The sequence below is a fragment of the Corvus hawaiiensis genome, chromosome 26 (genome assembly GCF_020740725.1).
Source record: "Corvus hawaiiensis isolate bCorHaw1 chromosome 26, bCorHaw1.pri.cur, whole genome shotgun sequence".
NCBI classification, from domain to species: domain Eukaryota; kingdom Metazoa; phylum Chordata; class Aves; order Passeriformes; family Corvidae; genus Corvus; species Corvus hawaiiensis.
In genome coordinates this window covers 12,498,394-12,743,276 of record NC_063238.1, presented here as the reverse complement: position 1 = coordinate 12,743,276, position 244,883 = coordinate 12,498,394, and the positions used below count along the sequence as shown (strand labels likewise).

The 244,883-nt window shown below is 39.0% G+C and overlaps 2 protein-coding genes across 10 annotated transcripts; both read left to right on the top strand.

The window, feature by feature from the left end:
* Positions 1-2,468: 2,468 nt before the first annotated feature.
* Positions 2,469-39,384, top strand: UBE2W (ubiquitin conjugating enzyme E2 W). 3 transcript variants are annotated; one of them, XM_048286154.1, is made up of 6 exons: positions 2,469-2,515; positions 20,784-20,875; positions 23,894-23,996; positions 26,464-26,619; positions 27,757-27,832; positions 32,085-39,384. In XM_048286154.1, the coding sequence occupies exons 1-6, from the start codon at positions 2,501-2,503 to the stop codon at positions 32,096-32,098; spliced, it is 456 nt and encodes a 151-aa protein (XP_048142111.1). In that variant the 5' UTR covers positions 2,469-2,500; the 3' UTR covers positions 32,099-39,384. The 3 variants fall into 3 exon arrangements, with proteins under 3 accessions (XP_048142111.1, XP_048142112.1, XP_048142110.1); XM_048286155.1 differs by lacking the exon at positions 2,469-2,515 and adding an exon at positions 2,674-2,757; XM_048286153.1 differs by lacking the exon at positions 2,469-2,515 and adding an exon at positions 17,895-17,939.
* Positions 39,385-48,160: 8,776 nt separating this feature from the next.
* STAU2 (staufen double-stranded RNA binding protein 2) lies at positions 48,161-219,944 on the top strand. Of its 7 annotated transcripts, XM_048286752.1 has the most exons (16): positions 48,162-48,262; positions 53,059-53,242; positions 68,277-68,484; positions 69,550-69,680; positions 74,034-74,193; positions 76,485-76,620; positions 101,318-101,477; positions 105,056-105,163; positions 111,102-111,314; positions 113,734-113,871; positions 117,091-117,222; positions 121,229-121,289; positions 134,340-134,647; positions 159,079-159,192; positions 217,897-217,985; positions 218,832-219,944. In XM_048286752.1, the coding sequence occupies exons 3-16, from the start codon at positions 68,286-68,288 to the stop codon at positions 218,923-218,925; spliced, it is 2,043 nt and encodes a 680-aa protein (XP_048142709.1). In that variant the 5' UTR covers positions 48,162-48,262; positions 53,059-53,242; positions 68,277-68,285; the 3' UTR covers positions 218,926-219,944. The 7 variants fall into 7 exon arrangements, with proteins under 7 accessions (XP_048142707.1, XP_048142711.1, XP_048142713.1 ...); XM_048286750.1 differs by lacking the exon at positions 53,059-53,242 and having other exon boundaries at positions 48,161-48,262; XM_048286753.1 differs by lacking the exons at positions 48,162-48,262; positions 53,059-53,242 and adding an exon at positions 53,421-53,522.
* The last annotated feature ends 24,939 nt before the right edge of the window (positions 219,945-244,883 follow it).

The window sequence follows — 244,883 nt, the reverse complement described above, 5'->3', positions numbered from 1 at the left end:
AGAGATAATTTTTCTTTATTACAGAGTAGAAGTCATATTTGTACTGAATACAATTTGCTTAAGACCACAAAGCTGATCATTCCATGCAAAACCAGTTTGCAGTCTATGAAGTGTTCTGGCATTCATAAGCTTATGCTGCTTTATATCTTCTGACCTGCAACAGGGTTTTCTGGAAGAGGCTTAAGGAACTGAATATAATGGTTTGAAATCAGTTTTATCTCGCTGTGATTACATCAACACAGATAGTCAATATGTCCATGTTTATAAACGAACACATGTCCATTGCTTAACCTTGATGTTCTTGCTATCTTTGTGGCATATGGCATTAAGAGATGTATTTTAGGATAACCATATGTTTGGATTATGCAAAACAACAACAACTAGTAAAACAGAAATGTTCCACTTAATGCTGTAACAGCCTAAGTTAGTTCTGAAGAACTGCAGAAAGAGAAACCTCTACCAGGTCTATGTGTCTACTTAATGCAACAAATCCTCTGCAACCTAAATGGTCTTGCAAAAATAATACAGTAATAAATATTGACTTCCAGGGAAAACACAGTTGAGCAATGTCAGCTGGCATGGCACCAGGAGCCCATGGTTTGTGAATGAGAATTGAATTTAGAACACAAAGTACAAGACGCAGCTTACATGACAATACTTTTCCTATCCTTACTTTTGGTAGGCTAATCTCCTTTCCTACTCAAAAATCAACATATATTCATTCCGTCTTCAGCAAATTCCCACAAAGCCAAGGGGCTTGTTCGCTTCTGCAGCTACCTCACAGAGTAAGGATACTCCTGCTGCCTTCTTCTGCTTAAAGGGTTCTGCCTTTTAAACAAACCCCAAAGTTTGTACGCTTGCTTTAACATCGACGACACTGTTGATGCTGGATAGAAGTTGGACGCTGATGCCATGTTGTGCTGGTTTGTTGTTTTTCTCCAAGTAGCTGTTTTCAAAGTATTAAAAGCATAAGAGAAGGTAAAGCTTGTACATAGAGGTAGTACTTGCATCACACTAAATAATACGGTAGAACAAGACAGGCAGGCTTTTGGATGCAGAACTCTTCTAGAGGTCTAGCACTAAAGAAGATTTCTAAGGTAATACAAACTGCAAACAATTATTCAATAATTTAATTGTTTGCTTATCAGGCCATCTCTGAAGAAAAACTCCAGGCTACCACTGGAGCAGAGGTGACCCAGGGATTTTTTAACATCATCAGAAAGGAGAGGGGTGAAGGGACAGACAAAGGGGCTTCAGTGTTTTTGGAACGTGCAGCATGACCAGTGGGGAGATGGAGATTATAATGACCTATGAAATCAGTTTCTCTGTTAAATCCTTAGCTTTACATAACCACTGGGATTATAAATTTTATAGGTTGTCTTCGGATAAACATTTTGTAGGTTTATCTTGAGGATCCGTTAAGTCTGATATATTACAGCAGGAATAACAGCTTTATGAAGTGTGTTTCCGCAAGTTGTTTAATTTATTGATTGCACACAGTCACTCTACTGAGTGCTGCCTGTTTATATTCACCTACATAGATATGGCAAAATCATCTGGTGCGAAGGACAGGGGTTATTCCAGTCCAGGAAAGGAAAACGTAGAATCCAAAAATGCTCTGACTTAAAATACGTCCACCTTCATTTGGACTCGTACACCTCCAGACCAGCAGTGCAGGGGAATCAGATGATCCGTGGCAGAGTAGCACACAGGGAAGTCCACAGAAAGAGAGCCCCTCGCCAGGAGGGCCCCGCGGCTCGCAGCGGCGCTTCTCCAGTCGCGGGTGCCCAGCGCCCCGCGGCCCCGAGCCCGCGCAGCAGCGCCTGCCGCCGACCCCAGGCCGACCTGTGGTGGGATCTAGTGCCAAGGCACGGAGTAATGGGACAAACCGAAAGGGGAGAGATTTGGGTTAGATACCAGGAAGAAATTCTTTACTGTGAGGCTGGTGAGGCACTGAAGAGGCTGCCCAGCGAGGTTTCCGGATGCCCCATCCCTGGCAGTGATCAAAGCCAGGTTGGAATGGGGTCTGAGCAGCCTGGTCTGGTGGGAGGTGCCCCTGCGTCTGGCGGGGGTGTTGGATCTAGATGATCTTCAAGGTCCCTGCCCACTCCTTAACATTATATGGTTCTGTCATTCCATGACCCTCCCGCCGGGGCACACCAGGCGTGAGGGGAGCCCGGAGGAACGCGCAGTGCAACTCTAAAAACCTTCACACACAGAAGCCGGCCGGGGTCAACCCCTTCCCGCCCCCGCGGCTGGCGGTGACGGACATCGCGCCGCTCCCTCCCCGGCCGCAGGGCGAGCGGGGCGAGCGGGGCGAGCGCCGGAGCCTCCCTGGCGGCCGGCAAGGGCGGCGCGGGCACGTGACCTCCTGCGGCCCGCCCGCCCCGCGCACGCGCGGCCGCTCAACGGGCGGGCGCGGGCACGTGACAGGGGAGCGCGCGGGGCGGGGCCGTCCCGGCGGCGGCGCAGAGGGGAGGGGGGAGGAGGCGGATCCATCATGGCGTCGATGCAGGTGAGGCGTCTGCGGCGGAGTCCCCGCGGCAGCGCTGGGGCCGGGCGGCGGCAGGGGGAGCCGGGAGGAGCCGTTCCGCCGGGCGCGTGCGTGCGTGCATGTGCGCGCGGCGCGGTGCCGTGCGAAGAGCGGCGCAGAGGGAGGAACCGCCCGGGCAGAGGTTGAGGGCGTCGAGCTCCGGGTAGCGGGGCCGGGGAGGGCAGGTGGCGGCAGGGAAGGGCTGGTCCGGCGCCGCGATGGAGGTGAGACCCGCAGGGGTGTGAGAGGCGAGGCCGGGACTCTGACGGCGGCGGGCGGAGGCACCGGGCCCGGGGCGCGGGGAAGAGGCGCCTCAGGGAGGCGTCTGGCAGCGATGCCGCTGCTCCCTGGGCAGGCGAGGGAAGGGCGAAGAGATCCCTGCCCCCCCGGGACTTGAGGGGGCCGCAGGGAATGTATGGCACACCGTGCGGGGTGGGCGATCAGGGAGACCCTCCCGGTGGCATCGTGGGGACCGTGACCAGCAGCTCCGAGTTCCTGGGGTTACGGTTCTGTAATTCCCCCGCACGGGGGGCTGGGGCAGGCTGCGTGTTGCCCGTGAGGTTCTCTTTCTCTCCGTAAAATGAGGCTGCGGTGTGGTATCAGCCCTGTGGACAGGTAACGTCTGGCTTTCTCGGCCGGATGGGGTTGCTGTAGGTACAGTAGCGCGGAACATCATGCTGCCTGACAGGTATTTCCAGCTGAATTATTCATTCATACCGACTCCGAAGCGGTTCTTAAATAGGGGCTGCAGAAATTGCTCTGGTAGAATGGATCACTTTCACTGTGTGCTGCTGAGTGGGTGGTGCTTTATTATGACTGGGGCAGGAGAAAAGATCTCTAGCTTTTGTGGCAGTGGCTCCTGTCTTTTCTTATTTAACCAGCAAGTTCTCCGCTTTTCCTTGGATATTTGTAGTTTTCCACTTTGTTTTTATATTAGGATCATCTAGATCTCCTCTCTTCTCTCATTTTGGTCCAGTATAGCTTACGTTTTTTGTCACTAGTAGTAGAACAGCACAGAAAGAGTGTACAAAATGAATGAAATTTGTCTAATTGCCCTAATAACCCGGATTTAGTATAGCCAAAAAGAGTTAAAATGTCAAAGCATTGAACTTTATGGGATAAAAATTATTCTCCTGAAGTTTAGAAGTATACCCCCCCACCCATGGTATGTCTTTCAGAGTTACTGGAATGAAACGAGATCAAGAAGTTGAACATACTGTACAGAATGTTCTTCTTTAGCAGTATCTTAGGCAGGTAGTCTGATCTGCCTTGGTTTTATTCGCTCTATCTGGCAGATGTGGTTTTTCAGTGCTTTTCTTCTAATGTGCAGACTTCTACAAGCTCAACTGCAAAATAGAGGCTATAATTTATTAAGAAGTATCTTTCATAAAACTGTATGAAAAGCAGGGAAATGACAGCTGTGAACCGGGAAGGAGGCAATCTGTAAAGGGACTTGGTAAAGCTGTGCTGTGTTGCTCTCTCTGGCCTAGTAGATGACCTTCTACAGCATGCCTCACCCTAATTCCTGTTGCTCCCTCTGTAAAGGGGAAAAAATGGTTACATATTAAGTGAGGTTGTTAAGGATACATGAATGACAAATGTTGCCTAAATGTGAGATGTGTGGAGGGTAGTACTCACTTCCTGAAATTACAGCCATGGTAACTCTAATGGTGTAATTGCTTTCATTTTAGAAACACCAGCTGTAAGATGATGCTTTTTGTTTTCTTCCATGATGTTCTGTTGTCTTTTGATAAAGAGATTCAAGGACATTTATGAAGGTTTTTTTGTCTTTATGTTCCTAATTGCAAAATGCTCTAATTACTCTTTTCTATGTTTAGTAAACTACTAATTTAGTAATGTAGTTTAGCATATTGGAAAGGAGTTGTAAACAGGAAGCTTAAATGAAAATGTAGTAAGTGAACAGTAAAATTAAGTTCATCGTAGACATGCTCCCAGATGAGCAAGATTTCAAGGCTCTGAATTCTTCTATCAATTAACATTTATGTGTTCAGTGTGAAAAAAAGTTTTACAAAGGAAACTGGTATATATAATTTTAAGTGGGTTTTTTGGTTCAGAATGATTTAATTTATTATAATTAGTGCTATCTTCTAGTATCTAAGTTGCCTGACACAAAAAAGAAATGTCCTTTTTCTGATTAAGTTTAGTGTTTTTAAATACCCAGTGTTTACCTGAAATGTTTATGCAACTCATTGTCATTTCTGACTATACCAGTGGTCTGACACTCTACTATTATGACAATATTATTTATATTATTGATAAAAAAGATACATTGGTGCACAAAGTAAGTTCTAGTTACTTCTTGAACTGCTGTAATTTTATACAACAGTATATGATGCCCTAGGTTAATTACTTTTTATTTTTACAGGTCTACTGAAAAGTCTCTGATTAAGTTATGAGAGTTCTCTGATTAACCTGTTCTTAGTCAGTCTACTATGGAAGTTTAGGAACGTGTAGCAAATTGCCTCTTTTTGCTAATGGCTCTGAGCATTGACCTGAGTAGTTACTGCAGTTGAGTGGATGCACAGTAACTTGTAAAACTTGTGACTTTGAGTCTTCGTGTATATCGTTAAACTTACTGTGATTTTTGTATGTGTGGAGAGTCTTTAATGGTAGTTTTCTGTAACCCTCTTTTTCTACAATGATAGAAGCCAGTGTTGATGTGATCTTGTGTTTTGTTTTCTAACAACAATGTTGTTACTAATTTGCCACTGCTGGACTGGTTTAAACCCAGTTTGCATAACTTTAGGCAAATAATTTTTTTTTTAAAAAAAAGCTAACAGACCCCCAGACAAGCCTTTAAAGAAAGAGCACTTATTTTCAAGAATTTTCCCAGAAAAAGCCCAAGCTTGTGCAACTTTCTCCTGGAAAAATAACACAGAAATATTCTGAAAAGGTGTATGTCAAACAAGGGAGTAGAATGGATTTGCTCTAGAAGATTTTGATATAGCATCTTTAGTAATCTGAAGCTTTTAAAGGCAAATGCTAAAGAAACAGTAAACAGTTGTTCTCAGAACAGGTGGAAACACAGGATTTACATTATGAATAGAAGAGCAGGTAGAAAATAGAGCCAAGGAAGTTCAGTTGAAAATATACAGAAAATATGTCATTGCTGTTCAAAGTGTTAAATAATTAAAGCTTTTCCCTCAATGTGCAGATATGAACTATTTGCATCATAAACTTGAAAGATTGACTTTATTGATAATATTGACATCTTAATTACTATGATTTACCTTTCACCTCCTTTTAGTTTTAATGTCAGGCTGCTACAAACTCTGGATTTATTTGTGAGATTATGAAAACATTTAGAGAAATAGTTTTAGGTTTTTTTATCATCAGGCTAACTTCTCACATATTCTGTGAAGTTAGGCACATAAGACTTGTACGTGTAGGTATTTAAATCTGACTGAATGCAGAGCTAATGTAATTAATGACAAACAACTTTAGTAAAGAGTGTAGAATGTTAGCTTTCACTGTTCTTCTGTGTTACCCATTGAAACCTGCTGTGGTGGGCCACCATCAAATTACATGCACACACCAACATAAAGTGCTACTTGAAAAATCTTGTTCCATCAATAGGATTTTTTTTTTTCAAAATGTGTATCTAAGCAGCTGTTTAATAAAATAACTGTTTGAGATGACAATGCAGAATTCATGTCCAGTTTGAGATCCCAAGGAAACTTGTATCACAGTATGCAAGCTAGTAGCAATAAGAAAACTTCCCACAAGTTTCACCCCAGTATTTTCAGCCAGTGGGGTAGGGGATGAAGAAAATATTTACAGGCTGCTGAAATCTCCAGAAAAAATACATGCGCTCTTGGTTACACTTCCTTTTATTCTTTACCTGTGCTTCTAGTGTTAGTGAAAGTTCTGTTTGCAGCTGTTCTCAGAACAATTACTCATTGCTCAATCTTTGCTCAGTACTGGCAGTGTTTTTATTTAATGATTTGGCAATAATTTTTTCTTATTTAAAAGCTTTGCCCAGGAAAAAGTATTAAACTATTTTTATTGTGCATTCCAAAAAAAGCCAAAACTCCAACCTTAAGTGAGGAAAGCTTTCAGTCAATTGGAACTTGGATGGTAATGCACATTGGTTCTGTAGTGTTAAATGTCACAGTACGGGATGCTATTTGTGTTGTTTCAAAGAGGAAAAAAAAGAAAATGAGTGGGTACTGTAGCCATATAACCAATTCTGGGATATAAACATAATGAAATTATTGGTAGTTAATAACAACATGAAGTATTTAGTAGTTCCATTGGTGAAATACTATTGAAGATGAAAATTTTAATAATTATTTAAACTGAGAAATGCAAGTGCCATAATTGAAACCAGGATGAGTAGAGAGTAAAAATCGTTTCTTCTGTCTGCTAAGAGATTGTTAGTCCTTTACTTAACCATTGGTGATCAGTCTGTACTGATGTTTGCTATATTAGCTTTGGCATATAGCCATGCTACAGTAAAATAAGATAAACACAAAATTTTTAGTAATTTTATCAAGATGAGTTAATTTAATCTTGGGAGTTTTTAAATAAAGTTTTTACTTGAATATCAACTGAAGTTTAAAATTTATAGTCTTTATTCAGTAAAGATAAATAAAATAGTAGTTATTGCTTTAGGCCCTAAGGAGTCTCATTTGCTTGTTTGTGTATCTGCCTGTGTAAATAAAATTTTGGGAAATACTTGGCTGTGCAGCAGCTACAGAATTTTATAGCTAGGATGGAAGAATTCGCTTCTGAGAAAGAAAGCAGCAGTAGAAAAGCTTATTGAAACCAGTGTCCCTGAGCATTATCAGCAGCTTGTCCTTACAAACAGACCAACTATGCAGCTTAAATGTAAAAAACTATGGACGCTTTCAACCTGTCACATTGAACATTGGTATCTCACCAATATGTGTATGATTTCAATCAGGAAAATAAAATAGGCAGGTATTTGTTGTAAAGAAGAGTTATTCTAGTTCATTGCCCTTATTTTTTGCTCAGTTTTATAGTATCTTGTGTTTAGGCCTAGCTATTCAAGTTCTGAGAGGAGAAAAATAGAACACAATGCATTTGTAAGAGCCAGGGAATGTTGTCTTGTTAAGCTGCTCCCTTGGAAGGCTCTCTGAGTTTGTAATTAATAAGCTAAAGCAGCTTAGCTCAAACAATGTGTGAAACTCGGTGATCAGGTACTTTCTTTAATTGTTTGCTCCAATTCTACTGAGCTAAGACTTTTAGACTAAAACTTTTAGACTTCAAACAATGTGTGAAACTCGGTGATCAGGTACTTTCTTTAATTGTTTGCTCCAATTCTACTGAGCTAAGACTTTTAGACTAAAGGATCCTCACTATGTATTATACAGGTGTAGGCCACACTGGCGGCTGCACCCAGAGGTTGAGATTAAATTATCCCTATTAATGTGAAAGAGAGAAGGCACTATTCCCATTGAACTTACACGTAGTTATGGCTGTGTGCAACAAATATAAATGCCTTCAGATCATTAGATCATGTCTCTCACACAGCCTTGGTTTACAGCTGAGAGATGAGCTTTCAAGCAGATTACAGGCTAAAATTTCCACTAGGGCAGAGGGGAAGAGGATGACGAAGGTCTTTTGCTCAGTACTTGGAGACAAAAATTTTGTGCATCTTGCATGGCTTTGAAGTAATGAAAGACTGTGACAGGACTGTCAGCTGGATGTATAGTTTGTCTTTTGAAGGGAGGAAGAGATGGTATTATCTGTTTGCTGGAGCCTATTACTACTTCATTTATTAAAAGCAAATGAAAATAAGTCAGTTAAATGTTTTAAATAAAAAGAGCCAGTAAGCAACCTTTTGTGATTGATGAAGGTCAGGTAACATGTCTTCTGCCTGCTTTTGATAGTAGAGGGCTTTCAAAAGGTATTCTGGAATCTGTTCGAGCCTTTGCAGTTGTTTGGGGTTTTTTTTAGTTTGCTTTGTTCAAAAATGTATTCTGGAATCTGTGCAAGCCTTTGCAGTTTGGTTTTTTTTTTTTTGTTTGCTTGTTTTTCCTCAGGTGACCTCAATTACTGCCATGAAAAATAGATATCAATCAGGGATGGCAGGGAAAGAAGGGAGGGAACAGGGAACCTTATAATTTGCCTTCCTAAGAACAATATTAATGTATTAGTAAAGAAAGGATAGAAGTTAGTGGTGGTAAGTCAGGAATTGTGAGACACCTCATTTTTGCTAATTAATGATCTCATTGAGGATGCTAGCTATTCATCCTTTCATACACAGTACTAAAAAATAATTGTTTCTCCTTGGATGATTACAAATGGAAAGCTGTTTGTCATCTTTTTTAATTCAGCTTAATTAAAAATACGGCTTAATCAGCCTCAAGAAGAAAATCTGTATATATGTCAATAAATTGTGATAATAGTTTACTAGAGCATAGCAAATACTGTCCCTGAAAGCCTGCTGGAATAAAATGCTTCATAGAATTTGATGCTGCTTGTTCACGCTGATGTATTTATTTCTTCTTCACTAGGAACTGATGGCCAGTAATAAGAAACCTAAATCCATTCAGTTTCCTTGCCCCTTCTTAAGTTAGAAACTCTCCCCTTTTCATATTTAGGAATATGGATTGGATGAGTATTTAAATCTTGTTACTGTTTGCTACTTCAAACATTTTACCTTCTTTCTCTCCACAATGCTTTTTGTCAGAATACAACACTTTATCTTGGTTACCAACCTTTGGAATGTTTTTATAAGGATGAGAAATTCCTGGTAAACATATGGTTGCCCTCATTGTGCCAGCCTTCACTACTGTCTTAAATTCATTTCTTTAACTGATGCGGTTCAAGTAGTGCCAGACTCTTTTCCTTAAAAGATAAAATTATCTGTGGTTGACTTTTATTACTGTGTGAGGCTTGTGCTGGGCGTTGGTACGTTTCAAGACTCCATTTACAAAGCAGATGACTCACTGTCAGTTTCATCTTATTCTGTATTAGTGGATTCCACTTAATTTGCTTTCAAATGACAGGTTCATTGTAAAAAATTTGATTATCTGGCAAAAAGCTTTTCAGACTGTGAAGTACAGAATGTTTCCTTTGTGTGTGTATAGTTATTGTGATTTATCTTTAATTATACTGTAGTTATGATTTCAGGTTGATCTTGTCTCTTAGTGAGTTTAAGTCAAGCATATTATTTCCTTTTAAAGAGGACTGTTGCTTTGATCTTTCAGTCAAATATTTTAGAATATCTTGGAGTATATGAAGATAATATTCTGTTATCAAACTGAGAAATCAACAATCCTTCCTCCCGCCACCCTCAATCCATAACTGGATTTCTGAAAATTTTAAATGCTCTGAATAACAAAAAATGAGTGGTGGAAACTTATTTTAAGTAGCTCAATAAAAGATTCATGCACTGCCATTTGGTTCCTTTAAAACGAGAGAAGTGTGCTAAATGCCTGACATTCAGATCTTGAAGTCTGGATTGGTCTGAGGAAATAACATTAGAACTGGGTCGCCAGATGTTAACATGTTTTATTAAAAATGAGGAGGAGACTAATCTGCTTCTGCATTCTCAGAACAGATTGAAAACATGCTATTCAGCCAAAAATAGATAAAACTGAAAAACAATTCTTCGAGCTAAAATCCCAGTATTACTTTCTAATGGACAGAGTATTTTGTGGAGCTGTTTTGTTATGCGTCTTGCTGAAGCTTTAATTGACCACATCCAGACAATTATCTATCTTTCCTCCTCTGGGCCTTGATTAAAGCTTACTAGAAGAACTTTGAGAGGAAAAATTCATGCAGGATTGTGATAATCAAGTATCTGGGTTGTGTGTTTGAGAGTCTGGAGCAAATTATTTCACCTGAATTATGGGATATAATCTTCAGGGACTTCCTTGAATGACCTGGTTGACTGGGATATAAAGGGGTTTTTATTTGTAGGAACTGTCATTCTCTAGATTTCTAAAGTAGAGAGATGGAGTGTAGCGGGTTATTTTTTCTTAAATGTCACCATTGTTAATCTTGATGTTGTTTCTCTTCTGTTTGAGAGCTTTTTGATATTTTCAGTTAGGTTTCTAATTAGAGAGTAATGTGCAGTGAGTTCCAGGAATACTTAAACTGCTTAAAATATGTTGGGTGGGGGTTTTTTTCTGTAGAGTAGTTTAGTTTGAAAAGCATAACTATCTATCCAGTGTTTAGAACTTCATATTCTGTATTTGAGGCACTTTTCAGTAAGAAACCTGTGAATGGAAGAAACTAAAATACTGAAAACAGAGTTGTTAGTGGTCTTATGCTCTCAGGCTAGTAGCTTGTACTAGCAGTCAAGCAACAGCTTTGCTTATGAATCAACATGGTGGTGTTATACAACACTGTCATTACAGCCTGTTATCAGCTCCTGTTCTGGGACAAGATTGCTATTTGTCTGTGTACAGTGACTGTCTCCTGCATGTAGAAACTTCTCCAAAACAGAAAGGATGTTTTTTGTGAAACGTTTTATAACTTGAATGGGGGAGGAGGTGGCAGGCTGTGGTTCATAAGCAAAATGTAAATTCTTTGCCAGGACTTTATCGTATTACTGGCAGTGTTTTGGTGTTTTTGGATGTAGAAGAGAGTTTTGGTAGTTATGGAAGAAATGTTAGTTCTCCTTAGGGTGCAGCAGCTTTACCAATATAAAATAGAAGAGTGGAGCCCCTGTGGGATTAATGTTTAACTTCTAACTATTTATGAGTTAATTTTCTTCCTCTTTGATCTCTGAGTCAGATTAAGATTTGAGTTTACAGTGTCCAGGAAGGCTTAGCCTTGGAAGACTATTCCTTTCTTACATTTGTAGTTTCTTGCAACAAAGAGAAGGGAATGTGAATGCATAGGAATAGAAGGTTTGTAGCACAATTCAAGTGCAGATGTTTTGGTCCTGCATGCTTCCTAGTCTATGAAGTTGTGTTCTGTCTTTGTTTCTTCATATCATAATGATACTGCCTTACTGGACATGGCTAGTTGAGTTTCTACCAATCCAGGTGAAAAGGCCACCACATTTCAGTTATATTGCCCATCACATCTTGTTTTAATGGTGAAATAAGGTGTGGCAATGGAACATAGCCTCCAACAGAAGTGAAAGGAAGCTGTTGGCCCATTTTCCACTTTTTGCTCTGCTTGTAGGTTTTTGCCTCTCTGATATTTTTGCTTTTTCCCTAGCTGTTTGCTACCAAATTCTTATCACTTCCCTTAATATATCATGTCTTTTGCAGAATCTGCTTTGGGTTTAATCAACTCAGCTTTTCTCCTTCTTACTTTATTTCTCTGTAAAAAGGAAAATCACTGTTGTTTGTAGGTAAAGTATTTGACTATGACAGCTCATCATTTAGTTTACTCTTTTAAGATATTGCTGATTGAAGACATTGCGCATTTCATGCTGCATTTCTTGAAACACCAAAAAGTGAAGTATTCAAGAATTGCAATTTAATTTTCTTTTTATCATTTACCTTTTCAGAGTTTGTAATTTCAACTCATAGGAGATAATAAGCCAGGAGAATGGGCACACATTCAAACTTGATTGGGTTAAGGTGTTAATATTTTACTGCTAATCAACAGAGCCAGTACACCACTGTATCTATGCTTTGCCTGCTCCAGTTATGAAGATTAAGACATTACCTGAAGCAACACTCACTGGTTGGCCTAGGTGCTCTCAGCTCTATGTACATAAGTAGTGCTAGGTAGTGACCCCCCTAACTTGACTGTACATGGATTTTTGTTTGCCCATAGCTCTGTAAAACTTTAACTCTCTGTGCTCCACTTTACCAAGGGAGGGGCAAAGCTGTTGGAAGACTTCTGACAATGGGCTTAGAACTGAAAATAGACTCCTGATACTGTGATACTCCTTTTGAAAGGTATTGAGAAAGGTAATTTTCACATGCCTACAAGAGCTAGGTAAGTTTCCATGGTGGATAAGGGAAATACTTTTGCATTACTTCATTGTGAGGGATTGTGGTTAAAGTCTGTTGTCCTCTCTGTCCATGGGTGTCCCTTGTTTGTGGTAGAATCAGAAAAAAGATCCCTGGCAATGTGATGGTGATGATGCCATATATGCTTTAGGAATATAGGTTATTGGCATTTGAGGTAACTAACAGGGCCATGACCAGTGAAATAATTTTGTATCTGTTAATAAGCATTTATGTGCTATAACATCCAGCTCAGTGGTACACAGTGACCAAACTACCTGTTTCTTGGGTTGATTCTGAAATACTCTAACTGAAAACCTCTAAACTCCTGTACCATATTGCTGCCTTCTCTCCCTTTTCACATGTTGCACCTTTTACATGCTTTTGCCCTGCCTGCTTCTTTATGTGATTCACCAGGAATCAACACAAGTGAGAATTCAGCTGTAGCATTTGAGATGTTACCTCCCCAGTTCCAGAGGTGACCAAGTAAGATGTGTGCGAGTTTGGAGAAAGAAGAGTGTGTATTTTTGCTAGAAGCCATTGACTTCAGACATATATTTAACTGGAACCATGACAGACAGTGAGTGCTGTCTGTCAGGATAGAAATGATTGAGGTGGTTGTGAGCTGTCTGGGGAGCTGTCAGGAATTTTACTCCACTGGCACCAGTTAATTTTCTGTTCTTTTTTCCATATGCTTTAAGAAGTCTTAAAAGTTTGATACCCTAGAAAATCTGTGGAGGATAATTGAAGGAGTTGCACAAATCCTGTTTGACAGAAATAACAACAGAATACAAACCATTGCTATGTCAGTCATGTCTCAAGTACTTGAATAAACTTCTTTTGAAAGTGATGCTTGGATCAGTGTTAAGCTGTGTTCCTTGATTTCATCCCTGATTCACCCTTTCCTGTTGAGATAGGTGAATAAGTAATCTTGGTTTCAGGAAAGACTTCCACCTTTTTGAAAATACTTCTATAAGCTACTGGTTACATCACTTCTCTTTGCCTTTTGCAGGTGATTATTCCTTTAGTTGAAAGATTGTGCTGTTAACCAGTCTTGGGTTTCTGATAGTCTTACTCTGCTGTTCTATTTCCCTCTAGATAGTGAATGTTTTTATCAATTTGATACATTTTAGTTCTGGTTTGCTTTAAAGTTGTATTAAAAAATGTTTAAGCATAAGATTCTCTCTCAAAAATAAGGAAAAGATCAAAGTTAGATTGCCTGTGCATCCCTCATGTATTCCCCTATAAGTTTGCAGCATGTTTTCTTTCAGTCCCTTTCAATAGAAAGTGGACAAGCAGGAAAGGTGCTTCTATATGAAATCTTTTGATGGATTAGCAGAAGCATTGAAAAGAGTGTCTTATGAGAAGGACAGTAAAGCAAGCACAGCTCCCAAGAGCGTATCATGTATGGAAAACATCCATTTGGGGGTTATTCTAGGCATGAATAGCTGCACTAGCTTGTATGTTGAGTTGAAGGAGCTGGTTGAGGGGCTGAAAGCAACTTGACTGTGTGATTAAAAAATGGTATTCCTGATCCATGGTAAGGAAAAAGCCAAAATCAGTTGTAGTATTGACTTAAGTTATGCATGTCTTAATATAGCTGGAGTGTTGAAGGGCTACTGGTTTTTAGAAAAAAAAAAATACTAATATATGGTATCAAGTTGTCTCAATATGGAAAACAACAAGAGTAATAGTAAAAGTCAATATGGCAACATGAGGACCTGTTCAGTGACATAAAGACTGAGGAGGCTTTGTACAGGACAGAAAAATGAAACTAAGTAATTACTGTTAAAGGGACAAGCATATACGAGTGAAATCTACTCACGATTCATTGTTTTAAATTGGTATATTTGAAAAGCATTAAAAGATGTTTTTATAAATCATTAGAAAGATGAGAGAAGGGATGAGCCTGTAAACAGGAAAGGAAAGCAAAGCAAAGAATAGGTGACACAAATACTTGAATTGATGACAAATCATGCCAAACAAAAAGGGCAGGTTCAATATCTTGTGGACACTGGATATTACGTCAGTCACTAAAATTTAGCTGTGTAGGTTGGATTGCTTTTTTAAAGTGTTTAAGCAACTGAATCTGAGATTTTTGACAATTCTTTTGAGTGAGTTTCCAGATGATAAATATTATTTTTGTTTTTCTACTATCATGTGAAAGGTTGACTTTTGGAAATCACTGGACCAAATAGTGTCTGATACCTATAGCACACATTAGACAATTAGCAGAGACAATTAGCCAGATGATTTAGGAAAAGAAATCACATTCAATTAACATGATTTCCTGCTCTTACTGGGCTGTAGCCGTTGTGAAAGAGGAGCAGTAGCTGTATTTTGACTGTGCAAAATTTTTCCACATATTTTAGTAGGACATTTGAATAAGCACACAAGAAAAATGTGGTATCAATCATGTGGACTCTATTTCTTCTGAAACTATAAAGACCACAAGTTATCAAAGTTGTAGTTGGCTGTTTAGACTGGGTGTCCGACTGAGAAGGGGTGTTTGGTTCTGTCAGAGTGAACCTGCCGAAGGGTATTTTGAGGGCAGTCTGCATTGCCTTGAAAGTGTTTGGTTGAGATTGGGAAAGGTGAGATGCAAGTTGAAATAAATTAAAGAACTCTTTTGTGTTCATGAAGCCTAAGAGAAGTAAGTTGACAATAATTTATTCAATCCACCTAGATCTCTTACTGTAAAGAAAACTCTTCCAGTTATAGAAGCAAGAGATAAAGTGATGTGAAAAAATGGTAAAGGCTTTTAACATAACTTCCTTATGTTTGGAAGATGGAGAGGTATCTTTAAGTCCTAAATTTGTAACATTCTACAAATGAGAGTTAAAATTGTCTGAAAAGTGTTATTCTGTTATATTTTGTCCTGCTGTGTGTATTGTTGCTAATTTTCTAGAATGTTTATGAAAACAAAAACAATAATTCTGTCAAATATAAGAAAGGCTTTTCCACTGCTGAAACCGTTCCTTTTCAAATGTTCAATTTGAGGAACGTGCAGTTGCAGTGTGCCTTTTGTAGCTATTGTGTATGGACTTGATATACCAGAGTCACATTTTTTTTAAAGTACATTCAAATCTTGAAGCTAAGAATGTGTGTTTAGACTGTGTTGCTGTAAGAAAATTAATGTCCTTTGTATCCTTTTTGGTCAGCAAATCCTATTCAACACTGAAGAGAAATTAATTTCAAGTTTTTAAATTTAAACTTTAGATATTTTCTGTATTACTGTGGTAACGAGGAACTCGGCTTCCTAATTAAACTATATGAATCTAGTCTTTAAGGGCTTTGTTTAAGAACTTTTTTTTTAAACTAGATCAGTCTCCTGATAATCCAGTTTCTGTATTAATGAGACACAACTGGAGACAAATTATTGTATGAAAGAGAGGAAGAAAAAAATAGTCCTTCATAATATCTGTGGAAAGTATCTTCAAGTTTTCTGAATCTTTCTAGCTACATATTGCATTGTCTGTGCAAGTGTGGAGCCAGCAGCTGGAGGAAAGTGGTTCTTCCCCTCCCTCTGGTACTTGACCACATCTGGAGTGCTGTGTTGAGGGAGCCGCAGTACAGGACAGACATTGGGGTACTGGGGTGCATCCAGCAGATGACAGGCAGGATGGCTGGGGCTCAACTGCATGACCTCCAAAGAGACTGGGTTTCTGCAGCTATGAGAAGAGAAGGCAAATGAGAGGTCTTGCTGATGCCTACAACAACATAATAGAACGATATCAAGGGAAAACAGAGCCACCATGGGAAGACAAAGGGCAATAGGTACAAATTGGAACATAAGGTATGTCAATAAGATACAAAAGAAACATTTTATACCGTGGGTAATGAAACACTGGAATGCATTGACCAGAGAAGTTGATTTAAAGATTATTTTCTAAATATTACTTAGTCTCTCTCTTAAAATGTTTTTTTTGCTGTTTGAATGGATTCTGGTTAGTAGGCTATTTGTGCCATCTACAGTTTTGTTCCAGTTGCTGTTGAGTACTCTCATGTTCTGGAAAAGGTCTGTAGGCAGCTCTTTGTTATTCTGTACAGAAATAATTGAGTTGATGTTTGATACAAAAACCCCAAATTCTGAAAATGTCTGGTGAAAGCCTGTTAAAGATACCCAGCTATGTTCGTCAGATTAGGATCGATTAACTTGTATGGTGTGGTTAATGGAATAGTAGAATGTTTTGAAATACAGAGTATGTTTTATTATTCCAGCTGGGAGAAAAAAATCCCAACAAATAATGGACTTAAACCATATCTTAAATGTGTGTTAGTTAATCCAATAGAAGTAACTATCTTCATGTATAGACTGCCTTACTTCTATCTGTAGTGGCAAGACTAATACTTAAAAAATCTTTAGAAGCATTTTTTCCACTTGAACTGTTTAACACTTTCAGAATTCCTGTCATTGAGGTGTGGCGAAATCCAGGAATTTATTACAAGATTCTTCTTTTGTTCTTAAATATCAAGGCAAATTATCCAGATAGTCAGTATAGCTGGAGCTAAGAAAAATGAAGACGTTCTCTGCCATTTCTAATAGCAGTTGTTCTGTCCTGATTGTCTGCAGTTCTGGGGTGAGAGCCTCTTTATTTGGGAGGGAGCTGAGATACATAAAATCTGTCAAGGTGTAGTATAACGGAGATGATGTAATACAGGTTCTTTAGGCAGACATAGGATTAGAGTGGTTACAGTAAGGCAGAAGGAAATAATGCCTTTTGCTGAAACTTGGTTTTGTTTGGGACAGTGCTCTGAATCAAGAACAAATCCAGAAGAAATGTGTGTTTATTCACCTCTGCATCCCTTCCAGTGTGGAGCTGTGTCTAGGAACTTACCATTAATCAGAATTGCGCCGGAGTTCCCTATGCTTACTAGATAATCACAGTCAGGGTTTTTTGTGGATTCCCTTATTTCAATGTGATACATTTATTTGCTGTAAATTGTTTTCATTATAACACTGACAGTGTTACAGTCTTACTTTTCTGGGTTATTGAGTTTCTGTAACTTAATAGATAACACATTCATTTTCTACTGAACATGCTCTTTTCAGCTTTATAAGGGAATGGCATAGATTTTTTTTTTATTATTATTGATATTTCCACTGAGAGCTGCAAATAGAGGTCAGATGGAACTGATTATAGAATGGTTTGGATTTGAAAAGATCATCTCATTCCAACCCCCCCTGGATGTGACTGTCCAACCAATTCTTTATCCACTGAACAGTCCACCCATTGAATCCGTCTCTCTCCAACTTAGAGTGAAGGATGTTGTGGGGGACCAAGCCAAAGACTTACCAGAAGTCCAGATAAATGACATCTGTAGCCCTTCCCTTGTCCACTGATGTAGTCACTCCATTGTAGAAGGTCACTAGGTTGGTCAGGCAGGACTTGTCCTTGGTGAAGCTGTGATGGCTGTCCTGAATCACTTCTCTGTCCTGCATGTGCCTTGGTACAGCTTCTTGGAGGATGTGTCCCATGAACTTCCCAGGCACAGAGGTAAGGCTGACAGGTCTCAGCGTCCTCCTTTTTACCCTTTTTCCAGTCAGCTGGAACGTCACCTGACTGCCATGACTTTTCAAACATGAAGAGTGGCTTGGCAACTAAATCCACCAATTCCCCTCAGGACTCTGGAATGCAGCTCACTGGGTCCCAGAGACTTCTTTATATTCAAGTTCCTCAAGTGGTCGTGAACCTGACCTTTACTTACAGTGGGAGGGACTTCGTTCCCTCCTGCTGTCCATCCACTTAAGTGGTGTGGGAAGAGAGGTTGCTGTTGAAGACTGAGGCAAAAAAAAAAAGCTGTTGAGTACTGTAGCCTTCTCCTCATCAGTTTTTTTCAGTTGTCCAGGATTTTTTATTGGTGGGAGGGGTTATACCTTTTTTGGCTTTCGTTTCCTGGCTTATGTTGGTACTTGTTTGAATTGGCTAACAGGGAAGTAATAACTTCTTTTTTGTCTTTAAAAATATGATTTGTTTGATGTGACACTTTTGACCCAAAGTGTAAATATTACCTCCTGCTATTTCTCTGGGATACATTTTTTGAATTTTGTTTTGAATTGCAAATGATGAGAAGTAGTATGTTGCCTGTATGTGTTATTTATGCTGAATGGACAGGCCCTCATGCCAGTGTCAGCAAATGTTTCAGGATCAGAGGAACAGAGCACAGTTGTGGTGGTACTCTGTTGAGTGGTACTCTGTTGTTCAAGTATACATTTTACTTTTTTTTCCTTTTGGTACTGGCTTTTTTTTTTTAGAAAGGACCATAAACATAGTATGTGAGAACCAAAAACTTGTGAAACAGAGGATATTTTTGCACTAGTGAGATGGATAAAAGAATGACTGAGTCTGTGTTAGACTGAAAAGATGGTTCCTGGAGAAAGGGCCAAAGGTGCAAACTTGAAATTAGATAATATTTTAAGTGTTGGTAATTTGAAATTTTTTTTTAGGACACAGAACAGACAAAATTTTCTCTCTTCAAATTACAGACACTGATAGCTTAATGTTGCTGATTGTAATTAACTTCTAAAATGGGTTTTAGGCTCCTTTTTATAAAGACAAAATTGTATAGTTGGTCTACATGTATAAGTAAATGGATCTACTGAGTTATTTGCTGTTCTTTTATACATACGTTCTTTGCTATTTTTTAACCAATGTTTCCAAATCTCTTCTTCAGGGGAATTTGAATTTCCACTGTCATATAAAGTTCTCATCTCTGAACTTTTAAAATATTACTCTACATGACAAAGCATACGCAGGTTGATTGCCATTGATGTTTATTTGGTGGTGGTCTGGGAGAGTGCCAGAAAGAGAATTGACTTCAAAACATCTCTGTCATTCAAATTAAGGATTTATAAAATGGTTTTGTAACTTTTCTCCTTTGCATTCTAATTCATAATAGTGGTGTTGGAAATACTGTTGGTGTTTTCTTAATCTGGGCAGAAAGAAAAAGGTGAACACTAGGATTCTAACCTGTTTTTCAATGCATGAGCAATGTATATAGCTTATGAAAATGCTAAAATTGGGTTTTCAGTTTGTTTATATTATATCTCGGTGCAAGGTAGGAACTTTGAATATAGAAGCCCAAGGAAGTTTTCAGGGCTACTTGATAGAGACAGAAAGTTATTTCACCATTTTCAGAATGTAAACTGTGAATGTATAAGGGCCTTTTCTTTGAGTGGTTGAATTTATTGTTGTTTGATTTCAAAGATATTTGATGAGATACTGAATCATTCCTGTGTTGACAAATCAACACTTTATTTTTCCTTGGGGATTTTTTTAAAGTTCTACTAAGCATTGGAAAACAGTTACGAGTGTGTGGTAAACCAGTATTTTAAAAAATTGGATATTGAATGGAAATGAAATACTAAGTCCCCAAACCATATATTTTTATTCCTTTGGAGTATAAGATCATTTTGACTAGTAGTGTGGTTGAAGTGAACTTGTAGCTGGTAAACCTTAAAATTGTTGGCAGGAAGAAGGACAGTAGAAATGAGAAAGCCTTGAACTTTTTGTCATCTAGATGGCTTGGAAATGACAAAACGTATTGTGTAACTGTTTATATGGAGGAAATAGACTCTGAGAGCAGTGCCAATGACAGCACTTCACAGAGGTTGCATTTCCCTTGCCCGATAGATTGTAAGAAACAGTTCTGGTAGGTCTTATATAAACAGCTGGTTGCAGTTACCAGTTGATCTCTGTCAAAATAGGCAAGAATTACCTGAGCTGCTGGGATAACACTTTAATAAGTGCTATGACTCTGTAGGTTCTAAGATGCAGTTAGTGTAAAGTTTTTAGTTTGTGTTGTGCAATCCACGTAATCTTGTTTTAGTTTTCTGTTCTCTCCTCTGGGATGACTTAGAACAAGGCAAAGACTTGCACAGATGCCAAATGGAAATGTCTTAGATTACTAAGAGGAGGAAGTTGTTCTGTTAAAGTCTTGTAGATATAATTGTAAATCTGATGCTGTTGTGTAAATATGAAATGTTTGCTGCTAGGGCTAGAGCTCTCATAGGTATCTTTGTAATGTGACAAAATCATTTATGCCTCCATGTAGCTTGTAATGCAACAGCTCTTCCCTTTGCAGCGTTGCAAATGTAAGTGCCATTACATTTTACCCAAAAAGTAAGTTTAAAGCCTGTAATTTATTTTGCCTGTGTCTTTTCAGTTAAATTTTTAGGAGGGGAGTCATCATTTTCTTTCACCTTTCAATTTCACTTTGTTTTTAAATTGTCAGATAAAACTCCTTTTAGCTTTCAAAAATTGATGAAATATACTTAAGTGTGCATGTTTATTGTTGAACTTTATTTAGTATTTCAAATATTCCATACAATTTCTTTATAGAAACGATTACAAAAAGAACTATTGGCATTTCAAAATGATCCACCTCCAGGAATGACTCTAGATGAAAAGAGTGTACAAAATTCAATTACACAGTAAGTACATATATTATTTATTTCTGCTATCATGCTGAAAAGACTAAGTAACAAGAAGGCATCACCTTCACACTTCCACCACTTACTTCAAGTAACATTGCGAATTTTGGCTTTTAGTCCAGGCAATGAAACATTGTTCTGCTTAATGAACATATTGCAGTAATGTGTTGGACACTTTCAGCAGCAGGATAGTGAATTTATTAAATTTTTATTAGGCATTTTACTATCTAACAAACTGTCAATTGGTAAAAGCTTCTGCATGTTTTAGAATAAAATAATTTAACAGACTTTCATACCTACTAACCTCTGACACCCTTCTAGATTTATTGAAATAATGGAGTAGCTGTTTTAGGGTTCTGTGATATTAGAATAGAATATATGTCATAGCTGTTAATTTCCATTATCTTTCTCTAAAGCAAGTGGAGAAACCTTCTTAAAAAGCAAAGTTGTCCAGGTACACATGTTGGCACTTCTTTCCCTGCCTTGGCTTTTTCTGTGATTCATAAAACAGGAAGTGAAACATGATAAAATATTCTATGTGTTGAAATGGACAGGGGCTGTTCTTGGTATTAATCTATTTTTTAATTGACTGAAATTCAAAAGATTCAGACTGTGTTGACATTTTTGTCTCATAATTTTCTTAATTTAATTTTAGAGAAATGTTAAAAATTTAGCACATGTAAACATCGATGAGAGTATGACCTCAGGCTGTCTGTTCTGGGCTATGTTATTGGTTGATGGATGTAGTGGTTTGGTTCAAAATACTCATTACTCAGCTTAAACATGGAGCTGAATTCTGGTATTTTCACATCTGCATTTTGAGTGGTGGCACTCAGACCATGTTACATGAGGATTTTCTGAGCCTCATATATACAGAGTTAAACACTCACTGCTTTTTAAATGATGCTGGCCTTTGTGATACTTCATGCAGATGAATATGACTAAAATTGAAATAGCAGTTTCCAGTTTTCTGCAAAAATGGGTTAATTTAATATTGCAAGTAGTATTCGCTTATTTCAACAAAAACTGTTAAATCAAAGTTTAGAGCAGATGGAAAAGGATACATACCTCTGTTTCCAGATTACTAGCCCATTATACTTTCTGCCCTGTACAATTTTTATACCACTCAATACCTTGCATAGAAAAACTTCCTATTTACTGTCATGCTAGACTTTGAAATTGTCATTGTTTTAGAAGCTTCCTGTCACAAGTAAAAAGATATTTTTTCCTCTTTGAGGGTTTTTGGTGTCACATAGCATGTTTTGAGATCATTAATCAAATTCACAGTTTGAACTGGTTGCATTAAAAATTTGTGTAGCAATACTTGCTTGGGTTTTAAAGATGTTGAATAAAATAGTTGGATCCCATGATGTAACTGGGTCATTTAAAATGTTGAGCAATCTTTTATTTTAAATATACAAGGATTGGAAATTTGAGAAGGCTAAACTGTAAAGCACACAGGAAATATGGGTTCTAGTGATTCCGTGACCATAAAAGGAGCAATGTCCAGGCAAAGTTACTTTCTACTTAGTAAAGTAAACTATTTTAAAAACTTGGAAGTTCTGGATCACAAGAACCAATAAATCTAAAGAATATTGGTGCACTGCGTGTATAAATGTAAAGGCAGAAGGCATAAGAAGAGATAAGTGGTCTGGAGTGCAGATAGATTAAGTTGAAGGCATCTTCACAAAGTTAAAATATGAAACATACTTTATCAGCCTTCACTGTACAGCCATCACTGTGCTGGTGTTGAAGATGCATTCCTCTTGAAGGGTGTGAGAGCTAGCAGGTCATTAAACATGCAGTTTTTCTCAAAAAAGCCAAAAACCAAAACAAACAAAACCAACAGAACCAGCTAAAAAAACCCCAAAGAGTGATGGAGGGGAGAATAAAAAATGTGTGTGGCTTAAATAGAGAGGGAGAGTATATATGACAGGAGGATGGAGTGGTGGGGAATAGGATCATCAGAGTTGCCAGCTGGAGATAGCGACTTTTCTGAGTACCCTGCTGTTCTGCAGAATCTCAGTGGCCTTTCTTGAGTTGATGTAAACCTTATCTGAATATTTCTGTAGTCTCTTTACCTTATCGTGTTGTTTAGATTTGTAAAACTCAATCAAAGGTGAAAAACCAAAAATGGGAGTGATGCTGCAAAGGATGGTATTAAGTGGTCAGCAGTCGAACTCCAAAATTATAGAAGTTAGATAGCAGAGTGTTGCTATACATGTTGAACAATATGCAAAGCATCTGATTTTAGGTGTATTAAAAAAACCACAACACAAACCAAACAACAGTAACATGCCCACATACAATACCACCACCCTTTTCCTCAACAACTCCACCTGTCAGTTATTTTAATGTTATTATGATGGAAAACAAAGAAGCAGAGGAAAAAGAATACTGATATGTTGAGGTGTTATCTTCATTACAAATTCAAATTATCCTTTTTTTTGTTTTGTTTGTATTTGCTGGGACACTTAAAGTTTTACACTATTAACTTTTCTAGTTTTGATTCCATTATCTGCCAGATACCATTTGATTTCTGAGTTTTTTCCAGATGTAAGTACAAGATGAGCTTTGCCCTTTCCCCTTGGATACAGATTTCATTTTAATAAACTTTTCCTTGACAGAAAAGTAGAACAACACAAAAGAGAATGTGTGCTAGTTTGTTTCCTTCCAAACTTGTTAAGTTTTCAAGCGGGTTTTTTATTTCAGCTTCGTTGTCTCACATTAACAGCCATTTCTTGGGAACTGACAGGTCTGTGTGTGGTTCAAGTCATAATTACATTTATAGTTTGCATCGTTGTGTCAGTGCCTGTATGCAAAACACCAAGCTTTTTTTTTTTTTTTTTCAAATACAGGCTTGATGTATTGCCCACGTTGGTGATTGTTACAGTGTTAGAAGAGAAGTTAGATGGTCTGGCTGTGATTGATACTTGATTTGATAAATCCTGTGCTCCAGGAGTAGAAGTATTAATTTGTCAGTCCACAATGCTAACAGCTTTTTCCCCTGTTCCTTAGGTGGATTGTAGACATGGAAGGTGCTCCAGGAACACTCTATGAAGGGGAGAAATTTCAGCTTTTATTTAAGTTTAGTAGTCGGTATCCTTTTGATTCACCTCAGGTAACTGCTACCTTCTTTCTCTCTTATTGGTGCCCTCAGGTGACAGCTGTATGACATGCTGAGTATTTTGTCATCCACATAGTAATCCACCTGTGAGCTTCACTTACTTTAATTTGTACTAAACACATTGTGCAGATGCCTTTTCTTTAAAAATGATTCTCCAATGAAGTATGGGGCTCTGATGTCTGCTTGTACTGATGACAGTAGTGTAAACTGGAGGCTTCTTTGATTTAATATTCATGTCCTATGAAACACAGGGTAAAGTAGGAAGATCCTCTTTACTGTGATGTAGGAGCCAAGTAAACAACAAACTGCTGCTTCATCCCTTCTTACTTTCAACATTTTTTTTTTTCCTGTTTGATTTTTAAGACTCTTGCATCTTCTCTGCTGCCATTGTTAATACAGCTGAAGCAATACTGTGCTTCTGGTAGGGATTCTCATAGATACATGACATGTTTGAGAGGCCTGCAAATAGTGTTGTAACTGAGCTATGAGGTACTGTGTTGGTTTCATGACAACCTAGAGAGCTGAAGGGACAGCAGCACTTAGGGACTGCAGAATGTGCTGTATACATCCACTCCTCCATTACCTGAGGGAAATGTTTCAAAATATAAGAGTAGTGGTCAGCTGTCACCCGTGCTTTTCTGAAAAAGGAAGGAGAAAAGCAAGAGTGCCTTAATTCTTGTCCTGTCTGTTTCGGCATAGACTTCTAGAAGTGATCTCTGCAACTTCCGTCATTGGTGTTAAAACTGAAGCACAGAGCTGTGAGAGACACTTAAGCCATAAAAATTAACATATTTTTAGGTACCATGATAAACACTAGGATGCTGACTTTCAGTCTTTTAAAGAACAAACTGGCCACCTGTACTTTGCACCTCATCATGTTTACAAGGTACTACTTCTAGGTCCACAAGAGAGTAGCCAGTTTAATTGAGTTCCAAGTTGTTTGTCTTCATTACCCAACCTATGTGTGGCTCTGTGCAATTTATTGTTAAGAAACAAATTGGATCCACTCATCTACACTGATTTTTATCACAGAAAACAATTGAAAATTTATGTACTGGATACTTGATTGTTTTAGATGGCTAGAATTTCAGTTTTTCAAACATTGCTGTGCAGTAGGGTCATCCTGTACTACAAACTTCTTGGTCATAATTACGTCTCCTGCCAATCTATTTACTGCAAATTGACAGTTTTCACTTCTGCTGCTTTAATCACGTGGTTGTTTCCTGCCTTGAGATGTATGTTGTCTGTCATAGTGTGCATGCTTTTACTTACCTAGTCTGCCTAGTTCAGGTTTTCATGTAAAAATAGGATATTAGTTACAAGTGAAATACATTACAGGATTATGAAGGTAAACCCTTCAATGCTTCAGCAATACCAGTTTAAAGACCTATGAAAGATCATTCTGCATCCAGTTTCTCTTATGCCTTAGAAACCTGTCTGCCATTTTGCAGATGAATTAAGCTCTCTAATTTCAGCTTCCTATATGATGAAGGTGTTGCTTCTTGTCATCAGTGATGAGGTGGGTGTGTTGCATACATGTTTACATATTTATATGCATACCTAGGTAGCTTAAGAAACACTTAAGAAACTGCTGGCTATTATAGTTATGAGTGGTAGAGATTTATGTTTTTATTGCATAAAAGGAGTTGGAAAAGGACTTCAGGAGTATAATACTGATATGAAGATTTCACTTTTACTCTCTTTCCGTTGGTCCTGAACCAATGATATGTTTGACAAAAACTTGATGTAAGAGCAGTAGTTGTCAAAATTGCTTTTCTAGCCTTTTTTTGACAGTAATAGTATCTTTCAATAGAGAGGAGTTAAGGTTCTAAATGCTTTTCTTCCATATTCACCTATGTCAAAAGTTTTTCCATTTGAGTAATGTTTTAAAAATATTTCCTATTTGGTACCTTACTTTGGTTTCACAAGTCCTTTATTTATAGTTAATAAGATTGATGCATTTTAATTTTTTTCTTCATGCTGGAACCTGTATGAGTTGTCCAGAATATAATTTCTGTTATGTCCAGGATTATAGAAATACTCATTTGTGAATCTTGTGCTTCTTGGTGTATTGTGGCTTATAAAATGATTAAAATCCAGTGTTTTGGCTAGACAACTGTATTCCTTAGGACATGGAACACTGAGGCTGCAAGATACTGAACTGTCTTTACATTGTTACCTTTGCATTTTTCTATGCTGTATAAATATTAATAGAAAATCCCCTATATTTAACCATTTATTTAACTCCAAACCTCACTAGTTATTTAGGCTTCCATTGTTTATTTTACATTTCACTTAATAGTTTCCAAAAGTGAATTAACCCACCGTGGTAAAGTGTTACTTAGTGTAAGCAAAAATGGCAGACCTGCTTCTTAAATAAGATTGTATTTTTTTCCCCAAACCAATACAGTTTTATTTAAAACGTGGACTATAAATTAGTTATTTTTGTTCTTTTTTTTAGGTCATGTTTACTGGAGACAATATCCCTGTTCATCCTCATGTTTATAGCAATGGTCATATCTGTTTATCCATTCTAACAGAAGACTGGTCTCCAGCCCTCTCAGTGCAATCTGTTTGTCTTAGCATTATTAGCATGCTTTCCAGCTGCAAAGAAAAGGTATGGGCTTTTTAAGCACTGTTGAAGTAGAATAAGTAAAAGTTAGTAATTTTCTACTTTACAAAGTGAAATTTTCATTTCTCAAATTCTAAAATAGGCAAAACTACTCTACCTACATTTCTATTACTGAGAAAATACTAAGCCAGAACTGCAAAATAAACAGTGCAGTAAGTACTTTGCCACTGTTTTCATGGTAACCTGCTTATATATCATTATTGGAAAAAAGTAGGGGATGGAACCCTTCCAGCTGCACTAACTGTGAAGTTCAATCATGCTTTAGGACTATTCTTTGTAAAATTATCCTTCCTCTAAAGGCAGTGCAGAATGACTTGTGAAATGTCTTTAGTGCAGATGTTTCTAAGACTTTGCATCTGTACAGTTTCAGTGAATTTGATAATTTTAATTTCGGGGAAGTAAATGGTGCTGAGCTGCTTTTGTGGCACTCATACCTTAGACCTTTTTGTAAAGAGATTGCCCTTTCACTTTTGACCATTTCTTTTGCAGAAGAAATGTCTGTGGAAGTTAGATGTGTTCAGAGCTTGTCCATATGTGCTATCCAAACATGCCTATTTATTTTGCATCCTGATCAGTCCTAGTCATATATGTAGTCAAAAAACCACCCCAAAAATGGCTTTGTATTGTATTCTATCCTATGAGTTTTGTATAATGATGACAATTATGAAGAATACTCTAAAATGTGAAGCATTGATCAGATATAGATATTTAAATTCGTTTGTTCACCCACTCTTAGCTGAGCCTTAGAATGGGAATTGGATGTAATACGTCAGAATTAGATTCCAAACTGCAAAAGAATTTAATTTTGGGGGGTTTTTTGAACAACAGCTGTTCCTTGTGGGTTGGTTTCTTTTGTTCGTTTGTTGGGTTTTTTTCCCTTTTTTTCATTTTTTTTCCTCCCCTTATTTATCACCAAACTGATATTTTTTACTAATTTTTTTCTTGGAGTATCTCTAGTAAGAATTTGTTACCTGGATCTTTAAGAGACTTTTCTTGACAAAAATGCCTGTTACCTCATTTTCACTGCATTCACATGGTAATCTTTCATAAGCTTATTAAATAGCTCATGTTTTACAATATGAGGATTGTTTGATTATTTGTAGGTCTTTTCTTCTGTTGCAGAGACGACCTCCAGATAACTCATTTTATGTAAGAACATGTAACAAGAATCCAAAGAAAACAAAGTGGTGGTATCATGGTAAGTATCTAACTAGGACCAGAAATTTTTAACTTCTTTTCAGGATGAAGACAATTAAAATATAGGGAAGTAGGATAAATGTGTTCAAAGCATAAAGCTATTTTTTTTTTTTAATTCAAAAAGTTTTTTAAATCCTGTTTCTGAGATACTCTGCTGGGACATTTTTTTCTACATCACATTTGAGTAATTCTTGGTGGAAATGTAAACATGTTTTAAATTGTAGGATTGACTTTGAATGAAGTTCTTGTAAACTGTATCAATCCATGACAAGTTTAAATTTTGGGATCGGGGAAAGTCCGTTATGAAACTAGGTTTTGCTTTAAACCATTTTTTTTTGTTATGGTTATTAACACTTAAAACTTTCATGGTATTTGTAAACAGCTATGTGTTTTGATAATTTCCTTACTCTTAATCAGAATTTCCAGTATGGGACAGTTGACTGACTTTAAAGGCTACTAAGAATTAATACTCAATAATACAGTAATAAGATTCTCCATGGACACAATAACAAAGAAAAAAAACATATTGAAATTGCTAGTGTCTGCAGTGCTAGTGTTGTGTTGGGGTACTTGTTTCTTTGTTTGCTTTTTGTTTGAGGCTTGCTTTGCTTTTTTTTTTTGTGCTTTTTTCTTTTCTTTGTGTTCTCTGTCTTGCTTTACGCTGTGTGGTTTCTTCCTTCTGCCTCAGCATTTGTCATCCTCTACCCAGAGCTGCAGTTGGCTATATGTGCTTGTCTTATCCACTCCATTGGTGAGGAAAGAGAGAAGTAGGGGGTAGAGATGGGCCGTGCTTTGTTTCTCTCTTCTCGTTAGCACTGCTTTCCTTGCTTTCCCTAGGAAAATTCTGTACAAACGGTAGTTATTGGAAGCGCAAGTACTTTGGGAAGGGATATGTTAGAGCAGGTAATACTGTATGCTAGTGTAGTGCAGGAGAGTTGATTCCATCACTGCCTCTCAGTGAAGGTTCCACCATAAGACATCCTCTATTTTTCATGGCTTCCCCACTCAGGATATGTTCTGTCCTTGAAGTGAAACGAGAGCAAGTATTTTGAGGCAGTGAGAGTTCATGACTGGAGAGGCAAATGCCAAAGTCTTCACCCATAAAATTCTTAAGGTTCTTAAAAGCCCATGGATGGCTTAACAAGAAAAACTTGATAGTTTCATAGTACTTGCTGAGGCCCATGGGATTCTGACATATGGTAATGTAACAGAATGAAACTCTGTTTCTCATAATACAGTAATAGTATCTCCAAAACAAGGTGCCTTCAGGTACAGTAAGAAAAGTGCTGTATGTCACAAGATTAAGATGCATTTAAGAGACTTGGGACCATCACATGGTTGCTTTTAAAATTGACTCTAAGAATAATAATCACATTGCATACAAGGATGGATTTTTCATCCTCACCAGATTATTCAGCAGTCACCTTCTCTTCTCTCTCTGTTTTCATGCTCTTGTAATGTGTTTGGTGGTTCTCCATTTCTAGTTTTGGTTTCTCTTAAATGGCAGTTTTGGAAGAGTTTTTGTTAACTTTCTATTTTCACTTGCTAATTGTTTTTAAAGATAAACGGTAAAGTTCCATTTATTGGCTTTATCTTGTGATTAAAATATGTTCTGTCTAGTTTTAATTTGCACTAGTCTCATTTTGATTTAGAACAGAAATCTAAATGGAGAACAGTCTGCAGATACTACTTTTATTTCTTAATCATGAAATACAATTTGTGTTAAACAGGCAAAACAGCAACTTAGTATGAAAAGAAATCTGAGTGACTGATTTTGAAGGTTGCTGTATTATTATGACTCAAAACCATCAAGGTGCTTACGGTTCGCTGAATGAGTATTTTAGTTACTATGAAGTAACTGTGCAAGGGGTTTTTTTCTGGAAGTCAGAAAACCTTACCCCTCCTCAAATTCAGAGCAACCAAAAAAACCAACCTGAGGCAAGAGAAAGAAAGTTCATTTAAATAACTCATACTGTCTTGCTTCTTGATTTAAAGTTCATTGGGCTCCCCACTGCTTTAAATTCTTACATTAAAAAATAAAACATACCTTATGTGCACTGGACAAAAATTGCATAAACGATAGAGTGTTTTCCCTTTCCAGTTTTGTGTGCGTGTCATTTCCTTCTCTTCTCAGTTAATTTTGTTTCTCCTCTGTGGACGCAGAACAAGATTGCCAAGGCAAGATTTTTAAATTGTCAGTGTTTTCTAAACAGGTTTAAAGAAATGGTACATTACAGTAAAAGGAAGTGTGGAAAAAATGCTTCTGTTATGTTTATTTTCTGCTCATGCTTCAACTGAAGTGTCAAATATCTAATCTTGTGGTTGAACCACTTTTGGCTGGGTAAATGAGGGAAGAAAAAACAATCCCACCCAGGAAAGAAAAAACAATCCCACCCAGGAAAGAAAACCAGCTGTCCAAGGGTAACTACTGTGTGAAATTAAATGCCAGTGCTAATATGACAACCTGTGGAGGGAGATGCAGAGTGGTTCTGCCACTTCTGCTGCCAGCTGCCCATTGGACTGATTTAGCTTTAATGTGACATTGGAGCTCTGTGTTTTGAAGACATAGGAAGAAGTCTGTCATATGTAATAATACATGCATTTGAAGGAAAATATTTTTTTCCGGTATGTGCCTGGAATTTATTTGCCTGGGAGCAAAATAGTCCATGGCTGGGAGCTGATGTAAAGCAAACCCATATGAGCACGGATTTATAAAGTGGCACTTTGAGACATATTCTGACATGTGTCTGCATTTAACTTAATACAGAGTTTTTAATCTCTCATATAATCCCTGCATCCCTGCCCCAACACAGCAGTTTATTCCACAAGCAGAGTTATGGAGGTTTCTTTACTACAAAATGGTGTCCTCACAAGCCCTGTTTTAAAGCTCCTGATCTTTGATAACTGAAAATATTTCTAGATTGTCTGCCTTATCCAATGTCTGTTTCAACTGTGCATTTACTTTCCTGCTGAATTTCAAGATGAGAGTTGCTCATGTTGTGTTAAAGACAGAGGAGGATCCTCCAGATACAGTTTACTTGGGCATCCAGACTGAAATTGGTTTCCTAAAGCTGTTGTCTTCCTTTGTTGTTCTCAGGAGGTAGATTTCTTTTTTTGGGGGGAGAGGGGGTGACACATGGGGAGAAGGGGAAAGGCAATGGTATTTGTTTTCAACCAGCACTTCCTTGTTGCTTTTGGATTTGGAGGTTGGTTTGCTTTTGTTTTTTATTTCTAAAGTAAGAAAGTGTTTTCTCTGATATTTGGCCTGAATTTTAGTACACCATTTAAATATCCCTTCTCTCTCCTTCTCTTGCGTCCTTGTCCATTATTTTTATCTGTACAGTAGCCTACTATAAAATTGAAGAGTTTTTTTACAAGTAATAGCATTGATACAGTGTTTTCCCATGAGGATGTAGAATGTTTATGAGACAACATTTTTTAGGTGTGGAGGTTACAAGTCCTGTAAAAATAAGCAGACAGTAAGTTTGCTTTCTGTTAACAACTCAATGTTTACTGCCAGCAGGTGCAAATATACTGCAGGTTGATGTGTGAAGGAGAACGTTTAAAAGAAAAAGCATTAATATGGAGCATAGTGCACAAAAGATAGACATAGAACATGCATCTTTGTAGTATGCTCTGTCCAATCACAGTATCTAAAATTTAGTATATGTAATTTGCTTTCAGGTTTAAGATTTTAGAATTATAGTAGTAACCTATTATTTTTGCATAATTCTGTCACCTATAGTTTTGTGTTGAATCTTGAGAAATAGATGAATATAAATATATGTATATACATATATATATATATACACATATAAATGTATAAAGGGCTGAGAATGCATCAGAAGCAGCCCACTCTGCCAGGTCTTACCCCTATATATTCCTTATAAAAGGATGTCTTAATTCGATAACTGTTGTGGACCTGCTGTACTTCAAGGGTGCAAAATGCTAAGCATATTTGATTTTTCATTTTCGGCTTTCTAAATATCAAGCATGGAAATTACTATTGTTTTAATGGAGCACTTGCTAATACTAGTATCTTTGGGGGTGTATGTGTATTTTGGAAGTTTAATTTTTGATACTCTCTTTTCTCCCTGAGTCATTATTGAACAAAACCCCAGAATTATTCAGTCAGGATATTTCCTCTGCATGTTACTGTCTATGCTAGGAATTATTTCTGCCTATAGCACCTTGCTAATTTGGAATTAGAATGTTAATATGTTTTCCATAAATGCTCTTCTTTTATTTTAAAGATGACACATGTTGATGCCACCATTTGGTGATCCTCGTAGCAGAAGATAGTCCTACTGAGAAAATGAGCACTTTGATCATTCAGTCTTTGAACTTTAACCTTTGACTGGAAGTGACCTATAGGCAATGAAGACTACTTCCTTTGACTGCATTTTTACTAGTGTGCATTCTGGGCGCATGTTGATCGCTGGTTCAGTCCATGCAACTGACATGCTTTTATTAGTCATACAGTATTAATGCAGGTGTCCAGAAATGTCAGAATAATTCCATTATTTTTATTTTAAGCTTTGGAAGAATTCCAGGTCTTCATATATTGTGCAATAACACTGAGCTCCTTGGCGGTTTTGGTGCATCCATTGCCGGCAATGGACGTTGTACCAGGGAAAGGTTTTGCTCCTGCCACAAAAAAAGATTGACGCATGACAGAGTTTATGAAAGTTTTGGCTATATTTGGATTATAAGCAAGGGATTGACAATTACCTTAAATCCAGCCCATTCTTTTATATTTGGATTCTATGCACTGTGACCACAAAACTAGCAGCATGAGTTAACATGCCTAGCTGAAGGACTGTAATAAGATCATTACGTATTTATTAAATTGTTTATCTGCTGTCAAATTATTTTGACATGGGCAGTTTTTCAAGTGACATTGGCAGAGAGGTACAATGTTATCCCTATGGTGAAATAAAACTACTTTTTGTATATAGTTATTCATATCTCTGAAGCAAAGGTATGAGTAATTTAGGGTATGAGTGATTTAAACAAGAATTTATTTTGGAGATAGAGGATGGCAGTGATACAACTGAACTTGCTGCAGTCCGTAATTGGGCTTGTAATTTGTACTTTAGAGCTTTTTCCAAATAGATTGCACACTGTTATTTCCTGCTAGCCATCAGCATGAGCCCTACTGCCTACACCAATATTTCATTTATTTATATGTTCGAAAGCAATCCATATAACATTTTTTTGTTTGCATTCACTGTTTCTTTTGTGTTGTATGTCATGTTTGAATGTTACAAAACAATATTTTGATTGAAAAGCTTTGTCAGAAGATATTTTCATGTAAATTATTTCTTTATCTTGTAAGCATCATCTTGTCTTTTAATCCTGTATTATAAAAAGAAAAAAAAATACATTTTTGACAGAGGCTTAAAGTTTTCACAAAAAAGTGTGGACCTTCTTATTTAAGTTTAGACTAAAGTATATTTTCTTAACTTGCTTGTCCCACGTAGCCATGCCAATTTTTCCAGACTTTTCTTCACCAAAAAAACAGGGGAAAAGCCTAAAATCAGACATTTTTCTGTGGAGCAACATTTATTGAAATGATAGTTGTTCTCAGCACTCTGTAATATTTTATACTGCAATTAGGTTGTCTTTTTAGGAAGCACTTTTATAAACTTAATACCTTTACACATATGCAAAATTTCTATAATTTTTTTTTACTGTTGCCTTATTGTTGCACTCAAAAAAAAATTCAAGCAATTAATGCATGAATGTCTAAATCAAGTAACAGCTTGATGTAAAAACAAACAAAAGCAAAAAAAAAAATCCCTAAACCCAATCGAGAATGAGTAACTACAATAACAAACAGAAAATTGGCTGAAAAGACTGATTTCTTTTTTTTTAATCTGCTGTATGATAACTGATATTTTATAGCCTTGTACATACTTCTCTGTTACCTATTGTTTAAAACGTTAAAAAAAAAGTATAGATGCCTAACTCAGGGTGGATAGAGTTTAGATGGATTTGCTTCAGAGAAGTATTTTGTACAGCATCAGAACTGTAGATACTGGTAGTGAAGTGAGGCTGCAATATACTTCAGGAACTGCTTGTTTTTTTCTACTGTACTGAAAATATCTCTTGGCCTTTAAAACTCAGTGGTTAAATCTAGCTTTGGATATGAATTTGATGAGTGTATATATTTTCACAATGAGCCTTTGAAAGATAGAATTCATTTTCTTTTAAGAGACAAAAAAAAAGTCATTTTAAACAAAAGAGATACTTATGCTCTAAACTTTTCGTTTAGCAAAATCTTACTGTTGTGAGTTCATCAAACCGGTTATTTTTGGAAATGGTTCATATGAAAGAGCAGTGATCTGATACTTAATCTGTATAGTCTTGTTAATTGCTCTATATTAGTTGAAACAATTGAGAAGTTAATGTATGAATGGTTCACATAATGGATCATATCAAAATAGTCCACAGGAAAGAGACCTTAATGTGACCAGGTAATGTCTGAAGAAATGGCTTAAGTACATCTCAGATTCAGTTATCTTTTCATATAGTGGCTTCTGAAACTACAATACATGGTTTCAGAGAAGCTTTAGGACATACCATATGTATTTTGTTGAAGTTGGGTGTTGTAGTGCAAAGCATTATACATTTATTGACCTGTGCTATCACATGGACTATAGTGAAGTTAAATAACCAAATTTATGCTGCTGTTTAATAAACTCCCATGACCTATAATATACTTAGATCAAGAAAATGCAAGGTAGATTAGAAGAGAATGTACCTCAGGTCTTTTAGTTTACAGTAGAAATGCCTCATTGGTTCTCTTGTAGATCTGTGGGTAAGTTCACCTATATAGAGAGGGCCAAGACAAAGCTTATATACCACTCAAGCCCTCAAAATAATGCAACTATTCTGACAGTGCTATGATGTCCTGAAAAAGGGCTTGAATTAGATGAAGGTGGTGCCATCCTTTCCCTAGGGTGACCCTGTGTATGTAACTTTCTTTCACTTGGAATTTATCACATGGAATGGTCACAGAATTGGCTTGAAACTATCTTGCTTTTATTTTGTGTCAATATTCCTGTTGTTAAACATTTTGTTTTGTGTTTAGTGTCTTTATACTATAACACAATAAATTCTTGTTTTAAAATAGATTACTACCCTTGAATGGAAATGTGTGTGGACCTTTTCATGGTGGAGTGCAGAAGCACAGTTCCTTAAATTCAGCCACTCTTGAGACAAAGCTGCCAGTAATTCTAAAGTGTTGTGATGCATATCGGAGAGGAATTTGCGTAACAGCAAGGTGTTTCCTCTTTCTCCAGAGGGTATCTGTTGTAACAGCTGAAGGAAATAGCTGATTTAAAAAATAAAAATCACTAAGATGTAATGCTTTCATTTCTCACAGATGATCAAATACTTCTTAATCATGGTTTTTTTTGCCATTTGACAAGCACTTAAAATACTTAATGAGAAGTTTCAGATGCAGGATTCTTGTTTGCCTGCAGTGGTGGGAAAAGAGTTTTCTATTATTTTGCCAGCATGTATCAGGACTGTTTAATTAAATCTGTGCCTCATACCAATAATTGCTTTCAGTTTTGTACATTTTTTTTGGTTCAAGAGATGATGTCTGCTGCTTTGTGAAAGGCAAGGCACTGCATACCTGAAACATGTATTTTTATGAAAAATTAAGTTTTTAAAATTCATATATTTTGTGTTGTGAGAATTATTCTGAATGTTTATTTTTTATTTGCTACTTTTTTTTGAAAGTCTGACAAAAGCCTAAGATGTGAAGTATATTTAAAGGTATGATTTAAGGAGACCATAAAGTTTCCAGGTCAGTAATTAATGATGTTTTAAAAAGAAAGGGGGGAAAGTCCTAATTAAGCCCTAATTAAATTAAAAGATTTGGAAAAGTGCAGCTATAGAATTCCAAGGTTTGGAGGAAGCCAGTATGGTTTTTGCCTCCTCTGGTAGAGCAATTGAGCATTATGTTGTGTTTGCATGCTCACAAATCCTGATCATTCTAAAGAACAGGTTTGAATGAAGTTTCTTTTGAAACCAGTTGCTTTTAATCAATATCACCCAATCCAATCTAATAAACCAATCCACTCTAATACACAGCGGTACCTGAATAGTTGGGTGTTGAACTGAATAAGAGGAATTAAGCTGTCTCAGTGATATTCTATCTTCAGCTGCAGTCACACAGCAGCATGGGAAGAGAGACTTTGGATTTGGTTTTTGTGCCATGTACTTGTTGGCCTGTTGTTTCTAGGACTAATAATAAATTTCCAAACCTCCAGGCCTTAAAATACCTTTATAAAATTGAAAGAGTAGAAATATCATGAGCCACCTTTTACTATAAAATATAGTTCAGAAATACAAATTTGAAGATACTTAGACTCTGTTTTTGTTTCATTTTACTGATAATAGCAGTGCGGGAAAATCTGTTCCTTGCCATTTCTTTTTCCTGCAGATTTTATGTACTTTTTAAATAGTGTCATGGGAGTTTTGATCAGCTGATGCAATGTAGCAAATTCTCTCTGGAGCTACTTAAAGTGAATTTTTAAAAATTACACAGTAAGAGCATTTCAGTACCATTGTAGTTCCAAAGTAATTTCTATCCTGAAATATGTAGGAAAAGCTTGTAGGTTTCATTCAGATAATTATTTTGTATTTAAAAACCAAAAATGAAATGCAGAATCAATTGACTGTGCAGTGTATATCAATGCAGAGATTGGATTTATAAGCCTGTGTCCATAGTCTCTAATATAATACTTCGTAGGAGCTTTAATGTGTGAGTCAGTAGGAGTAGGTTAGATTGTATTTAACTCCCTCTACTTTACATACATGCTTTGTGCAGTGTAACTTAGTCTTTTAAGTGACATTTTTCTCTTGACCTCTGCTGTTGAAGGGGCTGCTTGCAAGAGACTCTTCTGAATAGGAATCCAGTGAAGAATTGAAAACCATAATGATGGCCTCAAAGAAAGATGTTACAATCTGAAATCCTGTAACACTGACCTCAGTTCTTCCCTCATGCTGGCCTGTTTTTTGTTATTTAAAATCTCCATGATAAGACCTTTAAACTTCTGTCTTGCCTTCAGCAATTGGGAACCTGTTTTCTTCAAGCCCTTTGAAGTGGTTTGTGCCAAGTAGGTCCAGGTTAAATCTGTTCTGATGAACATTCTGGGCCCTTTCTCTTCCCAGGACTGCAATATTATCTGGATGCTGCTAATGCAGTTCTCCAGGGCATTTAACCCTTAAAGATAAAATCAAGCATGGTTCCTGCTATTACCAGAGAAGGAGGAATTTGTACTCCTTCCTTTCCAGTCTAATGATTTACATTCCTACCTTGCATCTAACTTTATTCTTGAGTCTACACTGAGATGATTTATCGTGGTAAACCAGTAGGAAACTGACTTAACAAAAAGTGAAAATCTGTCTTCTCAATTAGCAAATTAGATCAACTTGATGCATAATCAATAGTTTCAGAGCTAGTGCAGGAAATGGAAAGCATTGTGTAGCTGGAGTTCGGAAGGTGGGGGCTAAAATATGATTTGTATCTTTAGAATTTTCTGCATAATTTAATGTATTAGCAGCCTTGTGTTATGCAGAAGCTGAGTTATGTGCTATGAAAAGCCTGAGAGCTGGAGGTCTGGACTGCTTATAACAGTCTATGGCAGGGGACTCTCCTACCTTTTTTGACTCTTTTCTAGTAAAAGAAATCTGAAGTTGTTCAAAACCTTCAAGTGATCTGTTACCTGTCCATTTAGATGCCTTGAATTTTAGTGCTCAGGAACAGGTTGGCTTTTTGTGTTCTGTTCTGGGGTTTTTTTGTTTTTTTGGTTTTTTTTAAGTATCAAGTCTGTAGTCAATGTTCTGTGAGGATATTTTCAGTTAACTTTTTATCAGATCAGTGTTGTCAAACCTTAAATATAGTTACAGATGCAGTGAAACTGTTCAGAAAATGCCAGGTATTTTCCAGAAGGAAGGCAATAATGTTAAAAATCAATTGTTCTTGAGATCAGATAAAAAGCCAGATGTGTTTACAGTCATCTAACACAGAAAACACTTGTGTCCCAAGTCTGAGAGATCTCATTTGTCTATTGTATACTTCAAGAACAGGACTCTTGCACTCTGGTAGGAGGTTTTCAAGACAAAACCACACTGGTCATCATCTCATCCCTTCCTCTGAAGGCCTTGTTCAAGGAATGGATGAAACTTGGTGCCTTTGATCTGTATTTATTTGTGCTCGGTCAATGAAGAATGTGTGACAGCTGTTACTCTGACTGGTGATAAAGTATGAATAGCTCTTGAGTCTCATTCTGTAAACTGTCCATATGTCTGCAGAAAACATTGTTAGCTATGTTTCACACGCACAGAATAAAGTACATCTTTATCTACTTGGTGTAGACAATTTATTGAAGATCAGAACTCTGGAAAATGCAGTATAGGATATATATGTAACTAAACAAATGACAAAGAGAAGTCGTTGAATCTCCAGATGACTTAGAGTATATCAAGCCTAAAGTCTTGATTTGCATAAGGTTTTAAATTTGTGGGGTTTGAGGTGAGGGGAGAAATTGGGGGCATCATCTTGCACCGGTATCTTCTGTCTCACACTTGGTCTTGGAATATAACTCTTTTAATCTCTTAAGTATCTGTGTGTTGTCATCTGCCCCAAGCAGAAACTACTGTCTTAAGCATTGTGCTGGAGTAACAGGTGGCTTCATGTTCCTTAAATAATAATAATCCAGACAGTCCTGTACTGGGACTGATTTTTTCAAAATGTCCTTCAAATTGTGTTGACCAATACAATGAGAATACCACATGGAGATAGGCTATGCTCACAAAGTAGGGTGGGAGGGAAAACAACCAGTTCTTGAAGTTTTATGTTTGATAGCATCCAGAAGAGTCTCTAAAAATCAGTGGCTGGTAGCATGATGTTTTGGGATTCTGTGTTTTTGGGATTTTGGGTGGGGGTTTGTATTTTTTGTGGTGTTTTTTTGTGTTTTGTTTTTTTGTTGTTTTGGTTTTAAGAGGACATCAGTAATTGCACCAATCTATAATTCTTATGTTACGAAACTGGGAAAGGGCAAGTGCAATGCAACTGTGGTCATGATGCAACTGAAGGATCAAGGTCCTTCCTGTATGAAAACCAGTAGCAGTTTGTTGAGATGTGCTCTATTAAGGAAAAGAGAAAGGGTAGCCCTCTCCATGAACTGGGGTAATAGGTTTCTTTTTGTCTTTGCAATAGTTTTTCCAGAAACAGTAATAAACTGAGCAAAGTAGATTTCATACTGTGCCTGATGAGATTTTGAAGCCTTGCAGGTGGAAAATAGACTGAATGCAGTAGTTTGCTATGTGTTTTGTAATTCTGAAAATTTCTTCTGTTAGCTTCTTTTCTTTAATCAGTAGGAATAGACTAAATCATACGTAAGCACTACTTATGTCTTCCTGGTATCTTAGGTACTATTGGGAAATGCTGTATAGGAAAGCCTGTAATTCTTTTCCCTAAAAGCTTCTCTGGATTATTGTTACACTCAATTAAATAAATCACCTATTTCTATATGTTGCCCATTGGCTACTTTGTAATGTTGAGGGTTTTTTAACTCATTTCTGTGCAACTCTCTTTGAAAGTGAACATTATAAAGGCTTACCATTTGGATATTGGTATAAATTGTTATTTCATTCAGAAGGCAAGTTTCCTTACATTAGTAACTGTAGCATGCAATATAGTATGGCTTAGGTCTTCCTGAATGATTTCTGAAATGTAAATCCTTCTGAACTTTTTATTCAGTATTGGATGTACCTGGGTAAGTATAACAAGAATTGTCTTGTGCCAGCTAGCTCGGTCTGGAGCATCCCTGTACACCAAATTTAATGTCTCAGGGTTTTCTTTGGAGTAAACCAAAGATCTAACTGGAAAATTTGTGGTGATCTCTGTATAAGTTGATTACCATACTGCTTTGTGGTGAGATGGTTTTCTGTGTATTTCAAGGCAGTTATTAATGCACCAGTGTTTGATTTTGAGAATGGATCCTGTCACTGTTGAGAGTTTGTCACATGGTAAAAGCATTTACTTAATTCTTTCTGTTTGCTAAGTATTATGGCAGGATTTGGTCTCTGGAAAGGAATCCTGCTGCATGGTCTGCACCAGAATGCTGCTTCTCTCTGTCATAGAGCTTTATTTCTTGGGTTTGGACTCAACAATAGTTGTATGTGTGGGTACATACTAAAGGTGGGTACTAACCTTGCTTAGGCCATGCATTAATTGAGTTGATTTTAGTGTATATCAATCTTTGTATGTTTTACCTTACTTTATGTAGTATCAAACACCTTATTAATTGCAGCTTTTAAATGAAAATAGCAAGATTCCATCAACATTTACATTTTCATTCATTATTTTTTTTTTAAAGCAAAGATACTGTGTTAAAAATAATGCAGATAAAAGGAAGGGAGAACTTGCTAGCTTTTGTCTGGAGGTTAAAACTTACAAATTCTTACAATACTCCTTTCAAATTTTAATTTTTTAATCTAAGGTATTTTTTCTGTTGTCTTTGTTTTTCTTTTATCAAATGTGTGTATGAATCCGTAATACACTGGGTTCCATAGTGAACTTAAAATGTAGCAAGGAAACAGATAAAACCGCCCCAGGATTTTCAAATCAGTCTGTAAAGATGCAGTGCCTTGTAATTTGTTTATACTTTTTCTTAATATGGCTTTGAAGAATCAAAACATTGTCAGACATGGGGATGTTACCCTAACTTCTATGAAGGCATGTGGGCACTGGTCTTGTTTAAACTTTCAGAGAAGTTCAGAAATGTACAGACTGCCACGGACCTTACCTTTTTAAACATTTTTATTTATTGTTCCAGGTAATAGATTGGTCCTTTTCTCTCATTAAATGAACACTGACCTTCTCAAATTATGTGGGGGTTTACTCTTGCTTAAATTGTCAAATCCAGCAACATTCAACCATCACAGAATGAATGCTTTTGGTAAATTATTCGCTGGGTGGGAAAGGTCTGGCTCAATGATGTATTATACAGCAACATTTTAGTAAAAATATCCAGTTAGTGCATTTGTGTCAATTCTCAAAATATCTGAGGGCTCCTATAACTCCCAAACTCCTATTGTCCTGGCATAGCTAGAACATAATGGCAAACTGGTTATTGGTGATGGTGCAGGATAAGGTGGGAGAGTTTTATTTTATCATTAGTGGAAGAACGTTGCACTGACTGCTCATTAAAAAAAAATTATGAATTTAGAACTGCTGCAAACCTTACTGTCTACTGTATTACAGCTTCATATAGCAGTAGAATTTAGTCCAGCTATTTTTGTCAGTTTATGTGCATGACTGTATTTGTGCTTCATTACAGACAGTAATTCATAATTTTGTCATCAGACCCAAAAAAACTATACTGAGAGGTGGTGTCCTAATTTTGGCAGGATTGTGAAATGATGTGAAGCCAAACAACTTTAACCGATTTCATCTAGTATTGACATGATTGATCTCACTCAAATACATGATTGTACTATTTGTTGGTTGCTGTCCTCTGAGAAAGTTACAGTGCTTGTTGCTATAACATGCATAATATACAGCAAACTTATTGCAGAGTAAACTCTCTTGGAAATGGATATTTTGTAGGTGAAACCAAGGACTTCAGTTGCATTTAGTGTAGGTGTAACATGCATTGATTCTGTATTTTCAGCTAATGTAATACCTGCTGCTTACTCAATTACACTCCACCTCTTTTGAAGCTGTGTGTTGTTACGGTCCCTAGAAGTACCAGGAATCTTGTTCTACGAGCTGTCACTTAAAAATTCGGCAAACTGAGAATGAAGCTTGTGTGTGCTGGCATGAGATAGTACTAACAGCAGATTGGAAGCATTGGTAATCCTCTAAAAATAAACATCATTTGAGTGACAATGCTGCCAGTTGCCCTTGCTTTTAGTGTTTCCATTAATGAGATTCTATACTTAGAAGCATATGTAGGCAATGCTTTATTACCATTCCTATTGAACACAATAAGCCCTTTATGTCATGTACTGAGTCATGTTTGCAGTACTGGTAACTTCTGAACCTTTTTTTTTGGGGGGGGGGGGGGGGGGGGGCCTGGGAGAGGGGGAGCCCATTTTCCTGTATGAATGCCAGGTACAGAATATTTCTCTTTTCTGCTCTTGCAGTTTGGCTTCATGTAAGTCTAAGGTAGTTCTTGTTCAAAGAGAATAATAATTTAAGAAATTACTGATTTAACACAGGTTTAATTTACTGTATAAATTTATAATCTTGCCCAATTTCCTTAAGTAATTTTTTAAACTTCTACAAAATGGTGGAAATACAGGTCCTTTTCAACTTGTTGCAGAATTGTTCTACTGTCCTGCAATAAAAGGTGTTTAGCAGTGTAACTTAATAGAGATGGATAGGAAGCAAATGAACTGCGCAGAATGGAAAGCCTCTTTCTACTGATGAATTCTTTGGACTAGTTGTGTCCTTTGATCTCTCTATCTGTATCAGGTAAATTTAATGTCACTACAAGAATGTGTTTAGTTATGAGTGAAATACTTAATTTTCATGTCCAACACTGGCCTTAACTTCAAGATGTAAAAGGCCTAATCCCTGCTTTCTCTAGGATCTAGTCTGTTACAGTATGCTACTTGTAAGGGTGGCAATAGCTATGATTAGGTACAGTCTCTCACAAGCATGACTCTGCAAATAAATGTGACTAGTATGGACACTGATTTACAATCTGAGTACATTACTGGTGTCACTTTGGTTATGTTTGAAATGGTGCTGTAATCTGTGCCTGCACTGAGAGGCGCTAATGAGAATCCAGAGTATTTCAAGATGGGTGTGATCCTCTCATACAACACTGTCAATGGAAATAGCATCATGTTTGGGCTTGTTTGAAGGCCCTTTTATGTAGTCAGAATGCTATCAGTAAAGCCAAACCCCCAAAAACCCCAGGCTTGTAAACAGGAGTTTAATCTTATAGAATCTATTGCTTCCATGGCCTGTAATTACACTTTGGCTTTCCCATACTTCTCCTGAGCAAAGCCAGTGTAGTCTCATCAGGTAGCAATGCCTTCTAATGCAGAAATGGACCATTTCTAAATGTCTGTGTGCTTTGTAATGGAAAACCAGTACACCATGATCTTCAGGTTGCTAGTTCTGTTATTCTTGCTGATTTATGAAACTGTAGTTACATCTGTCTTCATTGCTGTAGTCATGAGATGTGAATCCCTGGCTGACCTGAATTATCTTGGTTTTCTTCTGCCATTCTATGTTCTGTGCTTTATAGAAGTAATCCAAATCTTTTTGGTTTTGTGTTTTGGGGTTTTTTTTTTTAAATCCGGAAAACACATAGGATATTTGAGAAGTTTCCAATGTTCATAATGGGTGATGAACTTGTATTAAGTACCTGTGCATATACATACACAAAATTTATGCAATTACTATACATATTAACTAGATAGGCATAAGTAGGCAATGTCACATTTTCTGTAGTTGTAAGAAGGTGGGAGGGTTGTACAGAAAATTTTTTTCAGTACTTTGTGTCAAAAATAAATGGAAAATTATGGAAATAGCTGTCACAAATGTGCAGATTAAAACTAGAGACTTGGGGTTATCTTTGTGCCATTTTGGATACATGAACTATGATAATGAGTGATGTCAAGTTTTCTGAATGTGCAGTACAACTCCTAATATTTACTATAAAGTAATTTACCAGTATAATTTTAAAGTTTCACTAGCGTTATTAGAAGGGTAAAGCGTTTATTCACACATGGCTTTATTATTCCCAGCACTGATGTATGAAAGCAATGGCAGCAAGTAATTGCTAGGGAGTACAATGATACCTGCAAAGCAATCTGAATTTGGGCCTGTGGGTCAACTAATAAAGAGACGGCGTTAATACTTTAATGATAAGAGACCTAGATGTAAGCTGGTAATTGCAAAATCAGCACATCATTTTGGTTGTGTTCTAAAAAAATGATACTTTTTAAAGGAGATGAGGACCTAGAGGTTTCGCAATGTCCTTATACCAGCAGTGATGGAATTCAATATATGCTGACAAGTGCAAGTTCTTGTTCGCTTAATTTAGATTCTTGAAGTGATTGTGTGATTCATCTGGTTTAGGAAACTCACATTTTAGACATGAATCATCAAAGATAGTGTGTTAGTGTGAGTTGTTAAAATTCATTGCTTGTGAGTCCTTGCTGGAGCATGAAGAGTAAATGGCTTCCATTACCTGAGAAAACTCTTCACAGGATTTGCTTGTAGTTTATTTTGTCTTGGTTTGTTCATGCCTCTCATTCCATGTACTATCTAATGATAAATTGGTTTATTCATTTGTATACCATGCATTGTAGTAAAAAATCTACTTTTATAGTCACAGTCACCTGTAACTGGGGAGAGCAGTTGTCTGACCAGACTTAGGTTCATTAATAATATTGGGTTTTAATCAAATATAATCCCACACTCTTGGGTTTTGCTTTTAATGATTGGAAGAACATTATTTTAAAAATTAAGTGACCCATTCTTCTAGTACTAAGCTATTAGAGGCTTTTATTCAGTTGAATGACTGACTACTGTAAATAATGCATTATTCACTTCTTATTGGTATATTATGAACACTCTATTAACTTCGTTATGCTTTCAACTTCAGTATCAAATATCATCCAAGTTCTTTAACAAGTAAATAGTACAGCTATGAAGAAACTTTATAAAACTATGAAACAGAATTCTGGAAGAGGCTGTAAAATATCCACTCTTGGAAATTTTCAAAAGGAAAGTGAGCAACCTGCCAATTCCAAAGTCACATGAGCTTTAAAGTTGGCCCTGCTTTGAGGAGGCAGGGACGGTGGTGGAGCAGACCTTCAGGACTCCTTTCCAACCAGTTCTGACAATCTTCTACTTCTTAAATACATCATTGGGCATTTTGTGTGGGGGTTCATTTTTGGTTTGCTTTGGTTTGTTACACCAAAGTGTATTGAGGGTTGGAAACTAATTTCTTGATGATTTCTTTTAAAGTTACAATTCTAATAATAAAATATATTTGTAAAAATGAAAGTATTTTGATTTTTTGCAAGTTAGTGTGAAAGTGTGAATTTTTTTTTTTTCTGAATCTGAGGTTAAAAATGACAAGGCCAAGTATCTTCAAGTATCCTGCACTTGTGTGTATGGACCAAATAGAATGACTCTATACTTTCCCCCGCTCTTAGGTATTTGTGCAGGCATTTAGGCATTAATGTGTCTTTTTGTTATTTTCAAACTGCATATTGAATTAACCACTCCTATAAACAACTTGCATAGTGAAACTAGGTTGTTGGGCAAGTCATGACACTCCTGTTGTTTAATAATGGAGTAGAGTGAAAGAGTATATACAAACTATGCATCTTGTTTTCAAAACTTGACAAGTCTTTAGGTTTTATTAAGCTGCTTTTACTGGAGGTACTGACAAGCCTTTATCCTGTATCTCAGCAGTAGCAGGGAAAAAACCCTCAAACGTAAGGGTGCAGTAAATCTAAAGAAGTGACTAGTAATGCAATTTATTTGTTCATATATGTAAATCTCCAATCATACGGGAAACATTAAAAAAGCAAAATACACCCATGGACTTAAAATTATTATAAAATATATAAACCTTTGTTTTATAAAATATGTATATATATATATATGGTAAGGTTTGGATACTGTTTTGTATTTTGTTTTCTTCCAGCTACATTCCATTTGCACCACAAAATGTGTATCAAGATACAAGACTTGAGTTGATACATGTATCTCAATATATGTTTTTAAACTAAGCTTTTGGCTGTTTAGTAATAGCAATGTTGTAAGAATGTTAGGTATTGAAATAATAGCACAGATTGGAGATTTTAGAGGCTTGTTAGAATTACATCTGTGTGTTGCAGAAAGTTTACAAAACCTCCCTCGTAATCTGATGCTGACGTTCATTGGATGTATTTTTCTCTGGGTACACTGATGCTAAGTATGTGCTATACTGTAGGGTTATTCTTCAAACTGCTAATAGTGAGTAAAGCAAAAATGACACGACATAAAATTATGAAGAAAAAAACCCAAGAACAAACAAAGAAAAAAACCACCCCAAACTTGTATGGACAGCATCATCATGGTTCGGCATCTGAATGAACTTTACTCACACAAAAATTTGTAGTAGCCTAATGAAAAGTATTTGCAACATTATCCATTGCTACATTATATCAGAAGACTACCTAAGAAATTGTATTATACTGTGTATTTCTGTCCTCAGTTCTTAAATTAAACTAAGGGGTAAGGAATCTCAGAATCAGAAAGCAAAACAATGGAGGAATGAGAAGGGGAGGATTAACAAGCTACCGCTACACCATACAGGGTATGTATAAAACTCTCATAGCAAATGCCGAGTTCCCAACGTCTCTTTAAATAAGCTGTAAATGTTCTATTAGTGTTCTGTTAGTATGAATAAAATCTTGCTTTAGATACTCACAATACAGCTCTGCCACTAGGTGTCATGACATGTATTTGGTGTGTAAATTACCTGCAATATGCAAGCTTACTACCAAAATTCACCTGGGCTCTGTGCTTTCTAAGTGTTCCTACACCATGCTTGGGAATAGTGTCAGGCTACGTCTTTTTTCTTTTTTGCTCAGTACTGATGCACCTCTTGGTATCAAGTAATCGGTTTTTTTTAAATTCCTATGGAATAGCAGATACTGCAGGAAATGTGAACTCTAGATTCATTCTGATTCTGACTTGTAAGTTATAGCAAACGTAATTTAAAAAAACAACAGATGTTATAACTCTCATACCTATCACTAAAACTGAATTGTGTAGCAAAAAGGTGTAGATCTTTGCCCCCTCAAAAAATCTAGTTTTGTTTCTAAGCCTGAGGAATTTTGTTACCTACCGCTGTCTTGCAAATCAGGTAGGAAGATGATTGCTTCAATTCTGATGCTTCTACGTGGCTTTTGCATAGATTTAAAAATTCTAGGTTTGTTTTACTTGAGCCAATCAAGAAAACAGATTTTTACAAAATAAATTAGATTGTGGATTAAACTCACAACTGTTTTATTAATGAACAATAAACTTTTGCTTACTTTGAGATAAAGATTTTAATGTTATCTTTTTCGTGCTAAAGATGGTCAGAAATTAATTTCTTTTACTTCGCCCCCTTTTATTCATCTATTAATTTCTAATTAAAGGAAGAAACACTTCAGACTTTAACCTCAATTTTACCTAAGCATTTTTCTGTGTCTGCCTTTTAAAAATTTTTTTTCTGTTTAGTTCTGCCTTCTGTAAGGTATGTGCAAACCTGAAACATGGCAACAAAATCAATATTTTTATGATGGCAATACCGAAGGATGGTTGGTTTTGGTTGGGAAGGCACAGAAACAGCGATTTAGCCAGGGCTTTATGTAGCTGAGCCCTGGCACTGTGTAAGGAGGGCGGGTTTGTGCCCACCTGCGGAAGGTTTCAGTGATGCACTGTGGAACCTCCATGGCTGAACCTCCACAGCTGCATTCCCTGGCCTTCGTTCCTGCAGCCTCCCTCTAGGCAGCGCCCAGCATCTGCATCAGTTATCTGCCTTAATTCTAGACAGAAGAAAATTTTAACATAAATCATGTTTATGAGTTTTTGCCTTCTCTGAAAACAGCTCTCTGGGAGGCGAAAGGTGAAAGGGAAAGCACGTTGGAGAATTAGTGGTCCAAGCGCGAGTGAGACGAGTAACACCAGACAGGGGAAATAAAATCAAGCCTCTTCTCTGGGGTGCTGTGATGGCTTCCCCTCTCTCCCTGTATTTCTGCCGGCCCTTTTTTTCTTTTTCCTTGCCTGAAGTCTCGCTGCCGGCAGCCCTCTATCTGTGGGTGCGCAAGGAGCGGTGCAGACAGCGGCGCTCGGGAGCAGCCGAGAGGGGGCAGAGCACACGCGCCAGGCCCATCTCAACCCCACTCACGGACCGGCACAGCCCCCGCACTGCCGCTCTCCGTGCTCCCCGGGCCGGGGTTTCCTCCTCCGCGGTGCCGAGGCCTCGCCGTGTGGCGAAGCCCGGCCCGGCCCCGGCCCGGCGGGGGAAGATGAGCGCGGGGCGCCGGGCCGCCGCTGGGGGCGCTGCGCGCCGCCGGGCCGGGGCCGGGCCGCGGACGGGGCCATTCGCGCGGCGAGCGCGGGGGGAGCGCGGCGCCGGGAGCGCGGGGGGAGCGCCCCGCGGGCGGCGGGCGCGGCGGGGGCGGCGGCGAGGGGGGGGCCGAGGGGCCCAGCGGGGGGCGACGCCCGGCGCGGGGGCGGCGGGGCGGGGCGGCGGCGGCGGCGGCGCCGGCGGGAGGGCGGGGGGGGGGGGGGGGGGCGCAGTGGTTGGGGCCGGCTGCGGCCGCCGCGGCGGCGGGGTCAGTTCTCTTTAGTGTTTGCCGATGTTGGAGGCGTCTCCAAAGTGTTCCCGGGAAGCAGGTAACCGGGAGGGAGGGAAGGGGGCGGCTTCAGCTGCGATGTCCCAGTCTCCGTCCCGGCTTCCCGCTCCTCCCGCCGCCGCGGCGGCTCCCGGGCGAGGGCTCCGCCGGCCCCCCGGCGCCCCCCGCCTCCTGGGGCCGTGCGGGCGCTGCTGCGCCACGGCGCTGCCGGCCCGCTCCGCTCCGCTCCGGCGGGGGGCGGCGGCGCCGACCCCGCCATCCGCCCCGGGGCCCCCGTCCGCCGCCGGCCCCCGCCCGACGAGGGGCGCAGGAGGCGGGCGGGGGCACAGGTGGGCAGCGCTGCCGCCCCCGGGGGCCGCGGGGAAGCCCCCTCTGGATCCCCTCCGTAGGTCCCCGCACCCGGGTCCTGGTGCCGGCGGCGGTCGCTGCGCCAAGGCCGGGCCGCGGCCGGGCCGTGCGGCGGGGCCGAGCTCGGCGGGGACCGCGCCGGGCCTGCCCTGCCCCAGAACCCGGGAAGGAGTTTTGTGCACCCCGAACTTGCTCCCCGTCCTATGTCCCGCCCGGCCCTGTCGCGGTGCGTGGCCCCGGGGACGCAGAGTGTCCGCTCCGCCGCCGGAGAGGCGAGGGCGCCCGGCACTGCTCGCCCGGTCAGCGGCGCGGACCTCACAGCTCAGCCGCCGTGTGTTTGTACGTGTGTGTTAGTCAGCCCTCTCTGTGCACATCTTGCGCTGCCCCCAAACTTCGGACCGGGCCTCAAACTTTACCATCAGTGCTGGGCTCTCCCACTTCCAAAATGGATGTCGGCATCTCTTCCAAGCGATGGGCAGCGGAGCCGTTTACCGGCCTTCGCCCAGCACGAGGGTTTGGGGTCGTTGAGGTCACCCAGAGAGACACTGCTGTGAACTTGCCTAGTCCCGGCTTCTCATGGAGTGGGTGGCATTTTCCCAGTATTCAGGTGTCTGGTGGGAAAAAGTTCATCTTGATCGCAGCCAGGCCTGGAAGTCACAGCCATACCATCCCGGGGAAGTGTGGGCTGCTTGGGGTTAGCTGTGAGGGTGAATCCTGCAGCAAAGCTGTTTGCCTTGTAGTGCTCAGGGTCCCACCTGACAAGTCAGTGATACCCAAGCAAAAAATTTCCCTGCAGTGTATCTGGCTGGTGTTGCCTTACGGCCAGCAAGCTGTTTCTGTGAATACCAAGATGTAAGCTTCTCGAGCCATGCTTGGAATGCTCCCTGTGCAACTACTGTCGTACTAAAAAAAAGTTTGTGCTGTACAAAAGAATAGATAAAGCGCTGCTGTTGTAACCCCTCTCTTTCATGAAATACTGTCTTGAGCAGTACTGAGGGATGTGTATGAGTATCTGCAGCATTGCAAGGCACAAGTGAGGCTGTTTGCTCTGCCATAGCTTGGGGTAGTTGAACTGTGCTTCTGTCAGGGAGCACACATTGCTGTATCTCACTTAGGTTTACCAGTGGCATCAAGCTGGATGGGAGTAAGGTCTTCCTGGGTTGTGTGGTAATTCCAGGTTAGCAGTCGACACCAGTGAAGTAATACTAATGTATTTAAGCCATTTGCTAACTACAAGGAAGTTCTGTATAGGCTTTGTTGTGACATGGTTATATAAACAGTGCCAGGCTGACAGATTTCTGAATGAAATCTTTTTTTTCTAGAAAGTCGGCAGCAGTGTAAGATTTCCAGTACTGATTTCCAGCTGCTGAACCGTAGCTTTGACCTAGAAAAACTCAGAGAGAGAGATTTCTACTCCTGCCAGTCTTTGTGAAGATTCCTGTTGTTGCCAGCTAGGAGTAGGATTGAGGCTGCCTGCTTGTTCATAGTTTTTGAGGGGAAGTTTGACAGTTCAGGTTTTCTTTTCTTTGCAGACAACTTTTCAAAAATGTTGTTCAGCTTGGGTTCTGCTCAGGCTGCTCAGCCTGGAGGCCAAAGTCTTCATGTATCTTGTTACGAACTCAACCTACCTTGTTCCCCAAGAATTACACCAAAATAATAATAAATTTGACTAATCTTAAATTCTGATTTAAGATAGTAGATTGTAAAGAAATTTTCTAATTTTACTTGCAGAAGAACCTGATCAGAGGTATTTTAATGACTGGACCAAGTTTAAATAAGCATGTAAGTCCATCAGCCACTTCTTTGGGGGCAAAGATCAGGTTTGATTTTCCTCCACAGCTTTGTAAACTTAATCTCACTCTACCTCTGGTTTACATTGGTGTGAATGTGGGAAGTGAATTGGATACTATGTGTTTTATTTGTGAAGTGTAGTGAAAAATGACCTTGGGAAGGTTAGGCAACAAGCCATAGTGAAGCAGATCCTCTGACTCCAAGACTGGGTCTCCAGCCATTAGGAAAAGTGCACCTGTCATGCTCTATCTAGACAGTTTGTTTTGACCTACCCAAAATACGTGGCTATTGACTTGTCAGTCTTTGAAAACACTGAAAAATTCCCATCAATTATGTCCAGTCCTTCACCCCAAAATACATCTTCTTATGATATCATTCCATTGGAGAACTGGCCTTATAAAGAAAGTGTTTAGGTTTTAGTGCCATTTTTTGGGCATATATTTGATAGATATGGGCACAGATTTTTTCTGATTGGAGTGCTAAGTATCTGTTTCCTCATGCAGGTATGACTGATGTGGTGGGGAAGGACCTAACACTGCATTTTTTCAGGATTAACTGAAACAGCATAACTTCTGTTAATGAGCCACCAGAGCTTCACTTTTCCTTCCACTGCTGGCATTCATTTCCTATCACCAACAGCAAAATCTATAGGAAAAGAGGCCTGTCTTTTGCCAGAACCTATTATTTTGCATTTCTAATCTTTGGATCACACATAGCCCGTATTTTTCCCAATAGTTCTTGAATTCTCTCTCTCCTCTGAAAAGAAGAAAAGAAAGACAGGGGGTTCTGTTTGGTTGAGGGGCACGAAGAGCACAAGGCAGGGGTCCTGCAGAACCAGGTCATGGAGTTGGGCTGGCGGTTTTGCTCAGAAGGAAAGGACAGTAAAAGAGGGGGAATTGAATCAGTGGGAGTGCATGACAAACTCTGTGAAGAGAGGAAGTGGAACCTGTGTGCAGTGTAGTTAATACACATGTATAGTTAATATATATATATATATAAAAAGTCAAGCGCTATGCATTTAGGGGATCTGCTCATTGTCAGCACTGAGTCACAATCAGCATTATCCAAATGTTTGCATTAAAAGATCAAGAGTTCAGTAAGAATCTGAGAGATGTCTTCTCAGACATTGTTCTGGAAAATATTTAGAATAAAAAAATTGCTTGTCACAACTCCTAATTTAAAAATGAATTTTGAAAAGCCATCTGTGGTAGTGTAACACTAAAGTCACAGCCATGTCTGTAACTGCTGAAGTTTGTTCATACTTCATCTCAAGAGAAAGTGTTTTGTGGTTTGGGTTTTGTTTTGTGGGTCTTTTTTGTTAAACTGGTAGTTTTTGGAATGTTTCCCAGTAATTAAATGTGTACTCCATGGTCACAGTGTGTTTACCTGTGTCATACTCCATCCTTGCATTTGCTTTAGTCAACTACACATCTGTACAGTACATCACTAGGATGTTACAAATTTATTTATATTTAACCAAATAAAATCACAGTATGAAATTTAAATTTTTCCCTGGTAAATAGCACTTTTTTTTCCATATTTAATTACTAATATTGTGACTCCACTACACTTCTGTATCCCCACAATCTTCTAATTTAGTCACCATTAAAATGATGGAAGGGGGCACTTTTTAGACTGGTTAGAACTCAGCTTTGAGCTCAGATCCCTGTTGGTGTTTGGGGAGGTCCCTGGTGATAACCAGCAGCCAATTATGTCAAGTATGGGTTAACCTCCTCTCCTTAAATTCTGGGAGAACTTAGCTTGCTGAGATTTTTACCATAGTAGCACATGCTCACTTGAAGGGTATATTTACAGTCTTATCTTCTGAAAACTTCCAAAGGATCACAGTGGTCCCACTTCCAGTTTCGCTGCTTGCCAGCTTTGAGGAAGCTGTTTTGCCTCCAGGCTGAAGGAAGCATTTTTGAGAGTAGGGGACCAGATTTTCTTGAAAAGTTTCTTGCAATGAAAATGGTCACCTGTTGGATCAAGAAAAGAGATGAGTAACCTGATTTTTATTGCTATTGCTAGTCTTAGCTTCTTATTTTGCACCTGTTAGGTATTTGCGGTTCTCAGTTTCTCCTACAATGGCCCCAGTTTAAAAAAGCCATGTTCTACAAACATAAGGAAATACCAGTATACTAAATGTGCAGATTGATATCAGTAACTGGAAATGTCTGGATAAGTAACTGTCTGCAAGTGATAAAGAACTTTTTCCATGTCACCCAGATGACACATCCATGCAACTGATCCATTTTGAAGGATGAAGTCAAGATAATGCTATTCCCAAGGTGGAAATGCAGGCCTGGTAGAGGGCAATGTTGGGTCACTTAGAAGCGTACCCAGTTGGTCTGATACAAACAAAATAATAATGAAATAACACTCTGTAGTAGCTTTGGCTTTGTTAGACAAGGTAAGAGCAAGAAACAATCTAAAATTTCTTGTTAACTGTTAGTTGGTTTATTTGTTTTATTTTTTCCCCTTCTGGTGGTCCTTCTTCAGTCCTGAATACTATGTTGCTTTTTCCTTTCCAGACTGTGGAAAATATTTTCTCTGCTTTTTGTTTCAGTCTTGTGTCTCTGGTAGTATTTAAACCTGCCTGCTTTGAATTGTGTTTCATCTTTGGTGGCAATGTCCATTCAAGGGGGTATTTTGCTTAAGAGTGTATACCCAAGAGGCTTTCCTTTTGTTCCTGTTTAGGGCCTGGCAATTGTAATGAATGACTCCAGAGGGATTTTCTTGAAAACCCTTCTGACCTTCTGATAATTCAGTGCAAGACACTTACTAGTCTTGTATTAAATGAGTGTCCAGCTTCTGCGTGGCAGCTAAGGCTGTCTCATCTTTGTGAAAGGGAATGAGAAGCTTGTCCTGGATCAGGAGGCAGGTAAAGCTCTCCCTAGTTTTTCGGAGTCCTCTCTCAGCATTCTCTCTTAGCTGAATCCACTGGGTTTGATATGGGATTTGACCCCTTCAGAAGGGAGAGTGGCCCACATCATCTTTTCTTTACCCCTCTTCAACTAGCCAATTTTTACTACTTGGATCCTTAAGCAAGTAAAAACTCACTGAAGATGCCAGGACTGGATCCTGTTTCCACAGACTTGATGGAGTTGCCATTCATGAGGACATCCAGGATGTCCTGGATCTGGACTTCCAGGCAACCACAGGTATTTGCCAAGTCCCAGGAGAAGAATTTAATATTTAATTAAATTCTTCAGCTGTTAAATTACAAGGTTGTTCTGAAACTGGCCATCCCACAAATTACTGTCAGTGGCAGTTCACCAGAGGAGGTGGCTTTGGAGGCCTTTTCTCATGCGACCATTAAGCTCCCTGTAAAACTTTGACTCTTTCTGGTTCTCCCCAAATCTCACTGCAGGCATAGCCCCTAGATACTTTGTAACACTCACAGGTTACAGTTAGGCATGAGAGCAAACAGCTGCTGTAGCTGGTGAAACTTAAGTTATTAAATGTATTTAAAGTATTTAAAAAGAAATGTAAATATTAACTTGCCCATCCTGGATTGAAATTGTTTCTTTTCTTAGACACAGTAGTAATTTGAAGCTTTTCAAGGTTTTTAAACCTATCCTGGGCTCACTAGGAATTTTGACATTAGCACCAAAAAGAAGTGGTTTTATTTGCTGTCATTGCAAATACTGGTACTGTTTATCTTTGCTCAGGTATCTCATAGCTGACAGGAGCAAGGGAGACATAGGTACTGTCAGACAAATATACCTGATATATCCCCAAGATAGGGCAGGACAGAACACTGCAGGTGAACAGGGTTAGCTGAGGCAGTTTTAGTTCCAGGGCCTAGTCTGTTATTTGGATGTCTTTGCTGTTGTGCTGGATTGCAGATCTGCTCCGCAGCTCTGGGGCCTGCACTTCTACCTGAGCTGTGTGTCACTGAAACCTGGATAGACTTTGGATTACCCTTGGGCTAAGGTCACAACCCTTCATTAACAAGGAACTTCCATTTTTGCAGGGGGTTAGATTGTATTAGGCATATGTTTGTAGCCTTATAGCATGTGTTCTTTTGGAGATCCTAGAAAGTGGGGTCCTGTGACCCTTTCGAAGTATTTTTTGTTTATTTGGTTTTGATTTAGAAGGTAAAGAGCAGCAGTCTTAGTAGTGAACAGAAGTGTAAGCTCCCTGCAAATTCAAAAGCAAGTTTGTTCTTTTATGCTAGTTTAGGGTGGTTCCAGAGTCACAAAAGCTGACTTTACCCTACTGAGTCTAATGGCCCTGGAGTCCTGAAAGTACAGTACGTGGTAAGAAGGACATTCCTTTGAAGGGCAGCTCAGAGCATCATCCATCCATCCATTCTCTAGGTGATCATGAGTCTATGATGTTGCAGGATTGCCGTTCCTAATAAATGCAAACTTTTTTTTCACTTTTGCTCAATTCCAGATACTCTTTCCCAGTATTTTGAATCATTTCACGTTACCAGTGCATCAGCTTGCACTTTTAGCCAGACTTATCCTTTGTTTTATTTCTGGCTTTATCTGCGTAAAAATGCCTGAGAGGATTCCAAATTTTAATTCAGTTTGTTTACATTTTTTTCCTGTAGTAGTTACACTTATAACTTACTTTGGTCTGGGGAAACAAGTTATTCTGAATCATCAGCTGTATAGATGAAGGTCTCTTATTTGCTATTTTATGATGCATCCTACTTAGTGCTCCTAAACACTCCTAGTACATAAGTTGGAGGGAAAAGCCTGGTTTTGTTATGCTGGTTCTGTGCCCTCACAGTGTGCTCAATTTGAACCAAATGTCGTTTTACCCACTCTCTTCCTGTCTGTTGTTAGTTGTTACTTTAGTATCCTCCTTGCTGATTCAACTCCAGAAATAACCTTTTGCCATCCTGCCAGTTGTGCGTCGCCTCTGTGCTGCAGCTGAAAGTGTGGCAGGTTTATGGTGTTCAGCGGATGTTTAGCATTGATCATGTATCCAGTTTTTCTTCAGTGTTTTGTGCCTTTGCTAACTCTGAAAGGCTCTGTTAAGTATGCCACTAGGAATGTTTTTGCCACTAGGATTTCTTCTTCTTCCTGGATTGTCAAAATCTTGTATAATCTGTAGTTTGTTCCAAAGATAAGCAATTTATTTGGCTAGGCTTCATTGTGCAACTTGATCATTTCTGTCCAAAGCAAGGGTTTGGACAAGGAATCAATAGGCTATTACTGTCCTGGTGAGCTTTTTCTGGGTTGTTGATGATTCTTTTCACCCTCTGGATGTTTGAGGAGTCTTTGATAGCTGCTTGCTGCATGTGACTGGATCGGTTAGCTCCTTTGGTTTTCTCTTAAACTCTCCCAGGCACATCTCTTTCCATCTTGCTTATTGGAGTCCAATGTTAGTTTTCCCATGTCACCACAGGCTGTGTATGATCTGTCCAATTCCTTAATTTTTGAACTCTGTTTCTACTGTTGTTGAGCCAGGCCCATGTCATAAATTTTGCAATATTTCTAGACCTTGCCCCCCAACACAGCATCTTTCAACTTAATTTTCTCCAGTTGAAAACTTAGATTTTGTGCTTTTCTTCAGTCAGAGCACTTGGAAGGCCCAATCCAATACTCAGTAATTATTTTACCTTTATTCATTCACTGAGGAGAGCTGCACTTAAAATAGGGAGGAGGCTCTTTCAAATCATTGCAGAACTCCTGATCTCACAAGGTACTCTGTGCCTGTGAGAAGAGGCCCGATCCTGTCCCCCAGTGAGCAGGGAGCTAGTCTCTGTATGAACTGTATGTCAACATTATCTTATTTCCAAGCAATTCAAAAACTGTCTGTGGAAGAGTTGAGAGAAGGGGGAACTCCAGGAATATTTCATGAACACAAGGTGGCAATTTGACCTCAGCTGTTTCTGAGGAGCTGCAAATTCTTGTAAGCTGTATGAGACTTCAGTGTGGGCATTCATCACTTTAGCTGTGAAATACAATGTTTTTGTTTAAATACACTCATGGAGAATAAAAACAGGCACACAAACCAGAATTTTATCCACTTCTAACAACAGAGTGCAACACCTGTTGCTTTGTCCACTGAAACTGCCTTTTCTGAGGATCTTGTAGCTGTTAATTAAAGGGAGCTGACTACAGTATGAGCAGGGTTGGTAGCAGGAGCTGTAACTTGTTTTCAAAGAAAAAGGCATGTTTCTGCTACTTCACCAAATTTGCTACTTCAAATTATAGGAGAAGTAGTTTGTCACAGGCAGTCAAGGAAAACTTAGATGAATTTCTGAATTCCATTAATAAAATGAAATTTCTGCTTAGGAATTGAAATTAAGAAATAATTTTTGCCTGCTTCAGAATACAATAACAGTTGGAGGGATGTTTTACTTAGAGTATTTAGTAATTTAAAATCAGTCAAAGCTTATTGTAGATCTTAGGAATGTAACTACTACTACTTGTTAGCACAAATTGGAAAAAAAGTGCAGCTTTTAGAAATATATATGAGAGAAATTTCAAAATACTAATTAAATCAGAAACTAGAGTCTTGGAAGGAGCTCCGATTAGACTCCAGTATCATATAAGGAACCAATTACAGCTTTGATGCAAACAAGTCTGTAGCATCAGTGTGTCAAGTTTGAGTCATGTTTTTTTCATTCACTTACTTAATCCCCTTCTCCACTTCTAAGCTGATGATTGATTGTTAAACTAGTGGCTTAGGCTTCCCTTCTTTTCAGCTATTTTTCTTCAGGAAAGCTGACTAACTCATTTTTGTTTAACTTAAGGCGAATGTGAGTTACCTGTATCTGGAGTAAGATGGTATGATGACCTCTCAATCTTTTAGAAAGTGTTACAGGTATGACTGTGTATCACAGAGTGTCTGGGGGAGATACAAGTTTCTAGTTTTCAAGAAGTTGTAAGTAGTTTATAGTCACGGTGAGGGAGAGAGCTGAAGAGTTGCAATACTGAACAGCAGCTCCTGTGCTTTGGATTAATGCTTGCTCTCAGGTGCTGTAAGCAGATACAAAAAGGATATTACCTCTAGTGTTGGGCAGTTTGTGTGTCCTGCCTCTGATCTGTAAGGCATTATAGCCACCTGTAAGCTAGTTTGTGGGATCTACCTCAAACCATGATGAGTTTTGGGTGAGGAAGGCCTCCCACAAAGTAGACTCTGGTGATCACTTTGCTGTTTCATGAAGGAGTGTCACATTTTCTTCTCTGTAGTAATTCAGGGTATCCTGGCTGGGTCAAACTGGTGGCTGTGTCTGAACCAGTATTCTGTCTGGATGGTTCTGAATCTTTTCTGGGCTTAGAATTTGTGGTACTGTGAGAACTGGGTTAGCTTGTATTGGCTGTTGGAAATTTCCATGGCTTTTATACCATCTCCTCTGTTTACTGGACAGGAACAATTGAGAGAGATTTTCTGATGAGATTATCTTTGTAAGGGAGCAAACATTAATATAAACCAGACTGATTTTCCCCCTTGGGCTTTGGGTTATAAACAGGTTGAAATGTTTTGACATGCCAAATTGTCTTGGGTTCTGATGCAACAGATTGGCTTTCTTTATCTTTTATTTCTCTTCTGGCATTGAAATCTTCAAGCTGATAATCTGATTGATCTTCCTTACCATTTTAGTACAGAACAGCAATCCCTTTTACCATCATGTTTCTAGATGAATGTTAGTAAAGTTTCTCTACTTAGGATCTCTGTTTCATGTCTGTGAAGTCTCAACTTGAGTCTTCAAGTGGTGGTCTGGTATACGCGGGACCTGACTGATTTCTCTGTTAGAAGAGAGAATTAGCCACGTGTACAGTTTGAGGTCGTTAGTTTTGCTGCACACACTAAGATGCACTGTGGCCTGAGTTGCTCTTTTCTCAGCTTTTTCATGTCAGCCTCACTGTTGCCAGGGAAGCAAGGCAAGAGTTACATTCCTGCCTGTCAATATGCTCCACTTTCTGTTGTTTCTCTTGTTACAAGTTTTTAGACTCTTGCTCATGCAAATGTGCACAATTGCAGTCAGTGCCCTAACCCCTGCATTTTCCATCATTCCTTACAAAAAGACATGTCTTAGGCAAGTATTTTAGGTGGTGAATCTCTCTGCGAGGGAGCTTATTTACTTCTGTAATTGTGTCTGTTAGTTTTAGTAACATTCATGATCTCTTGCTGAAGACAAGTTTGGCAGTAGACTTTGGGTAGGATTCAGTTGCCTGTATTTTGTCGTCTTGTGCAGTTTGAGACACAAAGTTACCCCGTCTGCTTCTCAGCTGCCACTCTGCTGTGTGGTTAGCTAATCCTAAATTAGAAGCCTGCTTGTTGATCACCTTGAATAACTCCCTGGGTCTGCTGGCTGTACTGACAAGTGGTATAATACATTTCTTTAAACACATACATTATTGCCATTTCATTGCCTCTTCATGTCAGGGCTTCTCTGAACTGCCTGCCACATGCAGTGTCAGATGTGGCATGGGTCTTCAGAGAGGATGTCTGCTTCCTGAAGCAGCAGCTGATGGAATAGGCAGGCATCCAAATGTGGTATGTCAGGACATCTCAGCTGGCGTTGTGCATTGGATCTTTAAAAGACTGTAGCGGGTTGACGCTGGTCTGACACCAGGCACCCTCCAAAACCGATCTCTCACTTCCCTCCACAGCTGGACAGGGGAGAGGAAGTATAATGAAAGGTTCATGAGTTGAGATAAAGACCAGGAGAGATCACTCACCAAATACCATCGTGTGCAAAACAGGCTCAAACTAGAGATATTAATTGAATTTATTACTAACAAGATCAGAGCAGGATAATGAGAAGTGAAATAAAACCTTAAAACACCTTCTTCCGACCCTTCCCTCCTCCCCAGCTCTGCCTCCTCTGCCAGAAGCAGAGGGAGACAGGGAATGGGAGTTATGGTCTGTTCATTACCTGCCTTTTTCTTCTGCTGCTCAGGGAGAGGAGTCATTTCCCTGCTGCACCGTGGGTTCCCTCCCACAGGACACAGTTCTGCATGAGCTTCTCCGAAGTGAGTCCATCCATGGGCAACAGTCCTCCTCAGACTCCTGCAGCATGGGTCACTCTTCCATGGGGTGCAGTCCTTCAAGGACAGGCTGCTCTTGCATGGGAACAGGGCCTCTCTCTACAGGTCTCCTGTGGAGTCACAGCCTCCTCACAGGCACCCACCTGCTCCGGTGTGGGGCTCCTCCACAGGCTGCAGGTGGATCTCTGTATCCCCATGGCCCTGCATGGGCTGCAGGGACACAGCTGCCTCACCATGGTCTGCACCACAGGCTGCAGAGGAATGTCAGCTCTGGTGCCTGGAGCACCTCCTCCCCCTCCTTCTGCACTGACCTTGGTGTCTGCACACTCATTCCTCTCACATATTCCCGCCCCACTCTTCTCTGGCTGCAGTTACAGCTGTGCAGGAACTTTTTTCTTCTTCTTCTTCTTCTTCTTCTTCTTCTTCTTCTTCTTCTTCAATATGTTGTCTCAGAGGCATTACCACCATTTCTGATTGGCCTAGCCTTGACCAGTGGCACATCTGTCTTTGGAGCTGCCAGGGGTTGGCTCTGCTGGACACAGCTGCCAGGGGTTGGCTCAACTGGCAAGTTGTCACAGGAGCCACCCCTGTAAACCCCCACTGCCAAAACTTGGCCATGCAAACCCAGTAGACTCCGGTAAACCGTGGTAATCCCATGCTGTATTTCCTTTGACTCCATTGACAGTTTAGACACCTTGCTTGTATTTGTAAACCTGAATTATAGATGTCTTTAATCCTTATCTGAGTTGTCATATCTCATTGTATAGCAGTGCCATACAATATGGGTAACTGTGCTGGTGTGAGAGGTACTGTGCACATATATGGCTTTGTAGGTCACCAATTTTTCATATTGGTTACTTGACTTTTGCTGTAGTGGTTTAAGCAATTTGCTACGTCCTAAAGGTTTGCTTATTTTATTTACTCTGCGACATATTCTATGTATTTCAAGTTGTATAAATCCAGTTTGATTGCAGGGTGAGGCTTCTGTTCTAGCCCTCTTGCTAACACATCATAATTAAATGGCAGCAAAAGTCCCCACCTTTGGCCATTTTGTTGATTGAGAAAATCTTTAGGTTTAGTCTTTGATTCCATAATTAGCTGCTTTATTTATCTGGTTTGTTTTTTTACTTTTCTTTTCAAAATTACACAGAACAAATTTAAAGTGAGTTGTTAGAGAAGGATTGAAGCTGTGACAGATATAAATAATATGTATTCCCACATAATGTGACTCTATGATAAAGGTAATGTGGTCATTGATTTAGAGAGTTGTATGCTCTTTGTAGCAAATTGGATCAACATCATATTGGAAATTAGGGAACTAGTATGATTTCATGATGAAAGAAGTGTGCAAGATGAAGCAGTTTCTCCCTCAGTTTTCTGAGTTTTAAGTCCTTTTTTTAAATGTTGTTTTAATGTGCTTTTTCCGTGTAGTAATTCAAAAGGGAGGTTGAGCTGACTGCTGTTTGAAGAAGTGGTTGAAAAATATGACTGCAGATTTTTAATCTATTTCCTACTTGATTTTTTCTTCCAAAAATACCTTCCTTCCTGTCCTCATAAGGGTTCTTACTGATTGTACATAAGATTTGGCAAAGGATAGTCCTCCATGGGTGATACTATCTGAAAGTGTGATGAGATTTTATGTTGTGACTTGGTGTTCACTGCAGCTGCTTGGCCCTTCCTTGCCTTCTTGGGGCTTTGTCTACAACCTTTTTCTGCTCCAGTCCAAGAGCAGACGAAACAAATTGTAAGGAACTGTAGTATTTAGTGTTCTAGGGCTGGATTTAACACTGAGCAAGAAGGGGAACTTTTTTGTAAACCTTGCAGCTCCTTAAATTTTGAATATTAGTCCCTAGTATTTTGTGCCACTTACTTTGGTTGTGAAATATCTTACCAAAACAATGAAAATAAAAGAGTTAGTGATTTCTCCCTCACTCATCTTATACTTCAGGAAAGTAAAATGCTTTTAAGGCATCACTTCACTTGCTGTCATGTATTACTTAGCTGTTAATTAGCTGGTAGATATGTTCATATATCCATTGAAGCTAAGATTCTCTACTGTAAGGCACAGTAAAAAAAATGAAACCAGGCCACAGGTTTCTGAAGATGTAATCATCAGGGATGAGATCACGGGCTTTGTGAGGAACAGTGTGAAGGAGATGAACTTCAGTCAGTGTATAGCTTGACAGCAAAGCTAAGCTGCTTAGCAGGAGTTGAAAGGGCTAATTCCTTGCACCCACTCCAGCTCAGGAGTTTGTGGCCCTCCTTGTACAGACACAGATGCTCCTCTGATCTTTCTCCTCACCTGCCATGTGAACTGGTTCAGTGAAGTAAATGGACAGAAAATGTTGGATTTTTGCTGTAGGGAAGAGAGGACATGGGAGTGTCCCTTGCTATGGCAGCAAGTCATTAGATCAGTTTGGCTGTTGGCAAACCACTCATAAGGCAAAAAGCACTGAAATTGATGGAAGAGCAAATGGGAAGGACAAACAGTGGGGACCAGCAGTAATACAGAAAAATATATATGTCTTAAAAAACAGAGAAACCTTGTTTGATTTCATGCCTAGTGTTTTAATTTTTGTTATTTAAAATGTATAAATAAGATAAATTTTGGTAATAAGTCTGGATGACCATCTGCTGATTATTGCTTTTAAGTCATGCTCTTGCTAAACTGCTACTGTGTGGCCATCTCATTACTTGGTTTTAGAAGACATAAAAGTTTGAATTAAGCTACTCTGAAGGTAATGCAGAGCTGTGTGGGTTTTGTCAACCCCAAATAAGCTGCTGGATATAACACAGTAAAAAGAAATTACATAAGGCTTAGGACTTTTGTAGGACTTTTTATATTAATGTCCACAAATGTATAAATATTTGCTGTAAATGTGAGAAATTGCACCCTAGAAATATGTTTTACCTTTAGGCAGTTTTGTATGCTTCTGTATAACTGAATGAGTGAATTTATATGAGGAGAATAGAAGGAGAACAGAGCATTTAATGGAATCTTAAGGCTAAAACTAAAACCAAACCCTTCTTAGTTAGGAAGCTGTTAACTATTAGAGTTCTGTGACTTGGGACTTTCACAGAAGAATCACATTAAAAAGCTTCTAGTCAAAATGGGGATTGGTCTGAAAAAAAACCCCTTGAGATGCTGCCTGCTTAGACACTGCCCCCAGTCTATTGGATTGATGTTCCTGTACCTTTCAATATTTTCATTAATGATGTGGATGAAACAGTACACTTATTAAATTTGTAGATGCTATAAAGCAGGCTTAGAGGAAACTTGCAAACGTTTTGGAATTAGAATTAAAATTTGATGTGATCTTGAAAAAATTAAATGATTGTCTTTTTCTTTTTTTTTTCTGTTTTGTTGTTTTAGTTTTAGTAAGAAAATTCAAGGAAGACAAGAACAAAGTCACATTAGCTAGAGAAGAGTCAGATTCACAAAGAGCACAGGCTAGAACTTGCTGGGTAGCAGTTTTGCAGAAGAGGATCTGGGACCATTAATGTAATACTGTTGTGAAAAATGGACACTGACTGGAAAGTATAAGCAGAATTCTTGGTTATATAAAGTACTAGATATGTCAAGTAATTTTTCCTGCTCAGCAGTGGCTGGCCCTCTGTTGTTCCCTTTATAAAGCCCTTCACAAGTATGTAGTATGTGCCACGCATTACATACTTGTGTACAGATTAGGTTGGGTACTCTGGGTTGTATGATGGAGCACTGTGAAAGTGTGGTGACTCCCTACTGCATATGTGCTTTTTCACTTTCTGCACAGATGAAGTCCAGCCTTCTGTTTTGACTGTTCAGGTCATTAGTTTCTCTATCTGTTGGTTGTTCATACAACTTGTCTTTCTAATACTGCCTTTTCAATTTTCCCACATTGTACAAGTGTGTTTGGTTTGAAAACTCATTGTCCATGCTTTCTGCCTTTTGTGGTGTTTTATTTACTTTATCAGTCTTTATTTATTCAATTACTGTGACATCACAGTATTCAAATACTGTGAATCATTTTATCTGAGCATTTAATTCATATTTTATGTCACAAGATCTAAGGCTATAAAGTGATTCCAGAAAAATACAAAAAGTAATAATAATCAGAGAAAGTGTTAACTAATTCTTTATGCTACATGGTGCTTTTAGCATGATACAAGTGTATTCACAGTTTTTAAAAGTATTCTGCATCTGTAAATGTAACTAAATATTTGTAGTGGGTTTGCATGGCCAAGTTTTGGTAACAAGGGGGCTACAGGGGTGACTTCCGTGAGAAGTTGCCAGAAGTTTCACTTGTGTCCGAAGGAGCTGGTGCCAGCTGGCTCTGAGATGAACCTGTTGCTGGCCAAGGCTGAGCCCGTCAGTGTTGTTGTTAGTGTCTCTGGGATAACAGACTGAAGAAGCAGGAATAGTTGCTGCACAACAGAAAGTGGAGTGAGAGAAGAGAGGAGAGGAGTGAGAATATGTGAGAGAAACAGCTCTGCAGACACCAAGGCCAGTGCAGAAGGAGGGGGAGGTGGTGCTCCAGGCACCAGAGCAGAGACTTCTCTGCTGCCCATGGTGCAGACCATGGTGACACAGCTGTGCCCCTGCAGCCCATGAAGGTCCATGGTGGAGCAGAGATCCACCTGCAGCCCATGGAGGAGACCCACAAGATCTATGGCCCCATGGAGAGAGGAGTTCACACTGGAGCAGATTTACTGGCATGACTTGTAACCCTGTGGGAAGCCCATACTGGAGCATTCTGATCCTAAAGGATGCCACCCAGGGAAAAGGATCCACACTGGAACAGTTCATGAAGAGCTGCAGCTTGTGTGAAGGACTCATGTTGAAGGAGTTTGTGGAGGAGTGTCGCCTGTGGGAGGGACCCCATGCTGGAGCAGGGGGAGAATATGAGGAGTCCTCCCCTTAGCAGGATGGAGTGGCAGAGACATCGTGTGATGAACTGACTGTAACCCCCATTCGCCATCCCTCTGGGTCACTTTCTGGGGAAGAGGTGGAGAATTCAGGAGTGAAGTTAAGCCTGAGAAGAAAGGATGGGTGGGAGGAAGGTGTTCTTAAGTTTTACTTTTTATTTCTTGTTTTCCTACTTTGATTTGATTAATAATAAATTCATTTAATCTCCTCAAGTCGAGTTTGTTCTGCAAGTGACAGTAACTGGTGAGTGATCTTTTCATGCCCTTGTCTCGACCCACAAGTCTTTCATTATATTTTCTTTCCCCTGTCCAGCTGAGGTGGTGAGCGATAGAGCAACTTTGGTGGGTACCTGGTATACAGACATGGTCAACCCACAACAATGTTGTGTTTCCTGATATATAAAAAAAATGAATGGAATATTTTAACAGCAATATTTTCACTTTAAAATATGAGGAGTTTTGTTTTGTTGTTTTTGTGTGAGTTTGTTTTGGTTTGGTCATTTTTAGTTTGTCAGGAAAATTCACAGCTTGTACATAGTTTAATAAGAAAGTCGATACCAACTGTGAAATGAAACCTGTGTAGCTGCCTATGTACTAGGTGCTCAAAAGGGGAAGTGAAGTAAAATGCAATTCTAGTATATTTGCAACCCTTTATGTGTTTGCTGTTGTGTTTCTACTGCAGCTGTGTGGGTGAGACTGTGAGGAGAAACCACTGCAGCATCTCGTAAGGCACCGTAAGCCTTGGAGTGCAGCCTTACAAAAATGGCAGCACTGCGACTTGCGGGCTCCAACTGGATAGATGTGTGTGATTAAAACGTTAAGGAAGATAATTTCTGTTGTGTCTTGACATGGTAGCTGAGGAAAGGCACAAAGCTGGGAGGCACAGCTGTGCAGTCCAGCTTCGTCTGAGAGGTGCAAGTGTCTGTAACTACTGCTGAACTTGAAGAGAAGCTTCTCTGGAGCACTTGGGTGTAGGAAGTTCCTAGGTATGAGTTGAGTTAGCCACCTGATACGGGGTGTGGGGACTTTTCTAATTGCAATCTTAGTATCCTAAATGAACCATCCCTTTTGTATATGCCAGATTTTTCAAAAATAACTCATAGAAGATTTAAAAACATTTTGATTATGTAACTGCATTTCATCTCTGACCAGCTTAGTGAAATCTCTCTCCCCCAAGTCCTACATTTTATGTAGCAGTGTATTTTATTATGTTTGTGCTTGTGGCTGGAAGGGCCCAAAATATTTTTGCTTCACTGTTTATGAAATAGTACACCACTGGTGTATATTTGTAAAAAATGTAAAGAAAAGGTGGAATATAGAGTTTTTGTTGCCTTTTGTCATGACATCAAAGATTGGCTTCCTGGTAGTGTGCAAATGACACGCCATCACTATATCAACTGTATTCTTTCTGTTGTCTCTCTCTACTAGTGGAACCGATTACTACTGATTTTTAGAACTAATTACAAATTCATTATCTCCATATCTCATCTTCTTAAGAGTTAGTCCATACAATTATATTACTACCTGGGCATTTTTGCTTATACAGATTAATTTACAAAATAGTTGCAGTTCTGCAGCTTTAGATATATAAAAAACCCCAGCACCCAATATGTTATGATAAATTCTGATTTCAGAATTGAATTTTCTATGTACTTTACTTTTAGTATCATTTTTTCCCCCTAAACCTTACCTTGTTCATTTTTACAGTTCCTCAATACTATTCTTAAACTGATTTTTCTTTTTTTATCCTTATTAGGAAAGGATTCATCCCACAATTTCTCCCATTAGAACATCATTACTGTAGAACATAATGTTTTATTTGGTTTTTAGTAAGTTCTGTTTTTGTGAAGAATAAACTTTTAAAATACTGGAAGCTGAAGTGGTAATTCACAACTGGTGGGGCTTAATACTGGGTGTTCAGTAGTATTTCATGCAGTACCATATGAGTGATGCCTTTCTCATACTCATGTTTGTAAGCTAAAATGCTGTAAATACTGTGAGTTTCTTAAACTGCAATTATTGTGATGATATTTCATGTTATGTTGGTTTCATTTTAATTATGTTTAAAACATATGGCCCGATTCTGCCATCATTGACTTTGATGTTTACAATTAAGAAACTTTTTCAATTAATTCCTGTCTATACTAATGTATTTGAAATCAAAAATAGACATGTTATATACCAAAGGCTTCTATAGCTCTACATCTTCTCAGTCTTTAAATCAGGCCTTTCTAACAATACTGCTGTATTGTTTGGCATTTGCTGTGAAATAATAGTAGGATTTTTACAGTATGAATCCAGTCCATTTTTTTTTGAACACATGAGGTATTTGAATATATCTCAGGTAACTGTATATGTTATTTTAAATCTGCTGCTATTAGTATTTCACTGAAGATACTTATGAAGATGCTCATGAAAAGGGCAGGTGACTGCATCTCAACTTCATTTTAAATTCTTTTCTACTTTTGTCTTCCCAGAGATTTAATGTCTTTCCTCAGTAATAAAAATGGCATTCCAGTCTGAACCTTTTCTCCAAAGCACAGAGTCACAGTAATAGGATTTATTATTTTCATTATACTAGTGCAACTGTGCTAAAGTACTTGTAGTCTATGGTGTAATGAGTGATTTGGGATCTTAATCCAACAATATTGTCCCTCTGAGTAAAGATACTTGGATATTTTTCAATGGATTGGTGGGGGAGGAAATACGGATAGTAATTAAAATTTTTTATGTAGTTTCATTCGTTTCAATAAGCCCTTCCTTAGACAGTTTTTCAGGTGTTGAATGTCTGGGTTTTTTTGATAGGGAGAGAGAATTACCCCAGCAGAAGGAGCAAAGAGCTAAGTGGTAATGGGTGCTGCCTGTGATGGATGAGAGCTGAGCTCCTGCTCTGCCTTAGCCAGTGGGACCAGAGCTGCTGCTGGGAGAAGTCGCAGTTCCCCAGTCCTCGTGTTGGCTGTTGCAGGTTTTGTCTCTATCCACCCTGTACAGATCATCTCATGTGTATGAACCCTAAATAATACAGTCTGTGTCCATGCTGCTGAGCATGGTCATGCTGACATATATCATCCTGCTCCTTATGGGACAGGAGGAGCCCAAACCTTTTTCCCAGATGACTGACAATGACTGGTTTCTCTCTTACTTGAGTGGATTACCTGGGATGCCTGCAGGCCTCTGACGTGCTCCTGTGTGGTTTTTGCAGTAGCAGGAGTTTTCAGCCAGTAGCCCAAATTTTGCCTAGGAGCATCCTCTCAGTGAGTAGTATGAAGGAGTGGTGCCCTGACCCTGGTTTGTTTATGCATGTAGACCTAGCCTGAGAACAGGTATTGGCAATAAAGAAACTAATTTGGGCAGATGAAAAGAGATAATTAGTACCTGGCACATTCCAGGTAAATGTTTTAGCCATTGGGTTAAAGGCTAGTTTAGGAAATCCTGGTACTTCTGTGAGTAGTTTATACAAGGATTGAAGTATTCCACCTGTTGACTGAATAAGCAGTGATTTTTTTTTAAAGAACTTGCATCTTTGGCGGTGGTTTTTTGTTTGTTTGTATTTTCTTCCCTTTTTTTTGTATTTTCTGGTTTGGTAACAGGCCAAAAAAAAATAGGGATTTTCTCTTGGGGCCTTATTTGGTACTTCAGGTACCCCAGGTACTTTACTGGAAAAACAGTGGCAAAAGTTTGCTATGGCAGTTTGTTGCAAAGACATTCTCTCTTGAATATATTGGCAGGTGCTTATCTCATCTGCAGGATAATTGTGTGGAATTTTATTCTAGAATAGTAATCCTTCCAGCTATATTTCAGGCAGGGTGACCCCACGACTGAAAAACAGAACCTAGAGCCAGGGTGTGCAGGTTCTTCTCCAGTGATGTTCTTTGGCTCTGAGCTCTGTTTCTCTGTGCATGCATTTGGAAGTAATGTTTGCAGAGGCATGACTTTTGTGGACAGTTTTGTGACCCAGATCCAGGAGCAAAAAAGGAGTGTTGCTAATACCACTGTAGTCATTCGACATTCAAAACGCAAAGTGCTCTGCTGATAATGTGTTTATTGCAGTGACAGGCAATGGCACAAGTTAAAATGCAGACTACAGCAAACCTGTCTGGACCCACCATGGCCCCTATGGTGCTACCCCTGCCAGTTACAGCTACAAATACACTGAGTCTGCCATCCTCAATGAACGGATCCATTTCGGAATCGGCAGCCAGCTGTAGCAGTCCTACTGCCGGCCTTGTGGATCCTGCGTCTTCAAACAACTCACCAGGTAAGTTGGTCCAGGTATATTTTCTTTGGTGCTCAAATTAATCTTTTTGATGACTTGTTAATTTAAAAAGATAGTAATTAGGCCTTAAAGAGGATTAAAATAAAGGAGAAAACACATGTAGAAAAGTGGTTTTGGCTAAATAAACAGTTTGCTAAGTTTAGTTTCTTTAACTGAGCTCAGATTTGCAGTGAAGTTTTGATCAATAATATAAAAGCTCAGAAAAGAACATGCCTATTTTGTCAAATTCTGAGTGTATCTTTTATAGAGAAGTTTTAGTGGGGCAGGAAAGTCTCCAAGTTTATTTCTCTTCTCTAGAACAGAATGTCTTCTAACTACTTGGCAGTATTTGGTGTTTCCTTTGTAGCCTAATAAATGCTGTAGTTCCTATGCTGAACTGGGTATGAAATGCAGAAGTGTTGTCCTAATAATTTAAGCAAGAAATGACAGTGTGTGTGTGTGTTAGGGATAGATACAAATAAATTGCAAAAAAACTTGCAGAAAGTGAAATAGTCTAAAAAAAGCAGAACAAAATCCTTAAAGGGGAAGGTGTACTTTGGGAGTGTTCTGAGAGTGGCTTCATTATTGTGAGAAAGGTCTAAAACATTGGGAAGAAGCTGGCAGAAACAAGTGGGGACCACAGGGTTTCATCTACTGTATTTGTCTCATAACTCTTACGCTATCCACTTCTCCTTCAAAGTGTGGAGAAACCATTCTGAAAGAGTAGTCAATTCCAGGAACCATACCATATACTCCTGACAAACTTTGGTGACACAGAAAATATAGAATATGCATATGCTCCCCTGCACTGTCATCTTTCATAAAGACACTTTGGAAAGAAATAGTTTTTGGGTTTTTTTAATTGCATGTAATCAAAATTGTTATTGTAAAATACATATGCTCATATGATTAATATTTAAATGGTATTTAAACTTTGTATTTAGCATATATGCAAAAATTGTTTTAGCCAAAGTATTTTCTTTTCTAAGCATGCTGCTTTTGCAAAGCTTTGTGAAGTTGTGAAGAATACATTTCTCCACAAAAACTTTACAGACTCTTTATTTACAGCTCCTCTCCAAGATAACATGGCAAACCCCAAAGAGAAAACTCCAATGTGTCTGGTAAATGAGTTAGCCCGTTTCAATAGAATTCAACCCCAGTATAAGCTTCTGAATGAAAGAGGGCCTGCTCATGCCAAGGTAAGGTCACAGTTCCAGGTGATGAGCCATACCTTACATGCTGAACAGATAATGTCATGGTTTGGACAAGTGTGCTTGTCAAACCCAGCTACATTTCTAGTGTAAGGGCTTTCTTACTGTTCTTTATTTTGCTGCTTTTTTTCCCCACACTTTTGGAAAGTACGCCTGTATTTCTGTTGAAGCCCTGTAGATCATTTTGTACCTTACTTTGTCTCGCATCTTTGAGTTTATATTTGCTGGTCTTTATATAGACCTTGTGAAGGTCTTTTCAGGGTATCACCACCCTTTCTTAATCTTTCCGGAGCACTTGCTTTTTAGGCTGCATGAATCTTTCTCTGCAGTCAGCATGCCTCTGATAACTACTTCTGCATTTGTTTCATGGTAATGCAGGTGATGACAAATTTGTGACGTTTTTAAAAGTGCTTATTGATGCAATTCTTTGCCCATGAAGTTGATACTCTATCTTCAAATCTTGCATTCTAGGGCACAGACTTTATTACTGTGCAACTTTACTATGTAGGGTTATACTAAGACTCCTAATATGATTACAGCATAGAAGTTTCTAGTGAACTGATGGCTCATTCTGGCCAGTTCATGTATCAATTTGGATGTCCAACTTAATAAGTAAAAATTAGGCTGCTTTCAGATGATGGGGAATACAGAGGAATAGCCTCAGGGTAATTTTCAGATATAATTTTGAATTTCCCCCCTAGTTAGGAGCAAACTGGGGGAGGAAAAAATCCTGGAAAAGTCTGAGTGAGACACTGGCATAATTAGTAACTGCTTTGTACTTAGTATTTCTGGAGTGGCAAAATCACATAAGGCAGTTGGGGTCAGGGTGCAGACAAGTAACAGTTTCAGCTCCTCAAGGGCTGTCTCTGCCCTTGCCCCTTGTTTCTGGGTAGCACATTATGTTGCCAGCTAGTGATATAAATCACTGATCTTCTGGTCTGGCTGGCATTGCTGAATGTGTTACAGTGGTGGAAATGATGTCAGCAGGTGCAGGGCTGCTTTTAGCATCCCTCATCGCAAATGGAAATTGAAGTGCTCTTCCTCTTCCTGGAGGTGTTTGGCACCACAGAGTACACTTGTTGGTTGGTTTTAGGTTGCAGCATGTTAAATTTTGGATATAATGAAAAATTTTTTGACTGAGAGGGTGGTTAAGCATTGGAATGGACTGCCCAGGGAAGTGGTAGAATAGCCATCCCTGGAAATTTTCAAGAAATGGGTGGACATGGCACTTAGTGGTATGGTTTGTTTGGTGTGGTGGTGTTTGGGCAAAGTTTGGACTTTATGATGTTAGAGGTCTTTTCCAACTTTAATGATACTATGATATATTTGTTATTACTTTTAAAGGAACTAATATCATTGAAGTGACTTAAGTCTGCATTACCTGAACTTCTGAAAGCCAGATTTTCAATTAATTTCTTAATTTTTCATTTTTTCAATTTACCTCACTATTTTAGGTAATAATGGTGCTCATAGTGGTAAAAAAAAATAAAGTTATGTGCTCTATAGACTCAGAAGGGTATTAAGTCTAATTTTCATCTGTGCAATGAGATAAACAGAAGAGAAATAGATGAAGAACAAGGGTGGTATTAGTAAGATTATTCAGGTTTTGACCTGTGAAATGTGAAGAAAGAAATAGAATTTATTATGACTCTCTTAGCAGTTTAGTATAATGTCTTTCTAGTAATATGATGATATACTTGACAGAATCTGTGAAACAGACCTGAGTTTGTCCTGGGAAGCATGTCCTGAAGGATGTAATGCTGCTGTTGCTCTTTCCCATTCAAAGAGCTTCTCACATTGCTTTGCTCCTACATATACTCTGTTCCTGACCACTGGTGGTTTTCACAATTTTCAGACATGCTCTACAAGATAGCTGTCGGTGTAGTGACCACAAATGCTAGTGAATTTTTATACCCTTTTTTTCTAATTGTCTCTGGAAAATAAGTTTTGACAACTGGGGTGAAATGGGAAACTAGAAACAGTGCAGCTGGGAGAGAAGTGGCTCTTCCTGACGGCGCAGTTAGGGTTTCTAGGAGTCTGCCCTCCAGGTGGATTCTTCATCATAAGAAAAATCAGGAAGGCTTTGTTAGCATAAATGATGTTTTCGAGTATATTAGTCAGATTGATCGTGTCTTCTGGCCTTCTATGTCAGTGTCATTTCAGGACACAAATTTAAAAGGAACAGTGGCAAAAGAAAGTGGATGGTGGTACAGAGAAGAGGGAAAGGGGTAAGGGTTGTAGCACTTCAAAAGCTGGGAAGAGGAGAGGAGGTTTTACACAGAAGAAGTGAGGAGTAAAGAGTTCTCAGAGCTTAGAGAGACTAACCTTACAAATGCAGCAGAGTGAAAACAAGCACAAGCGTGGTGGCCTTTGCATTTCTGCTTTCAGGACATCAGGTGAATTATGTTGGGTGTAAGGAATAGAAATTTCCTCAGGTCAAAAATGTCTCTCAGTCAATAGCAGAACTGTTAGCTCTGGTATTCCAGGACTTGAATGTTCCATTGACTGCTCCAGAATTTTGATTTAGGCAGTTTTATTCCTTTAATAAAGGAGTAAAGCTCCCGTGTGTGGGTTTTTGCAAGAGTTTTTTTGGCAGATATGTTAGTGAGAGGGAGCTCTGACTGGCAGAATTTTACTGAGCAAGCCCTTCATCATCCTGAATTCCTATTTATTGCTCTAAGCACTAAGAGTTATAGGTAGATAAGTAGACATTATTAATCATATTTTCATTTAAATTCAAGGTTTTCTTCCTCGTATAAAAATACTACACTGATACTTTCTTGCAAAATATAAAATATATAAACTCCAGATGCAGAAATAAAATTTCAACTCTTTTGGTAATAAGGATGTATGTTTGTAGGTAATTTATATAATTATGGGTATTTAGCTCTAATACCCAGCTTAGCTTTCAGGTGGGGGGTAGGATTTGGCAGAATGTAAAATTAAGAGACTATTTCTCTCTTTCTTCCATGACGAAATTGTTGTGACTGCTGTGGAAAAAACAACATGGCAATAGGAGCTGTGATACAGGGGCTTTCATTGTGCTTCTGAAAATTACAGCAGGCCAAAACTCAAGGCTGTAATTAAGACACAAGTATGTATTTATAGCATTGCACTGTGTGCATGTGCACAGGGCTGTGTTGGGAGGCACATACATACTTGTGTTCAAATGCTTGTTTGCAAGTACGTGCTGAATGAATGTACATGTAAAGGCAGATGTAAAGGCTGCCCACCATGTTCATCTCTAGACACCTGGTCCTGGCTCTAGCAAGTTTAAATAAATAAAAAATTATAGAGCTGTCAAAATGAGAATTTTACTTTATATACTGTTCATACTAATATGTAGGTTTTTTTCTGTTGCCTCAAGTAAGTTAGACTGTTTTCTGAGGTAGGTGCACTACAGTGCTTCTTAGTTTACTGTGTGTATCTGACTATTAAGTCCTGCCTTTTATCTAGGGATTATATGGCAAATATATTGAGTCCTTAGCCTTTCTCCCCGCGTTCTCAGATACTCAAATTTAAACAGAACATTTGTGTACCATAAAGAAGGTAGACTCTATCTAGTATCTTAAACATGCGTTGAGTTTTATCTGCACAGTTTGCACAGCATGGATACTACTTGAAATAGCCCTCTGTCACAGATTTTGAAATATATGGTTTTTATCAGTTAGTCCATTTCTGAACTCTGGATGTTTACAGTTCCTGTCCTCACTATGGATTTTTCATCAAGAACTGCAGTTTCATTGAAAAAGATAATATTTATTTGCTTTCTTACTTTATCTTTTTGAACATATTTGAGTTGTGACTCTGCCCTAACAAAATATTTTATTTTTAGAAATCTGGGTATGTGAGAAATTAATTCACTGTGTAAAACTATCTGGCCCAAATTCTCTGCTGCCTTGAGAAGTGTGTAGTCATTTATATTCATTCGTAATTATTACAAAATTATTTTTTCTTCTCAGTAATGTGTTTAGGATTTGTTTTCTACAAGTAAAGTGACTAAACACATTCAAATGTATGAAGAAATGTGTTCTTAGCTGGCCTGTATATAGTCTTCCAAGAGCAGAGGATCAGTTTGAAGTTATTCTTACTTGGTTTAAATATTATTCTGTTCTTTGATAATTGACATTACCATTACACTAATTTGCTTTGTGATTTGAAAGGCCAAATGTTGCCCACTGATAAGGTCACTGATCTCTGGAGGAATCAGATGCGTTATCTGGGAGTTGAATACAATGAAAAGAGAGCATGGTTTCTCTTCAGTCCTGGAAGCTTTTATACAGATTGTTCTAATCCACAGTGATAATCTTTCCAGTGTTTACCTGTTCTTTGTCTTTGAAGATGTTCACAGTGCAGCTGACTCTTGGTGAACAGACATGGGAAGCTGAAGGAAGCAGTATTAAAAAGGCCCAACATGCTGCTGCTAGCAAAGCATTGAATGAAACTACCCTTCCCAAACCAACGCCTAGACCACCCAAAAACAATGTAAACAATAATCCAGGTATGACATTTTCCTCTGTGTGTTAGATCTTGTTGAAGTGTTGCCATATTATAGCACCAAATAAGTAATTTTAACAAGATACTTAAATTTGTAGGATGAAAATCAACATAGCTATAGTATGACTGGATAATGGAGAACCTCTAGTGAGCTTTCACAGAATTTTTAATGCACATACCTAAAAAGGTTGAACTGTAAGGGAATATATTATTTAGGTAATGCTTTGATATGAACAAAGTGATCATATGTGATTAACAGTAAGCAGACAGGAGAAAACTGAGTTGACTAAAACACATTTCCCAATGAGTTATTTGAGCTAACTTTCCAATGAAATTGGAAATTTTATGCAGTCCAATCCTGTGAAATTGCATCTCTGGGATAAACAAAAGGCTGGGATTTGGCATGAGAACTTTGACAGGTAATTTCCTGCTTGCTGAGTTTTCCTTCAGAGCAATGTGTGCTTTCAAAAAGATTTCAGGTGGCTTTAGAAACTTGTTTCAATAATAGAAAGAATGTATACTGGTGTCTTGCATCATTCATTTTGGGTTGTTATCTGCAAGTTGCCTTCAGTGCATGCAAAACCTTCTAAGGTACATGTCTCATGCACATGCTCAGTGATCTGTTCTGTCTTGATCAATAAAATAAAGAAAAAAAAAATAACTTCATTTCAGACTGTTGTAAAAGAAATCAAGTCATGAGAATATTTTCTTTTTTATATTTTTTAACAATCTGTTCCACCCTGCCTCTTTTCTGTTTTCCTTTATTCCCTTTCAATTTCTGCCTCCCCTTCCCCCCCTTTTAAAAATGCATTCTTCAGCCACTTCCTTAAAATGAAGTAATTTTCCAGTTAATTTTTTCTGTGTTGGGAAGAGAAAAGCAGGAGTAAATTTCCTTTAGCACTTGTGAGTATTATCCTGAGCATTAGCCATGAAGGATTGTTTGAGAATGGTGTGGTAGCATTCTCTCACTCCTTTGGAGATCAGTACGTGCCTCTCCAGACCCAGGACACTGTTTTTTCTCTGTTCCCTTCACAGCCACTGTGACTTTGGCTGCTTAGAAAGCAGGAGGCTCAGTCCTCTATGAAAAGGGATCCTGAGTTTGGTTCTTGACATTGTAGAGTATTACTGAGTTTCTAGAGTTTTTTGGCTTTGAGCATATTCTTAGAGGGAAAATCTGATAACAAGAGAAATAGGCTGTAAGAGAATTCATTAAAAATTGTATCACTTAACACTGTAAATTCCCTCCAAGAAAGGTGCATTGATATGCACCGGTATCTTCTCATCAAAATGACATTCTGTATTTTTATAAAAAATTTCAATTCATGATAACATCTTGCTCTGGAAGATATAAGAATTGTTGTTGATATGTTTTTGAGTAAGTGATGCATAAACATTTTCATCATTTGGCATATAAAACTTCAATTTCAGACTGGAAAATTAATCATAGCTGTTTTAAGGGTAAATTTATTTGAATCTCTCATGAAAATATTTTCAAAATGTATTAACTCCTTTTTATTGGAATGCACATTTAGCTCATTTAGGATTCTCTTACAACAGTGCAAGTGGAGATTACTGTAGCTGAATATTTTAGCTAAGAAAAAAAAAAGAAAGGAATTGGATGTAACTTTTTTGTCATTTTTGAAACCGTCCAGGTGTGCAAGTACTGGCTGCCTTCTATTTTTGCATTCTGTCACCAGTAGATGGCTGTAGTTGCACTGATTTCCAGGAGCTGTGTGTTCAGCCTGTTAGATCACTCCTATGAGACCATTAGTTCTTAGACGTAGCCTTAAGTTTTCAAGTCTTGCAAATAAAACATTTTTTTTTAACTTGTGAGATTCCTGAATGACTGCAATAATGCCTGTTACTTCATGCTTGTTTCAATGACTCTTTGCTCTATTCATGGTTTTGTTTAATGGTATTCAGCAGAAAGACACATTATTCTATTATCTTTATAGTTCTTTCAGAAAGTGTCATAATGTATTATAAGTACTTTGGAAAGATGAATAACCAGCTTGATTATTACACTGACTTTCTCGTTCATATGTGAAGATTAATCCACTGAAACTGCATAGAGAATGCACTGAGAGAGATTTTTAAATGTTCTTTTTCATTGCTTGTGAATTAAGTTGGCGTCTACATTGCCATCTTTTAAAGAAACGGAAATGTCTTTTTAGTTGTATCTTTTTAATTTAAGAGCAAAAAAATATCGTGTAGGTCTCTCTTTGCAGCTCTGTCCTGCTTGTGTGTTTTTCAGTATTTCTGGTTGGAGCACCTTACTTCGTTTGTTTTTTGCAGGCAGTATAACACCAACTGTGGAGCTGAATGGTCTGGCGATGAAAAGAGGAGAGCCTGCCATCTACAGGCCATTAGATCCAAAGCCGATTCCCAATTACAGAGCAAATTATAATTTCCGGGGCATGTACAATCAGAGGTTTGTATTCTTTCTGTTATTTTATTTTTTTATCCTTATGTTCTAAGTCTTCATTAACTTTCTAGGTTATTTCAGAGTAAAAGAAAACTAAAAATTTTGTTAAGGAGAGTCTGCAGTCTTATTTAGAAACAGGCATAATTACCTCCTAGAAGAGACAGGTGCCCTAAGCACATCACAAGGAATAAAGTGTAAAACCCACTGCTTTTTTTTTTTTAATGTGCATTAAAAAGCACATTATACAGTCATGGTAGTGAGGAGACAGGGCATTAACTTAAAGAGAGGTTTTGCTTTTTCTTTGCTGTCGTGTCATGTGATTAGAATCTGTGTAATCAAAAATGAAGCACTTTTTTCTTAGAAATGGAATATAAAATTGGAAGAACTGCATTTTGAAAACTGGCTTGAAGCCATTTTCAGGTTTTTGGTTTTTTAACCATTCTTCCTGGTCAACTCTCTGAGTTCCTTAATCCTCAAAGTTTGGTTAGGAAAAATCCTTTATTTCACAGTTTAGAAACCTATATTCAGACTCATGTCAATTTGTAATCTGAAGAACTTCTTTCTCTGAGATAGGCTTTTTTCCCATTTTTCCATATTTGTCCCCAGAGGAACTGTATTAGATCAGGTCTTTTGAAGCTCCAAAAGTGAGACCAAGTATGATATGTAATATGAGAAAAAACAAAAACAGGTCAGAAAGTTCTAATCACATGTTTTATCAGTGAAAAATGTTACCTTTTTTATAAAGTTTTGCTCGATGGATTTCATTTTATGCATCTCATAATTATCAAACAAAAAGAACTCTGAAGGAGTGTTTTGGTTCAAAATTACTCTTTATTAGAAATTGAATTACAATGTTGAAAGGCAATGTTGAAAAATTAAGGAGTTTAAAAAAAAGCAGCATTTCAGAATTGTCTAATATTTCAATTGACTTAATTCTATTTTACTTTTCCCCAGACTTTTAAATCATGAAAACTTGGTAAGTGTAGGGTTTTAACACTTCATTCTGAGTTGTTTTTTTGTTGTTTTTCTTTTTTTAGCTGGTGAGTTGTGGGTTTTTTATAACAACAATACCTAGAACTATAGAAGACAAACCCCCCCCCCCAAATAACCTGAAAGAAACCCTTTAATTAGTCTATGGAACAGTGCCTGATTTTTGTATCACTTATTTTATATTTCTAGTCACTGCTGACCTGGGTCTCTGCTTACATACGTCATGGTTTAAAAAGCTAATTATGGTGCTTGAAATGAGTTTAGTTAATATTTAGAAATCCTTCATTTATTTGAATTGCTTTTATAGTGAAATTAGTTTGACTAGCAGATATAACGCTATACTGGAAAAAAGTGAAAGCTAGTTAAAGGCATAAAATGTGGAATTCTGGAATCTGAACTTAATTGTGGAAATGTATTGGTGGAAATAGAATGTCAAAACACTCAGCATTTACTAACTCTTAATATTTTATTTCTTTTCATAGAAAATGATTAGTATGTCTAGTTCAATCTATAAGTTTGCTTCTTTGGTAACTTTCATGAGAGCCATGTTTTGGTGGTAGGGTAAAATGATTCATGAACATTATTTTTCTGGGCATGTTAGGTAGCCAAGGCCACTTGATTTTTCTGATCACAAAACAAATAGGCTGGGTGGGACAGAAGGCTAGAATCTGTGCTTGCTTTTTCATTGTGCTTATTTGAGTGCAGTTACCCCTGCAGAATAGCTAATAGTACTGTGGCTATTAAATTGAATAATCATAAAACTAAGTAGTAAATAACTGGACTTACCTGTCTCTTTGCATAAACACATACCCACTGTGCACACACCATATATACACATGAATGCCAGAGTAAAGAGGAAGCAGAAAAATGATCTGTATAGTACTGTGTTAGAAATAATTGTTCATTGCCTTGTTTTGTATTGGGAGGTGCTGGCCTTTTATGATCACAATAAGAAAGGCACTTAGACTTTGTAAGCCATCATTTAAATGCTGTTTATTAGAGCTGCTGATTTAAGAAGAGAATATTGCAGGTAATCTTCCATACCTTCAGTAGCGTGAGCCCTGAGTGGTGTGGCATTGAACACTACTGCTTCTCATGGGTACCACACCATGCTGACCTCAGCTACAGCAGAGATTAACCCCTCTTGGTCGTTCACACTCTTACAGGATTTGCTTACAAGGAGACAACCTTGTCAGCAATAGTCAGGAATGATGGTCACGTGAGAATTTCCTGCTGTGCTGTCAGATAAAGGCAGAGCCATGCAGGTGGTACCAAGGGGGATCTGCCTAGGGGCCCATCTCTTGCCACAAGTCTGTCCTGTGGCCGAGGGATTTGAGCAGCACAGCCCCATCCTGTGAGCCATGCTGGGCACAGCCCATGAGGCTCATCGTGGCTGCAGTGTGGGGCACTGGCTGTGATAGGAAGGATCCTGCACCTCTTCCAGTCAGCATCACTTGACACCTCCTACTCACCCTCATCACAGGCAAGCCTGGAGACAGATTCTGGATCTGTTACAATAGCCAGTGAAGTTTGAAATACGAAGCATATGTTCCTGTGGTATGATATGTTACATTTATTTTCTTCTACTGCCATGTTGTATTTAGCATTAGTTTTCTGATTTTTGCAAATTGGATAGTAGAATAGAGGTATTGCTGAAGTACCCAAATAAATGCAGATCATATAGACAGTTAAAAACAAGATTTGAGTATTAATGTAGATCATATGCTGCAAGAAGTATTTTTCATTTTCATTAGTTTCTGACTGTAGATTATTTTCCGTTATTAAAACAGATACAAAATATGTTAAATAAGTTGGAAGCTTTGTCTTTTATACTGTGTCTGAATTCCCTTTACTGATCTCTGTTTAAAAAAATGTGTTTTTCAAATAGGTGAAGTTACAGATTAAGATTAGGAGATTGCGTTAGGGAAACTTTGATTCTGGCAAGGCTAATGGCTTGAGGAAAAAATAGAGTATTAAGATCATTCCAGGGCATATCTTTAGACCAGTTAAGTTTAGTGTTTCAAGTGGCACAAAAGACCCTTTTCAGTATCTCATGGAAATGTGGTCTGAGACTGCAATTCATATGCAAAGTTGACAGCTTGATTCCATGTCAGGCTAAGATGATTAATGTCAAAGTGGCAGTGATTCCTCCTCCTTTATTTGTCCCCAGCCTTTATGTCCGTGAATATTTCCTGGCTCCAGCACTGGAAGTTGAGCTGCTTAGAAAGTAATCAGGGGGAGAGGAAAGGAGAAGTTACTCCTTGACTTACAGCTGTACTGAGACACCTTCTTTTCTAGTCACACGAGAGCTTTTGCCTTCACCAGAGAGGGGCAGTGTGTATTTGGAATGTATGCTCTCTCACATGCAGTGGAGCATATTTATATGGGCAGTGTGTTTTACAGAGGTTGTTGAAGCAGGTTTACATGTAAGGGGCAAACATCCATTTGCAAGGTCTGCAGCTGATGGTGTAAATTTATAGTGAAGGTGATAGCTACTTTCACGGAAAAAAAGGAAAGAAAACAAGTAAGAGGGAAAAAGGAGAAGGGGAAGGTTTTCCTAGCAGCCAGCATGGAAGGCAAGTGGTGAGATGTTCCAGATGAGCATCCTTCCATAGGTGTTCTCTGCAATGCAGCAAGTGTTCCCTGTAACACTTTCCCATAATAATTCTGTGGTTTTTATCAGAACATGTTCTAGCTACCTGTTGCTTACAGTGCTGATAGTGCTGCACCAGGGTAGGTGTTGGATACTGGCTGTTTATAGAGCTTTGTGCATGCAAAACTCAGCATGGCAGAAAGCAAGAGATTCAAGGCAGTGTGTAACACCGTGGGAAGGTCTTAGCCTTGTAAGTCTCTTCCTGTGCTATGTTAGGAGGGGCAGGGAAAGTCATCTCCCCTCTTAGGGTAGATAAAATACAGTCCAGTTTGGAACTGGATGAGGCATGGATGTTTTCATCCTGACTCTTCACTCAAGACAGTGAATGCAGTACTGGCTAACTTGTTAACAGCATTGGGTCATTGCCATTATACTGCATATCGTGGCAGGCTGATAAAGTCTGTGTGATGCTGAGCTGAATTGTGTGAAGTTACCATCTTAGGTCTCTGGTAGTTTGGGTACCTGTATGCTGCAGATCATTTCACAATGTAGATAAGAACTTGGAGTCCTCTCTGGATTTTCTTTATTGAACTAAAATCCGTGCAAGTTTGGTAAAAGAAAGTTTGATAGCCTCTGATAAGACAGAGCTTTTAAAAAAGTTGTCAACCCTGAATCCAGCCATGTTAGACAACTTCTTATTTAACAAAGGTTTCTGTATTCCTAACTGAGATTGTAATAGAGGAAAATACTCTTTTGGCACTCAAAATCTGTCAATTATATACAACCAATTTAAAGGCTCACAGGTTGGAGTTTCAAGCAATTTTGCAACAAAGGCACACGAAGACCTTTCAGTTCAAACACTATATGTTACAGAAAAGCTAAAAATGGTGAACATTGCATTTTTTATGTCTTCTTTTATCTAAGAGTTTTACAGGCTGACTCTGGGGAAGGAGGTGCTGATGCTTTCAGGGCCAGGTTGCTAACTGATGTAGCTTGCGTGTTTGTCAGCACAACATTTGGCACGAGTGGGAGAACTGGCACACTACTCAGCACAGGCCAAGTCTTGAGACGGTGGCTCAGGTTTGAGAAGTATTGGCAGAGCTGGGGACAAAACATGTGCACACTCTCATATCTGTAGCCAATGCTAGAACCCGTACTCCCTCGCATCTCTGGCTTAAATGCAATTGGCTTAAACCATGCAAAAAAGAATTAAAAACATGGCTGTTTAAATTAGAGCAGTTAAACAATAAAATAAGGCATCAATTCTGACTACAGGGTTGTACAGCTTGCCTTATTACCATTGAATGCTGGTTTGTTTTATTTTATTATTTTTTTTCTTCGGTTAGGATTGAAGAGAGTCATTCCTGAAGTTTAATTGTCCTGCAGTACTTTCAATTACAGAATGTCTGTAAGTGATAGAACAAATTATATCTTACAGACTTACCTAAACTAACAGTTTTCAGCCAAGAAATAAAACCACTAGAAACTCAACAGCAGCTTTTGAGGTTTTAGTTTGGAAAGTAGTGTTAAGGACATCATAAAACCCAACCCTTGTGTTTTGGGAGAATTCAGAAGTTGTTTCCTTAATATATAAAATTCCTTAATATGTGTCTAACCACAATCTAGCGAGCTTGAAAAATCTATATTCAAAAAAAAAGAAGTTTCAAAATTAAAACCACTTGTGAAATATAGGAGCAAAGGGATTACAAAACAATGACAAGCTAAAGAACGGAAATAAAGTAATTAAAGCAGTTTCTTGCTTGGTTTTAAGGAATTTGGATGGTGTGATAGCTCTGCAAGCATGTCACGCAAAGTGGTGGTATTCCTAGGATAAACTACAGCTTCTGTGCACTTGGACAGTTTATGCTGCATTGAGCCTTCATCTTAGTCTTGTGTATGGTTGCTTCCTCCTGCATATATGTTGTATACTACAGGCTAAGGAGAAGACTGTTCCCTTTCTCCTTTGGGCATGGGGGAGTGCACAAACCATTCCTCCTTTTCTCTTTTTTCATAGCTCTGCCTTTCTGAGCACATTTTTCTTTGATGTTAATGAATGCTTCCTTACAGTTTGCACAACCAAACTCAGAATAATAAAGCAGCAGCATATTCTTGCCTCTTGTGGAGCCAGCTATGCTGCCTGGCCACAAAGCACAGGGCATCACCCTACCTGGCCATGTCGTTCCTACCTGCCAGGTATCCTGCTCTCCTGCTGGGTACTCAGTTGCTGCATAGAACTGTCTGCTTAGACTTCTTTGCTCCTGAAGTGAAGTATATCAGCCCTGTGGAGTAGTGCCTAAATACTGAACACACACTTTAAAAGTGAGGGATAATAAAAGAAAGCTTGAGGGCTGGTCTTTGGCCAACTACATCTGCAGCTGCTAGCTTCACATTGGACTAACATGTTATCCTATCTAATGATCAAAGAGAGAATAGAGTGTGTGATTATTGGATAAATTACTAAAATTGTCAAGTCATATTAATAAAAGATTGTATGGTGAAAGACTGGAATAAAATGAAAAGTTTGTTTCTTTTGTGAATGCTGACTTAAAGATTTAATATGTGCATGAAAGGAAAAAGATTTGAGGGAAGTGTTACTTGACATGAGTGCTTAGTAATGCAATCTAAATCCTCACCCAACTTCATTTATTTCACAAAAGTTACATAGTCCTGTGAGGGGGGAAAAAAGGAATATCTAGCCAGAGGAACAGCTGTAGAAGCCAAATTTTAAAGTGTGTGGGTTGCAATGCAGGAGACAATGTAAAAATCTGTTGATATTGCCATCTCCAAAACTACACCTACAGTTATACAACTCAGTTATCTAATTTAGAGAAAGAAAATGAAGTCTGAAATTTTCCTGACCTTTAGATGTTCTTCTGGGCTTCTGAGCACCCTGTTTACCTTCTAGCAGAAGACTGCTCTCTGCATGGAGAGCCTCATTCATTTGAGGCACAAATATTCCAGTGCATAATATAAAAGGTTGTTGGATCTGAAAGGCTTCAATCTAGTATTGATTAGATCAGCCAGCAGCCTGGAAAATGTAAAACTCAGATTACTTCATGGAGTCTTTTTGTTACTCTAGGCACACAATTAACCTAATATCTGTTGCTGAATTCCCATTATTGAAGCTTTATGTTGGGGCTTGCTGCAACAGAGGAGGATTTTATGCACAGCTGTGTGTAAAGCAGATTTTTTTCCCAAGCATATATACTGTGGCAGATGTGGGACACTAAGTTGCTTAAACATAGACCTCTAGTGCCACTTGAGACATTGTAGGGTGTGTGAGACATCCACATGGGACCAGTGGATTTGGCAGAAGACCTAGAGGAGACCTTTACTAGAGTGGCAGTGAAAGGTCAGGCAAGATACTCTAGAGTATTTCAAATGGGCCTGCATAGCTAAGTTTAGGCAATTGAAGAAATCCCTAAAAGCGATGTTCAGTCATCATACCATTTCATATAATCCACCAGGACTCCAGCTATTTGTGAGAAACTTCTCTGTTTCGTGGATCGGTCCTGTGTCACATTATGTGGATGTTTTAGGTACATGACTGCATGTCAAATTGTACTGTGTGTTTGTGTTTAGGCAGCTAGGTGCAGTTCTTTTCAGTGCTGGTGGGATTTGGATCCAAGCTCAGATGCCTTTCAAATAGTCTCTGCCTGTATATTAGAAACTCAGTCTCCCTTTATAACCAGTGGAAGGATTAGTCAGAACAATTCCTAGTCTAGAATGCTGTTTGTCATGCCTTAAACTAGGTTGTCTATGTTTTGTATGGATCTCTCCAGAGCTTCACTTTTATAGTAACTTAGTTTCTACACATTAATTAAATACCTAAATTTAGGCATCTGAATCTAGAGCTCTGAGAAATAATCCTAAGAATGTTGATTTGCAATAGTTTTATGAGTGCTATAGTGGGAGTCATTTGACTGTTGCAGTGGAAGGACTGAAAAAAAGACAAAAAATCTCTCTCCAGGGAGAAGAGGGACAGAAAAATATTAAAAGAACAAACTCTTTAGGGAGATATCTGGGTAAGAGCACTTTTGAGGAGAGGCGGGCATGCAAGTACTGAAATGCTTTTGATTGAATAAAATAGTGTTTTGCTGCAAGAAGCTGTTTGGCTGTGCAGACCAGTGCCCTTGCTCCCCAAGTGAAGTGAACCCTCAGTTCTGGAACCCGTTGTGTGGAACTGATTACAGCGAACAAACCCCGTGGTTTGTGGGGGAGCAGTGTGGGCACCCAGTGGCACCACTGGGATTTTTACTTTGCTACAGTTGTCAGCTTCAGACCTGACAGGTACTATCTTCAGGGTACAACACTCCTCCCCTAAAAAGGCTGAAGTCAGAGGTGCTTTGCCTGCATTTCCAGTCAGTGTTGCAAAATTCTGTCCTTAGAATTTGCATTTTAAAGATTGAGAGGTGTGATGATAAAAAGTGTTTACTGACTGACTTTGCAAAAACTCCTTTCTGCATTCCTCTCATTGCTCCCAGTAGTTTGGGAAAAGAAACCTGGAAGAAATATTAAAAACTACTTGGAAATAGAAATTAGGAGTTTGGTTAGAATAGGTTATATCTCCTATAATACACTATTATTCAATTCTGAACAGATATCAATTTTAAAGAATTAAAACTTAGGGGAAAAAAAGAATAGTCCGAAGAATAATGCAAGTAATTGTTCAGATTAGCAATTTAATTGTTCAGCTGGAAATGGCTGATTTAGACCATTAGATGGCAGCATGAATTTGTGCAAGAATTTCTCAGCAAAAGCACTCTCAAAAAAAGTTGCCCTTTTCTATTCTGAAGCTTTTCATGACTTTAAAATGTCATAATTCCAGCATAAATCAATTAAAACCAGGTTTTCTGCAAGGCTTTGTCTCATCATTCCCTTCAAGTTTTCTTCTATAATAATTGAGGCTCTAATGCAGTAGCTTCAATGGCAGTTTTCCTTTTTTATGTAAATCTAGTGCGAGTAAAGGATGCCAGTTTGCCAGTAGTGTCGATTAAGTGTTTGGTTTATCTGCACAAAGCATGAATTCTGCATTTCATCAAATTAATTCATTCCTCAGGCCTGACCTAAAGACATTTCCTTGAAGATCAGTCTGCAACTTGGCCGCTAAGCCTGCAGTCTATTCATACTAATGAAGCTTTCCAATGATTTGAACATCTATTTGCTTGGAAGGGATTGAGATTGCCAGCTGATGCTTGATTCAGTTACGTACATTACCAGTTGAGACAGGATTCAGATCATATCTTACAGCAAAGTCTTGTACATCACCCTTTTATTTCCCCTACTAGTGTGTTGGCATTATGGTGTAATAATCCAGTCACAGACTTTTAAATTAATTCTTTCTGTTCATCTTCTGCATGCTACATTTCACTTCCCCTGGCCTATTTGTTCCCACTAGTTGCCTGCCTCCCACACAGGCGTATTGTTACAAGAAAAGTGTTGAGTACAGCTGTGGTAAGATTTTTCTTTGCTAGTATCTGTTTCTAGGAAAGGAAAAGGGAGAAAGTCAGTCCATTTCCTGTTGGTTTAAAACAGCAGAAACATCTGTTTGTCTTAAGATAGTTTTCCCAAAAGAACAGTGGCAAGGGAGCTTGCAGGTGATGAGCTTTACCATTGCCAGTAGCTATCAGTTTAGACAATAGTGATTAGTATGGTTGCCTTAAAACAAAACTAAGATTCCTTAAATGGCAGAGGATATTTATTCCTGTAGTAAATTTTTTGATAGCTAATGTTTAATTGCTGCAGCGTTTTAAATCTTAAAAATACATAGAGTATTTGGGATCAGAAAACCCAGATTCTGCTATGGAATGTATAGATTCCACTAAATGCTGTCCAAGATTGATTTTTCTGCAATCTCCTCGCCCTGTTATCATGAATTTGCACAATGCACACCAAATGGTGTTGGGTGACGTGTCCTGGGACAGTGTGCATATAATCCTTCTGGCAAATGCATCCTGTCACTACCGTCCACTACATTAATGGGTACATTTAACATGTGAGGGATCAATAACATATATACTCTTAAGTGTATTTACAGTATTACACTGACAGCTGTTAAAATAATGTTATGTAGGCTAAAAATCAAGCTGACAGAATAGAGAGCAAGGTTTGAGGTTAGTCTTCCAAGTACAGTGTCTCTTCATTCTTCAAGTCAATACACTCACCTGGTATCATTAAAATCTTTTTAGCTGTAATTGTAGAGCATCTAGATGCTTCATCACTCTTCATGCCTAAAATGCGATGCATCAGGCATGACATTGTACAGTATTGCAGCATTCTAAACAATCTTTGGTCAAGATGAAGTCGTTTTGTCATTGACATCTTGGCCCTGTTTGTGGAGGAGCTCCTAAGTCCTAATGCTTCAATCTTTTCTTAATTAATATTTTCATTTGTTTTCTTTCAGGATATAGTGACCTTTCCAGACCACTTCCTTTCTTGCTCTATCTGCTAAGAGGACTGCCCTTGCCTTCTGTGGTCCTTAGCTCATGTTTTGACTATTTCTCCTGAAGCTTCTTCAGTAGACAGTGTTCTTTACTTTGGGTTTTTAACTTCCTCAGATCTTTCTCTGCCCTGGAGGAAGTGCATCTGGCTCCAGATGTGTCTCTCCAAGTTTCAGATGTGATTTTTTGTGTTCTTACAGAGGCTGAAAACATAGAGGTGTAATACAATCCTGCCTTTGGTTTCCTAATGTCTATCTTTCAACACTGCCCTTCCACGTGAGAGACTTCCTGTAAACCTTCTGATCCAAAGATCTTCAGAGCCAACAGCCTGCCCCAGCAGCCTGTGAATCGCTTCAGTCTGTTGGCTTTGCAACTCACTGGATGTTCTTTCTCTAGCCCTGCCTTTAACACAGCCGGCTTTACTTTCAGGGTATGGACAGAAGACTAGTCTTGTTGGTATGTATGAAAACAAGCACTGATTCAGAATGCTCCTCCAGGAGCAGGAATATTTTGGGTGTGTTTTGTTTTTTCCACACAGTTAGCTTTTTATTCACCCTTATCTTTTCCTGTACTTCTGCTGAACTAAGGGTATTTCAGCTGGGACACCTGTGAGATAGTGGGTTCAATGGAAACAAGCCTGTGTGGCCTCCTTTCTTGTTATGGCCTTTCTGCTGTGTCCAGAACCCGAACATTGGTTACCAGTAAATGTGTTCTCTTTCCTTTGCCTGCATGTGGTAATTACAGGGGTGAACTGCTGTTAGAGCTCAAACTTTACTTTGAGAGGTTGCCATAATTTTCTTGAGGGAAGCAAGCAGAAAGAAGGTTAGTGGCTAATTTTTTTAACAGCTTATAACTCTTAAGGATCTGACTGGAATAGTACTCCATCCTTACAGGTCTTTGTCACTTTCGAACTGAAAGTTCTGCTACAGAATGCGAAAGTATTGAATATTCTGAAGAAAGGTTTTCGAGATTCTTTTGTAACAGAATATATGCAGTCTGAATGCACACCTTTTTACCAGCAACCACTGTGTTATAGTTTCTCTTCACATCTTGTCTATAATACTGATTTTGGTGGGTGCTTGTGTTCTGTGAAAGAAAGTACAGTTAACATCTCTTCTGAAATGCTAATTCACAGGATCTTCCAAAAATCTGCTTGTCTTCACAGGATATTTTAAAGAAGAATGCCAGTTTGAGTTGGTTTTTACTGTCACAGAAAGAATAGTTGCATTCACAGGTACTCATCAGATACTTTGGCACCATGATTTGTTTGGATTATATGTTTTACTAAAATGGGGTTGAATCCTTCAGTGTTGTGATTAAAAGGAAAATCATCTCTGTACAAAAAACAGCCCAAAAGACTTAGCTTAGAAGTTCTGTTCCATGACAGAGGAGAATGTGGACTCTAATTACCTTATTGATTTAGATTCAAGTCTGACAAGTGTCAGGGAAACAAAAATGAGAGTTCTTAAGGAGGTAGACATCAGCAGCAGAGACTTCATTCTCTTCAGTAAAGGTAATCTCTATGTTAACCTTGTTTACTTGACCTTAAGTCAAAGGTCATAATAGTCATTCCAGGTATTAGGAAGAATTTCTTTACCAAAAGGGTTGTCAAGTAGTAGAAAGGCTGTCCAGGGACGTGCTTCAGTCACCACTACAGGAGGTATTTAAAAGACACATAGATGTGGCACTTAATGATATGGCTTAGTGGTGGACTCATTAATGCTGGGTTAGTGGTTGAAGTCAATTTTCTTAGAGGTCTTTTCCAACCTAAATAATTCTATTATTCCATTTTAACAGTCCTTGGTATCTCTTTCCTTCAAGGCTTTTTTTGAGTCCCTGTTTTCTAGAATACAATTCCATCCCATCTTATAAACATTTCTTACATTTCCTACCTTTTAGAAAGTCTGCAACCTTGTATTTTAGTGTACTGATCTAACATGATCTAAAATTTTTTTCTTTGTTAATATTCAGTACTAAACTGTATTTGCTGGACCAACTGAGATAAGTCACTGTGGTTTGGTGACCACTACTATGGCAGTTTCATTGTATTACTTATGCGTTTTTATTAGCAATGAATTGCTATTTACTTGTCAGTCATTGGTGTAAATCCATTATGCCCATTAAATTTTGAAAAAGAGTATTAAAGAATCAAAAAGAATATTAAATAATATTATGTCTGCTTCCCTAGGAAATGTGGTCTTTTTCTGCTTCTAAGTAGAAAGGAGTCAAGGCACTGAAAGGCTTCACCAATCATTTTTGATTTCTGACCTTTTGGCCCTTTACAAACTTCTCTGTGGTCAATTAACAGACACCTTCCTTTCCCCTTCCAGGTGTAGATAAAGCTTCCTTCTTAAGGCCATCCACTTTTTTGTCAGCATCCTGATATGTTGTGCAGGGCAACATAAAATGCTCTCACTTGCAATTGACCAAGCTCTCTCTCTCACATTTCTTTTCTTTGCAAGTCTGATGGCACAGATGAGAAGAATTCTGGATAGAAGCTTTAGCTGGCCATGTGTGGCCATTTTTAGAGGTTGCAGAGCTGATAACTAGCAAGGTAGGGGAGTGTGCATCCTCAACTGCACTCATCTGCTGAGGAGCGGCTTATTAAATCAGAATTAAGTGGGATTTTTCAGCTTGTTCTTACTTTCAATCCTTTAATTTCCAATTTTAAAGTAATAGGTTAAATTTCTTACTGATGATAATGCAATTTAATGCCTGTATGTTTACATTCCTCAACGGGGGAAAGGACTGTTGAACAGTACGCACTAATTATTTGAATTTAAGTGAATTTGGATGGTGAGAATCACTCTATGAACTTTCTTGGGCCTTCTTCCTCTGTGAACTTTCAGGTTAATTAATTCCTATGAAGTCTTAGCCCTGAGATGATATTATTAGTAACACTTTTATTAGTATTATATTGCTGGCATAAATATATAGTAAAATAAGTGAGATACTTCATTCTCTCATTTACTTAGTGTCTAGTCTGGCAAGTGACATGATTTTTTTCTTTTTTTTTTTTGACACAGGTTTCTTATGTAAAAAGAAAATGATACTGTAGTCAGATATGCAGCATTGTTTATGTTCTTTTACTGTAATGGCTATTTAGACAGCATTCTCAGTAACCACTCTGCATGCTTGTAAAGATTAGTGAGTAATACAGTTCATGGGAAATTTTATGAGCTGAAGTAGATAAGACTTTGAGATGTTTGTCTTCTGGATGTCTGCTTTAACCTCTAAAGTATGCAGTGTGCATCACAGCTTCATTGTTTTCCCCTTTTATTCTTACTGTACTTGGTTTTGTGTCACAGAAAAGAACCTTTTCTTTTTCCTTGTATTTATCTTTTCCTTCCCCCAACCCCCATCTCCATTCAGCTCTGTCCACTTGACATTTTCCTATGTCTTTAACTGTGGAGGCACTATTCTTGTTATGTTCCTATATTATCTATGTTCATTTTACATTCAAGAATATGTTGAAGTTTTGTGGACCATTTTCATTACTTAGTTATTCAGCTGATAGGTAAAAATACTTCTTTAGAGGCACATAACATTTTTTTCTCTGTTCTCTTCTTGATTCTGTTCGCTGTTTTTCACTTGTTTTTTCTACCTTAGTCTTCAGTATACAGTACTTTGGGACGTTCTTTTTTCCCCTGGGTTTTTCCCTATTACTTCTCCTAAGCTTTTTTTTTTTTTTTTCCTTACATATCTTTTGCACTAGTTTCTCTTTGTTTTTAAGAGAGAGTATTTGGGCTGTTTTGGAGACCCTTCTGGAACTTTCACATGTTCTTCATCTTAACTTCAAGGGTTTAGTTTGAGGGAGAGAGAGCAATAAAAGTGGAACTAGAGACCTGAACTTACTGTTCATGGAAGCATCTCTGAAACTAGTGCTGCATATCAAGTTCAGTATGTTTGCTCTATTACTTTTGGGCTTAATCCATGATGGTTCAAAGTCCTTAACTTAAAATGTCTGTAGCTTTCTGTTGGTTTTACTTTTAGTTACTTGTGATGAGCAACAAGTTTTTTACTTCTTGTTGTATGTATTTACTATAAATAGTAAACAAAGTAGTGGTAAATGCAGAGAGTAAATATTGAAATATTTATTTCAGTCAAATGTCTGTATTTAGCAACTTGGAATTCAGAGAAACAGAGATGTGGCAATATTATCGTCTTGTCATCACAAATTCTCCTGGGAAGATTCCACATTAGATAATGTTATGTTAAACTGAATCCTCCTCCCTCTTGTTTTTCACTCAGGAATGTTTCGATATTGTGATCGTGGAAACATGAGTCAATTTTTTTTTTTTTTACTTAGTTACTCATACTGCTTGAAGGAACTACATAGCCTCTAGCTCAGGAAAAAAAAAATAGAAAAGGGAATTATCATTAGCTTCATGAAAAATTCCCAGACTCATAATAAAGTTTAAAAGAAAGTATTAATAAAAACAGACAAAAAAGTATAAAACTCAGCGTGAAATTACTGTGTACTGAAGGTAGGTTGTGTATGACTAATGTGTTAACCTTAGATGTTATGTGCCAACTCATTTTTTAGGTAAAGAGACTAAAGTAAATCTTATATTTGTGGGATTCAGTTAAGCATTTTATAGCATTAGATAAGGAAAATGTTTTCATTAAACTGAAGGAGAAGGGGATTTGTGTAAGAAATACAGGGTGGGAAAGGAAAAGAAAAATAATCAGCAGTATTAAAAGTCAAACTAAGAGGAAGATTATTAAGTACAGTTCTTCCAGTTTTACAATCAGCCTTTTAAGTTATTTTATTTAAAGATGTTTGCACAAGAAGTAGGAAAATGTTCATGAGATGTAAAAGGCATCATTGATACACAGGAAGGTGAAGATAGGCAGGAAGACTTGGGTGCTAGAGAGGGCTGACATATTAGAAATGCAATGAGACTAGACTTTCCAGTCTGAAATGTAAGATTAATAACATAAGCACCAGTAGTACTAACTCTGTTGTCACCTGAGGGTAATTAAATTGGAAATCACAGAACAGAAGTGTTGTATTATTAAGTATTTGCAAGATAAACTGAGAAGAACTATTGTGGTTGAATTAATGGAGAGACAAATGTGATTTTTAAGATGTGTTGAGCAAGATATTTCTGGTGTAGATACATAAATATTGCTATTATGCAGAACACTGTTAGCCTTTTATATGGTATATTGCCTACCATTCTTGGCTTTTGTGCTTAAGAACAGGAGCAAGTACGGGGAAGGGATGGAAGGATTATCAAGACCCTGGGTAGCTGCAGAAGAGTTCTGAAATACATTAACTTGTTCCCTTTCAAAGCAATGGCTGATAGGGAGTGAGAAAGCTCACAATGGAGGGTAAACAACAGAAAAATAGATACGTTATATAAGTTACAGGATAATATTGACACATACCAAAATAACATATGTAAAAGTATAGCCAAGCTGAACATTAGGAGATTCCTAAGTATCAACTCAGCTTCTAGATCATCCTCCCAGCAGAAGCAAGTAATCTCATTTGTTTTCTAATAGACCTTAACAGATAAAGAGGATTACATTATGCAGTTGCCTGCAACTCATGGATCTTGACTGCTTAATGCAGGATTTTCTTACATTCTTGCATTTGAAGTAGAGAAACTTTGGGGTTTCTATGTCTTAAAATGGGAAGCAACTCTGTTATGTTTTATGGCTATTTTTTAAAAAAATGAACAGATGCTTTTGAATCTCTTTCTGTTAATATATTTCCATCACATGGTTATTCTTTACAATTCTTATGTAGTCAGTTAAACATTCTTTTGCTTAGGGATTTTCTACAACTAGGTCAAAATTGATTTATCCTTTGAATTCATCTTTCAAATGAAGAATAGTCTGGGACAAGTATACATGATTTTTCTTTTTTTATTCTCGTCTATGTAGCTGGGAGGAGGTCAGCATTCAAATAAGGGATGTCTGTGGCTAAAACTGATACACAATGTGTGCTTTGCTCCCTTTACATTAAGAATATCTTGTTCACTTTACATTAAGAATGTTTTTGGAGGATGTGAAAGTAATCTAGAAGAGAAGAGGCAGACTGATTCATCATAGAATGGTTTGGGTTGGAAGGGATCTCAAAGACCATCTTGTTCCAAATCCCTGCCATGGGCAGGAACACCTTCCACTAGACCGGATTGCTCCATCCAACCTGGCCTTGAACTTCCAGGGATGGGCATCCACAGCTTCTCTGGGCAACCTGTTCCAGTGCCTCACCGACCTCCCAGTAAAGAATTTCCCACTCATGTCCAGCCTCTCATCCACCAGTACCCCCATGTCCTTCTCGGCAGAGCTGCTCTCAATCTGTTCATCCCCCAGACTGTGTTGTTACTGGGGCTTGTCCCGATCCAGGTGCTGCACTTCGCACTTGGTCTTGTTAAACTTCATGAGATTCCCATGGGCCCATTTCTTGAGCTTGTCCAGGTCCCTCTGGATGGCATCCCATCCCTCAGGTGTGACAACCTTCCCACTCAGCTTGGTGTCATGCAAATTTGATGGGGGTGCACTTGATCCCTTTGTCTATGTTATTAATGTAGATACTAAATAACACTGGTCCCCACACAGATCCCTGAAGGGCACCATTGATGTCCATCAGGACTGAGACACTAACCGATACATTCTGGATGCAACTGTCCAAACACTTTCTTATCCATCTAACAGTCCATTAATCAAATCCAGCTCGTTCCCGTTTAGAGAGAGGCATGTTGTGGGGGACTGTGTCAAAGGTTCTACAGAGGTCCAGATAAATGACATCTGTAGCCTTTTCCTTTGTCACTCCATTGTATAAAGCCACTAGGTTGGTCAGGCAGGACTTGCCCTTAGTAAAGCCTTCCTGGCTGTTCCAAATGACCTCCCTATCCTCCCTGTGCCTCAGCACAGCTTCCAGGAGGATCTGTTCCATGATCTTCCCAGGCGCAGAGGTGAGGCTGACAGACAAGTTGTTCCCAGGTCCTCCTTTCTACCCTTCTTTAGGATAGGTACTATGTTTCCCTTTGCTAGTCTCCTGGGACTTCATCTGACTGCCATTACTTTTCAAATATCATGGAGAGTGGCTTGGCAACTAAATCCACTAATTCCCCTCAGGACTCTGTGTTGCAGCCCATCAGGTCCCAGAGACTTGTTTATAGTCAGGTTCCTCAAGTGGTCATGAACCTGACCTTTACCTACAGTAGGAGGGACTTTGGTGGTGTGGGAAGAGAGATTGCCATTGAAGACTGGCAAAACAGTTGTTCAGTACCTCAACCTTCTCCTCATCTGTTGTTATCAGCATTGTTTTTCAGCAGGGAACACGTTCTTTGACCTTCCTTTTCTGGTTAACATACTTGTAGATGCCCTTCTTGTTATTTTTTACATTCCTTGCCAGGTTCAGTTCCAGCTTCACCTTGGCTTTCCTTCCCCCATCCCTACACAACTGTACTTCATCCCTATAGTCTTCCCAGGTTACCTGTCCTTGTTTCCATGCCTGTGCATGTGCTTCTTTCTCTTTAGTTTGACCAGCAGTTCCTTACCCAGCCATGCTGGTCTCTTGTTTTCCTTGACCAATTTCTTGCTCCTGGGAATTGCTAGCTCTTGTGCTGTGTGGAAGACTTCACTAAAGATCTGCCAGCTCTGTTCTGCTCTGTTGTCCCTGAGGGCAGTCTCCCAGGGGACCCTATTGACTATCTCCTTAAAAAGCTGAAAGTTTGCTTTCCTAAGGTTCAGGAACCTAATTTTACTCTTAATCTGACCCATATCCCTCAGAAATGGAGCTCCACCAAGGCATGATCACTGTAGCCCAGGTTGCCTCCAGTCTTATGTCCCTGATTAGCTTGCTTGCATTGGTGACCAACAGATCCAGTATCACATCCTCTCTGGTAGACCTGTCTATTACCTGGCTCAGGAATCATAAAGTAGAATCATCAAGGTTGGAAGAAACCTTTAAGATCATCAAGTACAAATATCAGTGCAGCACTACCACTGCAATACCAACACCACTAAAGCACAACATCCAGTGCCAGATCCATTTGTCTCTCAAGCAGCTACAGGGATGGTGACTCCACCACCTCCCTGGGCAACCTATTCCAATGCCTGACCAGCCTGATCATGAAAATTTTTTTTCAAATATCCAATCCAAATCTCCCCTGTCTTAGCTTAAAGCCATTACTTCCTCTCAAGACTAAACAAATCCAGCTCTCTTGGGCTGTTCCTCGTAAGACACATTTTCTAGACCTTTCATGAGCCTAGTTGTGCTTCTCTGGACGTGCTCCAGCGCCTCAAAGTGAGGCACTCTGAACTGAACACAGTACTTGGGGTATAGCTTCACCAATGCTGAGTACAGAGGGGTTCCCTTGTCCTGCTGGCTACACTATTCTTGATGCAGGCCAAGATGCCATTGGCCTTCTTGGCTACCTGGACATACTGCTGGCTCGTATTCAGCCAGCTGTCAACCAGCACCCCCAAGGCCCTTTCTGCTGAACAGCTCCTTCCTTAGCCTGTACTGCTGCATTGGGTTGTTGTGACCCAAGTGCAGGACTCAGCACTTTGCCTTATTGAACCTCATGCAGTCGTCCTTAGCCCACTGATTGTCTGTCCAGGTCTCTCTGCAGAGCCTTCCTACCCTTGAGTAGATCAACACCTGCACCCAACTTAGTGTCACTGGCAAGTTTACTGCATTCAATCCCTACATCCAGATCATCAGTAAGGAGGTTAAACAGGACCAGCCACAAAACTGAGCCTTGGGGAACACCACTAGCAACTGACTTCCAACAGGATTTAGCTCCATTCACCACAACTCTCTGGGCCCAGCCATTCAGCCAAGTTTTAACCAGCAAAGAGCCCACCCATCCAAGCTTGCAAGCAGCCAGTTTTTCTAGGAGGATGGTGGGGGAAATAGTGTCAAAGGCTTTACTGAAGTCCAGGTAGATGACATCCACAGCTTTTCTCTCATCTACTAAGTGAGTCACTTCGTCATAGAAAGAGATCAGGCTGGTCAAGCAGGGCTTTCCTTTTGTAAATCCATTTTGGCTGGGCTTGATCCTCTAGTTATCCTGCATGTGCCATGCAATGGCACTCTGGATGATAACCTTGCCTGGAACCGAGGCTGATGGGCCTGTTGTTCCCCAGATCATCCTTCCGACCATTCTTGCAGATGGATGTTACATTTGCTAGTTTCTGGTCAGCTGGAACTTCATCAATTTACCAGCACAGCTTTTAGATTATTGAGGGTGGTTTGGCAAGGTCTTTCACCAGTTCCCTCATAACTCTGGGGTAGATCCCATCTGGGCCCATAGATTTGTGAGTGTTTAATTGGCATAGCAGGTCACTAACCATTTCTATGGGGGCTTCATTCAGCTCCCCGTCACCAACTTCCAGCACTGGGACCTGGGTATTCTGAAGACAGCTGGTCTTGATAGTAAAGACTGAGACAAAGAAGACATTAGGTATCTCTGCCTTTTCCTCATCCCCTGTCACTACTCTCTGCATTTAACAAATGATGAAGACCCTCCTTTTGCTGCCAATGTATTTATAGACTTTTTTTGTTGTCTTAAACTCTAGTGGCTAAATCAAGTTCTAGTTGGGCTTTGGCCCCTCTAATCTTCTTACTACATGACCTTGCTACATCCTTATAATTCTCCCAAGTTACCTGACCCTCCGCCTAGAGATGATAGCTTCTCTTTTTCACCCCAAGTTCTCTATTTAACCAGGCTGGTTAAGAAGTTATCCTCCATGCATTCCAGGAATCTCCTGGATTGCCTACAGCTCACCCTGCTACTTTCCCAGCAGATGTCAGGGGGGTTGAAGTCCCCCAGCAGGACGAAAGCCTGCAAGTGCGATTCTTCCTGGATTTGGATCAACAAGGCTTCATCTCTAGGTTCCGCTTGATCAGGCAGCCTAGCCTGTAGTAGACACACTTCAAGAATAATGGGCTGTAGTTCTCAAAAGGAGTACTTGGAAGAGAGAGCCTCTTTGTTCCCAGGTGTTGTTGTGGATCTGCTGAAAGAACCAGAAGGTTCACTGTGTGAAGACAAAAGTGACTATACTGGATGTTTCCTTCTTCAAAACACAGAACTCACATCTGTAAGAAATGCACGTGGCTAATGGACTGCTTAGGAAAATAGGACATAGCCAGGGAACAGCTGCACTAAGCAACTTGCTCCCCTAGAGAAATTTCAAATGTAATGGAGAAAAAGTTGTTCACAGCAAATGCTGTTTCCTACTCCCCTGCATGGTCTGTGGCTCTCTACCCCTCCACTCACAAAGCTCACAGCATTTTCCTGATTAAACAGTGCCAGCAGGGCTGCCAGCTTGATTGACTTCACATGGAAAAGGTCCAGATAGAAAATGACCCTTTCAGCACAGAGCTGGCATCTGCAGAATAGCTCATGTTTTAGTGGCATTTGTCGTGACTACTAAAATATGGTCCCAGTTCCTCTTCACTTTGCATTATGAAATGGAAATATTTATATGGGAAATTGTTACTTCCTATAACACTTGTGTAGGGGGGAAGTAATTGGGTTTATTTGGTTTTTTTTACTTCATTGGCCATTAGAATTTAGAGAAAATCTCACTGACTTTTTAACATGAGGCTAAATCTAAGTAAACTTCCTGGTTTCTGTGAGCTGCATCTTGCACTTGCTTTTTTTCCCCTTCTAAGAAGAAAGTAACAATATTTATCAAAAACATTTATGCCATTGAGGAATCCAGAGAAATGCAGGAAATGCAGTATGAACACATAATGTATGTACTAATACTTTATTTGTCTTTGTGTGTGTGGATTTGATGGCCAAAAAGGAAGAGGCCCCAAGGGCTCCTTAGTATGCAATTAATATTTTGGCTGGAAAAGCAGCAGATTGTTTCAGTATGCTTACATGTTATGACATCATATTCCAGTAAAATTATAATGAACAGAATTTTTGTTTGTCTCTGTGGCAAACCAAAATGAGTTTTCTAATTGTCAACAGACCTTGGTGATTTATTTAATTATAGTGGCGCCCACTCACACCAACTTAGTTAAAGTCTGTCAGCATTTCTGTTATGAACCCCTGTTTTTAGGGGTTTATAACTAGTTGTAAATATTTACTCATTGCTGAAACTTGACATTCAAGGTCACAGTCACAGAGCAAATACCCTTTTTCAGGTTGACTGTTCTAGTGGTATTAGCTAAAAAATAGATTTCTACTGCTGTGAACTTAGAGGGAATAAAGGGAACCTGCTTTCCAGACCTCCTATTTGAAGGATCTTTTTAAGAATCTTAAATGTCCAGAAGAGCCAGATGAAAATGAGCTGGTTTTTATAGGTTATATGTGACTTATTGTGTATTATCTGTTATCATGCTTCGTTTTCTTCCAATTGAATGTATCATTTCGCGTGCCCTTTTGTTGTCTTCTAGTCTTAGTCATTTGGCTGTGTTGGTCAGCTTGTGTTCTGAGGAGTGTGCCAGTATCACCTGAAAATCTCTTTCACGTAAGAATTTTCTCCAGGGAAAATCCTAACATTTGTAGCTGCCATGTAGGATGCAGGGAGATGCATATTTTTAAAATGAAGAAAATTTAAAAACTTTCAGAGACCTAAGGAGTCCATATGTGAGGCGTTACTGTTTGAAATCCTGCCTGTTTCAGTTCTGTGGCTGAACAGAGTGACAGAGGACTGAGGAGTGCAGAGCTGACATGCAGATGTACTTGAGATGGAAAATACTGTGCTGATATGTTATTGCATAATAATAATAATAGCAAATTCTGTGTAAATATTCCAAAGATTGCTAATGCTTTCAGCCCTTTCTAATAACTCATATATAGTATACTGGGAAGGTTTGTTAATGACCAGTGGCAGATACATCATTTTACCTTTCCATGGGCTTGTTCCTTACATGAGTGTACATTTTCAGGATGCAGAATCATTCATTATTAAAACTCAGTTTAATTGTCACACTGTACTTTCAGACTGTAATACTATGATTGCTTTTGAGACTTTTGTTAATACAGTCTCTGTCCTCACCACTGAAAAGAGGAGGATGTTGTTTCCTTTGACATGCTTCTCGTTGTAAAGAAGCCAATATCCTCACAGATTTAGTTCCTTTTCTGAGGATTTCAGGTGTTCCTTTGCACTTTCCTGGCAATGCTCATATTATCAGTGCTCTGTTACAACTCTGCTTGAGGACAAGGAGAGCAAGAAAAATTTAAACAAAACCATGTAAAAGCCTAATCATTCTGGCAATGCCAAAGAGCTGCATGAGGCTCTAGAGCCACAGGCTGAATATCATTTTTCCTTATTATCACATAAATAGCTCCCTAAACACTCTTTAAAAGAAAAAGGTGAGGAGGGGAGAGGGGAAAAAGAGAAAGCCTGTTGTGGGATTTGAGTTTATAAAGTGGATTAAGTTCATGTGCTTTCCTCCTTTGCATGCAGTGGAGAGAAAGGTAGGTCTAGGAACTCAACAGGAAACAGGAACTTCTGATGGATATTGTATTTTCCCTAAATTTAGGTAGTTGCTAACAGCACTACCACATTTCTTTCCATTTAAAGAGGATTGTGAAGTAATGAGGTGGGACATGCTATCAAGGTGCCTACTGCTTTTGCATGACACAGTTTGTCTTGTGCTAAGCAGCAGCCAACACATGCAGCCATTTCCAGTTCTACGTCTTCTGGAATGGTGGAAAGATTCCTGGGAACTCTTTGAGGAACTGGAGGGTACCTGTTGCTGTGGGGAAAAGATAACTACAGGAGGCTGTGGCTTCTAGCAAGCTCTAGCAGCTGCCAGTAAGCTCTGTCAACTACTCCTGGTCAAAAGCTGCACTGAGCTTTCCTTCCAGTCATCTCCTGATTAGAGAGGGTCAAGCACCTCCTCAGCAGGTAAAAGCACATGTAAGTGTAGGGCCTAGAGCACTGCTCCTAGAGACAACCAGCAGATTGCACAGCAGTGGATGTAGAAGGGAGTCAGAAACTCTGCTGAGGATGGGGTGTGTGCTCAGCAGTGCTGGTGATGCACCACCTGGCACAGTTCCTAGCACCATCTGGAGCAGCTCTCCTGGTGCATCAGAGACCTTGAGTCAGAGCTGGCTCCAGAGCTCTAGCTAGGCTGTAGAGATAGTGGTCTTGTCTGCAGGAGGTGTGCATTGTCAGAGGATTTGTGTTACCGAGTGAAGAAGATGCAGGAAGATGTCAGCAAACTGTGCTGACATCACTAAAACAAATGAGGAAGAGATCAATTGGATTGTCTCTAAGATCCTGCAAGTACAAGAGCATGAATTCTCAGCCATACCAAAGCAGGAGCAGGGAGAGTTAGTGCTGATTGGGCTGGTAAGCTAGGAGGGAGTCCTGTGATGGCAAAGGCTGGAAGCTGGTCATTTTTGGCATTGGGAGGAAGACTTCTGTTCCATCTGCAAATCTGCAACAATTTCAGTGCCAAGTGTTTGAATTCCATTAGGCATTTAGGAACTTTCTAATAGTTTTCCAGAAAGTGTGGTCCAACACTATAACAGGTCGTCCAGAGATGTTGTGGTACCTTCGTCCTGGGAGACCTCCATGATACCTTGGACAATGCCTAGACAAGACAATGTAACTTCAGATCTTGACCATATTCTGTGTGCTGCATTGGACCGGATAACCTCCAGAAGCCTTTCCAGCAGGAGTTATTATATAATTTAATGAAAATGTTACATAAGCAAAAGCATTTCCAGGTCTTAATAATTCTCTGTAAGTGTGTTAAACTGTGAACAAGAGGGCAAAGTAAATACCCGCTTTTTGCTTGTCGTAAAGGCAACTTAGCTCACTCCTCCAAGGCCCTATAGCCAGAGGCATGTTGGAGCCAGTGTTATGTTTGGCTCATTCCATATAAATTTATTTTTAGAATTAGGCACAAAGTTCAGGGACACTGAGGCCAGAGTACTTATTCACACTTGTTTGGGTTTGAAGTGTGCTGCTCTCTGGTAACTTTTTATTTTGTTTTACAGTTGAAACAACTGGGTTACAATTATTAATGAAAATTCAGAATGTCTTCATACAAAAAAGTCACCATCCATGTTCACAGATGAAAGTGGAGAGAGCACACTTTAAAAAGGATCCTTTAAGAGGAATAAGGAAAATGTAGTACTTTGTTTTAATGAATCTAGTACTTTGAGTAAATCTAGTTCTGTTGTCATGGACCTTGTTTTTGTCCATGCTTTTGGAATCCTGGAATCCTGGGCTTTTTTACATTGCTATAAAATATGAACAAAAGAAGTAAGGATCCATTTCTGCTAGGTATATTCTCTGTCATCTGGCTTTTGTTGAGCCTTAGAGCTGAGCTATGATGACAGGTTTCACATGAGTAACCTCACAATCCTTCTTCCTCTGTACCACTTGTCTGTGGGACAGTTGTGTCCCAGGCAGGGCTTCCACTGGAGTTTTTGGTTCTCTTTAGGTTTCATTTCCTCAAGACTCAAACCAAGAAGAGAGAAGAGCTGGGCTGTTGGACTGATAAATAGTAGAGCTCCTTGCAGAGGACAAATGTAGGTGAAGAGCTGGTTTGCACATAGGAGCTGCTGTCAGAGTTACCAATTGCCTTGCTGAGGAACAGCCCATGCATTTGAGTGCTGGGTCTTATTCTGGTAGAAAAGATAATGTTTTATTCCCAAGTACTACTCTATTTTACATTAAATGGATGGGTAAAATTCCTAACTTGTATTGTTGTTTTCTTTTCATGACTTCCTTCAAGGTATCACTGCCCAGTGCCTAAAATTTTCTATGTCCAGTTAACTGTTGGCAACAGTGAGTTTTTTGGTGAAGGAAAGACTCGACAAGCTGCTAGACATAATGCTGCAATGAAGGCCCTTCAAGCTCTTCAGAATGAGCCTATTCCAGAAAAATTACCTCAGGTTTGTGCTTCAGGAAACTTTTTTTTTTAAATAACTTGCTTTCTCTCTGCTATGTCTTTAAGTGGTATATATTGCTGCTTAAAAATTAAAATGTTGTGTCATATTTTAAAAAATATTGAACAGAAAAATTATTCTCAGAATAGTCTTTCTAAATTGAAAGGAAAAATATAGTAACATTTCCTAGTCAAAGAAACCAAGTACTTGCAAGACCTCTGGGAGCAGTTGAAGACCACTTGGGATTCTGTAGGTTCTCAATAGCAGATGTGTGTTGATAGGAGACTAATTGAATCCTCAGTCAAGTAAAACTCTGTGGCTTGGTTATGCTGAGGTTAAGGGGCACTGGTTGCAGGTTAGTCATGAGAAACATCTCTTTCACTTCCTGGGTTAGAGCTATAGGTGCCTGGAGAAGGCTGGAGGTATCACTTTGCTGAGATCATGATGGAAGGAGTGCAAAGTGTTGCACTGTGTGGACCTGACTGTAGCTCTCCAGAGAACTGGAGGCTGGTTGAAATAGAGTTTAAGGGCTTCATGGTGCCAAGGTTCAGGCTCCTTCCTGCTGCAAGCCATGGGAAGTGCACACTGGGCTGCTGGCACACCCTGGTGGGATGTGCTCTCACCGTGGGACACGGTCCATCTTAGTAAAAATGTTATTTCCTTCAGCAAAACTGACCAGCTTGGTTATCTATGGAAGATGATTGATTCATCACTCCTCAAACATGGGGCGTGGATCAGAGCCAATACACATCATATTCTGGCTGGCCTCAATTACATTGTGAGGTTGAGCTTCTTTCATCCCCAGTCACTGACACTGTGCTCCTGGGGAGCAAGGACAGACCTGCTGGTACCCATCTAGTAATCCCAGTAGTAACTCAGTGAACTTGACTGGAATGGGATCCATGGAATATAGCACAGTAGTTACTTACATAGGTCTATCTTTTGGCCTTCATGGCCATCCTTAATGCAGCCTTCTGCATATTCTTCTTCCATTTCAAGCTATCCTTTTTTCCTTTTATTAGAAAAAACTTAGTTAAGGATAAAATCTTTTATCCGTGTTAAACCACTGAAAAGGAGTATTGCCATCTTAATACTTGATTGCACAAATGTGTAGAGGAGCATAAGGTGAGAAGAAGCAAGAAGCAATGAGCCAACAGGGCAGGGCTGCTGGTGAATGTGAACCTGCTTTCACAAAAGAGCTGTTGTGTGTCTGCCAAAGCACCTCTGCTGTCTTGTAGATGTGAGGCTAAGAAAGGCCCTACAATTAAAGTGTCAGTTGTGGGAATGAGGATCAAATTTAAATCCAAAGTGCCTGAGACACTCCTGAACATATTTTATCTTCCTTAGGGAAGTCAAATGACTAAGGCTTGAAACTTTATTGCTCAGTACTAAGGTCTAAGCCTTGATTCTCCCTTTTCTTCACTCACAGTTAGGTTCTCTACTATGTTTGGTGGAAAAATATGCAAGGAGTTAAATTGTAAGGGCAGAAGGGACAATGAGGGGTTTTCTGGATGGATGTGTTTGTATTAATCATGAAATTTTAAACTGTAATTTCTAATTTAGACTATACAAATCTGGTTAAACTAGAGTACAGCAGAAAACCTAAACATTCTTGACTTGAAGGCTTGCTGACAGTCCAGTGGGCATTATATTATGTAAATTATGCCAGTGTTTAATTATTCTCCATTTCAAAGATAACTTGTGAGGTATTTCTTTTAGAATTCACTTAGCTTCATTTTCTATTTAGTTGGTATTTTCTTATCTTTGCTAAATGTAACCAACAGATATCAAAAATCTCTCCCACATATACATTTAAAGATTATTTTTAAGTATTTTTGAATCTTTTTATAGAACTGATTTTCATAGTGTCTCAGTGCAAAGGTTTTTTTTCTAATCAGTAGTTCATTCTTGTGGCTTTTTTTTGGTCAGCTTTGTAGATTATCAGTGTCCTTTGTAAACCACAAACTTAATTGAATACAATACCAAGTAATATTCTCACTAAGGTTTTTCACAAAAGAGTAGTACCCCATTCTTTATATCCCCATTTCTTTTTTACTTTCAAATATTATCCTTTTAACTCTGCTGATCTTTCTCAGTGAACCTAAGCAATGCTTTGCCTGTCCTGTAAGTAATGACCTGCATTCTTGATTTCAGTGGTACATTTCATTATATGAAATGAGCTAGAGGTCCTACATAATTTCATTGTAACTACCCTTGTTATTGTTTTTCACAGCACTCTTTTTTTTTTTTCTTTTTCTGGAGGTTCTATAAACTTTGTAACTTTTTTTTTTTTGTATTTAGCTCCAGATCAATATCAGGCACATAAATGGCTTTTTTTAAAGTCAAAATTTTGCAACAATTTCATGAGACAAAAAGTGTTCCATGTCTGCATGCTGTAGCTGAGTGCTGGATTTTTGGCCCTGTGTTGTCTTAAAGATTAATATATTAGGAGTTGAAAAATGGTAGATAAAAGATTGATCAATTTCATTTTAATGTGAAGAACCTCTGCTTTTTAAATGTTGTTTTATAACTGTGGTATCTGGATTTTGTAGCTATGCTGGTGGCTGAAGATTTAGATCAGACTTTGTTATGTAAGATGGGAGCTCTGCAGGAATCCACCTAATTCAGCCCAAGTGTCTTTGATATTTACCTCCACTAATAAAAAATTAGGAGCCTGGCCAAAGTTACATGGTTGTTGAGAGATCCCAGTTTGAAGTATTTCAGAGCTTTGCAGTTTGAAAGTAAGTAGATGGAAGTGAAGCCTCTGAGAATTAAGGAAATGTGGCCTGGGGTACAAACACCAAAGGCAGTGGTTGCAAAAGGCAATAACTCTGACTGCTCCCTGTGCTGATGGTCGTCTGAGAGAATTCAGATTTACCTGAAGAGTAAAGCAAAGCTGAATTTTAGGCAGAATAATGTTTCATGTGCCTTTTGTTTTTTTATCTCTTTGCCTCTCTGTTTGTTATGTTCCTATGGATAGATAAATACTGTTCTGTGTTGAGCAAGCTGTTCTCTGTCACTACCTTTTCACACTGGTCATAACTCCCAGAGGGAAGTTGATGGAGGGGCCGTTAACCAGCTGGACCTGCTGAGGACACCTGTAACTTGGTGACCCAGTCAAAGTGTGGGGGTGATTGACTGAATTTCTTCTGAGAGGAGTACAATCTTCTGTACTTTCCAAGAAGTACAGATTTCTTCCTTGCTTAGAAGGGGTACCCACAGAGAGACTGAGAAACAGGTCAAAGGATCTGTTTGATCCTCATGTTTGACACAACAAGTGTGTACTCAGACAATTGTTATCCATGTCATTAATAAGACTAACATCTACAGACATTATTTTGCCATCTATAATTAATTTATGATTTACTCTATGTGTTCCTTTTTTATGAAGCATAAGTGCAATATATATATGGCTTCAGTCAGCAGGTGTCTGACAATGTGCTGCTGAGATGGATGTAAAAATGCTGATTTACAGCCTGACTGGAGAATTCAAAAGTCTTTGAGAAACTGGGGGGGAAAAAAGAATATTATATTGTGTTGGTCTTCTAAGAAATGTAGTATGATTATGTATGCCTTATTTTCAGAATGGAGAAACAGGAAAAGAATCAGAAGAAGATAAAGATGCAAACAAATCTGAGATCAGCGTAGTGTTTGAAATTGCTTTGAAGCGCAATATACCTGTCAGTTTTGAGGTATGTGTTACATTTTTTTCTGTTACATATTTACCTTGCTAATAAAGTATTTAAAAAAAAGTACCACTAAAACTCAACGCAGTTAATATTCATATAAGATAAATATGACTTCAATATTCATGGAAATTATAAAAAAAAATCGTCAGTGTATCAGAGTCTAAGACAATGACTTTTTACTGTTAAAGCAGATGCTCTTTCAGAAATTTTTAGAGATCTAATATTTGGTTGCAAACAGTTGGGTGGCAGAAAGACAGTTGAACCATCTTCTGTATAGGGCTGTGGGGTTAGAATCCATAGCCACACTCAATCTGATTTGAAATAATCTTCAAAAGAGTTAGCCAAAGTCTTTGCTTTAACTGTAGGCATCCATATGCTAGAAAAGTTCCCATTGAAACATTTTGCCTCCAGTGTGCTGTTTTCAGAAAGTCATGAGTATCTTCCACTCTGATTCTGTTTCGCTTATCTATTTCTACTTAAGCTTTCACGAGTTTTTTCGTTTGTTTCATATGATTTTATCTATGAACCCACTTTTGACACCTTTGTTTACCTGAAGTAATAAAGAGCATTTGGAATAGCTCCAATGCTATCAGTGAAGTAACTATGGGAGAATGAGTGATACTAACAGGAATTTTTTTCTGATGAGAAAGTTCTTACAAAACCTTGTTGTAACAATCTAATGTTGTTGTGGTAGGAAGCACCAGATTTTCAAGCTGGTTTGTTTTTTCTTCTTTTTTTTTTTCTTATGCAGAAAATTCTAATGTAAGTGGCCTTCTATTATTTTATTTTTCTGCACTTTGTTTTACATTGAAACTGAGTCTGCATGAAAGACATGGATAGTGCTTATACTGGTGATGGTTTTTTTCTCCAGTGCTTTTTCCTTTTAAAGTATAGGCATGTATTTGCATGTGAAAAGAATCAAAATCCCTAAGATGTGGCATGCCTTACAGTGTGCTGTATGCAGTTTACTGACATGTTTGGCCCATGTCCCTGAATTGGCCAATGCCAAATAAACTGTTTTGACCTTCTTAGAAATCTGAGAAATCTCTCAGAAGGTAGGTAAGAAAGACAAAGAACATTGTTTATGACTAAGGGATTCCTCGGTATAACAAAGGCATATATGCTTCATATATATGGTCTATGTGATATGGACTAGTTAGAATGTTAAGAGAATGTAAAATCTAGAGGATAAAACTGGGGTGTCTGGGAGTGTTGGTGTATCAGTTTGTCACTACATGCCTATGACCTAACTCTTAGCTAAGATCAGACATAGTGGAAACACATGCTTGTGTTTCAAAAAGGAAGCTCATAATTAACGTTTCAGTTTTCAAACATTGTTTTCTACCTTAAAAATTTAAAAATATTTGTAATAGTTCCATACAAATCAATGCACTAAAATGTAAGGAGATGTACGGTCACTGGTCACAGAGGAGCTTGTAAGTTGTAAAGAAAAGAGGGATAGTGCTTTGAATGTCTTCTTCAGTCCTGTTTGAGCTTCTTTAAGGGAGAGCATTTGGAGAGAGTGAATTTGGAGAGCAATTTGGAGAGAGAGAGCAAAGGAGAGAGTGAAGGCAGAGATACTTTATACAGGAAAACTCTAATATGTCACTTGCCAAAGGATGCTAACAACACTGAAAAAAGACAGTTTCTTGCTCTCCTGACAGCTTTTGTGTTATTTCCTGCCTTTAAATCTAAGTATAGGTGACATTCTCAAATAGAGTCTTGACTGAATTTGGTTCTGGCTTGCTTTTCAATAAAACTGCTAAGCAATTATGGATAATCCCCAGGATGTGATGTTTCTAATAGGATTTTATTTACTAATGGTCTTGTGTTATTCCAGGCAGGCATCAAAGCTTTTTCTAGCTTTTATTTTGTGTGTGGTAGCTATAAAATGATCTGCCTTTTCTTCATCTGACAAAGCTTTAGCCAATGTTCCAACAGTGCTGGGTTATGCAACAAAGTAATGATCATAAATATATGTAGAGTTCTATGTAAACATGTCCTCAGAATTGCATGAGGGGTGAACAGTCCTGTTTTGTGTAATGTGGCTAGTTTTTAATTGTCTAGGAACTTCAGGATGAGTTTTAAGGACTTTCTATCTATTAAGTTGTTAAATAAAAACATTCAGTTCCAACAAAGAACAGGCTTTATTCTGTACTTGTCACTGGTCCATTCTTAGCTAACCTTGATTCATCAACATATAAGTCAAAATGCAACTGCTCTAAAGCATTTGTGGGGTACCCAATGAACAGCTTTTAAGGAGGAATACAAAAGTGATTGCTGTCAGAATTGTTGGAGTACCTGTAGAATGGTCATTTCACTTCTTATTCCTGCCTTGACAATAGGCTAAAATCTTGCTTTTTTCATTTTTTTTCAATATATATGTTTTTTATTCCTTATTTGTCAGTAAGGAGTAGATGAGCCTGGAAGACAAAACTGAGGTCAACAGCTTCAGATATTAGAACATGTTGGGGTGTTTCAGGTTGTCATTTTATTTTCAATATGTTTCTTTGGATTGCAGTGTTATTTCCTTAGAATAGCAAATGTAATAACATGATTTTTTCATTCTCAGTATCAGAAGTGAAGGCATAGCGTGCCTGAACAGACGGATTTTCTGCCCCTCCATCCCTGTCCAGTGTTCTGCTGGAAAGTGGTCTCATGTCCCAGTCTTATCACAGTAAGACAGAGATTCTGCATTTTGAACCAGGGACAAACCAAATTGCTGACTCTGGGAGAGTAGTTCTCAGCAGGAAGTTTCACACCTATCTGGCTTCTGCTGTCCTGGGGATTAAGGCTTTGGATGATTGACTACTGAGTAGCTCTCAGCTGGGTTTTTCAGAATGGTCACCCTTCGCACTGCAGTTCTATACTTCGACATTCAGACTCTTCCTTTTTTTTCTTTTTTTTAACTGGGAAAATCTGGTGTATCTGCCTGCACAAACTCCTGGAAATAAATTGATATTTTAAAATCTTATAAATAATTGTGTATTCGTAGATGTAGGTGACATGGATTTTTTGATCTGATTTTTGTCTCTTCTAGGAGACAAAAAACCCTTTTTTGGGTGTTTTTTTTTTAATGTCCATTTAATCTTGTCATAATCTTTTGCATTTTCTACCTGGCATCTCATTAATAATTAAAGCAGTGTTACTCTTTCACTGTAATCATACTGCTGTTTTTCATTTGTCAGCATGATTCATTAAGTTGAGCCAAATTCATTTTTGATGTAACTTGACCTTAGATGTGTCTTGGCCCCATGTGTTTTCTCTTGCTGTAATTATTCTTAAAATCCATGGAACAGAAAAAGAAAAGTGTACTGAACTGTCACCCGTAATCAAATTCTCAGCTTTAAATTAGCCATGATTAGGTCCACAGGTCCTATCTTTCAACTGAGGAAATAGTTTAATATCCTAATGTGTATAGTGTTCTTAGATAGCAAAGGTTGAATTTCTTTTCAGTGTTTTCTGTCCCAAGGCTCATAGCACAACTGTTTGAAATCATATGGAGTAAAAAGATCTAACATCTGGGGTTAACCAAAAATGTTGTTAAGTAAATATTTTTTTGCTTAATTACCAAATTTGGATGTTTAGCTTGAGCCAGATCCCATCTGAATCCTATGGGGTTCATTTCATTGACAACACAGACTTTCTTCCATTTACACACTAACAAAGATACAGTTTTTAATGTTTTCCAGTCACTTATTTACCTTGTGTCACATACTTAAAATTTAAAAGATGAAAACCGCACCAGAGTGCATTAGTTTTATATTAAGAAATATGTTTTTGTGTATATGAAAATATAACCTGGTTTGGTATTAACATTCTTTCTCTCATATATATATATATATATATTTGTGTGCATTTATATAAATATGAGAAAACTTACATAAAACTAATATCTTAGGAACTCAGCAATTATATTTCTTAACCAAGTTATTTTGTCCTTTTTCATCTGGTCAGTGTAGACATTTTTGTATTTATTATTAATACGTTATATTGCATGTAAAGACAAACACCTATATAATAGTATTAGTAGAACCACAGAAAGATTAAGGACCTTAGTAAGGTTAATTTAGCTATGTTTTACAGCAAGCATGTTGTAATACTTGGATAGCAAAGTACAGGGATGGTTTGAGATACTGTAAAATAGAGTGGGAAACGCTGCAGTGCAATGAAGGTGTTCAGCACAGATACGAAGCCCGACTGTGTGTGAGAGCAGGAGGTCCTGGCCCTGGGCTCATCCCAGCTCTGGTGCAGGCAGTGAAGCATCCTAGGGCTCAGCATGGGTCAGTGCATTGAAAGCACTGCTGCCTTCTCATCTGGTCAAGCATTAGTGGGCAACTTCCAAGTGAGGCAATGTTGAAAACACTTCTGAAATGAATACCTGGAATCTTAAAGAGGGGGAACACTCCTGGACTACAACAGAAAAATCCCATGCTGGCATAGATGTCATCTTATTCTGGGAAAATGGAACAAAGTTGTCTGTTAATTTTAATTTTGTGTCTTTTTATTGATATATGCTGTGGTAATTTGCTGGGTGAAGTTGCCACAAAAGAGAACTTAAAAAAGAAATACAAGCCTAGGGAGACCTCATTACAGTACAACAGCAAAACTAAATAATGCAAGGGACATGACCTTGATAAAAAGAACTTTAATACAAAACATGTTGTAATAATATTAAGATTGAACATTTGAGCATGTTAAAACTATAGTTATTATACCAAGAAGGCCCTTGTACCTTTACCTCAGTTCCCTTGCACTCAGATATTACTCTTCTTCAACAAATGGTTTGATATAATTCCATCAAATGAAAAAAGTTGGTATTTATATTGATTTTGAAGATATTATAAAGAGATGCCTGTCAGATGCTCTAATGTCTCCTTATACATATTACATACAACAAAGATTAAATTAGGTAGTTGCTTCCGCCCATCAAACAAAATAACTGAACCTTTTCCCAGATGAGGTCTCTTAATTCCTGATAGACATTGTCCAGACCAGTAAATGGTGCATACATGAAGAGATGACTGTCTTAGCACTTGCAGTGCTGTGATTTGTGGGTGAATGCATCCTAGCACCAGCCTTCTAAAAGGAGATGTGTGTATGTGTATGTGTGTGTGTGTGTAAAAAGGAAGACAGAAAAAGAGCTAAAGGAAGGTACAGCATCCAGAACTTAATTTCTTTCCATATTATTTTAACTTGTTGTAGTGGAGAAGTACTTCAAATGGGTTTTCTTATTGTCATGCTAAATATGTTTGGAAGGGAATGAATAAATGAATTTTTTTCAGAAATGATTGGCTTCTGTGTGAGTTATGGTGGCTCCTCTGGTAATTCTTTTCAGTACTGTTGGGAGGGACAGCTGAGAGTCACGGAGGCAAGAATGTGTCAGCCTTTCAAACGTATAGGATATTGCCCTGAGCTGTGTACTCTGTCAAGGCAAGAGTTGAGAGACTGAAGTTTGGGGCAATGAACATCCAATGGTTTAATGATAATAGAAAAAATATTGCAAAGAGGTTGAGGTAATGCCAAATAAATACAGTTTTGAATATGTTTTGTATAAAGAAATAGTCAAAGCCTGGTAGACCTTCATGGTTTTAATTTCTTTGGTATGTGAAGCACCTTGCAGAGAAAAAATCCATCAGCCCTGGTTTAAATGTGCCTAATTGTTGTATATTGCATTATTCTATAAACCTTTTTAAAATGTAGGTCTACTCTTACTTTCTGTGAAACGCTGAATATGGTGGTTAGATTTGCTTTATCTAACTAGTCTTAATTTTCTGTCCTCAAACCTCATACTGCCATTAATACTTGTCCAAGTTCTATGAAAACCCATCTAGTGCTTTCAGTTAGCAGGAAAACTGGATTAGTAATAAGTTCATTGCAGAGATAACAAACATTATCTTCTTTTTGGGTGCTTTGACTCAATGTTACTTTCTTTTAAAAGGTGATTAAAGAAAGTGGACCTCCTCACATGAAGAGCTTTGTTACACGAGTTACAGTAGGAGAATTCACTGCAGAAGGAGAAGGCAACAGTAAGAAACTCTCAAAGAAACGTGCTGCAATGGCTGTCCTACAAGAACTTAAGAAACTTCCTCCTCTTCCTGTGATTGAAAAGCCAAAACTTTACTTTAAAAAGCGTCCAAAAACAATATTGAAGGTATGTGTCCACCTTTGACACAGTTAAGAATGTTTGCTCAAAAGTAACAGTCAGATTAAAAATCAATAAAGGGTTATTTGTCATTTTCTGTCAATATTGTTACAATTGCAGGTTACTGTCAATATTGTTACGTGTTTTCCTGTGCTAATATGCCTGGGCTTTTTTTAAATCCTGAGAATGCTGTGGGATTCTCAAACAGAATGGCTTGTAAATAGCTCACATCACTGAAGTCTTCAAGGGTTTGGTTCAAGTCTAGTGGAGGATCAAGCCCTTCAAGCAGCTCTGTACAGCCATGTGAGTTTTAGCATCATCTCCTCAGAGAGGCCCTTTTAGCATATCTGGTGGTTTTCTCCCTGGGCTCTCTCCCCTCCCCAGCTTGAAGAGGGAGAGAGAAACATGAAACAGTAAATAATTGGGGTACTACTTTAGTGCTTCAGTACTTTACTGGAGGTATGACCATTAGAAATCTGTATACTCAGGATACAAAGTGCAGAGTTCTGAAAGAGCAGCCACCAGAAATGCCCTTCAAAATAAGCAAATACTTTGGAGAGTGCAAAACTGGATTTGGAAAATGTACAAAGGACTTATTTATCAACTTCCTCTTTTCATTTGCCTTCAATACAGAATAAGTGATTTTTCAGGAAAACCTAGATTAGATACCTGTCTCCTACTAAAATTCTGGGGATATAATTCTCAGAAACTTCTAGGAAAAAATGGGAAGGAAAACTATTTAATGGAAAATCATCAGCATTAATGCAGTTTTAAAGCTGGAAGATTGGAAAAGGCTTTTGGCTTTGGCTTTCACATCTTGGAAAGTTTTTCTCAAGAAAGACGCTAAGGGTATAATAATGAAAAAATCTGTTATATTACCATGTACCATTTGCCATTATGAACTTAAATTTAATTATACACAGTTGGCCTTGTTAGAAAGAGACATTAATTGTCAAAATAAGCTGTATATGTAGATGGTTTTTATTTTTTGAGTAACCAAACTTCTGAAATGCTTTCAATGTGCCCATTTCTTTCAATTTAACTTGCATGTGTTTCAAGCATCAAAAAAAGTGGCAGCAATATCTTCTTTTTATTTGTATATATATTTATGAGGCTGGATCTTATGGCCTGCTCTTTATTTAGCCCGCTCTGCATTTTGTCTCTGCCTGGCTTCTTGCCCACACAGCTGCCCTTGTGTATGACATTGTCTTAGCTCTTTCACCTACATCTTCTCTAACTGCTTCAGCAGTTACATGATGTCGGGTATGCCGCACAGCTTTCTAAATATAATATCCCTCTCTGATCTTTGCCTTCAGTTGTTGATCATTTCTTCAGGTTCCTGAACACTTGTTTGTTATTTGAGAAGCTCAAGCAAGCATGAGTTTTCATCTTCTCTTAGCCTGCAAATGGTTTCATAAAAGGGAAATAGCTTAATAGCATAAAAACAATTCTACATTCAAACATTACATTTGCAAGTGAGTTCTTTGTGTTATGGTATATAAATGAATTAAGTATGACTTCAGATAAATTTCTGGGGGTCTTAATTTCTTCTCAAAATCCACAAACAAATATTTTCATAGCTATGTGCTTTGAAAGAGCATTTGCTGTGTGAGCAATAATTCATTAAAAGAATTTCAGAGCTAGAGAGTTTTCAAGGACGGTAGTTTTTCCCTTGTCTGTGCAGTCTTGAACAGACCACTTTGTCAGTCATATTGTTTCCCCAGCATGAGATCAATTCCTCCACCAACCATACTTTTTGACATGTTATTGTGATGATTATTGCCTGTTAAGCATTTGAAATACTTTATGGGTGGTTCACAATAAGCAACAAATCTAGCCATTCACTTCACAGAAATATTTTGAGGGTAAATTTATATGACACAAAGAGCAAACCCTCTGCACCTTTAGTTGCAAGTTGCATTGTAGGATGGAAGGCCTGGAGTGCTGAGAAGGAAAGCAGGAAGGCTGAAAGAGAAAGCTTCCTTATGTATGGCAAATGGTTTTTGTCCCTGTGTAAATCCCACCTCTTCTCAGCGTATTGCATGTTCCAGCATTGTAGCAACCTGTTTTAAAGGGCTAGGGGGAAGGGTCCTAGAAATAGGGCAATAAAATATAATTGACTGATGAATCTTCTAATTTTCATCCATCCTTATGAGGACCTCCATAGATAGGAGAGGGTTTTCACGGCTTGCAGATGCAAGGTATACACACTACCTGCAACAGTAGCAGACAATTTCTTTCCACAGCTTTGAGCCTGAGGATTCTTATCTTTTGTCTCATGATCAGAAAATGGAAAGTTAGTTACTTCTGATTCTCTCAAAGGGAGTATTACAAAAGAGAGAACCCTAGTAAATGTTTTATTGAAGCAGCATAGTAGTTATAGGGATATATACTGAAATAATGGTTCTTTCCTTTAAACCTGGTTTAGACTGGACCAGAATATGGTCAAGGAATGAATCCTATCAGTCGTTTGGCTCAGATCCAACAGGCCAAAAAGGAGAAGGAGCCAGAGTATGTTCTTCTTTCAGAGAGAGGAATGCCTCGCCGTCGAGAATTTGTTATGCAGGTATCATTTGCTGTCACCTTAGAAATAATGGCCTTGCTGTGTTTTGTTCAAACTCAAGCAGAATGGGGCATAATATGAAGTGGATATCCCTCTGTTTAGCTCTCTGCCTTGCTGTCAGGTGTACAGGAATAGTATGAAATACAGTATCAGAAAGCCTGTCTAAACTTTCTTCTTTCTCTTAGTGAAACAATTGGCAATTTAGTTATATGCCCTCTAGATTCTTTTCATGTAGCGGTGTTGCATTTTTTTTATATTCTTGTTTTTATTTCACCTGATTATTACTGTCTTTATCCCTGATAGTTCATGATTTATTTACTTTTACTTGTCCTTTTTGGAAAAGAAAAAAAAATATATTGGTATGGTGTTGATTAGAGGATTGCAATAGTACCTAGTATTCTGAAATAGGGGTATTAATATCTCCATATTACCAGGCATTTTGACTTTAAAAAGTAGTGTTGTAAATGTTTTCAGATTTCCAGTTTCTTTGTGACTTTTTTAATCTCTGAAATACAACAAAGAAAACCAAGCACATGTTTTAGGCTGTCCTCGGCCTGGACTTAATACTGAAACAGTAGATGATTAATGTTCCTTTCATATTTAAATTAAGAACACATACAAAGATTTGATACAACTGTGATATTTTTTTAGATAACACAACAGCAGATTCAGAAAGGTTAGGAACAGGAAAGGATTCTGTATTATTGTGTTTTCACTCAAGGGTAATTTTGTGCCGGAACAACTTGGAACAGCATACCTCAGCATGTTTTGACTTGTTGTCTACAAACCACACCAAAATGTCACTTCTGATCACAAGCAAAATTGATGATGTTCCAGCACCTCCTTCTCCAGAAAATTAGTTATGTTTTCATTTAAATCTCTAAGTTCCTCCTTCATGTCTATGAAGATAAGCTAGTAATCTTAATTTTCTTGGACCTCAGTGGTCTTTCTTCATGATGTATTATTTTTCTCTCTGAAGGAAAAGAAAATACTGGATTCCTCTTGTTTCAGAATCTTTTTTTGGATTTAAACTTGGATTTTTGACATTTTATGAGACCTGAAAGTATTTGAAAAAGAGTGATCCTATCACAGACAATTTCGTTTCCCATGCTTAGACACCCCCATGGGACTGTCCATAGTTGGTAGTTGTTGTGTGAGGCCTCAGAACAGTGTAACACAGCCCAGTATTAGGAAGATGGGCTGGGATTTAGTTTTCTGCTGGAGGAGTGTCAATAATGGCAAAGTCTTTGGTTTGAATAAAAGAGGAATCTTAAAAGCAGTGAGTATGTAGAAGATTCCTATATCTAAGAAGGCTCGCGAAAGAGAGTCAGAGAAACTCCACAGGGCAGTTGCTTTGTTACAAATACTTTTTGACTCCATTTTCACCCTTTTGTAATATTTTCACACTAAAATTATTCTGCTGTTTCTCCCACCTTCAGGAAGTCTCAGTGGATTCATTATGACACGCAAAAAACCTTATCAGAATAAAAAACCTTTGTATAAACTACTTAAACCATGTTTTCATTTAATTTAATTGAATGTGGAAGTAAAATATCCAGAGATAATATGTTCATTTTTATCTGTCACACAAAGAGCAAGTTTAGATGTGATGAAATGGATCCAATTACTTGTCCTAGCTACTAGATAAACAGAAGAAAACCTCTGATGACATTAGTTGGTGTTCTGTTCCCAAAGTTAATTTCAGAAAGCTTTCTCTTTGTAGTCAGGCCTTTAATCCTTGATAGAGGTTATAATAATAGCTAAACCAGTTTTACAGGTCTGAGAAATAGCAACACATTGATTTATTGCGAGCTATGTTATAAATTATCTTCTTTGCCTTGTCCAATTAAAGTCTCTCAATTTTATTGCATGTAAACTTGTAGCAGATTGGCCAATTTCTAATTCTTATTGTGAACTGCATAGAAGATAAGGTTTATATTTCAAGATTATTAATATTTCTGGCTTAGGTAGACAAATCCTTTTGCTTAATGATGTATATAGACGTACTTTGAAGGGATATTCATGACTACTATTTATTTACATCCTCTTCTTAATATTTAGAATTAAGAAGTATTTGAGAAAGAAGAATTTAAACTTTTAGGAAAATATATATATGATAAGTTGAGGAAAGTGAAGAATTATTGAATGACATAGCTACTAAATATCATTTATTCTTTATTTAGCATTTGTATGCCTGTTTTTACAATTTTTTTAAAGCTCCTTCCAAACTCATTCAGGACTTTGACCTCTAGGGTTTTTTTATTATTCAGATCACCTTGACTATTTTATTATTTTTGATTTTGATTTCCTTTTTTTGACATGACTTTGAAACTGGACACTGTTTTAAGAGACAATTTGGCAAATAGAAGGGCTTAATGGACTGAGCAAAATACACCTATCAAAGAGCTATGAATATTGCCTAAATGAATAACAATGAGAGTGCTCGTGTCACAAACCAGACACATACAGCTCCAAGAGTTTTAAGAATGGTACCAAAGCCAAGGATTAAGTTGGAGCCGCACATTTGGTGGATATCCATTGCCTACAGTTTGTCCTTATTTTGGGGTTTTAATTTCTCCTAGTGTTACGAAAGGCATCATGTTTGTCAGAAACCCTTTGTGCTGTACAGACCACAGGTCCACTGAGCAGCCTTCTTTCCAAGGACTGTTTGGATCAAAGCTTGTCAGCTGTAAGCAGTTCCAGCCCCTGTGTTCCTTGCAGTGCAACAAAGTGGGAGGAATGCAAATGTGGTTTTCATCCTTCTTTAGAAACCACTCTTCTTAAATCTCCAGGTTGCTGTTTGTTTCTCCATTGTTCTGGATACTGTCCTGATGATGCTGGGGAGCTGCTGCAGGCAACTCTTCTTCCTAGAGGAAAGAGGAAGTACAGACCCTGGGGCAGTTCCAGCATTAACAAAGAGTGGGGGAGAGGTTCATGAAGGAGAATGGGGTTGACACAGAGGCTGGTGGAAGAGAGAGGCAACTGTGTGTGCGCTGAGATGCAGAAAAATGTAGCTCTTGGGTATGAGTTTAGTGATCTTCTGGAAAATCTAAAGCCCTTCTAAGTGAATGCTCTAGTCCCCTCTTGCCCTAATTTAGCTTTTTCAAGATCTTATCTTCATCAAAAGAGTTGACAGCTGTTGATAAATCAGCAAGAGTATTATATGGTGATATTAAGGAGTCTTACATTTATTGTGATTATGATCAATATTTTTTTTTTAAGGTAAAAGTAGGCAATGACATTACTACTGGAACAGGCCCAAACAAGAAAATAGCTAAAAGAAATGCAGCAGAAGCAATGTTGCTACAGCTTGGATACAAAGCCTCTACTCCTCTTCAAGACCAGACAGAAAAGGTGAGAACCAGTTGTTATGATGCCTACACTCTACCCCTGTATATATTTTTTAGCTGTATCAGCTAATCTCTCAGTAAGAATGGAAGCTTAAGCTTGTGTACACCCTGTTTTGGGGAGTTGCTTGTCACACATTAGCCTTTGTTTAGCTACAGCTCTACAGCTACACTTAGTGCAGCCTCTGCTCCTTTATGAGTAATTAGGAACAGAAACACAGTTCCATAGAATAGTGTGTATGCAAAAGTGTACATGAGATTCATGCACCTATTTCTGCTTACAAATCAGGATGAATGTGCCTCTTGCTTTTATTCCATTTTGGGCATCCGTGAGAGCCCAAAAGAATAGAAGGAACAGAAAGGAACAACTTTAGTAATTTTCATATACAAAATAGTAGTCAATGTTTATCTTCCCATCACATGTGCACTAAAAGCATTACAGAAAAATAATGGCCTTTTCATATTTGATGACTGGTAAAGAAAATGTGTGTCACTTTTTTTTAATGAAGAAGGAATTGCGTTTTAAATTCATATGTCTTGCAGGTATGTATTTCCACTTTAGCTATCTGTAACTTAGCATTCCTCTCCGGTCTTCTGTTCATTGATGATGGGTTTTGTAACCAAAATTGGGTGGTAAAATTTTGCCTTTTGTATTCTGAAAAGATATTTGGTAAGGCATTTGACTAAGCTGTGGACCCTAAACAGCTTCTGTATTATACAGGCTCACTGAATGTATATGTTTTGGTAATTACTTATGTGTTTACTGTGGCTGCACTAGGTAGCCAACAGAATGTTCTGTTGGGCTTTTCTAGGACTACATGATAAATCTGAATATAGTATATATATACACATATATGTATATGTAAATATGAGAATATCCTGTTCTATATGTTCCTAACCAGGAAAAAATATATACTGTACTGGTTACTTGGCCCCACCTCCTTCTGTTTTGCTCTCCTTTGAGAGTAGCAGCAATATGTGTGCTGTTCACACTCACCTTCACTATGTTCTTCACTCTATGTCTTAGTCATAGACAAGTGTGAAATACTCTAAACAGAGTACTTGGAAGATGGATGATGTTCCTAGTGAGAACACACTGTGCAGACACAGCCATTTAAAAAAAAGCTTCTGACTGAGTCAAATGATAATTCATTTTCACCAGAATGCTGAGACTTTTCTGCTGTAGAATATACTCTCTATGGTATAAAACTATCAACTTTTCTTCACTGCCAATTTGGCCAAATGGCTTCAATAAAAAACAAGTCAAAACAGAAAAATAATTTTTTTTAAAATTCTAATATGAAAACATAGGTTTTCATTCTTTGATTTTAAATTGAACTAATTTTACTCAGTATTTTTCAGAGATAAAGCCTGAAAAAATTCAGCCCACAACATAGTTGATTTGGAGAATTCTACATAATGGAAACTTGTAGTTACATTGAAATCCTTACAAAAAAATTGAGTGGCTAAAAAGGGATGCTGCTGCTTTGTTTCCCTACATTTATTAAGCTCTTGCTTGCAAGTGCATTGTCTTTAGAAAATCAGGCTTAATTGCATACTTGCAGATGTAGATATTTTAGGATTAGTAGACTAGCATACAATGGCCTAATATTATTCTGAACACAATGAACAAACATGTTACTGTATCCAAAAAATGTGAAGTACTCAACTTTTATGTAGTGGCAGTATCATAACAAAATCATAACAAGTTTTTATAGCTTTGTGGGGGGTTAAGGACATGAAATATCTAGAGCATCTGGTTTTATCTTCTGTATGTAACAGACTGGACATATTTGGAGATGCACAAGCTAGTTTGTGTAGCTGAAAGAATTTTAACTCTCAAACTAAACTGTGGTGAAGAGGGAAAATAGCCCTTAGATCTCTATGAATTTGAGCATTGCAAAATTCCTTGCATATAAATTGCACAACAAAGATATACCATTAGAAGATACTTGTTTCGGTGTTTGAATCCAAAATGGGGCCTAGTGTAGATTAGCTGATATATCAGGTTGGCATCTAAATAGATAATTTTCACTTGTATGTTTTTTGATGATGCTAAAAAAAGGCAACTCTTTTTTCCCCTGTGCCCCCTATTCCTCAAGTCCTTTCATTCTATTCCTCCTCCCTTGAAAAATAAGCAAAACCAAATTCAGTGGGGTTTTTTTCCTTAAACCCTGGTACATAAAATGTGACTGTATTTGTTGTTTTAATGGAGACCTAGGAGTGTTATAAGAGCAATGCGTAGTGCTGATGGCAGCACAAGTAATCCAGGTAATGTAAAAAAGTAAAGGCTCTGCTCTTTTCTGTGTTAAAGTGATTCCTGAAAGAAATCAGTAATGGTTGTGCAGAGCCTTGAGGAGAGCAATCTGGAAGTACGCTGGGAGACATTTTGCAGTTGTCAGAATTTTAGCTCTATGGATGAGAATGGAGAGTTGTAATAATTCCTTCATGTTTCCATCTTTATGTTTCTTCTTGCCACTTGTATTTTCTTAGAGAGAAGAAAACCAGTGTTGATTGCATTCATGAAAGGCAGCAGTACTAAGGATCACTTATTCATAGAGGAATTCTTGTTAAATTCCCTGTCATGATCAAGTTAATAAACTATAAAAAAGAAGAATGAGGAAAGTTGGAAATCTTGTGTTGTAACAGTGCGCTTGTGCTGGCACCACGTTACAGATGGTCAGGGTGGATTCCTGACAAAACCATGCTGACAAAACCAGCAGTAAATACAAACATGTTCATAGATTTCATATTGCTTATTCATTTGAAGAACTATTGTCTTCCATATTTTCCACTACACATACTATCTGCTTCATAATATGAATAAAACAAGTTTTATGAAGTTAAAGTGCATGGATATAGGTGACCAGTTTGAAAGCCGAGTGTAATACCCATCCTCCCTTTCCATCACATATCTCCCATTTTCATTGCATGTTGCCAAGGCCGTAGGCACTTTGGGATGTACATGATGATGAAAAGCAGGGGAACAATCATTTCACTGTGCTTTCCATAGTGTGCTCTCCCCTCCTCTTTTCCAAGTAAAATATATCATCTAGTAGTCTGTATTATGACACGGTAGTAATCTAAATAGCCTTAATGCAACCTTTGAGATGCAGAGGCAGATTTCAGCTGGTTGATTTTCCTTTGCATCTCTTTCACTTTCCAACCCCATCTTCCAGAGCAAATGATTACAGCTTTGTCCTGGCATATAGCCTGCTTTGCTGTGAGGTTTTCTGTTTGCATGCAAAATCCCAGTGAAATCTGAAAAGGATCATTCATTTCACGTTGATAGAGATGGTTGTCAATAGCTCCTAAGTAATGAGGAAGCTCGGGCTTGTTTATCCAGTTTTATACATAAACCTACAACATTGCCATCTTATTTACTGTGTAAACCTCAGTAATGGCTTCATTTTGAACCTCTGTGTTAATTGTTCCTCTTTTCCATGTCAGAGTAATAGCCAGTATTAAACATAAAAAAATTAATTTGAAGACAATTAGCTTCCTCAAAAAATATATTAAAATAATGGAAAATTGCAATAATTTTTGCTTCCACTTCAGTAACTAAATTGATTCCTAACAAGTAAATATTTTAAAATTACACCCAAAGTACTTTAGAGTGTTTATGCATTCCTTCATAGGCAGATATTAGGATCTTCTTGGTTTAGAATGTAATTTCTCTGTTGTCTGTTCATGTTTTCAGTTGAGAGCTGCTTAAAACATTTAATTTTATTTAAGTCTGATTTGGTAACATATTGAGTTGAACCTAATCCTTGGGGAAACATTTATATTTCAGTGTTAGGCAATAGTTGTTAATGTTTACTCATGAAGGGTACATTACTCAAATAACCTATCTTAGGCAAAAAATAAGATGAGTTAGCAAAATTTTGTGAACAGATGTTCAATGAATCTCAAGTCATCTTTTTTAGTATCTTTCAACTAAATTTATAAACAGGAATGTTCTGTTTAGGGAGATGTTTGCTCTTTACTTAGTTGTCTTCTTCTACCTATTTCAGCTTGGAGAAAACAAAAGTTGGAATGGCCAAAATGTTGGGTTTCCTGAGCCAACAAGTAACAGTAAGTATTGCTTTATAAATTTATATTATATACTTATTTCTCCTTGTCTCTGTGTGATTTGGATTATCCAAAGCAATTGAAATGTTTTTTGTAAATATTTTAGGGTTTTTGTTTCAACTAGATGAATTAACCCCTTAGAGTCCTGTGTGTGAATGTAGGTATGAATGACTGCAGGAACAAGGAAATTTTTATTTATTCATTGAATCATTTAATCCTTCAGTTTGTAAGGGATTTTAGATGGCCACCTAAACTTCTTGCTCAAAGCACAGTCAGTACAGAGTTGAGATAAGGTTGCTTATGGCTTTTTAACACTTCTCCAGGGACCAAGGTTCCGTAGCTTCTCTGGGCAGCCTGTTCCAATGCTTAACTGTCTTCACGTTGATTTTTTTCCTTTTATCCTTGTCAGAACATCTCTTGTTTGTTTATGACTATCATCTCCTGCTCTTCTGCTATATACCTCAGTAATGTGCCTGGCTCCATCTTTTCTGATAACCTCTTCTTAGGTATTGGAAGGCTGCTATTGGGTCCCAACAGATTTCCATTATCTAGTAATTTATCTACCTGGACTCTAAAATCACAGCTTAGAGACAAGGATGCTGTGAGAGACATGATGTCAAAATCCTTGCTAAAGCCAAGGTAAATGACATCCACTGCTCTCCCTTCATAAAACCAGCCATTTTATCATGAAAGACACATTCTGTGCCCACAAATAGCTCTAAGAGGACTGCATGATTTTCCCAGGGACCAGAGTTAGGCTGACCAGCCTGCCTTTTTTGATTATAATGCATTTCTCCAGGCATTGGACATTTCTTCTGCTCTCCATTACTTTTTGAAGAGAACAGAGAGTGGCATCACACTGATGTAAGCTGGTTGACTCAGCAGGCTAAGATATTTCCCATTTAGTCCAATGGATGCACAGGAAGTTCCACCTGAATATGAGGAAGAACTTTACTGTCCGGGTGACCAGGCACTGGAACAGGCTGCCCAGAGAGGTTGTGGAGTCTCCCTCACTGGAGATGTTCAAGAGCCTCCTGGATGCAATCCTGTGTCATGTGTTCTGGGATGACCCTGTTTGAGCAAGGGGGTTGGACCAGATGAATTACTGTGGTACCTCCCAACCTGACCCAATCTGCAGTTCTGAGATTTTGTGATTTATACGGGCTGACTTCTTGCTTTTCTCAAGATATCCCTGACTGATGAGGTTCTGCTACTGGTAGTTCCTCTCTTCCTTGAGCTTTGTCTATAAGACACAAAGGCCCAAGAAACCTTGTTGGTGAAAACTGAATTCGATTTCACTGCAACAGGTAAAGAATAGGACAGAACTTGGAGAGTTTGTAACTAGATTTTTGCTGTTTAAGGTGGTAAAGATAATATAGTGTTTTGTTCACTTTTTCATGAGCCCTGGATTTTTCTCTAGAACTGTGTATAGTTTTGAACTTCTTAAGGGTCCCAAACATTATCTCCCTCAACTAAGGATTGTACCAGACATGGACACACACATGAGCTACCTTCTATTTTTTGCCTATATGAAAGACCTGGTCCTAAAAGCAGGTTTTAAGGAGTTGCAGTAGTGTTCCATTATATATGTGGTCTTCCCAGTCACCAGAGGGTGACGCAGAGACCTAAGGAATTATTTGTGCTTCAACTTACATAACAGTTTGCTAGTGTTCAAAATGATCTTGGATTCAGCACATGCCATTGTGTTTCCCTGAAAGGAAGGATTCTACAGGATCTAAGACTTCCTATTAATTGCTTCCTTACAGCCCTGTCATCAACCCTCATCAATACTTTTAGATGATTTGTGTTTGTATTGTCCAAATCTCTAAGGACAAGGCCTGTGAAATACCTTCAAATGTGAACATATTAGAGTTTGAGACAGCAGAATAAGACCTCTAGCTTTTTTCCTGTCCTTGCAGTGTCTTGTAGCAAAGATACTTTTAGATGAAACCACAATCTTCTGTTAAACCAACAAGAAAAAACAATCTCTTTCTCAGGCTGTTCAAGACAACTTCAACATTTATACCTGTAAATCTGAATCTAGAAGGAGAACACAAAGACAAACTCATTCAACAGGAGACAAGATCAACAGAAATTATATTTTAAATCTGTGCTGGCCAAATAACTTATTTTTCACAGGCTGACCTGCTCACAGACCTTTTTGCAGCCACCAGAGCCACAGTACAGAAACAGGTTTTCATTCTGGAACACTTTAGTAATGCACGATGCCTTCATTTCCATTCTTCTGATCTACAAGTCAGAGGAGACAGAGTGAGCATGCCAATAGACATAGAGCATTTGTTCAGATACCACTGTTCTTAATCTCTTAACCCCTTTTTTTGAGGGTTCCAATCTAGAAGGCAACATTAATAACAAGCAGGTGATTAAAGTGTATAATAGAATGTTAAAGGTTTGGAATGAATCTTAAAGATTATCTAGTCCCAACCACTCCTGCCATGTGCAGGGACACCTTCCACGAGACCAGGTTGTTCAAGTCCTTATTCAACCTGACTTTGAACACTGCCAGGGTGTTTTGAATAAAAGAAATCACTTTTGTGCACAGTCTCTCATGCACCTGTGAAGTGCAGGGTTTTTAAAGGCAGTTCCAAACCAAGTCCACACTTTGAGATCAAAAATGTCACATCCTTTCAGGTACTAGTTTATTTTTAAGAACAGCACTTGTTGGTAGGTGAATTTACTCTTGAAGTTTTTTAAGGCATTTTTTTATATTAGGAAGTTTTGCAAAAGGGAAAATGGAGCCCTTTTGTATCCTTCTTGGAAGAGAAATGTACAGTTTGCATTTCTTGTTACCATAAACCTAACTTTCAGTGGTCTTGAAAATCTGAGGCTCAGAAATTGCTACATCTACCATTTGGCAGCTTTTATTCATACTTCCAGTAATTTTATTCCAGGAAAACAATTGTGTCCTGCTAGGGCAGGGTATTGTGCATCAGTTTCCTTTTGCAGACAGATAGTCTTTCTTTGTGTGCATAAAGCACTGTGTTTCCATCTGAGTCAAATAAAACTGGAATGGTAAAGGGAATTTGTATACTTCAGTACAACAGAAAACAAAAATCATAATAGTTCTGTATTTTAGTACAGTTGAAGAACAGATTTCGTTGTACTCTGACTATGAAGTTTGGTTTTGCTGAGGAATGCCCTACAGTCTGTATCCTCCTAATTACTAGCTCAATATATATTTAGTATTCCCTATTAAATAGTCCTGAAAATTAACTTCTCGTGCTGCCCTCTGTCATGTTACTCTTGTATTTGCCACTTCTGTTCCTCCTACTCACTGGCAAAGCTTCTTCCCACAAGTTTACTTCTTTACTTTTTCTCTTCATTTCACAACTTCAAAGAAAGATGAAACACAAACCTATTTGTTTCTTGGTTTGGGATATCTTTGGTATTCTTCACGTGTGAAATGGCAAGAACGTTGACTGAGGTTTTTTTCCTTATGCTTCTGAAAGAGACTTTGAGAGACTGTGAGCAGACCAGAAGCATTTGCAGCCCATACAGAAGATGTTTGCTGTAAACAGAATCTCATTTATCTCTCTTAATTTAAGCAGTTATCAACAGAGACAAAATATGCAACAAATAAACAATCCTATTACAAAGTGCATTTTCACGGGAACATGTTTTTGTTTTGTATTTCTGGATGGGGTAATCACAAACATCATACAGGGTGTATTCTAAGAGAAGCTGTAGATAGCTATGAAGAACAATATAAAAATAAAAGTGAAACGCGACAGTGCTTTTATATATTATAATTTAAACAGGGGAAAAAATTACCATAACTCTTTTTACATGTTTCCCAACCTTAATTTTCCATCATATAGTTTTCCTTTACCTATTCCCAACAATTTTGGGAGTCACAGAGTACTGAAAAACTGATAATTAAAAAGAAATACATTCAGAGCAACCCTACCTCTCTGTAAAGGACAGACTCTTTGTTTTTCTTGCCTAACATTTTATTACTAGGGATTCGTGCATGACTTTACAGTCTTTGTTCTTCAGAGTACATCTGCTCCTGCTGTTTGTTCACCACCTGAAATCATAACCATTTGTTTGTGACATCACAATTAGTTACTGTGAAGATGATTAGATTGTCACCAACAGATGATTATGATTTCAGATGGTAAATGAGCAGCAGGAGCAGATGATCTCCTAAGGAACAAAGATACTTGATCTCACACAATTGTTCTCAGTGACAAAAACAAAAAAAGAAAAAGGAGAGAAAAAAGCAAATAGATATTCTGAAGAATTTCTTAAGTCTTTGATGAAAAAATTTGGTATTTTTCTGTAAATAACATTTATTTTAGTATTTTTAAAAGTCTACTTCAATATTAGATTAAGAAATATAAATTAAGAAATATAAAAAATATAAAAAGATGTGGTGTTATTGTAAGCCCTAAATGTCTGGGTGCATTCAGATCCTTACTTAGATGTTTCTTCACCAGCTTTTTGGAGAAAATAAATGCAACATAAATTATGTATTTATGAAATTTTATATACTAATAATCTTCACTTTGAAGGAAACAAAATTTATGTGAACTTTGTAGTTCTGGCCCTCAATGCTTTCAGAAAGACTTTTTTTTTATAGTCCTCTATATGGTTTTCAACTGGGGATTTTGGTGAAGACTTCCAGTAGATAATTTAAAACTCCTGTGTTTCCATGAGCAGGAACAGAAGTCTACAGTTCGGGAATAAAGGGGTTTTTTGTAATTTGAGAATTTTTAATTGGAATTTGTGTGTGTTATATTTTGCTAAAACATGTAATCCTTTTGAGTATATTTCAAAGGTGGTTTACAGTGGATTGTATGCTTTTTTACTCAGTAAGTATAGCTGTTGCATTGGACTTGGCTTCTGAATTGCTTCCAAATTTACTCAACTTTTTCAATTATAATGCATTCTTACTAGGAGTTACATTGATACATCACTAAAAGTTTGCTGAATTATTTGCCATTCTGACTAGAAACCACAGTAAGAGGGATTAACAACACCACTTATTTGGTGAAAGGCCACAGATCAGTAGTTTTCCATCTGTTCATTTTTATATTTTTGTTCCGTTTTGTGGGGATTTTTTAGCTAACACATTATCAGGTGAGCATTATACCATCAATGGAGCAATTTCTTCAGCTGAGCCATTTGTACCCACTTTATATGTCTCACAGCCTTGTCTAGAGCCTCTTATCACAGTTGGTTATGTTTAAATAATACCTTGCCTCTGTAACTGCTGAGTTGATTTGCTAATTTTCTAATTAAATTTTCTTTCTAACTGAAGACATGGGAAAATTAAATTTAGAAGCAGAGGAGATTTGTTCAATTTTGTTTCTTTCCTGTTTTACTGAAGCTAGGAAATCCATGCTGTATTTGGCATTATTAATAACTGATGTGTTATTTTTCAGTTTCATCTAGCAATGAAAGTAATTTTATCTATCATAATACTAATTAAATGCAGCTTGCATATGTTTTTTAAATAGTTGAAGAAAATTCTAAAACACCTAATATTAAAAAGCATATTAAAAAAAAACAGGGAAGGGAGTGTTATCTTCTCCTTGCTGTTTTGAGAACCAGTGACACAAGAGCCAAATTAGCATTTTTGTGTGTGAGTGGGATTTGGGCTCAACTCTGGAGTGTAAGATGACAACTGTAAGTGATCCTTCTCCTTTTCCCACATTTCCCCTTTTGAGATGCTCATGTAAGTGCTTAAAGTTCTGCAAGTTTTGCATCTTCAAAGGTGACGATTCTTTGCTGAGTTTAGAGTACAATGTGTATTTATAAAGAGCCTAGTGTTTCAAGCATGTGCCCAGAACATTGGAGACTTAGTTTCCTTCTTCAGCAGAAGGAGAGTATTCATGGAGTGCAGAGTATTCTGGATAATGGCAGCTGTCTTTTGGAGATGCATATCTAATATGATTTGCAACCAAAAAAAGGAAAAAATCAAATGCTTTTAAGATACAGGGAATTCACAGGGAAGGAGTGATCTAAAGTAATCATGACTGTAGTTTGTCTGTTGATTGAAACTCTTGTGAATGAAGGTGCAGATGTGTATTCAGGTGTTCTCTGGCTGGTTTACAGATATTCTGCCTATTTTAGATACAGGTGAAAAGAAAGAGTTGCAAGAAACCTGCTGCCTGGTTCTTGGATAGTATTGATTGTGCATATGTAAGAAATATAGACTTGGGCTGTGAGGTCTGTGATTTGGGTGCCCTCTGGCTGAGAAGGACCTCGAGTCACCTGTCTGGGAGACTGCTTAGCCATTAAGCTTTTGATGTATAAAATGTATAAAGAGGAAGCAGCCATCATGACAAGAGACAGCCAGCTCTCTGGGTAGAGATAATTTCAGATAATGTATCCTTTTGTTTTTACCAGTCTCCTAAAATGCTCATATGAATTACATTTATTCAAGGTTGCTAGTCTCTTCCTTTGAAAAAATCTGCACATGAAGTAGAAATTCAGAGCTCTTTTTTGATGTTAACTCTCAAATTCAAATTTAATCATGTAGTTATGCAAAGTATCTGCATTTAGTTTTCTGTCTTCAGGTGAGAAAATGGAGCAGTATCACATAATTCACCTCAATACAGTGTTACTCTAAATACTTTCACTTTTCTGGAGTCTTTTCTCCTTTTCCTACTCCCCTCCAGCCTGGAACCCACCATGTACCTCACCCTTAGTCTAGGATAATAACATCCTTGAAAAATTGAATCTCCTAAACTGAGACTTTGTTGCTGCCAGAACTAAAAATTCTCCACTCTTTCCTCCATCCTCTTTCAACATTAAATACTGCTTTCTCCTCCTCTGATTTCCTCTTCACTCATACATATGCTGTGCTTGTTGATGGCGCCCTTGCCCTTCTTAGCTTCAGCAACCTCTCTGTCGTTGTCTAGTAGATTTCCTCATTCTTTCATCTCTTCTCTGTGTGGGTCAGGCCTTTGTTTTCATCATCAGTGTTCTTATTTCCCTCCTAATCTGTTAATGAATAGTCTTGCCTGCACAAGTTGCCTCCAGTTGCACTTAGGCACTCTCCTAAATTGCTTTACCCCCACAAACATCACTTTCTTGCAGCTTTTACAAGCACCTTGGTCTGCCAGCTCACTAGCTTGATTTGTTCCTGCTCCAAATTTGCTGATCCTCTTTACTGATAAGATTGCTGACCTTCCTTCTGTATTTTTCTGAACCTGCTCAATATTAATCTTGGTTATGTGGTACATGGACGTATTGCTGGGAAATTATGATGCAGAAATTATCGTGTAAAACTTATGGTATAGATGTTTCATATGTCTGTTGGATTATTTCATAGAATATCCTGTAGAAAGTCCCCACTGCAAACACTATGTCTTATTTTTACCAAAATCTTAGTTTTCAAGCAGGATTTAAGCTGAATTCAAAGGACTTTCCTCACATGAGTTAAATGCCAAATGCTACAGAAATGCATACACTTTTAAGTCCTGCGATACTGCAGTTTCTGTTTTGGCTATACAGAAAATAGTCCAGTGAAATTAGGGATATCAAGACCTGATTTCATGAAGAACTAAATAGTATTTACTTCAGTATCACAGTTATTTTAAGGTTAAACAAACTAGTATTTTAATGAGTGGCTTTATATAACATCAGTTTGTTGAAGTTCATGTAGACGAGATCTTTTGATTGAAAGACATTATGTAATGACAAAACATTTTTTCATGTCTGAATATTGCAGTAGCTGGTGACTTAGAAATACCACGGATAGCTGTGTTAAGTAGGTAATGATTGCAGCTTGGTATTTCAAGCCAAGATTGTGTGTAGACAATTGCTGAGAACGTAATGGCCATACTATTTGCCTGTCCAATTGTTTGACTGACCTTTTCTGAGTTCCTACTGAGGTAATAAAATTTGAAAATATTCTAGTATATAAATAGCCTTTTACAGTGAGTGGGTTATAAAACCATAATTTCTTTTTATTACAATATTTACATTTTTCAGTCTTGTTATTGAAGTAGTTATTTGGTTTTGTAAATTCTCTTTTTCTTGATGTCAGTAGATTTGTAATGGGCCATATTTTAGGGCATGTTGAAAACCTGCCAGTTCTAGGGAGTAGTTGCATTTGAGTATCCCCCATGCCTCTTAGGTTCTTGTCCATTTTATTGTACAAAACGGAGAAGTCAGGATTAGATCCAATTCTAACTTTTCCTTCTTACTGCCTTATTACAAGATTTTTCCCTGTGCTTAATGTACCACATTATAAGAAGGCTTTATTCAATGTGAATACAGATAGCATAATCTGAACGAAAGCTTTTTGATGATTATCTATCAAGTATTTTATTCAGTTCCAAAACTACTGATTATTTCTTTATGAACAGTCTTTTCTTCATCTAGTGATGGGTTATTTCAAATACCAGGGTGCTAAACTTAATTTATGAGCATGTCATATACAGAATTATACCATGGTTTACTCTGCATCATTGCACAAGACATGAAAACACTCCTTCATGCCATGCCCCATACCACTGGTTGTAGTGCAGGGAAGAGCATGTGCTCTTCAGCACTGTCAGGGGAAGTCATATTACAGCTGGCACTGCTTCTGGCACATGAACAAGCATAGCTTTTCTGTAGGATAAGCAAGAACTTAGGGAGAAAACTGTATTCTCCAAGAAAGAATAAAGTTGTGGTTTAGACCAAGTATAAACATGAAAAGTCAGTGAGTGACCCTGAACCAGAGAAGTCATTAAGTGCAGGCAGAGGAAGAGAATCCCTACAGTACTGATCAAATATGGAAGAGAAAATTAGCACTGACATATGTATATATGCATGTGCAGGTCGACAACACAAGCCTGATTCTGTAGGCCATCTTGTGGAGTTGAATGAGGAAATTGAAATCTCAACTTTTCATGTTTTCTGATCTTCCTGACAGAAACAGAAAACAGGAAACAGGACACCAGTGGTACCTGTGTAGACTCTAATACCTGTGAGTGTGCAGGCAATGCTGTCATCTCTCTCAACTTTTCTTAATTTAGTAGCTCACTGCTGTGGGGTAACTCATCACTGTTCCTGTATCAGCAAATTACATTTTTGCAGAGTCTTATTACTTTGAGGCATGTTCAGTAATATTGCCAGTTGTTCTTCTTCACCCCCTTCCCTATGCAGACAGTTCTTCTAATTGTTAGTTTTGTTTACCACAAACTCCAGACAGTGGAGGACCCTTTAGTAGAAATGTCCCCCTGTCTTCCCAGCCAAGGGGACACTGTAGAGAAAGGGTTAGGGATAAAAATAACATCATGCAAACAGAACTTTTGGGCACTGCCTCTGTTATGGCTGCTGTGAAAAAAGGTGCAATCAAAGCACTGAGATTACATTTCCAGGGGAAGGCTTGTGAGGGATAGTCGGGCCATTTTGTATCTTATTCATACGTTTGCCTTGGAGTCTAAGCTGGTTTGCAGTTATCTAGTATGTGACAGCAGAAGTAGACAATGGAAGATGAAGAAATTTATTCTTAGGTAAGAGATGTCTTTGGTGTGTTTTCACAGACTTCAGAAGATTGTGAGAGTCTGCTAACAATTACTGCCAATGATGAATAAGACATGTTTTTTAAATGTTAGTGATTACATTGCATAGCTAGCCTGCATATTTTTGTAGCACATTTGCCCACAGGTTTAAATAATATAAATGGAAATTATTTTAACATGTTTCATAAATGTACCTCTAAGTTAATGTCCAGCAGAAGGTGCAGTGTTGTTGGTCTATTATAGATCCTGTGACTCCTGATCATTACGATTCCTCCTGTGGAGTATGGAGAAATTAGTATGGGATAAATATTTAGCAGACACAAAAGTCCAAGGTTTTTTTCTTAGCTGAAAAATAACAAGAGTGACAACGTTTACCTGGAGATGTTCTCCTGCAATGCATAAAGGTGTTAGAGGATAGTATTTCTTTCTCCCATGCTCTTTAATCAACTGATTATTAGAAGACTAATTAAGATAATTTCTGAAGGGTTCTTTTGTTCTTGCACTTAATCCTCTGTTGTTGTTGTATCCCTTGTCATTTGATAACTTTACTACTGTAACTAAATATATTTATACACTTTCCTATAATACAGCAGAGTTGAAGTAAGCAGGCAACAGTGAGGAATGATGTATAAAATATCCTCAGTAATACATTAAAAATAGATAATGAATTACAAGTAATATATGTTTTATAGAAGATTTCAAAAAGACCAAGTTTTTATTGGCTTTTTAAAACAAGTTTGTAAGAAGCTTCATGAAACACAGGCCCTGAATATAAAAAGTTAATATCTTGCAACTATATTAATGTAATGTCTAGAATATTACATTACTTTGTTTCCAGAGATAATCAATGATGGTAATATAATATCTGCCTCTCAGAGCCAATGTATGATTTAAATTAATTATTGCTTATAAAGCACTTTGAAGTCTTTAGCAGTAAGGTGTTGCAAAGTGTAAAAGTACTATTATTAATTTAACATCACCATTAAAGTCAGTACTTTAAGAGCATTTGCTATACTCTGCTCAATATCTTTCTATTCGTCATATGCTGCATATTAGTTATTTTAACATTTAGAAAGCTTAGTAATCTGGAAGTATTCCAAACCATTGTTCCAGACAGCAGTTAGATATTTGGGTGGATCATGTAAAAACAGTGAAATGGCTGAGAAAGCATGTAAAATGTTTGTTTTAAGTAATATTACATCAATGGAACAGACATCTGCAGCACTGGACTTGATTTTAAACTTCTTTAAACTTTTTTTTAAGTTAACATTGTACTGCGTTTTTCTAAAATTGATTGGGGGAGCTAATATGTTATCTCTAAACAAGTAGGCTGTTTTATCTTTTGTTCAGTTTTAATTTCTGTTTCTGAAATATGTGTGGGAAATCAGATTTACAGTGAGCAGTTCTTAGGAGGTGGCGAACACCTGCCACTCAGTATTTTTGTTGCTGTTGGTTTTGTAACCTAACATCAGCTATCAAGATCTTTATGATCTCTTTTTTTTTTCAATTTTCATTAATCTTATGTCTTGTATAAGACTTTAAAAATACAAGCAGAGGTAGGCCTTGGAGGTTGCAGCCCCAGGAAAAGCATATGAAGTCTCTCTTCTCATATAGTGATTATGTGCCATAAAATAATGCTGTGTATTTACACAGTTGTTTATCTATTAGATTATATTTGAAATTGTCTCTTACGGAGAAAAAGAAATTTTAGGGATCCTATCCTCCATCTTTTCCAGCAGCATTATCTTGAATTTGTGCTTAGCTCTGGAGTTCAGTCTACTGCCTTTGGAGCCAGTTCTAAGCTAGGTAAAAGCAGCCTGAATGTTCATGATCCAACCAGACTCCCCAGCCCTACGGAGGTAGGTGGGGAGAGCAATCAGGTGAATAACAGATGTGTCTTTGTGAATGATATAAGCAAACGTTCCAGATTTCTGAAAGCAATATGAATTTAAAAGCCAAATGTATGAGTAAATCAATTAAAAGATTCACCTGTAAGCAGTTTGCTGAGTTGGCAGTGAGGAAGTTCCATTTTCACCGTGTAGTTGAAAATGAGGATATTAATTACAGGTAATATTTTTTGAGTCTTCTCTTTGTGGTAGACATTTTATTTAAAAGTACTACTTGCACTTCTAGGATTAGAGGAATCTTTCCTAGGTACTGGAAATTAATTTCCTCCTCTTCTTTGAATTTATTCTACATTCTGAGATTAATTTAATATGTACAGCAAATGAATTAAGCATTGAACCCTTTGATTTCTCTTGGGGTTACTAAATCAGTTAATAAACAGGTTTATTATCCCTAGAATGAAATGCCATATGGCTCAGGTTCACTCATATTGTATGCTAGAAGATTAAAGTATGTTCTTAATATGAAATTACACATTTCAAGCTCATTTTCTGATGTATTAATAATAAGAAAAAGGTTTTCCTCTTGTATCAGCCAGCTGGTTACTTGTGTTTCCAAAAATGCTTCATTGTGTAAGAAAACTAGCAAACTTCAGACTTAATTCTGCACATTTCCATGCACGGGATTATCAGCAAAACTGATTGAGTATGTACTTCTGTTTCCAAGGAGGTTTAGGGTTGAGATATTTTCTAAAAATGTATCAAAGATTTTTAAATGTAGACACATTATCCCTAATTTATATGTCGCTGGAAATATTTAAAAGTAATTCACATAAATAAATTTAGCTCTTTTTAATGTTTACCTTAACTCCTATTGATATTAAGTAGGACACACACATGCTTTACTTTTTCAGTGTAAACATTCTTGAAGGCAAGTAGCTATTTGAAGCTATAGGATGAAAACTATAGGGTATGCAGCTAAATAAATAAATAAATTCCTCTTCACTGCAGAGCAGTCAGTCACATCAGAGTCATTAGCATAGTAACACTGGCTGCAGGGCAGTTCAAGATTTTTTAACCACAGGCTGCCCTTGTAATTCAGGAAACGCTTTAAACCAGTGCTTGAGGCAGTGCTGCTACTGCAAGAAACCACACTGCCCTTCCTTTGGCTCTAACAACTCATTCTCATGAACATCCCTACATGGTCCTACAGGTGCTGGTGCTGGCAGTAGAGCAGCTGGAGAGTTTTTTATCCCACCAGCTGTAGGTGGGAGAAAAACTAAACTACTTCTGGTGGCAACAGTGCTGATACAGACTAGTTTCAATTATTTGTGAAAAAACAGCCTAAATTATTGTGTCAGATAGGAGGCAGAAGAATATAGGGAAATAATGATTGTGCTATTATTTTGAAGTAACATCTTCTTCATGGTTTGTAGGTTTCCAAATATTATTTGTTCATGTTGTGTATTCTATGCTAGCCACAGTTTTAAAGTTAAGGTTTGTACTATTTTAAAAAGAGTTGGGGAAGAGGAAGAGGAGGGGCACTTCAGATCTGCTTTGTTTCTAAATAAATTACATTACTTCATTTACAGTTACTGTAAAAAAAAACCTGTACTGCTTCTAAATTCTTACTTTGTTTTTCATTGTAAAATATGATAATGAAAATTGTCTACATGTCAACCCCATTCTGAAGTAATGAGAATGATCTTTGGTTTTATTTTCAGCACCAAAGGGAATACTCCATCTCTCTCCTGATGTATACCAAGAGATGGAAGCAAGCCGCAACAAATCAGCCCCTGGTACCACTGTAAGCTATTTGTCATCCAAAGAAATGAGCCAGACTTCTAGCTCTTTCTTCAGCATATCTCCTACAACAAATAGCACGGCTACAATCGCCAGGGAACTTCTCATGAATGGAACGTCCCCAACTGCCGAAGCCATAGGTCTAAAAGGAATATCTCCTGCTTCCCCCTGTTCTACAGTGCAGCCTTCAAAACAGCTGGAATATTTGGCAAGGATTCAAGGCTTTCAGGTATGGGAGGGGGAAAATGAAGCTCTTCAGCCAGAATCGTAGTGTTGCCATCAAGGTTTCACTCTTGCCCTCTTGAATGTGGGCATGCATGTAACTTATCTTGTAAAATTAGCTGGTGTCTGAGGCAGTTTCTGGGTCCAGGAGATACAACTTTCCACCAATATATGTGTCCTTTCTTCTCTTTTTTGTTCCTTCCTTACATTCATCTTACTGCAGCCCATCCTTCTCTCCTTTGTCTCTTCTCCTTAAATAATTATAGGCTTAAATTATGCTTTTTACTTTCACTTCTTTGAGTGTCTTCACCTCTTGGTTTCTCCCTTGAACTCTGATCAGAAGGTACCGATGCACCACCTTACCTTTGCATTTGTCTTCTAGGCCAGGTCATTAAAGTAATTTTTTTGCTTCCTGCCCTGTACCTCTTAAATGTAACCCAGTGTTGTGGTTTAGGAATGGTACTCTATTTAGTGCTCCCACTGACACTCTCCAAACTATATGCCACTCACTCACTCTCCTCTTCCCTCTCCCCCCTCCCCTCGTGGCGGGCTGGAGGGGAGAATTGGAGGCATAAAAGGTAAATATCATGGATTGCGATAAGAATGATTTACTGGAAACAGCAATGAGATAAGAAAACAAACAGTAACAGCAACAGTGCTAATGACAGAGGATAGAAGAAATGAACAATTCCCATGGAAACCCCCCGAGAACATCCAATACCTGACCACTCCCTCTGCCACGCTTACTCGACTGGAAGAGACTCCCTCCCCCAAACCCAGCAATGACATCAGGCAGTGTAGAATAACATCCAGGTCCTAGCCATGGCCCCTCCTGGCTATTGCAAAAATTATCCCTGTCCTGGCCAGAACCAGGACACTAGCCACCCCTTATTCTATACCATCTATAGCATGCCCATGTTCTACACCTTCCACTATATATATGTATATACAAGCACAGGTATCATTTCCATAGTCAATGGCTGTTCCTCCAAGGTATCTGTTGAGTTCATTAAGTCTATGACTGTGGGTTCTATCCGTCCTAGATGTCTTCCAGGGCAGGAGGGCTGGTGTGCTGTCAGCTGGTTGCAGGCTGCATCAGGAGCTCACTACTGGTACATCTGGAGCAGTCCATTCTCATTGCCCATCGTACTTACAGCATACAGTGACGGTGTCATTCAGCAACCAGTATTATACAATTCAACACTATAGACTGTTCTCACCCAAAAACTGAAACCCCTGGAGGTACACATGGCATTTCCCTGTCCCTCTGCATTACCCACCAAATGTCCTTGAGCAAAAACAATTCCGTGGATGGGTTTGCCTTTTCTTGAGGCAGGACTAATCCAAGCTGTCTTCCCAAACACATTCCTCATATGCACCAGAGGGACTTACAGTGGTTTTTTCTACCACTGTAAGCACAGAGTGCTTACTTTGGTGGGTTTGGGGGAGTGGTCTAATCAATCTGCCAGGCCTCCCCATATTTTGACCATTAATCTCCATACCACAGGGGCTTTACCATCTTGGCCTGCTTGATTGCAGCATGTTTCACAGTTATGGAATAACCTGGAAGATAGTGTCCATGCTTAAGTCCACCCCTCAATCACGAGCCCATCTATGTGTTGCATCTCTTCCCCGATGACCTGAGGCATCATGGGGGATGAAACCCACTGAACCAGAAATAATTTACCCTTATGTTGCCAGTACAGATCCACCTGAGACACTTGAATCGTGGCAGCCCAATCTGCCTGTCCATTGTGGTATTCTTCAGTGGCCTGACTCTTGGATATGTGTGCATCTACATTACATACTTTTACAGTCAACTTCTCTACCCAAGCAGTGATGTCTTGCCACAATTCAGCAGCCCAGATGGGTTTACCTCTGTGCTGCCAGTTGGCCTTTCTCCATTGATCCAGCCCCCCCATAGAGCATTTGCCACCATCCATGACTCAGTCCAGAGGCAGAGCACTGGGCATTTCTCTTGTTCAGTGATATCAAAAGCCAGCTAGATGGCTTTCAGCTCTGCAACCTGTCTTGATCCACCTTTTCCCTCAGCTTCTGTGACTAGCCATGTAGGAGTCCATAGGGCAGGTTTCCATTTTCAGTGTATCCCTACAATACAGCAGGGATCTGTCAGTGAAGAGAGTGTACCGCTTTTCATTTCTGATAGCTGATTATATGGTGGGGCCTCCTCAGCACATCACCTTTTCTTCCTCCTCTTCTGATGATAATACAAAATTTTCACCTTTGGGCTAGTTCATGGTGACTTCCAAGATGCCTGAGCTATTGGGGTTTCCTATTCAAGCTTGCTGTATGATCAGTGCAGTCTGCTCACTCTATGTAGCCTTAGTGGCATGATGTATGGAGGAGACTTTCTCTTGGCACATACAGGCCAGCACTGGCAGTCAGGGTGCCAGAAGAAGCTGTGCTTCAGTGCCAATCACTTCTGAAGCAGTTTGAACCCTTTCACAAGATGCCAGTATCCCTTTTTCAGTTGTTGTGTAGCAGGCCTTGGATCCTTTTTATCCCCAACTCCAGAACCCCAGGAGTCATCTTCAAGTACCCCCTGGTACTTTTTGGCAGAGACTCCAGGAAGGACCATTCTCCCCAGCTGCAATGTAGAGCACAGTTTTCACAACTTGTCCTGTCCTGACTGACCCAAGGGCTACTGCATGAACAATCTCTTTAATTTGTTCAGAAGCTTGTGGTTCACCTCACTTAAAATAATTCATCTTCTGCATCACAAGATAGAGAGGGTTTACAATCTGACTGAGCTCTGGAATATGCATTCTCCAAAAGCCCACAACTCCTAGGAAAAGCCTGTGTTTCCTTCTTGCTGGTTGGTAGGGACATAGATGCTATTTTGTTGGCCACGTCCATTGGAATCTGATGACGTCCATCTTACCATTTTACTCCTAAAGCCTGGATTTCCTGGTAGGTCCCTTGACCTTACTTTGCTTTATGGCAAAACCAGCCTTCAGAAGGATTTGAATTATCTTCTCCCCTTTCTCAAAATCTTCCTCTGCTGTGTTGCCCCACACAATGATGTCATCAATATACTGCGAGAGTTCTGAAGCCTCACTCTTCTCCAGTGCAGTCTGGATCAGTCCATGGCAAATGGTGGGACTGTGCATCCACCACTGGGCAGTTGGTTCCAGGGGTACTGCATGTCCTTTTGGGTCCTTGAAATACCTACTCCTGAGGTAGTCCATGGCAAGGATGCACAAGGCTTCTGAGCCAGTCACAATGGGGGAGGATTTGCCATTCATTCCTGTAAAACCCCACAAATTCACTCAATGAGTCTTCTTTTAAAAGAGCTTACAGGTTTTTTACGTACCCTGAATTAGATGGAAGGGAGAAGTACCAACAAGATATTCCCAAGAGCTCAAAACAACAAAAACTTTACTGGCAAACTTCAGAAAATCAGAGAACTTTGGCAAAAGTTTAAAGCAACATTCAATCAACATAAAACATTTTGCAAGGCCTTAACTTAGCAAACTCTAAGCCTATTCAATTTAGCAAACTCCAACCTATCCAAGTTTAAGTTACTCAAACTTCAAGAAGGCATTAGAAGAAGGAGAAGAAAGAGAAAAAGAGAAAGAAAATATACAGAAAAGAACTAATACAGCTACCGCTGGGTTCCAGTGGTCTTCCAACTGATATAAAATCCAAGGGAAGGTCAAGACATGTACTTGCCTTGTGTCCTGGCTTAAGTACCCTTAGGCTTTCCTGGGCCCTTTCTCCCGGTGAGACTTCTGGTCTGCCAGCCACTGAGGAGCTAGGTTAGGGTCTTCAGAGATGGGACGAGGAGTGTTGCCTCCACTGTGCCAGTGATTAGCAGCCACTTTGGGGCTGGGATACAGGCTCTAGTGGCTGGGGTGTGTGGAGCAGGGCATTGCCTCACAAGGGCAAGGCCCAACCAGCCCCTTTCCCCACACTCCCAAAGTGTTTTGAGCAAGTGATCTCCTCCAGTCTCTCACAATACCCAGTCAGTAGAGTACATCTTCCAGTACAGTCAGCTGTTGGGATCCCCCTGCCACCCCAGAAACAGACATGGATTCTACCCATACGTATCTTGATGACATCAGAGTACATTGTGCCTTAAACTCCTGTGGGTCTGGTGTGCCAAGGCATCAGATCCACACAGTCCAAGAGATCTGATTGTCCCTTTCCTCCACCTTGCTGGAGGCAGGACCCCTCCAGTTCTGGTCATGGTATTTGTTGCTCACTTGTAAGTATGAACTGGTGGTCCTTCAAGAGAATTGGAAGTAACATCAGCCCTCCTATTCTGAGTGAGGACTTACCCACTGGAAACTGGAGTGGCATTTATCCTTGAAGGATTTCCTGCGGTGGTTATTCTTCCTCTCAACTCATGTACCCATGCTGCTACGGCACAGGTGGGTTTTCCATTCCACTTCCTCATGTCCTCTCTGTGGTCATGCAGGTGAAACCACAGGTTACCTTGTGGTGTGTACCCACACTCTCTCGAGCAGGGGGGTGCTTGCTCCCAATAGCAAGGGCTCTGGTCTGTAGTGGTGGGCCATGGGATGTTTTTTCTCTAGTTTGCTTGAGTCTTTCAAATCTGTCTGCAGTCTTGGACAGTCTTTCCACAGTCAAGGTGCAGGTTGATAGGGAGGAAAAAACATGATTTTTATATGCCAGAGTTAGGTAGTTACCTGAAACACTGTTCTCCTTCTTTCATTGACATCAATGTCAAAGGGCTGACATATGATGATGGCATGCTCTGCACAAACTTCCACCACATGGACTGTGTACACTAGACCTCATCTAGATCTACAGAGGACTACTCTTTATTTGAATCCCTACAGATTACCTCCAGCACAGCTAATGCTCTCAGGTACTGGATACCTTTCTCCATGGCATTCCACCTGCTTGGATGCACTATTAGATCATCCTTGTGAGAATACCCTTCCCTCTGCTTGGCAAGAGTCACTTCCAGAGGCTGAGAGTTTCTGTCCTCTTCCTAATCCCCTTGTCAATACCCGCATCCTGAAAGAGAGATCCCAGTTGCTTGGCTTCACTACCGTCTAGTTTCATATTGTGAGACACCATGTTCCACCATAGGAGCAGCCAGGTCACATGGGGCTCTCCTGGCTGGTGGCTGACATATTCATGTACATCTCGCAGCTCACCTTGATGCCTTTTCCTGGTCTTAAAATCAAGAGTCATACACGGTTAGAAGGGGAAAAGGGATTTTACCTTGGTATTTATTTTTAAGGATCCTTAGGTGTACACGTCCAGGTCATATGCATCAAGATGTACCCCACCGAGTCTTTCCCTGTGTCTCTCCTCTCGTGTGTTGTGTTCATCCCCCCCAACATTGGGTATAACATTATAGGCTTTACTAATCAGCATATCTATCAAAGATTCCCCAATGAGAGGTTCAAGTGAGCCCCCCCTCCCCAAGGAACCTTCCCCTGGATGGTTCTATCTTGGTTTACAGAATGTGTTCTGGAGAGGACCTTGGGGTCTGGGGCACACTGATCCCTAGCTACGAAGCTTCTAAAATGTTTAGTCTCTTAGCTTGACAAACAAGTCCAAGAACGTAGGCAAAAAGCACTAGGAATACAGAAGCTGTAAAAAGGTATAACGGGTATAAAAGAAAAGGCAAAAATCTTCATGGCATCAACCTGGTGTAGTGGTGCCAGGCACCCACCAAAGCCGCTCTCTCACTCTCCTCTGCAGCTGGACGGGGGAGAGAAAATATGAAGAAGAGTTCATGGGTTGAGGTAAGGACCAGGAGATATCGCTCATCAAATACCGTTACAGGCAAAACAGGTAATCCCCAACCCATACCAACTTAAAGATATGCACTGAATTTATTACTAAAAACACCAGAGCAGGATAATGAGAAATAAAATAAGGTCCTTAAAAACACCTTCCTTTCTCCTTCCCATCAACAGCACAGGGAGGCATGGAATGGGAGTTACGGTCTGTTCATCACCTGTGGTTTCTCCTGCTCCAGGGAGAGGAATTGTTCCCCTGCTGCACTGTGGGGTCACTCCCACAGGAGATAGTTCTCCAGGAACTTCTCCAGCATCAGTCCATCCCATGGGCAGCAGTCCTCCCAAAACTGCTGCAGCATGGGTCACTCTTCCACTGAGTGCAGTCCTTTAAGGACAGGCTCCTCCAGTATAGGAGCAGGGCCCATCTTTCCATGGGTCTCCCACAGCATCACAGCCTCCTCACAGGCACCCACCTGCTCCGGTGTGGGGCTCCTCCACAGGTTGCAGGTGGATCTCTGCATCCCTGTGGATCTCCATGGGCTGCAGGGACACAGCTGCCTCACCATGGTCTGCACCACGGGCTGCAGAGGAATGTCAGCTCTGGTGACTGGAGCACCTCCTCCCCCTCCTTCTGCACTGACCTTGGTGTATGCAGAGCTGTTCTTTGTACATGTTCTTACTCTGCCCTTCTTCAGCCACAATTTCAACTACTCCACAACTTTTTGTTTATCTTTCTTCTTAAATATGTTATCTCAGAGGCATTACCATTTCTAATTGGTCCAGCATCACATCCATCTTTGGAGCTGTCAGGGATTGGCTCTGCTGGACATGGAGGAAGCTTCTGGCAGCTTCTCACAGAAGCCACCCTACCAAAAACCAGGCCATGCAAACCCAATACACCTGGGAATAAGGACTGGGTGATTATCTCTGGCCCTCCCTCTTCCTCCTGTTGTGAGGGCTCTACTTCCTCTTTATCCCTCACTAAGTGAGCTGATTTGGTCTTGGATTTCTTTTCTCTGTATAGGGACAACTACTACTGGCACAAGTTGTTCCTCTAGTTCAACTGCAAATCAGGCCACAGTGGTTGTAGGTCTGTTTTCCTCCTCTTTCCCCTGAGGGTGCTGTCAAGTATTGAACTGCGTCCAGTAAAGAGTAGCCAGGGCCCAGCACACTGCAGTGAGTTGCCCCTCTCTGGAGTTGTCACGGCATGCTCCTTGCAATTATTCTGTCACTTTAACAGGGTCGTTTAGTTGTTCAGGGATGAAATTTCAAACCATCGGAGCAGAGAATTTTAAAAAAACCTGGTCTGTTTTTGCCACATTTCATGCCACTCATGACTATCCACCCTTGGGGCAGATCTCTGAATGAACTTCCTACAAACCTCTTTCTTGACTCTAAACATGGTGTGGACTGAGGAGACCAGTGAGACTTAGCAACAAGAACATGCTTTCCTTAACATCCAAGGGAAATTAAAAATTCTCAAAAGCTGTTGAAACAGCTGAAGGAAGAGAAGGAGGTGAGAGGCTGGGGAAAATCATCCTCCCCTGTTCCCCCCACAGACTCAGTATAATTATTAATAGACTTCCAAAGATAGTGCCCAAAGTAAAGGTAGGTGAGCAGCACTGAATACACATCCGAAATCACCCTCATTGCCCTTGATCAGTCATAAACTGATATCTCACAGTACAGCAACAAAGCAATCGCAATCCCTCTCCCTGCTGTGAAAAAGAACATCACAAGGACCACATATGGGAATATAGGGGGATATGGGAATACAGGGTTAGGTACCACAAACACGTGAACAGATTGTGACCAGCAGCTCTGGAGTTAATGCAACAAATGCTTAGATTGAATTTATTTCCAAGCTGCTCTGGACACATCTGTTGTTATCTCAACCCTTTGTGCCACACACTGGGTGCCAAATAAGGCTGTCGTGATTTAGGAATGGTACTCCCCAATCTAGTGCTCCCACTGAAACTCTCCAAACCACATGCCACTCACTTGCTCCTCCCTCCCCCTCCTCCCATCCTGAAATGGGATGGAGAGGAAAATTGGAGGCACAAAAGGCAAAGATCACAAGTTGAGATGAGAACAACTTATTGGAAACAGCAGTGAGATGAGAAAATGAACAATACTAATGACAGAGACTTCAAGAAACAAAGGATTCACACAGAAACCCCCCACCAATAGACAATATCCAACCACTCTCCCCACCACACAACTTGACCAGGAGGGACCCTTTTCTCCCCAGAAGAGACTCCCTTCCCCCTGCCCCTGGCAGTGATGTGAGGTGTTATAAAATAACCTCCTGGTCCTAGCCATGCCTCCTCCTGGCTACTGCAAAAGTTAACCCTTTCCTGGCTGGAACCAGGACACCTGAGAATGGTGTTCTGTTCAGAAGGTGCAGCCTAGAAGCCAAGCTGGTGTCAGAGCAATGCAGAATGTTTTTGCCATCACAGTCAATACTAGAGAATGTAAGATGAACCACACTGGGTCAGCACATGAGTCCTTGAACACTGATAACCTGTATCCAGCAATGCCAAATACCCTACATTTCATGGTACAGTGGCAGCCTCTGTAGTACATCCAGTCATTTCTGTGGTGGAAGTTAGGAAAAGGAAGCCTCTTCCCTATCCCATTACATGCAAAATTACATGTGTATATGGATAGTGGCTCATTTTACAGTGTTGAACCATCAGAGGTTCAACCATCAGAGGTCTATGTAGAAATATTTCCTGTCATAGATTTCCTTTTGAGTTTTTGTATTGTCTGGAGTTTTTTCCCTTTTTAGAATTGTGAATTTGCTTCATTTGAAGAGTTGTTTTCGTATGCTTTAGCATATGAATTTGATCATGTAACTAAATTCTAAAAATGGGAGGTTTCTTTTTCATGCCTGATAATGAGTTTTTTCATCACAGCCCATGCAATTTATAAAATACGCAGTTGTTATAAGTGACTTAAAAGAGGCTGCTAGAATTCAAGAAATAGTGTGAGATGTTCTGTTGGTATAAGCAGCATAGTTAAATTATCTTTGCTTACATCAAATATCACCGGTTGTGGAATTGACCTAACACTGTTTTTGTCTAAAATATACATTCAGCTTTCTTTTGGTCTTCATTTTTGAAATGTCATTTTTGCTTCATTTGTTTGAATGTCTCTTTATGAAAGAAACAGTAACAGCCTCAGCCTCACTGTAGTAGAGTTAAGCTGCTAATAGGAATTCAGTTTTCCTGAGTTCCATTTGTTACCTGCCTGCAGTAGAAAGAGATTAATTCTGATGGAAAGAAATTCAATCCATGAAGTTTCCACTGCTCACTTTCACATCTTGTCAGATTGCTTGTGTCTCCTAGTAATGCTTTATTTTCATAGAACCAATGCACAATTTATGTTACTGTTTTGGTTCCTACTTGCCTACAGTATGTGGTTACTGTAAAATGATTAGTTGTGTTTGTCCTGGTTTTTTTCATGCTTTGATTCTAGATGCTTTTGTAGAAACTGTTTTTAAAGGGTCTTACTTTGAGCCAAAAAATATAATCCTTTTCATCCACGAACTAGACTACTACTTTTTACTTGGCCCTAATACAAAGCAAGGAATTTGGTACAGAATCTTGATTAACATCTATCCGCTGTGTATGTAACTAATGGTTTTACATCATCTTAGCATGCTTTTTAACACCTCACTTAAATAAGCCTGGTATTGATGTGAAACTCTGCCACTGCTGGGTGGCTGAGCTGAGGTGGGGCAGTGAACAGAATCTCTGTGGGAAATGGCTCAGTGGCCTGTCAGGTGCATATCACAGGTCTCTTCACCATTTCAGCCTAGAAAGCTCTTTGTGTTTAAGAGTTTAAAAGCTGATTTCTTTACAGGTTGACTTTCTCAGGCATATTTACTAAAGGAGAAGACTACTGCACTTCCAAACAGCTAGCTTGTTTCATGTTTCCTGAATGACCCAAAATGATTTTTAAATTGTTAGCATGTATTTGTATTCTGGTCCAGATGATAACCATAGTTTTGTCTTTCATTGAAGAACGTATACATTCTGTTCTGTTACAATGTATTTTTTGAATTTTTTAAAAAAATCAATAAATACTCATATGATGTTTCATTTGTAAATGTAAACAATGTTATTTGCTTATTTGAATGGTTTTCTTGAACTGCTTTAGCTGCAGGGGACACGTCTTTAGAACGCATTTATTTAACATAAATTCTTCTAAGGGGTTTGTGTATGATCTCAGCCATATCCTATTGTAAGCCCTTAATATCAAGTTATTGGGACCAATGTATAGTTAAGTAGTAAAAAATTGCATTTTTATTCTTTATGGTTTATTATTCAAAAGATATTTGTAATTGATAAGCAGCAGCTCAGTGTCACTGAAGAGCAGGTGTTTAGCTTGGATACTGTCAAAGCTCGGGCTTCAAATTACCAGTGATAACTAAACATGAATTCTTCAAGCAAGCCTTTACAAACTCTGAATAAAGCATTTGAGCGCTTGCTTCGTATTTATGAATATCTACCCCATTAATTGTTTTGCAGACTTTGCCTGGAAATGGTTTAAAGGAAAATTCAGCTTTGGTAAAACTGTCATTTTTAAGTGACTACGTGGTATTTTGGCCATTGTTTTGTAACCAGACTAGGAAAGTTACAGCTTTTTCTGCTGACCATTTAAGTTCAGTAAATTATTCAGAGAATTTATTTAAATGGAAACATTTAGAGAAGCTGTTTATACATGTGTAACTTGAGCCTTCAGTTTTTACTGAAGCAAAACACAAGTTACAGGTAGTCCAGTAGGAAATTCCACTGTGAATTTCCATGAAGCAAAGATCATAAAAAATGTAAAAAGCCATGACTGAGTGCCCACAGTCAGTCTCAATGCGTGGCTGTAGGCATATTTGGCTTGCTACATTGGCAGGGCTTGGAGGTCTTAACTTTTCCTCCGTGGTGGCTCCATAACAAAACCTCTCACAGGATATAGTTTCTATGTGATGTTCTCCTTCGATTGCAATGGTTACACGATTTTCTTTTCCCCTCCACATTTACTGGTTAACTGTTCCATTTTATACATGGATATACTTAAATGTTTTATTGTGTGGCATTCCTAAATGTTTCTCCTTTCCCCTGTGGCACACGTTTCTGAATGATTGCACACACAGGAGAGGTCCTGCTGGATGCTCTAGAGTCAGGTTTACTTGTGGCTCATACATTCCAGTGCATGGGTTTGAATTGTTGGCAGGACTAGACTGAAATTAAATTTCTACACTTGTATGAGGGTTGACACTGAACTCAAACCTTTCCCTAACAGTGGCCTTAAACAAAACAAAACACTTTGTGGAGGTTGGATTTGGAAATCAGTGTAGGAGTGCTTGGATCTCACTACTGAGGTATGCGTGTGAGGAGAATTTCAGGGAAATTCAACCCTCAGCTGGATTTCAAGGAAAGAGCTTTGGTCTGATCTCTGCATGATTGATGATTAATCTGAGCAGGTCAGATTTTAAAAAGCACCTAAATACCATTTTCAAAATTGACACAGGCCCTATGGATGTTGATAGGAAGTCATTTAAAGCTGTAAAATCATCTGAAAGGGTAGAAGCTGCTTGGGACTTTTATAAACACCTGTGCAAATTAGGTACCTAACCTCCAGTTCACTTGTAAGTTGGGCCACCCTGCATACTGTTTTTCAAACTTGGTCTATTTATTGTTTTTTTGGAGGGAAGGGGTTTATGCACTGAATCTATTACAATGAACATAGTTGTAGTTATAGTGTTAGTTGCCAGAGAGAGTGTATTTTCAGAGCTCCCTGCAGATGAATTAATCAAAAGGTATGCTTAAGCAAATCTCCAGATAAAGTCAATGAGAGAAAGTGCAGCAAGTGCTAAAAACAAGAATGTAAATCCAGATAATACTGTTCAGTCCTTGAATGTGTTGGCTGTGGACACAGTTTGTGGCCACTGCCACCTTGGGACTGGAATCCTGGAAAATGGACTGATGCTGGAGAACAGAAAAGTCTCCTCACTTGTTCAAATTAGAAAACCCAAATAATAATTAAAGGAAGCTTTTGAAATTACAGCATCAGGCTTTTTGGCATCATTAATGTAAAACAGATTTGAAAACTACGTCAGCAAAATTTTTAGATAAATGGTTCTTTGAAGATACTATCTCCAAAAACCAGGGAAAATTAGGATATTAAAAAGTAAAGATGTTTGCAGGATTGTGTTAGAGAATGCTTTTGAAATAAGACTGTTAAAGAAAATATTTCTTAGCCCACATTTGGAGTCAAGATCCCCTATAATTCTGTGTATGTAACTGTACATCTAGCCCCTTCCTTCCCCACACCCCCAGAGTCGTTGGAGATGTCTTTCCCAGCAGGATTGACCAGCTGCAAATATTAGTGAAATGATTTGAAAATAGCAGTGTACAGTCAGGCCCAGAGGGAACTGATCAGCTGATTTGCTTTAGTGTTGACACTCCAAAGGGTAGTGGGAATTAATTAATTTATATTTTAAAAGATAATGATTAATATGATGACTACTCTTTAACCCCCTTCAAGTAGCTTGAGGGTGACTGTGCTGCCATATATTATCAATACTTGCTTCTGTAAAACAAGCAGTGGAATTGGACTTTTGTTTCCTGTCCTGGTGCCTGAAGTCTTAGTCAGGTGTACTAGCATTGTTCCTGCTCATTGGTCAGATCAGCTTTTGTAAAATGTGTGGAATGATGCTGTGCTCTGTCTTCACCAAAAGTGTTGAAACCTGGCCTTTGGCAGAAGGGTATTATCTCCTGTGTGCTTGTACTGTGCCATGCTCAATGGCCAGTACAATAATCTCAACAGCAATGTTTGTCTCTTACCCACAGGGAGTATAAACACCTTTAGAAATGGTTGACAAAGCCTCCATTATCTCAGTTTCTGTGTCTTCTGAAAACTGTGGGGTTTTTTTCTAATGGGAAGTTTGCACTTTCACCAATTACCAAACTATTGCTTGATGTTCTGATTACTGTAGGCTTTTGTTGTGGGTTAACTCTGGTGTGCAGCTTAAGCCCCACACAGCTGCTCACTCTCCCCCCTGGTGGGATGAGGGAAAGAATCAGAAGGGCATGAGTGATAAAACTCAGGAGTTGAGATGAAGACAAAAGCTGTGTGTGCAAGCAAAGCAAAAAACAAGGAATTCATTCACCACTTCCTGTGGGCAGGCAGATGTTCAGCCATCTCCTGAAAGCAGGGCTCCATCATGTGTGACGGTGACTTGGGAACGCAGATGCCATAATGCTGAATGTCCCCCCTCATCCTCTCCCCAGTTTTTATCACTGAGCAGGATGTCATAGGAGTGGGATATCCCTTTGGTCAGTTGGGGTGAGCTGTCCTGGCCTTATCCCCTCCCAGCTCCTTGTGCACCCCCAGACTGCTCACTGATGGGGTGGGGTGAGGAGCAGAAAAGGCCTTGATGCTGTGCAAACCCTGGTCAGCAACAGCTAAAATACCAGTATGTTATCACCAGTGTTTTGGTCACAAATCCAAAACTTAGCACCATACATGCTTTTATGAAGCAAATTAGCTCCATCCCAGACAAAACCAGTGTAATCTCCACCCTTTATTCCATACTGTTGACATTGTGCTCAGGTCTCATGTTCTCCGACAGATTGTCCCTCATTAGCCACCTCCTCTTTCCCATCCTGGGATATATACACAGATATCATTCCCTTAGTTTATGGATTACGCCTTTAAAAGGCCACAAAATTTCCATTGATCCCATTTAGTCCATGTGTATTCAATCTGTTATGCTTATCACTCAGGACAGGAGAGGTGGTGTGATGTGTGGAGTTACTGGGCACCAAAGACAGCTCAGGCTGGGTCGCTGCTGGACTGTCACATCTTGTGAGGCTTGTCCTCCGTTGGTTCAGATGGTTCCTGCTGTGCTAGTTTCCATAGCATGCAACTCACATCCTGCCTTACAACAGTTTAAAGGTATTCCTGTGGCAGTCTCCACCTCTGGTTCCTTCAGGCCAGGTTATAGGGTTTAACAATAGAACATAACAATAGCATTTGCAGCGAACTCCTCCCTTTGCTCCTGGCCTGGCTAGCAACCAAGGGTTCCTGCTGTAGTAATTCCAATAACATGCCAGATCTTGGGTTACAGCAATTCAAAGGTATTTCCACTACAGTGTTCAGCCCTCATCCCTTTGGACCAGACCATAGGGTTTAACATTGCAATGAATTCCTCCCCTTGTCCCTCCTCCAGCTTGGGATTACACACAGGCCCACGGTCCATGTGGGGCAGTGTGGACTTGTCTACAGACCACCATCCTTTAGGGATGTAGCTGCTCCAGGACGACAATATCCATAGGCCACTCTCCCTTCAGGGGAGTACCTGCTCTAGTATAGACTTCTCCATGGCCATGTATGGTTTTGGTTGTACGATCATGAATTTAGCCACAGCCACAGTCCTGTGAACTTGAGTTCTGGCCTGTCCAGCTCAGGAATGGCAGCAGTGCCCTGGCCATCTGCCACCCCATTCCTGTCATCCGTATGTTACCAGGCAGAGCACAATAGGATGATAAGGAGAACAGGAAACAGCAGAAGCAAAAAGCAGTCACTTATGAGCACTAGTTACTAATCTACATCCAGGCAAGCAAGCCCCATGGCAAACACAGGAGCCTGACAATTAATAGCTAAACAGATATAAATTTGTTATAGCATACTCTGATCAAATCAGTTGTTACCTCTAACCCCTTGTGCCCCACACTGGGTGCCAGAAGGGACTGTTACAGGTTTACCCTGGTGGGCAACTTGGCTCCATGCAGCTGCTCTCTTACTCCCCTCCAGTGGGATGAGGGAGAACAACCAGAAGGGTAAAAGTGCAAAAACTCGTGGGTTGAGATATAGACTGTTTAATAAGGAAAGCAAAAGCCACACATGCAAGTAAAGCAAAACAAACCATTCATCACTTCCCGTGGGCAGACAGGTGTTCAGCCATCCCCAGGAAAGCCGGGCTCCATCACACCTAACAATGACTTGTGAAGACAAACACCATCACTCCAAAAACCCCCCACCCTCCCTCCTTGTTCCCCCAGCTTTATACACTGAGTGTGATGCCATATGGTGTGGGATATCCCTTTGCTCAGTTGGGGTCAGCTGTCCCGGCTGTGTCCCCTTCCAACTTCTTACCCATTCCCAGCCCTCTTGCTGGTGGGGTGGTGTGAGAAGCAGAAAAGCCCTTGATGCTGCGTGAGCGCTGCTCAGCAATAGCTAAAGTATCGGTGTGTTATCCACACACTGTTTTGGCCACAAAGCCAAAACATAGCACTAAACAAGCTGCTATGAAGCAAAGTAGCTCCATCCCAGTCAAAACTGGTACAGCTTTTTATGCTTCGGTAACATCTTCACAGCTGTGTGCCACTGGGCAGAAGTCAGGAAATAGGAAAGCTCCTTTTATCCATGTGAACTTACAGTCATTGTGCTTGGAAGAAAACTTACACCTTTTTATCAGGTTATTTCCTACAAAACTTCCCCATTTATTCAAGACAACTACTATTTTTCATTGTATTTAAAGGGAGAAAAGTTTTCTCCAAGAATGCCAGCAAGTCAGGCAGGATTTTATTGACAATTTTAGGGACATCTCTGATTTGCACAACTCCAGGCTACCCGATAGTTGAAAGTCCTTACCTGGCTCTCAGAAACTTGCAGGTGTCCTGCTACTGAAAATTAACTGGACATCAAATGGCTGTGTTATGTAGGAAAGGACTTCTAGGTCTCCAAACCTTGATTTATACATGACTAGCCAAAGGAAAGAAAATATGTTGGGAATGTGAAATAGAGGGAGAGATAAAACAGAACAAGATGATAGCAAGAGCTGGTCTTCAGAGAGAGCCTCATGTAAAAACCAAAGCACCTGGACTTCATTGCATTCTGGTTTATAGGGTTTTCTTAATCACCTAACTTCTGAGGGAAGGTAGGCAGTACCACAGTTGATGGCAGTGACCCAAGGTAGATCTCCAAGAAGTGATTTTATAGTTTCCATTTATTTCAGAAATGATTCTGTGGACTACAGACCATCTCGTTCATATATCCTATCCTTCCTTAAAGGAAGTCAAAATGGTGGTAGCATTCTGCAAAAAAATAACTATAAAAATCATTCTCATATGAGTTTCCATAATGAAAGGTATGCAATAGGGAAACGTAGCATTTTTGTTCACAGAGCATGCTGCAGGAGGTAGTATTTGCTTCAGGAAGAGTGTTTCTGAATTGACTCATGAGTATGCAGAATTAGGAAAACAAATGCAAATCTAGCACAAGATCTCCAACTACCTGGCTTCTGGCCAGAATTCTGTCTAAACAGCTTTCTTCTATTCTGGCCGTCGTTGCCTCTCTCCCTCTTTCAAGCCCTTTATTCAAGCACTGCTGAAAGTTTTGCTCTTCTTGTCTCTAGAAACATCCAGGTGCCTCTTTTTTGTTTCAATTTCTGAAAGGAAACAAAGTAAACAGAGAATAATTGGCTAATGGTGGTGTGGGGGTCCTCAGGTGTGGTGTGGATGTCACCTTGGTAACATTTTAACTTGTCTGCTTGGCATCTTGCAAATAATCATTTGAAATCCTCCCACATATCCCTGCATGTAACTTGGTCTGTGGAAAAAATGCGAGTTATATTTTGATAGCCAGTTTTAGAATCTAGGGGATTTATGTATGAGAAAGTTTAAAAGCTATCAGGATCTCTCAAAATACTGCAGCCAGCACTAAACACACCGGGCTGCATTCTCTGCCAAAATCTTTCTCAGTAAATCCTAATGTGACTTGATAACTTAGCTACGGATCTTGGCTTGGAATAGAGCCCAAACTTTGAAAGACTGGAAGTTTCAGTTGGCAAAAATGTGAAGGTGCAGTGGTGAATTCATAGCAGACTGGGGTTTAGTTTTAATTATAGTAAGGGAATTCAGCTCTCAAGAAAAACCCTTAAAAAGAGAAGCAACAAGAAAAGGTGAAGAAGGAGAAAAGAGACAAGTTACAGTTTATTCCCCTCTCTGTGACTGAAGCTGAGGCTTTCAGAGAAGGTTTATTTGGCTATCATCTCCTTCAATCACATTCAAAACTGAGAGCACAAGGTGATTTTCGGAAGTGAAATGGTTGTTTCTTGTTTTAATTAAAGAAGGATGGTTCTTTATGCATCCTGCCCTATTTCTAAGTTAGTGCACAACATCAGTGTCTGTACCAGCATCAGATTTCTTAGCCAATTCAGGCAGCTGATTTTCTCTTCACAGTTTCACAGTGATCCTGTTCTCCCTTCATTAACGCAGCGTTTGGGGCTTTCACACGTGGTTTGTAAACAGAGAATCATTAATGTTTGCTTCACTCTTCACTTCAGTGACAACCTTCATCCTGAAAAAGAGTGTTCCTGAGAACATATTTCCATTCATGCTGTTGCTAGAAAGTTATTTTAAACCCAAGCACTTTGCTCTTTCCAAACTAACCAAGTTCCTCTCTCATGTCATCAGTTGTTCAGGTTGATACCCAAGCCACAGGCTCCTCCACTAATTCTCCGTACCATGCTCATCCTCTGGGTATGTTATTAGCAAAACACACCATCTCACCTCCCTCCTACTTTCTAGGCCATGTGATGAAAACAGATCTCAGGGTTGCCAGTTTTTTCATGTTTCCTTTGACTGTTAATTAAAAAATTAATTAAAACTCCTCTCTCTAGAAACACAGTACTTACCTGTTATATAGGTGTATGGCAGACAAGTGTTTTTTCTGCAAAAACCATGTCAGCTATAGTTTACATTATTTTGTAGGGCTTTGCATTGTGTTAATTTCTGAATAATTAATTTATTAATTTTTAGCATATTTTTATTATTCGTTTGAGGGGAAGTTTGTATTCAGTGTTTAAAATCACTGTAATTAAGCTACTCTCTTCTATGTTGACAAAAACTACATATCTTATTTATAGAATAGAGGAAGTGAACAGAGTAGCCAGGTAGTTTTCAATGTAAGTGGGATTTTTTTTTTTTTAATAGAAAGTCCCATCTCCTGCTATCAGCTTTCCTATCAGACAAACAGGTCTCTTTGCACCTCTCAATGCCAGCCATTGTAAACATAGTTGCTCACTTTGCATGTGCTCCACAGGGACACTGTCTTTATAAATACATACCTGGGTCAAGGTTTAACAGAAGGAAGGTGAGCAATAAGCACCTTACTGCACGGATTATCCTCTGTGCTATGGTGGCAACTGATTTTCTCTTCTGTGAAACCAAACATCCCATCCAGAGGTAGGACAGAGCTGGGTCTCCCTTGCTTGACTGAGCATAATGTATGGCCGGACCTTCCAGTTCTCATGAATCACTGAAACAGGAGCTCTGAATTCAGGGGATATCTAAATAGCAGGGAAAAAAACTCGTACAAGCTTCTTCGGCTCAGACTTGCTTTGCATTTAGCAGATATTTTAGATATTCTCTTTGGAAACTGTATAAAATACTTTTTTTCAGTCTTATTTGTACTTTTCTGGTTTTTGTAGATGTCAAGTGTCTGCCTTACTGTAGTCAGGAGTGTGAAATACTGCTGCAGTAACCTGTGACAATGCCTTTAGTCTGCTTGTTGTTGCCTATTTATGGTGCAGTAATGGTTTATTTTGTAGTCTAAACCCTAGGACTGTATTTTAATGAAGATTTAAGGCTATGGTACAGCTGCTATTCAAACTGTTTGAGAGAGGCATGTTGGAATAGCTCAAGATTTACTGCTGAACTGTCAGCCTTTAAGCTACCAAGTGTCTTTACCCTTTGGTGCAGTAGCTATGGTGGAAACTGGACCCACTGCTGTGAAGCAGACACAGCGATTAATGAACCTGAGGCGCGCTAATCAAACATATGTTTTCTTGGCACAATGATTGTGTTATATATCCCATCCGAATGTACAGGCCTTTATCTTTCCTTAATGATCTAGCAAGGGGGCTTTTTAAAATGTGGGTGTTTTTCATGCGCTCCTTAGATTTGTTCCACAGGGGGTGGCAGTTAAAAACATCTGACGGGCATGCAGTTAGCCAGCGCCCTGCTGAGATTAGTAAAATACTATATTTAGTAATCACACTACATCAAGGAACTCCAGCATTGCAGGAAACAGTTTGATTCAATGCCTTTTTTCTGATTTTTAATTTTATTTTTTTTTTATTGTATGTCTTATTATTTCATCTGGGATAGTTTTTTTCAACTCAGACTTGGGTTTTGTGTCTATTTTTCAACTTTTTGTAAAAGTTTTGTTTGTATAATGGGATTTTTTCCCCAAATTTTTTTTTTGTTTTTACTGTTTTCTTTTTCTACTCTCACAAAAAAAGAAAAAAAAAAGGAATTGTAAAACAAGTAGTAAGAATGAAAAGTGGTATTTGGAATCTCTCTCATACTGCTCTGTGTCTGAAAAAATGGATCTATTATTTGTTAGGGAAGCTCTATGGATAATACAAGGATTCATGCTTTCACGTACTAGAATACTATAAGGTGAAAGCTCCTAAAATTGGCTTTAAGAAAATGGTTGAAATGAGCAAGTATGTTAAATTTATTTTTGTGCCAGAAATATTTCTTCACCAGTAAATAAGCATGAAACAGACTTGGAGCCCAAACAGGTTTGTTTCATTTTTTCTTGAATAGTTGGCATGACTAGCTGTAGATGAGCAACATAAAGTGGGAGATAAAAGACCCATGTGGAAAAGACAGCTTTTCACCAGGATGCTAAAGGAAGTAAACTGTTTCATGAGACTCTTGTCCAAGTCAAAATTACTATTTTAACATCTGATTTCTGAGGCCATTCTGGTTTTCTTGCTGTTGTAAATCCAAAGCAGCCTATGTAAAATCTTGGAAGCTGTTCTGTAAACTCAGGACTAAATTGGGTGCTCTCCCTTTAAGGGGCAGATTTAAAGGAATACCATCCTTTGTTCTAACAAAATAGTCCAGGCTTGTCAATCCAGAAGATTTGTGCATTGCTGAACATAATGGCATTTTATTACCTAGTTTATTTCTGTCTAGCATTCTAAGACTCCTGCTGATGCTTTTACTCAGAGTAGTTTTCAGTTGGGAAACTTGAACTCCAGTGTCACAGATTACTTCTTTCTTTTGGTAATTTGTATTATTTTTTTTAAATTATTAAATGTCCAAGAAACTGTTTTTCCTGACAGAAGTTGCATTTCAAACTGTGAACATCTAAGTAGCAGTGTATGAAAAGAGTAGCCTTTATTTTTGCTCCCCTCAGACTCTTATTGGTGCAGTTAGCTCATTTCTAACAGTAGTTTGGTATATTATAGTCAAGCTTAATGATTAAGTAGTAGTACAACAGGTCTCTCACCCTCCTCAGCTGTGACTCAGTAAACCACAAGCCCTTGTCCCTGCAAGAGGACAGACATTCAAATTCAGACACGCATGCTGAAGGCCAGCAGACTATACTGTTCTTGACATTGTATTTAGAGAATAATTTCTGCAGTTTAGCTATGGCCATTATCTGAAATCCATATTGATCCAATTTTTTAAAGCAGCTTATTGCAAGATAAATCCTGAAATATTTTTTACTGTTTCTATCAGAACACTTGCAGGTAGGGAGGGTTACTATAGTCAAGGTAGATTGAAGAGACATCTTTATATAAATATGACAGAAATGGGAAATTTCCTGCTTTTGAAGCAGCATTATGACAGAAGTACCCTAAAATGTAATTTCCTATACAGTTTTATGCTGTGTAGTTTACTTTTTCCTGTATAAAATAACATATAAAGTTAAGAATTCTGGCTATGCCATTCCACATTCAGTTGTTAACATTGTAAAGATTCATCTTATATCTTCCTTTATGTGTAGCTATAAATGCCCACCAAAATATTTGCATCTCTTCAGTAATTCAAAATATTGAAGACAAGGGCCAAATTTCAACATAAGTTGTCAAGTGGTTTCAGACCTTCGCATACATTTCTATATACACGCTCCAGTGAATGGTACCCATCCATACATACTCATACTATGCTGCTGTTTCCTGACTGAAGCAATCTGTAAAAAGAATATACACTTGCATGTCGTGTGAACAAGGAACATGAAAGCATACATGTGTGAGTAAATCTGTGGCATTGTGAAAAAATATACTTCTAGAATTTGTTTCTTTATTTTGATGTCCGGGATGCCCTTTGTGTTTTACGCACTGAGGTTTTGTGCCCTGCCCGCACAGCACCGTGGAGTGCTGTGTTTGGGATTCTTGAGCTGGCTCTACATGATTTATCTCAGGTGTATGTAGTTACCCAGGAGAAAAGCTGGCAGTGCTGTGTGCTTTTTCCAATAAATGAGCAGGCTCATTTAGAGTTATTGCCAGGATCTTGTGGTGACACCGTTTTGTGCTGTGTAGACAAACCTTGCAGGAGAATTATGTGTAAATCACTCATAATAGTCTGAGGCTGGAGTCTTGCATTTTGCTCAGAAACTTGCACAACTTTTACTAGAGACATCTATATGCTGGTCACTGTTTTCTAACCAGATCCTAATTCTTTTCCATCAAATCTCTGCTTATATGTTATCTAAGTAAAATGTTCTGAATTTTAATGAGTGAAAATTCATTGCTGTTTAATCCTTAAATGCACTGAGCTAATCTGTGAGTGTCCCTTAATTATAAAAAGTGAAGCTGGGAAATTAGGTCCTGGACATAGAGAGTAATTATTTTCATAACTCTTTTGTTTTTTTACCTCCATAACATATGGAAAGAGAAAATGACCAGTTGTGGCTAGGCCAGAGGCCTTAATGATGGGTTATAGTCCCAGCACTGCCAGTCAGTTCAGCCAGCGCCAAGTGAATTTGGATGAGTCATTTAAAGTCTGTTCACAAAGTGTCCTTACCTGCCTAACAGAGGTATGATGAGATGGGCTGTAGTTAAATACTCCTAACTCTTTAAGGCACAGAGGAACTTAGAAAAGTATTATTTTTGTCATCATGAATCTTAATAATGACTACATAATCACCATCAGAGCACTTGGCCAGCCTTCAGTCATCACTCCTTGATCACAGATACTGGTTCAGGTATTTGCTGTGCTCTTATGTTCCCCTGCCTTAAAGGATATTATATTCTTAAAAGAGTTTTATAGACATTCAGATTCTTCCCACACGCAGTAATAAATAGCATGGACATATAAACTGACATATTTGCAACATGCTGCTGGCCAAAACCCAAGAAGCATCTGCTGCTATTTGGGCTATTTGATAATTATTTAACTACTATTGTTTCTTTCTGAGTGCCTATTTTGGACATTCTGCTCAAATAGGTGAATTAAAAAGCCCCAAGTTTTGGTTCATAGATCAAACTTGAAGGGGAAAGGAATAACATAGTTTGAGAATGTAGCAACTGGACTGATAAATAACAAAACAGGATTACTGGGAAATTGCACATACACATGCCAAATGTAGAAGCCTGAATGTTTCTTCTGACTGCACAAATATGTAGACTAGGGAGATTTGATGAAAGGACAAAGTTTTATTTGTTCCTATTCAAAGTCCAGTATTTTATCTTTCATATCACTGTTCATATCATTTATATAGAAAGTGTTTATTTTGGTTCAACTGAAGAGCTTCAGCCAAGCAAGAGATAATTAGAGAACTGTTGTCTGAGAAATTACAAAATAATGGCCTTGATACATTGAGAAGAGGCCAAAAGTGCATAATGAAATCCCCTTGGGAAAGTTAAGCCTAGGAAGATACCAAAAATTCTGAATTTACTGCAATTTCAATGTGGGACTCTAAAGGGGATGTGAGTCAAACCTGCTATTGCAGACAGCAGTGTCATGAAATACAAATAGTTTTTCCTCTTGATATCTCCTGTTTTTTCAGTTGTTAGTCATTCTTTATTCCAGTGGACACTAGTGAATTGTATACTCATATTATTCTGACTAAAAATAAGTCTACAAATATGCTGTACAGTTCAGAAAGTGCCATTTGCCTGTTTCTACATATGTGCTTTTCTCAGTCACCAGATTTTGCCCCTTTTGTGATGTCATATTTGCAGTACAGAGTCATCCTCTTGATCTTTTCTGCCCCGTTTCTCACATCACATTCCCACAATATGTACTCAGCAGAATATCTACTTTGCAACTAGTTTTGGAAGCTTGATAAGCCTTTGTCATAACAGTAGTCCCTGACATTTAAAGGACTTCAGTTTATATTTGCCAGCCAAATTTCATACCTTCATACCTCTTTCAATTAATCAAAGTTAAACCATTGTATATGTGAAGGGGCCTCTTGTGGTTTCTAAGTAAGTAGTATGGCTTTTCTGGCAGAGAGCCACAAGCAATTTAGTAGGCACATACTGTGGGGGTTGAGAGGAAGAGAGACAGGAATAATCCAGAAAGCTTTAAGAGGGGCTGAATGAAATCAGTATTTCTATACACAGTACGAGACTTTTGCATTCTGTATCTTACTTTTGGCCACGGCAAAACGGTTTTGGTGTGTTGTCAGTAAAATAATTCTGAAACATAGGACCAGCTTGGTTTTCCTCTCACTCAGCCAGTTTTGCACTGGTTTTTACTTCAGTTGAAATATTCCCAATTTGCACCTGTGGCAGAGAAGAGTTAGGCAGAGGGGATTTAATATATGGTTTACAATTGTCATATTGTCACTAAACCATTTCCACAGGAGTAAACCTAATATGGTTCCCAGTTGTCTTCAGAAATAGTAAGATTTATTTTGTAGCCTAAAAGTCAGGATGAGGCTTTACCATGTACCTTTTGCCTGAGAGCTATACAGCTGTAAATAGATACTAACATAAAAGGTCTGTCTCCAGCAGAGCTGATCTCTCTTTCCAATTCTGACAGGGGTCACATAGTCAATGTAAATTACCACCATAAACTAAATTCCACCTCTCCGGTAGAACAAAGTGCTTGATCTGCCTGTCTAGAAGTCAGGAGCTATGCAGAGAACTGTAATATTTCAACAATTCAGCAGGAGTGGCAACCTGTTCTTAATAATGAAACCCTAGCAACATTTAATTTCATTTTGTTTCATCATGTTAAAATCCATCCTTTCTTTAAGGGATTTAAAAACCATCTGAAGGGAACCTGAATACAAAGAGAATAATTCAAGTAGAAGCACTATCTTCCTCTGTATTTCATGCAAGTTCAGGTTCAACGTGCACATCTTGGCGCCCGTAGGGAATGAGTTACTCTTAGAAAAGGACAGTTTAGACATCTCAAGAAGAATGTGAATTCTCCATTTTATCTGTAATTTTGATTTAATTGAAATATGTACCATAACAGTAATGTCAAAAGAGTTAGTGGATTTTACTAGAAATGAAATTACAATTGAAAAAATTGAACTATTATTGGCAAGTTTTTGGAGGTTGTAATGATTTACTTGGGTATTTTATAACTAAACTACAATATGCTGTTAAAAATGACACATAGGTTGGAAACTTTAACTTGAAACTAGATTCTTATATGGATACAACATCTTGAATTCAGTCAGAAAGATGTCAGAATCTGAAGAACTCAGCACTACAAAAGTTATGCAACAGGCATATCATGGAAAATTTGGCCCCAGTTCAGCATGTGACTATCTAGACTATTTTACACACGCTTTTTTTAGTATTTAAGATGAATTCAATGTAAATGTCTGGAATTCTTCTTACAAGCTTGTTGAAAAGGGACAGTATTTTAGCATGACTCCCTTGTGCAAACCTGGTGTTTAGCAGATTACGTATGTTATTCTGTTATAGGTACACTACAGTGATAGACAAAATGGCAAAGAGTGTATGACCTGTTTGACACTGTCTCCTGTGCAGATGACTTTCCAAGGTATCGGAAGCTCCATTGAAGCCAGCCATGACCAGGTATAATACCTTCACCCCGCACTCTTGTAATTTTATTAATATCTGGTAAGCCCAGAATGTCAGCATTAGTAATTTTAAATTTTGACACATCTTATGCTTTTTATGTGGCATGTTCTTGTCACAGGGATTTGCCTCTCTTGCCCTACTAAAATCCTGATTAGATCTAAAGAGTGACATGAAAAGGAGACAAAACTATATTGCCTTTTACATATTTTTAAGACATATTAGGAAAGCCTGAAGAGCTTGCTTTGATTTTAAAGTCAGATGTAAGGTTTCTGCAAAGGTTTGATTTGCTTTTACGTGTGTATCAGGTCTTGTCTATCCTATTTTTGTTAGAAGATTATGAGCAGTTGGAAAAGCAGAGAGATGAAGCCATCATCTCTAGCCATCGTCTGTCACAAGAAACTGGCATTTGAGAGGGGAAAGGCATTTTTAATCAGACTTTGTAAAACTCCCATTTTGTTTGGCTGTAGCTAAAACATTTAATTCAAGCTTCTGGCAAAAAGCCAGAAGAAAAGAAAAGGCACAATGTTAATCATTCATCACCCTGCTGCTTCAGACGGGAACTGAGGGGGACTCCCATTCTTGTTGTCTTGTCCTCCAACACTTGTTTGTATAAAAGCAAGACAAGACTTTGATACTCTGAAAGTTTTAAAAGCAAAAAGGAAACAAGTAGAAGAAAACATTAAACCAAACATTGCACCTTTCATATCTTCAGTAGGTTAGAAAAAATTACCGTGTTTACTTGCCTTTGCAGGTCATCTTTAAATGGTACTGTGTTCACATTTGCTGTACATTTTATCAGACTCTATGCAAGATTCTCTAAGAAAAGAAAGGAAAGTCACCTTAAGAATTAGCAGAATTAGTTACTTTTGGGAAAAAGTTTCAGACACTCTTAGCCATGTTTTTGTTTGGTGGGTTTTTTGTTGAAAGTTCCTAAGTTAGTTGTTAACATAAACTAAGCCCATTAGTTATTTGCATGGTAACATGAGGATACTTCCTGCCCTTAAGTGTTTGGTGTTTTACAGTAATGGAGAGCTGTGGTAAGTCAGACCATACTTTGACATTCAATTCTCATTTCATCCAGCAACTTGTTTATGCTGCTCTAAAGCTGCTCCATTTTTCTTTCAGTAAAGATAGGCTTTTAAAATATAGTTATAACACAACTACGATATTTAGACATTTCAATGAATTTAAGGTGGTCCCTGTCAATTTGGTAACAACTACATTCTGGGCTACCAGCCAGCTTGGCCTTTGTCTTAGCATTTATTTAGGCTAGAGTATGATATGTAAACAGAAAAAAGACTCTGTAAGCAAAAAGCACATTTAAGCCATCTGAATAATTATATATTTAAGACGTCTAAATGAAAAAGTTGTATTGAGCCTGCAAAGTCAAGCACCTAGAAATTAGGAAATTCCAGGTTATGTGCAGCATTAGTTTGATCCCAAATGTACCCATTCAGTGCTCCAAACAGGATATTCTTCTGAGAAGAAAAAAAATTTGTATAAAATCACATAAAGATTTTATCACAGCACCTTCACAAATAGGTAGAATTAAATTTACTTGGGCCATTATGTAGCTAGAATTTCCTCATCTTGTTTCAATTTGATGTTTAAAAAATGTTCATAATTGGTTTTAGTTACGTAATTTTCCACGGGGCTCTTAAAATGGAAAGAAAAATGTTTTGTTATTGCATGAAGTTGTTGTGTTACTGAACCCACATCACTTGTGCAAAGATTTCATCTGAGCTGAGAGCAAAAGAAAATAATCATCTGAAAGCCAAATGCCAACTAGTGGCTCACAAAATAGATCCACTCACTGGACAGGATGTACAAATTTCTGTTCATGCCTTTCCTAACTGTCAAAGGAATTTCATTTTCTGGGGAAGAGGGATGCTATTGACTGGTTGTGTTTGATAAGGGGGTAGCAGGACTGAGTTAAAGCATCATTTTTCATCACCTGAATAAACAGAGAAAAATGAATCATTAGCAAACCAAGTGCTTGTCAGGCATTGGAATTAATAAATTAATGACAAAATTAGAGCTATTAATGGACTAATTAAAAGAAAATTCCCCTCTTCTCTATTGTTCCTGTGTGGCTGGTATGTTTTTCCTTGTTTCTTACAATTGTACTCACAGTAGGTTGATTTGATACAGTTATTATTGTTTTAAAAATCGGAGACAGAATGCCGCACCTTTGTCAAACTGAATTCCATTTTAAAGTGTCAAATCAAATAAGTGCAAGATAACTGTATGCTATAAAACTTGAATTTTAGAAATTCTTCTTTAACTTTTGTAATCTGTTACTTGTAAATGATCTCTGTAGTATTGTATGGCTGTTAGGATGGGCTGGTTACCTGGCAGCCTGTGATTTCAGTGGAGGGATGGTGATCTGTGCCTCAGCAGTGAGGCCTGGCATTGTTTGACTTCAGGAACTGTCCGCTTCTGTGCTTATGAAGATAGTTTGTCTCACATTTTTTCTAAAATATTGATTCTATAATTTCTAGAGGGTTTATTATGGAACACTTTAGGAATGAGACTCTGGAATATTTTGGGGGAAAAGGGGTGAAACGTATTGTGTGAGAGTATCTAATAAAAAAGCTACATACCAGATTTGTTGCTATATTGTGGCAGGAGAACCACAGTGCTGTGGTACATAGCAGGTGATCATGTACCTTGATAAAAAAAAGATAGAAATGAAAAGGGAAACAAAAAACAGTGTTGCCAATGGCATCTCCAGCACTATAGAATACCTTTTAGATCAGACTTGTCTTTTGTAACATGTCTCCCTACTCATATCCAGTGGGAGATTTGTTACCCAGCAGATACCAAAGTGGTTACAATCCTACATAAGTACATTATCTGGGTTTTTCAAATATGTCAAGGCTTGACACTGCAGTTTTTCAAGTCTCTTGCTCTTTTCCTGGACTCTGTAGGGAGTTTTCATTCTTTAGATTGGTTTAGCTTGTGATTTTAATGAGTTCAAATATTTTCCCCACATACTTCATCTGAGCAATTTCAGATTAATGTAAACATATCACACTGGTACACTAATTAGTGTGTATTTCAAATGTCTGATTGACAAGGCATATCTCATTTGGTCATGAAGCAGCATTGTGGAAGCAATTGCTGATCTTTTTTTTTTTTTTTGACAAAAAGAAAAAATGGGAAATATTCCTAAAAAACCTCTGCAGTCTGTCTTCCCACATATTTTGTTGGGTTTTGCATTCAGGTATGCCAACCTCTTTTATAAAAATTTAATGGGGTTCATAATTTTTTTTCCTGAATGGTTTCTTTCTATTTTTCCTGTTTCCTGTTACCTGACTATAACTATAAATTTCTCTTTCCTTAACGGCAACTGTTCTTTGGAGGGTTTTTTCAGTAAAATTTAGTTACAAGTAGCTTTTAGTTAAAATGTTTACCACTTTCCATTGATTTTCTCAATCAAACCTGAGTTTTTCCTTAATGGTAGTGTAGCCTGGTATTTTTTGTCTTGATGTGGGACTGGAGATGACCTGTTCTCAGGGCTTATGATGGAATTCAGGCATGTGGTATAAAGCTGGGGAATGAATTGAAAGTGGACGATTTAAAGTAACAGAAAGGAAGTCCAGGTAATTTTTATTTGTGTCATTGAGAAAATTCAAGATATGAAAAGTCAGAGGCAGAAAAGGGAAAAATTCATAGCTAGGAGGCTATATAAGCAGAAATAGTTGGAATGAAGCAGAAAACTAAGAAAGTGTAGGGAAATGGGGCAGTGAATGTCTAAAGGCCACAGAAGTGGGATAAAGAGAGAAAGTTAGAGCTAAGCAGAAGGGGTGATCAAAAACCCCTCCAAAAAAAGGCATCTTCTTCACTGCTACATCTCAAAGTACTGAAACCTGAATTTCTTGTTACTGATACAAATAAATATCTTCCAGTTTTAGTGAACTGTGACACATGAAGAGTTCTTTGAATTCTTGAGTGCAGGCACACTAAGAACTATAAGTTAGAAGATGTAATGCAAGCAATTGAAGGAAATAGATTTATGTTTCCCCAGAGGACTCTAGTCAATACCGTAAAGTTGTTAGAGATGTACTTCACTCAACAAATATCACTGGATTCACTGCAATGAATAGGTTAAATTTGATGGCCTATGTCAAACAAGACAGCCTGTGACACAGTTTCAATCTAAGTGATATACTTCTGCTATGCCTTGTAGAAGACAATGTCAAACTCAGCTTCCATGTTTACAGGTATATTTTAGCAACTTGCAATGCTACCATCTTTAGTGGCTTTATAATTGCTGTCTTTCTGAATGTTAAAGCTAATGTATCTGCTTTGGGGTATCACACTCCTGTGGTTGTCATAGCTGTGAAAGAAAATACTCTTGGGTGCATTTTTAAGGCTTGCTGAACAGCAGGCAAATTGAAAGTATGAACATTCATTTTTAAATAAAATTATTTAAAGTCAGTGCTGGTGATGAAAAAGAACAGCTTGGGCCCATTTTGAGATTTTGAATGCTTGCCATGGAATACTCTGCCTGTACAAGTGAATTTTAAACTCCAAGCAACTTAATGTTCATTGAGGAGTGACCAGTTCTCTACTTGAATTTCAGGAGACAGATCAAAGAGAAGTGCATTTTTCTAAAGTCTCATTGCTTTAATACTTTTTGATGATTTTGGAGGTTTTAACCATATGCATGTTTTTTGGAGCTGGCAATACTGTCCATTTGTTTATTACTGACTTCAGCTGTTTACTTCACCTAATACTCCCAATGAGATATGCTGTTAAAGTGGTATCAATGAACCTTTCATGCCAATATTTTTATTCCTTCTTAATGTTATCTATTATATTTGTATTGTATATTAGACTGTATTTTTAAAACTCCTCAGCACTTTGCAATGCACAGAATAGAATACTTTTATTTTGCAGGACAGATAATGATTGTTTAATGTTATATAAAATCTACCACTAATAACACTTTTATTTTCAAGTATAAAAATGGCTGGAAAGGGAATGAGCAGGGACAGAAATTGTAGAAGTGGAAAAACTACTGATAAGATAGACTTGATCAGAGAGCCCAGCAGGGAGGGGGTGTACTGAAAGGGAGATGCCCCATTTAGCAGTTTCAGAAATCACTGATGGAAAGCTTGGCAGACAGCAGTGGAGAGCAAACTGAAATGTGGTCTGTAGCAAAGCATCGTTGCTGGTCTGCAAACAGGCATTGCTGGGCAGGGTTAACAGACAGTGGGGATGCCCAGATGTGTGCAGCTCCTGATGACACTTGAACACAGGAAGGGCTGGAGTAGTTCTCAAGGGAAAAAAGACCTTGGTGATGTGTGACAGGCTCAAGGGAAGGTGCTTGGAGCATTGAGAAGAATTTTACATTGTAACAGCAAATGCATAGCACATATGAAGGTTCACATCTCTGTTATGGTCTGAGAATTGTTTGTAGAGCATGCTCAGGAGGCAGTGTCTGGGGAATTTACAAAAGCCATAATAACTAAAGGGGTAGTCACTGAGTATGTGAAGGCTAAGAATTTGTCCAATGCTGTAACCAGAAAAGATAAGTGGGGTTGTGTTTTTTGTTAAAATACCTTTCCGGGTCAGGAAACCAGATGAATTAAAATTATTTTTTTTCTAAGGAGAAATTAATATTTTCTAGATATTCAGATTTACTTCACAGTGGGTTTTTATGTCCCAGACATGGTCAAAAAAAATGAAAAAATATTAAGGTTTTCTTTAAAAAATACATCCTTTTCTGTCTTTTTTTTTTCCTTAGGTGATGTTATATGATTCACTTCTCAGCACATTTCTACTTTACTTATTGTAAATGCAGTTATCATTTCTTCAGAGTGACTTCCTTGATAAAATGATAAAACTTTAGTTTTAATAACTAAAAATCTTCTAGCAGTTTTCCCAAAGTTTGGCAATTCTATTCCAGACCCTTCAGCATCAGGACTCCTACCTGATCTTATGAAAACATCTCACACAACTAAGTCTCCTTCTCCTGCAAGGGTGTTCTCACTGGCTGCTGCCTTTTCTTGAAAACTCTGTACCCTTCAGGGGTGGGTAAAGCTGAGTGCCCAGTGCTCCAAAAGATCCAGTTCATGTAGGACAGAAATATAAACTACTTTTAATATACAGCACCATGCTTCAGTCTTCTGTTCTGTCTCTTAGGTTGATGCTGCAGTAAGGAGTCATCCCATCAGGTTTTAGTTAGGCTCATTGGATTGTTGTCTGCTATTCAGTATTTTTCCTTATCTGCTGTGCTCCCCACGACTGTGTGTGGAAGTGTTGGTACATTTTCTCCAAATTCTTCATCTTCTGTTTTGCATTATGTCAGTCTGGATGTACGTGACAGAACATTTGCTTTTCCCTGGCAGCTGCTAAAGTTTTCCTTGATGAGCCCAAGATCAAATGCTTGTATTTGTTCAGGAAGTGTAATCTTTAATTTTCAAAAAGTGAGTTACTAATTAACTGCTGAATGGGAAAAAAATGCTAACCAAGGCATGGCTATCTCCTTGCCAGACTCTTTCAATCCTCTAATTCAGGGCTTCCTGAGTAGCTTCCCAATGTGACTGCTTCTTGATGAAGATGCATAATAGGATTTTTCAGTGCTCTGAAATGCGTGTTTGTTTACACAGCAACGTCAGCAGGGTATGAAATGCTACTGTTGCAGTCTCTGCCTATCTTACATGCTTGGCATGTAACTTGTAACTAGTGACAAACAAACACCATGGATGTTTTTGGGACTGTCTTCCTCTGTTGGAAAAAGAGAAAAGAAGTGAAATATCCTTATGACTGCTACTGGTGAGGTTTCACAAGAATGGTGAGGTTCACAGGATCACAGAATGGGTGAGGTGGGAAGGGACCTCTGGAAGTCACCTCCTCCAAGGCCCCTGCTCGAGCAAGGCCATCTAGAACAGGCTGCCCTGTGTCGAGGCAGCTTTTGACTATCTTCAAGATGAGGCACTCTACCTTGATTGTTCTTTCCCATTTACTTAATCTCCAGTCCTGGCTGCTTCCTAAACTGCTGAGCTAGGTGTAAACTCAAGCTTTTAGCCAGCTCAGTGAGTTGAAATGATCCACTGGGTTGCAGATGAACACCAGTGCTGATGCAAGGGAGACATCAGGACTGCCCACCCAAGAGGAGAGGAGAGGGAGCCACCCCTTTCCACAGCAGCAAGCTATTGGGTCAGCTTACCCACCTTGTAAAATGTCATTTAAAGGGGATGAGGCAAAAAATTAACTGTACAGAGAAGTTAATTTCTTGTAGAAATGTTTGTCTTCCCTAGTACTCTTAAAGCTGTTCACAGTGCAGTAGCATGACCTGGCAAAAATAGGAGACCAGGAATGGCACATGGAAGGGGAAAGAGCAGGGTTGTAGCAGCCCTGACCTGCAGAACTTTAGCTGTTTTGGAACTGCACCCTTAGCAGTTACTTGCATTAAAATACCTTAGCAAGCTTTCAGTGCAGTGTAACATGTGGAAGTGGAAAAAAAAAGCATTAACAACATACAATAAGCCAATCTTCCAGGGACCACAGGCCAGCTGTTCACTATCCTAAGTTTGCAATCTGTTTCTGGTTTGGTTGTTTTGCCGTTACTTTAGGCTCAGATGGACAATGGTGGAATGTAAAAATCTTGAATTTTCTTGCTGCTGTGGCTGTTAGGAAAGGGAAGAAGCTTAAAAGGGAAAGGTATTGGAGAAGTTCAGAAAAGCTAAAAATGTCAGTTTACTCCCTTGTCACGCTTCAGCAGGAGTTTCAGCCCACTTGTATTATCAAGAAATCTAACAGATTCTTCCCTGTCAGGGAAAAACACAGGGAAGACAACAGAGGTAGGTTCTTCTCCTACTCAACAGCTAAAAATGGATAGACATACACCTACTAGACAAAAGCTGGTATAGAGGCAAAAATCAAATGGAAGGAGACCCACCCCCAAGTAGCTTGTCTTGCAGTTGAGATTGACAAGGATCTAGATTTTTCATTTTAACCCCTGACAGGCAGCATTTTAATTTTAATAGCTTTGTCCATTTTAATTTCTAGGACTGGTAAAACCTTTCAAAGTTACAAATTAAAACTAACAGTCAAAGACCAGCTGCCTGTTTTGTAGGCACCTCCATTTTAGACAAAGAAACTGTTAGCAATATATACACTCAATTTGTTGCTCACCCTGTGCTTGCTAGAGTTGTTCTGTGGCATTTTCTACACTCTACTCAAAGTAATGCTGTGTCTGTCTGTTGATTTGTGTTTAATCACTTGTCATTCAGTGAAGTTGCTTAACACCCTAATTATATAATTGGCATTTCAAAATACATTTCCTTAATCATTCTGCAAGACAAAATAATGATTTGCACATGTGGCATCTGAAGAACTGTGCTTTTGCCAAAATTCTGTTTGCCACCTAATTTTTCCACTTCTCTTGAAATAATATCACATGGCTGGCATTATGCATGCATCTAGCACAAATGAAATGTCATGGTTTTTGGTTTGCACGTTTGTCATACAACCCCTTGATCTACACAGTGCAAGTAGAAACTAAATTTGACATCCTACACCCCTTCATTTCAAGGATTCATTTCAAGAAGCCAGGATTTCATAATAAATGCTCTGACAATAGACTTAATGGGAAATAAATGAGGTCAGGAATCATAAGTAATTAGTAATCAGTAACAGGTAATTTTGTAAGTATGAGCACGAGAAAGTTGTGGAGCTATGTTGAGGAGCACTATGATTAAACTCAGTTCTTAGACATCCATGCTTTCTTCCATGGATGTTTTTTTAAATACTCCATCAAGAAAGAGCTGAAGACTTACCCTGGCTTGGTGACTAATGGTTACCTGAGCAATTGATTTCACTTTCCTTTTTTACATGCTTGTCATTGATGCCCTGATGGAAAGTGTCAGACATCTCCAGGGAGGAAGGTGTTTATATTCTTTCCTATAGCTCACTTAACATAAAATCCCTCTCTCTGCTTCCAGACTCATTACATGTACAGGTTTTTTGTAGTCGTTGAGTCAGAACATCCCACTGTTTGAGACAGGAAGGAGTCACCAACAACCTTCTCTTCAAAGCATCAAATGTGCAATATCCTTACTTGATACAGGAGTTTCTGTATCCCCAGAAGCTCTGTGTGTACTTGTGTCCTCCATTTCGTAGCTCTTACAGACTGTCTTTGTTCCAATTCTAATGCTTCATTCCAGCAAGATCCTTCACATATGCTAAATGTAAGACTGCTTCCAAGTAATTCGCTCTCTCAAGGATCCAGGACTTGAGATAATAAACACTAGAATGGAGGTATCAAGCTAAACCAAAGCAGTGAACTCTTAAGTTAAACTTTAAATTTTATCAATATTTCTTCATATTCATTCTTTCTCTTTCCCATCACTAGAGAGACTGTGAGACCTAGTTTTCCACAGATCCTTACGGCTGTACAAATAATTGATTTTACAGTCCAAAATCTCCTCTCTCATCCTTTATCCCCTCAAAACCCCACGAGTTCAAATTGGTCCAAAATAAAGAAAAAAAGCTTCCAGCCAAAAAAAATAATTAATTTTGTACATGGGCATTTGTAGTGAAACTAAGAAAATGGCTGAAATTTAGGAAACTGGTGGGAAAAATGATGAACTATTTTACTAATAAGCTCGAGGGTTCACACACTCATGCAAGATGAAAGAAGATGTACGTTTTATTCTATGCTTGTCCCCACAGGACCATGAACCCTCTGTAGAAACCCTTCTTATGCTACAGAGAGGCACAGCTGGGCAGCCCCAGGAACACAAAGTGGTAATCACAGAGCAGTCCTGGTTTTTGACTCTGTGAGCAGTTCGCTCAATAAAGCTGCGTGAGCAGTAAAGTTTGGTGGAATTCTCATTTGATATTTACCCCTTTGTTCTGAATCATGAAAAGAAGGATTCATATCCTCCTGGGAGTTAAAGAGGCTTAAGCTATGATTTTTCACAGTCCAGTGTTGACCATCAAGTGAATCTTCCCCTTTGGTTTTCACCACAAGTGGACAAAGCTACACAAACTGTAACAAATAGCTTGTAATTCCTAAAGGTATTTACAGCTGAAAATGCAGAATATCCATCCTGGGTCTGGGAGCAGATTTGGCCAAAGCAAAACTGCTCTTTCCAATGTATACCTGCTTTCTGTAGGAATATGCTTTGCTCTACAGCCAACCCCATCCCTGCCTCGGGTAGGTATCCAGCTGGTGGCGGCATTGTTCAAACCTCCAGCCACGTGCTCCTCATGGCTGGAAGTTGCCACATGGACCCAGAGCTGAGACTGCCAGGTCAGGCTATGGAGGCAATTGAAGGTAGTAGGACATGTTCAGATGGAGTCACTGTGCTCCCCTGCAGTACCTGGAAGGTTGTCTTCTTCCTCCCTTGTGTATTTCTTCTAAGCATAACCTGCAGACAAAACAAGATCTTTCTGTCCTCAGCATTCAGCTCTTCAGCTGCCTGTAAAGGAGCTTTACATTTGTTTCAGGATGTTTAAAATTTGGTTGCATGGCATGGATTCATAAAGGACATTTTGGCAGCTGATGTTGCTGAATCTCTTGTACTGGCTGTAGATAAAGTAAGACAAGTGCCGAAGCCTCAAGTCCTTACGCTGATAGCAGTGGAGCTCTGAGCAGTCCCTGTAGCCACCATGCCTCAGCCACTTAGATAAAAATAACATCTTTTGCTGATACTGGTTACAAGGCTTATCCCAGTAGTGGAAAGATTTTAGATGGTTTGTGAGGTCATAGAACGCCTGCTTAGACATTTCCTCAAAGCATTGGGCTGTTCAGCAAGTCAGCCTTATTTCAGACTGCCTCCTAAATATTTCCTACTTCAATATTGTTTTGAATAATTGGGGTAGTTTTTTCTAGCACAGCATGCTGTATGAAATCATGAATTGAGGAGATTTTTATGTTGTCATGTTTGATTCAATACTCCATTGTCGTTCATGTGAAGTGGTATAACAATACACTGTCAGTCATTTAGTGGGGAGCTGGGCATACATGGACCTTTGTGCCTGTGAGTGGGGCTTCCCAGGGTGCCTCAGTTCATCAGTGCACATAATACTGCAGAACCTGGGGCTTGATTTTGGAATGCCACAAAAGAGGATCATTCTTTCAAATTAAATAAAAAGTAAAATCTCAACATATAGAACTTTTTTTTTTTTTTTGGTCATCCTGTGTCTATCCATGCTTGTGAGGAAAATAATAGGAAAAAAAGGGTAAAGGAATGTTTGCCATAACTTTATAAGCTACAAAATAGTGGAGCAAGAAGATGTGAGTTTGAGAGGGAGTTAAGGAAATTAAAAGGAGGCATCAAACTTTGGCTTGATCCAGAAGTGCTTAAAATCCCATTTGCCCTTACAGAACTAAAATACTAGCAAGGAAGTCTGACATGCTGGCAAAGACACAATTTACACGTCAAACTACTTTAAGATAATTTGAAAATTTCTTGGCCCTCATTTAAATAAACTGGATCTTGAGTTTCTTGGAACTCTCCTGATAAGTAACATTTAAACCCCTTTTGATCAAATACCCTTTCTCAGGCAATTACACATTCTTAATTTAGAGGCCAGTTCAAAAGATTGCTTGTTACCTTCATTTAGCAAAGGTTCAAGTGCTGCAGTTTTCTGATCCTTTTATAAAAGGCAAACAAGGAGAGTTTACACAATAAAAGTTCTTTTTTTATTCTCAAATTAATTATTTTGAAATATCTCACAGATTACATCAGTTTCTTCCTTGCATTCATGTTGCAAGATGGAGAGTATTGTATATTGTTAGTGATGCATTAAATTAGTTGTTTACATTATAAAAACTAAACATATTAGAATCTTTTGTGTTTGTCTTCAAAGATTCCTATTCTAATAAAGCTTTCTGAAACAAGTAAGGTTGTCTTTTTTGTTTAGTTTATGCATCAGTGGAGAACCTAAAGATTTGTAGCCTCTAGCCATCCCTGTCTGTGTTTAGTAGAGTGTAAGGAAATTGTGTTTTGGACAACATATATTTTCATATAAAAGGGAAAGTTATGCTTTTAAATAAATTACTTTGCTTTTAGAAAAGGTAACACCTGAGACAAATGTAAATGGAAAGAGTCAAAATTCATACTCTTCTCTCAAAGACTCTGATTTTCTGCAGCTTTTAACTGGAATAAAAGAGTATGTATAATGTCCTGAAAAATAAAGATTTTGGCTACATCCTTCCTATTTTTGATGGCTTTGTTCACTCTTCGTGTCAAAGTGTTTCTGAGGGTTAAGTGATACACAACCAACATTCAGCAAAGAACAGTACTCAGGATTTTAAAGGAACTTTGCTATTTGGACTCTCTGTTTTGCTCTATAACAAATGTTTTAACAGAGCTGTAATGAAATATGAAAAAGAAAAGCAAAAGCTGATAACTTTAGTATGGCTGGAGCTTCTTGGTAAAAGTAACTTTCACTTTTGAGGGAAGTTCATGACTGAAGTTTTAGAAACAAAGCAGCTTCTCAAAGAGTCAGTTGAGCAGCATGGCAGTGGATGACCACACTTACCCCTCAACATGCTCCTTTTCAGTGCAATATGTCTTAGTTCTTCATGTAGAGAAATTACTGCTTTAAGATATATATACACTTTATATATACACTTTTTAGGTCATTCTGGTCATACTGCATCTGCCTTATGAATCGGTGTTTTAGTATGTTTAGACATACATCTTCCTATCCTAACAGTGTTGGCAAGTCGTGAGTAAACAGCAGGATTTTTTTACCTGTCAAATCCCAAAATAACTTGCATTAAGCCAATGACCAAATACAATGTCATAGTTATATTTTATATCATCTGGAAGGAAGAGTAGCAAGCTAAGCGTTAACTTCAGAAGCAGATTATTTTCTGTGTACAAGATATGCCTTTTAGAATAACACGCCAAGAGAGCTTTGTATCTCAATATCCTCCAGAACATACAGCAATATACCAAGCCTGGGTTATAGTAAAACTTGGGAAATGTGACAAAATAAGCAGTGGAGTGAAGAGAACAGTACTGAAACCAGTTGAAAAAACAGGAGGGATAGAACTTGATGAAATTATGGAATATCTTAAGGGGCATCTAGTTTCTGATCATGACAGTGAGAAAAGCGATAAGGAGCAAACTGCTATTTTCAATAAGCCTTCAACTTTAGACAAAAAAGCTAAGTGATTAAAAGGTACCCAAGACTTTTGATTAAATAAAAAAATTTGTAGCTTTTTAAAGTGATGTGTAAAATTCAAAAAAAGAGAATATATTATTTGCCTGAAAGATTTTTTTCAATGAAAGAAAGCATGAGAAGGTACAAAACAGTCTGATTTAACAGCATGCCAGAAGTTGTTTCAAAGATTATCACTTGCTGAGTTATTTAGGCAAGATATATTCCCTCAGCAGCCTAAGGACAGTGCCGTGTGTAACAATGTAGTAGCACTCCTCTGAACAGTTTTAGTAGAGTTAGAGGTTAATCATGAGGCTTTAAATATAATTCAGACTGTGATCCAAAGTCTGAAGTACAAATCAAGGCCTTATGAGAAAAATTAAAGACTCTATTTCAAATATTCCCTCTAATTCTGGACTTCTGATTTGAGATACTTTATGCTACAGTATTCATAAACAAAGAGCACACACAGCTTTTAAAACACTAGTTCATTAAGAAATTCTGGCCAAATGTCCTGATTCTGTAAACATTTCCATACTTCATGTAGGTCTACATATGAGGTGTTCCATTAGATTACCAGATGATTGGTCTGTGCAAGATACAGAGTCAAAAATGCAAGTTCAACTGGTGTGAATGGAGGTTGATCTGTGGTGAAATAGCAAATGCAGCTATGTTGTCTGGGTTTAGGATCCCATCTTTGTTTTGGCTGGGCTCTTGTCTAAATGTGGGAGAGTAAACTACCACGTCACTGAACACAGTCATATTAAGAACTGATGTTCCTATAGCCATTTTTTTAAAGCCCAGGGTACATGAAAGCTGCAGTTTCCAGCTATCTCATGATTTTTATTGTAGAATGAGTAATTTGTATTTTGAACTCCCTTTTGCTCTATTTTCTTTTACAGAACATTGTAGCTGGCACTTGTGTGCCCATTGCCTCTAGCCAGACAAAAGTGACTGAAAGGGAAAATTTTGTTCATAGTTGTAGAAAAAGAGGTGGTGGGAAGCATAGAAAAGTAAAGGCTCATTGTTGAAATCACAGGAATTCGTGCCCCTTGTCCTAAACACAGATATGTCACTGGGTTGTATCTTGAAGAGCAGTGTCTTGTTTCGAGTAATGCCTCTTACTCCCCTCCCAGACCTCCCTTCTAAAACCTTGTTCCAGATCACAAATCATTCACAACTGAGAGAGCAGCAGCCCAGAGTATCAAAGACTGGTATTTGACTGATGGTTCAATCAGGAGTGCAGTTTTGAGGGGGATGGTCTTTATCAGATGGAACAAGATTCTAGGTTGTATGTTATGAACTTTAGCATTTGCAGTCACGTTCTTCATTTCCATTAGAAATTAGAAGGTAAAAAAGCCAAGTTGCCAGCTAAGAGTGGTATAACCAGGTGCCATATAGACCTCTTCTATAAAGAAGTCAGAATGTCTTTTCAGGTTGTGAATTGGATGGTGTAGTGCATTGGCTCTGGAAACTTGCTGAAGACAGTGTTTCAGAGGTTCAGCACAAGTTTCTGTTCCACTCCTTGTCTGGCAGAAGAAAGAAAAATCTCAGCATCACTCTTACTCTACTTTGGGGAGAAGTTGTGCACCTTTCTTCTAGTCTCATCTTCCTCTACCTTTTACAGGATCTTGGTTTTGTCTTTGATACTCTTGAGACATCTCCCTGCAAATCTCTGTTGTCATGGGTATTGGAGGTCCACTGTCAGGTTTCCCACACCTTGTCTCATAAGCAGAATAACTTAAGCTTCTTCAGTCTTGAAACACAGGGAAGATCCTCACCTTATTTTTTTTCAGAAAACATCTAATCTGTCAATATACCTTTCAAACTTTGGAGCTTAGAGCTAAGTGTGGTCAAGTTCTAGTACATCAATACTATTTCTACTGGTAAGAACACTTTCCTGTTTCTTGACATCATTCTGACCCTGTGCCTAAGCATTTGCTGTTGTAGCCTTTGCATTACTTTTGATATCAATTTTTTAATGTTGTCCTTTTTCTGGAATAAATGATCTGCATCCGAATCAGATGGAGCTTGCATCATTGTGGATTACCCATTGCAAGTTCCATTTTATAATGCTTACCTGTCAACATTAAAGGTTTACTCTCTTTTTATCAATTCTTACTCTTTGCTTGGGAGAAAGCAGAGAATGCAGCAAGAATGCCTTATCTGTGTTGAAAGTAGGTCTCTATATATGAAAAATAAGAGTCAATTTCCCCTAAATTTGATTATTTCATAAATTCCTTTCCTTAAGTACTGAAAGTAAAGTTCAAAATGTTAACATGGTGGTATGATTAGGATGCTTTTGATGAATGTGGTTTGTATGAGGCTGGGCTCCGGTTCAGAATCAATCAATCAGTGCCCAGCAAGTTTCCTAAGTAAATGTCATTAAAGGTTGCATTTACAGAGAATGTATTTGTGTTCTCTAAATAATCATCTGGCGTACTCTCTGCATAATATCTTTATGTAGTGTCAAAAATTAAGGAGAAAATAAATCTTAAAAAATGCAAATTTTCCTACAAATGGGCAGGAAACAGCATACATCTGAGCAGTGATGTTGAAACCAATTTATTAATCCAGTCCTATTTCAAAATACTTACACAATGTTGAATAAAATAAAATTACAACTATGATTAGGAAAAGAGTCCTTGCAAATTGCCCCAGAGCAAAAAAAAAAAGGAATATACTGACATGCTGTCTGTCTACATAGGAAGTAATGTATATATTTTATATTCATTCTTACAGAAATTGCAAAAATTTCTATGTCATTACAAAGCACTTACCTGAGTAGTTAAAATTAATTCACAGGAGTAACTTGTATGTAAAGTCACACACTTACATAGCATTTTCAAGACCTGGCCCAGACTATAAGTATCTATCAACATACTTAAAATACCTTATCACTGTGGTGTATCCAGTAAGAAGTATACATCAGATACACAATCAAATTATATTTCACATTTGAAATACATTTTAAATATTTTTCTTTGCTATAAATTTCTTCAGTACAATGTTTTTTTCTGCTGAAATCTGAGATCTCTTTAATTGTGTAGTGTTGTGTTTCAGTAATTCAAGTCATGGTGCAGGTGGTACATGCAGTTTACTGATGTTAGAGATAGTCTTTAAACAACTCCATGCTCAGAGGTAGTATATCAAAAGTTTTTAAATTGAGGGTGACAGATACTGGTGCTGCACTTTCATGTTATCCAACAATGTGGAAGAATTTTGACATACAGCTGGAATGATCAAACTACACCTGTTTTACTGTCTAACTTCATTTGACATGCATTTCAAAGATATTTCGAAATTAAGTTGTATACAGTCTTACAGCTGGAGAGTTTACCTTCCTTATAGAACATTTTAATAAAATGTTCTATAAAGGAGCTTATGATCTCAAAACATTACATAAAGCAGATATATTTTTCTTTTATATTTAATTTTCAAGTCATGTAGAAGCTGTAGTTTCTACAGGAGCTGTTACTATAAAAGTGAAGCATGCTGCTACTAACCAGCCCACATTATTTTACAAGCACACTTCTTCCATTGATACAGGAAGAGACTGGCCTAGAAATACAGAAAATTGCTTTAGCTCATTAGCATTTTGTGTACATATCATAGGTAAAATTGGAAAACAAAGGCAGCAGTAGGAAACCCAGAGCAGTTTGGTGATACATTAGAAATTATATGATTTGTGCAAGCTTAAGATGAGTTATAGAATATTTACTGGTTTGTTGCTTTTTGATAGAAAAGCCAAGAAAATTTTCTTTAAATCTCTTTGTTGTTTTGTTTAATACTGATGTGACTCAAAGAGCATAGGGGTAAGCATAGATATAAACCTTTTTTATAGGGTAAAAACTCTATGTAATTTAAAATTTTCTGTGATTACTTGCATTTGTTCAGAATTCTGATATCTGGGACCCACAGGACTTGATTTACTTCTGTAGTTGGCTGAATGTATGTGTCCTACAAATGAAATGAGGATTTCAAAACTTAAGAAAATTAATTTAATTACAAAAACTGCTGTAAAGAGTCATGATTGAAAGTTAGTTATGTTAAAAATATCTAATTGAAAGTGGCTTCCTGTGTTTTTAATTTAAACTTTAATTTTTAAAAAAAAAAATATTATGAAGCATTTCCCTACAATTTTAGCTAGCATAAGATATTTTATGTCAGCAATGCCTTTTTCTGTCTGAGTACCAAGTGCATTTTTGCGCAGGGATTCCCAACAGGTACCTCGACATAACAGCATTTCATAATTATCTGACAAAACAGCGAGTGATGGTTCGGTGTTTGCCGTGCTTATCTGCAGCAATAACAAAGGATTAAAAGCTTCCTCGCTCCTGTGTTACAGTCCTCGTTCTTTCCCTGCTGGCTCACACAGGCGAGAGAGACATGTTTATACCAAGTACAAAGCTCAGCAGAGGCTGGAGGAGGGAGCTGCTAAGTAAGAAGTCAATATATGTCTCATATGAGGAAAAGCAGCGTCCTGTGCGAGAGCCATTTCTGTTAAACAGAAGCCTATGGGGGAAGGATTATGACGTGTGATTGAGACACCTGTTGAGAAAATAGGCAACTATTGACAAGTCTGATTCATGACTGAGTGACTGCTCTGCTAGTCTTCACATGATCCCCACCGAGAGCGAGCCTCGACCGCCTGCTAAACAAGGGCTGTTTGAAGTTTCTTTTTAACATTTCCAAGACGTTAATTCAGCAGGACATCTCCACTGGGGTTCTCAATGTCACCAAATCAGCAGCTGTTGAAATCCATTCACTTCAGCATGAAATGTTTGCATAAGTTTTTTTCTTTTTTTCTTTTATTTGTGACAACAGCAAAGTAAATAAAACCCTAATAATCCTGCACTACTCAACTTGTAGATGTGTGAGAACAGCTTCTGGTCACAATTGTAGCTGCTAAGGCAAAATATTTATTTGTAGAGAACAATGACAATCAGAGTAGTTTATTATGATAGAGAAAAATTACTGATTTTAATAGACATTTCTGTGACATTTTTCTAGTGTAAACATTCAGTTAATTTTTGTGCCAGCTGTCAAACTTGTGTGAAAAGTGTTTTGAAATGGAATTCTCTTTGTTTTTCAATTCAAAAAAATCTTAAAAGTCTAAAAGCAAATGTTTCCTATTCTTTCCAGTCAGTAAATGAAACGCTGTTTTTCGTGTAGGAAAACATTTCTATCTGACTCACATTTCCCTGAGAAAACAGCTTGTATCATAGAATTAGTTTAGTTTGAAGGGGAAACAGAACAAGGCAAGACATGTAAACATATTACAAAGCTTACTTTGATATTTAAATGCTTTTTTTTTTTTTTTTCATTTCCTGGCCATCTGAAAAAAGGTGTGGTGAATGCAGTCAATTGTAAATAGAAACTCTGTATTTTCAGTCAACTTCATTGTTAAACCCGAGAACTGCTGACCACATATGAAGACTCCCGGTTTGAGCCATCCTTCCTCTGTTTATTAAATCTGTTAAGGCTTAAGTGTATTTTTACAAGTTCATTAATGTATTCCATTCTCTCTGATGTATTTTTTCCCACTATTATCAGATTTCATTATATGGGAGGAATTATCAGATCAACCCATTATACAGCCGAGCAGCGTTAAGTCTGATTGGAATTTGGGCTTCCCTCCGTTTACAGGGGGAATATTGTGTAAATCAGGCTCTCGGGTTTCAGTGGGAGGCACAGGGCTGCACAGCATCCATTTGTCAAGTTGATTGCACCTCAGCGAGGCTGCATTAGCTTGTCTTTGAACAGAAGTGAAATCCTATGCGAAGCTCCCCTTTCTGTCATTTACACTAACATCCATCCTCTTAAACCAAGGCCTCAGAGAAAAAACAAAGTGATGGCACAATGTAATCAGTCACTCAGGTTGTCTGTCATCTGTTTTCCTAAGGAAATGACTTTTAAGTTAGTGGAGCAGAAAATTGAAGAAAATTAGCAGAAGGTTGTTGTAGAAGCAGGAGGAATTTTTAAAAATTACAGATGTACAGAGAGAAGCTCTATTGCATATAGCCAAGAGAAATGCAATTGATTCTGGTTTCTGGTTTAGTGTTATTGTAATGCCAGCGTACCCAATATGCAATAATTCAACTTTTAATGAGACTTTATTCATAAACTTGAATTGGGCTGTAAACGCACAATAAAAAGTTGGTATGCACATTTTCAGCTTTTATATCAGTGACTGTGTTTTATGATGCTGAATACTCCAGTAATTCGCACTCTTTTCCATGTGTCAGGAAAGCTGCCTACATATCTCAGAAATGTTAAGCTGGAAAGGCTGCTGTAAACAGCTCTGGGAAGAGGCTTGTAAGTTTATTGAAAGTCAGAGAACTGGCTTTTTACCTGATGAAAATGGCAGTAGTAAATAACATTAATTACTCAAACCAATGGACAGTGAAACTTGTACAGCACCGTTGTGAGTCTTGCTACAGAATTAGTGGTGAAAATGAAGAGAAGATAAAGAAGCACATTTTGCATAAGGTAAAAAGCACCACATTTTAATATACTTCTTTCCCTCCCATCTTCCTGAACTCCTCTGTCCATTTTGGAGGTAAGTTTTTAATTAGGGATGCTTTGGTTTCACTTCAATCACTAAGAGAATCAGTTTTGTCTTGTGTATCTTAAGGGAACATTTTTCAGTGTGGTATTTTTTAAAGGAGGATTGTGTATGGGTATTTTAAGTTAGAGCAAAATAACACATTCCTAGTCTAAAATAAAAACAGAGCGTTCTTGCAACAAACTGGTGTGAATTTTGAATTTATTTAGTTATTTTGAAGTAGATACGCCTTCTAACAGCTTATCATGTAGTAAGTAACTAGCATCTGTCAAATGTGCTTCTTTCTTTTCTCCCTTTTTCATTCTGCCCGAGGGAAAATTGCATGTGGTCTTTATTTGTTTCTATGATGAAAATATAGTAGTTTAAATCTTACAGTGCAGTAATAGAAATATTACTGACCTTGGGTGAGAAACCTCTTTTCTAATATCTCTTTTTCCCCATTTTTTTCTGCTAGAGATAGGGGCACAAAACCACACAAAACAAGTCAGGTTACTAAATTGCTCCATCTTAACATTTCTTGGAAATGTAGAAAAAGGCTACTATTTTCAATACTATGCATAGCATGTTCCAATAACTTTCATTAGCAACTGTAGATTGCTGCTGGTTAATTTTTCAGTCACTAAGATTTTATTAGATTTTGTCAAGTGTCCCTTGAAGAAAGCTTAAATTGGCTTGACAGTCTTGAATACACTTAAATTTGAATAGTTCTACTCAAGGACAGTCAGACATATAAGCATTTGCAGGATCAGAGCATAAGTGAATCCATTTTTCTTTAAAAAAAAATCTTAAACTATTTCAGAAGGAAAGTATTTTTAAACAGAGCATGTGAAATTATATAAAAAGTTAAAGGTACAGAAATATCAAATGCACTGCTCATGCAACTCGCATTCCATTGCAATATATATTACTTGAGGATGGGATATGAAGATGATAATGGCTACATTTTGCACTACTTTTCCCTTTTATAACCTAATGTTAACATTTAGGAATTCAGGAACCTGAGAGCCATAGAGATCAATCTTGATTAGTTTATTTTTCTTTGTTAAGATTTTGATAGCCTGGTAATGCTTTTGTTTGAAAGAGTATTCTTTACTTCCTCTTGTGGGGCATGAAATATTGTTACACCCAGCTCTTCCTCTGAAATAGTGAAAAAAAATTTAGGTAACTGAATCTTTGATGAGGAGACCTGAGATTGAAAGTTCTGGCATTTAATTGCCCTTTTACTCATAATTCTTCTATGTTTAACCTCAAAGGTGATTAAAAAACTTACATCTTAATTGCATAGCCTCATTCAATCATTAATACTTTGCCTTGCGGCAATTTATTATAACTTTATTTCCCTGAACCATCAATGAAGATGATGCTGAATTTTATATTAGCCAAATGTCCTTTTGAGATTAATGTGGTAATATAGATTTTATGCAAGCTTTTTCCGCTTTAATATTTGTGTTATTAGTTTGGGGTTATAGGTATAGCACAACTGCTTGGGCAGTTTAGAGAATGCTGCGTGTATTGCCTCAAGAACTGATGCTGGAGTTTTAGTTGAAAATGTGCATCTGCAAGAGGAAATAATAGCAGGGCATTCTCTGATGGGCTTCTCTATAGCTATTTTTACAGCTTACACACACAAGGTTTTCCCCTTTCAAGATAATAGTTGGACTCTCGTTGCGAGAAAACACTGGGATCAGATGGTTGAGGAGGTGGGGATGTGGGTACTGTGCCACAAATGCCATTGTTAGTGTTGGGCAAATCACTGTAAATTGCACTTATCTTTCACAGTGGTCTTTTGGAGGTTCCTATGTTCTTAAAACCTTTAAGGGTTTCAGCTGTTAGGGCTATGAAATACCAAAACTCCCTCGTGTCAGTGCAGGCTCAAGGTAGAACTCATCATGAGCATGTTTCCTGTTATGTTCTTTAATTCATTTTGTATAGATATTTATTTATTTAAGTATGACAGGTAGAAAGCATTGAGATGCTTCTGGTACTCTGCATAACTGCCATAATTTAAAAATTCACAGCTTTTCCATACCATTCTCAGATTAGAACTCAGCTACTGGCATCCACTTAACAAGCATTTCTGCTTGCTCAGAGCTCAGGGAGATTTCAATGGACGAGGCTGGTTTGACAAATGCTTCAAGCGAGGTGTGCTGACACCAGTGCCAAAAGCACCATCCTGCCTTTCCTCCACTTCTGGCTTCTCATTCCTGACCCTCTACCATGCTATCCTTTGAGCTATCACAGCTGTTTATCCTGCAAGCAGTGAGGGAGAGGAGGCTGGGGGAGGACAGGACTGCTGCCTTCACTCACTGCTCTGGTACAACCAGCAGAAATCTTGGTTTGGCTGCAGACTCTGGAGCCAGATGAGTTTGATGTAAGCAAACCAGAAACGTCTCTACAGCATTCCAAAAATGTTAAAGTAGCATGGAACTTGGTGAATGTTACATCCTTCCTCTAAGGAGCAGGTAAGTTCATGCTAGCAGCATCTCAAACAGTAGCAGCCTCCACCCTAAACTCTAGCACATTTCACCTCCCAAAACAAAAGCATAAGCGAGGACACTCAAGCACTTCAACTAAGTGAAAGAAGAGTATGACTGGATGTGAAATTAATCTCAGTGGAAATTGGATATATCTGGAAGAGTAGGGCAAAAGCAAAAGAAAGAAAAAAAAAAAGAACAGGAGAAAAAGCATACCGGAAGACTCAATGGAGGAAGAGAATGTGAAAATAAGAAAGAATTAGATCATCACTGTGGCAGTCCTACCAAGGTCTGAGTGCTGGCTGAAAAGGCTTCAAGAAGGGAAGGCAAGGATATTTTGTTGCTGTTCCATATCTCCTGCTTTGAACAAAACAGGAGTAATATTGGGGGTGGGTGATTTTGGAGGTGTTTTTTTAACTAGATATGCCTAAAAGATGCTTGACTTCATAATTTTCTCCTTCTAATAGAAACAGCCCTCAGGGCCTCAAACTTTGGCTAATCATTTGGGTCAAAAGGGTAATAATAATGTAGAAGACCATGAATTAGAAGTGTACCCTGGGGAAAGCTTGACCCAATGCAGAAGTAGAAAATAACCATACAAAACTCTGTAATGGGATCCTCTGAAGCTGAATGGGAAAATGAGGGCTCATACAAATATGCTCACCATCTAATATGAAACATAACTCCAGAAGTATGTATTTTTATTCCCTGTTAGGAGTGAAACCACAGTGGAATTACTGTAACACTGAGGCTGAACTAATCCCATCACAGAATCAGATCTTGGTAATAAATAGTTCCAGGTGTGATCCAAGGATTAGGAATGTTTAGATTTTTTTAAACTGAAAGGTGTAGAGTTTTTTCAGTCTTTCCACTGAGAAGGGAGAATTGTGTGAGGTGTGAAACTCATATCTCTCAAAAGACAGACCTGCCTACTGCATATCCTTTTTTACTGGTGTATCTATCTCAAATACTTTACCAAGAAAGCTGATGTTATTCTGCATATGTTATGAATAGGGAAATGAGGGATGAGGATGCTCAGCATCTTGCTGGAAGTTAGCCACCATGGTGCTGGTAAACCTGGAAGCATAAACAGTGGCACAGCACTCTATTTCATGGGCTCTGCTGCCTTCCAGGTCACTCTTACAATCTGCCATTTTATTTATTGTGAAACTTTGGGTTTGTGGTGGGAAATGCTTGGAAAAGAGTGGCTCTTGAATATGCCTGTCTTGTGAGCGGCATTAGACAGGAATGGAAGGAGTACATATGTAAAGATTGTGCCGTACTGCACATATATGAAGGACCACACTAAGGCTATGTAGGCAATCTCATAGCCAGTGCCTTCACGTTTCTCAGTCCTCATGGGCTATGTCTAACCAAGTGCTTGAAGCTCTATAAAATAGGCTAAACTTGTGTGTGAGGTTGTTGGTCTCAGTTCCTTTCCACAGGCTGTGGCTGTGTTGGCAGCAGATAGATGGCATAGCAGCAGATAGTGCTGATTGTCTCAGACACATAATATGGATAAGTTTGTAGCTGAAAAAGGAGCTGCCAAGAGCTGGCTCTGTGGTCACACTAAGCATTTATATCTGTTTCTGTACCACCATCCCTCCCCAGAATTTATACAATGGCATACATTGTATACATTTGGTAAACCATTTATACCACCCCGTGCAGCACTACAGGCTTGGGGAGGAGTGACTTGAGAGCCGCTCACCAGGAAGGGGCCTGGGAGTGCTGGCTGACAGACAGCTGAATGTGAGCCAGCAGTGTGCCCAGGTGGCCAAGAAAACCAATGGCATCCTGGCCTGTATCAGCAGTAGTGTGGTCAGCAGGACCAGGGCAGTGATTGGCCCCCTGTACTCAGCACTGGTGAGGCCTCGAATCCTGTGTTCAGTTTGGGGCCCCTCATTTCATAAAGGACATTGAGGTACTGGAGGAAGTCCACAGAAGGGCAGTGAAGCTGGTGAAGGGTCTGGAGCACAAGTCCTGTGAGGAACAGATGAGAGAACTGGGATTCTTTAGTCTGAAAGAGGTTGGAAAGTGGATGGGATTGGTCTCTTCTGCCATGTCTCAGATAAAAGGATGAGAGGAAAGGACCTTAAGGTGCATCAGGGGAGGTTTAGATTGGATATTAGGGAAAAAAATTTTCTGAAACAGTAGTTAGGCATTGGAATAGGCTGCCCAGGGAGGTGCTGGAGTCATCCTCTCTGGAAACGTTCAAGTGGCACCTGGATGTGGCACTTGGGGATATGGTTTAGGAATGATTATGGTGGTGTTAGGATGATGGTTGGATTAGGTAAACCCTGGCAATCCTGTGATTCCTTGACTCTGTATCAGACCAACAGGTAAGTGGTCACTTCCACTCATAATTTTCCATGTGTACATTCCACTTACAGGCAGGATTAGAACAGTTTGGGACCTGGAGCCAAAATCCTTCGCCCCCTAATCCAGAGAGATCAGAATGAGAAGAAAGCATGGTGAAAGAGAAAGAGTGCCCAGATGACTGCGTTTCTGCATCTACACTGGCACTTATGGGGAGAAAGCAAGCAGGTGCTGGAGATCTGTGCAAAGAAAAGAATCACCAACAGGCATCAATTATAGGGCCTCCGACTATGCTTTCCTTCAGTGTGTGCTACTGGGCAGAGGCCCTGAGCCAGGGACAAAGTGTTCTGGGACATGTCCTCTGTGATACTTTTAGATTTCTCGAATAATTCACAAAGCTTTTGGACACCTTTTCCCCAAACACACACAAAGCCAATTGTGCTATAGAAGAGGGTTTGAGAAACTCAGTAAGGAGTATAAGCAGCTTACTTCTTCAGCCTTTATATAGGCATTTTAGAGCAGATTGCATTATTCCCTATTTAGAGAGAATGACAAAGCTGAACTCTTAGCACTTGCAGAGTTAATATGCTTTAGTGATTTATTTTGTATCTCTTTATGAGAGTTACTGCCTTATTTACATTGTAATAGTAATAGTGATGTTCTGCATATAGGTATATTGCCTTTGATTGGGAACAATACCAATTCCAATACCAAATGAAGAAAACTGAGTACTTCATGATTTAATTACTTGTGTTCTTTGCAAGAATAATTAAAGGGTCATGCCAAAATCTTATCAGATCATGAATATTTAGCATGCCAAGACTGAAGCTATTTAAGTGGCATACCAATGATTTATTTGCTGACAAGATTCACTTTTAGAAACTCTCTCTTCACTCTTTCACTATTGATAGTTAGAAGTGTAAAAAGTGTAGTTATCAAAAAGCATTAGTGGGAAGCAAGAATAAATTTTCAAGTGACCTGTGATTAGAGATGCTTCGGTTTAGAAAAAAAAATCATCAGAGAAACTGATTTTTCAGAACTGAGCAAATATTTTCTGAAAAATCAAGGTATGGGTAGGTATTTGAAAGTCAACTAGCACTGGCACAGCTACTTATGTTAATCCTTCTCTAAATCTTCACCATAAAATTTTTGGAGTCTAGTTACTTACCTGGAACACCACTTTAATCTGTAAGTATTAGCTTGTTTCAGAAGTGTTGAAACTGAATAGGAAAAACTGGTGGCTAAATTTTTCTGAATAATTGAACAATCTAAGACACTGTAAAATTGCTGTAGTCCGTATATGCTTTATAAAATAGATCCTCTATTTGCCATTAGATCTTCTCAGGCCACAAACATCTACCTAGTTATTTTTTCATAAATGTTTTCTCTGTAAAATTAATTAATCCATTCCCAAGCAATAGATTTAACCATTTCCAGTAAAACACGCTTTTGAATGTTGCATATACCTTGCCCTGCAGAGTTAATCCACAGCTTTCCTTGAAGTATATACTCACAAACATTGGTCTTTTGCAGAAGAGACTTTAAAGGATTTATCTGTAGATGCTTGAAGGAACAACCATTTGCTAAAGTAGTATTAAGACTTGCAGATTATGTTCAACATTTGAAATACATCAGTAGCACTAAGTCAGTTTGAGTGTCTCAGCAACTAACTAGACCCAGAAAGAATCGGTGGTATCCCACAAAGTGCTGATCTTCAGCATTTTTAGTGCTTTGCAGAATTGATTTCTCAGTCCCAAGGCAATTGTGCATATCATGCAAGTGCTGCATACTATTATAGTCAGAAGCCTCTGTTTGAGAGTAATCCAAGAAAAAATGCCAGTGTATTGTTTCCAAGTTCTTTCTGTGAAATATTTGGCTCCAATGCATAGCTAATTTTCAAAAGGCTCTTTGAAATTCTCTCTTTAGAAAAATATGTATTTTTTATATGTGCATAGTTCATTTTTAAACCAAATCTAGCTAAAAATTGCCACATAAGCTGTTTTTCAATAGAGGGCCAATAGCCATATTTTTGTGACTCCACAGAAGGAATACATTTATATTTTTAAAATGTAAGTATTTGAGTAGCCATATAAAATAAGCAACATGAAGGTGCCATACTGAATTCATTAAAATTTCTCTCTCATATGTAATCCCAAGTATCTAGATCCTTATAATTTTATTGGCAGAGGGAACAAGTACATGGCCTGACAGATCAGCTGGGCTATGAATAGCTAAACATTAACACACTTCCAAGCTTGTGTTTTGGTTTGGGTTTCTGCCTTCAGTGTAGGTTAAGAAGTCCCCACTGATGATACCAGCTCCAGACCATATTTAGCAGGCATATTTTGCCTGTCCTGTTATTACCCCAGAAAATCCAGGAGATGGAGTATCCTTTGATCCCTGGTCCCGTTGGCCGTTCACTGCTCAGCTTTCTTGCTGCTCTTTGTTCACTAGGGCATAATTTCAAGCTCAGTAACACAACACACTTGCTGGACTGTGGAGCTGCCAGGTCCTAGGAAGCTGTGATTCCTATGGCTGTTGCTGTCCTGATGATCAGTGGGCTCAAGGAAAACCAATAGCAAAGAAAAGGTCACTGATTCAGTCTCCTTGTCCTTTGATATAAGTAATTATTAGGGAACAAAACTTAATTTTCACTTCATAACCAGAAGTCAGTACCATTTTTGTTTGACATAGTGACATCTTAAGTTGTTAAAGGGAGCCCTGGGTGGCTCTCAGGGATTAGTAGGGGGAAATACTTCACTTGCAGGTCAGCTGCACGGATCTGTCCTGGGGCATGGGCGATTGGTAGCAGTTCCAGTAGGATGTCTGCAGGAGGCCCTGTGAAGGAAGCTGCGGGTTTCGGGCTGGGTAGGCAGGTGTCAGCACTGCAGTCCCACGCTGCCATAATTAGTAATCTCTGCCAGCAGTGCCATGACGGCCGCAGGGACCGCGTGGAAACCCAGTCTCAGGGTGAGACCTGGGGGCTTTCTGCTGCTGGGGCTGTGCTTGCATGGGGAAACAGTGTGAAATCCACACCTTGTACAAGCTCTCTCCCGGGATAACGTTGCTCAAGTGAGGCAGGAACCTGTCCTGAACTGCTTTGTGCAGGCGATTCTCTTTAAGCATGAGCATTACAGCGTGGGGCAGCTCTGGAGAAAGCAAATGCCAAAGGGAAGGCTTTAATGCCCTTCCCTATTTCTGTCCCAGATTCCTTCCCACAAACCTGCATTTCACCAGGCTTTTTCCCTTACTGCTTCATCTCCTTGCTGCACTTTCCCATGCAAGCTTTTTTTCCTTGTAAATGATGTGAAGCAAATACCTAATGTTATCTTTAGTGCTGACACAAGAAAATTAGAGGAGGTATATTACAGTCCTGTTCAGTATTCTTTCGAGAGAAAACTGCTGGTTAGGTCAATTTACTTGGCACTGTACACTGCTTTAATCTTAACTCAAGGCCTGCTATAGATGTACAGCAGCTGGGTCTAATGTCTTCACGCATGGTTGCAAGCAAGTCAGTTAATTTCTGTTTGTTGAGAGGTAGGAATCAAGCAAATTTTTCTCTGTTGAATGGAAACATTGTGGGCCTCGTAACAGGTGAATAAGCAATACTGGATAAGAAAACAACCTGGAATTACGGTCTGAACTTTGAAGCTCTGGATTCTATAACAGAGAAGTCACAGTTTCGTTTCGTTTAAAATGGCAGTAGTTTGTCCCCAAACCAAACCTTTGGTTAGATGAATTAAAAGGAAAACTGGCTTGACAGACCTTGTTTGTGAGAAAACCTGTCACCAGTGAAGAAGCACTTAGCCTCAAGTCCACTTGCAGTGCTGTACGCTGCTAACTGGGGTTGTCAGTTTATGAACCTTTATTTAGGGTACAAAAGCTAAACAAATTGCTCTCCTGTCATGCTGAGGTCTGCTCAGGCTCTCGATGACCTCTCAGGTTAAATTCATCAAGCTTGGTGACATACATCCATAAAGGTAGCCCTGGCTGTGCAGACTGTCACCCACGGCCCAAGTTGCTGCCACATTTTGTGAAGTCGTCAAAGACTGGAGCTAAATTCACTGGATCTTTTGACTTGAAACAGGTTTTTAGTGTTATAACCAGTAAGAGTTAACTACTTAAAAATAGGTGCTAATAAAAATGTCCAGTGTTCTGATTATGTAAGATGTATGAGCTATGGACCTGTAGCTCATTGTATAACCAATTAGGCTTCTATCATACTACCTAATGGTAGCTTAATTCCAAATACACCTTATAATTGCCTAAAACTGTTCATATATTTATAAAATAAAACTTTAGATACAAAACCCCAACAAATATAAAGAGTAGAAAATAAAATCCAGGTCTTTCTTCTCACAGATGTTGTTGTGCTGTGGGCAAGGGGAGAGAGGGAGAAATAATCCTCTCAATTTACTCTAATTCATTTTGTTGTTGTTGTTCCTGTGTCTGTATTCATAGAATCATAAAATTTTGGGGGTTGAAAGGAACCTCAAAGGTTGTCTAGTTCTACTTCCCCTGCCATGGGCAGGGACATCTTCCACTAAATCCAGGTACTCAGAGTAGGAGAATGTACTTCCAAGCACCATAATTGTTTATTACAAGACCTTCTTCATCTGTACAGCCTAGCTTCCCTCATTTAGTGCACAGGCATATATAAGAAGTGGGAAATCTCTGGCTAAGTGGGATGCCAAATTGAACCTTCTTACTCCATAGTTGGCATTACTGTCGAAAGTCTCCATATTGTCAAATCACCAGCTGAGAGAAGCTGCATTTCAGAAACCTTTTACCAAAGAATCAGTAAAAATGCTGTTAAAAATGACAACCTTCATGGGATAGAGAATAAGCAGAATTAATCGAATTAATCACATAATTTCCATAGAGTGTATCTCTGCTGTTAGCTGACAAAACAGCTAAGATGCAAACATTAGTCTGATGTTTCCTCTCAAGCTTGACTGCTTAAAGCACTTTCCTGTAAAATTCTGTGTTTACCTAAGCCCCTAGGGGAAAAATCACCTTCCCCTCCCCTACCCCTAGTGGAGCTAATGAGCCATGCCTGTTATCCTCCCAAAACTCTTGTTTCAGCAGAAATTAATCCACTTTCTTTGCCCAGTTCTAACACATGCCACCATGTTAAGCCAGGAAAATGAACCTTCTTGCCCTTTTATGCTCACTGGAGACTGACAGATAGGTGGTACTTCTTTGTGTTTTCATTAGTCATTATGTAGTTTGACACTAAAGCTAAACCAGCTTAATTGCTCGCTGCTACCAAAAGAGCCAGTCTCATCCCTTTCCTGCCATCTTGCTCCCAACTGCAAGTAGTTACTCCCTGTCTCCTTTGCACAGCACTTGTCCCCATGGTGACTCGGTTTAGAGTTCTAGACTTAGAAAAAATGAACCGTATAAAAATATGTTATTAATAGAATTACAGCTCCCAGTGGGGGTCAAGCAGGTGCCCATGGTGGTGGAAGTCTGAGGCAGGAGCACCTTCATGGCCTGAGAAGGAAGAGTTTGGACGGCCAGTTTCAGCAGCAACATGGTGTTAGGTCAGCTTAACTGTCTTGTCAAACTAGCCTTGGAGTTCTGTAGAGGGTAGCATAATTGCACTATTCCACATTAAACCTGTGGTTCCTGGTGTGAGTCAGCCTGTATAACTGAATTAACTTTGCCAGTGAATCATGTTCCTAATGTAGTTCATTGGGCATGGTTGCACAGACCATCTGTTAGTGGTGAAACTGGTGTGTATGCCTGACACACCACCCCTTCTCTTGGTGCAACTCCTCAGGCCTGTAGGAAGAATGAGATGGGAAGACTGACCAGTATTAAACATAATTTCATTTTTCCTGCCAAATTATTTTTAGGCTGGTCATTGGTATGTCCTGAAAGACAGTTGTAGCAGCATTATTAATGGGGCATCCCTGGGGAATGGTGATGGAGGAGTGGAGAGAGAAGGAGCAAGGAACTGCTAAGTAGATATTGGCACCAAAAGAAATATCAATATAACCATTGCTGTGGTAAGGATTTAGCAAAGGTTTTTCCTTTATCTAAGGCGTAAGGGACAGTCACATTTGGAGCAGAAGGGCTGTGTTTAGCCATATTGTCAACATGCCACACTGTGAATTGTTGTGACAATCTCAAAGATTAGCAGGGTAAGGCAACTTGCTTCTTGTCAGTCAAAGTGGGTGCGACTCTGAGCTCTGAATATAGGGGAAGATAAAGCAGCTGTCTGGCCAAAACTGGCAGTAAGTTAGTTTTAGAAGGAGCTTCTAGGATTAGATAGCATTTTCAGCATTTGCAGGTCACACAAGATGAATGGGAGAGAAAGGGATTGAGAGCAAGAGCAGCATTTTGCAGATGTCATATCACCTGTCTGGGAACATACACACCTCTGAAACTTCTCAGCTGGAGCAAACAGCCTGGGTAGATGACAGGACAAATCTGAACCTGCAAAACATTGGATTTCTATACATAAACCTGCCTTAGCATCTAAAGGAGTTATGCTGGCATCAGTCTAACTACAGCTCTGTGTTTGCTGGTATCTTTCAATAAATGCTACTGCATAAAGGCCTGCGGAGCCAGTGCACTCAGATTCTCAGCAGGGGCTTACTGAAGCAAAAGGAGAATGACAGAAGAATCAATCCCACAGTATGACAGTGATCTTTTACAAACAGCTTTGAAGCATTTGAATGTGTAATATTTTGTGGTTGCATGTAAAGTTCTCTGATGTCTTTCAGAGAAATTTAAAATCTTGCCATATGCTTCAACCTTCTTTTTTTTGTGTCCGTGGGTTATGTGCAAATCTTTAGGGTGACTGCTAGAACAGTTGTGAGCATATTGGATGCCTGCATGATTCAGGGAGCAACTTGAAATGTGCTCAGCATCCCACGCTGACTACAGCCCATTGAACTGTAGAGCTCTCAACACCTTGCCACAGCAGGCTCTTAACAAGTGGACTGCATTATGTTAACTTCCTTGGAAGGAAATTGAGTATACTGCTCCCTTAAAATCATCTTTGCCTTTCTGCCCAAATTTATAGGGGCTGAAAGACTTTCTCTCAAGTAATTCTTTAGTGCTACTTTGCTCCACAGTGTGTGAAGGAGGAAGTTTTTCATGGAGAGTGTCCTGAGAGCCAGACCCATAGGGCATGTCACTGCCACCTCAGGTTCTTAGGAGAAGGCTAAAAACAGTTTGTGTCAATGCTCCCCATTAGCTGCCCTAATTTTCAGATAGAAACATGACTGTCACTTCAACTTAATTGCATCGTTTCCTAACTAACAATATTGTTCAGGTTTTGTTTTCTTGTCTGTGCTCTGTGTAAAGTCTTTATAACAAGACCTGAAATGTTGACTTCTTAGTAAATGAAAACTGATATTTCACATTCATCCTACTTCTTATGACCTTTCAAAACAGAGGCAGAGCTACCTATATACAATTTTATGTACTCCCTTAGGAAAAAAACCCTTTTGATTTATTGCTAATTGTGAATAACTATTTAGTCAGAACAGGATCACCTGAAGTACTTTTCATGTATGTCTACAGAGTATAGCCACATGCTACATAGCATGTTACAAACTTTGAATATTTCATGTGTGTAAACATGTTTTATTACTAAAAGTTTACTTTATGTACTGTGAGCCCTGATCTTTATTTTAGGACTTTGTTTTACTCCTAACTGTCTCAGTTACTAAATTTGAGGCATACAGCTCCAATTCCCAACACAGTCACCTTCTATTTAAAAAATATGTTTCACTTGTTTCCCCTGAAAAATTCTGAATTTCTAATTATGAAAGGGAGCTGTTTATCGTTGTTTGAGGTGTTTGTTTGACAAGCAGTCATGCAGAAATAGTGCAATGTGTAGGCTCCCAGTATAAATAGAAGCAATCATGATCCAAACTGCAGATAAGTAATTGGAATAATAAGTAGAAATAAAGACGCTTTGTCAGTTTGCATTCCTTTTCCTGAAGCAGCTAAGGGCAAGTGTAGAAACCGATCCTTATCTTTAATTTTTCCCCCAAAATAAGGATAAAATTGGATTTAAGAGTAAGAGCTTACCATATGAATTTAGGTTTATGGAGGATGTATTCTAGACTATCAAAAATAGTTGTTTGCCTAAGGCAAATTTGCTTCTAAAGAGAAGAATGCAATAAAGCTTAGGGTTATACTGAAACTGAACTGCAATATATTATGAAATAGCTTGGTTCAGTAATTCCTGGATTGTTGCGTTCAGATTTTCAGCCACTATGATTCTTTGCTGATTAAAAAAATCCTTTGATAAATGCCAAGGACTAGTGAAATTAAGGGTCCAACTTTTTCTTCTGTCTGAACTTTCAAACTAAGAAGTAGGTAATAATTTGCGCTTACTAAAACCAGAATAGTGACCTGAAACTATTTAATATATTTTAAAGAGATGATTGAGCATAACATGATGAAAGTAGCCTCAGTGAAAAGTGACCATCACACCTATGTAAGAGACAATGTCTGACTAAGAAAATTCTAAAAAATTGGTCAGTTTTCAGATGTTTTTTACTCTCTGATGCAGTATCTAGAGGATGAGGTCAAAGGACTCATGTATGGTCTGTGCAATGTCTAGCATGACTGAATCAGTCTCAATGCTGCTCTAAATAATGGCAGAACAAACGAGTCTTCTGATTCCTCTTTGTGTCATCTCGTAAACACAGAAGTCTTTTTGGATTATTCTTTGCTACAGGTTTGTAAATATTCTGGAATTAAAGAATAAGCAGATGCAACCCATTTTTTCTTGTACTGACAGTTCTTGTTTGTAGACTAGTTGTAGAAATAACTCTAGGACATCTGACATCTTATTCATATGAAATGTGTTGGCAAAATTTGTCATGAATTGATTCCATTTCTTCAAGTTTCTTTTTGGTTCTCTTTTTGTTTTTTCTTTTCCGTGGGAGTATTTCTACTTTTTCAATCATTTTGGAATTTGGAAGTTTATTCATATCTCCTTAAGCGTATAATAGTTCAAGGAACACATAATCCCTTCCAGGCAGCAGCTTTTATAGCATGTGGTGGGTGCCTCTGAATCAGCATCAAATGTTGGCATCTCCACTTCCTCCTTCATCAGAAGTAGTGAAGTTTCATCTGAACTAGAGAGAAAAAAATATTTCAAGAGAAGATAAAAAAGTGGTGTTCCTTTCCTCAGGGGGAAAAAAAGAAAACCAGGTTCAATATTAAATGAAAGAACACAAATCCACTTTTCAAAATTATCCTGTGTAGTTCCTTCAAACTTAACACATTGGAAATTAGAAATTTTTCACTGAGGATGGACACTGTTGATAAATAATAATGAGATTTAATATGATTTTAATATGATGGGCTCCTTTCCCTGAGTATTTGTAATGTGATTTGATGTGATTCTTTCATGTGTGGAAACCTTGGATTCAGGATATCCCGTTTCTGGCAGGTCTAGAAAAGAACAAACTTCAGAATAATGGAGTTCTTAATCTGTACGGCCAAATAAATAAAATGTCCACCAACCTACTTTCTCTAACTTTCTGATTCATTTGATAGAACTACTGGCAAAAATATTTGAGTTCATTATTTAGAAAATCACTTTTTAGCTCCTGAGGCTGATACACACTCTGTCTCTCAGCCTCACACAGGGACAAGAAGCAGGTGCCCAGCCCAAGCCTTCCTTCCAGCCTTCTTTCCACCCTGACCTTCCCTGGGTATAATCCATGTAGGTGGGCCAGGGAGGTCATTGCAGCAAAGCCCTGGAGCAGGCAGTGGGAAACTGCTTCTGTGGCATTTGGCAGGTGCTCCCCTGGAACTGCTCTGATGCAGACCCAGGAGGAGTCACCAAGGTGAGTGAAATATGCTGGGTCTGGTCTTGAAGAGGGCTGAAAGTCTGTGATCGTTCTCCTGCCTGATGTTCACATCTCAAGTAATTCCACTGTATCCAAATCTTCCTCCTCCAAACTTCAAATCCCATTGTTCAACAATCTGAACTCTGCAAGAAATAATTCAAGAAAACGCTTCGGGCAATGGAATGTAAGAAGGTTTCTGCTTGTAATGGGATCCCAGTATCTCTTAAATTCATGGATAATCTGATTCTTTCTTCTTCTTAAACTGGATATTTATAAAATAGAAAATCCACAGTGTTTCAGCTTTCAGGAGCTTAGTGGGAAGAGCCTATTATACTATAGGTAGGTATTACCCTCATCTGTCTTGCCAACCTCCCTGGTTGAAATAACAGCCTGGGAACAGGTCATTTTATATAAAATAATAACTGTGAAGGATTCATGGCTTTGCTCTTCCCAGATTATGAGCCCAGACACAAAAGTCTGACCAAAGCAATGGAGCCTTTACAAAACCTTTCCAGAGGAAGGGCTGGATGTCTAAGCTGTTTTCCCATCCCAACTCAGAGAAAGATTTTTGTGAGATCATATATCAACAAATAAACTTTTAGCTAAGCTGTGGGAACAAAACCAAGTTGTTTTGGCCAGTAATAACATCACAGTTGAGTGAGGATGATGCAGAAACCTGAATTTTCAGATCTTAATTTTGTCTCATATTCCTAATACTCTTTGAAATTAACAGATGACATTCTTAGTTTAACGTTATTTCACATTTAAATTTTTCATCAAAGACACATCATTTCTCAATGTTGAAATCAATATTCTGTGATAACTTAATTCCATTTCTGGATGCAGCAGACCTAGATTCCTTTCTACACTAAATAGAAACAGAGTGCAGGGTATTTAATATCCTGTCATTGAGACAGTGCAGGCTGCTACTATACAGTGAGCAGTATATAAGTATATGAGCTTTGAAAATTTAAATGAGCTGGTAAGCTAATAAAAGAGTAAGATATAAGTATAGTGATTGTTTTTACATCTAAGTGAGGCCACTAAATAATTACAAGCAATTTGAATGTTTTGAACAATCTCTTTTAGGGTAAACTGTGCAACCGACTCTTCATAACATTAATACTTTGAAATAATTGATTTTCAAATACTGAAGCAGGCAGAGGATGAAGATTAAGACTGCAAGGCAATAAAGACAAATCAGGTTTGTGTAAAAATCTATATTTAAAAAGGCAGTACAAGTTCAGTGACGCACAACTCATCTTAAAACAGCCTTTGTCTTGTGTGGAAAGAGTTCTGTTATTTATTATATGTATAGCTTTTATTTTCATGAAAGAAACAGTATTGCTTAAAGGAGGTGGGCATTCATAGCTTTGTTAGTTATAACGAACTACAGTCTCAGGCTGTTGAATTCAGGATATAAAGCTGATTTCAACTTTATATACTACATAACCAAATAAAGTAGACACCTCCTTGGGCTAGAGCAGAGCTGTAAACAACCTGACCACTTGCTTTCATAGTCTGAATTCAGCACCTGTTATTGCTCCATTGTTGTCCAGTAGTATGCTGGGTCTGGCTGGGGTGGAGTTATTTTTCTTCCTAGCATCCTGTATGAGGCTACAGCTATGATTTGTGACATAGCCAGTGTTGGTAACACACCACTCTTTAGCCACTGCTCAGTGGTGCTCACATAGAGTCAAGGCCTTTTCTGTTTCACAATCTACCCCAGTGCAAGCAGTTTAGAGTGGGCAAGAGTTTGGGAGGGGACACAGCTGGGACAGCTGACCCTGACTGGCCAAGGAGATATTCCATGCTGTATAACATTATGTTCAGCAATAAAGCAGGGGGAGAGTCCTTCCAAGATAATCATCACTTGGAAAGTGGCTGAGCATCAGTCTGCTGGTGTGAGGTGGTGAGTGACTGCCTTTACAACACATGGTTCTACCTCCTTTTTCTTCACTTATTAAGTGGTCTTTATCAACCCATTAGTTTTTTTTCACTTTTGCTGCTCCAATTCTCTCCCCCATCCTGCTGTGGGGAGAGGGAGTGAGAAGCTGGGTGAGGCTTAGACACCAGCCAGATTAAAAGCATCACTAATATTGGATGCTTTCAAATATTTCAGACTGTATTGCTCTTTCTCTACGCTATACAGAAATGAACACTTCAACATTATAGGCAGTGTGTTCAACAGTGGTCTGGAAGTAAGCATAAAATCATCTCCTGGTAATGTTTGCTGATAGCACAAGGCCAGCAGAGTGTGAAATGGTGATAAGTTGTAGAATACAATGCAATAAGCCTTGCTGACTCCACAAAGTGCATTCTGACTCAGCTAACTGCACACTTATTCATCAAGGAACAAGGGATCAAATCCATACTGACAGCACGGAGAATTTTGGCCTGTAAATAACTGATCAGGGGTCTTGTAAGATGGGCAATCAAGTAAGAAGTCCCATTGCAATACTTGAACATGAATGTAACAAGGAATAGAAATTATGAGTTTCAAGTTATATCCTTGTGTATGGCATTGGTCAAGCTGATGCCGGAAGAATTCATCTAGTCCTGATGTCAGCATTTTTGAAGGGATATGGAAACACTGAAGTAAGTTCAGAAAACAGCCACAAAAAAAGTATTTGCTTGAGGAAGTGGGGGAAATGCCTTCTGGTGAGAGACTTGGAGGCTCATTTGGTGTAACGTCTAAAGGAAAAAACTGCGAGCTGGCTTGATTCTTTAAGGAAAAATACTTAGAGAAAATTATTTTTTCCTAGGGGACTCTTTAATCTGCCTTAGAGTGACATAATTAGAACCACTAGCAAAAATCTGAAGGTACACAAGTTCAGATAACAAAGAATAAGTTCTGAATATAAAAATGCTTACCCGTGAAAGAAGCTTCTAAATGTTCATAACAGGATAGGATTTCTTTGGTGAACACTCAAGGACAGCGGTATTGTAAGAGAACAGACCAGACCAACTTAAATTCCCTCCTGGCTTTATGAATTCATGAATCTATGTGCTTTTTAACTACAGAAGAGAATAGAAATCTCAAAAACTTGTAACTTTCACCACTGGACCAAGTAGCACAGGCCTGGAAAATCAATGCACATTATCAGACAGAGAGCATGGAGCTAAGCTGAAGGAAGCTGACTGGGGTATGGTGCCAATTTGCTTTCATAGTGAGGTCTCAGGTGAAATCTGAGGAATTAATTCTTCTACCTGAAGGTGCTTCTTTTTGAAATTGATGATTCAGTATCTTTTCCACTTCTGTTTGGGGTTTTGAATAGTGAATTCACTGTGCTTACCTGATGTTTTAGGCCTGTCTCTCTGTCTCCTGCAGTTTCTAGCTATGATGACTTTCTCAAAATAGAGAGGAAGCCTGGCATCCAGCTCTGCTTAATGCAAGCACAACTCAGAAGTGCAGTTTTGCAAATGGTTTAAATCAGCACAACCAGGCTCATTATTTAGCTTGTTTGCTGTTTTCTGGGAGGAAAGCAGGACAAGTTGCTTTTTAAATTCTTGTATATAATTTTGTCCCTATTCTTACCTTTCTTGTTCAATGCTAAATCCCACAATTCTTATGGGATTGAAGAATAGACTTCCAAGAGACAAACACTGTTGTTCACTCTGGAGTTCTTTATCCATCTAACAAGTTACTTTTACATTGCTGCTACTTTTTCAGCATTGGGTGGTTTTTCCTTGTTTTAGTAAAGGAAAATGATGAATACTTTCCTGTGGATATTTACCACAGCATATATTTTCTTCCACAATATTTTTCTGTTGGCAGAGTGAGCCTATTTTTCCCATGTTTTATGACTCTATGAAAGCTTGAAAACTACAGAGAAAAAGTTAAAGAAGAGCTCTCAAAAAAGTTTGGTGACTTAACTTGGGCTCCAAAGTGGTGGGTTCAAAGTCCCTGTTGGAGCTTGAACTGGTAGACAGTAACACTCAGTTTAAATATTCCCCATTGGATACATCATTCAAGTGAAAACACAGACACAGTCTGGTTTTTTATCTGATGGAGGAGTTCTCTTTCCGAAAGTCTCCTTGTTCTCTGCAAAAAGATATATTATTTTCTACTGCAATCTTAAAGATGTGGATTTAAGGTAGGGAGTTTGCTTGCATTGGAGGGGAATTTGTCCTTAAGCCCCAGAATACTGTAGCCTGTAGTGAAGCCTGCCCTAGTGCAGGCCTTACTTTTCTTCCCCCCTCAGTAATCAGAGCCCATTAGCAAGGCTTAGCATATCCAGATCCATCTTGCTCAAGTTGTTATGTCTGTCCAGTTCCATTAGTACAAAACAGGATTCTGCAGTGTACAAGGTGTCCTGACTCTCCCCTGCCCCAATTCTGGTTTTTTGTTTCACTTATACTAAAGAGCCCCACAGGCTGATTTTAAGACATCTCTGGCCACTCTGCAGAAATGAGGAGAATTTTTCACCATACAGACAGGTAATATAAGTCCATATTTTATAACTACTATGATTTACAGCTACTGTGATTTATAACTACTGTGCTGGAGTTACAATACTCAAAGCTTTCTCATAAACTATAGTCACTAAAGCATCTTGCATACCTTTCAGATGCCTACAATACTTCTAGGTTGGGTTAATTTTACGAGTTTTTCTGTAGTGGAAGTACAGAGAGAAGCATTTCCAAAGGCTCATTCCTCCCATCTACTTATTTAGGAGAGGATAAATCATGCTCTAGAGATACCTGTCTCCTTATGCACACAGCAGACAATGAACTTTATGTGCTTGGTGAATTCAGGGTTAAGTGAGAATGGGTTCATCCATTGATTACTAGCCTGCCATTTCTTATGCAACCAACAGTTTGTTGGAGTTTTTATTAAAAAAAAGATACTGCTGCTTACGAAACAGTTAGCTTTATAAATAGGGATGGTTCAAGGTTTTGCAAGAGCACTGGCAGCAGTGATGCATTCTGGCATCTGCAGACATATTGCAAAAAGTGTTTATAGGAAACAACACCTCCGCAGATCAGATACCTCTAGACCTGGGTAATGGTACATTGTACAAGGATCTTGCAGGATTGATTTTAAGAGTGGAGTTCTTCTGGGCAATCCAGTTCCCTGTAGTTATTCCTCTCCAGGAAAAGTCAAGAGTTCTGTTAGCTTGAGGCTGGGCACAGAAATCTAGCCATATTTAGCTCTAAGAGAATATGTATTTCACTGTTAAAGGAGACAGTCAAGAAGATGGCCTGAAACTAAAGGAACAAAAATGTTTCAAAGCGGAGGGACAATTTAAATTCTTTAAGCTCCCCTTGTATTAGCTACTTCTTGGCTTTTAGTGTATGAAAGCTTCTTGGCATGTGCCCTGCTTGGGGTCGAGTAGGACGTGGGAGAGATTGTGCTTGGATGTCTGGAGTACTACCACTTGGGGGGAAAATGTGTAGCATTCCAACAGATATAATTAATGACAAGTGTTGTTGTCTTTCTCCTGTGCCATCCACCCAATGGCTGCCTGGTGCTGACCTCTTGCTGTCCCGCTGACCTCTCCAAAGTTTATTTTAAAAAGGCATCCTTGCTTTCCCAAACTTTTCAGCTAGGCTTCCCTTGGGCTTCTTGTTCAGTGCATGCCCACAGACTATGCCTGTGTCCACTGCTCAGTGATCAGACACAAGTGTTTCCATTAGAGGGATGATTAATGGAAACTTCCTTGGGAATGGGAAAGGGAGAAGTGGGTAATACAAGTCAAGAAACGTGTTAAAGCTGAACAAAGAAACTTTGTTTCTTTGTTTCAAAAATAACTTATTTTTCAAGTGTGCTGCAAATTGTCCTTACTCACTTGGGTCCTGCCCACATCAGTAAAATGCTGCAGTTGTTTCCACAGGGGTGGGCTTGAGAGAAGTTTGTGCTTTCAACCCCCTTTGTAGTGAGTGACCACATCAAATAATTCCATCGGCTGAACTGGCTTTTTTGTTGGCAGATTTAGTAGATATGGGGTTTAATGCTGCATAGTGCAGGTGCATGGAATTTTCTACATCTAAATGCAAAGTAATAAAACAATGACTGAAGAGTACAGAGGAATCCAAACTGGCTATTATGAGAGTGCAGCTGTCATGTTACTCCTTACTGGTAGCATTCTCCAAACAGAAAACTGCATGACTTAGTCCTTCATTTGCATGATGAGGATCACAGATTCTGTCTGATCTCAAGCCTCTCCTCACTTTCTGCTTACCCTTTTCCAGTTACAGGATGTTAGAGGCAAAAACCTGCTCCTCCACTCCCCATAGGCACCATGTTAACTCTTTGAATATCCAGGGATAGGATCCACCCTGTCAGCCAAAGCAACCTGCAAATTGAAGCAGCACAGCAGTGATATGGGCACAATGACTAATTTTTCACTGCTGAGGGAACTGGTAAAAAACATTAATTAGGGACAGAGAGACTAATAAACTTGGGAGGAGACTAGAAGCTCTGTGCTGCTGATTCCCAGGGAAAGCAGAGGGCTGGAGTTTCTAGCAGTACCAGGTAGGACCTTCCACAATGCTTTACAAGGAAGAAGCTTTGCTGTTCTTCAGGAGAAATCAGAGCTTTTGTTGCTTGCTCTTTTTAGTCTAACAGTGTATTAAGAGCTTTGAAGAGACCACAATAGAAAATGTTACCTTCCCACAAAGTAAACAGCATGGGTAGCAACTCTGCCTGCCAAACATCGCTGTTCATCAGAAACAAGCAACCCTGACTACTTGGTAAGTTGTTATTTGACATGTGCACATCATATTCTCTATGGAGTCAATTTTTCAAGGCTAAATCTTGTTCCTGTTGCCAAATCAGAAAAACTGGGCAGTTGCACTGTAGGGCAGAAGGGAGACTCATGCATGGGGCTGGAACTGCTGTTTTCCAGGTCTGAAGCTCCTTTGCCATCTGTACAGTAGCAAATAAATTCATTCCATGTTTACCCGCACAGGCACAATGTGCCTGTGCTGGCTGGGACCTCCACGTGCCTCTGCAAAGGGAAGGCCTGCCCCTCCCCTGCATAGCAAGGGCATTCTGCTTTTGTGACATCTGGGCCACTGCAGCTGTTATAAGGAGGGGTTTGCTCTTTTTAGAAATTATTAGCCAAGTAAGCGTGTTGTTTATTAAAATATGCAGTGTATGTTGTAAACTTGTAACTCTGATATAGAAAATACCAGCAAATGATTCTAAAATTTATTGAAGACTTCTTTGTGTCCCTACTCCAGTGAAGGGTGAGAGTTATATTTGATTGAACATGTAACCCAAAAATGCACATTTTTTCACTTTTGTATTTTGTCTTTAGAATTCATAATAATTTATATTTATTTATAAACATTGTAAGTTAAAATTGCATATGGAAAATCATATAAAAATATTGGAGGAAATTATTTGACTTTAGCTCTTCATATATGTTGAGCTTTGATGGAATCACTGCATTAGTTAAAACACAAGAGAGCTAGTGATCATGAAGAACAGATAGAATCTTTTTTCTCATGTTCCACCAAAACCACTGTTCGTGTACAAGTGTGTTGGTAACTCAGTGTGCAGCTGCTGGTAACACTGATACCGGTAGAACAGCTTTTATTCGGGCATGATATTGTAAATAAGACCTGAAAAAGTTTGAAGGTTAGCAATATAACAATATAAGAAGCATATATCACTATATGAAAGAATGAACTTTGTGTCAATTCTGCAGAACTTGCTTTCTTGAAAATGAGAATTTATTAATTTTAGTACAAAATATTTTCCCATCTTCTTAATGAAGTGTTCTTTCACAGTCTGTTAAGTATAATAATTATTAGATTTTTTTTCTCCAAGATCGCTGAGTTTTTGTTAGCTACTATTTTTCATTTCTTCTCTTTATATAGAGAATTTTGCAGCATTTGAATGATTGATATTCACTGTATTGCTAATTGTTGCACCCTTACTGGAGAAGACTAACAAGCTTTGTCAGTTCATTACTGCTTCTTTTGTTTACTTTTGTATGATTAATGCCCATTGTTGATACCAAGTTACAGTTCAGTCAATTGTGGCTTAATAACAAGAACGAAATTAATGTTAGGGAAATATAAATTATTAACCAATTTTCAGGGGTGGCTGATTCTAATGAAGTGAGTTTCTTTACTAAATACGTTTGAGTATCAAATTCCTCTGTCATAGCTAGAAAGAAAGGAGTGCCACAGCACTTGCAAATGGGCTTGCATTGTATCATTACCTCCTTATTTCGGTTAAACATTTTTTTAGCCTTGTGGAATCTAAATTGAGTAGAAACAGGGCAAAAGATGGATAGGTCATAGACCCCACCTTCAGGGCAGCTGGGTTAGTCCACTGCTTTAGCATTCTTAGTACTGTGTGTCTTGAATCTAGCAAAGCCTCATCTAGGAGGTGCACAGAGGTTTGCACTTTCTAGGCCATATCTACAGAGAGCCGGACTCTTTCACATCTCTTCTAGACAGGCAAATGTTTTTTCAGGTCTGGAACAGTTTGCTTACGGATGATAGGCAAGGTGTAAAACTACAGTTCTGAGGTAGAAACAGTCTACAGAAACACTGTATTTTACTGATAGGACTGCAAGGTCTTCAGCATTGGATCTTTTCTTTTGGTGAGTAGTCCATAGGGAAAAAACAATATGCTGTTTTGCACCTGTATTTCTAAAAATGAAGGTGAATGTATCCACTTAACAAATAAGGAGGACAAAATGGGGTTCATAGAGGAGCAGGTTGAAATACAAAGAGCAGTGGGGTCCATTAAGAAGCATTTTCCTTTTTGGTTAATCCCAGGCTCAGTTTTGTTTAGCCGAATGTGTTTTACAGTATAGTAAAAACACACAAGAGAGTGTGTCTCTTGTATCCTCAGTGTAGGGATTAAGTTAAGTTCTTTCTCTAAGTTTAAAAAAGTTTTCCTCATTTATGGGGAAAATTGATGGTAAGTATGAAAGTATTCCTTGCTGATGGCTCTTCCAGGGAGTTGCTTTATTTTTTGTTAGAACCACTGTAGTACTATCCTTTGCAGACTGACATTGGTTTACATCACAGTTTGGATGATCTTCTCCAGTTGTATAATCACAGACCAGCATGGGGAGTCTGTGGGTGGTTTTAAGAGATTTTCTAGGTTTCTTTGTTTCAGGAGTTTGGTGTCCAAACATTATATGATTTGTTTATACTGATTTCATTGTGAAGGAAAGAATAAGTCTGATCTCCTCCTTACTGTAACTCGATAGCATGACAGTTATCTCAAGCATGCTTTCAGTTAGGTCTTATTCGTGCTTGAGGAATATTACTGTTTAATATGCATAACATTATGCGTGTATTTTCTCTGCTTCTGGCAGCTCCCTTAGAACTCTAGTGTTTCCTTCATGCTCTGATTTTATTGTTTATGTGATAGCTAAAATTATTAAATTCTTAGAGCTAACTGAGACTGGACAAAGTTTTACTCTCTACTATCATTTAACTTACATTGGTATTTTTGCTTTTATTCTGAGTGTGTTGATTTTAACTAACTCAATTTTACTCTATGATGGCACAGTAAAATTGCTTGTATCCTGATCCTGGAAACCCTCTCAAAGGGTTTGCACACATGTGCAGGCTTATTAGATCATTTGCATAAAGAGAGCTTGAATAGTGAAGGATTATTATTATTTATCCTAATAGAATCTTTTATTAAGATAGAGCTGTATATACATTCACATGCCTTATACAGAAGACTGTTAAATGAAACAGCATCCTGAGGGCTTTCCCTCTTAGCTGTGGTTGGATCATTTCTAGTGGTTTCCATGCTTTATGCAGTAACATAGATTTACTCAGGAAACATGAACTCAGACACTGCTCTTGCCACAGCCTTCAGGTATCAGTAATTACATGTCACAGGAGACTGTCTAAATGCATGTGCAGCTATTTATCTACCTTCCCAGATAAGCAGAGCCTTCACATAACAAAACCTTGAAATACTCAGGATTGCTCAGACAAAGGATGAGAAGGAATATTACTGCATTGTACCGGTTAAAGAAGCCCCCAAAAGCAGAAGTACTGAATTGCAATTCCTGCTTTCATCACTTCTGAGCTTACTGCTAAAGTATCAATTAGATAAAGAGCAGAAATTATCTAAGGAGCCTGAGGTGATGCTCAGGACAGCTCAGTAACGGCTGTGATCAGCCTGCGGAGTCAGACCCCTCCTTTTCTTTGATCCATGTATGTTGACTTATTTTTTTTGCAACAGCTGAATCTTCCCTATCACTGACCCTGGAGGTTAGATTGTCACCTAGGAGGTAGGATATGTAGCTTGTTGACCTAAAGCTAAGAAATCTGAAATCTGTATGTCTCATACTCTGGACAATAGTGCTCACATCCGTGCCACTGACAAAAAGGGGAATCTTATCTCCACCCACTTCTCTGGTGGTCACTTTCTCAATGACAACAGCGAGCTCTGCTCAGGTCTCTCAAAGAGCTGAAGAGCCAGCTGTCTGCAGGAGAGGACTGTACATTTGTAGACACCAGCTGACCAAGCTGCCAGGCCTCTGCCTGTGGTCCTGGCTTTGAAGTTGAACTCCAGAGAGGACCAGGAGTTGACCCCTAGGCTTGGAGTACTTCATTGCCTGCAGGTACTCACTGTGTAGCTTTCTCAGCTCATTCTTCAGAGAAACCTGTCTGATCTTAATGCTGAGTAAAAAACCTGAGTACTTAACTTTAGACCTTTGATTTTATTCCAGGGATGTGCTGTTTAAAACTTCACTCTTACAGCGCCTAATTTGTAATTATTATTATTACAGCACCTGAATTTTTTATTGAATCTAATCCTGACAAGTTATTTTGTAACTAGCAAGATTTTGAGTTAGCTCTTTTTGACAGCTGTGGTTAATGAATTTTTATAATAGATGCTAGGATGAAATGATAAAATAGCCGTTAGCAGATCTTCCGTCTAAAGCCCAGTTGCTCGGTAAAGTTTTTGGTCATATATCTGTATTTTTGACTGTAACTGTAAATGGAGGAAAAGCAGGTCCATAGATGCAGAACTCAGTTAATCAGAGTAAAGGAGCATCTAATCTTCATTAGTGACCTGCCAGTTGGAGAGGTTCCTGAATTTAAGAAGTTCTTGAGGAAATCTGGTTCCTGCTGTCTCTCTTGAAGCACTGTTTGAAGTACACAGTACCCAACATATACCATTCTTACCAGAAAAGCACACAGGACAGCAGTCATGGAATTGACTGGAGGTGCCTCTTACTATTCCTTTTACCTTTCTACCTGTGCAGTAGCAGACTGAAGTAGGAGTTAATGGCTAAAACAAATCCAAGTGAACAAGGCCAGTTCCTACTTAAATCAACACACAAACAGGAACAGAAGCTGAATCTGAGGGTAGATTTGGCCTTTCCATTAAAAAGGAGAACTGTAAGCAATCGAAAATATAAAAGAATCCAATAAAAAGTGCATCTACCACTTCACAAAACACACAGGAAGGAGGTTGCTGCTGATTTTAAGTGAAGACTAATCCTTCACCTCAAGACACATTTGCTAAGAAATGCTGGAATTTGTGTGTAAAATAGCAGCACTGGACTAGGCAGGGGGAAAATATGTCTTATGAGACTTTTCTGCAATGGTGTAATTTAACTTGATCACTGGAGTGATGAGTCACTGAAGGCAGATTTGTTTTTTATTTTACCTTAAGGAAATGCCCAGGATTGTGAGGTAAAAGAAGAAGCAATGAAGTCATATTAAAGCTCCTGTATTGCAAGAAGGCAGGTCAAAATAGTCTACTTAAAAAAAAAAAAAAAAAAGAATATAAGCTTGAAAAGGCATAGGAGGGACAGAAACAGTATAGGGGTTTTTTCTGCTAGAAACCCAGTTTTTTTCACTCCTGCTTGTTGTATAACACTTGAAAAGTATTCTCATACCCGAGATAGAGACCTGAGTTGGAGCATAAGGCTCAACCTCTCCTTTTCTGTACTAAGGAGCTAGACAATGTACAGCTTTCGTTCATCCACCAGATTCAGCAGCATCTTTCCATTTCTCAGATACTGCCAGAATTCTCAGACCCAAAAGGTAGGTCGGACTTTATACATCTAATCTAAATTTCTAAAAATCTGCAGAAGACCTCTTTTTAAAACTTAACCTTTTCACTTGCCTCCTTCTGTCAGAATACATGATGCTTTCCATACACTAGCTCTCAAAAAAACCTGGCTTTATTTTGCAGTTCACCTCTAATTCCAAGCTCTGAGAGCTGGAAATGCTGGACACTATGGGCTAGTAAGGAATGTATAGGAGCTTAACAGCAGGAGCAACAGACCCAGGTTAAAAATTCAGTGACCAGGAACAAATGTGCCTTTTATTTCATCTCCCAGCTAAAATCCTAGATACAGTTTATTGGCTTTAAACTTTTCTCATTTAGTAGAATAATCTAAGCTTAGTGTTTCTTCTTAATCACATCCACTTAAAATGGGACATATATGGCTCTATAAATTAAGCTAGCACAGAAGTATTCTTTGTTTAAAAGACTTGGAAATTGCTTGACAGTTAACTATTAAATGGTATCTAAAATACCTGGAATTTTCCCTGAAGGGGGTTATGCCTCTACTGAAAATGACAAAATCAAATTTAAACCACAAGTGATGGAAATGTACTGCTTGATTATCTCAAATTCAGGAGCTAAGTGTAAGTCTGAAAAACATGGAGCTAAAGTGTTTCTACAAGGTGATACAGCAGCTTAATGGCAGGGTCACCTTCCTTTGAATAAAACAGATTTTTTATCCCACAAAAGACATCAAGAGTACGAGTATTTCCATTCACTTTTAAATAAACTAGAGACCTGTTGAATTTTTCTCATAGAGACAAATCAGCAAGTGTGTGAATGGGGCACACCAAGCAGTCATTAGCCCAGTGGTTATATTTTGCACTTGTCTGCGATATTTTGACTGAAGTGTCCATCCCGAATCTAAAAAAACCTTTTTTCAGAAGTCATACATTCTCATAAAAAGTGTTTTCTTGGTTTAATATTTTTCTGAGGAAGAATTTTGACCAACTCTCCACTAGACTCCTAGTTGAATGTCAGATCCAGCTGCTCACATGTCCCCCTGAACAAATATGTGCAAGTCCCCTCTTTAAGGAGCAGCAAGACCTGCAGCATCCTTGTAATACTGATGTACTTCTCAAATTTGGGGTCCTGACATAAAAAAGGCTGGAATGAAGGATATGGTGTTGCACATACCCAAGTGAAGGCAGGGAGCCAACAAAATGCCGTTGTAATTACAAGTGAACATTCTTGTATCATAAAGCTGTAAAGAAAAAGCTATAAATCAGAGCTGGCCTGGTGGTCCCAGGCAGCAAAGTGCAAAAGATTTGAGCTCATTCCCTGAGCTCGCCAGGAGTGGGATCCTCATGGCAGCAGCGGCTCATTCCAAGGGAAGGGCATTCCTCTTGTCTCCTGAGTGATGGTCATGAAGCAGTGATTCTGGTGGGAGTCAGATCCAGCCTTCAGCCCTGAAGGAGTGATAGTCTCAAAAGTGCTGGCCATTGTGAAAAGTAAAGCAAGCTGTGAACCAGAGGAATCTTGTCTTCAAGAGAGTTTGTGTGTGTGTTTAGGAGCCTGCTGCTTTCAGTGTTAGCTTTGTGCTATTGTTGAGATCCCAGTATTGGATCACTTGTTGTACTTGAGGACATAAGATTGTCCTTTAATTCAGGTAGTTAGTTTCATATTTCTATACACTCACTCATGACAACAAATCATGCTAAAACCTTCATATGGACATAGAAAAACGCAAAGAAATTAAGTAATACTATCCAAAATGTCACTGCTGATGTTCTCATCCCTAATGAACGTGGGCCCAAACTTAAGCTTCAGTTAGAAACGGGCTTTTCTTCTATCCTGGAACATTCTTCCTCTTTTCTTTTCTGACGTCTCACAAACATGTAACTCTTTAAAAATCATTGATCTGTCTGGATAATTTACTAATTTCAAAAATAACTAAATAAGAAGTAGGAAGGTTGGAAAGTATGAAGGTTGTTAGCATTGGGCAGTTTTCTAGAGACATTCTTTAATACAAACTGTGTGTGTGGACATTTCCTGTCCCTCTGAAAGATGTGGCTTGATCTAAGCCTACATTTACAGTTTGGCAAAATAAGATGATGTACAGTTGTTAAAATAAAATAATAAAAAAAAATCCTAAGGGTGTGCAAGGGATTACACCAAAACAAACCCCAAATTGACAGCTGCACAAACAGCACTTGCACAGCAGTGGTAGTCAGCCACTAGGAATGCCCAGTTTCCCATCAGACTGGTAAGAATTTATAATTAATATCACATTTGGGGAGTCTTCTGTAATAAAACCACAATTTATTATGCTAACTTGATTATGGAGGAGATAAAGGAGAGTGGACAGATATTCAGTATTGTTTTGCAGAGTATGTTATCTCCCTGTTGATAGCAGGAAGAGAGCAAGACAGACGGTGTTTTCCAGTATCAGCCCCTACACTGGTTTAAGAGGTGCAATCCTGAAAGGTGAGGGGCTCTTTCCTGAACAGATGTGACCCCCTTCAACTCTGATAAACTTCCCAAAAAGATGAGGGAAATTTGTACCGCACAGGATGTGTTCAGCACATTGAGGGATTGAGTTAGTAATGTCCCTGATAATTGTGGATGCCTCATTGTAGGAGTCAGTTTTTATTTAAATTTTTTTAATAGGAGTATACACATCTGTCTTTATACCCAGCAGCTTTCCTGGCCCACAAGAAGTCCTCTGTGAATTTCCCCAACTGAGCTCAGTGGGATCTCTGTCAGCTGCAAGATTTATGTCATCTTTTTCAGTCCTGAGAACTGTTCCTTAAGCTTTTCACATCTGGATTTAATTGGAAAGACATTAAAAGACATTAAGTGTGCTGGAAAAGCATATTTTAGAGAAGATCTTTATAGACACTTCCATTAAAGGAGCTGATGGTTGTAGGTTAAAATGGGATGAGGACACGCCATCAACAGTTAGCAAAGACAAAATTATATTGCAAACTACTTCAGATGAGAAGTTTGTCCTGTAGCTCTTGGATCTGACTCTGCTCGCACTTAAATCAACTTCAATTAGGAAAAACATACCAGCTAATGCAGTGAAAGAATACTCTAAGATCAGAATCAAAACTTTTTCCTTTTGGAAACACTCAAATTTCTAATTACGTGCCATATATGCTAAATATAATGCTTTTAGCTGTCAATCTAGATTTGGTACTTTGTTGGACATACATGCACTCTTGTAAAATGAGACTTGGAGAATGAAGAGGGGGATTGGTCATTAGGGCTCTGAGGGTGGAAGTATCCGTCTCTGAATGCCAGCGTGCCGGCCACAGGAGTAGAATTTCACAGAAGCAGAGATAGGATAGAATTTAGTACATGGGCTTCATTACAGATGTTGTAATGCAAGAATCTACAGCCCTAAACTCCCCCATTGTTCCAGCTGCAATTTGCTGCTTGAAGAAACCAATGGCCAGTGCTTTGCATTAAGTGTAATCTGTTGCTTTTGTCTTCAAACCAAAGTTTCTAGTCATGTTTAGACTGACAAGCGCTTAAAATTTAAGGTAATGGTCTCAGTATGAGAGAATAAGCATTCTTTCATTCTAAAATTGCTAAAACCAAGGAATCTGATATTTAGGAAATTGCTCCCATGTCTAAAGCAAAGTGTATGGTCTTTAGACATAAAAATATGTCAAGTCTAAAGAAAAAAATAGGTTGTTTTGTTAAACATTGCAGGGGGAAAGTACTCTTTAGATTATTTCAGCAAAAAAAATTGTGAGAGGCTCTCACCAGTCATCTTCTCCTAAAAGGGAGTCTTTTTCTCCACTATGTCATAGAAAATGTTTTGCATTGTTGGGAAGATGATAGCTTGATGAGTGATAGTGATAGGAATGAGGCATTTGAATTAAATGGCTGCAGTGCAGTCTTTTAAAATTTTCTGTCATTAAATACCTTTATTTAGAATCCCCCTCTTTCTAGCTTGGCCTATGAAAAAATGCATGTAAACTAGTAAAACTGATTCTTACGTTTATTGCCTGACCTTGGGCCAGCTCTTTCTGTCTCATGCTCTGTCTCTTTGGTTTCCTTCTCTTTAAAAACAGCATTAAATGAACTACCTCTGTTCCTTAGTGACACTTTGTCTCATGAAAAAGAGGATATTTGCAAGGAGAGGCAAAAAGTATCTAAACACCAGTGAGTGTTTTTTACAAGTTCAGTTTACTAAGTGAAAGAGTAACCATGTTGATGTAAGTATTGAGTAATATACTTGATAGCTTGAATCTTGTTGTATACCGATTTTGGTGTGGATATTTGGGAATTCATAAAAATCTTTTAATATCTTTTTTTTTTGACCACTGTGCATGAGCAATTGCCTAAGAAAACCACTTAAATAACAGAATAAATGCTTATAGCTCATTAAGTTTGTTAAAAGAGTTCTAGCTATATTTACATTACTATATGGGTCAGGGCCTATCCCCTCATCAGGAACAGCACGGTCATTTATGTATTGATACCTTTGTAGTGAAGGCAGTGGCAGTGATGTCAAAACCAGGATGTAACTGTGGAGGTCAAATAAATGAAGAGGATTGTCTAATACAACATATTTTAGAAGTCACTGTAAACTCTTAGGCAGTCAAGAATCTTAGTCCACTTATTTCAAATCAAGAGGTCAAAATATTCTGCAATACATATTGGGTTAATGACAGCAGACTTGCAAATCTATTGCAGTGATGTGGAGAAATGCCTATAAATAAATAAATAAACCAAATCATTCTGAGAACATAGCTGACAAGGATATTTTCCAGCCATCAGGGATGAGAAAGTGATTCATGGTCTTTCTTCAATGCTGGTGCAGGATTTTGCCTGAGGATATAAATTCTGCTGTTTTCAGTTTTAAGTTTGAATCGGTCTTTCTTAGAATCTCCTTCAATTTTTGTCTGCATCTTCTCAATCATGCTTGAGTGTTGTCTCAGTTGCATGATTTAAACCTCTACCTACTGATACAATAATTGGCCATCTAAATACTCTCATTTGGAAGTCTCTAATTACTGAAAGCACCTATATTACTTAGATGTGTACCTCCTTCTGAAAGTTAGTGTTTAGGTAGCCTTTGTATAAGGATTAAGATTAGAAGCAAGATTAATTTAAGATTAATTGCCATCTAGTAAAATTCTGTTGTATATATGTAGTATAAACACTTGGAAATTTAATTTTAAAATATTTTCTTTCATGTTCATAAGTAAGCTGTGATGATGTATGATTCTTTCTGTATTTGTTCTTGGAATTGCAGCAACTGAAGGAAAAATTGAAGTTTTGAATTTAGAAATAAATTTACTTTAAAAGAACTTCCAGATTTCTAGACAAAATCTAGAGCAGATACACTGAAAAGATACTGGAAATATCTGATAAAAGATTTACTTAACTTTTAATTCTATTTTAACTATCTAAGAGTTATTTTGACTGCTGGTACTGGGGCCCAACTTTCACACCTCACTTCACCATTAGAGGATGTACACATACCTCAGTAGATACTGACACTGAATCTGAAAGCCGTTTTGAGATGTTCTTGAAGAAACATCAACTTACTGGTTTCCTGCATAAATCGCCATGAAAGCAAAAGTCTTGGTAGGACTTGAGGATGTTGCTGCTTTCAACTGGGAATATGTGTGTGGGAGGAGTCTGAGAAGAAGCATATTAAAGATCAGTCCCGTACAGTCCGAGCCCCACATAGATCCTTTAGCAATCCCTTCTTCTCTTATTCCTACCCACAAGTAAGAACACAACCTAAACTTGGCAACTAGACTAACTTCTCCATGCTGGATTAATCTCTTATATTGTGTTAACTGAGATGTATTTGACTTTAAGTATTATTCATGAAATCCTCTTCATACAAAAGCATACCTTTTACTAATTTTTAAACAGGTGCTTTTCAGCATGCTTTTCTCTCTTTGTGACTGGAAAGATTTGTATCACCATTAAAACAATAGAGCTGTCTCACCGCAGATGATTATGCAGCTCTTTCTTGGGCTTTGAGAGAATGCTTCACCATTCATTGTTCCTGGAATTACTGCATGGTCCCAAGAGTGGTGGTCAGATTTCTAGTGTGGTGGTTCGCATGGAAAATAAGCCATGCCCAACTGATTCTCTTAAGTGTTAAGCAGTCCCGTTACTTAAGTAGATGAAGTAGATGAATTTAGGTTGAGGATCAAAACCTATAGAAATAAAATTCCATGTTGAATAGTGCCTTTCATTCCATGCACTTCTCAGAATATTAGAAGACGTGTAGGAATGAGTACACGTGTCCAATAAAACTAGGTGGAAGAAGGTGATATGCATGCTGTTGTTGATAGAAGCTCTGTTTAATATATTGGAAAAATTGTTCAAGAACAGTTAATCCTTACTTTAGGATTACCCCCAGAAAGCTGGCAAGGTCAGGCTGTACATGGATTGTGTGTCATTTAAATTCTGGCTGCATGAGTTGCCTGGGGGCAGCATTAACTACTATGTGGGACTTGTTCTAAGCTACATCTGTGAATCATCACTCTTTGTTTGAAAATAGTGGACTCCTCCTATCCTCCAAGCTCCTTCTCTTGACAGGCGCCATCAGTAGCGTTAAGCCTATCAGGTGACTATGCCTTTGTGAAGAGATTAATCAGTTTGGAAAATGCTATTTCCATGTAAACTACATGAGTTAATCAGATTATAACCCTGTGTTTTTCATGCATATCATAAATCATATGAGGAAGGAGCTTAAAGTCATTTAATTAAGGTTTACTCTTTGTGCTGTGAAAAGCCTTTCTGAACTTAATATTCAAACAGATTTTAACATTGGTTCACATAAGATTTAATCAACTGGAGAGAGCAGCACATTGCAAGGAAAGCAATGAAAACTCCTAGTAGGAGCTGTTGTTTGCAATATAGTAAATTCATTTACTACAGAAGCTGTGGGGAAAAGGGATTTGTTTGCAATACTTAGTATTTGTTCAGCTTGTATGTAGCCAACCTGACAAATCCAAGAGAATTAAATAGGTATGTTAAGGAGTCAAATTGTATATACTTTGTGTGCATGTATATAAGTCTACACAAACAAATATATCTTTGTGTATTTCTGTATGCACGAAGTATTGGGTGTGGGCAAGTTAAAGCCAGGTGGAAGCTTAGTCAAAAATTTCTTCATCTAGAGAAATCAAAAACAACCATCAAGAGCAATAATTTGAATACATACAAATTTAAATAGTTGGTCAGTCTTGGGACACCGAGCCTTCAAACTCACCTCTATAGCTGTAATATTTTTGGGGTTTTTTCAATAGCCTTTACATGTGGAATAGAAATCCACATATTAAAAAGTCATGAAGTGCATCTCATCACTGATGCAGACAGCTTTGCTGCAATGCTATTGCAGAGCTGACATTGCCTTTTGAAGTCTCAATAGTCAGGGAGAGGGAAAGAAATTAACTGATTCGGGGGACGTTTTTTCTTTTGATTTAGAAAGCAAATAAACATGGATTTGTTTGTAAATACAATTGCTTCCAGTTTTGCTCATGCATTAACTCTGCTGTTGTCTAGGCTTTTGGCTTGCAACTAAAATCCAGGACTAGAGTTATATCTGTCTATCATGGTAACCTGGTATGCAAACATGTTCTCAAGCCTAAACTCGAGCAACAGAGACTTGTTGATGCATATGGCATGTGACTACAAGAAATATGACAACAATGAATCACTTGACTCTGCAAACTCTGTCCTGAACTAAGACTCAGCTACTAAAGACAGTAAAATCTTGTCCTTCATGACCTTCTCTGGACCCTGACAAGTCAGTCTTGCAGTTTCTGCCTGTAATTTTATGTCTTCAGAAAACACTGATGAAGGCCAAGCTGAATATGTTTTTTTATGTACTTAGAAAACCGATGTTTGGAGGCATATCACCAGTGAACTAACAGTATGAAGCAGTGTGTTTATTAGGATTGTCTCAGACCTCCTTGGTAAAGTCAACTGGAAGGGCCACAGAGAACAACAAAATTTTACAATTTTCAGTTTCATGGAATAAGCTGAAATGTAATACAAATTTAAGAGGAAAAACACAAACCACATACTGTGTTAAAGCAAACATGAAAATTTTATCGTGAGGATGTGATCTGAAATGCATATGGGCTAGTGGAGTGCCTGTCTGCTGTTCTTGCTAAAGAATGATCTAATGTTACTAGATTGTCATTATAAGACACTTAATCCCCAGAGTGAGAAACAGGAAGAATATTTACAAGTTTCAGTGCTATTTACTAATTGCCAGCTGACTTGAGGAAAGCTAAAAAATGACTGGAAACATCCATTCCCATCCTGATACACACACATACTAATAATGGAAATGGCAGCCAAGACAAACAGCTAGCAGTGCGGTGCATCCTGTTGGCATCGTATTTTTGGCACTGTTGTAGCTACACAGAAAACAAGTGATACAAGAAATGTGTAAGGACATCTGTTCTGTAACCTATGGGGCTTCACTCACAAAACAGTTGTAAAATCTTCTGGGGGAGAGAAAAATTTCTCTATATCTGTGCAGATGCTCTATTGTAAGGAAAATATCAATGGAAGGAAGTGTTGAGCCCTTAAAAGAGGAAATTGTTCACCAGATTCACTGTCAAATGTTCCATTCTTTTCTTTCCTTTTCGTTTAACCTAAGTTATCTGCCATTCATAAGTTATATTTAAGCCAAGTGGTGTAAATCTATTGGGACTAATAGAATTGAATCATGGATGAAATTAGCCTGGTGTCTGCTTGTAACTCTTCTTCACTGCAGATTACTTGAGCTCTGTGTCACTCTGCTGCCTATTCAGGTCACAGCCTCTAAGCTACCAGCTTCCTTCCTGAATCCAGCATCTCCATGTCTGTCTAGGGGCATGACGGGGAGGGAAGAAACATTAAAGACATCTATTAAAATCCAAAGTATTGTTTACTCACCTGCTTCTCTTAGCTTGCTGATCCTTCCAAATACAAGCAGGCTATGGGAGAAGGAAAAGGGGGAGGTGTTAGTACACTGCAAGGCTCTCTCTACCATTCTTCTACTCCCCTTCATCCACATCCCATGAATGGACCTTTTAAAAAGGAAATAAACTTTCCCAAAACTCAAATCTTGTTGCAAACATTGGGATATAAGAAGTTAGGCTTCCCCCACAGGTAACTTATGGTGAGTAAGATATGCTTCCATGAAAAAGAAATCGGACCTCATATAAACCTGGAACACATTAGGAAACTGGAAATTAAAGAGGGACTGTGAGGTGCAGGAGGTTGAGAGAACCTGGGGAAGAAAAACTTAACCCTGGGAGCAGCTGGAGGTCTTAGGTGGGAGAGCATTTAGGAGCTGGAAGAAAAAGGCAGACTTCAACAGCACTCATAAAAACACCCTGACACCTGTAGCTGGAAGATTTAGGATACAGGCACAGGACTAATGCCCTGCCGATTGGCCCCTCTGATACTTGGTGTTACAAATGCAATAGGTCTGAGATTTTATCTTTTATGTCATATTTCAGTTTGGGAAAGGCATGGCTTGAAGAAAGGTGAGATGGAGCAGTGAGACTGCACCATGTTATAAGCATTAGGACTTGGAAGTTGTGTTGGTATTAAACATGCTTATCATTGAACACCTTGAATCATATTTTCATTTTATGTGTTTCCTCTAATTGTTCCATATTTACTTTATTGACACCCCTATGCTCCCATGCTCCCACTGACACCCAATGATCCATGCTTACAGGCAAATTGTCCATTATTTTATATTGTAGTACTTCTTCCCTTGATTATAGAAGAGGAGAGGGGCTCTCTTGATCTGATTCTATTAAGATAGTGGCTAATATTCATCCAGGAAGTTTCAAATCAGTTTTCCTGGAAAACAACCCTGAAAGCTGCTCTGTAATCCTGTAATTTATGTGGGAAGCCTTGCAATTAGTCTGTTTTGTGAGTAAAACAGTAGTAAGTAACAGAGCTACTCAACAATTCTAGAATTAGGATGTTTGTGTTGGTCTAATTAATCTCTTGATGATTTTGCGATTTCAGTTACCCCTAATTGACACCAGACTGTTCTGCAGATCATATGATCAGTCTGTGATTTAATCTTGAATGAAACTTTACTTGGCTCTACTTACAAACTCTGATCAGGGCCTTTTCGTCCAAGTCACTGTACAAACAAATAACCTGAACACATAGTTCTTCCACAATAAGTTTACAATTCACACATCAGACCAGGAAGCTAAGAGTGGATATGAAAAAGTAAACAAGGTGGGTTGAGAAACATATGAGGTAGCAGTTTAACTGTGTGGGAGGAGTGGATGTCTCAGCTTCCTTCTCTCCTTGCAGTGCTACCTGGTAATGGGCTTTGGCTTACCATACATAAGAAGGAAGGAAATTCTGATAGTTTTGCTAATGTGCATCAGGAATAAATGGATATGAGAAGACAGAAGATTCTTGGGTGCCAATCCCTACCCATTGGATTCTTTCTCACAGTTGCTAACCCATGGGCAATTAAAGTACAAGGAAGCATAGGAGACCGAATCACTCCCCTTCCTCACGTGATGAGTAGAGCTTGCATTGTGATGACAAGGACCTCAGGGAGAGGAGGAGAAGAGAGAAATCAGGATGAAGAAATGTGCTGGGTTACTGGAACAGATAAGTTAAGAAGAGAGTAGTTGAAAACCCTCATTACCACTGGAGGAATTATTTGTGGTGAACAGTGATTTTGCGGTGCAGTCAAGATCAAGGATGGAAAGACAGATGGTAGTTAGATCTTACAGGCATAGAGAATGCACATGTGAAGCTTCAAGGGACACTATGAGGTGGTAGAGAAAGAACTGTTATGAAGAATGGAAATATATCAAAACATCAAGAAAAACAGAAGAAATGAGGAAAGAGAGAATTCTCTCTGGGGAACTCAGCGAGTGATAACAGTGAAAGATCCAGTAATGGGACCTCATACAGGGGGCTCAGAGAACACATGGTAAAGGTGGAGTGGATTGTAGGTAACAGTGACAATCTGAGGTTTACCAAGAGACTTTATAAAATGTTTAGCTTTTTTTTTTTTTTTTGTCAGGGCACAAACCATATCATTTCACAGACTAGAAAGATTCTAGTTTCATGCATTATGGGTAGGAGTACCTTGTACAGCCCTCTGAGGCTTTAGCAGCTAGTCATTACTATAGACAAATATGGGACACATGGTCTTTTACTTTAGGGCAGCCTGGCAATTTTTGTGCTGTTATTCATCTCACCAAAATACACATTGTCTAATAATATTTAAGTTGTATAAACATTCCTTTCAAGCGAAGGAGCTGTTGAGAGAATCCAGGCAAAGGATAAGTACAAAAGCAAATCTAGTACTTCATTACAATGGCAGCTCCTGTTCCAAGCAGGGTCCCTGTTCTCTGAGGGAAGTGAAGATAGAGACCTAGATTCTTTCTGTCCCAACACATAGGAAGAGAGCAACAGTTGTTGCTTAATCATGAACAGTTCTTTAGGGCCTGCAGTCAGTTCCACTGCTGGAGGTGTTACCTTAGGGCAAAATGTCTGTGGAAAGTCACCTTTTCTTTCCCCTGTGATTAGCTCTGAATGCATCTCAGGAGGAAGTGATTAAAAAGCAAAATCCATTTTGCGGTTCTGCTTTACATTTCACCTTTGCAGTAGAACTGACCTCAGCTCTTTTATTGTGCTGGCTCTGTTTTCAAAGTTGGCCATGTGGCATCAGAGAGTTTCATAATCGACCTTTGCTGAATCAATTATAAAAAATAATTATTTTTTTTACCAAAGCAGATAGAGGGAAGAGAAGAAGTGGGGCTCATAGCAGATGAAGCAGAAGTTGGTCAGTGAAGAATGCAGAGGAAAACGCTAGATAAAAACTGACTGTTCTTCTATTCCTGATTCGCCCTAATCACCCCATATTGGCTCCCTGTCTAGTACAATTCACTACTTGTGTATAAGAGATCAGGCTGTAACATTGTTCCAGATCTGACTTTGGAGCGCTGGTAGTGTCCTGCTGAGCCTCTTCCCACTGCTCACACCTTCTGCAACGATCTGCAAGATAGAAGTTTGTCCATAGGATCTCTGGGAAGTGTGGGCTCTAGGAAAGCACATGGGGAAGCTGGAGAGACTGTACAGCCAAAAAGCCAAGAATCCTAAAAGTATATCCTATTCTTCATATAAGTGATGAAGCTTGCATTGACACAAAGGGGAGCCACTCATATGCCCAGGAAGAAGGAGATCTCCTCAACCCATGCACAAGCCCAGCTGTTTGTCATGGAGCTGTTGCATACCCACTCTGTTAGCTCTGTAGTCTAAATTGCTTCAATGTACAGGAAATGAATTAAATCTAGAATATCAAAACACACACCTTCCTTCATTTGGTGCTAGTACAATTGTGTCACTGGGTTTTTTGACAACTCATTTTTTCTTTAGGCAGCATTAAGTGCCTTGAAACAGTTTTCAGAACAAGGACTGGATCCAGTGGAAGGAGCTATGAAAGTTGAGAACGGATCACATGAAAAGTAAGTACCATTTAAATCCTCTGCATTTTAATGCCTGCGTGGCACGGTAGATAAGAAATGTTAATTAAGAGCTTAGTTGCCCTTATAAACCTATGCAAAACTATTTCCTCTGGAATTAATGTACAGTTTGTGTCAATTTGAGAGGATAAACATGATTTCAGGTTTGGCATTACTGATACTGTTTACTAATGAGCTATGACACAGTCATTCCTATAGAAAAGCTAAAGAAAAGGATTTTCTTTCCATTGTATGGATTCTGTGTAAGTAGCATAACATGATTTTTGTCAAATGTGTCATAGCACATGATATTGCCTGTAAATAAGCATAGCTGCCTGCCAATAAGTCATTATGACTGCAAGCTGAATTTTTCCTCAGAGAATTTAAAAGTTGAATTTTTTTTCGGGTCTTAAAAAACTCTGATATGGAATATTAGCTCTAAGTAGGAGACAATAGAACCAGGATTCACACTGGATTTTAAATTATTTAAGAAAGTGGGATTGTCCATCCAGTAAACGTTTTTTTTCCAGCTGCTAGTCTGTTTATGTAGGAAAGTAGTCTTGTGTTACTAAATAAATTAGGAAGTAATAGAATAAAAGAAGTAAGTCTAAAAGTGGCACTTGGAATTTTCAGTAGATATATTGTAGCTATTTATAAACTAATTTAATCAGAAACATTTTTCCATATGATCTCATCAGCATACTATTTGAACATAAATATTGTTGTTTCACTTTAAAATGTTACCTTCCACAGTGACCTTTGAATCTCATGTGCCATCTGGTAATAAACATGTCTTAAAGATGTGCAACCCTGGACCTTACCACTCTTGTTAATGTATTAATCTTTCAGACAAGTCAAGCATCTGGGAGAGAAAGCAGACAATAAACAGACTAACTCAGGCACCATTGCTCAGGACTGCAAGGATTCAAAGGCTGTCGTCTAGGAGCTTCCCAGCACCCACGGCTGCCACTGCATCCTTATAAACCTGTCAACACGCAATAGGGTGTATGTGTACAAGGAAATGAATGACTAATACCATTATTTGAGTCTTATGTGAAGACAACACTATTCTAACACAAGAGATAGTATACATGGTACTGTTTATTCAACTGTGGAAAAAAATAAAATTGAACACTTCCCTTAGACCTCGAGATGAGACCATAACTCAATTGCCCAGAGGCAGAAGAAGTCTGATCGTGTTACTGGAGGTTAAAATAACAATGAATTAACAAAAAGTGTTAGGGGAAAAAAAAGGAAAACTTTAAAATTGATAAATATTGAAGAAAACAAGTCAGCATTGGTTCAGTTATACAATTTTTTGTAGTGTAGTTTTAAGTTCAGCTTACTGTTTTTTAAATAATGCTTGAATATTTTAAAATTAACCAATGACAGTGCTGTGAGAATTGTAGTTGTTGTCTTCATATATAGTCATACAGCTTATCTTTTTATGCAGACATTATGCATTCTTCATTCTATATGAATATGTATGACTTTAAGATGCACTACTCAGAGTTGTATGCAAACAGAAGTTTAAATCTTGACAAGTATTTGCTTAACATGAACAGATGTTAGTTATGATCATTTTCAATATACTCCAGGGAAAAAGCAGATATGGTATTTGATTTTCCTTGCCATAATCAATTAAAGAGGCGTCTTGCCTCCAAGCAACATTTTCCCCTTCAATTCTGCTCTCTGTTGTGTGAAGCACATCTACACCCCATTCTGTGTGTTGTATCAACCCACCGTTTGCATCAACTGAGTGTTTTTAATCTCTGCATTCGACCAAGAGCAAAAGGGAGGACTGCAACCTTATCAAGCCAAGGGTGGAAACTGTTGATGTAAAGATCATTCTTTTGTGAAAGGAGTGGCGGCAGAGATAAGACCTGTGGCTGCTCTGTACCAGCATATTTCTTTTAAGTGTGTGGCCAAATGCAGTAAAACCACATCAGTTCATGTGTACAATGACAGTGTCTTCTCTTTCTTTATCACTCACTAGTAGAACAACTAAGAGAAAAAGTGGAAAAGAAAACAGCTAAAAGCTAACAAATGACTGGCTACCACACCAAAGCCAGGTTTCAACCAAGCTTTCCCCATGCCACCACTTTCTACAAACTTACTGTGTTAGACCAGACATGATGGTATTTAGGTCATTTATTTATCCAAAATACAGACTATTTTATTTAATACAAAAACCAGATAAAGTTTAACTGCTTAACAGTCAGGACAACATTGCACAAGATTGTAGAAGCACAAAAACCAGAGATCACAACTCAGTGACTCACACAGAAAAGCAGAGGAACAACAGTGTGAGGAAATGGTGCAAGGTACAATGGCATTGATTCACCTCTGGGACGGGCTTTCAGGGGAACACACATCCTGCTCTCACAGAACAAGAGCTTGGAATCCTTTTTTCTACTGCATGTTTCTCATGGGTATGATTCACTCTCAGCCCCGGCAGATAAGGAGTCTTTGTCCTAAAAGTTTGAAGTTTTCTAGGGTCTGACTTCATAGAAGGGTCAGGAATAAGCCAAACCTTTCAGTTCCCAGAGATTTGCAGGGGCATTTGGCACCTGGCAGACTCAAGTTATTCAGGCAGCAGCATACAAAAATAATTAGCTCTTGCACACCACCTTTCTCAGGAATATGTTACCTGCCTAATTGGCAGCTGGAGCAGAAATTCTGCTCCTTCAGTTCATCAGACAGCTCAAGGAGCTCAGAAACAGCCTGTCCGTGCTTTAGCTGTACCTGCCACTACACAAGATACCAATGGCATTACTGTCCCCTCTCATGGAGAACAAGAACAAAAGGAAGAGGCAAACCCATTCTTCTGTCCTAAGGGCAAGATGCTGTGCTTACTGGGGAGAATGAGACAAGGAGACTGGCAGTATTGTCTCCCTGGCACTGACAGAACCTCCGTGGTATGTTCCCCATCCCAGTAAACTTAACATTAGTTGCTTTGTTGCAGGTGGGCTCTGCAGTGAGCACCAGCCTTGCTCCAGTGCACGTGGAGTGCAGCAAAGTGATGCTCAACCTACTCTCAATGAGAAAATTGCAAACAAACCATCTGTCTAGGCCCAAGAGAGCTCATTCAGCCTCTCAAATCAAGCCAACAGTAAAGAAAGAGTATCTCTGTGAAACTCTTATTTCAGATTCTCTTTCTTGTCAGAACTACGCTTGATTCTGATTCTGGCATAAAAAAAAGGCAAGTAACTGAGCTGCGGGGCTCCCTTTTTTCTCAAAACTGTAGAAACATGGAGCAGAATAGGGGAGGAGGGTCATATAGTAGCAGAATTTCTAACTATTTTCCAAAAGCAGGGTTGACTAATGATGGTTGTAATCAGAAAGTCTGTGCAGCCTTATGTCAAGTGCACACAGATGGCAGTTTCAAAGCACCTCCCAAGCCACAGGTTAAAAGCTTCATCACAGAGGCCCCAGTGAAGGCTGACAGAGCTTTTCCTGGAATAATCTGAAGAAAGAGTTCCTGCTCCCTACAGGTACCAACAGCATCACAAAGACCTCTGTATGGAGCTCATCAAGATACTGCACCTGAACACCACAGTGCCATTTTTGTGTCATTAAGGCATTCCAAGGTTCCTGTGTCAGTGGAGAGATTTCAGTCTGTTCCACCTGCAGCATTTATTTTCCCAAAGAATATCCTGCAGTATTCCCACACATATAGAGAAATGCATTTTAGTTTGGCACTATCACTAGCAACCTCCCAAGAGCTTGAGCAAATTCTTGCATCAGTGATGTTGCAGTAACCACTGGACTTGTCTCCAATCTTCAGTCTTGTTGGTTCACAGCTGTTTCTCTTAGTTCTTGAGCTGTCAGTGTCTGAAAGCTGCTGGGGAGGAACTAAAAGTCTGATAATCTAATAACTACTATATTTTTCTCCTGTAACCTGGTGTTTTTTCAATTTTTTGCTTTCTAAGATAAGAACATGTGGAACTGAACAGACTTTAGTTTTGTTTAAAAAGTAGCTAATGGACACTGAAAGACTATCAATTTGTTTGAATGTTACTATTAGTTCTAAAAGGGTTGTTTGTTTTTCTGACAGCAGTTAATATTTTGAATTTTTTATTTTTTAGATTATATGTTCTTTGAGATATAGATTTTGTTCAACTTCTGTTTGCAAAGCACCAAGTGCAGTTTTGTTCCCCGTTGCACATGCATCCCACACATCTCATCCTATGTCTCAGAGCACTTTCAAAGATGAGCAAATGCCGGGTTTTCCATGTTTTCTTAGATCCACAGAAGTGCATCTAAGGTTCAAGCTGATCCTTAGGAATAAGGCAGGAATAAGGAACAAGGCTTAGGATAGCCAGTTTGCCTATCTAGCAGACTACTGAGGGAACTGTTCTCAATACTTTAAGGACTCAGAATACAAATTGTCATCAGTTTTGAACCTATAGAACTCATTAATCAAGAGGAATTCTGCTAAAGAGAAAATAGGACACTCAGGCATCCTCTCAGAAAACCTTTTCAACACCTTCCAGGGGTCAGCAAACTTAAGAACCTGCACAGGAAAAGGCTCATCACTGGGAGAATGGGGCATCTGATATGGCTCAAAGGGTGGGAATACACATGGTTAATCTTATATCTGAATTATCATCTTCAGTGGAACACGGTCCTGTCAACAACTCAGCACTCTGGCAGTTTCTGTTCTCGCATTGACACGTGTAGCACTCGTCTCCAAAGATGTGCTGCTTCTGACAAATACAAAACACGGCAGCATTGGGGCCGTAGAGCTGCAGAACAGGGTTTAGATTTCTGTTCCCAGCCATCCCAGCATTCCCCTTCCATTTACAGTGGAGCTGAATTTACCTGTCAGCTAGAGTCCTCACTGAATTCAAGAGATAATTAAGCTGGCACTTAATTTCCCCCGATCAAAGTCATAGTCATAGGATTTAAAATATTTAGCACTTATCAGCAGCATTTGTAAAGGGTCTTTGGATAACAGCAGAGAGGAACCTTAGGAGTAGGGGAGTAGTTGGGGATGAATGACTGCAGGAATATGGAATCTCCTCCTCCTTGGCCTGAAGTGACAATGAAATCTAATCTTTCCTAAAGTGTATGCAAAGCCCTTGATCTCTCTGACAGTGCTTTACTACATGCATTTTATTGGTGGGTGGCTGCTTGTTATTGCTCTCATCTTTCTGTTCTTCTCCAATTCCCCATGAAATAGCAGAAGGTTTTCCATTTCCTGCAGTGAGAGTTGAGCAAAAATTTTAAGCTGGATTTGTTTTCCAGTTAATGGCAAAGGGCTGGGTTTTTGTTTGCTTGTTTTGAAACACTAAGCAAAAAAAATATGCTTGGTAAAATCTTTATACCTCTCCCAGTCCAATCCAGCATGCCCCACTCTCAGTTGCATCCCATAAACAGGTATTAGTTTCTTTGCTCAAATAAGAATGGTCTTTGCAACCCCTAAGAAAACTAAGCAGAGGGTGGAAGGTGATTTTTAATGATAGCAAAGACAAGGACTCTGTCAGTGCCCTGAATACAACATGGAATGACGTTTTGTGTGCTTTGGGAAGACATGGTTCTGCAACCAGTGAGAATGGATAATGGCTATCTTCCATCATCCTTCTGGCTTAAACATGGCAAGTTATCTGCCCTGGGCAACAGTGTTCAATGTGTATATTTGGCACAGCTCCCCAAGGACACCTCTGGAAGAACTGCAAGGAGAGAAGCATGTCCTGAGTAACAGCTTGCTCTGCCTTTCCCTCCTCATGGCCGAAGAACCCCCAGCTGAAGGCGTGAGGTACCGTCAAGATGAGGCACAGGGAAATGCTGCTTCTCCTCTGGGTATTTACCTCTCCTGCAGTCCTTGCTGTTTGTAACTGCATTCCTGAGGTGTGATATGAGCTGAGCAGGTGTGTACATCGGTAGATGAGACATGAATGAAGTGTTTTGGTGGTATGATTTCTATTATTCCACATGAGTGGCACTGACTTTTGTTTTTGATCATACAGCTTGTTATTTGCTTTATGCAGTTAGTCATGGTTGGCTGTGCACTTTTGTGCTTGGTGTTTTAACTCCATAGCACTTCAGTACAAAGGAAATTTTAAAAAACAACAATGAAAATTGTTCTAATCTGTTCTTAATTAAATAGACCTCAATAATTGATTTATGAGAAGAAGGAAAGCTAAACAGAGTGGTTGCTAACCTAAATTATAACTTATTTAAGGCCAAATTTTTCCTTTAGTTGTGATAATGAGGATCTAGGAGAGTCTGAATACCTATGAAGTTTTATCCAACAACACACAATAAATGAGAAGAAAATTACCCTGGATGAAACAGTTCATTCTTCTCACTACAATATATTAAATATACATTCGTGCATTAAAACAGATAATCTAAACCTGCTTATGTACTTTTGTTTGTGATTATATGTGCAGCATAGATTTTCTTTTTTCTAAATCACTGGTACCTGTTAAAAATATTTGAGGACAATAATAGTAAAGTCAATATTATCTAATTCCCTGTTTTAAAATGGCCTGTTTCCACCCCCCACCCCACCCCAAATTAACCATATTTGACCTGGCTGGAAATAGATTAGAATTTTTAAAATTTATTTAGATTTAAAGATAGGAGGTCTTCACATGTGGTTCAAAACAAAGAAGACATGTTTAAATAGGATAGGGAAAAAAAATCAAAATATGACATCTGTCTATGGTAACCCAAGCACTTAAACTGAACTTTCTTGCCTTCTATTTTTATAAAATGACAATTTATTGCAAACCAAACTTGACCTCTGCCTATATGGAGACAAACTATAAAGTAAAAAAGGTGCAGAACTTTCTTCTTGTCAGGGAAGAAGTTCCCATCCAGAGTGCAGCACAGTAACTATACTTTGACCAACTCTTACATGCATCCTTATTAACCAAGGCCCCAGCTGTCATATTGCTGGGGTTACGGTGAATGAAAGTTCAACCCCACTGATAATTTATAAAATTGGGAACATGTTTACAGATGCACTAGAAATAGTGCAGTTAAATATCTGGCAAGCAGAGACTACAGCTCCCATGTACAATACATGATAGGAGTAAACAATTAAATGAGCACAGAAATGCCATAGTTCCTTGCAAAAGAAAAGTCACCCAGCCCAAGGCTGGGCAGTCAATGTATGCAGCTCACTTCAACATAATGACTCTTATTATTGTGAAATACTTGTTGCATGTGATCAACACAGCACTGAGAAATATGTTGCTACTCTTTCAGTGTTTCTTCTAACTCATAGACAAAACAGCCCGGGGCCAGAATGTTAATAGCACTGACTTAGTTAAAATATACCAGAAAGGATGAGATTTTTCTGATGTCTTCTGAAAATGTGATCCCAACTGGTCACAATTATCTTGAATATCACCTTTGGAGTCATTTGGAAACTGCTTTTGAAACACCAACAGATCTATCAGCCTGTTGTGAATACTTACAAAAGTAAGTGGCTTGTTAAGGAGGAATGACACTGTCAAGGCCTTCACAACCTTATGTACAAAATTTTACAGCAGGTTTTGCAGGCACCCAAAGGGTAAGTGTAAGACTTCTGTGCCTTAAGGATTTCTGTCCGTTCCCTTAGCATCAGTTGTACTCCTAACTGCTGTGTTTGCACAACAGTTGAAGAAAAAGTTTCCACACATATTTCAAAAATATTGTGAAAACATTTTTGTGAACAAGAGTTTGTGAGAAATCAGGGACTTAATAGCTTTCAGGATTTTTTTTTGCTATTTTCTCTTAAATTTTGGTTAACCAAAAAACCCTTTCTTTCTGCAAACAGAAGTCCTTAATATTTTTTTTCTGTTGAAGAATTAAGACAAAATGGCAGTTTTGCAAAATTTGTAAAAATGGACCAGTACTGGCTTTTTAAAATGGAGCTAAACTTTTCTTATTTATAAATATATATGTTTATTTATTTATTTATATACATATATATATAATTATTTGCACAGTATACTGATGCCATGATGATTTTTTTGCCTTTTTTGCCTTTTTTTTTAAACCCCTCTTATACCTTTTTACAACTTCTGTATTCTTTAGTGCTTTTTGCCTACATTCTTAGACTTGTTTGTTCAGCTAGGAGACTAAACATTTTAGAAGCTTTGTAGTTAGGGATCAGTGTGTCCAGACCCCAAGGTCCTCTCCAGAACACATTCTGTAAACTAAGATAGAACCATCCAGGGGAAGGCTCCTTGGGGAGGGGGGCTCACTTGAGCCTCTCATTGGGGAATTTTTGATAGATATGCTAATTAGTAAGACCTATAATGTTATACCAGGTCTTTTGAGAGGTGTGCACTGCGGTGAGCATTGAAGTGCATTCGACCTGGAAGTGGTGCACCTAAGGATCTCTAAAATAAATACCAAGGTAAAATCCCTTTTTCCCTTCTAACCGTGTTTGACTCTTGATTTTAAGACCAGGAAAAGGCATCAATACACTTGAATGCTTCTGTGTGTGAATGGGTTCAAACTACACATTTGTGCATGTGTCTATGTACATGTGAATTTATGTACACAAATTATCTGTCTGCCAAACTGAAAACAGAAGCACCTATATTCAAAATACACACATGTTTAAGTGCCTTACTTGGTGTCAAACTTAGTATGGAAAAATCTCTGTGTATCCTAGGTCTAACACAAAACATCTTAAAGTGCATGGACAGACAACTCCTCAAAGCAGAAGATTGCCCACGTAAATCTCCATTTCTGGGCATGTTCAGAAGCACTTTGATCTTAGCCACATGAACTATTTCCTCCTTCAGTCACTTTGGGACTCTGATGCTCCCTTCCTCCCAAGGAGAGGACACCCTATCCTGCAGATGTTCAGGGATTCTTACTGCTTTGGGCAAGATACAAAGTACTGGTGAAGGAGGAACTCTTGCCAACAAAAATCTGCTTTTTACTCAGTAGCTAAGACTGGAGACTATCTTCTTCCTCTGCATCTTGCTTCAGAGAATGCACTGGTCCACCAGGATGTAGTGTCTGCTGAAGCAGGGCATCATACACCTCTCCAGCTTGTCCTCTTCCCTTTGAACAGATCTATTCAACATTTATTAAATTAGTGAGAAAGGAATACTATTCCTATTACCTGGTGCTTAGAGTACTTGCAGAGTAGGATAGAAAAAGTCTAGTGTTCCAAGTTTTTTCCTTAAAATAGTGAAATATCAGTATTAGCTGATGACAAGGCGGTCACTCGTGTTCACTTTTGTACTTTCTGAACCACTGAATATTAAATTATTCTGTAAAAAATTGAATGTTTCCCATGGAGATAAAAGGTAGCCCAGTGACTTCCATGTTTTGGTGGCTAAAGCATTCTTTGAAGGTGGAAAGTTATATTCTACCTGCTATTAAAAGACATTGTCAATGCAACAAAAATTCGTAGTAATCTTACCCCGTGCATCTTTACAGTTCAATCTGGTTTGCAAAAGCACGTGGAAAGTAGAGCAGCTGAATGTGAGGTAGGTATTCCCCCCCCATAAGGAAATAGAAGTCTTCTTACTGAGGAGGAAACCACCTTCCTTCATGACTACTGCACTGGAGTGATAAACTTCTCTCTGAGCAACAGATGATGTAAGCCTGAGAAATGTATGACCATGACATAGAGCCTTTACAGAAAGGCTCATTTTCATGGATTCAGACAGGAAGAGACTATGTCCCAACAAATAACATCAGTTTGTTTTCCTTCTTAATCATATTAATAAAGGGAGTACTTTGCTTTTCTCTTTAATCCACAAGTTGTATTGTAACATCACATAGAGCTTCGAACTTCTGTGGCCTCTCAACTCTGTTTTTACTTCTATACTTCTGTTTCCTGGTTTAATCTTTTATTTTTGTTCGATAATTTGGATCTATTCAAATTCATTTCACATATTTCAGAGAGAAAAGAGTTTAACAAAATTTGAGAACAAAAAGGGTGAGTCAATTGGAAATAAAATTAGCAGCTTATTTTATTGCTTAAGGCCTTCACCAAGGAATAATTTGTGCAACACTGCTGAAAGCCAAAGAAATCTTAAAACAAAAAGAGTCAATAGTTTGATAAAACCCAGACCTCCTGTGTTGTGCAATTAAAGGTTAGACAGGGTGATAAGAGCTTTAATTTACCTTTGGGAGATATTCATCACATTTTGAACTTAAAATATGTTTCCTGTGCATTTCTTGCCAGGTGAAGGCCCTTCAATGTTTCCTCTGGTGCAGAGGAAGAGATAACACTTTCTCAAAGTGAGGGGAACACCACAAACCCAAATATGCTATCAGGAGGCTTTCTGTAAACTCCATAATTCTGTGATTTTCCTTCTAGCAGCCAGGAAAGCTGGGGGTACAAGTTCCCATATGTGCTAGTTCGATGTGAGTTCTGTTATTATTAATTATTTATACAGCACCGTGCGTGTGCAGGCCTCTTTATAGACCAAAGGAAATATCCCCCAAGAGCTTGCAAACCAAACGGCCCAGTGGTACAAACACTTCTTTAGCTTTCCTAGGACGTACTACCTGGAATAATCCACTGATGTCAGTGGGCTACTTAGGTGCTGGTAAGTGCTCTGCTGGGTAGGAAGTATTTGCAGGATTAGGCTGTAGTTAAACCATGAAGTGATGATGGGTGATGAGGGAAGGGAGGGCAAGCATTCCAGCAACAAGATCATGCTGTTGCTTTCGCTATAGCAAAGGCGTCAAGGGGCCAGGGCATTTTTAATGCTTTATGGTTTTTGTGATCCTGTTGCCAAGAAGGAAAAGCTCAGCTTCATAGGCCACACGGAAGAAATGAGCTGCTGAGGAAGAAGACTGGCTTCGAGCAGAGGGCAAAACTTGTTTTGTGAGGAAGAGGACTCCAGAGGTAAGGAGGGATGCACAGGAAGAGATGCTGACCATATGCTCAGAGAGTCTCCATTCTCTACTGCAGCTAACATGTGTCCACTTGAGAGCTTTTTATTTAACTAAGGGCATTTTCAGAAGTTTCCCAGTACATTTGCAGCTCTTGGCAAGTCCCAGGCACATCTGTGACATTTAGCTGATAGCCTCCTTAATGAAGGGAAGGTTGCCAATGAATCCTTGTGCAACTGTTTATGCTACAAACCAAAGTATACAACTGCCAGTTTCACTCTTACAACACAGAGAGCATTTTTCCTCCTTAATTGAAAGTGTGGAACACAACAAAGCCTTCGAATACCGAGAAAACAACCAGCTGAAACAAGTAGTAAGAAAGATATCAAGGATGACAGGCAGTAGGCCCTCTGCCCAGTGAGACACACAGCCAAGGCATGCTCTATTTTTAAAAGGAACCTTCAGACTTTGGGAAGAATATAGGATATAGGGGTCAGAGGAGGGGTTGTTCTAGGATTGCAAGGCACATAAATACATCTGTGGGGAAGGGATGCTGCCTTCCAAGTGAAAGCACAGGTTGGGATGTGGCTCCAGAGACAGCCAGCAGTAGCAGAGAAGGCTGAATCGTAGGGCTGGTGTCAGTGGAAATCCTTCCTGGAATGCTTTTCTTGGTGAAGACTTCTGCACAGAGGTATGAGACTGTTGCTCTTCAGGCACAAGCCTGCAGCAGAAATGGTGAACATCAGCGTCTCCACCCCACGAAGAGCTTTAGGGACAGACCAAGTGGGTGGGGAAAAAGCCTACATTTCTGAGGGGTAATGTCTGTAAACTCACTGCAGTTCCGCTTTTCTGACAGCTCCAAGAGTTAAAATCTCAGAGAAAATAATTTTGATTATGAAACTAACAGAATAATGGGAATTGACAGGGAAACTCAAACAGAAGGCTAGCTTTCAGTCACTTTCTGCAGCATGAATATTTTGAATTTTCTGCATTTTGTGGGAACCAAACAGGTGTCACAATGGTTAAATGAACTGAGAGACACCTCGCCCCTACACTTGGAGGGTGAGGATGGCACTTGCACAGAAACAGACGTCACCAACCCTCACTTTTCTGAATCCCCACCCCCCCACCTTAATCCCTCTGTGATTTGTGAGACTCTTCTCTTTTCTGAGTTAGTCTGTGATACGTGACTAAATTCATTTCCATACATTTTTTAAAGTTTTTAAATAATTCTGACAGATCACAAAGGGCACTTGAAGCAAACAGATACGTGTAGGCAGATCCATAGATTATGGAACTCAGATACTCTTAATTTTGTCTGCCCTTTTTGGTATTTAACCTGTTCCAGACAGTATTACTGTTTTCTCTTACAAGTTTCACATTTTTTAACCTGAATTTTTATACTTTCTTGGTAATATGCTTTGAATTCTACATAAAAAAATAAATGGTGATATAAACAGCCAGATCTTCCTGCCTGACAAATCTTTTACATATGACAAATACAAAACTAGCCAGGAGATGGTCTGGCTCCGAGCTCATTTTCCTTACTGTCCAGACAGCTTTTGATATAAGAACCCCGTACATATTTACTCAGAGCATCTGACACTTGAGATCAGGCTTTTATTGGTACAAGGTACTGCAGGCTGTCAGTCACAGTGCAGTGAGCCATTGTCCTCAGAGGTGATCAGCATGCCTCTCCCCTCACAAAGGCATGTTTTCAAAGCAAGAGTGGCATCACACATGCTTCAGCTGTAACACATGCAGGATACCACGAGATGCACCACCAAGCAGCTCTCTACAGCTTGCAGTCAAAGATGGGGTTGATGCTTAACAGACTTAGAGGTGGTTTCTGGTACTCACTGTCCCTCAGCAGACAGGTCTCGGGAGGTGCTTGACGTGCTGGAATCGATGGTGTCCTGGTCTAGCATCCCATTAATTGTCACCAGGGAGGTGAAGGGTCCGAATAGATTAGAGAAGATGCAGTAGCTCTGAGTAAGGAAGGGAGTGGTCCTCCAAACTCATCAGATAACTATGGTGCTCCTGTCAAAAGCCCTGGGAGCATTTTGGCCCAGCCAAGCACACAGCCAGCAGTCAAGGGGAAAATTCACTGGAAACGACAGTCCTCACCTTCTTCCTTCTGAACCTTGAGAATAAATGTGACATGGGACATCACCTTAGACCAGGCCAATGTAGCCTCTGAGTGCATTTCAGCTTCTCCTAACATCACTTCCAGACTGCAGCTATAGAATTTTATATTAGCTTTTGTACTGAATTGCCAACAGAAATCCCAAGAGATTCAGTCTCAAAAGTGTGCCTAAAGAGGGAATACAGTCTGGATGTAATTTAGCTGCCATTGCCCAGCAATTCCATAGATCTCTTTGACTTGTGACATTAAATATATGGAGCAAGCACATGAATGGATTAACATACATGGTCCTATAATTAGCTATGTTATTAAATTTGCTAAGTAGTTGGGGGGAAAGGGGCTTGTTTGCCATCTGTTTAAAAAGTATCTCTCTTTCCCCTGAAATCTGGATATAAAAAACCCCAGACATGTGGGCATGACTGCCTTACATACATTACTGGGATTATTTCCCTTGAGTTAACCAAGACAAGCATGATTCATATACCAGTAGAATGTTGTGCAAAAATGTGCATAGCATTTTTTCACATAACGTTCCTTTTCCTTCCCATTATAAATTATGAATCATGTAAACATCATGAGTTACAGAGTTTTGTTGGTCTGGGTTTTTTATTTTTTCCCCATGACCCTAAAAACTACTTAATAGAAGAGTAATTATACCAGGCACTATGGTAAATTCTTCCATGAAAATTATTTCTTAATTCGACTCTTATCACTATGTAACCACACAGTCATTTGCTTTAATTTCCCTAGAAAAATTGAAATAACCAAACTATGATTTTAGAACCCAGATACACACACACACACTCACATACACACACACACATACATATTTCCACTGACTCTGAATACAGAGCATGTTTGTATCGCGAGAAAGAAAAATTGGCACTGCTTAGAAAAGAGATGCATATTAAATATATAATCATTAGCCTCAGCTATGTGGAAATTGTCTGAAAGTATGAAAACAAGATGAGCTCTAAATAGCTTAGAATAAGGCCCTGGTTCATGAACTCTTCAGTAGAGCTCTGTCACTCAATCAGGAGTCTCACGGAAGCTTGTACTGTGAGAGCACAAGAAAAAGACAGCATAAAAGAAAAAGAACAACAAAAAGCACCCAAACTGAAAGATTCCAGAGTATGGGAAGCTCTCCAAAAGTGTAACTGAGCAGTACTTTGAGCCAATATTTCTGTGTAGAGTTTTACCTTTAATGCCACATTTCTTTAGAGTGATGAGCAAGCATTTGTGATTTCCAGTGAACCATTTACATCAGCTTCTGCAACATCCAGACCAAATGTTCTATTGGCTTTTTTTTCAAACAGTGCCTATGATAGCAGTACAGAAGCACAGGTGAAAGCAAGGGAACCTGGATCTGACCAGTTTTTCCATTTGCCTCAGGCTAGCTGGAAGGATGTTCTGTTAACTCAGAGGCAGAGACACCCACTGGAATATTATGAGTTTGGGGTTCATTCGCACATCTGTGACAATTTATCTGCGATAAATGTAAAAGTCACAGTAAAGCAATGGAGAAGGCACAGCATAAACCAACAAAGGAACATAAAGGGAAGGGACCTAGCTGTAAGGTACATCAACATGTACAGTCTAATTCCAGGCTTCCCATACAATCATCAGAGAGGGTTAAGCTTTCAGCGTGGGTGCTCTGAGTCACTGCCTGGAAGAGCTCAAGAGGTGATTATTTATACAGCACATTAACCACACAGGACTATATAGGAGGTCTAAAGTTCAGGAGCTGAACATGAACACTCCCCAGAAGGTGTGGAGTTTGCATTTCTTTCTATTTGCCACTATCCCCATGGTCCCTGTGAGCTCCTCCAAGCCACATTATAGAAGATGAAGAAACTTTCTAATTTACACCAGCCAGAAACAACTGCTATCAGGGATCAAGACTAAAGTTTCTCTTGCTATGTCTTCCTCTCTGGCAATAAAAGAAAGTGGTAAATAATAAGTTATATGTTGGATGTTTGTCCCTGCACAGAATAAAGTGGTCAAGATAAACTAGCTGGGTATTATTTGCACACAAATAAAAGAAAATTAAAACCAAAAAAGAAACTCCCTACTAAGGACCCTCATCCATCTGTTTTTCTTTAGGGATGCTTTAACATTAGCTAAATATCACTTATTTACACCTGAAGAAGTTAAATGATCTTGTTCCCATGAACTCTCTTACAAATGCTGTCCTGGCCTGTGATTTATATAGAAGTAGCTGTTCCCTTAATTTTATTCACAATAGCTTCATTCTTACCGTATGAACCTGCTTTGTCAGTTTTCTGCTTTGATTTATGGAAGATTTCAAACTACCAAAATAACTATCCCTTTTCTTTTCATTAAAGCTAATCCCCACAAAGACACTTTCATCTGCTGATTAGTCATGCCTCAGCAATCCTTGCTAACCAGAGGCTAAGTTATTGATGTGTTAAAGATGTAATCGCAGAGATTCAAGACCACTGAAGAAAATTCAACGTGTTGTTTGACAGTGTCAGAGTTTAGCAGTGTCTTGGCTTTTTGAACCAGCCTGGGTAGCACAGCATGGTCAAATCTCTTGAGTTAAGCTACAGGCAAGAGACGCTGTGTTAGGAAGTGTTTCAAGTCCACAGACACGCTGCATTGAAGGCCATGAAAAGAAAAGGTAGGGATTTCCAAAATACTCCAGGGAAGTTGGAGACCCACCTCATTCAGCATGAACAAAGTGAACTTCAGTGTTTCTCCACACTGCACCCAGCTTTTTAACCCAAAGACGCCATACATTTTGCATTATAAACTGTACATATAATTCATCATCATGGATCATGTTTCCCCAGCCTTGTCTCATCTGAATGTTTATTTAGAAATTATCTAAGCAAACACATCTTGTATCTTTACATGCTCTGACCATTCTGAAACAATAATGTCTTCCTGGCCATCACTGTCTGGACGTGGTTTTACATTCAGAGAATGACAAGTTCAAATACTAGAAGCAGTTTTCCACGAACTGATTATCATCCCAAATGTTTAACAGTTTGTTGTGTTGTAGATGTGCTAAGGAGAATAAGGACTCATAAAGCTCTAGAACCTGTCTCTAGAACCTAGAGCTAACATAGGTCTTCAAGACTAACCCACCGCCCAGTGAGGCAGCTTGCTTTACGCTTCAGAAAAGGGGACATGACAAACCCGAACAGCCACTTCCAGCAGTCAGGACCCGTCTAACTCAGCTGTGATTGGCAGCTACATGACACACATTTAAGTTCATCAGAATACATCCTTGTCACAGCTACACCACAGCTTCCTGAGGTATATGTGTATTCATGGCAGATGCTTCGGTATCTTGAACTTAACAGCTGTGTGCTGTTGAAGGAATTAAACCTAAGTGAGACCTGCGCTAAATCCCAACTGACTTTACAACTGGCACGTAGAGGTCTCCAAGTTAATCAGCTTGATTCTTGTGGAATAACCTTTTGGAACATAAACATCTATTCAGTTGCCATTACCCATAATCATACAGCTGTAATAAGAACCACTTTACTCGGGTCTTCTCCATCTTTGGTGGACAATTGCAAACTAGCAACAGCAGGAGGCCACTGCGGATGTCACAGTCAGCCTGGGCTGGAAAATGGCTTAGCTGTTTTTGGGTAGTAAGGAACCTGAACAGATACATCCGGCTGAGCCTGAGCTGGCTGCCTTCTGGGCTAGGCCAAGTGTCACTGCATCGTGTCCCCAGGCTGAAGGAGATGACAGCATGGAGACCCCTATACAGAGGTTCAAGTGGGCCCTGGACCAAATGACACAATTGTACCAGAACAGGAGTTGGGCTGGCTCTGTACACCCACCAAAGCATCACTGCAGGAGTCCTCCTGAATTCACTGAGTGCTGCTCCTCTCCCACGGCCCTGTTACACAAATAGCCAAGCACACTGTCTGCACAACGATGCCACTTTGTCCCATTTTCAAAACTGCTGCGTGGATGAGCCCACACTCTCTCATCACTCATTCTGTTAGATGAGCTACAGGCTGCTCCAGGTTTGGACCTTCTGTTCCATAATCTTAACATTACTTATGTTTGACCTGGATCAGTACAGACATATGCCTTTCCTGTCTTCTGTCATTCAATCTCAAGTGCTCTTCACTGATAGACTTGGTCCTCATTTCCTGGCTTTACCTCTTCCTGTCAGGTAGTATGATAGAAGACACTGATGATGCTGTTTCTGCCATGTCCAGCCTTGTACTCATAGCACTCCTTTGTACCACTGTGCTTTTCCCCATGGTTGACATTTCACCCATATTCTGTCAGTCTTCCTTACTTTGCAGCATAAACTCATTATCTGTCCTTACTGTTTACTAAATCCACGAGCCAGATCAGAAGCCCCCTTTCCTCATGGATATTAGCACAGAGCAGTATGTACAGGGTTCATGGAAGCCAGCTTTCTGCCTCCTTTCTAGCAGCTGCTTCTTCATCTGGTGTATTTCTGGACAGATGGTGTCCAGTTCCAGGGCAAATACTGCTCCGCAAGGAATGTTCTTGGAATCCTCTGGCTGAGCTCGGTCTGTGAGCCCAAATCCACTGAGCATATTTAAATTGGTCCATTGTTAATTTGTGCCGGAAAGCCCCGCTGAGTATAGGAATATGCCAGGAACACAAATCTCTGAGATCCTCTTTTCAATTGAAATGACTTTTCACTCACTTTGTTTATCTTTTGTCTTTGTCCTGGCCAGCTAAGACTGATGACTGCTCCACACACCCTATCAAAGATTTGCTCCATCTAGGCACAAATCACGTGCTTGGAAGGGCCACTGAACTCTGGGCTGCAACTGGACCTGGTCCTGCAGATTGCCTGCTGCATGATGCCCTGTGAGTCCTGTGTCAGCCACTTGTTTGGTACTGTTATTATAGAAAAACAAGCCAAATGAGCTTATTGAAACCTTACCCCTCACTTATACTAGAGTTCTGTATTCTCTGCCATTGGGACAGTCTGACCTAAGGCTGCATGGCAAATGGAAAAAGAACCCACAGACTCTTTCAATGTTCAAACTAAATCAAATCTGCTCTGATTTGTGTCATGTTCACCACTCGTATTTGTTTTGTGATTGCACATTTAAGGCAAGGGTTTAGTTCCTATACCTTGTGCAGCATAAAGAGAAGACTTAAGAGTTTGACTTCCCTTTTGAATTACCGTCATTTCTTCATTTTTGAGAAATGATCAATTACTGTGAGCAACTGATCAGATTAAAATGTACAAAATCACTCATAATCTGTATATGTCAAATTCCAAGGAAATTAAGCTATTACTAGTGAAGAAAGACAGCACAGAGGAAAAGCATGTTTTCACTGTGACCTGGCAGTTCACGGACTCAGAGACAGGCTATCTGTACCAGATCTGTGAAGCAATCCAGAATATTTCAACCAGCTGGGTTGGATAATGCTGACAAACAGGAGACAGAGCCAATAGTTGTATCTCACAGAGGCTGTAACACTCCTCAGTGTAACTAACAGGTGTTGTGTTTTTCCAGAGGCTTTGCATGATCCCACCCAAGTTTAAGTCTAATGAAAAACAGTGTAGTTGGCATCTGTACTGACTGTCCATAGACCTCTTCTATGACTTCTGTGGGTAAACAGCTACTGATTACACAGTTTGTGCAGCTCTTTGAGTGACTCTTTATCCCCATTGCAGTGCCTGGAAAGTCACACATGGACATGGTAAGGAGTATGTCTTGTTCCTTTAGTCCAGGCAGCATTTTCACCTGATACTGAGACAAGAACCCAGTTCCTTCACCTCTGTTTTGCAGCTGTCATTGAGAACAAGCTATTGATTCTTTCTGAAAGGACACCCCATTATTCAGTTTGGAAATACTGATGTATATCCCTTTGCCAATGGCTTATCAACCCTTTCTCCTCTTGTTACCCAGGATGATTTTACAGATAAGATCCTGACAAGATTTCTTCATAACAATATGACCAGAAAGGTACCCATTACCCATTCTAAGCCCTCCTCTCTTCTTCCTTCAGGTAGTTTTCTTTATGGAGAATTCATTGGCAGCAGGAGTGGTCTTATCCTGCGGCACAAGTGTCACCAGCAACAGTCAAAACCCAAACATCTTCAGGTGATACACAAATACAAGCTGAACGCTTCTGCCTCCACGTGGCCTGGCACACAGCTCACTGTTGCTGTGACCCAGCCCCCTGCGGGGCTGGGGCAGCGAGATGCCAATCAATCCCAGCCCATCCCCTGGATCGAGTTTCCCGAAGAGGCAGGCTCAGAGGTCGATGGGCGGCTCAGAAGCCTAAGCCGCACCCCCTGGGCGGTGCCCGGGTACAAGCCACCTCCCCCGGTTCGGGAAAATTCCCGGTTACTCGGTTGTTCACCGGTTCTCTGTTATAGCTCCCGCCTCTCGGTTTCCCCCAGTGGTTCTTGTTAAATTGTATCCTCCCCTGGCTTGTAACTCATTGGTTGTTTTCCCATTTCCCCGAGGTTTTCAAATTCCCTATAAAACTGAGGACAAGCCTCGGGGGAGCATCCCATCGCATTCCATCCCTTCTGAGCTTGTTCAGGTTGCGAAACTTCTAACAATAAACCTGTTAGGAGCCAGACCAGAACAGCCTCTCTCTTCCTTTGTCTCCGAGCTAACGTGAGCCGATACCATCGGCTCCTGCCGTGTTCCCTCTGCCGAGAAGCCAGCTAGCTCAGCCAGCAGCACCTTTTCCTGATGCCGAAGTCTCTTCAGCGATGCACAGAAGAACGCAGCTGGGCTCTCTCTGACCTGGGGCACCCAGAGCTCGTGCTTCCAGGGGGCTGGGATTGATTGGCATCATGCTGCCCTAGCCCCGCAGCAGGCTGCGTCACAGCAACAGCTCGCAGCTTCTCTGCGATGGCACATGAAAAAGCACACCTGGGGACCGTCAGGCTCCGAGTAAAACTCACCCATTCCAGACAAGCTACTTTCTCTGTTGAGTACACGGGACCATGTTCTTTGACCTCCTTACTTGTTGCTTTTTTCCCCCAGAAAAGTGTGAAGTTTGTCTCCAGTAGTTTCCTGGTGTGTCTCCCGTAGTCTTCCAAAACATGCTGGTGGTATGACTAATGCAGTAAGAGTGGGATTAGCAAAAACATTTTCACTTTTTCTGTCCCAGTAGCTGTATCTATGCTAGTATCTCAAACTCTGCAAACCCTGAGACCTAGAGGCATGTTCCAGGTACATCCATACTCCTGACCTTTCTCGTCCATCAAAGCATGACATAGGCAGATTCATTCTGCCTATGGATCTAACACATGGCTTGTGCCATCTCCTGACACAGGCAGGGAAAATTTTGGGAGAATGTTACTTAGCATTAGCCAGAAATATGCCAGGAACCCCAACAACAATTTAGCAACATAAATGCATTTTGGTGCCTGGGAACACTTTTTGGTACTATTGTTTCATTTTTTTTCCATTATACTGCCCCAAAAAACTTGAGCACTTTTTAACTGCTTTCCAGTTGAATATCTCCTAGATCCAAGATGTAATTACTCAAGGGTAGTAATTCCTGGCTGGTAAAAGAAGTCCTCCTGGAGGGCGCTTTGCAGACAATCTGAGTGACAGCACAGAGATTTTTGTTTGTTTTTCAAGGCACTTCCAGCACTTGGTGGTATGGCTGGAACATTCTGCTCATGTTTGGAAGTCTGTGGGACAGGAATTGCTGGTATCACCTCTTGCTCATATTCTTTGGCTATTCATGGCATAGAAATTGTGTCTGGTTGTTGTGCAGACTTATGGAGAAGGCACAGTGAATCGTACTTGTAGTGTGAATGTGTCTTTTATTCCAGGGTATTCTTTCACTGGAGAAATTCATAACAACTGGTTGGGTCTAGGGAACCTGAATATGATGTCATACCATCTGTACAATTTCTGCTGTAACCCATGAATTCACTAGTGAATTTATCTCTTTCATGTTCCTCGAAAAACAAAAACAGCCTAAGTCATTTCAAGCAGGCATGTTGAAGCCTTGTTGGTGTTAGTGCTACAGGGTAGTATAAACCATCTCATTCTTTGACAATGGCAGAAGATCCTTAATGCTCATATGAATCCAGGAATAGATGGTAACAAATGTTTTGCCTGGTGCCTCTTCATCAAAGTTAGTAGGATACCTACAAGCTAGGGTGTTTCTACCCCCTCCACTCTCATTATTGCTTAGAATCAAGTGCCAGAATAATTAGTTCATTGCTGAAGAACTTTACAATGCTTTTCTCAGTAGATCTCATATCCCACACAGGGCAACAACTCACAGGTCTGAGTCCAAATACAAGAGGATATTCCAGCTGGGACTGGGAAAGAAAAAAGTCTTAACATTATATTACTTGAAATCAGTTCATGTAGTCCATGTCCTCCACTAGAGTACCACCCACCAGTCCAGATGACTGGATTCATATCCTACACTCCCAATTGAGTATACAGGACAGACAATGCTCACAGTGTACATAGGTGTGATAAAATTCAGTTCTTATCTCCATGTCAAAGGGCCTCAGGCTGTGGATCACAAATGTAAATGAGAGCAGCTGAATGCTTTTCCATTTTCGCTTTTGTTTTTACCATGGGGTTTGAAGTGTCACATTCTGTAATAAAACTTCCCTTTTCTAGTCACAAACAAATGACATCTGGCCACTTTCAATAATAAACTTGAAGAGAGGGGACATTTCCTTTCAGCTTGTTGGGCCCCTTCTTAACCTTCAAATTCCAGTGAGAGCTGAGGAGAAGGAAAACTTTTAAAAAAAGAATCCCCTAATGATTAAACTTACCAATGGAGAAAAATTTTGCTTTGAGCCTCTGAGTACCGTTTGCCTCACACAATCTCAAACATCCTGACACAGTAAATGCTTGAGGAGCTGTTTGCTGCTCCCACTCCCATTCTTACATCATACAGGAAACCCTTGCAGGAAATGAAAGTTCAGCCAGCCTTCTCCTCCCTCAACACCTTGAGCTTACAAGTCTAAGACGGAAAGCATACGAGGAAGAATAAAGGTGGGGTAAGAGCACTGGAGAGGCAGGCCAGACACAGATAAATCACACACCTTGATTTTACTGTCTGGCACAACATTCAGTTTCTGTTCTGGAGGTGCTTCTCTGAAATAATCTGGGTTTCATTGAGCAGGAAGTTTCCACTGCCTATCCCGCATGGGGGCTTGTCATTCAGGATTGTGTAGGCTGAGCCTGCTTTGTGCCTCTGTCACCTCAGTGGGCATTTTTAAAAGAATACAAATTGAATACTTCTCTTTCTTTTTAATTGAAAGAATGGGCTCTTGATGTACCCCCATCCTGAATATTCTTGTCACCATAAGGATGTGGTGCAGCCCTTTGTTTGTGTGGAAAAAGTGTGGTTTCAACTAGACTCACCCAGTTCTTTTAAACTGGGAGCAGAGAATGGCTGAGGTTATCAAGATGAATAAAAATTTAGGAAGGCATTGTGAGCAGAGGTAGTGAAAAGCTCTTTTCTTCTGTTTTTAGTCAACAGAAATATCACACACTTAATTTTAAAGGTTCAGGCCAAACCACTGCCAATGGTGCAACATGTAGTACCTCCAGAAGAGGCAATTTAGGGGCTGTGAATGGAACTGTAAGGCCTCCTTCTGATGATCTACAAGAGCTGCTTTCAGAGCCAATTCAGGACAAGGGAAAGACTCCCTATGATTTTCGTATGGCCCAGATAGTGGCACAATCCCTGCCACCACAGATAGCTAAAGGTTTTCTAGATAAATGTTTTTCTCGTTCTGATGACAACATGTATACATGGAAAGTAATTTCTTTTGAAAATATTGCAATGCTAAATGGAAATGCACCATTTTCTGCTTCTGGTTCTGCCTGCCTGCCCAGCCAGCTGCCTGCTCACCTCCCTTCTAGCTCCCTTGGCAGGTGCAGGACTTCTGTCTTGCAAAGTGCTTGTAAAAGCCCCTTTTGATTCCAAAACACTAGGAAGTGCCACAGCAAGTGTTGTCTGTTTTTGTTAAAGCAAATGTACAGTTATTGCCAAAGCAAAGCTAATGGGGACTGCAGGAGCCAGGCAGAGATTCAAAGTTCTGGACTGACATCATCACAATCTGAAACAAGAAAATTTATTTTAAAAAAGAGGAGTGACACTTTCTCATGAACTCACAGAACAGTAGAAAGCCCTTCAGGTTTCTGTGGAATACAAGGCCTGCTTGTGATTCTCCGACCGAAAGGCACAGGCAGGCCACCTTCGCCCAGGTGGGTTCACCAGCACATGACTGCTTCTTCTCAGGATGCAACAGGCTCTGCCATGCCCTTGTGGAGTGCAGCATCACCCAGATCTGTTTAAATGCAGCCCTCTCCTTTGGAGGCAAGTTGCATTCCCCCAGACACTCCCTGGGAGCACATTTCTCTGCAGGAAAATGCAAGTGAACCTCTTGTGGTGCACGAAGGAAATGTTCTGCATCAATCCTGTCATGTCCAACAGACATGGCCAGCTTTATCTTTTAGCTGCATGTGGCCCCTGGGGCTGTACAAGTCTCCAAGGCTCTCCTGTGATTAGTGGTGTGGAACTCTTTAAAGCAGTTGGGAATTGACAGCGTTGTTGTGCAGCCTGCAAGATTTTGGAATATTACCTGGTAACACATGACAGGAAAAATCTACCAGGGAGGTGTGGCTCCTGGGCTGGCCTTGCTTACAAGATTTGTGTCTTGGCATGTCACCCTGTCACCCGATACCCTGCCAAAGAGCAGCCTCTGTACCATCCTTGCTGCGAGGGCACACACACGCGGCTCAGAAATGAGAAAATAGCTCTAATATCCATGTCCATCTACAGAAGAGTCCACTGTGGGAGCAAGCAACAGGGCTGGTGAACCTACTGCCATTGTGAGGCTCACAAAACCTCACTTCAAACCGCACAAACCTGAGATTTAAACTATTAGCATAATAGACTGGTCTCTTCCTCTGTGCCTTCAGAGGCTGTGATCCTCCACGGCTTGTACTTCTCACAGTTTCTCTTGCTGAAAGGGCTTCTAGGAAAAAGAGTATGGAATCTCCTAGGATGAGTCACAGCGCATGGCCACACTGTTCTGTGGTGATGCAAAAGAAAACACAGCAGTGCTGGTTAGAGACAGTCAACTCTAACCCCCTGACTCTGCCCGAGGACACAGAATCTCAGGCCATGTCATCGAACATGGGTTGCTGACTTCAGAGCAGTTGTATACTGTGCCCAATTCAGAGGGGATGCTCTGGGAGTCAGCTTAGCTTTCTAGTCCATGAGAAGTTTACCCATAGTTTACATTTTCCAATATTTTCTTGGTGACTAACAGTGTAAGTGAACTCTGAGGAGAACGATCTCTCTGCTGCTGGGTGGCCAGCTTGTTTTGCTGGTCCCAGCCTTATCTCTGGCTCTCCCTGCTTGCAGCCTGCTGTCCAAACACTTCCTTTGTCCCTGAAACCGTGTGGTCCAGTACTTTACAGCCTGTCCTACATCTTCCTGACCTGCTACAAAATCTCTTTCCAAAAGCTATCATTCATCGGTTTGTTCCTGATGAGAATCGTTGATCAAAGCAAAAATGTGGCTTGTTGTACTTGCCACTATCAGAGAATCCCACAAGGCATATCTGATGTGAGCAGCCATGTTCCCAGCAGCCAGGCAAATTGTAATTATGATTAGATGCACACTGGCCCCAGAAAGGGGTTGGCTGGGGCTAGACAGTTAGCTAGGTCTCTATGGGGTGAAAACACTGACTGTGAGTGGAGAGAGAAGGAACACAGAGCTCATCATGGCATTTCTGGACCTCTGCAAAGGGCCCAGAGCAGAGAGCACATGTGGGCACACACTCAGAGCTCCCTCCCTTCCACTTACAGTGTGCAGGAATATGGCCTGGCTTGGAAAGTCACAGTGCAAGTACATTGCCTGACACAGAAAAGTTTCTGTGTTTATGGAAAAATGACCAAAAATGAGGCCTGAGTGGATTCTTTCATAATCAAGATCATTTTCTCTCCCACAAGCAGGAAAGCAGAGGGGTATTACAAGAGAAAGATATTTTGTTAAGAGGATTAACATATTAACTAAAAATAAAGATTGGACATATTTGGGATTCTAAGATAATCTTGCTTTTCTGGTGACAACAGAAAAATCTCTAGCCTCTCTCCTCTGCTTTCTGTAGTGCTCCAATTCTCTAGCCTGTTAAATTATGAGTTTATCTATACTGTACATAAAAAAGATATGTCTATGCCTAGAGCACATGCTGACATTTGGTCCAGATTATCTAATGATTGGCATATTTTTATTCATCAACCCAATGCTGAATAGATTACCAGAAGACTCATTGGGAAATAAAGTTTGGTCTTTTTTGGTTTACTTACTTCAAATGTTTTCTCCATATAGCATCTCCCTTTCATCTTGTCCATCCAAACTCACGAGCTTGATCAGGGAGGGGATTTTTTAAAACCCCTTATAGCCTCCACTTAGGCTGAAGTGCCAAACCTCCCTGCCCTTCCAACAGCAGCCTCTGCTGTGCTTGAGTCCATAGCAGTCTGAGCAGGGGAGATATCCCTTGGGGATGACGGTGTCCCTCCTGAGGCTGTACTGTCTTGACTTGGCCAGTTCCAGTCCTGGAGGAGATTTGTTCCAACTGTCTTGGGTATCTGCTGGCGCTGTGTTCTGCGTGGTGTTCACCATGCGATGTGCAGGCACACAGGCTTTTGCATTTCCTCATGATCATAGCTCCTGTTTGGCTTTTTTTGCTGCAAATACGTGTTTGACTAAGCAAGCTGATACACCGACCTCCAGTTTCTCCATGCTCCTTAGTGTGGCCCCCTCCCCCACATCAAGGCAGAACAGTCTCATAGGTGGTTGGAAGATAACCCCAGGATGCTGGTCTGGGGGATTATCTATGGCACCCTTTTAGCAGAGTGCCCAGAAAGCCACCAGCTCCATGGGGTACAGGGGACTCAGTGCCTCCACTGCCTGTGCTATCTCCAACTTGTGTGAATGAAGGTTACTGATTTATTTTCCAATCTGTCAGCCCCGAGGGACTGCAGTGTGTGCCTTTTGGTGCACACACTCAGTGCAGACTTGGTGACCAATTTTACCACTGCAGTTCAGCATTGTGGGGATTTCAGACTCTCCTCCTCCAATCCAGTGGAATACACAAGACGCCCCACAGGGAATTATTTTGGCTACCCACCAGTGGCACAGCCTGGGTGCAGTGTGTCTGCTGGTCAGCAAGCAACCATTTACCTTCCTGTTAGGACAGGTCTGTCCTATGACTCCAATCTACCCTACCCTCCTACATCTTAAAACATTTTCTTCTTTTGATCTGCAAAGACAGCTGAAATCTCTCAAGAATTTAGGAAAAATAAATGCCATAGCAATCTTCCTTAGGAACCTTCCAATGGGTTTCTATCCATATGTGTGTGTGTTTATGTATACACACATGCACACACAGACTGCACCATTTCAGCAGGAGACTTTCTATTTTACATTCTTCTTGGGCTAACACTTGCACTTTAATACCAGATATCACTGTGAGACATAATGAGGGTCATTAAATGTATTTATTAGCTTATTAAAGTGAACTGCCTTCACTGTTGCAGCTGGCCTGTGTTTTATAGAAACCCCAGCAAATCCCCAAAGTCACACAACAGGAGCCCAACACACTTTAGCTGATGACAGAGTAAATATCAAATTTACTAGGGCTAGCAAGTGGCAAACACAGTTCTGGTATGTTATTTGAAAACCTGCCATGAGGCATAATACGTAATTCTCAGCTCATAAGGGTAGAGTTGATTTGGAAGGAAATATGAGAAGAATTTGATAGGATTTAGTTATATTTTCAGGGATACAGTTTAATTATAAGCAGTCAGGAAGCTCTTAGATACTGTTGAGCTGTTAGTCTCAAATAACCATTAAAGGCAGAGGAAAAACTGGCTATATGAGCTGATCTAACGTGGATTTTAGTCATAACACATGAGATAGATACACCTGAAGTGCCCACA

Bases quoted from the DNA above. Each gene is read 5' to 3' on its own strand.
- UBE2W (XM_048286153.1), top strand. From the start codon at position 17,910: ATGTGTCCCATGAACTTCCCAGGCACAGAG. The intron at 20,876-23,893 runs GTAAGTACATAT...CCTGTTCCTTAG, and splicing joins GTACAAAATTCAATTACACA to GTGGATTGTAGACATGGAAG. The intron at 23,997-26,463 runs GTAACTGCTACC...TCTTTTTTTTAG, and splicing joins ATCCTTTTGATTCACCTCAG to GTCATGTTTACTGGAGACAA.
- STAU2 (XM_048286750.1), top strand. From the start codon at position 68,286: ATGGCACAAGTTAAAATGCAGACTACAGCAAACCTGTCTGGACCCACC. The intron at 76,621-101,317 runs GTTTGTATTCTT...ACTTCCTTCAAG, and splicing joins CGGGGCATGTACAATCAGAG to GTATCACTGCCCAGTGCCTA. The intron at 217,986-218,831 runs GTAAGTACCATT...TTAATCTTTCAG, and splicing joins GAGAACGGATCACATGAAAA to ACAAGTCAAGCATCTGGGAG.